At 48.8% G+C, this 279,124-nt stretch overlaps 11 protein-coding genes across 19 annotated transcripts in view; 7 read left to right on the top strand and 4 right to left on the bottom strand.

The window, feature by feature from the left end:
• The window catches only part of LOC140255687 (ADAMTS-like protein 2), a 17,307-nt gene extending 12,682 nt beyond the window's left edge, over window positions 1–4,625 (bottom strand). Inside the window, exons 1-2 of the mRNA XM_072343482.1 lie at window positions 4,424–4,625; window positions 1–86 (exon numbers count right to left, since the gene is read on the bottom strand). The exon at window positions 1–86 is cut by the window's left edge and continues 57 nt beyond it. Of these exons, the coding sequence (XP_072199583.1) occupies window positions 1–86; window positions 4,424–4,498 (161 nt within the window). The 5' untranslated portion in view covers window positions 4,499–4,625. The remainder of the gene's footprint in view (window positions 87–4,423) is intronic.
• A 1,627-nt stretch (window positions 4,626–6,252) lies between these two features.
• TOR1AIP2 (torsin 1A interacting protein 2) lies at window positions 6,253–14,004 on the bottom strand. 3 transcript variants are annotated; one of them, XM_072343771.1, is made up of 6 exons: window positions 13,852–13,983; window positions 13,242–13,436; window positions 11,155–11,466; window positions 10,690–11,007; window positions 10,197–10,295; window positions 6,253–9,439 (listed from the first exon to the last, which is right to left on the bottom strand). In XM_072343771.1, exons 2-6 carry the CDS (start codon window positions 13,273–13,275, stop codon window positions 8,676–8,678), a joined length of 1,527 nt encoding a protein of 508 aa, XP_072199872.1. In that variant the 5' UTR covers window positions 13,276–13,436; window positions 13,852–13,983; the 3' UTR covers window positions 6,253–8,675. The 3 variants fall into 3 exon arrangements, with proteins under 3 accessions (XP_072199872.1, XP_072199874.1, XP_072199871.1); XM_072343773.1 differs by having other exon boundaries at window positions 6,297–9,436; window positions 13,852–14,004; XM_072343770.1 differs by lacking the exon at window positions 13,852–13,983 and having other exon boundaries at window positions 8,542–9,436; window positions 10,131–10,295; window positions 13,242–13,405.
• Window positions 14,005–14,593: 589 nt separating this feature from the next.
• On the top strand, window positions 14,594–20,046 carry LOC140255686 (torsin-1A-interacting protein 1-like). Its single transcript, XM_072343481.1, has 6 exons — window positions 14,594–14,799; window positions 14,923–14,982; window positions 15,556–15,684; window positions 15,878–15,934; window positions 16,626–16,685; window positions 17,550–20,046. Exons 1-6 carry the CDS (start codon window positions 14,685–14,687, stop codon window positions 18,347–18,349), a joined length of 1,221 nt encoding a protein of 406 aa, XP_072199582.1. The 5' UTR covers window positions 14,594–14,684; the 3' UTR covers window positions 18,350–20,046.
• A 1,779-nt stretch (window positions 20,047–21,825) lies between these two features.
• CEP350 (centrosomal protein 350) lies at window positions 21,826–87,289 on the top strand. 4 transcript variants are annotated; one of them, XM_072343000.1, is made up of 39 exons: window positions 21,826–22,494; window positions 31,870–31,955; window positions 33,489–33,520; window positions 33,931–34,045; window positions 34,579–34,711; window positions 35,344–35,960; window positions 36,458–36,568; window positions 40,173–40,286; window positions 42,570–42,713; window positions 43,809–44,461; window positions 45,140–45,267; window positions 45,952–46,946; window positions 47,626–47,779; window positions 48,245–48,408; window positions 48,642–48,831; window positions 49,525–49,745; window positions 49,859–50,022; window positions 50,200–50,310; window positions 50,580–50,720; window positions 51,543–51,679; window positions 52,022–52,138; window positions 52,380–52,546; window positions 52,957–53,153; window positions 53,673–53,857; window positions 54,293–54,380; window positions 54,750–54,896; window positions 56,142–56,299; window positions 59,347–59,469; window positions 62,207–62,406; window positions 63,695–63,906; window positions 65,129–65,273; window positions 67,965–68,125; window positions 68,565–68,704; window positions 69,279–69,361; window positions 70,131–72,436; window positions 73,385–73,786; window positions 73,873–74,019; window positions 75,164–75,286; window positions 83,333–87,289. In XM_072343000.1, exons 2-39 carry the CDS (start codon window positions 31,880–31,882, stop codon window positions 83,495–83,497), a joined length of 9,666 nt encoding a protein of 3,221 aa, XP_072199101.1. In that variant the 5' UTR covers window positions 21,826–22,494; window positions 31,870–31,879; the 3' UTR covers window positions 83,498–87,289. The 4 variants fall into 4 exon arrangements, with proteins under 4 accessions (XP_072199101.1, XP_072199102.1, XP_072199100.1 ...); XM_072343001.1 differs by lacking the exon at window positions 21,826–22,494 and adding an exon at window positions 24,265–24,440 and having other exon boundaries at window positions 50,580–50,711; XM_072342999.1 differs by lacking the exon at window positions 21,826–22,494 and adding an exon at window positions 24,265–24,440.
• Window positions 87,290–91,446: 4,157 nt separating this feature from the next.
• QSOX1 (quiescin sulfhydryl oxidase 1) lies at window positions 91,447–99,323 on the top strand. Its single transcript, XM_072343588.1, has 12 exons — window positions 91,447–91,771; window positions 93,080–93,180; window positions 94,243–94,291; window positions 94,428–94,530; window positions 95,396–95,486; window positions 95,626–95,771; window positions 95,856–95,990; window positions 96,162–96,291; window positions 97,198–97,320; window positions 97,403–97,547; window positions 97,674–97,853; window positions 98,180–99,323. The coding sequence occupies exons 1-12, from the start codon at window positions 91,471–91,473 to the stop codon at window positions 98,902–98,904; spliced, it is 2,229 nt and encodes a 742-aa protein (XP_072199689.1). The 5' UTR covers window positions 91,447–91,470; the 3' UTR covers window positions 98,905–99,323.
• A 2,436-nt stretch (window positions 99,324–101,759) lies between these two features.
• On the top strand, window positions 101,760–109,870 carry LHX4 (LIM homeobox 4). The gene is made up of 6 exons (XM_072343330.1): window positions 101,760–101,940; window positions 105,137–105,308; window positions 106,746–106,948; window positions 107,031–107,185; window positions 108,246–108,417; window positions 108,507–109,870. The coding sequence occupies exons 1-6, from the start codon at window positions 101,865–101,867 to the stop codon at window positions 108,893–108,895; spliced, it is 1,167 nt and encodes a 388-aa protein (XP_072199431.1). The 5' UTR covers window positions 101,760–101,864; the 3' UTR covers window positions 108,896–109,870.
• Window positions 109,871–111,484: 1,614 nt separating this feature from the next.
• Window positions 111,485–176,433, bottom strand: ACBD6 (acyl-CoA binding domain containing 6). Its single transcript, XM_072343161.1, has 8 exons — window positions 176,037–176,433; window positions 172,631–172,695; window positions 171,948–172,044; window positions 157,777–157,859; window positions 148,274–148,379; window positions 142,593–142,682; window positions 114,231–114,261; window positions 111,485–111,915 (listed from the first exon to the last, which is right to left on the bottom strand). Exons 1-8 carry the CDS (start codon window positions 176,214–176,216, stop codon window positions 111,761–111,763), a joined length of 807 nt encoding a protein of 268 aa, XP_072199262.1. The 5' UTR covers window positions 176,217–176,433; the 3' UTR covers window positions 111,485–111,760.
• Window positions 176,434–177,111: 678 nt separating this feature from the next.
• Window positions 177,112–248,906, top strand: XPR1 (xenotropic and polytropic retrovirus receptor 1). The gene is made up of 15 exons (XM_072343779.1): window positions 177,112–177,430; window positions 181,041–181,092; window positions 222,191–222,292; window positions 225,439–225,662; window positions 228,200–228,349; window positions 228,740–228,823; window positions 229,146–229,227; window positions 231,247–231,434; window positions 231,661–231,840; window positions 235,479–235,644; window positions 236,865–237,056; window positions 246,438–246,604; window positions 247,017–247,156; window positions 247,410–247,631; window positions 248,127–248,906. Exons 1-15 carry the CDS (start codon window positions 177,362–177,364, stop codon window positions 248,185–248,187), a joined length of 2,079 nt encoding a protein of 692 aa, XP_072199880.1. The 5' UTR covers window positions 177,112–177,361; the 3' UTR covers window positions 248,188–248,906.
• A 1,870-nt stretch (window positions 248,907–250,776) lies between these two features.
• KIAA1614 (KIAA1614 ortholog) lies at window positions 250,777–256,891 on the top strand. Of its 3 annotated transcripts, none has more exons than XM_072343776.1 (9): window positions 250,777–251,158; window positions 252,090–252,440; window positions 252,755–252,818; window positions 253,728–253,874; window positions 254,103–255,227; window positions 255,387–255,579; window positions 255,740–255,855; window positions 255,930–256,114; window positions 256,233–256,891. In XM_072343776.1, exons 1-9 carry the CDS (start codon window positions 251,065–251,067, stop codon window positions 256,424–256,426), a joined length of 2,469 nt encoding a protein of 822 aa, XP_072199877.1. In that variant the 5' UTR covers window positions 250,777–251,064; the 3' UTR covers window positions 256,427–256,891. The 3 variants fall into 3 exon arrangements, with proteins under 3 accessions (XP_072199877.1, XP_072199876.1, XP_072199878.1); XM_072343775.1 differs by having other exon boundaries at window positions 250,777–251,395; XM_072343777.1 differs by lacking the exon at window positions 250,777–251,158 and adding an exon at window positions 251,685–251,840.
• Window positions 256,892–257,027: 136 nt separating this feature from the next.
• STX6 (syntaxin 6) lies at window positions 257,028–270,132 on the bottom strand. 2 transcript variants are annotated; one of them, XM_072343780.1, is made up of 8 exons: window positions 270,041–270,132; window positions 267,542–267,711; window positions 266,870–266,964; window positions 264,980–265,042; window positions 263,039–263,161; window positions 261,688–261,794; window positions 260,439–260,533; window positions 257,028–258,927 (listed from the first exon to the last, which is right to left on the bottom strand). In XM_072343780.1, exons 1-8 carry the CDS (start codon window positions 270,073–270,075, stop codon window positions 258,851–258,853), a joined length of 765 nt encoding a protein of 254 aa, XP_072199881.1. In that variant the 5' UTR covers window positions 270,076–270,132; the 3' UTR covers window positions 257,028–258,850. The 2 variants fall into 2 exon arrangements, with proteins under 2 accessions (XP_072199881.1, XP_072199882.1); XM_072343781.1 differs by lacking the exons at window positions 266,870–266,964; window positions 267,542–267,711 and having other exon boundaries at window positions 270,041–270,104.
• A 6,030-nt stretch (window positions 270,133–276,162) lies between these two features.
• On the top strand, window positions 276,163–277,421 carry IER5 (immediate early response 5). The gene has a single exon (XM_072343319.1). The coding sequence runs from the start codon at window positions 276,273–276,275 to the stop codon at window positions 276,981–276,983; it is 711 nt and encodes a 236-aa protein (XP_072199420.1). The 5' UTR covers window positions 276,163–276,272; the 3' UTR covers window positions 276,984–277,421.
• Window positions 277,422–279,124: the final 1,703 nt, after the last annotated feature.

Genomic DNA, 279,124 nt, shown 5'->3' with positions numbered 1-279,124 from the left:
CAGGTGGACCAGGAGCTCCATTCTCCCCACCACTTGGTAACTTCTTCATCCCAGGGGCCAGCTCCATCTGCTGCCTCACTACTGTCCTGACAGAAACAGAGAACGGTTAGCTGGGGAACCTGGCGGCCGAACCCCAGAGGATGGATGGATGGATGGATGGATGGATGGATGGATGGATGGATGGATGGATGGATGGATGGATGGATGGATCTCACGGAATGGAGAAGGGCTGCTGGGCATGACATGCATGGCACTCAGTCTGGCAGCAGCCTGAGCTGTGAGCTCACTGCCAGCCAGGCTCAGGCACACCAGCAGCCCACAGCCCCAGCTGCCAGCCAGCACGGAGCAGCAGGAAGGCTGCAGCGCCTGGCTGCAGGGAAGGGAGATGGATGGGGATGCATCTGTCCTTTGGCAGAGCTGGATCACAGGGAATAAGCTCCTCTTTGTGCATAAGTCGGCTCAGGTCCAAGTTCCTCACCCTGCGACTGTCACAAAAGTCATTTTCAAGAGTGCTTCAGAACCAGAGCCTCTCGCGGGCACAGGCAGCCTGTCTCAGCACAGCTTTGCTGGCTTCTCCATGCTCAGCAGAGGACTTTCTCCCTCACCTAGCATGCTTTGCTGGGGCCAAACCTTTGAATTGGGCAAACCTGAGCTCTCCCAGCCCTACATGTTGGCTGCACCTCTGAGATTCCCAGCAGGTAAGCGAGCATATGTTTCAGTGAGATCTTTTCTTTCAATGTTTTTCCTGCCCTAAAAGCTCCAGAGACTTTTGCAAACCGCGTACAGGAGCAAATTTGGTGTTCACTGCAACACAGCTGTGAGCAGGGAGTTCAGTGCAGCAATGATCTTACCATGGGGCAGCGACTAGAAGTGATTTGGCCAGCTAAAAATGCTGACGGTGTATCAGCAGTAGCAGAAGAGAGCAAATGATTTGTGTGCGTGTGTCGCCTGTGTAGCATCTCTTATGTTACAGCGAGGGCATGGACAGGCTGTATCAGAGCTACTCTTAGCAAAACCTGCTGATGGTGGCAGTGCTGATAGTGCTGGAGGGAAGAACCGGTCTGCAAAACGTAATTGATGGATGTGGAAGGAAGCTCAGCAGTCTGCTGAGCTCGGTTCGCTATTTTGGTTGACGGCCTCTTGGCTCGATGGTCTTTTTTGGTGTAATAAAGCCCAAGCGTTCTTCATCTTGCAGTGCAATTCCTGCCTGTGAATTTGTTTCTAGAGCAGCTGCCAACAGTGTCCTCTGGGCAGAGGGAGATGGAGGCTGATTTGGGGTTAGAACTCAGCACGGTCGAGGTGCACACAGCGACCACGCTGCAGCTGGAGTGTGTTGAAAGTAACCTGCTCTGCTGCAAAAGCACCACCACTCCCACCTGATGCTTTACCCTTCTGTGCAGCCGATGGGGAAAACAGTGCAACCAAATTCCCTGCAACGCGGGTGTGCTGGCTGGATGTGACTTCTCTGACACAGAGCAAAGCGCTGTGCTGAGCTGAGCTGCTCGAGAGAAATATGAAGTGTAAAAGGAACAAGCAGGTTTTTAGCGAGACTTTCCCTCTGCTGCCAGGTGCTCATTTCAACCTGCGTCCTACCATGGTTTCTGTCTGACTGCACACCATCAGGCTGCAGGTGGGAATGCTGGCTATGCAGCTTCCGTGGTTACAAAGACAGGAACAAAAGGCTGTGTTTTCAGCTCAGATCTCCCCCTGACCCCTGTGATAAGCATCTCCAGGCCTGCGGAGGAAGCGCCCTTCACAGCTGCTGGGAAGGAGAGGACAATGATTTATCTGTCTGTGCAAAGAGCTCAGTGCAAAGCAGCCTCTCCGGAGCTGGGGCATCAATCACAGCTGGCCCCTTTCCACGTGACTGAGCGGCCACAGAGCACCGTGGGGTGCACAGACTGCCCAGGGGCAGCTTGTGGGGCCAGAAGTGGCAATATTTACCCAGCCCTTCCCCAGGCTCTGCCCCATCCATCCCTGTGGGCTCTGCTGCAGCTCAAGCAGTGACAGCAGTTTTCGAATGAAATGTGTTCCTCTCCCTCTGTCAGCCCCCGTTCCTGCTTCCTCCCCACACCGGAGGAATCAATCACACATTAAATAGATTGATTTGGCTCTTAGGTTTTCCATGACCAAGCACTCTTGCCAGCCCTTGCCCAGCAGCAGTTATTTATCTGTGTAAGCAAGGACAGTGCTGAGCTGCAGCCTTTGCCAGCGAGGCTCACTGTGTGACAGCAGCCAGGTCCCCAGACCTGAGACGTGGAGGTGGAACTCAGGTAGGTGCATCTGGGGCAGCTGGTTCCAATCTGGGCTGAGTTTGCTGCGTTGTCAGAAGTAAACCTGTGCTAACCAAGACACACAAACAGCTCTTGTTTGTAATTAGCGATACTTGCATTTTCCAGATAATAAACTAAGGCCTGCGGGATAGACTCCAGCTTAGATAAGCTCCCAGCTTCAGTTTCCCAAGCCCCTCAGCAGACCCCAGAAAGAGAAGCCAAGGGGCTTTAAAACAACACCTCTGCACTCTCCCAGTTGTGGGAGATGCTGACCGGCTCTAACTCCATGCTGTGGAACCATACATAGAGCAGACTAGAAACTGTGGGGCAGGAGGTGGGTGTAAGTCCAGGGTCTGCAAGGCTGGCTCAGCCTGGGCTTGGAGATGGGAGGAGGATCAGGTACAGTTCCTCAGCTGATGAGAAACGTTAAGGGCTAGAAATCACATCAGCAGAAAAGACAGGCCACTGTGCAGCTCAGCCAGGTGCTCTCCTCAAGAATTCCCTTGGAGGCACTTGTGGTTTGGCACACGGGCTGTACAGCTGCAGCTCTTCCTCTCTGAGGCTAACCACGGTATTCCTGCGCCTCCACACCTACACGGGAGGCTGTGCTGGTGCTCTGCTGAGGGCTGCCCTCCCATCCCTTCCCCTCGGGGGTGAGCAGAGCCCTCAGTGAGGCTGGGGAACTTGGTCAGGATTTCCCAATATTGCTGCCTCTAAGCCAGCATCGCTGGAAGCTTTTCCTGCCTACCCAAAGGCTCAGCAGCTGTTTCCCTTCTACCCCCCACCAGAGCCAGACAAAGGCTGCCACAAACAACTGCTTCAGCCCTAAGGAGGAGGAGGGAGGACCCGGGCTGACATCCTATCAGTTTTCCAGGCGGTCTTTCTAAAGAACAGAAAGGGATAAAAGAAAACCTCTAATGATTCTCTGTTGCTTGTCGGATCAGCTCTAAGCTACAATGGGTTTCCCAGAAACCTGGGAATAATGGCAATTAGTGTGTCATTGGCTCAGTGTCCCACACTGCGCGCTGAATGCTGGGACTCATTAGAGCCTGTTAGAAAAGCTTTCTAGGAAGAGACAAAACAAATCCCTGTTAGTTCCCCTTAACGGAGAAGCTTGTAGGGGAAAAGAGAACTCTGATGTACCGTTGATTGTCCTGCTGTGAAGGGAAAGAGGAAAGGAATATGGGGTGTGCACGTGGAATCCCTACCATCTGTTTCTTCAGAGGCACTGAGTCCAGAGAGCTCGGTGCAGGGAGGAATTTGCTTATCTAGGGACTGAGGCTCTCTGTGGCATTCTCTGCATGCATGCTGCAGAAAACCAGAGAGCCAAAGCAACAGCAGGTTAATCCCTTCACGACCACTGCCTTCACAGCACGCTCTGTGCGGGGTGAGGGACTGCACATCTGGCAGCCTGACCGTGGGAAGCCCCGCTTATGGGGCACACAGAGCAGGCAGAATGTGTGTGAGGCTGCAGATGCAGCACAGTGGGGCTTCTACCCAAAGGCAGCCCCAGCTCAGGTGACAGCGCTGCTCAGAGCTGGGGGTACAGAACCATAGGGTGGCTCAGGTTGGGAGGGACCTCAAAGATCGCACATCCGACCCCTGCCATGGGCTGGCTGCCCCCAGCTCAGGCTGCCCAGGGCCCATCCACAGCATGGGGCAGCTCCAGGGATGGGGCACCCTCAGCTCTGGGCAGCAGTGCCAGCACATCACCGCTCCGAGTGAAGAACTTCCTCCTAACATCTCACCTCAGTTTCCCCTCTCGCAGCAAAAAGCCGCCCGTCCCCCCCGTCCTATCAGCAGCAAAGCAGGTAAGAGATGGCGTGAGCCCATCCCAGCCACGGCTTTGTGCGGGGAGCAGCACAGCGCTCAGACCCCTCCTGCCAGCCGGGGGGTTCCGCTCCCCCCGCAGCAGCGGCGCTGGTCCCACCGCTACCGGCCGTGGGGGCAGGGCTGGAAAGGGCTCCCAACAGCACGGCCGTGGCTGCGGGAGGAAAGTCCCGTTTCGGCCCTAAGCGGCCGCTCCGACCCCACGGCGGGGCTGGCTGCGGGCGGGCGGGCGGCCTCCCCGGGTCGCCGCGGCTCTTTGTCAGCGGGGCGGGCGCGGAGGCGCCGTTCCGGGCAGGGTCAGCCCCGAGGGCCGCGCTTACCTTGGCGCCGAGGGGGGCGGCGGCGCTCAGGAGGAGGAAGAGGAGGAGGAGGAGGAGGCGGCGGGGAGCGGCCATGCCGCGCTGCTGCTGCTGCTGCCGCCGCTCGGAGGAGGCGGCGCGGCGGCCCACCAGCGGCCGGGGCAGGAGCAGCCGGCGGCGGGGCGCGGACCGGCATGGCTGGGGGAGTTAATGACTTTACAACGTGCCGGGAGCCGCGGCCGCCGGGGGAGGGAGGAGGGGGAGCCGGCGGACAAAGGGGAGGCGGCGGGGGGCAGCGCTCCGAGCTCCGGAGGCGGGGAGCCCCGCGGCACGGCCCCGTCCCGCCCCTCGGCTGGGCTCCGGTCCGTGCCGCCGTGGGCTGCCGTGCGGGGAGCGGCGCGGCGCCTCCGGTTTGGGATCCACCGGCCAACACAAGGATCTCCGAACACGGGGATCCCGAGCACGCTGCGCCTCTGGCAAGGAGGAGCGGCGCTTCTTCCTTTGGGAGGAGCCCGTGTGATCCGAGGCTTCCCTCCGCAGCCGAGCTCTGAGCCGGGAGATGACCGCTCCTTCCTTCTGCTGCTCCAAGCAGCTCCCGGCGGTTCGGCTCCCCCTGCCACGGAGTGGCTCCGTGCAGCTCAAGCTGTAAGCGTGGGCTGGCTCTGCTCCTCCGTGGGGACTGCCGTGACCAGAAACTGCTCCTTGGATCCGCCCGAATGGTCCCGGGCTGGGGGGCCGTTCCCACCCCTCGTTCGGAAGCGCCGGTGCCTCCGTTTCGGCTCTGAAGATCAACAGCTCTCGAGTGCCCTCGCCAGGGACCTGCTTAGAGGCAGATGCTAACACTGAGCTCCGAGCAGAGCAGGGGGAAGGACAGCGATGGAGGCTGCTCAGTGCTTTGCCCTGCGCTGGGACAGCTGAGGTCGCTGCCCGTCTGTCTCCTCTCATCCTGCCTTCCAGCTTTAGTGAATGCAAAGAGATGTGCCAGTCGTAGGTACAGCCCAGCCTGAACTCCCAGAACTGATTTTGCCCCTCAGCTGAGCAGCTTCAAGGTAATTTGCAGAGCACTTTGTTGCAGCACGTCCCTCCCTGCAGAATTAGTGCTGCAGGGACAGTTTCCACCCTCCTCTGCTTCCCTTCCCAAAACACGGCTGTGTCCCGCTTTGCACGAGGCTCAGCACAAGGACAGATCCGGTACCTCCCACCCTGCACATCCAGATCCTCCTGTCCTGCAACCCCTTGGCACTGACACAGCCAAAGCCACTCCGGGGTGCAGGAGGGAGGTGTTGGGGGCTCGCAGGGGGCTCTTGCTCAATATGCATCAAAGGTCTTTTCTCTGTGCGCAGAGAGTGCTCTCAGAGCCCAGCAGGAGTTTGGTTGCTCTGGGAGATTTCTGAATTCAGAGGCAAGACCAAAAACAAACCCAGCTCTCTGTTTAGGCCGGAGCTGGGCAGGATGATTGAGCACCAATGTCAATACGCTGAGGTGTGCTGTGAAACCCTGCGGAACAGACATCTCTTTTCCCCCTTGGGTACAGTGTTGCAATGAGAAAGATTTGGTTTCTAACTCGTTTCTGTTGCCAGTGGGTTTCAGTTTCAGTGTTACAATGGAGTGTTTTGCAAACCCCGATGTGTTTCAGCTGGGGTTGAGTTTAATAGCTGGGTTAAGCTGAAGTGTTCCTTTATGGGTTTGGTTCTTAGTTTGGGGCTTAGCTGAAAAAGCTGCCCATGTTTGTCCCAAACAACTGGGAAAACTATTCACTTTGCTTGCAGAGTTACAGACGTGACCTAAATAAATCCTTGTCCAATATCATAAGCTCTTCTGCTTCATGAAACAAGAGGAAAGAACGGAATACAGCGAGGCTCAGCCCCACTTTGAAGGCTTTGCTGCTCTCTTTCACAATCTCATTTATTTTTAAATAGAAGTCTTGTTTCAGAAGCAAGCAGGGTTGGGGGATTTTTTTTTTGTCTTTAAAAGGCCATAAAAACATATCTGTATTAGAACAGTTTTGCTGGATGATGCTTACAGCGAGGTACCCAAGCAGCATGAAGTTGCCATTGCATACTCTGACTATGCATTATGCACACGGTATAGCAAACTGGTAGTGAGATAACTTGGAAATACTGATTTCTCTTAGAATATGGACACAGTTAATGCTTTGCCAGTTCATACATCAGCGCCAATGCTTAACCGTGAAGAGCAGAAACAGTGTTTTTTGTTACCAAAGTAGTGTACAACAATAAAAAGGAAGAAGAGGAGGAAGCAACCAGCATCTTGCCCATATCTTCTACAAAAGCACACCTGGAGCTGCTCGGTTGATGCTGGGCTGTAGCATGTCTAGCTGTGTTTGGCATGGTTAAAACCTCTGCAGCAGGTTGCCTCATGTCTAATCCTTGGCTAACACTGCAAGGGTAACTCAGCTCCCTATCAGCCATGGGGGATAAACGTTGGTAAGTCTGGGGCAGTGGGTAAAGTGCTGCAGCATTCCTGGATCTTGTCTGCATGTGACCAGCTCTGTAAAGCAATCAAATGTCTGCTCCTTGGTTTGAACTGCAGCCCTCTCCTCTTCCTTCTCTTTGTCCCTTCGTCCCAGTCAGTGCCACAGATCTCCCAGGAGAGGCAAGGCACGCAGTGGGAGGACAGAAGAGTCACATAGTGATTTCAGGCACTGGGTGAATGGCTGAGCCATCAGTGGAGCAGATCAGCAAGGCACTGTAGGCCAGAATGAGGGTCTGGAACACTTGGGCAGTCTGCTTATAGAAACAGCACGTTGTTCTTGATTTGTATCTTGCTCAGGTGTAGTCTCTGCCTCTGCAAGGCTTCAGTCTGCTGTCCATATAGAAACAAAGCATGCTTTGGTCCAGCTGCTCCATCTCCAGCAGGCGTGATTGTAGGCACAAGGGGCTGACACCTGGGGCTGGCTGCTGGCTTATTCTAAATACTTCAAGCTGTGCCTGCCCCCAGGTGTTCCCTGAGCTGGCAGCTCTGCCCCAGCACTCCTGCAACAATTCTGTGTGCAGGAGCTCCATAGACTGTGCAGGACCTGGATTTCTCTTCCTGTGGTGCAGAAGAGGAAGCATGGTAAGAATCCATCCTTCTTAGATAAGGATTTGGGGTGTTAATGCCAGAGGTTTTATTTTGACCGGTTGGTATCAGCTCTGCTCCTTGTTGCTTTAATATTAGCCAGAGCACCACCTGCCTGGCAGGAAGGCAAATGTACCTGGTGTGCTGCCTCACATGGCTTGGAATAAAAGTGTCAGTGTTATCATCTACATTCATCAATACGGGTTAGCTGGGGAGAGGCAGGCAGAACAAGGGAAAGCAAGGTGGAGAACTGCTGGGCTGCAAACGCTCTCAATCTCTGTGAAAGGGCCCCTGGAAAAGCCATGGAATGGCTCATGAAGGTGTTTTGTCAGCTTGCTCATGTCCTGACTCTGAGGATTCCCCTCTGTGCAGGTAAACGATGTAGGGACATTTCTAATGGCTTCTGTCAGATCTGGGTGAAGAGGAATCATGTAGGACCAAAGCTGATGCATCAGCTCAAAGAGATTCCTGTAGCCTCATGGTGGTAAATGGACCGAGAGCGAACCTTTTGAGAGGCAGCATAAAGTAAAACCACGTGATTCATTCCTTTGCTTTGGGGCTTCACACCACCAGAGTGACAACAAAGTGTTTTGTGTTTCCTTGCTCTCTGCTTTCAGAATGGCCGCTCGGTGGGATCCATCCCTGTGTTGTGTAGTGTCGAAGTGCTGATAGCTTAACATTTAACATTTAACATTCTTTGTCGTTGGCGTTTGAGGAATTTCTGGATTGCAGATTTGTTTGCACATTCCGCATTTAGGATCTGGTCTTTGGATGTAGATGAGTCAGTGGAGCTGGATCAGAACTGGACAGGTCAAACTCTTGAGTAGCAAACCTATTTTCTTATTGAAGCACGACTTCCAAATGTTGGGTTTAGTGGGTATTACCTTGCTTTCTTCTACTTCCTGCAACATACAGCTTTTCCCTCCTGCCTCCCCTCATCGTAATGTGCTCCTGTGCAATTAGCAGTCTAAAATATCAGCTCTTCCCACCTGTCAGAAGGAAGCATACAGTCTACTGTTACCTTCAGTTGGCCAAGGGGCCTCAATCAGTTTGTACCTGTTGAACTCTTCCAGGAAGGTATAGGAAAAAAAATAGAGAAACAGCTCTGGTGTTAAACAAAGGGAGTTCCTCATTAGTGTCTGCCCCGAGGCTGGCTCTCCAACCCTTCCTGGGGCTCTGGCAGCCTGTGCTCTTAGGGTTTGCTGTGGCAGCCCCCCTTCTCAATGTTCTGCACTGGGTGGATGGGTAGGACCAGGTGGGAGATGCGGCTCCACAGCCCGCTCAGCTTGTCAGAGTCCATGTGGTCATAGGAGCTGGGAGTGCTGGCACTGGTGAACTTGGCCCAGAGGAAGTCATGAACCTTCTCTTCCACCTGCTGGAGTCTGATGTGGGTCTCCAGCATCTCCTCCTCCAGCAGCACGGTCAGCAGCAGGGCCACATCCTTAAAAGCAGCGCTCTCATGGTCACAGTACTTGTAGAAGATGAGGGTGGCACCCGCTGGCAGCAGCTCGAAGTGATGTATCACCGCAGCACGGTCCCCAGCCTGGAAAGCTGAGCTGAGCTCTGAGTCCACCTCCAGCTTGGCCTGGTCACTCTGGAGCCCAGACTTATCCTTTCCATCAATCTGCACCGTTCTGGCACGCAAAGCAGCCGAATAGGCGTCAGCTACATGGGTACTAAGGCATCGCAAGGTCTGCTCGCCTTTGCGGGCAGCTGTGAAGATGATGATGGCCGGCTGCGTGTGCTGGGACACATTGAGGTGCTTCTGCAGGAACTTGCGACTGCGAAGCCACAAGTCAGGACTCTGCCCTGGAAACTTGCCCTGCAGCTGGTTGAACTGGGACAGGAAGGCCTCCACCGTGGGGTTCCTGGGGGCTGGCTGGGACTTGGCGGTTGGGTTGCCGAAGCAGAATATGCAGAAGCCAAGAAACATGAGACCCAGAACGACAAGTCCTGCTTAACAGGGAAGAGATGCAAACAGGGAACAGAAGTCAGTCCCAAGCAACCCATGGCAACCCGCTCTTTATATGTTCCTTGACCTCTCCTGCTATGATAGGAGAATGGCTCTGGTTGGCACTCTCTGCGGTCCCAGGTATAGTGAAGAAACCACTTGCTCCGTACTATAGAACCTGTGCTCCTTCACACCACCTGGTGGGGCTACAGCTCCAAAGACAAGAGCAAGGCTGCACTTTTCTAGTTGCAATGCAAGACCCCAAATGTAATTACAGCAGCCCAGGAACTTTCTTCTTTTACCCCCACCTCGTCTGTTTTCTTTAAGGTCTGTGACCATTTGGAGCACCTGCCTCCAAGCATTGGAGGAGTCTGACCCAGCTAAGCTATTGTGTTTGCTGCCTTCCTCCTAGCTGTGCTGGGTGAACAAGGGCTACCCTGCTGTCCAGAAAGGAGAACAGTGGGGTTCAGATACTGCTGGTGTTCCCAGGATCTCTTCCTGTCAGGGAAAATGTATAGTACAGAATGTACGGTACAGATTGGGTCGAACTGGGCTTCTCTTAGTTGGATTGCTTTCTTTATGTGCAGCCTGTTTCCCCCAAGCCTGTAGTGCCAACTGAGCAATGGTTCCCTCAGAGCTTCAGGAAAGACTGTGAAGGGTCATGAGAGAGAAGGAAAATTAAATGTGCTTCATTACTTGTTCCTGGAGGATCAGGGCCTTCTGGTCGATGAGTAATGCACAAGGGAAGCTTCTTTTCCTCACCTTTCACTAAGAGAGACTCTTTAGGTTTCTCCTGTCCTGTGTTCTGAGCAGTGATGTTCTGCAAGCAGCGCTGAGCCTCTGGCTGTGGGACTGCATGTCCTACAGTGAGAGAAATACATTTTCTACTTGCTGTTGAGAGAGCAGCGCAGTCGGGCAGTTATGAGAAATACAACAAATCATCCTGAAGCTCCCAGCTGTGGGGAAGAGTTAAAGTTAATGTTGCTTCGAGAAGTCTTGTCTCTCTTTGCTTTTTGGGCAGAGAAAGAAAAAAGATTCAGCATAGCTTCATGCTTTTGGAAAGAGAACAGAAGCCAAAGGAGACAGAGGCAAAGAGAAGCCAGTTAACTTCTTGCTAAGGAGCAAATACCTTCTTTCTTGCTTGACTTCAAAACAACTGACAACAGGCACTAGGAATCTCACTGTATTCCAGCACCTAAGCAAAGCAAAGGCGTGTGCATGATGGAGCAGCAGCAGTGTGCAAGCACCAGCTCACCTTTAGTCCCATGTCTGCTCCTTAATGTGCCTGAGGAATCGCTCTCCAGTGTCACTTGCTCTGCACGCTTTCCTGCCTCCTGGTCTAGGAGAGGAGCACTGATGCTTTCCTGTGCCAAGAGCCCCTTGGTGACATCTGGGGCATTCAGATCTGAACGTGTCATTTTACCATCAGAGCTCAATGATTTGCTTCTTGATAAAGCATCTTCCTCTGCTGCATTGGAGCTTTCACGTTGCCTGCTTGTCTCCTGGTCCTCCCGTGCTTCCTGGAGGCCGTGGCTGTGTCCTGCACAGTCCATTTCGTTTTGCACCAGCCTGGCTGTAAGGAATGAAATTCACAGACCTATGCTTAGTTTCTTTCAGTGCAAGAACCAAGTACCTTTCCTCCTGTTCTGCCTCCTCTAGGGAAAGGCCCAGTTTATCAGCACTTTGGAAACGCAGTACATACAGATGGGGACAGACTCACCTCCGTCCAAGTCATTTTCTTCCTGAGATCTTTCTGATCCGTCATCTTTTGTCTCCCCACATTCTTCCAGTGATACTTCAGTTTCCTGAGGAACTTGAGTCTCCCAAGGAGACTGCACTGCGGGGCCATCTAACTCTGTCAGAGTCTCCTCTCCCCCATGAGCAGCTGGAGGCTTACACACTGCGGAGTCCTCTGGTCTGCAGGAGGTCTCGGGCCACGTGCTCGTCACTCGGTGCTCAAGAGATTCCTGGGGAGGCTCCTGGTGTACAGAATGCTTGGCTGTGCTCTCCACCTTCTCTTGGGCTGGCCCAGCTGTTGGGATCAGAGTTCACGGGCTCAGTTAGCCATGCAGGAGATAAGAACATCCAACACCTTAATAGCACCCTCTAAAACTCCCAGTTCTTGCATTTCAGATACACCTACACAAGCTGCTGTGGAGGAGAATTTACCACGGCCAGCCATCCCCACCAGTGAATCACACTGCCTTATGTTTACACAGAGTACTCTGTTGTGTTGGCTGTAATGAGCAGCCACTTTCGGAGATGCAATCCTCTATTTGTCCTCTGATCTGTTCAACACCAGGAACTTGAAACACTTGGAATGCTCAGACCTTACCAGCAGTGTGTGGTGGGTTGGACTTGGTGCAGCAGAGCACCTGGGGTCACCAAAAGTCGGAATACAAATGGGTTGAGGTTGAGACACTCAAATAAGTGAAGGAGGGGGACTGGGGGTCCCAAGTGATGAGAAGGCAGTCACTCACCACCTCCCACAAGTGGGCCGATGGCCAGAGAATCTCCTGGCAATGGTTCCTTTGGAAATCAACCCCCATCCCACCTTCTTCTTCCCGTACCCCAGTTTTACTGCTCAGCATGACGTTATTATGCATGGAACATCCCTTTGGCCGATTTGGGCCTATCTGAGATTACTTGTTGGGAGAAAGAGAAAACCTTGAGCCTGTACGAGTGCTGTTCAGCTGTAGCCAAAACTCTGGTTTGTTATCAACATTTTTCACTTGTGGATTTGTGGTTAAAGAACAACAACACAGCACTCTAGAGGCTGCTGTGCTGAAAGTTTAATCCTAGGCAGACCTAGTGCACATCACTCCATGGGGGGTGGCGGTCCCTTCATTACATGGAGGGTATGTTACCATTTCTTCCCCAGACGGTGGTTTTCCTAGGCTAGTAAACTAAGATAATAGACTCAAAGCATTTCTGAGGCTGTTGTTGAATTCTGGCCATAACAATTGTGGTGGTGTCCATGTTATAGCTGCCTCGGAAGCCACCCCTGGGTTATAGATAGTATCAAGCTATCACTGCAATGCTCCAGTGCAAGAAAACGTACTGGAGAGTGGAAGTGTGTTGTAGGAACTGAAATGCAAGGAACCTATTAGAACCCTGCTATTCAAGTAGGGTACAAGAAGCGTACCTTGCCATGCCTCCTCTGTAGGTTTTACATCCCTAGGTGGTAGAAAGCTGTGGAAAAGGCATTATTTAATGCCGATCATGTTTTTGGCTACTGGGCTGTGCAGAGTTTGGATCCTGCACTCAGGTGTTCAAGCTGTCTCTTCCCTACCTGGTAGATACAACCTCGTGAAGACTCGCTTCTTCACTGGAAGCATATTTGTTGTAAGCACTGAACTTCCTTCTGTAGGTGCATTTAAGATACCTTTGTGCAGCAGAACCTCCTGATTGATCGGTAACCCAAGGGAAGTGACTGTCACTGCCACCTACTGTGCACAGCGGTGCCAGTGGGAGCTGCTCTACCTGATTACACTTATAATTGGCTGCTGGCCCAGAGCTGTTTCTCTCTCTGAAGGCAGCACTGCAAAGCTATTTCCCATAACAAAGCACTAGGATACTAGGAAGAAAGCTCTGCCAGCCTGCAGCTCTATCTTCAGCCCTACTTGAACCGCAACCCGAACACAAAGCCTAAACCTGTTGCTAATAGGAACACAAAACTGAAAGCGACCTGCTACTATGTTGCCTGGAGAAGAGCGGATTTTTCTGTTTCCATTTCTCTTGTTAGCGTCTGAGTCCTTTTGCGACGGGGTTTTCCCAGGAGATGGAGCAAGCACGGAGTTCACTTACCTCCGGGCAGACCCACACTTGAATTCTCTTCCATTTCTTTTCTCCCTTGGAGTCCCAGCACTGTTTTGCTTCACTTTCTCCTTTGCTTGTACAGGGACTTGTCTCCCCCCTGGTGGGGCAGCTGACCAAGTCTTACCCCTGGCAGGGCCACCATCCCGCCTCGGCCTCAGGAACTGCAGCCGAATGCTGGTAGACCTGAGAAGTGCAAACAGCCGCAGTGATTCATGGTGGAAGGGGAGGCTCCTCCCTCCCCTCAAAGTTAGTTTCGTTGCAGGAAAATGAGTGCATGTCACCGTTACGGTATGCCACGAGCTCACAGTGTGCAGTGCCTCAATGCCTGCCAGCCAACCAGCGACAGGCACTGCGGAAATCTCATCAGAAACTTTTCCCCGCAGGAGATGAGTTCACACAGACCGAAGATCTCAGCTCCCAGCTGGAGGGGCACCTTTACCCCACCCGGGCTGCCTCTGTAGCTCAGTTTTCTCACTAAGTGCAAGCATTGGGTGTACAGACTGGGGCTCTCCCAGCCTGGCTCCTGTCCCTCCCCTCCCTGTGCTGTTCCGCTTGCAGAACAAGGAAGCACAAAGATGACGTGCCTTCAGACACTTACCAGGCAGGGCTGGAGCCAGTCTAGGGAGCCGACTAGAAGCAGCGGGGCAGCCAGCAATGGCCCTGGGGCTCGGCCTTGCCCTGGGTGCTGGCTGGGGAGTCCTTTCCCTCAATACACTCTGAATCCTCCGCTGTGGGTGCAAAGGTGAACCCTGCCCTTCCTCGGGCGCCCAAGCAGGCTGCTGGGAGCTGTAGTTTTCCTCCTTCCTCTCCAACACGGCCGCATTTCCGTCAGCAGGGCTGTTTGCTGGAGCGTTCCGTACCCTCCTTTGGGGCTGTAGTTCTGAATGCTGGGTTTCTGTGCTGTGTGTTTAAATATGTTTGGGCGATGCTTCTCAACAGAACAATAGTGCACAGGCAGTGGATACGCTCCATCTTTTCTGCCCCCTGTCCCAGGACCTAATGCATGGGAACAAGTGATCATGCTGTGGACAGATGTCCAGTCCTTATTGGCAATTGGGTGCCAGAAGGGATCAAACCCATTTCTGGTCAGCGGCTCCACAAACAGCCAGTGCAGGACTTGGCAGGGATGTGTCAGCAATGGAAGGTGAACAAACCCTGCCCCGTGGGCTGCTCTGTGTGCGGGGAGAATGGCAAAGCAGGAGGGGAAAGCCTGAGTGATCAGGCTCACCAGCTTGGTACCAGCTATGGGTAACAAACAACACGACACGTGCTGCTCACAGCCCCGTGGCCGGAAATAAAGGCGGCGAGAGCGCGAGTCCCGGCTGCCATCCCACGTGACGCGGAAGCGGCGGGCGCGAAGTGTATCCCCGCCTCGGGAAGTGAGGGTGGCGGAGCCGCCCCCGCTGCGGAAAGGCGGCAGCTTCGGCCGGGATGGTGGGGGACGGCGAGGAGCGGGTTCCGCCGCACGGCCCGGAGCTGAAGCACAGGCGGAAGAGCCCCCGGTTCGCGGCCGAATCCGAGCCCGACTCCGGTGCGGCGCCGGAAGGTGAGCGGCGCGGGCGGGAGTAGCGCGGTGGATTCTGCGGTTTAGGGCGCGGTGTGACGGGGCGGGCGGGGAGCTGGAAGGGGACGGGCGGCCGAGGGATCAAGAACCGGAATCTCGTTGCAGGAGGAGAGCGGCCGTTCGGCAGCCTGACCCGGCCCCCCATCCGCGCCTGCAGGGCGGCAGGTGAGTCCCGGCGTTCGGCCTTCCGCTGAGCTGGAGCGTCCTGTTGTTCGGTCTTAACGATGGTTTTGTCTTTCAACGCGTTTCTTCTTTGTGAGCGCCCCTTCAGGGCCGCTTTTGGCTGCTCAGCCGGCCCTGACCTTTGCTTTGTGACTTCTGTCACCTGGCTGGACTTTGTTATTTCTGCTGGCAGCGCTAAGTTGAGTTCTGGCCTCTGCATGGCTGCAGGGTTGGACAAACACTGGCCGTGTGGGTTCACGTCTTCCCAGCTGCCTGAGGGGTTCAGAGAGGGACATGGGTGCCCCAGAGAGAAGCAGCACGTGGCGTCTTGCTCTGAGGTGTTTTTAAGCCAAGGGCTCTTAGAAGAATCACTCTGTGTGGCAGCACGGACAGCTAATTGCAGCAAATTCCAATCCATTCTTAATTGCTTTTGGCTGTCGAGAAAGTAACTCTTGGGAGATCACAACTAGAAAGACACAGATCAGATAGGTTCTAAAACTGTGCCTTGTCCGTTGGTTTAATGATGAGCACTCATTGTAATGCAATTATATCAGCCTCTATTATCTCTTTTTCTAGGTACATCAGGTGGTTCTTCAGCTTCCTTCCTTCCAGAGAGCCCAGCAAAGGAAAAAGTGAATGATTATGATGTAACTGAACCCAAGAATCCAGCAGAGGACCAGCCTAATGTTTATACACCACTGAAAGGTAACAGTGCTGGTTTTGTCAGTGCCTTTCCTGTGGTGTAATAAACAGCTGCTTAATTGTACTTAAATGATACTGAATGAGCTGAAACCTGGATGGTTTAAGACGTTTAGAATATTGTTCTGGGGGGAGCTTATTACTATTGTAAGCTCTGATGCGATCACAGCTTCATTTATCACTTTTGCTTTGGTTTCAGAAAGTAAGGCTGACTTCTTTGAGAAAACTCAAGAGCACCATTCTCCAAAACCACAGAGTAAGTGGAGAAATAGATACCAATAGACACCGAGCCCTTCCCTGTGCTTTTGGATGGGAGAGAGGGATCTTCAGTGGTTTGTGTTTGCTTGTTGGTTGTGTGTGTGTGCTGGTTGATGTTTGTTGGCGTTTTCCTCTTGGAAACAGGGTTTGCCTGTGCCCTGTTGAGGGTGTCAGAGAGTTGCAGAACAGAGTTGCTCATTTAGCCACTCGCGCTCTGGCTTACACCAGAACTGCTTTTAGCACCTACTGTCATTAGGTTCATACAGAAGCAAGGCTGCTGTGCTTATTTTGGTGCTCTTGAAGTAACTTCTACAGGCTGTGTTTGTTCAGTTTATTCTCAATGGTGTCATTGACAGTATCCTGATTTGGTCGTGTATTATTAAAGAGCTTTGAAACCAGTTGCTGTAGTTTTCAAGGAGCCAGAAATTCACACGTCGTCTTAATTAACAGACTAAATGAAGAAAACATGCAGACCAATAATTGCGCTTTATATATATTCATACAGGTCTCTTAGGAAAGTTGCTTATAATGCCCTTTGATGGATAGCGTCTCTAGTATCTTGCTGCCTGAACCCATCTAAATAAATACACCAAGAGTATATTTTCTTACAGCCTTTCTGTAAGCCCTCTCCCCACTGGATAATTGCTGCCTTATGTATTTTTCTCTTGTTCCTTTCTTAATCTCGACAGGCAGAAGTAAATTCCGAGATCAGCCCAGCACGGGGAAGCAGTCACAGCACTTGGCCAAAAGTAAGACTTCTGCTTCCACTTCTATTCCATGCGTGTGTTATTTTAACCATTCTCTGGCTTGCTCAAACTGGGCATCCTTACAATTAAAATCAAGGCAGACGTAGTGGTGTTATTATTTAATAGCTGTTGTGTTGCTGTCCTGATAAATATCTATACATATATAAATATATGTTTTGTTTTAAAAAAACAAAACACAAAAGTCCCACAGAATCCCCAGCAGTGTAGTGTGAAGTATAGCTCTTTGTTGCCAGAGAACTCAGTCTGTTTTACTATGGGTTTTACTGGGGATGGAATCATGCCTTATGCTTGCAGTAGGTCAAACACATGTCAGTTTAGCTGTTCTAATTCAGAACGAAAACAAAGTTTCTGTTGCTCACCGTGCTCCTGTGCACTGTTTGCCATTCTCCAGTAGTATGGAGCACCTGTGTTTGAGATACAAATAGTGCATGTTAATACTTAAGAGTATGGAAGAGAAACAGAAATTGTTCTGGTACTGCCAGGTTTTCTATCAGGCTCTCTACAGAAACTAAATGGAGGAACAAACTTGACCTCTTTAAGCACCATTTTAAGCTGAGTTTGGATGTGGTTGAAGGAAGGGTGGAGCTTTCAGCTCCTTTGTTAGAAGAATGTCCGGTGTCTTAGTTATTTTGAAGCATTTTCAGATCAACTGGTAATGATGACCTGTCGCTACGTTGCTAAAGAAGCGAGGATTACACAACGCTTCTTTTAACCTTACAAAGTGAAGTTGGAAAGGTTCTCTTTTAACCTTGTTTTCATTTTCAACTGCTGCACCAGTAGCTTAAGAGTGAGAGGAGTTCATTAACTTCTGCTGTATTTTCTTTTGTTTGCCCTTCTCTCCTATAGAGGATGGATCCCAGAGTGGATTTCCCAAGGGACGGACTTTGTTACTTGTTCTGATAATTGGTATCTTACTGTTTCCCATCCTGTGGATTAAAATACGAAGCCTTCCAGATGCAACTTTGTCAAGTAGAAATATGCAGATTCTCCAAGCGTTTCGGGCCCAGATGAAGAAACTCAGAAATACATACCAAAGTCAGGACCCCAATCTGTGGAAAAGAACCCACGTGTTCCTTGAGAAGCACCTGAATACTTCCCACCCGCATTTGGAGCCGGCCATCTTACTGTTCACAGCTGGCCAAGAAGCCGAGAAAGCACTGAGGTGTCTCAGTGATGAGATTGCCAATGCTTTTGCATTCTCCCAGAATGCAACCACAATCAAAATTAACGGGGCAGACAAAGCCGTGCTGGACAGCGATGTTGTTAAGCTGGAGGTAGATGATGAGCTCAGCTCAGCGTTCAGAGGAGGCAAGAAGGTAGCAGTGGTGCATCGTTTTGAGTTACTGCCTGCAGGCTCCACCTTGATCTTTTACAAGTACTGTGATCATGAGAACGCGGCATTTAAGGATGTGGCTCTTCTGCTGACAGTTCTCCTGGATGAGCAGTCTCTGGGAAGAAGCCTCACCTTGCAAGAAGTAGAGGAGAAGGTGCGGGATTTCCTTTGGACCAAGTTCACTAGTTCAGATGTTCCTAGTTCTTTTAACAGCATAGATACGGATAAGCTGAGTGGATTGTGGAGCCGTATCTCTCATCTTGTCTTGCCTGTTTGGCCTGAAAAAGGCCTCCCTGTGGAGGGGTGCACATAACGGGTTTTAGAGTGGCCTTCGGAAAGGAGGAAGACAGAAAATGTGTGATGGCTGAACAGGGAAGAACTGCGGCTGTTGAGCTCAGACACACACAGTTTCTGTGTGACAAAACTTCATCAAGTGGCAGTGTTAGTTCTGCTAGAGAAGCCTGGGTCTCTGAACGGAACCTGCAGAATGTAAGCAAGGCACTTGCTAGTTTTTGGTAAGTTGCAGTGACTCACTCAGGTTTGGTGTCTTGGAATTAGAAGCAAGTGTGTGCCACTGCAGTGCCACTCATTTGCTTGTGAAGTTGTCCTGGTGCACTGCTGGCTTTGCTCTGAAGATCCTTTTCTACTGATAAGTAAAGCTAGTATCATTTGTGATAAGGTAATGAGACAAAAACATAGCCTTCATTGGACAGAATTACCTTCTTTGTAATACATTAATGATGATAAAGTGACATGAATCCATCTAATCACAGCATAGGTGTCAGCTGTCTCTGGAGAGTTCTTGAAATGGCAGAATTCCCCGAGGCATTTGTGACTTGTAGAGAATCTTCCAGCAAGTGTTTCTTCCTCAAATGAGCCTGCCCTGACCAGTCTGGGGAGTGAGAAAAGCTGAGGTACCAAGTATTAGCTTGACGCTGGTAGTAGATGTTAGTTAGATGGTTCCTCAATACCTCTTTGTCTCACTGTTTCAGAAGTTCTGCAAGTCTTACAATTTGGAGAGGATTAAAAAGTCTTACCATGGGCGTGCTAAATGTTACATCTCCTTTTCAAATCAAACCTTAGGAAGGCAAAATTATTTCTCACCTTAAGGAGGTAATTATTTTTGCATTAAGAGAATGTATTTATTTGTGGTACCCTGTAAACTAGAAAACAAACCTGTTTCTCATGTGTCTGTCTAACCTGGTGCTTGCTGCATAAGCTTTTAGTGAGGGACAGATTTGCAATGCATGGTTTTTAAATACATTTTTAGAGTGCCTCCTGCCAAGGATCCTTCATAGCAGACTAAAACAGTGTATTTTTCTGTTGTAAATATCTTTTGTAGAAGAAAATAAGTGAATTACAGCACTTCCATTTCATTGCTGTTAGTGTATGCTGTTGAACCACTGGTCTACGTGTATCCAGCTTTGAGTATGAAGGAACGTGTGGATGCTGCTCTCAAAATTAATAGGTCGTTTTCTTGTAGCAGCTGAGAGCTTGGTGGTTCTTAGGCCCATCCTTTACTCACAGGGCCCTTAAGCTGTCATGTTGTCAAGGAGAATATCTTGGAAGTGCTGGAGCTCCTGGCTTCTTAGTGCAAGCACAGATGTAGGGTGCGGTGTGGAATTGACCAGAATCACCTTAAGTGTATAAAAGAGTGCTGTTGGAGAGACACAGAGCTGTGGTTGCTCGAGCCAGTGGTGGAGTTGTGTTTACCACCGAAAGCCAGCACTGGATACCAGTTCTTCTTTTAATGAGAAGAAATAGGACCAGTAAAAAGACACCGAAGTGCTGCTGTTCTAAATGTTTAAGAGTAGCTCAGGAAGAAAAAGGTGGCATTTACATTCTGAACATTTCACTGGACAAATGCTTTCTTCTTAAAAGAGGGGAAAAAAACCCCACAAGCTGTGACTTATTTCTGAGTGTATCCTGATAGTCTATCTGCTCATATGTTATTGTGAACTATTTTAGTAATCATTAAAAATAAATCTACTTGTTTTATAAATCATGGTGAGATTTGCCTGTTGAATGTTCCGTGGTCAGAATTTCTTGCTCACATATTTAAGGCTGTTCCTTTTACCTTTGACCAGATACAGATGCCTAAAGTAAAACCTTCTGCAAAATTTAGAAGCTTGAAGAAACTTGAGTGGAGCGGTAGCTGTTGGGATGCAGATGAATGTGTTTGATAGTATCTGGGCTGTTTGCTGATGGGCACGGCTCGGGAAATTGTAATAGCTCTGAATTTTCTCATGCTCGGTGTCCTTGCGCTGCTTCCGAGTTCTGACTCAAAGTTAGGATATGGTTCACTTGTTTCATTTGTCTGATATCAGTCAGATGACTGAAGGGATGATTCCATCGTTGGCCCACTTCTGGCTGCGCATTCCTGTCCCTCTGCTGTGCCAAGTTAGTGTGCTGTGATCAGGCCTGAGGGACAGGTCTTAACTGAAAACTAGCTTGGGGAAAAAAAGGATAAACTGAGCAGAATTGCTATGCACACAAAGACTAAGCCATGCCACAGTGGTGGGAGATTCATGCTGTTATTAAGACATGTGATTCAGTTTCTTTTTCTAAAGCTCCCCTGAGATTAAAGGGCTGTGTTCTTCTATTTCAAGACAAAATAGGAAGGTGTCTGGAAGCTGAGGGACTTAATGATCTTCTTAGTGTTGTGTCAGACAATAATTGTGGGTGGTTTTTTTTGTTAATTGCAAGAAATGTGAGGTGTACTTCCAAATATATGGTATGCTGCTTAGCCTGGAAAAATAAATTAAAGCAAAGTGCTGAACACAGCCCATTCTGGAGGAGTGCGAAGGGTTGGAATTAAAGTCCGTTCCTGCTGCTGAAGAAGTAGGTCCTGTTTGTGGCTTTGTCCTTTAAAGGCGCTTATCAAGTATCCATAGGTATTTAATGCTGATCTTGTTAAGTAACTCCTCCTCAGCCAGAGGTGAAGGGTAGTATGCCTGTTGCTTGCAGGCAGCTGATTATTACCCTCCTTGTCTCATTATTTCATTGCCTGCAGCAAATGGAGCCTGTTGATGTTTTTGAACCAATAAAATACTTTAGCTTCTTCCAGAGAAATCTCATTTCTGAAGCTGCCTGTGCCTAATTGTCAACAGCAAATTAAATAGACTGTGATTGCAAAGATGTGGTTACAGACAGCAGAGATGTAGTCTAGACTTAAGGCTGAAAAGGGGATGATTCTTGTTCTCTGGACCCAGAGTATATAAACTTTGGGTAAAATGTGGTTGTAGAGGAGCAGGAATGAGAATGGGAGTGAGGCGCAATGAAACTTGATTTTGCCCAGGTAAGGTTCTTATCTCAGTGCAAACTGCTCCTTCTTTTGCAAGCAGACAAATGCCAGGGAGGTGGTGAGAGTACCCTGCAGGCAGCCAGGGCATAGAGAAAGTGGAACATGGGCCCTTTTCTGCAACTCTTGCTGTTGCCTTTGTGCACCTTGAGGAAGGCAATACCTGTTTTGCCTTCAGCGGTGCACTGTTTAAAAGGGACCTGGAGCAATGCACTGCATCTGTTGTTACCTTGTCTCTCACGCCCTGCTTTCAGTTGCACTGCACTGAGCAGAGGAGTTCTGAACAATTTTTCTCCACAAATTAAGAAAAAAAAGAAATCATGGATTCAATATTCTTTTTTGCAATATACGTTTATTTAGAACTGGTGCTCAAATCAGCTCAAATTGGGTGCAGAAAGCAAGGTGAGCTCCCCATTAAGGTAGACATACAAGTGCTTGCTGTACAGAGCAGTTATATGCAATAGCTATTATGTACTTGGGGAAAAAAAAAGCCTGGCTTTAGAGGTGCACAACAGCATATGAACAATTTGCCAGTTTCTGTGCTAAGACCTGGTAGCCCAGCTGGAAAACCATGAGAACATAGTGCTTCCTAAGCACAAATCACAGAGAGAACAGTTTTTCATGCTGCTGTAAGACAAACTGCAGTATGGGGGGGTGTGATTTCTGTACTCCTCACAGCTGTCCTGTGTCCTGTTTTATTGTCAGTGCCTGACAGTTGGATTTATAATGGAGAGCCTGGACGACTTCATACCACGTTCAACAGGTGGAAGCACCCTGCCCCAAATTCCTCTCTGGCTCTTGGGAGCCATGCCAGTCAAAGAAAGTGGGGAGGGAGGCCGGGGGGGGTGGAGAGTGGGGGATCTAGCAGCTCTTTTGGCTGCAATAGCCAGCTGCCCCTTTCTAATTTTAGAAGGGGTGTGCAAGAGTCGTATGGAGTGGAAAACTTTCCAAACCTCTCTCTTAAAGCTGCAATAATGAAGTTAGTGTAAGATGAGATTGTGGCTGTTTAGCCCTGACTTACTGTATCCGTCCACCACTTCCAGTGCCTGGGGAGTGCTCGCATCAGTGTCTCCATTGCTTCGCAGTGTAACAAGCAGTTCATCAAACTGAATTGGAATGAGAGTCCTTCCTTTCCTCCTGGCTGCGGCTGTTTGCAGGTAAACAATCTCCTTCTTTCTAATCTTAAAAGAATTTCACAAGGGATCTGTGTTTGCTGTCAGTTTCTCCCTTGTTTCTTATAGTGTGAGGACTGCCTGTCAGAGCTTTATGCCCAGTGGTAGGGAGCTTTAAAAAAGTAACACAAAGTTTTATCATTAAGTTCCACGAAGAAAGAGAGTACATAGAAGCCGTCCTGCCTTATAATTCTGACTGGCTGAGAAGTGATTTTCATGCTTGAGAAAATTCCAATGTGATTCTTCCGATGTGATTCCCCGTTTGCCTGAAAAGGAGCCTGAAACAAGACGAACTGCTTGCAAGCAGGAACGAGAAGCTATGTTTAAAAGCATAATTAAAAAGGTAACGCATTACAAAAGTGCTGAATAATTTAACTAGGCTGCCAAGGCAGCAATATTAATGACTGAATTTAAGCAAACAGGTGATGATGGGGAATGGAATAATGTAATCTGCCCTTCTCTGTGATCAGGGCTCTCATACGCTGCAGTAATATTGCCCGCATTGACTGATGTTGTCATTATTACTAACAGCCTTTTCTCGCATTTGGAAGGTGCAGGTTTGTTCTTTAGGACTTGGGAGGGAACGAGGCACTCCCTACCACTTTTTCCCATCAGAGCTGTGCATGTCTTTCAGTATCCAATTATTTTTTTCCTCTTATCTGGAAAAGAAACCCCAACCAACTAGCATTTTCCAATGCCATCTCAAGCTCACCTCTTGTTTCAAAGGAGGCATGCTTACTCTGGAAAACACGCTCTGTAATTAGACTGTGTATGTAAAGGAGCCAAATTAAGGCTCAATGAGTACCCTGTAATTGTGACATGATGAAGTTCTGAGTCGCTTAAGCTCTGCAGCTGCAATGGCCTCAGCGTTCGGGCTGCTTTCCCATGTTGTCCCCGTACTGGGGTTATTTATATGCAGAACGCTCGCCATTCACAAGCAGAGGGGGTTATGTAACAGTACTTTAATCCCAAAGGAAAAGAAAGCAAAAAGCTCCAGTAATTTCAGCGCTGCTTTGGGGCTCTATAGCAGATAGCATGCCGCCCCCGTGCTCCCCCGAGACATTTGGCATCTGTAATCAAACCATCACGCTAATTACTGGAAACCAGAGTCAGGCCGGGCTGCAGACAGGCCCTCAAGGAGACGTTTCCAAATTAACCGGAGGAATAATTGGCTTTTTTCCCCCCTATTCTAACGACTTGCCTTCTGCAATGGAAATAACAGCGCTGCAGCCGGTGTACCATCTCAGACTTAGTTTGCAAACGCGGGTTGGCTGTTCCGTTTGGAAGCAGGGCGTTCGGGGCTGCTGTCATGACATGAGGGCTGACCCGGCGGGTCGGCCCGGCTCGAGAAGAACGTGAGGCGGAGGAAGGCTGGCAAGGAGCGCTCAGCGGCGCTGCAGGCACGGCGGCTCCATGACAGGGCCGGGCCGCCCCGCCCGCAGCCGGGCGCCGTCTCGCCCCGGGCCAGGCGCGGCGCTGCGTGGGCCCTGCGAGCACCATGAAAGCGGCAGCGCCGAGCCGGCGCCGCCCTCAGCTCTTACCCCGGCTCGGCCCGGGCTCCAGCCGAGGTAGGAGCGGAGCTGCGAGCCGGGCTCGGTACGAGCCGGGAGCGGCACGGGCGGGACGCGCCGCGCCACAAACAACATGGCGCTGAGGTGAGGAGCGGCGCGCCGCGACGGACGCCGCCATGTTGGGGAGGTCGCGGCTAACCGGTTCTCGCGAGAGTTGGCCGGGCGCTCCCGCCCTGCCCCGCGCCGCTGCCGCCGCCGTTCCGTGTCAGTCGTTGGCCGGTAATGGCGGCGGGCTGGCGCCGTTGACGGAGCGCGCGTCGGCGGTTCGCAGAGCCGAGCTCCGGGCGCACCCCCTGCTCTGTGCTTTCGCGGGATGTCCCGGGACGCGGGCGGCGGGCGGCGAGGAACCGCTGCCACCAGGTGAGCGGGCGCCGGGAGCGGCCCAGGCCCGGCAGCGTTGCCGGCTGCGTCCCGCTGCGGGGCCGGGCGGTGCGGCGGCTGTCAGCGGGCCGGGCTCCTTTCGGCCGCTTCCTTTCCCTTTCTCTCGTGGATGCAGTCGGGGCGGTGGGCGAAGCACGGGGCGGCTGTGTGTAGCGCTGCCGGTTGCCGCCTTGTACGGGGAAATAGCGGACGCGGGTCTTCCTCCCGAGCCGCCTCGCTGCCCCGTGGGGCGGCTGGCAGCCCCTGCCCGCCTTCGGCCTGCTCTGACGGCGCTCAGCAGCGTTACTTAGCGGCGGTCATTGCGCCCCGTGCCCGGCGCCGGCTCCGTCCGCGCTGACAGCTGCACCGGCGAGCTGGGACCGCCTCGTGCCGTTCAGCTGGGCGGCCGCTGGCGTCGGGGGCTTTTGTGCCGCTGTGACTGAGGCTCTTTCTTCAGTGGATATGGCTTTCTGAGCCGTGAGGGCCGCCGTTGGTGTGGATGTCTGGCATAGTTCGGCTGTAAGCCGTATCACGGCAACCGGGCGTCTCTTGGCACACCGCGCCTGCCCTCGTTGCTCTCGGTCTGGGATAGCTCTGCTGCTCAGTACGCTGTCCGGTGCCCCGCCGCTGGAAGCTCACAGCCTCACCGGTCAGCCCCGTGTCTGGGCATCTTAGATTGCTTCACGGGGCTGCACACCTGAAAGCCGGCTCAGGAGTCTGTTGCTACCGTAAAAAACAGCACCAAACTGTCTCCATCGTGCTTGCTACATCACAGGAGTTTAAATCTGCCTGGCTGCCCGTCCAGGCTGATGTACTCGCTGCTCCTCATCGTTCCGGTTGCTACAGCAGCTTCATTAGGTAACGCTTCAGATAATTAAATACAACCGAGGGTGTGGCCAGGCTGACACTGTTGAAGGCTTCAGTTTCTGCGTGTGACTACCTTGAACAAAGGTGTGCTGCACCCGCTCTGAGTGCAGCAGCTGAATGTGTGCAGCAGTGACACATTTCTGCAGGGGGCCGGGGTGCTGTGGGAGCTGCTCTGCTGTTGGTTCAGGGCTTCTGGTACAGCCCGTAGGTGTGGCAGGCTGCTGAAAAAACAAAGTGATGTGTAACTTCTAAATCATGTTTGCACAAACTTATTTTGCTGAGCCGGTGTGTGGCTCCGTTTTGTCACTGTAGTGCTGTCAAGACTTTATGGATGTAAACTGTCCTGATGTGGACAGCATCTTCCAAGCCTCGAAATAATTCTGTGGGTGATTTGTGCCACTGTAATAAAAGCATCCATCGAGAACTAAATAAATGGATAAGAGTTATTGGAATTGCAACTGTAAACAAATAACTTGTGATGGCTCAGCTGTGATGTGTTTGTGGCTTCTTCTTGCACTCCTGTACCAGGTGCCTTGCTGGTTTCTACTCGGTGGGTGCTCTGTGTTTGACAGCTGAGCATCAAGCTGTTGACGTGGTGATTCTGCTTGGATTTGAGTGCTCAGTTGAGGCTGTAGTCCTGTTTCTCTTTTACGTTAGGCATGTGTTTGATACCAGCTAAAGTCTGGAGTGCTAATGCACGTAGATCTGTATTTTCCAGTATTATGTTTACATCAGGGAAGCAAAACTGCCCAGGGTGAGGTGAGTAAGTGTAATGTTTTGCTGATGGTTCTCGTTCCCCACTCTGACCCACACTGGCACTGACTCTGTGGCAGCTTGCTCCAGTTTGCTGAACTGGTGGAGCACCAAGAGGAAAAAAAGAAGTGAATGAGATTCTGCAGGGTTAGTGAGTTGACCTGGTTTAGCTGGACAAGCACTGCAGCTATCAGGGAGCAGCGTCATTGCTAGGGAGGGACACGTGTATTCCTTCATCGGTGCCAAGTTGCTAAATGCGCTCCATGTACCTTATAAACTCATGATAAGAATAGGACTTCTCTTTATCAGTACAGCAGCATTGTTTAAGAAGTGCTACCAATGTACTGAGGAATGCAATTTGTGCTATTCAGTATAGGTGGTGGTAGTGAGAACCAGCATAGCAGTGTAATTATGGTGGGAGAAGTTGAGCGTAGAGAGAAAACTTTCCTTGTATCTCAGGCACGTGGCTGGATTGGAATGTCTGAATGTAAAAATTATCTGTAGATGTAAGTGCCTGGAAAAGTTCTGTGTATCATTGTGCTAATGATGTAATAGGCTTTAATGGACTGCTCTGCTGAGAATAAAATTCCTTGTACGCGTAGCTGAGAAACCTTTGGTGATATATTGCAGGAAGAATGGAGCAAATAAATTAATGAATCAGTTACAGAGGGGCTTCTCAGCAAGGTCCTGGTACCAGTCTTTACTGGTCACTGGCCTTTCCAAGGCAGGACTTGTTGAAGGACTCAGGCTTATTCTGCTGACTGGATTTAGCATGGGCTGCAAGAATTGCAGTCTTCTAGCTTGCTGTTTGCAGTAAGTGGAGGTGAAATGAGAGAATTTTTGTTACGTACAAACACATCTTTCTGAAATTAGAACGTGTTGCTGATTTTCTTCCCTGTCACAAATGCAAACATCTTCATAGTCAAAGGCAATACAGAACTCTGAATGGATGGGGAAATGCTCGTGTGCATCTCCTTAATAAATGGCTCCATTGTCTGTGCCTTTGTGCTCTGATTTCTTCACGAACAATGAATGGAGTTACGTGAGCTGTCACAACATTCATCTCAATAGATTTCCTCAGAGTACCTTGTAGGATGTGCTGCAGCAGAGGAAGACGTTCAATGCATTTTACTTCTGGCTAAGCCACTAATTCAGTTTTTAGCTCCAGCCATTGCTTTTGCAGCGTTTATGATGAAGCAGGGACATCTTTGCAAGTTGGCGTAGCTTCTCACAGCAGAAGAATGTTGCAAATATTCATCCTCAGCTTATACCTGGAGAGGGGGACATTCAGTAGTGTTTCATGGAGTCATAGAATGAATCATAGATTGGGTTGGAAGGGACTTTGGAGATCACCAAGTCCCAACCCCCTGCCACAGGCACAGCTACCAACCTCCAGGTCTGGTGCCAACCTCCAGGTCTGGTGCCAACCTCCAGGTCTGGTGCCAACCTCCAGGTCTGGTACCAACCTCCAGGTCTGGTACCAACCTCCAGGTCTGGTACCAACCTCCAGGTCTGGTACCAACCAGGCTGCCCAGGGCCCCAACCCACCTGGCCTTGAACACTTCCCGGCACAGGGCATCTACAGCCCCTCTGGGCAGCTGTTTCATTCATAGGAGAATCTTCAGTGTAGTTTGGCTGCAAATGTAGTACCTGGCTGATGTTAGTGCTTTTGTCTTACAGCTCATGCATCATGTTCGTGTTTCTCAGCTGAGTTTTCAGCTGTTTGATGGATGTGGGGCAGCCGATGTCATTTATCTTTCCGATTAATGGAGTTAGCAAGGTGCACTTTACATTTTTCTTACTGCTTTACTGTATGTAAACGTGCTGTATTTTGGTTGCTCTCTTTTCTAGCTTAAGACAGACCAAAAGTCACACATACATAGATATATAAATGAACCTTTTTGGTTCATAGTTTGTATTTTCTCAACAACCAGAACACGAGACCTTCTGGTATATTTACTGCTTGCGTTGCAAGACTGAACAGTATTACCTACAACGTTACTCATTCAGAGCAGCTAACAGTTGTGCCTTGTTGGTTACTTTCAGCATTTTTTTGCATCAGCCTCACATAATTACCTGTTGTCTCACATACAGCCTTACTCAGTGGGGCCCGTAGCAGTGTGGACCAGTAAACCATTCCTGAGTCATAGCAATAGCAGCTGTTTGAATGCAATAGCAGGCAGAGCTACCTGTGCAGGCACTGTGGGTAGTTGGAAGCCAGGGACTTTATCATTAGGCACAACTCAAATTTCACAAGAAGAATAACCCCCAACGTGTTTATTTGGAGTAATGCAATGTGGTAAAAGCTCAGATTCCAGAAAATGGAGTGGATGAATGTATTCTGAACTCAAGCATATCGTTAGAAATTGTACTGTGTGGCATTTAAGGAGTCGTGGAAAGCGTTTCTGGCACCTTTAAATAGAAATTCCACCGCTTTCAGCAGGCTTGCTCAGAAAACTAGTTTGTTTGACAAGGTCTGACCACCTGTGAGTGTCTGTTCTGGCAGTAGCACAAAGCTGTGGGTTCACAGGCAGGAGTTCAAGTGTGTCTTAGGGATTCAGAAGCCAACTTCCAGTTATTTGTAAGTGAAGGCTTAAAACAGGAACAATCTCCCTGTAGCCTTTCCCTGTGCCTGTTTCCACACAGACTCTGCCTGCTCCGTGCAGGACTGGGCACAGTGGGAGCCACTGGATTAGGATGTGCAGCCTCTGTCAGGCCTTGGAGCTCCAGCCATGCCCTGTAGGAGCAGGGGGTGGCGGTGGTTCTCCTGCCACACACAGTCCTTGAGGAAGCAGCAAGAGCAGCTTCAAACGTTTGCCTTTGGGTACTGGCTAGGGAGCGTGGTGCAGGACTGGGACTGATGCAGCTGTTCTTCCATCTTCCATTCATTTTCCTTCCTTCGGCTTGCACAGAGGTTGGAGCGAATGGTACAGCACAGCTAAAAGTAACAAAAAAAAAGAGCACAAAAGCTGCTTACCCAATACACAGTCCTCTTTGCCTCCAAAGTCCATTGACTGGCACAGGTTGCCCAGAGATGTGATTGGTGCCCCATCCCTGGAGACTTTAAAGATGAGGCTGGATCAGGCCCTGGGCCACCTGATGGAGCTGTGGTGTCCCTGTTTATTGCAGGGGAAATGGACTAGATGGTCTTTAAAGGTCTTTTCCAACTCTAAGGATTCTATGACAAAGGTTTAGAGCAAAGGGAGGATGGCTCCTGCTGGCGCTGCTGCTTTATGGTAGCTAAGCTGTGCAAAGTGCTGGCTCTGTGTATTCCCAGCCTGGAGTAGAAGTTCTCACTTCATGGGTTAAACAGAAGTCCGTATGAATCATTTGTTTCTCTCCTTCCTCTTAGCAAGCCTTCATCTTTACTGCTGTATGATTTGATTTCCTTTGGCACCCTTGTGTTTATGTAAGAAACAAAGTCCTGGGGGATATCATTCGCTCTACATACTGTGGGTGTTTTTTGTGTGATTACTAACTACTAATGAGAGCAGCGGTCAGTCTCTTGCTCATACGCTCTGCCTTCTCTGAATCCATATGATGCAGTTTCCTCTCCCATTTCCTTGTTTCAGTGTTTTCTGAGTTCCTTCCTTCCTTTGCTCTTGGTTGTGCTACCAAGGAAAAAAATCATATTGAGCACTCTTGGAAAACTGAACAACAAAACCACCATCCCCATTTCTTCCTTTTTGCTGCTCATTCTTCACAAGTTTGTTCCATTCCTGTCCTACCTGTATTTCCCCAGTCTCTCTCTCTTGTACAGCCTGCTTTTCTCTCTTTTCCTAGCCTTGTTTTTTTGTATCTTGACATTTTTTGAGTACCTTTACTAAGCATATGCTACTCTTATGTTGCCCTTTCCTTTCAGAAATGCTGCTCTCTTAACGTTTACTTGTTTTGTTATCTGCTGTTCCTTTCAGTGCTGTCTGGTGTGTGTGGTAGTAAGTTCAGTGCTGGTTTCTCTTCTTTTTCTGCTGGGCAGTGTTTTTCTCTTAGTTTCTGTTTCCTTGTTTGCCATGCCTTATCATGCCCATAGGAATTGTCTGTGGAAGATAGTGGTGTTTTCTCTTCATTTTCATTGCAGGAGTTCGCTTTTCTTGCTAGCTTCCCCTTAATGCACTCATCTACAGCAGTTCTGCTGCACCTTTTGGTATGTACCTTTTTCTTTCTTGGACAAATGGGTAAAAATGAGATGGGCACGTGATGTAGCCTTGGAACATAAGTACTCATTTGTGTCTTAGCCATCCACCCAAGGCTTGGCAACCCGTGTTTGGTGAGCCCGGGCAGGCTGTCTGCCTGCTTGAGAACCATCACACCACCAGATCAGCTTTGCTGAATCTGCAGCCTTCCAGTTTTTTCCATGGCCTTATCCAGGCTGCAGATAACCTTTGGCATCCAGAAGTTCTTTGGAATTTCAGTTGTTGAGCTGCTGTTTATCCCCCACTTCTTCCAACTAAATGGGGATGGACCATTCAGTTTTTGAAGCATTCACTTCAGAACCCAATTTTTACAATGCGTTTATTCTTAAAATCGTTCATGGAATGTTGAGGCAATTTTTACATTGATGTAAAATGTTGTTTTTGAAAACTATTTACACTTCCTTTGCATCACATTCTAATGTAGTGATATTCTATGGTCAGTATTCACGTCAGTGCATTTTAGTGTCAAACCGATCCATTCTCCCCTGTGTAAATCCCATAAATAGACTTAGCAACTGTATCTTGATTTACTTTTACTTCCTTTTCTTCCCCACTCCACCGCTGCTCTCCTCTGGTGTAGCTTCTTGCAGAGCCAGGCTATTGACTTAAACAAATAGTTGTTTTTCAGAGGGCGCTGCTTACTCATGTGAGCTGTAGCAATAGGAAGAAGTTATTCTAGGAATTCAGAGGTTGGTGGAAGTCAGCAGCATTGGTGGATTTGAAAAGCTGCTGAATTCTTCCCATCCTTCTGAAAGAGGGAATGGCGACACCTGGAAAGCCAACCTTTACACTTATACATGGCGTTGTGAGTGGAAACCGGTGCTTTTTAAATATCCATTTGATATTAAAATTGGGCTTACAGTTTCAGTCTGACTTGTGATCTGCTCCGCTCAGGTTCTGGGTTGCTAACAAAGAACAAGTAATTTCATGCTGCTTTTCTTTTTTCAGCTGGATTTTTTTAAAAGAATCTAGGAATACACAGAGAATATCGCTACACTGTGTTCTCAAGGGCATCATAAAAGAAGCTATATAGATCTGTGTGTTGATAGAGATGACAATTCTAGTCCCAGATTGAGATCCACTATATATGTTGGTAACTCAAAGGATAAGTGTAAATCTCAAGTAATTACTTCAAGAGGGTTAATGAGTTCCCTTAAGAAATGGTTGCAAGTTCTCTTATGCTAAATGTATATACTGACTGTGTTTTGTCATGTTTCTCTTGGTGCTACAAGCCTGATGATGGTGACTTAAAACATTGCTATCAGCTCTCAAGCTTGGTTCTTTATGGAAAATTTCCCCACTTTTGTTAATGTTTGCTGTACTATTTATCTAGCACAACAGAAGATGATTTCTGGTGCGGAGCAGGGCAGTGCTTCCCAGCACAAACGGTGTGATGCACAGAGCTGCAGGTCTGCGTGAAGGAGCTGTGCAGCACCTGTCCTAACAGGAGAATCCTCTGACTTCACCTGGCTTGCTCCCTGTAACAAAATACTAAAATGCGGAACAAAACAGCTGGTTCCCCTTCTTTCTAGAATTTCATCTCAGTGATCAAGGTCTTATTACCTTTAGCATGCAATTTATTTAATGTTTATGTGATTATATGTATTTTTTTGTAGATAAATTGACATGATGTGGACCAGCAAGTCCAGTGAGGTGCCTCAGCAGAATCCGAGGCATAACCAAGCCAAGGATTCGACCACAGGTATGGATTCTCTCTACTGTATTTCTTTGTTGTAAAACATCTTTTACCACGACTTCTTTGAAACTTCACGGAGCTTTTATAGACAGCATTCTTCTGCCTCAGTGTGGGAGCTAAGACCACGTATTATATGACTTATTTTCTGCAGAGGTAGCAGTTTTGTACTGTGATCTGCAGAGTATTTGCTGATCTGCGCTAGGAATTGCCAGCCTGTGGTGTGGCTGCCAAGATGGCACAGAGACAGGTTTTTTATTTTTCCAATGTTGTAGAGGGGGAACAGTGCAGGAACAGAGAGAGGTTGGGAACTGTACGCTCTTGAAAGAAGCATCTGATAAGCAGTTACTCTTGCCTCTAGCTCAGTTCTAAAGTGGTGAAGAGCTGCAGACTGTTGACTAGAAGCAGTAGATCATCCCTGGCAGCACTTAGGTTGCCTAGAGCTGGAGGAATCCAATGAGCCTTTTACTGTCGTGATTTTGTCTGTAATTGAAAGAAGGGGAAAAAAGTATGTTACATCCCTAAGAGGAAGAAGGCTCTCATCTGGTAGAGCAGCTGGGTCACATGCTAAGTCTGTGGTTCACAATCAGGCATATGATCCGCACTGTGACCAAACTGGACTCCCGAAATTTCAAAGTAGGTGCAGATGGATGTTTTATCTACAAGAGGACACTATTGTTGATTGTCTCCTGTGATAGGTTCCGTTTCTTTTCAAGTTATGTACGTTATGAAACTGAGGGGCTCTGTACACATGAAACGCCATCTCTCAAAGGCAGAGCAGTCATTTTTGTCTTACTTTCTTATCCCTCCTATTCCTTAGCACTGTTTTATCTTGCCCCAAATGGTATCAGCAGCTTTTTTACAGTAAGGAAAAAATATATTTATTTAAGACTTCTTAATACTACTGTCCTCCATGGCTCTGATCCACTTAAAGTTTTTGGACATTGTGTTTGTAAGCAATTAGATGTGTGTGGGGGTTTGTGTGTGTATATATATATACACATATACATATACATAATATATATATATTATGTATATATATATATATAATTATTATTTCTTGAAAGAAAGAAGTGAACTGAAGAAGTAAATAATTGTAGAAGAAAGCACTGCTGTATCCTGCTGACCTGGGCTTTGTGTGGAGCTCATGCTATTTGGATTAAAAGGCTGAAGTTGATTAGTGCCTTGTGCTTTGCTCTTCATGAACATTACTTCATCTGAGATATTTGTATTGGGGTAGATAACTGGCTTTGTTATCTTCTATAATGTGTGGTAGATCTGGTTTCAAGTCTTGTAATGCATTCAGCGTAACTTAGTCAACTCATTAAATTTGACATTAAATATTTTATTGCTCTGTTAAGATGAATCATGGCTGATAACAGCCTCTTACAGAGGGTATTTACAGGCTGGAATTGAGTCATTAAAAGAACTCAATTAGCGAGCCAATGAAAATTGTTCTCAGGCAGCATTTTCTTTCATTATTTTCCATTTAGTAATAAGTAACTTATTTCTTTTCTTCTGCTGCACGTGATCCAACTGCAGGATGGGCTGCTCTTTCTCAGACTAAGGCTGCCGTAAGTACTTGATCTTAACTGCTTTTCAAATTAGAATAGTTGGAATATTACTTTGCTCAGTGGTTTGTTGTTAGACAAGTTGAAAATAAAGCAAGAGATTGTGGAGTGCATGCATGTTGAACAGTCCTGTATCATTATGTATTATCATTAATTTATTCACAACAGCTTACTTATGGAAACATATCTATATAACAGAGCATAATTCAGATGATCTTTTTAAACAAATCCTAATAATCTTCCGTTTTCTGGTCAGAAGCTCTGTAGTTTTTCAACACAAACATTGTGAAGTTGCTTTTGGCCCATGGTTTTATTCTTTATGAAAATGAGGGGTAAAAATGTCACGTGGGGAAAAAACTTGTTTTTAAAAACTCCAAAGCAGTATTTTAATATGCACCATCTTCAAATTCTAGCTACGTCATATAGAGAACAAATTGGAAATAGCTCCCACCAGCACAGCTGTGTTTAATTCTGTCATGGATGCCAAGAAGCCCTCTGGTAGTACCAGCAGGAAAGTAGGCAGGAAAGGTATGTATTACTTATGGTGTAGCATGCGATGCAGGGTGAAGCCACTGCAGTCTGGAAAGCCTTATTCTTTTCCTCCACCAACCCAACCTTCAAGTGTCCAGGGTGACTTCTGCTAACGATCTCTATTGATGAGAAACTAATTGTGCAGGATAAACTAATATTTTCTTCTTGTAGCTTGGGAATGGAAATTTGCTATATGGCTAGAATGAGTGACAGATCTTGCCCATTGTTATGAGTGATCAGTGCTTTTTTCATCCCGATAGCTTGTTTTATTGGGGTTTTGATAACAACTGTATATGCCTATGTTTATATTGGAGTAGCCGTTTACATTTTTTAGTGTTGTCAGCTCTTATGCCATCATTGAATGTTAAATCTCACACTTTCTTTATTTTAACCTTAATTTCCTTTGTGTTCTGGCAGCACACTTATTCTTCAGTGCGTGTAGTAGATCGACTTTGAGTGGCAACACAGTTAGCGTACATAGGTTTAATGATAGGTTAAGTATATAAAGGGTTCTTTGGTTTCTGCTTCAGCTTCCCGGTCTTCCAGCCAAACTAAATCAGGCAAGGAGAAGTTCTCACGCAGTCCTCTTCGAGCAACAACCCTTGAAAGCAACGTGAAAAAGAGCAGCCGGGTGGAATTTCGTGAACCATTGGCTTCATACAGGTTAGCTGGAACAACTGACTGTTAAAAATATACTCAAATAAAAATTAAGCTAATACTGGTATTGTTTGATGGTGACTCCAAAATGTGTTTTTTCCTCCCCCCCCCCAGAAGCATCATGTGATGTTGGACAAGTTTCTTCATTTTTAAGTTACAGACTTATTTTTTTGTCCAGAGAATGAGTTTGAAGTCAAACATGTTGAAATGGGGCTACACCATCAAGCTGACTGGTTTAAGTATTTAGTTTCTATATTAAGGACCAACAAGTGCATTTCCTCATGCTTTTCCAACTTTGTTTCATTAGTTCTTAAGCACACGTTCCCAAATGTTCTTGTTCCACGCGGTCCTGTGGTAATATATATAGTACAGAAAACAGATTCAGTTTTAGTATTTGTCTGTACATATCATCCATAATGCAGGTCATTGAGGGAGTAAGCTAAATCAGGAAGAAAAGTGGCAATTTACAGGCCATAGAAGATGGTGGAGTGTGAGAAATGTTCAAGTTTTAAAAGAACTCACCTTTGAAGTGGTGACGAGTCATTCCTGTTAGTTGATGAGCATGTTTATAGCTGACTTGCTATAGGTCAGGTCCTACAGTTGCACTTGTGATGGTGACTTTTTCTTCCCTATTACAGCAGGGATACACTGAGTTCTCTGCCGCATCATGGTTCTGGCCAGGTGGAAGCCAAGCGATTTATGTCTTCTTTGGACTTCTGTGAGGCAGAAGAGAAGACTGAAGTAATGGGCCATATGATACTTGACAGAGATGAACAGGATCTCTACGGAAGAGATTTTGAAAGTCCATGTTCTTCTGCTGCAGACGAGACTGTTGTTAGATATTTAAATGACGGACCGGCAATTGAAGCCTTGCAAAAAACCGAGGCATTTCTTAGAGCTGCAACACCTCCAAGATTGGAAGAGTTAAAAACTAGCGGCTCTAGAGGAGACGGGAGTAGCATTAAAGCTCCTCTGGGTAGCACGTCCCAGGACAGGGAACTGAAAGTGTCTTTCCCATCTGCCACGAGTACTAGTGCTCATAGGCTGGAAATCTTGAAACAACGGCAGCATGATGCTAAGCTGGAGAAGCTGAAGGAGCGGATTCGCAAGCAGTGGGAGCGTTCTGAAGAGATGGGTGGCAGAGGACAGCACTCAGGATTTGCTGAGCAGCCTGTAGTGACCGCAAACGTGGAGAATACTGTTACTGCCAGAGTCAGGAAAGTGACAGCTGCACCTGCTGTTCCAGCATACAAAGGTATGGAGGTGTAGAATCCCTGTTAGTCGCTGGTAGCAAAGGAGCAAAGTTCAATCCTGCTAAGTATCAAAGCATGGAAAAACTCACTGCTGTGCTCAAGCAGTACAGGAGGGATAGAATGGTATGATCACAATCTGGGCAAGAAAGAAGAGAAATTCTCAACAATCTTTAGAAGTGTGAATTCCTTTTAGAATCTTTCTGTCTCTTCTTATGAATTACTTTGAAAAATAATCTTGCTATGTTACTCTTTGGGTTTATTCTGATGGTTTTTTTTTTAGGTTAGCAACACAGTATTGACAGAGAAAGCCTTTTCAGCTTTTTCTACAGGTTTTGGTCTGTGGGCAGGCAGCATTCTGATGTATTGCTTTCTTCTGGTTTATTATTAGTAATTCAAATAGTTTCTCTTCTACTTGGCAATTTCTCGTTCCTTCTGTTCCCCAAAAGCTTTATTTACGTTTTACGCAATTATTTAAAACTCTTCAATTGTTTACTTCCAGGTTTCAATCCTGCTGAAACTAAGTTTCATGCTCCAGCTGGAAAGATCTGGCATGAGCAAGGATTTCAAGTTGGTCGGGAGCTGTATAGAGATATGGCATTCCAGATGACAGGTGATGTGCATTTTGGATTTATTAAGCAACGCTGCCTTCTCTGAGGGGCAGAAAATTATTAGTCACAAGTCTACAAGGCCATGGAAACAAAAAATCAAAGCAATGAGTGTTAAATACATTGTATCCCTCTGTATAGGAGGGGCAACTTGTTAACAGTAACAAGAAAAATCCTTCTCCCTCATTCTTTCATAGAGAAAAAGAATAGAAAATAAATTCTGAAGAGCATCAAATGATGTCTTTTCCTTGAAATAGGTATTCACAGAAGAAAAGCTTCATTATAACAACTGTTTGGTTTTCTATCTTCTTTTGCACATGTTTGCATGAATGAATGCAGTTTCCTGTTTAAAAGGACAAAACCAAACCAGTTTTGGTTTTGACGAGTCTGAAACATTTTTTTTTTGACACATTCAACAATATTAAAGTGATAGGTGGACTTGATACAGTATGTTGAAGCCTGAATTCTGCTTCCACCATGGTGCTGTCATTTCTGAAGCTACTGTGGGAATTGTTACAGCAGTGATTTAGTTGGGATGTATAGGCTACTAAAGGAGAGATGGAGAGCATCTGCTGTGGAAAATCTGTTGGGATCTGCTTATTTAAAATGCAGTAGGTAGCTTGTAGTGAAGGGGTGTGTCTTCAGCTATGTCTGGTGAGGAGATGATAAGGCAAGGGGTTGGTTTCGTATCTGTGGTTTTATAGAACTGTCATGATTTTACATCAGAATAATCAAAATCTTGGAGTTCTGGGAATAATTTAAGTCCTGGAGATTTGTTTGCAAGGACTTCTTGAGAGGCTTCCTGGGGTCTCCTGACAATAGGGAAGGTTCCGCTGTGTCCAGCTTTCTTTCAGAGTGTTGGGGTCCTCTGAAAGGACCCAAGAAAGAAGCAAGCTTTCTGCAGAGACAATTAGGATAAACCTTGGTTTTATGGAAGTGCAGCTTCTGTTGAAGAGAGGGAAACAGGTCGACAGAAAGAATAAGATATAAAATAAACCTTTTAAAATTATCTAGATTTAATTTTCTCTACAGCTCTATACCTTAAGTGTTGTAAAGCTCATTTAAAGTATGGGAGGAGGCACTATATAACTTAGCATTAGTAAATTAAAAGAACATTACCACTGGGGTTTATTCCGCATTAAATGTAAGAGCAAGTGGTGAATGCTAAGAGCTTAAAAAAGTGTTATTCATTTACTTGGAGGCCTTTTGAAAAAGCATTAAATACTGCTACTGAAGAATAGAAACATGGGAGAAATTATTATTTCTTTCCTTTCTGATGAATACATTTAGCAGCACAGTATTTTGATGGTAAAAACTGAGTGAGGATGATCGCTGTCAAACATACATTGCAACTTTTAAGCTGCTAAATAATAGGAACTGTAACACGTGCTTTATGTTTTCGTATTTATGGCACCAGGACCCAGTCTTCATTCATCTCTGGGTAGTCTAGATTACGATGCCCAGGAAGGTGTTTTGTTTTGCTGAAGTGGTTGCAGTGAGGAGCTGTATTGTTGAATTGCTTTTGACTGGCTGAGTTGCAGAAAGAGATCCAATTATTCAGAGTGGAAATTAATATCCCCCAAGAACCACTAGTTGTGATACTTAAGAGTTTGTTTATTACACATTAGAAATAGCATTTCTAGTTTGTTAAAGCATATTTAAGATTAGAGGGAAAGGCATCTTGCTGTGTTGGTAGTGTAGCGGCTCATGGAAATGGTTGGACTTCAGCCTTGGTTTGCTTATATGTCGTGACAAGATACTAAGAAATTTTTCTGGCATCATTCAGAAAAACAAATCATTTCTTTTCTACCAAATAGTTCTTCAGATATTCTGTTCAGCTCAGACATTGACTGCCAATATTTTGAAGATTTTTTTCTCTATGCTAGCACTGTTCACTTTGAGTTTTGACAAGCATATAGTTTGAGTAGCTCATGAGCTCCTTATGCAAACCCAAACTTTTGGAAGAATCTCATCCCTCTGGTTAGGAGATCCAATTAAAAAGGCATCTGGGTCATGTTTTCAGTGAACTTCTGTCTAGAAAAGAAACAAGTTGTGTGTTCAACTGTGTTTTTGTTCTGCTGCCATGAGTGGAACAGCTGTAGGTGGAACGTGTCTCCTTGCTGACCTGAAAAGATTATATTCAATAGCTGATACCAAGTAATCAAATGCTGGAGCTGCACATAATATGTGCTATAAATGTATTTTTAGCCCATAGGATTATCTATCCATGTGTTAACTCTGTAATAAGGTTACAGCATGTAGAGTTCTGGGTGAGTATAATGACTTGCATCAAAACCACTACACAGTCCTCTGTTGCTTAAATAAGCTGTAAGATTTCTAATAACTGCAGAAGCTTTTCTCTTTTGTTCAGTGAGGTTTCTGCATGTTAGCACAGACCGCGCAGAATAACTCTGCATCTTCAGAGGATCCCAGACTTCCAATAATCCTGTCTTAATGGTGTTCAGAGTTGGCCTCACTGAACAAATTTGTTGTAATATGAATAGAGTGAGTGGAAAGCAATTGCAGTTAGTTTCCTGGTATGAGAAAAGAGCTGTCTGGCACTGAGAGTGCAGTCATTGAGGTCTCTAATGCTTGCTGTTTTCATTCCCTATGCTTGTCAGGCTCAAATATGAATGGAGAATTGGTGAGGAGAGGATACAGAGGGCAGAACAAGACTCTTAAATTTCCATTTGTTCCATTTCAATTGTTGGTCTGTCTCTGATCCTTTCTGTAGGCCTTCATCAGTGAATTAGCCGAAATTAAGTACTGAAAAAATCAGTATTGGCATTTAAGTAATAAAACTTTATCTCGCTCCATGTTGGATAGAGGAACAAACCAACAGTAATGGCTGTGGAGTTCCATAAATACAGTCTGGTTGTACTGGGATTAAGAAAAGCATCTTCAAAGCACGTAAATTAAAGTGCTTCTTTAAGTCCATGGTAGGCTGCTGGAACCAAAGGCACAGTTGCCAATTGTTCCTGAGCAGTGCTTGTTTCTGCTTTCTACCAGGACAGCTGGGACACCCACTCAGTGCAGACAGTGATTAAGCCACATCCATTTTTCCTTCTTGTTCAATTTACCCTAGTGTAAAAGCATGGTAGAATACAAGTGTCTCTTGGGTAAGTGTGCCTGGCTTGTGTTCTAGATGAGAGCTTCAGTGATAGAGAATAATTCTGCATCACTGGGTGAGTTCTGCAGCAAATTTTGCAGTAAGTAGGGCACACGGGTACCCTGTCCTGCACACTTGGACACAGAGGCAGCAAGTGGATCTTATGTCATGCATTAATGTGGAAGCAGCAGCCCTGGTATTTCAGGAGCAAAAGAACTACGTGTTTGTGTGGAACGTTAGTATTGTAAAGTGGAATGTCTGTAGTAGAAGAGAGCAAAGAATTGTTTCTACCTGTCAAAATAGCATTTAAAATGGAAAACAGACACTGTAATGGTCTGTTATGGCTTTGCAGTGACTTGGCTTCTGTGCGTTTTAGTGTATAGGTAAGCAATTATAAGATTGTGCTTCTGAGCTTCTTTTTTTAAGGCAAATGTTCTGTGTTTTATCCTGTGGGATGTTACTTAACAACACTTGTTGCTTTTTCGTTTTGTTCTTTTTAGCGAGTTCGACGATGAAAGAAAAACCTAATGAGAGAAACAAAGAGAGAAAAGCATCCAGACCAGTGCGGAAAGTTCAGAAACTACCGCAGTCATCAAATCCAGAGTCCAAACAAGGTGACTTGCCCTAATGTAGAAGGAAAGCTGCTGTATGTGTATGCTTCACGGATGAGCTTTTTTTCAAGAAACAAAAAGATAAATCTTGTTGCTTTCAGCACCTTTGCAGATGTGCAGAAATGCAGTTGTAGTGATAGTGGATGGTACAGTGCACTGATGATGGGTGTTTAGTGTTTGCTTGGTTATGTATCTTCTTTTAGTTTGGGGATCATTTTAATTTTCCACTTTCCCATTTGGGAACTGCTGATGAGTGTTTGTGTCTCAGGGGATATCCTCAGGTGTCCATCAGGCCAGTGCAGACAGAAATGGATCCTGCTTCTGTTTTGTGTGGAAACTTGTTAGTGCATGACCCGTAGCTCAGTGAATAATGCTGGGAGTTGGAATGGAGATGATAGGAGAATGCTGGCAGTTGGGTAACAGGTAGGAATGGAGCCACAGGGTCTTGCTGAGTTGTCGTCCTCCATGCAGAGGCTGTTCCTGGATGGAATTTCTCCCAGTTTCTCATTTGGGAAGCAGCTGAGCTTCTGGTTCTTTGGCTCACTGCTCTGTTGCTCTTCCATGTCCTGTATTGAGTTGTTGCTGTCCTTCACCTTCTGTTCTGGCCTGGCCCAGTCTTGGCTTTTTCAGTAAGTGAAAGATGCTCACACATGTCCCCTGACAGGTCTTACAAACCTTGATTTAAATAGGAATATTTATTTCTTTTACAAAATGTGTTGTTAAGGTTAATCATCTCTTCTACCTCTTAAGGTATTATATACGGTCACCCATAATCAGTAAACGCTTTGTTAAAAGAATATCTATTTTTTAAAAAGGAAAATTGGAAAAATAAATGAACTTGAGAATGAATTTGCACTTGTGCGTGCTGTAAGTCATTGAGCTACAGGCACACGTTTTGCTGTGACTGTGACTGCTAATACCTAAAAACATTAAGCGTGGATTTTCTGCTTCCAGTGCTGATCAGTTCATTCTTAAAGAAACATTCTAAGCTAACTTAAATTTGTATCAGTTCCAAATGAGGGAGGAATACAGCTTGCTTTGAGTTTCAATGGTATCGGGTATACTCTGTAGCAGAGTAAAAGTGGGTGGATTATGTCCTCAAATCCCTGGAAGAGACAGTTCTAAGTGACACAGCTGGTGATCCAGCCTCCTCCAGTCATAGTAAGAAACTGCTTAACATAGCCAAGGCTATAAATAGCCACAGCTCATGTTCTGTTCCATTCGCTTGTTTTAGTTCTAACAGCTGACTTGAAATGGAAGATGAGACTTTACACTGCCTTTTTAAATGCACACAGAAGTAATTGAGAACAGCGAGTCAGGCAGGAGAACCCCTTTGGCTGATGAATCTGTAAAAGAGGATTGTGGTGACATGTTTCAGCTGACAGATTTGTGAAATACTTGGACAATTTACAGTGCAAGCAAGGAGGGTTGTTAGTAAATGAACAGTGGGCTATAGACTTCTTACTGAATAGATTTGCTGCTTTATTTTCTTCTAAGTATGGAGTGGAAGAGGAGAGAAAAAGAGAGGCTGAGGACTGGAATTGCAAATGGCTTTAAGATCATTTAACAACAATGAATGATGTCAGTAATAAGAAAGAGGAGTCAACTAAACCCAATTAGTATTAGGTAGAGATATTCCAGCACCAGTTTTTACAATTTAATTATATGTAGGATGATAAAATAATACTAATGCCATTATGATTGCTTTGCAGAATGGCATAAATTGTCTGTATGCGAGTATGTGAGCTAACTGTGAGCTTGGAGGCTAATGGCTCTTTTTTCAGTCGTGGTACAGAAATGTCAACTAGAGGATGGTGAATTTGCTGCTCGTTATTTGTTTATCACCTACCTCAGCTCTGTTTGAAGTTCTTTCTAGGAAACAATTCATCTTCATATTAAAAAATACACGAGCCTTTCTTAGCATGTGTTTTTTGTTTCTGCTCTTCTTACTGTAGCATTTTACTTCTTCTATCTAATGTTTGCCCGTAAGTTTTAGGTGCGTGTAACCATTTTTTGTTTAACCTGATTTCATAGGGCTCTAACGTTCTTCTGTATATATTGAGTTTTTAAACCATGTTACATGTAGGCCTGAAGCACTGACAGTTGTGTGATTCAGCTGTTGGGTGTCTTCATGGTCCATTGCTATTATAAGCGTATAACTGCAGCTGTACCCATTACACAGAATTAAAGGGTAGAGTAATGATTGAAAGTTGCAAGAAATACTTCTTTGTAATGCACCTGAAAATCCATCTGGTGCTTGACTTTTATTTGTTATTTATTGCACAGGTGGAAACTATGTAATAAGTGCATCCTCCTGGCGGGAGGGACAAAAGCTAGCCAAGAAGATACTGGGTCCAGCTCCCAAAATAGAACACAACAGAAGAGCTGTATCTAGTGACAGAACGGGGCGAGAGCGAACTGCTAAGTCTGGTAAGTTCTTTATCACTGTACTTTCTTTCATTGTTCTTAGTTTATTATATAACTTGGCATGTCTGCAGGATTAAGTAGGTGCCTGAGATGTAGTGTAGACAGTTTCTTAATAAAATAACTTAATTTTTTAACATGGAGGCAGCCACAGAGAGAATTTAATTCACTTCCATGGTTGGGATGCATCGCCTCGCTTCCCATGCTATGAAGGTACAAAGGAGCTCTGGAAAAGAGGGGAAAAAGGTTTCAACAACAAAATCTGGTCACTTGTATTCTGTCTTAGCCTGCTAAGGCTAGTGAGGAAGGGAATGGCTGGAAGGAGTCTGCCGTCAGGTCAATTTTCGAGGTGTGCTGTATATAATTTGTAAGCTATGGTTGGACATTTATCTTTCTACAGTAATTTTAGCTCTTACATGTAGGATATAATGTCATCTGTGGGCATCGTAAGTCTTCATTTTTAATTCCACCAGCCCTTTTCAGAATTTGTCTGAATGTCAGACAGGTTAAATAATGGAAGGTGGTAACTTTGTGCTAGTTATGCCTCTGAGGTGACAAGGTTATAAGAGTATAAGGGGTGTGAGCTCAGTGTAAGCAGAGGCTGTTGAATTCAGGCTATGACACTGAATATCTGAAACATAAGCATATTTATAGTGAGATCTGCATAGGTAATGTCACACTGGAGAATTGCAGTTGAGATGAGAAAGCAGATGTTTTGCTGTAAAGCAAAGATAATTTCCCCAGAATACTGAATTAAAATCAATGGAATTGTTTGGTTATATGTGCTTCACTGCCTTTAGAAAAAGAGGAGGGTATATTGTATCAGTTCGGTTTAACTGGGAAAGATGTCTAGGACTGTCTAAAGGTGTGCAGAGTTGCACGTAGTGAGGAAATCTTCATGTGCAAGATAAGACTCTAATAAAATCATGTCTGTTATTTTAAGTGTTTGTTGCCATTTTCACGATGATTGCATCACTTTCCACAATCTTTTATCACTTCTGTATAGCTCTTTCCTTACTTTCCCAGCTGTTTCAGTTAAAGCACGTAGTTACCAGGTTTGATTTTTACCTGCAATATTTGACAAGTCTTGTTTTTTAACAGGTCGTATTGGAAGGACAGGTTCAGATTCTAGACTGGTTGTTACACAGAAAACCTCTTCGAGAAGTTCTGAGCGGTCGAGAAGTAAAGTACGATCTGAGAATAATCTGAAGAAACCGGAACCTGCTTTTCCAGGTGATAACCAAGATGATCACGGCTCTGTAAATAAGGACTTCCTGCCCTTGGAAATACGTGGAATTCTTGAGGACTTGCAGTTGGATAGCTTGACTACAAAGCAGAAAAAAGAAGAGGAAATACAGAATCAGAAGTCTGTTTTGCCTACTGAAAATACCAGGAGCCACAGTCCAACCAAAAGGAAAACAGACAAGATAGCTGCCAGTGAGGAGCCTCAAGTGACCTCTAAGAAACGTCACTATGATGCCGATGAGGTTCGTAAGTACATCATCAGGCAGCAAGAGGAGAGGAAGAAGAAACAGAATGAAGAGAAGAAAGCACAAAAAGAGGCAACTGAACAGAAGAACAAAAGACTCCAAGAACTCTATAGAAAGCAAAAGGAGGCTTTAAGTAAGGCCAAGAACGTGCCTCCTCCTGAACCTCTGGCGGCTAAACGGTTACAGGAAACTTATTCTAAACTGCTGCTGGATCATACATTTTTAGAAGAGCCTTCTCAGCTGCCTACAGTGCAGGAAACACAGGTATAGCTGATTCACTAACTTAAAGTGCTGCGGTTGTTTGCAGGAATAGGAGGTCATATATCTAGGAAGGTCATGAGTTGTCCTGATCTGAGGGCTGTCTGAAAGCAAGCATAGAAAATAGTGTTTTTTTAAAGTAAAAACTACAATGCTTTTGATTCAGAACTAATTTGCTGCTGGTGGTTGCTTCTCATCGTAGCGAGACCTCTCTGAAAGGTGAATGGAAATAATCTTTGTATTATAACAGAAGGAAAGTTCAGAATAATTACTAATATCAGCTATAATAGTTGACTTCTAAGAAAAATGTAAACATCATTTACAATCACATTTACATCGTGAATTGAAAAGCTTTGTCTGAAGTTGCTCCCAGTCAGGACAAGCTTAAATCTGTATTGAGTTTAATTAAAAGTCTGCTAATCAGAAATGGAATGTGAAAAGATCAGTAGTAAAAGGCTAATACCAATTTGTGTTCAATTGAACAGGTTCAGTATATGAGCAAAGTTCCCATTCCATTCTAGTGAGACAAAAGCATAAATGTCCTGTATTTTTAAATCTTTGCATGGTAGGAAAGATGTGATATTGCACCGAGAAAGTTAATCTTTTTTCAGTTTTAGTAAGACAAAAGCTCCTAAACTCCTACAGACTTCTGAAAATGCGTTTTTTTGGTTATTTCATTTCTAGCCCAGACCTGGTTATCAGCCATCTGGAGAATCTGACAAAGAAAACAAGGCTCAAGAGCGTCCTCCTAGTGCATCTTCAAGTAGTGACGTGTCACTGTCAGAACCACAGCAGCAGCAGCCGCTATTGAGGTGAGTCATTGTAGGCCTTCTGAGACTGAGGAGGGTACTGTAGTTTTCTTCTCAGGGTGATGGAAGTAGATTGTTCCTTTGCATTCATGCCCTGTTAATGTGCTTAACCAAACTCTTAAAGGTAAGAAGCTAAAAACCAGTAAGTTTCTTGCATATCCTTAATTGCCCAGTTGTGCGTACCTCATTTTTAATTACATAATCAATATCTGCTGCTTAAGTATAAGCCTCCTTCGTTATCTTTACCTTCCGTTGGTCAGATCCACACTTCATAAATATAATGAGGACTTTCTTTCCTTTCCTTATGGCACCTCTTAGTGGTGGTGTGACAGTTGTAGTGAAGTGTGGTCTGAGTACAACTGGAAGAACAGTGCTAAGAAATGCCGTGTGAAAGAGAGGGACGAAGGAAATGTTTCCTCCCTTATGAAGTCTGGAAACTTTTAGAAAATGGTTGCTGCTGATTATGAAAACATTCAGCTCTTTACAGCTCTAAAATGTAAACTGCAGCATAAACAACATTTGAAATTTGGGAGGTGCTCTGCTTTTAATAACATTCTGTAACTGTCTGCCCTTCTGACTCCCCCAGGAAGTATTTATTTCCAGAAAGCAGACTTGTGTCAATGAGACTTTCATCTAAAATAACGATACTTATTAGTCATTAACTTAAATGTTGACTTTTTGTTTCAGAAGTGACTTTGTGGAGCCTTCATGGGTACAGCCAGACCGGTTGAGCCCGAGAGTCCAGCTCTCTCATCCACAAGCTCACATGTGCTTAAGTGGAGGCCCTTGCTCACAACATCGGAGTCTGGAGCAGATGGGACTTCTGATGGGTCAGCCTTACATGAATTCAGCTGCTCCACAGCAAAACCTCTTAGGAAAAGACTTTACTAACCAATATAAGAGTAAAATAGATCGGATTGAAGCTTTAAAAGCTACAGCTGCTTCCCTTTGTAGCAGGATTGAAAATGAAGCCAAGAAGTTGGCTGGGACTGGTCTCAATTATGGTACCATCTGGAACTCGGACCATGAATATGTGCAAGAAAACCAGGATGACAGACAGTGGGCCAAGGCCATGAGTCCTCCTGTGAGGGAGGAAAATGAAGATGCTTTTTCAGCCAGAATTCAAAAGATGTTGGGTACCTGTGCATCTCATAGCGCCTTTGATGACAACCTTCCTGGGGTAAGCAACCTTAGTGAATTTAAAAAGCTCCCTGAGACAATCAGGCCTCATGCTGCCACAGTCAGCCTTGGACTGAGGTCTCCCACTGGTCACCGGCACGAGGGGACACTGGGACATTTGTCTAAGAAACCGACTGACACCTTGGGATGTGAAAACCAGGTGTATGGTCAGAGCAAAGCTGTATTTCCTCAAGAGTCCAGCATTGACTCCATCAGCGAAGGGCCTCTCCTGAGTGACGGAAGCCTCTCTGAGGAGGAGGGAAGCCAGCACAAACATCTGCCACTGAAGATTCTGGAGGCATTGAATGAGAGAGATTTCTGTGTTCAGGAGAGAAATGCTTTTGAGCCCATAAAAGAGTTTCAGAAAGAAACTGAGAAGTATCTGCCACTTCAGCCTCAGTCAAGTGGTACTCACAGCAAGGGGCCATGGGAAGAGCTAGCCAAGGGAAGCCCACACAGTGTCATCAACATCTTTGCGAAAAGTTACAACCTTCAAGACAAGGGTAAGCAGAAAAATGGAGAAGACTCGCAGGTCTTTTGAAATACTTCCCAATTTTATCATGACTTTCATTTGATAATTCACAAATAAGGGGTGTGCATTAAGATGTACTGCTCCGAGGTTTACCAAACATTAATCTGTGTAATGTTTTCCTTTAACTTTTGGAGGATAAATGATCCCTTCCTCTTCTTCTGTTATTTTTTTCCCCCCTGCCTAATTGTGTAAGGAAAAAAATCCCCACTTCTGGGGGAAGAAGGTTGTTGATGTTGTTAATCCTCCTTCCTTTTCATTCAGATCTTCATTTTTGAGGAGGAGCCTTTTATGAGAAGTTTGTATCTCGTTGTTGCTTTTTTCCCTTGGTATCAGTACTTTTAAATATTCCTTAACATCAAACATGACTGCATTGAAACTTTCTGCTGATGACTCTCAAGGAGTATATTCTTCAAAAGGGTTTTGGCTGGAAGTTGTTAATGAAGTATTCAGTAATTTATGGAAAGAGCCTGTTCTATGTTAAAACTGCTGTGAGATACCTGTACTGTTGTTCTTGTGTACTGTTTTCTCCTGATGTTTCTTGTATTCAAAGGGAAACATATTGAACTCATTGTGGTTAGAAGCGTTTTGTCCTCTGCAGCTTTATTTTCTCACTTGGTGCACATTGTATTCAGAATTATTTTTGTCTCTAGTGTTTGATGAGAGATCAAATGGAGGATCTTCCATTCTGCACCCTTTACACCCTACCCTGAGTCCTCCGGAGAGCATTGTTTCTTATGAAGATGACTTTGCTTCCTCACCAGGAAGCAGCACCTTAACGGACAAAAAAATTGCACTTGACCTCAGGTAAATCTGTGTTCGACTTCCTATAAAAATCCAGCATGTAAGAGAATGCAGTTGATGGAAATTTTGTTTTATAATATGCTGCACATCTTTCCTGGTATGCTGCAGTGTAATGCTACTGAAAGTGGTCAGATAGTTCCTTATGATCTTGCAGTGAATATGGCAAGCAACAGGACTTCTAGATGCAAAGATCAGAGTGGAATATTCCCCATCTTTGCCTGGTTTTTGTTCTGCCTTGGTCTGGCAGGTTGCTTACCCTTTGTAGCCAGGTGAAAATTAACTCTTGTGTGGCTGTAAGAGTGTAAAAGTTATGAAAGAAGTTAAGATTTGAAAGTGTTAAAATGCTTCCACTGCTCCAAATTAGGGCTGTTTAAGTTTTTAATTTCAGAGTTAGTGTTTTTAGTGCGGATTTAGTCCTTTCTTGCAAACTTTTTTGCAGTTAATCACTGTAAGTCTGTTCCTTTTTAGTATTGCAAGCAGCAGTAATTCAAGCATTCAGGAAGAACTTTCTAGTAGGAAGTCTCCCCGTGAATCTCGATCTGTCGAACTTGGATCTCAGCTTTCATCTGGACCCAGATCTGCAGCATCTTCTCAGTCATCTACTTCATCTAAAAAGAGAGGGAAAAAAGAACGTAAGTGCAGCACTCGGCTGTAGGTTATTTGAAGCTTCAACCTTTCTGTGTATCCAATAATCTTAACATTGATGGGATGTTTTTCTCTAGTGGTTCTTTGCTAAATTTTCATGACTCTTATTTTTCTCTGATGTTAAAACACAGCTGTCCAGAACTAATTAGACAGAGAAATTATTAAAATGGTGAAAAGTTGTCCCCTTCCTAAACTATCTGACAGCATCGTTTGTTCTTAGGGTTGGAGTCTTTCAATGGAAGTTCTCACCACATTTCTGTGGGAGAAGATAAAATTCAATCTGAATTAGAGTGGGGATCCCAACAAGCAAAGAAGTCCGTGTCAAGTAACAGACTTTCTAATAAAGACTACGAGCAGAACACGGATACTGACAACACAATAGAGAATTTGTCTGGACACTCCATGTTGAGGTAATGTGAACTTACAAGACTGTATGCAAATATAAGTGCAGTGAAACTAAGTGTGCAATGAAAACAGTTGCAAAATACACCCAGTGTATTTTTCGCAGCACATTTTTCTAAAAAGCAAAAAATAATAATGATTTTACACTCACTATAGAATGGTTCTGAGGTATTAATGTACAATAATGGCTTTTGCTTATACTTAGTGTTTGGTTTGAAAGGTCCTTTGCCCTCTTAAGATGTGCCGAGCATGCACAGCTGAACCTCTTCCTAAGGGGTTCAAGCATCTGCAGTTGGTTCTTCTTGGCAACTTAAAACAGGGACAATATATTTAAGAAGTGTCTGCATCCTTTTCTGTATGTTTCTTTCTTGCCTTTGTTTTAATGATCATCACAGGTTTTGTTATAATTGAACCAGGATGTGTAGATACTGAGTTATTTGTTTTTTGATGAATGCTGAGTACCTGAGAGAAAATACTGTGCTGTAGCAACTTTGCTCTAAATTGGAATGTAGGTACATAGCCCATTTCGTGAAGTCATTTCACACAGACAGACTGGGCCTGTGCAAACTTTAAAGAATAGACCCTGTACATAGATCTGTTCAGTCTGTATAAACAGAAGAGCTGAGTTACTGCTTCTTTTGTCATCTAATGACTGGAATTAATACAATGCTGATGCCTTTCTTTCTTGTTTTCTCTCTCAGTTTCTCAGACAAGGGAAGATCTCAGAAGACGTCAACTTCTTCCTCATCTCCAAGTTCCCAAAAAATTATGCCGTTTGATTCTGTAGTCAGTGCAGCAGAGAGAGCCAAGTCACCTTCTGGCTTTTCTGGAAGCACAGCACCGGGGCAGAAGCCTAACGTAGCCTTCTCTGACTTGAGTCTGGGAACCAGTAGGCCTGCAGCAGGAGTAGCCTCAGCGAGTGGTGAGTTCTCCTAAAGATGTACTAACTCCAGAGCTGTTCTATTTTTGGTCTTCATTTTATGATGTGGAACACCGTAGTACAACAGAGTCTGACAATTAAATCCTGTCCTTCAGGATGTACGCGCTTCTCCCCTGCTAATCTTCAGCAACGTTTGTCAGCAGAATTGAACTACCTTACTGTCATTGAAGAGTCTATGCGACAGCTTGCAGATGCGGAACGATTACGAGGCATATCACTGGCCCAGCAGGAGAGCGTTTCTTTGGCTCAGATTATAAAGGTAGTGGGAAAAATATTTCCTTGTATTAGTATTTCTCATTTGTTTCATTTTCTTCTAAGATAAATAGGATGAATTATGCTTTTGTCTTTCGTAAGTAGTTCCAGCAAGTGTGCAAGTGTCTAAGGCAGATAACCTCTTGAACGCTCTGTGCTTAAAACGTGTTTTTCTGATCTATAGGCACAACAGCAGCGTCATGAACGGGACATAACTCTTTTGAAAATCAAGGCTGAGCAGGAAGCTTTAAAGAATCAGAGGCAAATGGAAGAGGCAAGGCAGAAGGCAGCTCAGGTAAAGCTGCTCTCAAAAAATATGGAGTGTGTAAGAGGCAAAGTATTGTAAGTAAAGCTGTGTCTATGAATGCTGTGTCTATTGAAGCTGTGGTAAAGGGCTTTAATATAATTGGGGGGAAAACAAACAAATTTCTGGTGTCAATTTAAAACTTTTTTCTCCCAGGCTTACAGAAATGCTGCATTATACTATAGACAGTACTATACTGTCACACTTACTTTAGTAAGTACTTGAAGGGCTGATCTATTGTTTTGGTTTTTTTTACATAGGCCCATGTAGAGACACTGCATCGTCTGGTCCAGTCACGAAAGGAGGCTGTAGAAGTGCGGCAGGAGACTGTGTGCAAGGCTGCAGCCAAGCAGGTGGAAACTACACTTCTCACTACAGATGTGGGTCACCAGGTCCGTGAGGTGAGATTCAGAGTGAAATAAGAAGCTGTTTTGATTTCACTATTGCTTCAGATGCTGCCTCTAGGTTATGCTCTGTTCAGTACAGCTTCTTCATGTTCATAACATGCCAAATAATAGGACTTCTAAGGAACATTTCTAGCATCATTACTTAGAAGTTGGTTGACAGTTCTAAATCCCTGGTTGCACTTCTCATGATCTTCCTGTTAACTAACCATGCAGAATTTTGTTACTGCAGGACAGATGGGTGATAGTGAGCATAGCATCACTAATTTGTAAGCATTATACTCCATCAGATTGAACCTATATCTATTTCATACAAAAATCACACTAGAAAAGCAGGGGAACTTGTGGCAGATTTTAACATGGAAGTTTGTATAGTGTTGGGATTTAAACTTGTTGCTTCCATTGCAGTGAAAATAATATTTTTACTCTTTGAGTATGATGCATTTTCTAATGGAAATTAAATGTTTCTTGTTTTTTTTTTTTCATGTTTTTAGAAACTAATTGTGATAATAGGTCCAAAATGTTCTGTTGCATGGAGATACTTCTAGTAATCAGAGGTTAAGTTGATTAGAATACAATATAGATGAAGTAATACATGTCTATAACTTCACATTAATAATTCCACTCCCCGTAAATTAAATAATATATATATACAGAGCATCTCTTAAAAGCAGAATTGAAATGTGTGTAATAACAAACATCTCAAAAGCAGTTTTATGCATTCATTCATTATAAGTTGCCTACAAGAAGGACAGTCTGTTCAAAAACATGTTGATAGTTAAAAGCTCACTGTGTTCCTTTGTTTGTTATTGTACTCAGATGACGGAGCTTGCACGATCCCAGATCTCAGATACTGTCAGTGCTCCAGCTGCTCCAGTCAGCACTTTGTTTGACCACCAGCGGCAGCATCACTCAGAGTTCATGAAACAACTGAGAGTCCGAACTGATACAAACAGGTTTTGTCAAATGTTTCAGAACTTGGGAGGTGGGATGTAAGATTTGTTGGCTTTTATTTCACTTACTTTTAAAGAAAACTGTGGTATTTCATAGTAAGTGAACATTTAAGAAGAAATTTATAGTGTACGCCAAAGAAGAGATACTGATTCTTTGCAGCTCTTTATGAAAGAGAAAGAAAAGATGCTCTAGGTATTTCATGGGATGACTTAACTTGTCTAGGTTTTAAGTATTTTCTTATACATTTTGGCTATTACTACTTTTGCTAAGCTGATAAAAGCTCATGGAATCTATATCAGTATTTAAGACAGAGTAGATTTACTTCTAGTGCTTTCTCTTCTCAGGAAATGTGAGACAGCTGCCATGTCACAAAGTAAGGAGGCAGATGACTCAAAACAGAATTACACACCAGTGTTTGATAGCTATTCAGAGTCCTCAAGATCAAAGGTTCGTGATCGGAGGTAAGAAGAGATTAGGTTTGTTTCTTTTCTGTCTACCTGCTGTAAATAAGAACCAGGTTTTGAAAATGCTTGCAAAGTAATTTTGAGACATGTTGTTCCTTTGTTTCCTTTTTAAAGAGAGAAAGTGGGCATTAAATCTTAACATTGCTGGGATGTTATTTGCTGATGTAATGTAAAATAAATATTTTTAAATGCACAAAGTAGTGTCTTAATTAAAAATACTTGTTTTTTGATGAAACAGTAGTACCAGCAGTCGCCAAGAGAGTCTTTCTGTTCCGTCATCTAAAGAGAATGAGAAAAAACTTCCCCGTCGTGAACAGCTAACTAGCAGCATTGAAGACCAGGCTCATACTGGTGTGGATGATTCCTTGCCAAGTGATAGTATTTTGTCACTGCCAGATGAAAAAGGTTAGCTGTATTTGTATGTAATGAACCTGAAAGTGGTTAAGGGGGGAGGCAAATGCTGCTTCAAAACTAGCTTCTGACATGAATGAGGCGAATATTGTGACGTTTGAGTCCCAGGTAATGGCAGATAGCTACATATTTACTTCCTGAATGTGTAGGCTGAACACCAGAAATTTTGGTAGACTTCAAATGTGTTTATACCTGCATATAGAATTCCGTTAGGTCTTTTTTAAGCTAGATAACAATATTGCAATACGTCCTCTAACTCAAGGTCACTTTTCTGAAAGCTAAGATCTCTTTTTGTATTAGAGGAGTCCTCTCCCTGTCTTTCCTGTCCTTGTGACTTTACTGGGTTGAGACAGGGTAAAATGAATTGTGTGGTACATACTTGAGCATTAACTCGCTTCCCTCAGATTCTGCTTCCATTGGAACTGAGTTTTCCCTGAAATTTGATGAGTCCATGACAGAGGATGAGATTGAAGAGAAGTCTTTTCGGTCTTTGCTGCCCTCTGAAAGTCATCGTAGAAATAACTTGGAGAAGAAACGCGGTAATCGTGATGATTCTGATGAGGAAGTCTCCCCAGAAAAAAACACTCTGTCATCTATCAAGGTATGTCAAGTGTTCATAGTTAAGGTAGACTAACTGTTACTGTTCAATTCTGCTTATGAATCTGTTGAGCTATTCTGTGTTGCTTGTGCTTAGGAACTTTGGTTCTTCAAGCATTTGAAAACATAGGAGTTGTACGAACATCCTTTATGTCACTGCGGTGCAAGTAAGATGATTTGTTTTGTGGAACAGTCCTTACTGTCCTCAACCTTTTCTCACGTGGCTTTAGAGAAGAAGAGTGATGTTTTGAGGTAGATTATAAAAACCTAGTGGACTAATTCTTTCTAATACTCCTACTCACATCCAGGAGGTACAAGCAGATGCTGCTTCTTACTCTCATGAGGAGACATTCCAAAACTGTCACTTAGCCCAGGGCAGAAAAACGTGGTCTTACAGTAGCTCAGAGAGAAAAAACAAATTCCCTTCTTATCCTGAACCATGTGCAGATACACAGTTTGTACTTGAAAAAAGCTTTGAAATTTCTTTATTAACAAACCATGCCAAATTTGTCTTGCCTTTCAGGAGCTAAGCATGCCTTTCTCAGGAGGGCAAGATAGTTTCTCTAAATTTACTATGGAGATGGTAAGACAGTACATGAAAGAGGAGGAAATGCGAGCAGCTCATCAATCCTCGCTACTTCGGCTCCGGGAGAAGGCTCTGAAGGAGAAGACAAAGGCTGAGTTAGCTTGGTTGGAACACCAGAGGAAGTAAGATGGTGTTGAATATACACTGTTGCTAACTGATCGTTTTCTTATGAAAGTCTCCAACGTATATTTTTTTGGTGATACTTTTCTTCTACCCCACTCCTCTGTGATTAAATATCAGTGGTTGAGCAAATCTTTTGACGTCTGTAATCTATGCAAACATTATTGTCATTTGGAAAGAACAGAACTCAGTTTGTAAGTGTGATTTGATGTTTAAATTGATCATGGTTAGACAGAAGAATAGAAACAGGGAAACATCCAATAGAGAAGGTAGTTCCCATCCATTACTCCACAAGTCGTAATGCAAGAATACATATACTCTTCTGCAGATGAAAAAAAGTCATTTGAAAGGGTAAAAGGCTGTTGTTGTTCACTTGTGATGTTGACTTTGTTTTTTCTTGTTTCCTTACTGAACCATCTCTTCCAATCTGGTTGCAGGCATTTGCGAGACAAGGGAGAGGATGATAAGATGCCTCCTATTCGTAAGAGGCAGCGTGGTCTTCTGCTGAGACTACAGCAGGAAAAGGTAACTGATGCTTTCTAGGAAAATCCTATAGAAACTTGTGTGATACATTGGACACTGTAGAAGTTAAGAACTGATAGCTCTGTGCCAGGCTTTTGGATAGAAAAAGAGCATTATTTCCCAACATATAATAATGCACCTTTTGATGGTATTTAACATGTTGTTTTAAAGGGTTCTTCTATATCAATAATCTCATGAGTTGAGACCTGACTGTATTAATTGGTCGTCTGTTCTCTGCTGATGAAATTGCAGGTTAATTACTTCATCTCAGTTCTGTTAACTGTAATTTCATATTGTGGACACTGAGAGTTTCAGAATGTGTTGGAGAGCTGTCTGTCAAACTTACTTTGCTTAATCTTTTTTACCTAAAAGGCAGATATTAAGCGTCTTCAAGAGGCTAACAAGGCTGCTCGGAAGGAGAGACAGCTAATCCTTAAACAGCAGGCGGAAATAGAACGAATCCGTCAGACTACAATGAAACTGCAGGAAAAATTGAAATCTGCGGGGGAAAACAAGCTTGTAAGTGTCCTGTACAGGAGCTGGAGTCCTCCCTCTTTGACTGTGCAGCTGGTATTTGACTCAACTGCTAGCTTCAAAGCTATTAGATTACACCTATCTCACGGGAAATGTATCAGCTCAAATTGTCTTATCCTGTATATTTCATCAATTTCATTTGTTTAATTTCTTCAAATCGTTGTTTGAGGAAATGCGTATGGAAAAGTATTAGTAAATGTTTTAACTAGGCAGTAGACAAGAAGGTGACACTCTTTAGCAGGGTCTGTTGTGATAGGACAAAGGGAAATGGTTTCGAACTAAGAGGGAAGACTTATATTTGGATATAAGGAAGAAGTTTATTATAATAAGGGTGTTGAGGCACTGGCGCAGGTTGCACAGAGAGGTGGTGGTGCCCTGTCCCTGCAGAAAACCAAGGTCAGTCTGGATGGGGCTTTGAGCACCTGATGGAGCTGTGGGTGTCCCTGTTCACTGCAGGGGAGTTGGACCAGATGGCCTTTTAAGAGGCCTTTCCAAATCAAACAATTCTGTGACTCTGTGGTGATGATTAATTGTCAAGCTTAAGTAATGACTTTGGGAATACCAGCTTTTTGGTGTTTGAATCTCGGACTCTGATTCTGTTTATCTGATTAAAAGGACTAAAATGTAAGCTCCAAAACCTAAGCTTGCTGCTTTTTGTATTTTGGTGTTATTAAACAAAGTTTCTCACATCTACAACACTGGCACAGGTTGTCCAGTGAGGTTGTGGATGCCCCTTCCCTGGCAGCATTCAAGGCCAGGCTGGATGGGGCTGTGAGCAACCTGGTCTGGTGGGAAGTATCCCTGCCTACAGCAGGGGATCAGAACTGGGTAAACTTAAAGGTCCCTTCCAACCCAAACCATTCTATGATTCTGTGATCAAGACAGGCTTGGTAACTGGCTGAATGCTTGCAAAACTCTGGAAATGCGAATTTAATACTAATGAGAGGACTGGTTTCCTGTTTGGGTAACTGAATTCTCTTAGGATTTTTTGTTCTAGTTACAGTCAAGGGAGAACTTAAATTGTGATGGGAAAAAGAGTACAAAAATGATGTCTAATGGAAAGAAGTTGGAGAATAAAGCTAAAATATGTAGGTGGACAGACTTAACCTGAAGTATTATTTAGTGTAATCTGAGGATAAGCAAGATGGGTTAACACGGTTTAAAAATAAATTCTAAAAAGAGGATAACATTTCATGCTTTTAATGTTGTTTTTTTAACTTAAAATTGCAGGAACTTCACAGTGAGGATGACATCAAGCTGAGCAATGGTTCTAGCCCACTTCCAACTGATGTAGAAACACGCAGCCCTTCCCCGGTATCAATCTCCAGCAGTGAGACTAGTAGCATCATGCAGAAGCTCAAAAAGATGCGCAGCAGAATGGATGAGAAGTAACTAAGTTTTCTTTTCTATTACAGAGCTTTGCTATTTTAACGAAAACAAATCAGTTCAGCCAGTATCTGCACTAAAAATGGTTATCAGGAAGACTACAGTGGTATTGATATCATATACAGTGATGTCTTTTCAGAATCAGCCTGAAAAAGAACTGATTATAAGCATTGATAGAGCTATATTAACCTTTGAAGAAAGCATTTTATAGGATATGGTTTTTTTCTTCAGTACAGAAATTTGAGTCAGTAAAAGCATATCAGTGTAAGAGATTATGATATCCGTACTTGGCAGGAAAATGGATTGACTTGAGCTTAACAGCATGTCTTCTCAGACTTCTTACAATGAAATACTTTAAGGCAGATTATCAAAGTGGTGCCTGTATCTTTTATTTCTCCTTTTCACTTATATATATTTGGTTCACGAAAGGTCAGGGAGCTTGTGTGTGACTAAGAAGATAGTAAGACCTTTTACTTTTATTATGTGGTCCATAGATTGGGAGAAAAAGCTGAAAACAGCTGTTTGTCTTCCGAGGAAATAATCAAGTATATGTGAAGTCTCTGGGTCTGGAAACTGACTCAATCTGTTGATTTCACCTGTTAAATTGTTCTGAATCAAATAAGTTGTTTCTCTACCTCTTCAGTGCAGAGATTACTTTATTTGCTTTAAGCATTTCAAATATGCTGGCAGTATGTTCTCATTAGTTTGAAGTCCTCAGTTCTTAGTTGAGACTAACCCATTCGAAGTCTGGCCTGTGCCAGTTAACCACACGTAATAGGTCACTACATTTTCGTGTGTGTGGTGATCTTTGTAATGCCCTTCCTCTGGAAACTTGTAGCATTCAGAGCAAACATCAAAAAAGCAAGCACTGCCATTTGTAAAGTCAAGCTATCTGTGGATCCATAGCACCCTGGTAGCTTGTAATCATTTGGGAAGGACATTTCCTGCACCTGCATATGTTTGTGTATGCTGGAGATTAAACAGCACAAAACATCAGAACAGCAAGAGAGGATTGGTGTAAGTAGTAGAACAAACCCACATTCTGTTTAAATAGTCTCTGTGTTCAAGCCTGGATTGGATGCTTTGTTATTCAGTCTCTTCTGATAGGAACTAGTGGATTGAAAAGACAAAATCACAAATGATATTTCAAGTTTCTGAAAGACCATATTTCTAAAACTTTTAGCATTCCAAGTTGTGTGGAAAACCTCACTTCTTTCCCTAAGTATGTGTTGAGGTTGGTAAATTGCTTAGGAGTGGAATCAGAAATGGGCTCAGAAGAAAGATCTTGGAAACCTGCATGGAGATGGCCTGCAAACAGAGCAAGTTCTTTGTCTTCTTTTTCCCTCAGTTTCAACATACAAAGTTTTGAATGGTAATAGTGTGCTCCAAAGCTAAATCACAGCTTATGAATTTTGATGTAATGTTAATGCTAATGTTAATACTGTAAAATATTACAAATATATTTGTGTTTGTCATCCTTTGCCACTTTTTTTTCAGGTAGCCTTTTTAGTCAATATTGTTTCTGAAGTCTTTGCTTTATTCCTAAGCAACACTTGTAATACCAGTAAGAATTACAAAGGATAGTAATAGATACAAAGTATGTTTTGTCCTTAGGAATATTTTAATTGCAAGTCCAAAATGTTTGTTGTCTGGGTTACATGTTTCAAAAGGGAAGCCATCGGGATTTCAGCTGAAGTAATTACTGTGAGGAACACCAAGTGGAAGTTGTGCTTGTGTGTGATGCAGTGTATGTGGTCATGCATTTTCGGTGTTGTAATTCTGTCTTGATTGCTCTACGTGTTTGAAGTATTCTGTGTAAACAGAAATAATTCCCTAGAACTTCAGTCTTGTATGTATGTTTGATTGTATGGCTTTTGCACACATCTTGCAGGTTTTCTTGATAGTGGTAGCTGTGCTTATCGAATAAAAACAGTGCAAGCTTAGTACCTAATTTTTACATCCTTGTTTATGAAATATTTAAGGATAACACTAACATGATATTTACTTAGGGTATGTTTAGGGAACTATTTGTTTGAAAAACAAGTTAAGTGATCCTGAAAATTGAAATAAGCTGAATGAGTGAAATACAAGAGAAGTAGAGAAACACTGTGAGACAGCTTTAATTTCTCTTCCGTTAAATGGACAATGAAAGAGTCGTTCTGTTTTAATTATAACTCATGAATCTGCATAGCCTGCATGTGAACAGGAGCATGCTCTGTCAAAGAGAATTAACCCTTCTGCCCATGCTTGCCTTGCATATGCAGCTTTAATGATAATTTGTACAGCAGAAGAACTGATTAAATGCTCATTTGCTTTTGCTTTCTTTAGTATGCTTCTTACCCTGCTTTGTAGTTGCTACAGAGCTGTGCAGAGCATGATATTTTGCTATAAATATGATAATATGCTAGGAATTAGCTTAAAGCAGCCTTCCATTAAGAAGCAACATTTTAATCACAGTGTTAGGTTTATGCAGTTTAAAAGAATATATAGGCGTTGTCTTCCTGCAGAAATGAAAGTGAGTATTCTGAGACCAAGTCTGTGCTTTATTGCAAAATCAAAGAGCAGCTGGAAGCTGAATACAGATATATTTCAGATCTTTTTTTTTTTTTGGATTTGCTTGAGTTTCTTTAAATAAATTCACCCTTTTTAAAGTTTCAGACTGGCAAAGCTGTATATATTACAAAACCAGCACTCTGCTTAATGCTACTAATATCCTCTATTGAGGATTAGAATAGCAGACGTTGCAGAAAGCTGAGGTTGAGGTGTTAGCAGGTGCATGTGGAAGTTTGTATCAGAGTGATAAAACTTAAACAGAGCAATGTGAAAGTAGCATGCCTTTAACTAACAAAATGAAGTGTTACAACTTAGGCACGAGTGTATGTGTTCTTATTACCTTCTGCATAACAATGTACAATTTTTCTACCCAAGGTGTTAGGTTAAATGCAATTAACTTTGAAGTTCTTTGCTAGATGCTGTCCTTTTCTCATTCTTTCTGCTTTTTTTGGTTTTCTTTTGGCTTAGTTTTAAACTCTTCCTCCTTATTTTGTAGACACTGCTCTCCTGTTCACTACTTCTTCTCTGTCTTTACGTCTCACCACTGGGCCTCTCTCAGTGTCTGTTTTCCCAACCTCCACCCCAAATTCCAGCTGTATATCTACAACCAATTGGTCAGGTAACTGTACCTTTCTCAAGTGATAGACTCTTTGATAGAGCATGCTCTGTTCAGTCCTAAAAAGTCAAGAGGTTCTTCATCACTGAACTGTTTTGACACTTTTCCCACACTGGTTCCAGATTTATCTCTTGTTCCTGCTGCGTTCTGAGTAGCAGACAGACAGTTTACTTTGCTTCTGCTGTCCAGTTGCTACTTCAAAACAGCTGTTGAAACTGTCTAGCTTGGTATTAAAATCTGTGTGTATTAAATATAAATGCAGTTCAAGTATAGGGTAACGCTTCCAGGTTATTATTTTTGGAATAGGCAGACCAAATATGTGACCTTAGCACCAGATAAATAGTTAGACTTTGGAAATTACGATGATGTAATCTGAGTGCTTCTGCTTCCCCTTCACTCCTGTAGATTTCCTGCCTTGAAGATACCAGATGTGGTTCATGCTTTTCTGCTATTTTTTCTCCCCATGAAAGTGCCCCTGCTGTTGAGGGTGAATGTGTACCCTCGGTGTTGCAACTGGAACCCTCTAGACTGTAGTAAATGCTAAGGCAGTATGCATGCTACCTCGTGGTGGTTCTGACCTTTTAAACCCCTGGGTTATAAAAGGGTCTGCATCGTTAGCCGTGCTCATTTAATCCTCTTCTTTCTAAAGCATGAATGTTCGAGCCTTCTTTCTCTCTCTTTAGTGCTCTTTTTGACCAACTTGTAGTTTTCTTATTAGTTGGTCTTTGTATGGTGGTTAGTTTTATGATACTTTAGTAACATAATTCTGCTCTCCTGCTTGTGGCCTCCTGGGTTAATTCATTTGACATCTGCCATTGAAGAGTCTTGCACCTTCATATCCATTTATTTCAGCCTTTCTCTTGAACTTTACCCCAACTGGACTTGCCTCCCTCAAGACCCAGTCAAACATGAAGATCCAGACATTATGATGAGATGAAACAACTAGTGAAGGGAGAAGAAAAAGTTTGCATTGAGGTCATGATTGTAGCAGGGACCTACATAACAAGTTCCAAATATACGAACTACTAGATTAATTGGAACCGATGCGTACCTGAAAGTAAGAGCTGATAAATCTGTTAGTGCTCGTGAAAGACAACATAGACAAACATGGCTGTCTGTCGTGTTTGTAGTGCAATTACCAGCGGTAATCTGGCCTCTTAATGTTGTTAATCTGTCAGTTTTCTGTAAGCACAGATAATGTTTGATGCTTATCTATAGGAAGAGATTGAATAAATACAGAAAATCCTGGTATCTGCTAGCTGAAAAGTAGCAGGTATTTCAGACTGATAGAGGTGCTGCTTTTCATCTGCCCTTGCTCTGAGGTGCGTGCCTTACTGGCTTCTGAAACTTTTATCTTCATGTCGTCACTTTTCCACCTGATCTGAATCTGCCTTAAAGAAGGAATCATCAGAATCTTAATCTTTCTGATGAACTGCCAGCTCATTTTACCTGGGAACAGAGTGAGCAACACCAAGGGAGCAAACAAGCGGTGTCTTTCAGCAGGCGACACCTGCAGCCTACCTGGTTGTCCATTGCAGTCACTGTATATATAAAGGTTGTCGGAAACATGGGAGATTAAAAAAGTGCAAATGGAATTACAAACTGCTTTGTAGTCTAAGAACGTCAATGCTAAGTATTTGGATTGTTTAAAAAACTACAGATTATGAAGGCACTTTCAAAGTCTCACAGGACTTTGAAGACTGCATTTTTAGGTGCCCACTCTGTACTTCTGTACACATTTGAACACTCTCTCTAGCTGGCAAAAACCATCTTGTTTCTGAAGAGCGATTCTGTGACATTCAGAATGTCATTGCAGAGGATGAATGGACTGATGTACACTCTCTCTCTAGAGTTGGCATGTTAGAAACGTGTGCAGTTGATACCGACCTTCCAGTTCTTATCTTAAAGACTGAATGCTATCTTCTTGATAACTTCAGTATCTAGATATAAACTAGAGGTGATTCTGTTCAGTAGCTGGCAATGAAAACTGGTATACGTGCACAAACTTATTCACGATTGTGACATTTTACATTAATTTCCTCATTTCTGAGGTTTCGTGCATAATTAGAGAAATCTTTGTCACAAATCAAAATATCTGCAGCTTTGCAGCATAAGCTTTCTTTCTTTCCTTAGTTTAAAGCAGTAGCCAGGTCTGTTGGTAGGTGGGAGAGCAGTCCTGCATCCTCACTCTCTTGATGTTGTCAACTGATGATTAACATTCCAAGTGTGGCAATCCAGAGATGATACTCAAAGGAAGAAGGATAAAAGCTCCAGTAATCCTTCCAGGTGGATTATTACTACAGGAACACCTCTTATAATTAGTTAGTTAGAAAGAACAGTGGGGCAGCTGGGGCCACAATATTTCTCTTGTCATTGGAATTAACAAAAAGATAGGTTCATTTTTCAAACAGTCACTGCTTTCTTGAGGGTTCCAGTTTCATGCCACAGGTACTTCTCACATTCTGAACTAAGGAGCTGACCCTGTTCATTTTACTGAATATACTATTAGCGCTTTTAAAGATGTTGAAAATTCTTTCAATGTTAGCAGCAGTTTTACAATATCTTGTAGACTTGATTTACTGCCAAAAAAAAGTGTTCTCCGTATGTCATAAGTCTAGGAGATAGTAGTTAGTGTGGCAGTTTCCCCAGAAAACAATTTGAATAGCTAAAATTAAGGAAATTGTGGCAATAGAGCATCTGGTTTTGGGGGTCTTTGACTGTCTTTTGCTGTGTCTGTCAGGTTCCTAACTAAACGAGAACAGAAGCTGATGCAGCGTCGCCAGCATGCTGAAGAATTGTTGGAGTGGAAACGTCGCCTAGATGCAGAGGAAGCAGAAATAAGGCAGATAGAAAAGCAGGCTTTGGCTGCCTGGGACAAAGAGCTGCTTAAAACCAAAGTAGCCAAGAAAGAGCTGGGGGATCTGAGAACTGAGCCCAAAGGTAGTAGAAACTTTGGGAGTAACTTCAGCAAATAACACAAGTCAAACATAATCTGGCAGAACAGTTGCTTAAGTTTGTGTTTCTTTTATTCTGTGATCCTGTATCTTCTCATTTGTTTCTGCACACAATTTGAAATCCGTTCAGTTTTACAAAACAGAAATGTTACATGATCGTTTGCTGATCTTATCCTAAACATCCCCCTGTTCGGTAAATGACTGAAATCTGTAGCTATACTGAAGTATGCTAGGATGTAGTTAATGTAAATTGTGCTATTCTGAGAACACAAGTTCCCAGATTTTAGGGGCTTTGGTTTTATCCCTCTGTCCTAAGTAGGATGTACTTTGAGCATGAACCACAGAAAATTGTATTGCAGTGGGAGAAAGTAATGAAACTTTGGGGATAGTTCTCAAAATAATACTTTTTCCTCCCACTTTTGGAAGTGGGTGATAGATTCACCACAGGTACAAAGGGAATTTAGACTTATGTCCTATTACAGTTGCCACTGAAAAGCCTCGTGGACCTTAGGCATATGGAAAACACTTCAAAGATGTTATGCGTGCAAGTCACTGAGTTCCAGTGAGGAAAAATTCAGCATGCTGAAGACAGAGGCATGGATGAAAAAATACATTTACTTTCTGTTAATTGTGTCTACCAGTAAGCACTGGAGCATGGCCCTGTTGCAGAAGAAGCTCCTCTCCCTAGCCTTTGTTCAAATATTAAGTAGTTCTTCATGGCTGCTTCCATAATGCAGTGACTCCTGCAGAATTTAGTAAACAGGAATACTGAAAACCCAACTTATTATTTTACTTGTTGCCATTTGAGAGACTCATGATGAAATCATAACATTAAAATGTTCTCTGCAGTGCCTGTAAAGGAAGCAATCAATTCCAAATTCAAGATCTGACTTGTAGATTATGTGCTCCACTATGACTTCTTCAGACTAATAGTGACTCTTGCTGTTGCATGGCTAACTGGAAGGACAGGTTTCCCTAATAATCTTTCTGGAGTATGTTGTCTGGAAAATGTTAGAATATTCTGAGGAGGCTTTTTGGTTTTGACATTTGGCAATCACTAAGACTGCTAGTCTTAAATCGTAGTTCTCTGCTAAACATCCCTTTTTCATACTAAGTATTTCGGAGTCATTGTCTAGATAAGTGAAATAATGCATACCCATTTGACTTATATTGGTAGCATTTACTACTTTATATGCAGACAACAGTTACTTTGAAGGCATCTAAGCCAGTGAAGATTCTTATGCTCTTTCTTTTCCCTCATTATTCAATCTCAGAAACAGCTAGTGAAGATGTGTCTCCAGTGCCTTCTTACTCTTGTCTGAACAGTGAAGGCTCAGTCCCAGAAGATCTTGGCAGTCCAGCTGCTGAGTCTGTCCCATCAGAGACTATGGGCCATGGACAGCAAGAAAGCCCAGATCAGAGTATAGTTAACGAAGAAATAATTTATTCTGAAGACTTCAAGTCCTCTACCTCACCTGGCAAACTTGTGAGTGAGCTTTTTGTGCTGTATACATTCTTCAGTTTCTAAAAGAAGACAAATAATTGTCTTTCCAATTGTTGAAACAGAGACTAAGCTATGGTATGTGATACCACTGTATGTTATTAGAATAAACATTGTGATCAGTTAACGTTCTTCAAAGTCTTGATGAAAAATTGCTTGAACACAGAGTTTCAATGTTTTTAATCTGTAGGTAGCCTTGCAAAACGTTCTGCGTGTGTCACGTAGGTATGTGGTATTAAGTGGCGGAACACTGACCCAGTTAAACAATGTGAATTAGCTGTAGGCAAGCTTGTCACCATTGTATGAATTCTTTGAGGCTGAGGAAACTATCCGTGTTCCTCTGCCTTGCTTTATTTGCATGTTTCCCAAAGTATAGCTATAGGATGAGGAAACATAGCTGTAATACGGTACACAGTCCCTTGAGTTTCAGATTATGACTGCTTCCTAGTTAATTCAGCCTCATTGTTCTGCTCCAGTAGTTTCTCCTGCTTGGTTGACAGTTTTGATAAATTGTGTCCTGATAACTTTGCCTTGCACTGAATCAGAGACAGAAAATGCACTTTCTGTGAAGTCAGGAAAGAACTGCTCACATAAACTTCCATTACAGATACTTTCTTCTTGTACAGTTTTCTGAGAGTATAGTTAAGTAAAATGTCAGATATGCACTAGAGGTTATGATTGAGACGTGTGGAAGGTTTGTAGCCTGATACTGAAGCAGTAAGCAGTGTTTTGGAAGAATAGTTGCTTTTTTGCATGGCTACAGAGAAACAAGGGCTCCCTTTTAGTGGTTTAGAATGGCATCTCTCACCTCTTGTGTGAAATTGCCCTTTTGGATTCTCAGGTGTATTTAGTAGATGTTCTTACCTTGGTTTTGATCTTATTCCCTGTGAATGCAGATGTATTGAACACCTCTGAGTCACAGCATGTCTGCTCCCTTAAGTAGTAAGAGAGTTATCTGAGCATGTGTATTGAGTCCAGTCTCAAAGTAAGCAGTCCATTGTTGCTACTGCTGGTATTTTTGTTTTATTCTCATTTTGACAAACTAAGTTAAAGTAGTCTTAAGACAGCTGAATATGTAGCATTGCTTATGAGGTGCTCCATAGTCATGCCAGTCTCTCCTGATAACTCAATCCTGATGGCGACAATCTGCTACTTTGAGGATAAGCTTTACAAGCAGTTACTCATTTGTCCTTTTCTTCTCAAACAGAGTCCTCCCAAAAGCAGCATATCTGTATCAAGGCAAGATTCCAGCAAAGGCAGCCATAGAACTGGGGGACAGCTCCGCTCTCCTGTGAAGTCTCATCAGATATCTCTCAATTGGTCTGATGAGTCTTTATCTATGACACAGTCAGGTAAGCGTAATATTTGCTTGGATTTAATTTGCTGTTTCAAAGCTAGTCGTTTCAATAAGTCGTTTTAATAAGTAAATTTGCAAGTTGTGAAGAAGAGTCAACAGTTAAGATATCTAGAATGTAAAAATACCAAGCTTGGCTCTGCTTTCAATAAATGACACTTCTTTGCTCCTCTTGTTTTAAGAAAGCAGAATATGGTTCAACAGCATGTAAACATGATTGTCTTCCTTTTGAATGCAGCCTGCCTTCAGAAGACAAATAGCCCTGTTTATCATGGCAGTACAAGTGAGCCCACTGGACTTACACTGGCATATGCATTGCGGTTGGACATTTCATGGCATATCCAGAATGACTTTTTTTTGTGGAAGAGAGTGTGAATTGTGTGCAGTAAAATGGGGCCTAAGGTTGCGTTTTGAGTTACAAGTGTAAGATCTCCATATAGACTCCTGTCAGAATTAATGTGATGTCCAAGTGGGTTACCAGTAAATCCATAGAGAGAGAATATACAAAATGAATTAGCACAAGAGCGATCCTTTCCCTGATGTGCTCTTGCAGTCTGTTAGTCATGTAGACTTCATGAGCAGCCATAATCTGTGGGATCACCATCATAAGCTCCATTGATCTGTGAAGACTATTTTGAATGTTTCTCTGCTTTTAGTCTCTGATTCATCTTGTATTCCACAGTGAATTGTTACAGCATCACAAACATGCTTCCTGTTAGCAAATGAGATAGCATTTTCCTGCATAGTGTTCTTTTTTCTTTTAATTCCTTGAGTGAATACTCAGTTTTCAGTGGAAGAAAAATAAGGTGATTCTCTCTGTTCTATGCCCTGGCTGTTGTTTGACTGGCAGATAGCTTCACTTGCACACGTAAATCTCCAGTCTTCATGGTGCTTGATGTAACAAGCTTAATAATCCTTTCTGCTGTTGTTAGGTTAATATTTATGTTAGTGCAGTAGTAATAATTCTAAAGCAGATATCCTGCTGGATGTAGAAATTAATACATAACACATAGCTACTCGCACTGAGTAGTTTTTGTTTGCATTCTGGAGGACAGTTTGCAACCCAGCAAAGCATTCAGCAAGTTGATGAATGTATGTTCAAGTTCTGACTGAGGAACAATATAAGGAAGCCATTGTGAATAGTATAACAGGCAACAATGGTCATGATTTCACAATGGTCTTTGATTTCAAATGCTAGAGACAGGTGGAAAAGGGGGAATTCCATCAAGGTGGTGCTGGTTTCATAATGAATCATTCGAGTGAAAAGAGACAAATCTTCCAAGCTGCTGCGTAGGTGTGATGTCATTGCTATGTCCTGATGCATGCAAAGACAAGTTCGTCAAAGATGAAAGCATGCACAGTTTTTTCTTTAATGAGTTGATCAATAAAAGCTATAATTACATAATGGTCACTTAGCATTCAGGAGGAGTTAAGTACAGTGGCATCATTAAGTACTTGTGATTAGCAAGCGAGATTCCATTCTTTTCATGCCTTTTTTTTTTATTATTATTATTATTTTATTCTGTAAATGCTACTAACAGTTGTTAGTGGAAAAAGAATTCAGTAGTGTGAATTTATTTGCTGGCTATTGTTGAAGTCCTTCTTGATTGTTTGTTGTCTTATGAAATGAAAATGTGCTAACTGGATAGTATGGGTAACTTATTTCCTAGGACCTTCAGTAGAGCAGTTGGGAGTTCATGAGCATCCAAGCCTCTTGTCTAGAGAGCAGCATAGGTAATATCAAGCGTTAGAAAGGCAGACCAGCCTATATCCTTCTGTTTGGAGCCGCTGCAGTAGATAGAAGATGAAGGACGGCACCAGGCACAGGGAACAGCTCCAGTAGGACTGTGTCACATTAATATTTTGAACAGTTTCTGATATTTATTTGTATTAGCACCACCCAGAGCTTGGATCTTGTTTTGTCCTATATTGGTGTATGTTTAAAAAGCAAGGAACCAGTTGGACATGTACAGGTTGTTGGGGAAGAATAAGTACTGAGATATCTGAGGCAGTCTCTCTGTAAGCCTTGAGAAACCAAGAGGTTATTAGAATAGAAATGATGAAAGTGAATGAATAAAATGTCACCCTGAGGCCTGACAACAGTGAAATCCTGGCTGTTCAAGTGGCTTTCCTTCCAGCTGTCAACCACTCAGCGTTCTACTTCATAGATGTACTTTGTTGAGGTGGCAGAAGACCTAAATTGTCTGGAAATGTAATCTGCTTTTGGAGTCCACTTCTCCAAGAGAAATTCTTATTAGTAAAGTGTACCTTGTAGCTCAAAATTTTGCATGGCAATTTTAAAGATGTATTTTGGATACGTTTTTGGTATGCATCATCAGGTTGTTATATTTTTAATATGTCAGCAAATTTTGATGCCTGCAATGAACTGTTAATGAGACAGCCGTGAATGTGGGAGACTGATGTGAACCAGTTTGCTATCAAGATACTACACATATCTGAACATCTTTCTTGTCTAAAATAAGATGCAATGCTTTTTCTTTCCTGTGTTGTACAGTAGCGTTGTGAATCTAAGATTCCACTTGGAGTCCTACTACACTGAAATCAACATAATTTCTTCGGTGTTTCCCTTGGACTGTGTTTTATATTTACTGTACGACTATTCATTGCTTTACATGGGACAGTTTTTTAATAGGCAAGTTATTTAAAGGCTGAAACTGAACTTTTTCAGAAACAACTTCTGATCAAAGTGATATTGAAGGACGGATCAGAGCCCTGAAGGATGAACTGCGGAAAAGGAAGTCTGTGGTTTACCAGCTGAAGAAGGAGCAGAAAAAGAGGCAAAAGGAGAGACTGAAAGCCCAGGAGGCCAGTTTGATCAAACAACTGGAGGTTAGGAATAGTAGAAGGGTAAAGTGGAAGCCAAGACTGTTAGCTGTGAATAAATCATTACAGTATAGATATTGTTGGCTAACTATTGTGTGAACAGCTGTGAAAGACACATTATGGAAGTGGAGACATGGCTGTGTTTTAGCTGATTAACTGTTTTCAGTAATGAACTGTTGTCTTTGAGGGAAAACCATGTTCTTTGGAAGAGTATTCAGGGGGGCACACATTAGTATCTCAGCTTGGGTTGCTCATGAATGTTGCTCATGTAATTTGACTTTGACAGTGGGCTTCACAGCTATGGAGCCTTAGGAAGTTAAGCAGATTGTTTTACAGAGAAACTGTGTGTCCTTAAGCATTTGAGACTGGGAATTATTTATTCGATAAGTTTTGTTTGTTGTTATGGTTTAGTTCTTTAACAGCCGTAACTGTTTCTCTTGCTCAGTCATATGATGAGTTTATCAAGAAGACTGAAGCAGAACTGAGCCAAGATCTGGAGGCATCACCCACAGCCAAACCTCAGATTAAAATTCCATCCTCTGCTGCTGCTGAAAAACTTAAGGTCAAGGCACGATCACTCCATAGGTAAATGGGATTTCTTCTGTCTGAGGTTATTCTGAAACCAACAGAGTGCTGTTAGAGAAGAAATCATTTGTGCAAGGAAAGCACTTCCACAGTGCTCTTTCTCAAACACAGGACTATGGCAGTGTGCTGCCAACACACGTACTGATCATATCAGACCTAAAGAAGCTACGATGCACTGTCCCTGTAATCATATCTCATTCCTGTCCTGCCCAGCCTCTCGGGTCTTCTTTCCAAGTTCTTCCTGAGTAACAACTTTTGATTGAGAATTTGCAAAATGGTTGTTTGAATTACTTAGGTAAACCATTCATCTTTGCAGGTTAAACTTGGTTTGGATCTTCTGTTTTAAAAGGCAAACAATTCAACTGACTTTTTCGCTTCTTACAATATTTTAGGTGTCTCATTTTCTCCAGCAGATGGTGCAATTTTAGTTCATTTTTTCTTAAAAGAAAAAAAAAAAGGTTTAGTTGCATTAGTGTGATATGACATGCTTGTATTTCTATTTTAATTTGTTAAAAACAACAACCCAAAAACCCTGAATACTCTCAGTTCACTCAGTTTGATTTTTCAAATTCAGGTCGGAGGGAGCTAAAAACTGGAAATCGCTGACTGAATCAGAGAGATCAAGAGCATCTTTGGAATCCATTGCAGAGCACGGAGGTATGTAACTGGAAAAATCAGTACTACAGGTGAAGATCTTGAAGCCTGACTATTTTAAACTTGTTTAATGTTTTACTTCTTGATTCAGGAAGGGGTTCATTTAAAAACTAAAACCACTCTACTATACAGCATTTATTGTTACATTAGTTGTATACTATAAGTAGGTATTGTTTTTTTGTTCATGCTTTATTATTTCTATTTAGTAGTCTTCTGCTTTTGCTGTTTCCTGAATATTCAGTATTTAGCTTTATTCCTGTTGAGGTTCTTATAAAACTATAATTATCTGACAGCCTTTTTGCTTTATTTCTTGTTCCTTTATCACTTGAGGAAAATAAGGAAACAAAAATAATGGTGGCTTGAGAAGTAGTTGTTTAAGAACAGGTTTCACTTTTATAGAATTGTAGATTGGTCTGGGTTGGAAGGAACCTTTAAAAAGTCATCTAGCTTGAATACCCCTGCCATGGACAAGAATACCTTCTATTAGAGCACATTGCAGAGCCCTTATTGTGGGCTCAGTATTGTATGGTGTTATAAAATGCCAATAAAAGGAACAGAATTAGGAGGGAAAAAAAAAGTGGTGGAACCTTGGAACTGGATGAACGATGCCTGTATCCATAGGCTGGGTAGAAATCCTTGTTTCCAAGACATCATTTTGTATTTTTTAAGGTGGAAACCTTGATGTTTAAATTCGTTGCCTATGGTTGCAGTGTTCTCTAAGATAATGTGGGCTGTACCACACATTGTGACTCACTTTCTGTTTTCCTTCAAGATGCTGTATCATCACAAACTGAAAGATCTGTGTCCTTGCATGCTAAGGAGGAGGCTGTGACAGATGTTCATGCAGAAGAACCTTGTGGAACATCTTTGGCAGTTTCAATGCCACCAAATAGTTCCAGAGCAGGATTTGGTGATTCCCTAGAGAATGTGTCCTCATCATCTCTTCTCAAAGATGTAAAAGACATAAGTGGGAAACCCCATGGGTCAGTAAGCATTGTGGAAAGTGTATCCAAGGAAGAGGCTGCCCTCAGTCCTAAGTCTGAGATATCGGAAGACTTGGACTACATACAATCAGAGGAAAATGAGCTTGAAGATTCTCAAGAATCTTCGGTGAAGTCTTCGGAGCATTCTGATGTCTTGTTGACACTAGATAAAGCACAGGAGAGATCACTGGACATCCTTCCAAAGAAAATCCTCGATTCTGAAAATGAGCCCTCTCTAAAGGAACCTTTTTGTTTGCCTGTGGAAAGCCTTCATGGTGGAGAAGAAGTCTTAGATGAGAGACTGGCAGACCAAGATGCTGTAACTGTCCCACATGTAGAAGAATCTTCTCACAAACTGAGCATATCAGCAGAGCAAAAGGATTATTTACTTTCAGAACATCTGTGTAGTCAAAAGAAGTCATCATACGTTGAAGACCTTGAAGGATCCTCCTTTGGGAAACAGCCATCAGTTGAAGAGGCACTTGCTGAGGAAGAATACAAAGATGATTTTGAATCATCTCCTTTCTCACCTGAAAGGGAGTCTCAGTCACTGAATGTAGAAGAATCTTCTCACAAACTGAGCATACCAGCAGAGGAAAAAGATTATTTACTTTCAAAACATCTGTGTAGTCAAAAGAAGTCATCGTATGTTGAAGACCTTGAAGGATCCTCCTTCAGGAAACAGCCATCAATTGAAGAGGCACTTGCTGAGAAAGAATACAAAGATGATTTTGAACCATCTCCTTTCTCACCTGAAGGGGACTCTCAGTCACTGAAAGAGCAGTCCCAGCTCACGCAAACCAGCAGATCCACCAGCCCTGGCAATGATGATGAAATCAGCGAATGCCTCAGCGGTGGATCTCCCTCTATCTCCAGCAGCGTGTATTCAGATAGGTTATTAGAACTTAAGTCCCCAGCAGAACTTACAAAAACTGCTGAGTGCAGAGATGTGGAAAAAGATGAGGCCACCGTTCAGTCACCACCGAGGCCCTCTGTTTCAGTGACAGAAGAAATTGATAGTTTGCCAAACTTCAGCATAGGCGATAGGGTACTCGTAAGTCAAGTCCAACCTGGAACATTGCGGTTCAAAGGTGTAACTAAGTTTGCCAAAGGGTTTTGGGCTGGTGTGGAGTTGGATAAGCCTGAAGGGAGCAATAATGGAACTTATGATGGTATTAAGTATTTTGATTGCAAAGAAAAACACGGTATTTTTGCTCCTCCCCAAAAAATCTCTCATATTACGGAAAGTATTGATAGCCATTTAGATGCATGTGAGTATGAAGACTCATTCTTTGATGATGGACTGGAGGAGAAACATGAAGATGAGCAGAAAGACAAAGAAACTTCTAAGGCTAGTGAGGAAGATGAAAACCAGAGCAGCAGTGCAACAGAGGCTTGTTCTGAAGATTACACTGTTGCAGACACAGCTGGTACAGAATCCTCATCTGAAGAAAACATTGGTAAGGTCTCATTTTCCAAAGCAAAAGGCATAAAAACTTCTGTAGCTGCCGAATCCTCTGCCCAAGAACAGTCTGTGGTGGCTTATCTGAAGCACGCTGTAACAGAGGAGACTAGCCTTACTCCCCCCATTCCTGATGTTGCAGATAAGATTTCCAGTGTTCAGTTGGATGACATGTCAGATTTCTTTTCTGAAAAACTGGAGAGACAGAAAACACTGGGGGAAGAATGTTGTGAAAAGTTAAATGATCTTTCTCCTGGAGTTGTGGAGAAGCCTGCGACTCCGCTTCTGGATTTGCTAACAAAAGAAAAGAACCAGTTAGAAGCTCAGCTTAAAATACCATGTAGAGAGGAAGAGAAGTCCAAAAACCAACTGGAAAAGGTCAGTTTGCTCACAGACATTCTGCTTAAAGATGTTGTGAAAGACACAGTCAACCAGTTACAGCAAATAAAGAAGATCAGGAATGAGAAAATCCAGCTCAGCAACCAGGAGCTCTGTGATGCGAAGGAGCGATGCAGTACCCCAATCCAGCAGGTAGAAGAGCAGATTCCTGATGGGCTGGACAATTTTTTTATAAGTTCAGACTTGGAAGATGACAGAGAAGAACTTTCTTCCCCAGACATGTGCCCCAGACCGGTAAGTAACAGACACCTTGCTCTGATTTTTAAGAGCTGATGATTCCTTGGATTGTAGAACCTGAAGAATGGCAGCGTGGCAGCAGTTTGTTTTCTCACAAGTTCTGTTCACTGATGTGATGATTGTTTGTATGTCTGTGTAATGCAGGTTCTGGTGTTTCCTAGTTCACAATTCACTTTAGTATCCCCACAGGCGTAAAGACAGATTTTGGCACATGAAAATGAAAAACACTTCATTTAGGTTGCATTCTGCTTACATGTTCATTTTCATGGTCTTTATTCTAAAAAAGTCAAAATTAGAGTAGACTGTAAACTTACCTCTCTCTATTCTTGATAGGAAGTAATCATCCTGTAAAAGAATTAGTTGCTATAGAGATCATTAAATTGTCAGACTGCTCTATCTGCAGAACTAATATATCATGAGCAGTGGAAGTTCAAGCTTCCTCGGAACAACCATTAATGAAACAGATTTAGGACTTGGCCTTTGCTGAAGATCCTAGTAAACCTGTCTCAATATATTATCACAGAAAGCTTCAGCTCATTTCACCACTGTGAGCACTGCTCAGTCACTAGAACAGCCATCATCTACTAAAAGCTTTTAGGCTATTGATGTAGATCTGAGAGTGCTGGTAAGCGAAGTAAAAAGTTGTATGTCACATTATCACTTTTTAAACTACTCATCCTTTCATAAACAGATGAACATTAAGACAGACAGTGGGCCAGGAATGCAGTCTTTTTAAGCTCTGTGGGAGTCCTCTGAAAGCATTCAGAGACCCAGGCATTTTAGTTGAAGCATCTCTAACTTCCCTGCGGGTTGTTTGTTGTTGAGAGAATTTAAGAGTAGTTGTGCACGTACAGCCCATCGGTAAAGCGTCTGAAAATCCAAACTGAATATCTGGTAGACAAGAATGCGATGATGTTTCTAAATATACTCTCATGCAATTCACAGGAGAGCCCAGTGTTTGGTGCCAGTGGTCAGGAAGAGCTTGCCAAGAGGCTGGCGGAGCTGGAGTTCAATCGCGAGTTCCTGAGTGTGCTGGGAGATGAACAAGACTGGTTTGATGAGGACTATGGCCTAAGTTCCCATAAAGTCCAGCAGAAACAAGCCGAGGAACCAGAGGTGCTGCCCAAGGCAGAACCACAGGAAGTTCCACCAAAGCCATGTGAGGAGCCTTTGGCAGTTCCTGATATTGCAGTAGAGGTGGAAAGGTTGGTTCATGCAGCAGCCGAAGAACTCTGGAAACTGAAAGAGCTGGGTCATGATCTTCAAAGTTTCAGCTCTCACACTGACATTAGCAGTACTATCAAAGAGCAGGACACAGACTCAATAAACAAGCACGTCTATAAAAAGGTACAGTTTACAAGAGTTTTGCTTTTGTCCTTTGAATTGTTACTGTGAAGCACAGAAGCCTTAACTCTTATTTCTTATCTGTTAAGGTGGTATTTGATTTAACGAGAGAGATCTTTGGGGAAATCTTTGCTGAGGATCCTAATCTAAATCAACCTGTTTGGATGAAACCACGTAGGATTGCATCTGCTTATTTTCGCCGAGTGAGGAATCCAAAGAACTTGGGTGAGATCAAGGTAGGAAGAAATGCTCATCATGCAGGGAAGATGAGATGGAAAGTACTTCATTGACAATTGCCTGAAAGTTAGAAGGTCGTAAGGGGTATGCACCATAGAAGACGTGTTGAGAAGATAAATGAGATTACAGACCTGTAAGAGTTTGTCAGAACAGTCTGTTTCACTCAACAGATTTGCCTCCCAGTCTTCTTGGCTGATACTAGCCGCTTTTAAACTACAGCCCTCAACTGACAGGGTGACCTTGGTCTTTCAGAGCTGGTGTGCTGGCAGACTGCTGCTTTAGCTGATTTCAGTGGAACGCTGTATTTTGGGTATAATGGCATGGATCCAACTGTAGGGTTGGGCCAAATGGGATGAGCTGGATTACTGTTCTTTACCGAGATGTACCTGTGCCAGCCTCGCTGAGGACAGCTGGGAGTTGCCCAGGTTAATCCAAAATGTGACTTGTGAGAGTATTGCTGTGTTTGGAAAGCCTCGTGAGGTTTCCTGTTGCTGGTGGGAGCGCTCAGAAAAAGGACAAAACCTCCAAAAAGCAGAGCCAGACTAGGACAAAGTTGAACCTGTAGGGCAGCTTGTTAGGAAGACACTCTCTCTGACAGTGCCTGACAAAGAACTTCAGTGCAGCTCGTCAGGACGTAAATGAGTACTATACTGTTTCTTCTGACTTTTTATTTTTTTACTGTATTTTGATTTATTGTCTGCAGATAAAGCACATTAGCTCCCTGTAAAAGTTCAAAGTAGTACCTAGATCAACTTCTTAGCTGAGAGGACTTTCAAAAAGCTTATCACAGAGGAGGGAAGGAGCACAGGACAGGGACGCCAAACTCCCACTCTTTAATATCTTCCTGCAAAATGAATGGTCATCATCTCGTGTTTGCTGTACTGTTTAATTGAAAGTTCTTGTTCTCAAGACTGTTGTCTCAGGAGTGGGTGCCTTTCTTTTTCCCCACTACTGAATTTAATAACTGTTGCCTGTGTAAGTCTGCTTCAAAGACTTTGCTGTAACTTTCTTGATCCATCATGTGTCCCTTGGCTAAACAGAAGCCTGCTATGCTTTCTGTAGTCTGATTTAGGGTAAGTACTTTAGGTATACTTGTCATTTCTTAGCTCAAATATTATTAACTCTCATTTTTCTGTTCTCTAGAACTTCATTACAGCTGAAGTACTGAAGCTTTTCAGTCTAAAGAAAGAGGCTAATAACAAAACAGACTGGCAGAAGACGATTAAATTCGGGCGGAAGAAACGAGACAGAGTGGATCAGATATTGGTGAGTGGATAAAGAAGGGCAGTCATGTCAGATACTGTCCTTCGGTCTGAAGTGTGGCATGATCATATTTTTCAGACTTGATCGTAGTATTTATGGAATGCAGAGCATGTGAGAGATCTTGATAGGTGTTTCATTTTAGAGAGCACACTTGTCAAAACAAAGTAAAACAAACACCAGGTTTGTTACCAATGAAGTGAGGAGACTGAGTGAATTCGGTTCAGATCTACTGGATTTGGCTGGAGGATAGACTTGCACACTGAGAGAGGTCTGAGGCATGAATGTGCATTGGAACAGTTGACTGAGAGCGAACTTTTTCTTTGGGTTTTTTGTTGTTTTTTGTTGTTGTTGTTCAGTTTTAAATGTTTTTATTTTGAAATAATTTAGTTTTTAGTGGAGACAAAGATACTGAGAACATAAGAGACCTGATTGCTAACCAGATTCAGCAGAAAGGCAGCAAAAATGTGTAGGTTAGAAGAAAGATTTCCATGAGATGGTGTGGGACGTGATACTTCCTTCGTACAAAACAACCAACCTGCCAGGTGGTACCCAAAGCTAAACCTTTCCTCAAAGCTAAGCAGTGAACGTGAGTTCTGCTCCTGTAGCACTTGACATAGCTAACGAATGCATCTGCCACTGGGCAGAGACTTAGAAACAAAATGTTAAAGCTGTGTAAGATAGAGCTTATCTAGTGTGTACTAGTTTTGGAAGGTTACTTGTTGGCTTATATTGCAGGATGATTAACATGTTTATTGGCTGTAATGATGGTGAAGGTTCTGCTTGGGAATATGAGTTGTCATTAACACCATGCTTCACTTAATTATGCCTGAAATTGATTCCACTCACGCGCACACATAAGTAACTTCAGATCATGGGTTGTGTGGTCTTTTAATTGCCCAGGTTTCCAACATAGGTTTTTTCCATAGGGAGAATGTGGAATGTATGTAAATAAAATGTTTAGATGTAGGATCTGCATGTCCTACTCTTGATTCTGAACTATGGAAGCTGTTTCTAGTGTGTGCAAAGAAGTCCTATGCTAAGATGCAGGGGAGAGTTAATAGTTGAACCATTATGCTTGATTTAATACATGCTCCTAGTTTCTTTGAGTCACACCTAGAATGAAAGTTTCCTAACTAGGAAAATCCATTCAGTTGAAGGCATCCAAAGTACTTTAGATGGAATAAGTTGGAAGTTCAGTCTGGTGTGCAATTTATGTGCAGACCCAGACATCAGAAATTAGTAGCTCTCTGCTATGGAGATAATGTTTGGTTTCTTTTCGTTTGTTTAATTAATATTTCTATAACATGTGAACTACTCAAATAGCTGTCCTTTGACCCCTGGTCAGCCTTCAACTTGCGCTTAAGGTCATGAGTTCTGTGGTAACACAAACGTAAGGTCATAACTGGTTATACAGGTCTGTAAAAGGTCTGCAGCCTATCTGCTGGTAACTCAATGCAGCTCTAGGCAGAGGATCCGGTTCTGGAGTTTCACGTGTGTTGTTTGAAATATATTCAAATAGTACAACACAATGATTTCCTGACAAAGCAATCAGGACTTTTAGGTAGGTTTAGGCATAGTAGAAACTTCTTTAGGAATGACAACTGAAAATGCTTTGTTGAATTTGGGGGATATGCATCCCTTGCAGCGTGCAGAATCTGCCATGTGACTTACCTTTAAGAGCTGACTGATTCTCCGTGTTCTTTAGCTGCTTATTAAGACAAAGGCTGTTAAAACTGTGTTCTTTCTTTGTCTTCTGTTACGTGCATTTAAACTTTGAGTCCTTCCCAGTTTCTTCCTTCAACTAAAGGTAATTTTCAGATGTAAACAGATTTGGGCAGTTCTTGTTGAGGCAACTACGTATTTTAGTGACTTTGAGAGGAGTGAGTGCATCTGATGGCTGGTATTGACACACAGCCAACTGAGCAGGAGCACAGTGCGATCGATGCAGGGGGTTTGGTTCTGAGGGAGAAGAGTTTGTTGCACACCAGCTCCTCCAGTGCAGCAGCAAAGGCTGTTAAATAGCTGTCTGCCACCACAGGTGGCTGCAAAACCCAAAGCCAGGTCTGTTTGCTGAACAGCCTTTTGCTTCTGATGAAGACACTGAGCAAGCACCAGGCTATTTATATGATCTCTCCCTGGTTGTGTCCCTGGTTGTGGTCCTGGTTTATCACACGGAACCCAGTTCCTGATAATTCCTGGCTCCAGCAAAGTTCAGCCCTGCAGCAGGGGCACAGCAGTTTGAGCAGCACGTGTTCTGGAGGGGCCCTGGGAAGCAGGGTGAATCAGCCACTGCACAGCTGAGAATCAAGGGGAGAACTGGATGGATCAGTAACTTCCACCTGCAACTGCATCTTCTGTTCTTACTTCCCACTTTCATCTGCTCTTTCCCACACCAAAATAGTTATCAGTTGTTTACTGCCACCAACAAAAGCCACTGTGCTTTCCTCCTTTTTTGCAGCATTAAGTTTTATCAGGCTGGCAGATCTTTAAGGAGGCTTTCTTCATGGGCACAAAAGCTCTCCATTCCCAGGTGTAGCGGGTCAGGAAAGGAAGGCAGGAAACCAGCATGGCTGAACTGGGACCTGCTGGTCAAACTGAAGAGCAAGAAGAAAATGCACAGGCAGTGGAAACAGGAACAGGTACCATGGGAAGACTCTAAGGAAGCTGCTAGGCTGTGTAGGGTCAGGGTCAGGAAAGCCAAGGCCCGGCTTGAACTGAACTTGGCCAAAAAGAACAAGAAAGGCTTCTGCAGATACCTTAATCAGATAAAGGAACATTCAGGAGGGAGTACCCCCCCCCCAGTGAGTGACATAGGCAAGCTGGTAACAGGAGAATCAGGAGAAGGCTGAGGTACTTAGCAGTTTTTTTGTATTGGTCTTCCCTGATAACTGCTTGCCACACAGCCCTCATTTGGTTTGGTAGGAGGGCACTGGGGAAGCAGCGTGTCTCCCACTGTTAGCAAAGATCAGGTTTGTGACCGCCTGAAGAACCTGAACATCCTCAAGTCTATGGGTCCCAATGAGATGCATCCCAGAGTCCTGAGGGAATTGGATGATGTAATCACCAAGCCACTCTCAGTGATGTTTGAAGGGCAGTGGCAAGCAGGTAAAGTCTCTAGTGAGTGGAAAAGAGGTAATGTCACACCCATTTTCAATAAGAAGGAAGACCCCGGGAACTACCGACCTGTCAGTCTAACCTGTGTGCTAGGGTGGAACAGATCCTCCTGGAAGCTCTGCTAAGGCACATGGAAGGCAGGGAGGTGATGCAGGAGAAGCAGCATGGTCTCACCAAGGACAAATCCTGCTTGACTGACTTAGTGGCCTTCTGTGATGGTGTCACTGCATCAGTGGACAAGGGAAGAGCCACAGATGTCATCCATCTCAATGAGCAGTGTGCCCCAGGGGTCAGATACCCTTCAGCATATTCATCAGTGACACTGACAACTGGGTCGAGTGCACGCTCAGCATTTTTCTGATGACACCAAGCTCTGGGTGCTGTTGACAACCAGAGGGACGGGATGCCATCCAGAGAGACCTCAACAAGCAGAGCAGTGGGCCCAGGAGAAACTCATGAGGTTCACTAAATCCAAATGCAAGGTCCTGTATCTGCATGGAGGCAACCCTCACTACCAATACAAACTGGGGGATGAAAGAATTGAGTGCAGCCTTACTGAAAAAGGCCTGGGGGTCCTGGGGGATGGGAGGCTGGACATGAGCCAGTAGTGTGCCCTTGCAGCCCAGAAAACCAACCATATCCTGGGCTGCATCAAAAGAAGCGTGGCCAGCAGGGCAAGAGAGGTGATCCTGCACCTCTGCTCTGTGCTGGTGTGAAGCCTTACTTGGAGTACTGACTGCATTCAGATGTGGAGTCCTCAGTGCAGTAGAGACACAGACCTGTTGGAGAAGGGCCACAGAAACGATCCACAGAATGGAACACCTCTCCTGCGAGGACAGGCCGAGAGAGCTGGGGCTGCTCAGCATGGAGAAGGTTCTGAGGTGATCTGAGAGTGGCCTTTCGGTATCTGAAGGGGAGCTACAGGAAAGAAGAGGACAGGCTCTTTAGCAGGGTTTTTGGTAATTGAGCAAGGGGAAATGGCTTCAAGCTCAAAAAGATTTAGGTTAGTTATAAGGAAAAAGTCTTTTACAAGGACGATGGAGAGGCACTGGCACAGGTTGCCCAGAGATGTGGTTGGTGCTCCATCCCCAAAGACTTTCCAAGCCAGGCTGGATCAAACCCTAGGCAACCTGATGGAGCTGTGGTGTCCCTGTGCATTGCAGGGCAGTAGTAGTACATAGCCCTCAGAGGTCTGTTCCAACTTTAAGGACTCTATGATTCAATCTATCTCCTATGAATTGTAATAGAGTTTGTTACCAGTGTTTTCTGGTCTGCAGGACAGTTGCTTCAGCTATTGACATCTGCAACAAATCTTTACTTTCAGTAAACAAGCACAGGAACTTCACTTTTATGAAAAATGACTTGATTTCAAATCAAGTTAAGGAATGTTTAGATGTTTGCTTTTCTTCTTCTTGTGTCCCTTTCATATTGCCAGCTTTCTCTTGTGTATTCTATCTGTGCTCCATGGGAGAATCTTAAGTGTACACCTAAGCACAAGTGCCACGTTTGGGTGTCCATCAGCACTTCCTACATCTTTCAAAACCTTTTTTCATACATAGTGAGAACCCTCCAGTCTTCTTTGTTTAAGTTCAGGTACTAACAATAGGCTGTTTTCACTCCTCTTTTTCCACTTGGGTCTTCAGCCAAAACCTTCAGCCAGTTTGTTTGCACAGGGCTAGAACAAACTCAGCTGTTGCTTTTCCCATGATGCTGACCTGCCACCCCTTTTCTTTTATCCCAAACTCGAGAAAGTAAAGCTCACATGATACTGCCAAGCCAATATGTTTCGTTTTTGAACCCTGTCAAGTGAGTGCAGAAAAGTACTCGATCTTCTGGCCCGTCCGCTCAAGGGCTACAAGATTTCTGTCCGTGTGATTTTAAACTCTGTGACAAAGCAAAGCTGTTGCTATCAAGCTTCCTTAATCAGAGGAAGCCCACTTCTGTGATGTCCGATGGAAGTCCTACTGTAAGAAGAGAATCAAAACCTGCTCTTGTGTACAGTTGTGTGTCTTATTTCTGAGCACCAAGAGCACAGTGCTGCAAGAAGGCACCTGCCTGCCATCCTCATATGGGCATTCTTCCAAGGCAGTGGTTTATTTCTGGGTTTCTGTTACTTCTAGGCTCCTATTTGCTCTTTTTTAATGTTGTTTACTTTGCAAATATTAATGCAATTATTTATATTGCCTAAAGTTTCCAATGGATTTCATTTTTCTCAGTGTTGCTTTTAGATACCGTGACATTTATTAGCTGGCCAGGAGGATCACAGCCCCCTGCACAGGAAGGATGTGGAGTTGCTGGAATGGGTCCATAGGGGGGCCATGAGGATGATAAGGGACTGGAGCGCTTCTTCCTTGAAGGAAGGCTGAGGGAGCTGGGATTGTTCAGCCTGGAGATGACAAGGCTCCAAGCAGGCCTCATTGCAGCCTCCCAGAACTTGAGGGGAGCTTATAAACAGGAAGGGACTGACTTTGTACATGGTCTGATAGTGACATGACAAAGGAGGATGGCTTTAGGCTGAAAGAGGGAAAATTTAGGTCAGATGTTCTGATTACATTCATTTCTCAGGCATGGTGAAACACTGGCATTGCTGCCCAGTGCTTTGGGTGCCCCATCACTGGAGGTGCCCCAGGCCATGCCATCCTGGGCAGCCTGAGCTGCTGGGAGGCAGCCAGCCCACGGCTGGGGTGGGGCTGGGGGGAGCCGTGGGTCCCTTCCAAGCCATTCTATGAAAATGTCTCAGTTGCCTAGAAGCAGTTTGTGGTAAATGGATCAACAAAGCAGTTGAAACTGCCTTGGCTCGGATGTCTTCAGCTAGAACTACAAAGCAGCATGATAAGCTCCACACGTGTTCTGAATACGCTGTAAACGAGACTAGCCCGCAGCTGCACATTGCACCTTCCAGAAGTATTTTCAAGGAAGTCCTGCTAATACCAAAGGAAATTGTGTCCTGTGCCTCAGAGAAAGAAGGGCATGATAGAAACAAGAGAAAACCCATCACTTATACTGGTTTTCTTGATGTCTCCAATGCTGCTGAACATGCAGATATTCTCTGCTTGTATCAACTATTACTTTCTCATGTACTTGTTTCTTATGCATCACTTTTTCCTCCTGTCATACAGTAAAAGCAGTGTTCCATCACGTTGTTGTGGGCGAGGCAGAGTAACCAGCAGCTTGCAGTGAGTCTGGATGTTGGGGTTTGCTTAAGAGCTAACAAAATTACAGCTTTTAACCCACCTAGTTGTTTTACTTGCTTCCAACCCCGTGTTCACTTCATGAGGTCTGGACTTACCTTCCCAGCAGGGAGCTGTGTCAGCTGGCAGTGGGCAGCTGCTGCAGTTGCAGTCCTGGGGCAAGGTCTGCTGGCACTGGTCTCCACCCATCTCCTCTCCAGGATCTTCCTTCCAGCCAGGATCTTCACTGTTTCCTTTTTGAGACTCCTGTTTTCTCCCCAGGACCTCTTCTGCTGCTTGGAAACCCTTCTTTTTTGGCACAGTCCTTTCTTTTCAGGATCCCTATCTCCTCCCTTTCCTCATCTAAATGGTCTCTTTACAGGCACCTAACACGTGATCAGCCTCCCAATTGGTGCTTGTCTTACGCCTTTTTATTAATGAGAGGGTATGGGACATTCCCCTTTTTTGTTTACTCAGGGCTTATCTGAACGTACAGCCAGCACATATGGGTTGCAGGCAGCAAGCTTCTGACAGAGACTTCAGAAGTCTGTGTGGGGGTTGATGCCCGAAACAAACTTATACGCAGTTACCTGCCTCTTGTTAGCTTCCTCAATGCAAACTGTTTTTCACCTAGGACACGCGTTCAAAGTTTGGTTGCCAGTATTGTTACTTCTTTCTTACTAGCAAGAAGTATAATTAAGCCATTACGCTTAATCTCTGACAGCTGCATGGAACGCTTGCTGTGGTAGCACGGAGACTTGTGAGCATGTTGTGTGGCTCTTGCAAAGCAGTTTGCAGGCTGAGATCCCTGCCTCCCCTCCCCAGGCTTCTCCGAGGAGGAGAAAAGAGCTGTCAGGCTGAAAACCTGTGTGTGAGGCCTTACGAACAGCTAAAAACCATGACAGCGATGCAGGTTCCCTGGGGTTCCCAGTGCAGCCTGTTCTTGGGCTTCATGCTGTGTTTGGGTTATTGAGTTATCGTTATGCTACGGCAGCTGTCACTTTCAGAACAGATGAGTTTCTGCATGGTTTGGTTTCGGATGAAAGGGAGGAAGTGTTGAGGCTATTGTGTTGGGGCTGTTGTATTGTGGGGCTGAGTGCTGGGGCTTGTACTGTTTGAGATAACAGCACGTTACATATTGGTGCTGGATTAGTGGGTTTTCGGTGTGCTTTAAGGCTCTTTCAGCAGCACCTAGATGTCTGGCCCTCTTTAAGTGGCTAACAAAAGCGTGTTTGGAGTTCAGAGCTTGAGGTGTGTGGGCAGAGGAGCTTTGTGCTGAAGCTGAGCAGAGGAAGAGTTTTCCAGTTCTTATTCAAGTAATCTGGCCTGCAGTAAAGTCTCTTCTCATCCCCCTTTTGGAGCCCTTTGCGTGATTCCGTACCAGCTTAAGCTGCATGAAATCATCATCTTGCAAGTAGGCAATTAGGGACCTCCTAATGGAGCCTGTGCTGTTGGGCACAAATATCCCATTAGCCGAGTTCTTTCAAGTGAAAAACTTGGTCAGGAGTATGAAACCCTTTGAAACAAACTGTGGTCGAAGCGAGTGGAAGGGTAACGTTCATACAGTGGAACAGCCTGGTTCAAACAGAGCCGTGTCCATTGTGCTGCTCCAAGCATTTCCTGTAATCTCTTGCAAAGGCAGGTGTGCTGTTGGCAGACGGGAACTGCTTGTGACTGGCTTTGCAGCTTTGCAGGGGGTGTTATCCTAAAGCATCAGAGTTGTAACGCTTCCTTATGTTTCCCTTCTTCCTTTTTACCCCCTCAGGTGCAGGAACTCCACGAGGAGGAAGCCCAGTGGGTCAACTATGATGAGGATGAACTGTGTGTCAAGATGCAGCTGGCAGATGGGATCTTCGAGACCTTGATCAGAGACACTATTGATGTACTGAACCAGATAAATGCAAAACAGCAGAGATGGCTGCTTGTCTGACAGTGCCGAAAATAAACCTGTAGCTGTGTAAGCACTGAGGCACGGGCCCTTCTGACTCCTGAGGTACTCTCCACCCTACAAGCACTGCTGCTGGACTTCCTCATGTGTGTTTTAAAGGTGGTTCAGATGTGACTACAGGAACCTGAATTTGCATCCTCTGCCACAAGAGACCTTGCACTGGATTTGTTGTCTGGGTCAAGCTGGTACCTCACTGAGGCTGTGTTGTGGAGTGCTCAGACTGTGTGCCAGCACAGTTATGCCATGGATCTGCCAGCAGCTGTCTGTGCCGTTTGCCTGGGGCTTTGACTTTCAGCTCGTGCTCTGAAAAAGTTGGGTTGAGTTGGGATATTGGTTATTTTGCAGGGGTGGCTGTCAGCCATCAGTGCAAGAGTTGTCTTAAGACGTGTGAATAATTTGGAGAAGAAGTGGCTTGGTAAAATTTTAGACATAAACGATTTGCTGTACTGAACAGTGTTAAAACCTTAACACCTCTTCTCCCACAACCCTAACAATGTGCATCAGTTTCTTCTGCTCCAGAGCCCGGTTAATTCCATTCCCTGTGAAGTTATTTTTCATCTTTCTTCCTGCAGCATGGTACCAGACACGGTGCCACTCAGTCCAGGGAAACCAGCTGATGTTGCTTTTTGTATTCAAGTAAAGAATTCCTTCTGTTTTTCCCGATGTAACACGCTTCAGTCCAGAGGTGGAGCAAGACAGAGGCTGCCTAAAGCCAGACGTGTGGAAGAAGAGCCCATGGACAACTTTCCTCCAACCATGTAGCACTTCTTGACTTCCTGGAGCACCAGCTGTTCCTAGACAACGGATACTCAGGATTCTCTCAGGCACGGAACATGCAGGAGTGGCAAATGTTTCCTTGCAAAAAGTTGGCCTTCAGACCCTCAGCTTTCTTCCCTCTGCTCACCTAATAAATAGGAGAAGCCATTACTTGAACAACTTAGAGAACAGAGTGTGTTCACCAAAGAAAGCAGTGCTTGACTGTCTGCATGTTTTGTGCTTGTGGGCCTTTTTTTTTTTTCTTTTAATTTATTTTTAGGTAATTTATTAAGTGGGTTATAGGAGAGCGCCCTGTGCAGTTGGTTGTGCTATCTTATATTTTGAGACAGACGAGTTTGAGAAAATACCTGTTCTGGGAACTTCCAGAGTCTTTATTCTTTGCACAAATCCTCCAGCTTCTTGAGATGGACAGAAGGTAGAACCAGACCTCAATGACTTGGGGTGGACAACGAAGGCAGGACTAGGAATGGAGCTTCTCTGCACCCAGTACAGAGACAAGGGGAGAGATAAGGGGGCTGAGCTTCATGTGAAACTTCCCTGCTGCATCCATTTCCTTCCTTTCCCAGTCCTTCTATGCCACGGGCAGCCTGTACTGTGTGTTTCATTCAGTGTTGGGTTGAACTGCAGTGTCTTTCTGCCACGTTTTCTTCCCTAATCTGTCCCTCCCGTTCTGGTGTTTTTCTTGGATGGACGCAGACAATCTGGGGTTGAGTGCTGATGCCTTAATAGTGGATGTCCCTGTTAACCTGGGACAAGATGCAGAGGAGAGTCAGATCCTCTGGGCAGCTGGAGTGCAGAGAGATGCTTTGAAGCACTTTAGAAGGTCCCGTAAAGATGCTGCTGCCAATGATAGGGATGGTGGGGGGAGGGAGTACCTTTGTTCCTTCATCTGCTTGGTCTTTGGGCTTTTACCGCGCAGACCTCTGCTCCTGCTCTGTTACATTTTCTTTTCCACTTTCTTTGTTTGAAAGCTGTCATTGGAATATTTGCATTTTGCACAAGGACACGCGGCTGGTAATTCTTCAGGGACAGCGCTGGGAAACGTTGGATTTATCAGAGGTCCAAGCAAACTCTCAGATGTAGTATTGCCAGCACCTCACTTGCGAGTTAATGGGGAACCGTATTCATGGAAGCTTAATAAGTGGAAGAACAAAGAGGAGCTGATGGCCTATAGGAACAGCTCCAGTAGGACATATACATATCAGTCCTGTGATGGTTGCCTTCCTGGCTGGCTGAAAGTGGTCTTGGTGGAGCCACGTTCAGCCTTTCTTTCCCCCGAGTGACTCACTTGTCCATCTGAAGTGTCACGATGCTGAACTGTGAAATTCCGGACTGCTTAAAATAGAAGCAAACTGAAGCTGCTGCATTTAACCGGCATGGTGTCATCAATTGGGTCACTGCTGCAGATTCCCTTTCCTTGGGTGTATCTTTTTCAATAGAGTCAATTGTTATTTTTATAGGTAGCAATTACAAAGGGAAGGCAGAAACCTGCAGTGCAGCTCCGTGGCCGGAGTATCAGAAATGCAGCTTGCTTCCGACCCCTGAGTACCGTGGCCAGTGAGGAGGCTGCCAGGCATCAGAATGCTCTCCTGCTGTCCTCTGGGGCTCCTCTGGAACATCCAGCAGCAGGGAGAAGGTTGTGCAGCTCCCCTGCCAGGGACCATTGGAGGTGGTGTGCCTGTTGTCTGACTGCTGTGGGTGAGCAGCAGATCGTTACCCTCACCAGAAGTAGCTGTCTCTACAGCTGGTTGGGCAGAAGAAAACTGTATAAACAATGGCTTTATTCCTGTGCAAACATCACCGTTTGTTTTTAGTAGCCATCCTTGACAGGAGCAAGCCTAAAAAGACTTGAACATAGGTAATTTATCTTCTCAGTACCTCACGTGTGTTGAGCTGCTTTGAGTCGAGCGTGTGCTCAATACCCCAGGTGTGTTGAGTTCCTTTTGGAGATGACTGCGACGAAGCAATGGTCTGTCTGGGTCGTGTCTGATAACAGATATGGGGGGAGCATGGAGCCTTAGGAGCAGAGCCTGAGTTCCGTACGTCTCTCCCCTCCCAACCTTCCCACGTAGAAGAACAAGGTGATACTGCTGGGTCCCGGCTATCTTAGCACAGCCACGTTAGGAGCTTCAGAGCTGAGAGGTTCTCCTGTCAGCTCCTGGAGGCAGCGGCTGCCGGCACTGGGGGACGTGGTTCCCTTCTGGGAAGGATCTCTGTGCCGGGGGAAAGCCCAGCTGCCCGTTGGAAGAGGCTTGTTGCTCACAAGGGGGAACGAGGGGTTGGGAAATCCCATCTCGTTCTCTTTCCTTTCTTGAAAAAGTGGCCTTAGCTTTTTGCAATACTTGAATAAGTGTGTAGCTGCAGGAGAGCTTCAGTAGCACAGAGGTAGAGACCTTTTAGGTGACTATTCTGCGCGGAACTGAGCACGGTTCTGACTTTGATATCCCTTTGCTACCTTAAGAACCTTAGGAATACGGAGTACTTTGGAGCAGAGCAGCAGTTCCATCGTAGAAGGTATTTAGTGCATCTGAAGTGTTTACAAACCGACTAAAGCAGAGAAAAGCAAACGATTGAACTTAATTTGTAATTTAAACACGGAGCGCAAAGATATATACAGATGAAAGAGGAATACTGTAATTAACCCGCATTTAATAGTGTATCTCCTTGACTTTGCGGAGCCTTTTGATATACCCTTGCAAAGCCACCTTTGGGGAGGCTCCGTCTCCCCACGTACTGTGTTGTGGAGATACTCAAAGGAAAACCCGTTTACTGTGTGTGTAAATAACCTGGTCTCTTGGTTCTTGATCCAGCAGACGTTCACATCCAGAGCAGTTTTGCACAGTAGACAGACCCGAGGATGTGGAAGGGGTGGGGTTTTTTTTATGTAATTAAGAGCTGTAAAATAACCAGGGCGCTCCCTGTGTACACCAGTGTAAATATCTTTGGTAACTGAGATGTACTTTAAGAGAACAAAATCTGTAAATAAACTGATTTATAAATTAATCTCGTTTCCCCGGCTCTTTCTGAAATGGAAGCTTTATCATTACCCAAATGGCTGCTGGCTCTCAGGGTGTCCTGGGGGGTGGTTGTCCCCTGCCCGCCCCTATTGCTGTCTGATGCTGTACTTGCGATGCCCATCACAGTCCACCAAATCCCATTAGAGTTGCCTTAATGGTAATCACACGTTATTAGAATTTCCTTGTTGCTGAAGCTGACTGATGAAAGCGAAAACACAAAACAGCATTGCGTCATGGCGGCAGGAGCGCGCTCCGTGCCAGGAGAAACATTATTCCTTACGTCTATTGAAAACAGGCTTTACAATGTAAGGTATAAGAACCCCAGAGCTGTTGGGATGCAATTCTCCAGACCCTAAGCCTTGTTTCACGTGACTTGTTTCCCACGTTTTCACAGCTCAGGAGCTCTGCTGCCACCGGCTCTGATCTCCAGACAAGCATTGCTCCCTGAAAGCTTCACTTGTTGGTGAACCCCTCCAAGATCTTTCTGATTTCCTCTCCTTTGGATTGCAAACTGTCTTCTGACCGGCAAGAGGAAATGCTGTAACAAGTGAGAGGTACCAGAGCTCTGCCAGGGGCCGGCTGACCGGCGGCCGTGCCAAACCACAGCTGTGTGCTCATGAAGTGCAAGAGAGGAGCGGTGCGGCCGCAGTGTGGGCTGTGAGAGGCTGAGTGCATTCATCAAGCTTCCCAGCTCCCATGGCTGCTGCTGCTGTGTTGGGGCTGTTTGCTAACACAGCTGCCCAGGGCACGGCAGTGGGATGCCTGCTGCCCGACAGCTGAACCAAAGCGGTGCACGCTCATTATTGAACAGCAGGTGAGCATCCGTGCCGCTGCTCTCCTCGCCCTGCAGTTATTCTGCTCCTTGATCTTGGATCTTTGGGCAGGGATTTGCTTGCAGCCAGCAAAGTAAGCAAAGCAAGCTGCTGCGCTGCTGTCCCTGCCCAGGATGCTGGTAATCAGCTCCACCGAGGCACTTAATTCCTCATTGGCAATTCCGTGTTGCTCCACTCTGGCGTGAGCTTTCTACCAGGGCATTTGCACAACTTTTCCCTTGCAAAGGCTGCGACAGCGTGTGGCCCTGCTGCAACTCCCATGTTGGGCAATGGCAGGCTGCCACTTTCCCAAAGGGATGAGCTGGGCTGCTGGGTGCCTCCCTCCTTGGGAGGTGGTGCTGGGAACGGACAGCCAGCCCGCAGCAGGGGTTGAAACCAGGTGGGCTTTGAGGTTCCCATCCAACCCAACCTTTCTGTGGTTCTCGGGCTCTGTGATCCATGGTTGCCCTATGGAGGTGATGGAGGTGAGCCCTCACGCTGCAGGATGGCTGCAGCCAGAGGAGAGCTCCGTTGTCATCCGTGTGGCATCCTCACGGTTCTGTGCGCTGCAATTAAACCAGCTGCCAAATGATGATGTGGCGTGACCTCCTCCGATCTGCGCCTGGACGCCGGGCAGGTGAGCTGGAGTGGAAAACATCTGCCCCGTGCATCCTGGGTTGTGGCAATGAGTTATAAGGAGGGACTTCGGGTAGAGCCGAGCTTTGTTTCCAGCCCTGACCTACCGGGTGCTGCCAGCGCCCTCTGAAAAAGGGCAGCAAAAAAGAGAAGGGATGAATCAGCAGAGGGCAAATAGCAGGCAGGGGCTGGGTCTGCCGCTCTGCAGACACCAAATGCGTGAACATTCATCACGTCCTGAGAATGCACCCCAGAATTTCTTGTGCGTCTGTTGTTATTACAGGTTGTTGGGGCCGGAAAGGTGGAAATCAACAAAATCAACAGCTGCCGGCTGCTGCTGGTGGCCCACAGGGGCTCTCTGGCTCAGTTCGGGTTCCCTGCGTGCTGCAATGGAACTTCTCCAGGCAGCCCTTCTGATGCCGGTACAGGTGACGGCAATGGCAGCGGTCGTGGTTGTGCCGTGAGTGTTGCATCGGCTGCGTGTTTTTCTTGGAGTCAGTTCCTGGAATCCCAATGACGCAGACACGTGTTCTTTAATTTTCAAGGAAGAAAGTCCGTTTTGGGATCTCCCTGTTCCCGGAAATTCAAAACTAAAGGGAAGTGGAAAATTCCTGCCTTGTCTCACCCCGATGCTTTGAGCCATTGGGCTCCTACAGCCATGCCCGTGCTTCTAAGATCAGACAGCATCAACCTTTTCCTATGTTCCAAAGCACGTTCAGGACTCCTCTCTGGCAGTTCAAGACCTGCATATGTAAAGCCCATCTGCTCTTCCCTTGTCTGCTCTCCAGCCCCACACAAGGAGGATCAGAGCAGCTCTGTGCCTGCGAGAACGGCCCATTTGGGCACACGGAACAAGTTCTGCAGGGCTCCAATGATTTCACTGAGGTGGCGGTTGCCTTTGAGGATCTCAGCCCACACCTCAAGGTGTGACTTGGAGGCGGTTGCCTTTGGCTGGGCAGGGAGATCTGGGAGCTGATGGGCTTTAGTGAGCCCGAGCTACCTCTCAGCTGCTGCATGGGAGCGCTGGCAGCGGCCCTTGGCTCGTGGCCTCATCTCCTCCCAAAGCGAAGGATGCTGAGCCGGATGCTGAAGTCCTTTGCAGAGAAATGGGTTCCCAAGCACAACATCCAGAGCCTCCCACTGAACTCCGGGGCTTTGGAGGAGGAACCAGCAGCAGGCAATGCTGGGAGGGCGTAGCCAAAGCCATCTACCACTTCTCTATTTGTTTTTTAATTCATCTTACTTATCCTGATGTGGATCTTCAAGCAGGATGTTTCAAAACCTCTGCTTTGCCTTTGGGGGCAAACTGCAAGGAAGAGGCAGCTCTTCCCAGCTTGCTGCGGAGATGAAAAGCCCAAGCTCTTGCAACGCAGTGAGAATAAAGGAATAGAAGGAAAAAGAAATCCCAAATGAGCTGCTCCCCGGGAGCAGGAGCAGCCCAGACCCGGGGCAATGAGCCGTGGCCAGGCTCAAAAAGGAGCTGGGGCTCTGGGCTGTGGGCTCTGCCCTCTGCCTTGGAGCTGCTTTTAGACTGGGAAATGATTGAAGGAATTTGGGCTGCTTGGGAGGGAGAGGCTGGCAGTTCAGCATCAAGCGCTTCTCCTTCTGCACCATAACCCCATCACACTGATGAGCCCTTAGGGCGAGGGGTTTGGCCCAGGGTGAAATAACAGCGATAAAAGCGCTCTGGGTCAGCAGATGGGCAGAGATGGGGTGGGATTTTGGCCTTACAGTCACTGGCTGGATGATGGAGAGCCGTGTGTCCTGTGCCAAGGTCCCTGTGCTCCCCGGCCAGGGCAAGGCCTGGCTCTCGCAGGCTCGTTTTTCTAGCAGGGCAAGTTCTCTAACACTTAGGTGGGGCCAGCAGCTAATGGCCTTTCGGGGCCGCAGCCAGCACCCAGCCCTGGGGAGCGATGGGCACCCCACCAGCAGGCCCAGCTGTAGTGTGGGGCAGCTCCAGCCTGGAGCCCTGTGCAACGGGCACCTTCCAGGTGGGAGTGCGCCTGCTGCCCCACGGCGGGTGGAGGAGCCACATGTGGGGCCTCGGTGCTGTTGAATGCAGGCATTGCTCCTTGCAGGCGGCCGCCAGCCCTGCGTGCCCCGCCACGTGCTGGGGTAGCCTCGGGTGGGGGACCCCTGCGGATGCCACCCGGCTGACATCAGGGCGCCGTGCAAGGCAGTGCCGTCAGCAGGAGGCTTCCCTCGAGGAATGTCCCTAATGGTGGCCGTGCCGCGGGCCTGGGGGCTGAATCAGCCCCTTTGGGCGTTTTATCCCAGTTTTGTGCCATGTGTCTGCAGGCACCGCTGAGCCCCGGGGCCTGACACCTCCCTGCCTGGTGCCGGGGCGGGGGCCGCGTGGTGCGGGTGTCTGTGCGGCGGTGATGGGGGCGAGGTGCGAGCTCCTGGGTGGGGGTCTCCCCCCCTCCGACAGGTACGGCTCAGCCCGCTGGGAGGCGCAGGCCAGACCCGCACGGGGCGCAGCTGAGGTCCCCGCGCTGCAGACGGGCACGGCTCAGCTCTCCCAAACGGACGGACGTTCCGAGCCGACCCCCCCGCTCCCACCACCCCAACGGCGACCGGCTCTTGCCCGGCAGGGGGCGCTGTGACAGCGGCCGCTTTGGCCCCGCCCTCCCGGTCCCGCCCGCCGGGGGCGGTGCGGGCGGGCGGCCCTAAAGGCGGGCGGCGGCGGCTGCGGGGGGCGGCCGGGCGGGCGATGTGGCGGCGGCGGGCGCGGAGCGGCGGCGGTGGTGGCGGCGGAGGAGGAGGAGGCGGGGCGGACCCGCGGTGCCGCTGGTGGCCGGCCGTGCTGGCGCTGCTGGCGGCGGCTCTGCCCGCGGCGCGGCCCCGCTCGCTGTACTCGCCCGACGACCCGCTGGAGCTGCTGGGGGCCGACACGGCGGAGCGGCGGCTGCTGGGCTCCCCCAGCGCGTGGGCCGTCGAGTTCTTCGCCTCCTGGTGCGGGCACTGCATCCACTTCGCCCCCACGTGGCGGGCCCTGGCCGAGGACGTCCGCGGTGAGTCCGCGCCCCCCGCACCCGATGAGCATCCCCAGCGGCGGCCCCCCGTGCTGGCGGCCGGAACGGCGGCCCCGGAACGGCCCGTCCCTGCCCGCGGCCGTCGGGGCATCCCCCCGCCCCCCCCCCCCCGCATCCCCCCGTGCCCGTCCGCCGTGCCGGGCGGTGCAGCCCAGCCGTGTCCTGGCAGCGCTGACCTTGGCGCGAGGTTCGTGCCGCCCCCCGAGCCTCGTCCTTCCCGTGTCACATCCCGGGCTGCTCCCCGTGATCGCGCTAATGACAGCGCGGTCACTGCGGCTGAGTCAGGCTGATGGCTTCTCTCGGCGCCTCGACGGGAAATGGGGGACGGGGTGTCGACGCTGGATCTGCTGACGTGGGGGGGCTGACCCCCTTTTGGCACCCGCCGCTCGGCGTATCCAGAGCTGCGAGCGTTGCCCTCTTGCCCGGCTCGCCCATTTTGGGTCATTCCCCCTTTTCTTATCACGGCCGGGGTGGGAAGAGCCAGAGCCCGGCTTCCAGCTGCCCTACGGTGGCCATCCCTCCCGGATCCCGGCGAACCGGCTGGTTGGGCAGGGCTGCTGCCTCCTCGCCCCGTGCTGCCGTCGCGTTCCCTGCCTGAAAAGTAGGGCACGTCGTGCCGGCCGGGCTGCTCGTGGGATGAAAGCGCTGTGCAACGCAGGAGCACTTTGTGTCCATGCACAGCACTTTGTGTCCATGCACAGCACTTTGTGTCCATGCACAGCACTTTGTGTCCATGCACAGCACTCCTGTGTGCCCAGCGGTGCGATGGGGACAGACCCATGTGCTGCAGGGCCTGCCTGCTCCCCGGCTCTGCGTTTGGGTCCTATTTCTGGCAGGGAGAGCGTGGGCAGGGCTCCAGCAGCAGGAAGAATCTGGGTCGTGGTCTGCCTTTTTTAGGGTTTATTCGTTGTTATTTTTTTCTCTCGAGGATTTTTCCAAGCAGGCATCAATTGGAACAAATCTCTCCAGCCTCAGGAGGCAAGAAAAGAGGCCAAGGCGCTTAAGCTGTCCTCCCCCCTCACCCAGTGCTGTGGAGGAGGAGATTGGGATGGAGGGATGCAGGGATGGCGGTGCTGAGCACTGCAGCCTGCTGCAAGCAGTGATGAGCCTTGGCCCCGTGCCTGGCTCTGTGCGAGCTCTCTGCATCCTCCATCCCTGCTGGGAGGAACGGGGAGTGTTTGCCCATCGGTGGGGAGCAGCACAAAGGGACGTGACGCCCGGGGGCTGCTCACACAGCAGGGCTGCTCTGGGGCTGTGGCTGTGCTGACCCTGTCCTGTGTCCTGCAGAGTGGAGGCCGGCGGTGATGCTCGCGGTGCTCGACTGTGCTGATGAGGCCAACCAGCAGGTGTGTGCTGAGTTTGGGATCACCGGCTTCCCCACGCTGAAGGTAAGGGGCATGGGGAGGGGGGTGACGGGGATGCGTGTTGGGGTTGGCAACGGGGAGGGGCTCAGGGCTGTGTTTTCACCCTGCTTTTCTCCGTGCCGTTGGTTGCCCCTCTCTTGCTCAATTGGGCTGACATCATTGTGGCACCAAAATATCCCTATGGGGATTCTGCAGGCAGCCTCTCCCCTCTGGCTGGCAGGGTGCCTGGCACGCTGCTGTCCCTGCTGCTGGGCCCCTGCCTGCCCGCTAAGCTGCACAGACACACTGGCTCCCGGTGCTGCCCTCTGCGAACAGCACCCCAGCCCCACGATGCAGCAAAGCCGGGCCTCCCTGCCCAGCCAGTTGCTGACCCCGCGAGCTGCCATTGCCTTGGGATGAGGAAGAGGGGACTGGGGTTTGGTTTTGAACTGGTTTTGATGCTCTAGAGGTGGGCTCCAGGGTGGCTCCATCCTCTGTTGCTTAATTAAAGCAGGGCTGAATGCAGTTTGGTGAGCTGGAACCAGTCAGACACCCTGTGTGCTGTGGGGCTGGCTGGGCTCCAGTGGGACTTTGCAGCAAAAATACGAGGTTTGGGGCTGCAAAACCCCCCCCAGCTGGGAGCCGGGGGCTGGCAGCCTGGTCAACCCAGCATGGGGTCTGGCTGTGAGGATGCGTGAGCCATGCCCAGCTGCTCTGGGGGCAATCTCTGTGCCCATGACGTTTAGCAAATGGCTCTGGGCTGTTGTGTCTGCTCTTCCCACCACCCTCAAGCAGCCATGTGCCCAGCCCAGCCCGCAAAGCAAACACCCACATGACGCCATCCGGCTTCATAGCAACAGGGCAGGGCTGTGGGGGGGGGAAAGCCTTCCTCTGTGGGAGCTGTGGGGCAGCAATGTGCAGGTGCCCACAGGTGTGCATGCCGCTCACAGTGCTCAGCATCCCTCCCCTCGGGGCCGGGCGCATCCGGAGCCGGGGCAGCATCCCGGTGTCATGTTGGGGCTGTATGGGGTGGGGCTGGGAGCAGCACACGGGGGTGCTTGGTGAGGTGGGAGTGATCTGCATTGATTGGGTTTGTCTCCTTTACAGTTCTTCAGAGCTTTCTCCAAGAAAGCAGAGGATGGGATAAGGATTGCCCGTGAGTGTTCACAGCCATAGGTTTTGTGTTGCTGGTTTTTTTACCTATGCTTTGAGGCTTTGCAGGGGGGTGGGGGGTTGGGGGGGGAGGGTTTGGTCAGGTTTCTGATTGCAGCCCTGGTGTCCTGTTCCTACAGACCCTGCTGCCACCGTGGCAGACCTGAGACGTGCCATCATCACCAACCTGGAGCAGAGCGGGGATGCCTGGCCACCTGCATGTCCTCCATTGGAGCCAGCGAGGTATGGGCACAGGAAAAGGGCTTTCCCAGGGAAATACTGAGCCAGAAGTGCTCAGGAAGCTCATCTTTAGTTATTATTATTATTATTATTATTATTATTATTTTCTTCATTATTTTCAAGTCAATCTGTCTGAAAGAGAGCGAGCGGTGCGTGTTTGGCTTTCCCAAAGTGATGGTTGGGCCAGGGTCACACTGCAGCTCTCTGTGTCCCAGGAAAGAAACAGGACACCAAACAAACTGGCTCAGATCTGTGGCTCTTGTGTTGTTTCTTTCCCCATGGGTGAGCACGCAGCTCCGTCCTGCCCTGCCTCCCCTTTGTTTTCTGCCTCCTTGCCTGACCCTGTGGGCTTTCAGAGCCTGTGAACCAAAGCAGAAAACTGGGCTGGAAACTTCAGTGGGGAGGAACCAGGGCTGGAAACGCACTGGTGGCATCACAGCCCCGATCTGTGTGGGCAAGGGATGGCTCTGTTCACCTGGGGGGATAAAGCAGCCCACCACCACCACCATGCTCCTGTCTTTAGGCCAGAGAAGGCTCCGGGGAGACCTGAGGGGGCATTTCAGTCTCTAAAGGGGGACTGTAAGAAGGAAGGGGACATTCTTTAACAGATCTGTAACAGGGCAAGGGGAAATGGTTTCAAACAAAAAGAGGGAGAGATTTAGACTGGATATAAGGAAGAAGGTTTTTTTTACAGTAAGGGTGATGAGGCACCAGCACAGGCTGCCCAGAGAGGAGCTGGTGCCCCAACCCTGCACACAGCCAAGGTCAGGCTGGATGGGCTGTGAGCACTGATGGAGCTGTGGGTGTCCTTTAAGGATGGCCTTTAAGGCTCCCCTTCAACCCAGATGATGCTGTAACTCTCTTGCAGTGCTGAGGAGATTCACACCTTCTTCCAGAGGAACACGGAGCGGTACCTGGCGCTGATCTTTGAGAAGAGCAATTCCTTTGTGGGCAGAGAGGTGGGTACGGCTGTTCCCCTGCACACCAGTAACCCGTGGGCACCTCCAGTGGGTTGGACCACCCGGTGCTGCCTTCTTGCATGAGGACTGGGGAGGATGGGGATGCTGGCTCATTTCCCAACGCTGGGACCACTTGCAGGTAGCACTGGACCTGCTGCAGTACGAGAACGTGGCGGTGAGGAGGGTGCTGAGCAGCGAGGAGGAGCTGGTGGAGAAGTTTGGTGTCACCACCTTCCCCTCCGCCTACCTGCTGCTCCGCAACGGCTCCTTCTCCCGCCTGCCCGTGTGAGTCAGGGGTGTGAGTGGGGAGCCCCGGGGGGGCTTCTTGGTGTGGGGTGGGAGGGGGCTGCTCACTGCTGCTCTGTGCAGGCACGCCGAGGCACGCTCCTTCTACACCTATTACCTGCGGACGCTCTCAGGTGTCACCCGCGGCTCCTACAGGCTGAATGTCACCAGCAGTGCCATCAATGAGACCCACGCGCTGCAGCCGGCGCAGGCGGATCGGTCAGAGCCCTGCTCTGCTCTTATGGGGTGGTGTGGGGAACGGGAGGGGGTGACGTACCTATGGGTGGCACCCCAACCCTGTATTGCTTTTGCATATGAGCCCTGCTCCTCGCAGCTGGTTCTCTGAGGGTATAAAGCAAAGTGTTGATGGGTGTCTTGTCATCCCCGCAGCTCCAAGGTGTACGTGGCTGACCTGGAGTCCGCAGTGCACTACACACTGCGGGTGGAGGCTGGTCGGCCAGCAGTGCTGGCAGGAGCCCAGCTGGCTGCCCTCAAGTGCTACGTGGCCACGCTGGCCAAGGTGAGGAGCTGGGAGGGAAACCACCTGCATGGGGAACCAGAAATGTAGATGTGAGCACACGGGGCTGACCGTGTGTCCTCCATGAATGGAGGTGGCTGAAGGTGGTTTTGCTGGGAGGCTTTGGGTTGGATGGTGGCAGGTGGTTCCAGCAAGAACTGTCTCTCCCAGCCCTTAGAAATCCCCTGGTAATGGGGGATCCAGCAGCTCCCACCGTGCTTTTCCTCTGCTGGGGCTTCCCTGGGATGCTGAACTCATGCTGCCTTTCCCTGCTCCTCCACTGGACGGAGCAGTGACACCAGGATTGCTGCCAGCCCAGCTGTGCCTTAACCATTGCACACCCGAGAGGTGTGAGCGCAGTGTGGAAGGGGATGTTGGCTGGAGAGCAGTTTGTCGTGGCTTGAAGGCAATGCGTCGTATGGCAAAACCTCCCCTGGAAGGGAGGAATGGAGCTTTGCAGGAGTGTCGGATGGCAGATGAATTCCGTGTAGATCTGGGAGCTGTGGTGCAATTTGAGTGCCCAGGGGGAACAGATCAGCCTTGAAGGAGGAGCAAAGTGCTCCTTCCTTTTTCTTCTTGGCCTCTTTTCCTATTTGCTGCCACTGTGTCTCTTGTATCTGTGGCACACATTGGCCCCTCCATCCATCCATCTGCCCACGGGTGCCACACGCTCACGTACCCCCCCCCCCACTTCTCCTTGGTCCGAGAGCATTGCCGCTAATCGGATTTGTGCTGCCTTACCTCCGGAGCAGCTTTGTGCCCTGCTCAGACAGCTGGCCACTGGGGCTGCTGTTCAGAGCCTGCTGCAGGGGAAGCTCAGTGCAGGATGCTGGGGGTCCCACGGCTGGGAGCTGTCCTGGAGCCGGGTTCGGGTGTCCTCACCGCATTGTCCCCCTGTTTTTGGCACAGTACTTCCCTGGGCGCCCCTCGGTGCGGACCTTCCTGCAGTCCCTGGACAGCTGGCTGCGGAACTGGACGGAGCCTGAGCTGCCCCGCAGCGCCTTGAAGGAGGCGGTGAAGAATAAGGAGGATGTAAGGCACCCCCCCACACACCCTTTATCCCACCCCCATCCCACCCAGCAGCTCGGTCACGCTGCATCCATCTGTCCTGCAGGCCTCCCCCACCTCCGTGCTCCCCACCAACATCACCTGGGTGGGCTGCAAGGGCAGCGAGCCCCATTTCCGTGGTTACCCCTGTGGGCTCTGGACCATTTTCCACCTGCTGACAGTTCAGGCTGCCCAGGCCGGCCCTGATCAAGGTAGCGGGATGAGGGGTGCTTCATCCTGTGGGAAATGGGGGATGGCCTGTGGGTGATGTGGCTCTGTGGGCTCCTGACTCATCCCCCCCTCCTCCTCACAACCCTCTGACCCTCTTTCTCCCCTAGAGCTGCCTCTGGAGGTGCTGAGCACCATGCGCTGCTATGTCAAGCACTTCTTTGGCTGCCAGGAGTGCGCCCAGCACTTCGAGGCCATGGCAGCCAAGTCCATGGACCAGGTGAAGAGCCGGGATGAGGCCGTCCTCTGGCTCTGGTCCCACCACAACGAGGTCAATGCACGCCTGGCAGGTATGGGACTGGCATGGGGGGGAGTAGGGGTGGCACAGTGGTCCCTGGGGGTGCAGGGAGCAGAGCCCTGGGGTGGTTTCTTAAGGGTGGGAAGCTGGGACCATCAGGGCATCCCTTGTCATGGTTGGTCGGTCAACAGGTCCTTTAGGATTAAGGCGACCCATGGCAGTGGGGACATCCCATAGCAGATGGTTGTGTGGCATCAGAGCTGTTGGGCTCCCCATAAGCATCCCACTCCCTCACAGGTCTGGGGTGCCGATCCCAGCACAACGTGGGGCTGCGCTATCCCTGCTGCATAGAACACCTTTCACTCCTTGCCCCTCCAGGTGGTGACACAGAGGACCCCCAGTTCCCCAAGCTGCAGTGGCCTCCGCCAGACATGTGTCCACAGTGCCACCGGGAGGAGCAGGGTGTGCACACGTGGGACGAGGCAGCTGTGCTGAGCTTCCTCAAGGAGCACTTCTCTCCGGGCAACTTCCGCCTGGACTACGCCATCCCCATCCCCAGGGCTGGGGAGGAGGAGGTGGCGAGTGCCAGGCTGGGCACTGCAGGCCTCCGGGAAAAGGAAGAGGAGAGGAAGGAGGAAGAGGAGGGAGAGAAGGAGACAGAGAAACCCGACAGGGAGGGCGAGACGGGGCGGCCGGGCTCCTCGGAGCTGCGCCGTCCCAGCATCGTGCGCAGGAACCCGCGGCTGCAGGCGCTGGGGGAGGACATCGTGGACCTGGACTCCTTCAGCGAGCAGCACTTCAAAAGCAAGGCGCTGCGGGCGGCCGGCCGGCACCGGCGGCTCAGCAAGAGGGACACCATCGCCCTGCATCACAACGCCGGCTGGGAGCGGCTGCAAGTGCCCGAGAGCCGTGAGGAAGAGGAGGAGGGGAGCTTGCGGAGGAGCCCCTGGCTGCGGGTGCTGGGCTTGGGCTTCTCCCGCCTGGACGTCAGCCTCTGCATCGCGCTCTACTTCCTCTCCTCCATGTGCCTCCTGGGCATGTACACCTTCTTCCGACTCCGCACCCGCGCACGGAAGGGCCGTTCTGGCTTCCCCATGGCATGAGAGCAAGTGGGACCCCCTCTGGGCTGCAGGACCCCCACCCACCCCCCAGGGCTGCGGGGCTCCTCCTCGCATTGCCCAGGGCAGAGGTTTTGCTGGTTTTTTTTGGGGGGGCTTCCCTCTGTGTGCCACATTCCTGGGGCTGTGATGCTGATGTTGGTTGGGGTCCCAGCACCCTATTGCCCTTTGCAGGGACTGGGCTGGCTTGGGACTGGGCAACCCAGTCCTGTGCTGGAGCAGCCTCCTGCTTCAGGAGGCTCCTGGGGCCAGGAGCATCACTCTGGTCTCCCCCTGCTGTTCCCTCTTTGCCTGTGGGGGCCCTGGGGGTGGGTTTTGTCCCCCTCCCCATCTCGTTGCTCGCTCTCTGCTTGTCTTAGTGGAATAAATTATTTTTGCCGACGGTGCTGTCGGCTCGTCCCTTATTTTGTTCTCTTGCTTCGGGATGTATCCAGCCCCACATCCCCGGGGTTGCAGTGTCCCCAAGTGGTCGGACAGCCCCTACAGCGCGGTGTGTGTGGGGGGGGACGCAAGGAAAAGAAGCTGGCAATAAACCAGCCCCAGTGTTGGGGCTGCAGCTGTGCCCTGGGCAGGACGCAGGAGCGTCCCCTGGGACCGGGACCCGGGCCGGGCACTGGCCCCGTTTCTCCCTGCCCTTTTATCCTTGTTAGGAATCATTAAGGAAAATGGTTGTTTTCCGAGGCCGCGGCCATCTGCTCCTTTGGCGCTGCCTAAATCCTCCCTGTAACAAATTCATTGGGATTACGCAGCCCTCCCCTAATCCCAGCCCTGCCCCCCGTGCGGGGATTTAAAGGGATTAGAGCCCGGCTGATAATAAACTTTATTAGGGGGGTGTGCGTGAGGGGGGGGGGTGTCAATCCGATTTGGAGCCATTTTCTTGATATCTTCACTTTGCCCAGGTGGGAGGAGAAGGGCCGGCAGCGCTGCGGGCCCATCCTCCTGCCCTTGAAATAAATCGTCTGTCGTCGCTGCCTCCTTCTCCTTGATTTCCCTGGAGGGGGAGGTGCCCATCCCCAGCATCCCTCACCCCACCCCGGGCACCTCTGGAAGCAGATGCTCCTCTGACCCTTAAAGCAGCGGTGGGAGATGCGGGGGAGAGAGAGGATGCGCTGGGGGTGGGGGAGGCTGCCCAGATCACCGTTGCTGGGGGGAGATTTGCGGTGCTGGGAGCTAAAGCCGCCACGCACGCAGGAAAAAGAGAGTCCCGTAAATAGACTTTCCGTAATCCTGTTTGGTTGCCGGCCCGATGCTCGCGGAAGAAGCAGCGCTGGGGACCCCCCCCCCCCCACACACACACCGATGGGCACCCAATGCGGCCGCTGCGGTGGGGCAGCACCGCGTTGTGCAATGCTCACAGGTGGGCTGAGATGCGGGGTGGGGGGGGGTTGGGGGGGCTGTGCTGCATATCCCCCCGGGGCCGCCCCTTCCCATCGCCGGTAATTACCCAAATGGCGCAGGCTGATGGGAGACAGTCGCTATTCCCTAATAGAATTTGCCCTCAAGTGCAATTTAATTTCCCTGGGCCAGCCGCCCCCCCCCCGGCTCGCTGCCGCCCGCCGCTTCCTTTCTCCCCTCTTTCCTTTCCCACCTCGATGCAGGCAGGAGCGCCTCTCCGGCCTTAAAGTCGAGGGGCTGGAGATTGGGGGGGGGACACCCTTCATGTCTGCTAAATGCCAATTAAAATTAACGGCGCCCTGCTTGGCACTCCCCGCGTTCTCCAGCCGCCGGTAAGTGTCCGCTCTGTGATTTCTCCATGCAATGGGGGTGGGATGCGGGGGTTCAGGATACCCCCTTTCCAGTTGGGTCAGAGTGAAGGGGATGGGATTGTCCAACCCTGACGCTTTCTCAGGGCACCGGGGGGGAATGAAGCCCAAAGCCATCCGAACTAAACCCCAAAGCCATCCGAAGGGCAGCACCGCCGGGAATAGATGGGCGAGGGGAGGGAGGTGCGTGAGGGAACGGAGCGGGGCGAGGATGGAGGTGCTGCGGGGGTCACGGGGAGCCCCTTTGTAGCGCTCTGCGGGGATGGCCGATGCGAATGGCGGTGGGGAGGGGGTCCGTACCGATATGCGGAGCTGAATGATGAATGAGAATGGAACCCCCACGGGAAAAGGGGACTCGTTGGGGCAGAAGGATCCATCGGAGCCCTCCAGTCGGGTGGCATAGCGCGGTGACTCCGGCAGCGGCGTTTGGAGAACGGCGTGGGAAAGGGATGTGGGAAAGGGATGTGGGAAAGGGATGTCCGCCTGTCCGCACGTCCCAGCGCTCCGGAGCGGCTCTTCCCGACCCGCAGGGGGCTGCCCAGCTCCGGCCGGGCACCAGCCGTGCTGCGGGCGGGATCCGCGCTGCCGGGATGGCTCTGCGTGCCCGGCCCCGTTCCCCACGGGAGATCCGGGGGGATTTCGGCGTTCCCCGAGCCCGGCTCACCGGCACCGAACGGCCCCAACCCGACGGCAGCGCGCCTCTCTGCTTTGCCTCTCTGCTCTCGGCCGCTCACGACACCGCTGAACAGCGCTATGTCACGACAGCCCCGTGTCGCGATATCGCCAGCCACGCTCCGCAGCCTACGGAGTCCCGGGGCGTGGCGCCGTCGGACCCCGCCCCTTTCCCGCAGACCACGCCCCTCAGCCAACAAGCCCCGCCCCTTCCAGCTCTCAGGCTCCGCCCCCCACGGCGTGCGGCGTGCAGGGATTGGCGGAGAGCCTCAGGCCCCGCCCCCGGCCCCCTGCGGGCGGTGACGTCAGGCGCGCTCCCCGCAGGGGGAATGAATGGGAGGCGGGCGGTGCTGGCGGCACAGCTGCGGCGCCGCGCCCGGGCCGGCAACCGGCACCGGTACGGCTCGGCTCGGCTCTGCTGCGGGAACCGGCGCTGCCTGCGGCCGGGGGCCGGCCCGCTGCCCTCTCCCTGCCCTCTTCTCTCCCCTCCGTCGCCCCCGGGCCAATAAAATGATGCAAAGCTCAGCGCTCGCTGCCGAAGGGGCTGTCAAGGGGCTGCCGGAGATCCTCGGGGTGCCGGTACAACGTAAGGACGCGTTTCTCTTCCCCCTCCCCGTCTCCTCCCTGCGGCCCGCTGCCCCCCGGCCGCGCTTCCCACCCTTTCGTTTCCCCCCTGTGTGCGGCAGCGCTACTGCATGGGAAAGCCGGGGGGGCCCCGACGGGGCGGTCAGTGCGGCTGTGCGTGTGCCCGGGGCTGCGAGCGGTGCCCCCGCTGTTGCCGTGTCGCTACACGAGGCCCCGAGCCTCCTCTCGTCCATCGGTGCGCACATCCGTCGGTACGTGCTGCAGAGCTACAGGTGGCGAGGCGCCGGGTGCCCCCCCCTCGTCCGGACGTATGCGGGGACACCGTGAGGGTGCGGGGGGGGGGAGGAGGGGGAGAGCAGTGCCGGTCGGGGTTCGGTTGTATTTGTTCTCGTTGTTAGCATTTATGATTTGCGTTCGTGTTTATTATCGTCGTTATCATCGATTATTGCTTTTACGGCTCCCCCTCCCCCCACACCCCGTTCGGAAACGGTTCCGGAGAAGCTGGGCATCCCGCTGTGGGGGGGGGTCCGGCATTTGGGAGGGGGGTAGTGCCCCATCCGCACCCCCAGCCCGATGTGGGGCTGTCTCCGCTTCTGCCCACACCAGGGAGCAGCGAACGAGATGTTCTTCTTCTCGTGTATTTCAGCACAACAAATCGGTGGCGAAATAGCGGTGTTTGTGCTGCCCAAGTTCCCGTGGTGCTTTGGGGGGGGGGGGGCTGCATGGGGTCGCCTCTCAGTGCGGGCTGCGGGGCTCCGTGGGGACTGGGGGGGTCCGCAGAGGCACCGTGTCGGAACCCCCCCATGCTATAGGGAAAGCGTGAGGTGAGAAATAGGGGCATCAGTGCGGGGCCTCTGGCCGGGATCCGGAGACAGGGAGAGGGGCTGCTACCTCCCCCTCCCCCCCTCCCGCCCCCCCAAGGTCTGCTCTATCATTCTAATAATATTTTATTCTTTTTATTTTGTTTTATTTTGCCCCCCCCAACCCCCCCATCCCCCAGCACGGCTCACAGCGATGGGCGCCCTTTGCCGTTCGCGTTTCCCATCGCTGTGAGATCGCATTTCTCGGCCCCGGACCCGCACAGCTCCTTTCTGCCTTAACCCCGACATTCCGCATCGACTTCAGCTCAGCGTTGGGGAGCCGAGAGCTGCGGGGTGGGCCTATAAACCCCCCCACGGCCAGCGCTAATTGATACCCTCATTAACAACGCTATTTCTTTAGGGGCAGGTGGGCAAACGTGCGGCAAACCTTTTGCCGTACCCACAGTAGTGCCTAAAGCACCTTCCCGAAATAATAATAATAATAATTAACACTAAATAACAATTACAAACGAATACATCGATAGGACGATGGTGAAAAAGAAGAAGAAGAAGAAGAAATAAGAGAGAAATCGATCTGTGTAGATGGAATAAAACCAACCGGCTGTGCTGCCAACTCGCAGTGCAGTGGGGGGGGAGTGGGGCCGGATTGGCCCCCTGTATGTTTATATATATATATATGTGTGTGTGTGTATGTGTGTGTATGCATGCATATGCGTGTATATACATGTGCATCTATACGTGTGTTTATCTGTGTGTATACAGATGTGTGTGTGTGTATTTATCAGATCAAATGAAATGATCCGAACTGCTGGAAAATAAACATAAACACGCCTTTATTTCAAGAGATATTTGTTCACGTACCGATCTCTTTCCGGAGCTGTATGGGGCAGATATGGCGATACACACCGCGGGTGGTTCCGTTCCCGACGCTCGGAGGTGCCGCTGCATCCCCGCATCCCCGCATCGCTGTGCCGGACGCGCTCCGTTCCCCCCCCCCGCAGCCGTCCGTAGGGATAACGAAGGGGTTTCTGTCTCCCCGCGTTGCCGTGGGGGGGTCCCGTTGGGATCGGCGGCGTCTCCGTTCGGTGCCGTTTGTTGATGCCCCCCACCCGGGGCTCGGGGTCACCCCGCTGCCCCACCGCCGGGCCCCGCCGTCTGCACCGCCCCGCTGGGATCGGCTGCTGCGCCCTTTGCCTTCCCCCCTTTTTCTTTTCCTTTTATCTTTTCCTTTCCTCTCCCCTGTCATTGTGGTTCTTTTTTCCCTTAGCGCTGCGTTTCTTTTTCCCTTTTCCTCCCCCCCCCACCTTTTTTTTCCCCACTTTTCTTTTCCTTCCATCCCTTCTTTTCATTTCCCATTTTCCTTCTCTTTTGCTTTCTTTTCCCCTTTTATTTCCCTTTCCTTTCTCCTCCTTCTCCCATGTTAATCTCTTCCCTTCCCTTTAGTTTCTTTCCCTCCGTCCATCCATTTCCCTTTTCCTTTTCCGTTTTTTCTTTTCCTTTTCTTTTTTTGCCTTTTTCCCTTTATTTTTTCACATTTATTTTCCTCTTCTTTCCCTTTTATTTCCCTTCTCTCTGCTTCCCTTTCCTTCCCCCGTTTCTTATTTCCTTCCCTTTATTTCGTTTCTTTCCTTTTCCTCCCTTCTTCCCTTTCCCTTTTTATTTTCCTTTCTTTTTCTCTGCCTTTTTCCTTCTCTTCTTTTCTCTTATTCTCTTTCTCCCCTTTTCTTCCTTCCTTCCTTTTTCTCTCCTCCCTTCTCTTTTCCTTTTTCCCCTCCCTTTTCTTTCACATTTTCCGTTTTTTCCTCTCTTCTTTTTATTTCCTTTCTTTCCCCCCTTCTTTTCCTTTTCTCTTTTCCTTTCCTCCTCCCCTTTCTTTTCTTTTTCTCTGTTCCGTTCTTTTTTCCATTTCATTTTCTCTCCCTCTCCTTTCTCCCCTTCTTTCTTTTCCCCCTTTCTTTTCTTTTGCTCTTTTCCGTTTTATTTTCCCCTTCTCTTTTCTCCCCCCCCTTTTCTTTCTCCCTTCGTTTTTCCTCCCTTCTCCTTCCCTTTCCTTTTACCCTTCCACCTCTCCCCCTCTTTCCTTTCTATTTTCCATTCCCGTTTTCCTTTCCTTATTTCCTTATTTCCTTCTCATTAACCTTCCCCCTTCCCCTACTCTTTTCCTCCCCTTTTCCTTTCTCCAACCTCTTTTCCCTCCATCACCCTTCTCCCCCTCATTCTGCCCTTCCTTCCCCTCCCCGTTTTCCTCTCTACCCCCTTCCTTCCCCCCCACCCCCATCCCTCAGTCCCCCACTCCCCAGCTCTCTCTCCATCGGGAAACGCGAATCGACGCGCGGTGCCGCCGTTGCTGAGGCCGTTCTCCCCTCCTTCCCCCAGAGATCCCCCAGTGCGCCGGCTGCAGCCAGCACATCCTGGACAAGTTCATCCTGAAGGTGCTGGACCGCCACTGGCACAGCTCGTGCCTCAAGTGCGCCGATTGCCAGATGCAACTGGCCGAGCGCTGCTTCGCCCGCGCCGGCAGCGTCTACTGCAAGGAGGACTTCTTCAAGTGAGTACCGCGGGGACGCTGCCCCGTCTCTCCTCCCCGTCCTTATTGCACGCTGCCGGCTGCCGCGGTTTGCGATAGAGCCGTGAAATCCCCGATGCTGCTGCGCTCGCTGCCCGGCTCCGTGCGAGGGGGCACCGCTCCGCTCCTCTCTTCTTTTCTCTTTCTTATTTAACCTTCCCCACCTCCCAGTTTATTTATTTCTTTTCATTTCTTTCCCCGCTTTCTTTTTTTTTCCCCCCTTTTTATATTCGCTCTGCACTATGAGATGAACCTCCCTTCCTTTCACCGCTGCTTTCCCTCCAAGCCGTGTGTTCACCCATCTCCCCGGCTGCCACATGGAAGAACCAACAAGCAGCCCGTTTCCCACTCCCCACCTCTGCTCCCCCCCCCATCCCCCCCAAAATGGGCTTCCCAGCACACACGCTCTAGCCCCGTTTTCTGGCAGAATTTGGGGGTTTTCCTATGGGCTGATACTGAATCTCCCATCCTTCAACCCCACCAACCCGCAGGATGGCAACGATGTGGCCGTAATCCTGTGTGGACCTTCCCAGCTCAGCAGAATGAAGGGGGCTCAGCATGTTTTTCTGTGCCCCCTCCCCTCACCCCCCCCCAGGAGCCCAATCCCATTGCCAGCCCAGGGGCACAGCAGCGTCAGCGCCACGTCCCCACATCCCATTGCTGCAGCCACTGAAAATCATGGCATGAAATGAAGCTGATGATCTCCAGGTCACTTATGCTGCTGGCCAAAAGGTGTGGGGATCGATGATATTGGCACTGGGAGCTCAGTGGTGGGCTCATGTCAGGGCCCATGTAGATCATCCTGAGCCGATCAATAGCTCAGTGCCGTCACCTTTGGTTCACCCATCGCTCTGCTCACCTGAAGTTCCTCTTAAATATTTTTGCACATAGAAAACATTGGAAAACACCTCTCGGATCCTGAAGTCCAGCCCCAACCCACCCCGCTATCGACCGCATCCACAGCCCTGTAGCACCTTTGGGGATGGTGACCCCACTGCTCTCCAGGCAGCCCTTTCCTTGCACGCTCCTCCATACCCGCTCTGCACACCTTTGTTGCACGCTCCATGCACACCTTTGCAGCACGCCCCTGGCAGCCCACCCTGCTGGCACGACTCAGCACCGCCACGCTGTCATTACGGCGTAAGAGCCCCATCATTCTGCATTAATCTGGGATTCATCATGAGAGCGGGGCGGTGTAATTAATTTATTTGGTATTAATGTGGATGAAATATGTACTGTCCTTGCGGGGGAAATCAGGCAGCCTATAAGCATTAGTTAAAAGAACCATTAAACTCAACCCTTCCCCAGCTCCATTAGGGGCAGCCGCTGACGAAGATGAAGCCGCGCCGCGTGAGGTGTCACACGTAATTAGCCTGATGGCTGGGTTAACTCTGCCCCGCCGGCCGCTTGTCCTTGCAGGCGCTTCGGGACCAAATGCACGGCGTGCCAGCAGGGCATCCCCCCCACGCAGGTGGTGCGCAAAGCCCAGGACTTCGTTTACCACCTGCACTGCTTCGCCTGCATCATCTGCAGCCGGCAGCTGGCCACCGGCGACGAGTTCTACCTGATGGAGGATGGGAGGCTGGTGTGCAAGGAGGACTACGAGACTGCCAAGCAGAACGGTAGGCACCCGAGCTTGTGTTTTGTGGCCTCCGAGCTCGTGTTTTACTGCCAGGGCTGCTCACGCCACCCATTTGCTCCCAGATGACTCCGAGGCTGGGGCTAAGCGGCCCCGCACCACCATCACGGCCAAGCAGCTGGAGACGCTGAAGAATGCCTACAAGAACTCCCCCAAGCCTGCCCGGCACGTGCGGGAGCAGCTCTCCTCCGAGACGGGGCTGGACATGAGGGTGGTGCAGGTGAGACCAAGGACAGGCCTCTGCCCACAGCCCAGCAAGTGCTTGGGTCAGGTTCCAGGTGCTGGGGTGATGTGATGCTGGATTGAAGGGGTGCAGGGATGCTTGGTTGCAGGGTGCGTGGAAGCTGGGACGTGGGGTGCTCTGGTTCCTGCTGTGTGCAGATGCAAGGTTGCAGCAATGCTGTAGTGCTGGGATGCAGAGGCATCAGACCACATGGATGCCAGTGCTCTGGGCTGTCAGGTTGCAGGACTGCTGGCATGCAGGTTCCCATGGGTGGTAGGCTGCATCAGTGCTGTGATGCCATGGCAACAAGGTGCAGGTGTGCATGGATGCTGGGTGCCAGGGGTGCTGGGTTACATGGCTGCTGGCCTGCTGGTGCACTGGGTTGTAGGGTCACTCATTCACACAGTGCCTGGGTGCTGGGGAGCTGGCGCGATGGGGTGCAGAACTGTGGGGATCCTGGTGTGAGGGGATGAAGGGTTGAAGCGGTGATGTATTGATTTGCAGGACAGTTGCTTTGTATGGGAGGTGGGCTGCATGATTGCTATGATGCCGTGGTAGTGCAGTGCAGAGGTGCCAGACTGCATGGGTGCTGGCATTCTGGAGTATGCTGGGTTGCCAGGGGTGCTGGGTTGCATGGATGATGGCTTGCTGGAGCAATGAATTGCAGGGACACTCAGATGTGCAGCACTTGGAAGCAGGGCTGCTCAGGTGCTGGCATGATGGGGTGTGGAGTTGTTGCAGGGATTCTGATGTGCAGGGATGCTGGTTTGCAGGGGTGCTGGGTTATATATGGGGCTGGGGCGGCGACATGTCATGGTAATGGGGTGCAGGATAGCACAGGTGCTGCCATACTTGGTTAGACTGCTTGGTCACACAGCTGCCCGGGAGCTGGAGTGTCGGGTTGTGGGGGTCCCACTGCGTGGGGACGCAGGGATGGAGCAGGGATGATGCTGAGTTGTGTGGGTGCCAGCTGGTGTGGCTGGGAGGTGCCGGCACGCAGGGCGCTGGGATGCCAGGCTGCAGGGCCACCACAGACGTCCCCATTGCCCCCCCCCAGGTGTGGTTCCAAAACCGTCGGGCCAAGGAGAAGCGGCTGAAGAAGGACGCGGGGCGGCACCGCTGGGGCCAGTTCTACAAGAGCGTCAAGCGGAGCCGCGGGGCCGGCAAACTGGAGAAGGAGAGCTCAGCTGAGGACTGCGGGGTCAGCGACAGCGAGCTCAGCTTCCGCGGTGAGTGGGGCAGGGGGTGCAGGGCGGGACTCTGTGGGGGTCCCCGTGCACGGCTGACAGCCCGTGCGCTCCGCTCCTTGTACCTGCAGACGACCAGATCCTCTCCGAGCTCGGCCACACCAACCGGGTTTACGGCAGCGTTGGAGACGTGGCAGGAGGACAGTTGCTGAACGGTGGCTTCGCCATGGACGGGACGGGACAGCCGTACCAGGACTTGCGGGACGGCAGCCCCTACGGGCTCCCCCAGTCGCCGTCGTCCATCTCGTCGCTGCCGTCCCACCCGCCCTTGCTCAACGGGTTGGACTACGCCATGGACAGCAGCATGGGGCTGGGGGCGCAGGGGGTGAGTCAGACGCTGCGCGCCATGGCCGGGGGGGGCCCCACCTCCGACATCTCCACGGGGAGCAGCGTCGGGTACCCAGACTTTCCCACCAGCCCGGCCTCCTGGCTGGACGACATGGATCACCCCCCTTTCTAAGCGCTGCTCGCCCCCGCCCCGGCCCCCTGCGTGCTCCCCCAGCCCGCAAAGCGCAGCGCCGGAGATGAGAGACGGTGCCAGGATTTCCTGTGGGAAGAGGAACCGGAGGGATCCGTGGGGGCTCGGCGCCCGTCCTCGGGGCATCGGCGGTGTCTGGGGCTCGGGGATGGGGCGGGTGCCTTTGGGTGTAAGCACAAGGGAGGTGCGGGCGCACAGCACGGCGAGGACGTCGGGGTCACCCCGCCTCGTCCCTCCTGGTCGGCGGAGAGCCACGTGTGCAGGAGGGGAGGACAATCAGGGATGGCAAAGCTTTTATGGCAGAAGGGTTCGTTTCAGAGCGTTTCTCCCAGCCCAGGGGCCGTGCTGGCTGCTGGCTGCAGCGCTGGGCGGGTGGGAGCGGGGCTGTCGCGCTGCGGCTGCAGGGCCGTGATTTATCCCCGGGCGTGCAGGAGTGCTTACGGTGCAGCGCTGCACCTCGCTGGCTGGAGGGGAGGGATTGCAGCAGGAAGAAAAGCCTCGAGGCTGAGAGGCCGAGGACGCGGCCAAGCTGGGGCTGGGACACGGGGAAAGACGATGGGGAGCGCGGGGTGAGCCTCTGCGGCAGGATATTGCAATAACACTCCCCAAAAAGCTCGGGGTTGTGCGCGGTCCGCGGTGTTTGGTGACAGCAGGCTGTGCTGGCTGCTGCCCGAGGCCAAAAGCAAAGGGAATTACAAGTAAACTTGAAATCAAGCGAGAAAGCAGGCGGGCAGGCTGTTCCCCAGCTGGGTGTGTTGGTGCTGCAGGTCTACCCAGCTGCACCTGTGTGCCCTCAGCCGTGCTCCCCCCAGTGCTGCTCTGTGCCAAGCCCCCAGCCCCCGGGTGGCAGAGGGAAGGGACACGGGGGGGGGCTGTCCCTGCAGCAGTCCCTGCTTGCTCACCATCCCCATCCGATGCAGCCAAACGTCCTCCCCTCCCCTTGTAAATGTTGTACAGTTCCAGAAAGTGACAGTCTTGTTTGCTGGGAAGAGGGGGGGGGAGGGGAGGAGGGGATGGGAAAAAAAACAACAACAATAAAAACAATTTAAAGAATAAAATCTTATTTATTGCCATGTCTTTGGGGAGACACGTCCCCCCACCCCGTCCGTGGGATGCTGCTTTGTACCTTGCCTCCTGTGCCATGGCATGAGCTGTGTACGGTCCCTGGGCACACAATGTCAATAAATTCGGGACTCATCTGCAGCTGCTGTCTCTGGGCTCTTCTTCCCCGCTGGGGGAGCAGCGGCATCGCCTGCTCTGACCCCACTTGGGGCTGTTTGCAGCCCATCGGGTAATATAGGTGAGGTAGCCTGCGGTATCCCAGGTCAGGAGGGAGATGGAGCGGTTCTGGCTTGTCCCACTGAGCTGCGCATGAGCTGACAGCAGTCCCAGCAGCCTGACACGGAGCTGGTACATCTCCATGCTTTGCAGTGGGCACATCCATCCCTGCCACTGCCCCCCCTGTCGCCCCAATAGGCTGTCCCAAGATTTGGGGACCTCAGCTCTGTGCAGGCTCAGGTGAGACGTGCTGGGGGCTGAGCCCTGCTGTGAGCACCGGTGTGTTGGCTTTTATATATTTTAATCATTTTAACATTTAATGCTTCTCAATTAAAGTGATTTCCTGGAGTAGATGCCAAGCTTAGCCCGAATGCACATTAACCACTTTCTGTATCGGTAGTTAAAGGCACCGGGGGATTTAAGCAGCAATCCGCAGGGCTGTTGGGGAAAGGTTTGGCTGAATAAAGCAGATTATAAACAATAATAAATGTCTTGCTCATTTTTACCCCCCTCCTGCTTGTTTTTTTTTGGAAAGGCTCCAAACTCAACAAACAGACCTAAAGTGCTATAATCATGCGTGCTGAGCCCCCCAACATGTGCTCCCTGAAAGCAGGGGCCTCAATGCTACTGCTTCTGTCCCGGCTTTAAGAGGGTGTTTTATTGCCCACTGAGCCCAAGTTCCCTTCACACTGGGGGCTATGAGAGGTACAGCTGGTCGGTCCCCCTGCCTTCCCACCAGGTGCTCAATCACTGGTTCAGGTTGTGAATTAGCACCTCTAGGCTGCTCTGGGTGCATCCGAAGTGATGCAGCAGACACAGCAGGCTGGCTTGTCCTTGCCATTGACCCAACACCTCCTGCAAGGGCTGGAAGAGGCCCTAAGTGTTGGAATCTGTTGAGGAAAGGCACATGGGAATGCACAGCCCACGCTGTTCCATCGCTGCTGCTGAGCCTGCCCTGTGCTTGTGGGCAATGCGGTGGCAGTGTTGGCTGCCAGTGGGGTTCAAGGCAGAGCAGCAACCACCACCAGCATCAGCACTGCAGGAGGACCTGGTGTCGGCAGCTCTTACTGTCACTGGAGATGTTACCATCCCTCATCTGGGGACAGCAGGATGTAGAACAGAGGATGGCACCTCCCATCCCTACAGCCTCCCAGGAACCAAGCTGCTCATTCATGTTAGAGAAGACCTTTAGATCACCCAGTCCATCCATCACCCCGTCCCCACCGTGCCCACTGACAGCATCCCTCAGCGCCCTCATGTTCCTCCCTGCAAGAGAAGCAGGCAGAGACACTGTCCCAACACTGTGCTTCTTTTATTTATAATATTTTGCTTGGACCCAAGAGAAAAAAAACTCAACCCCCTAAATGGTAACACAACCCCACGGCCCCGGCCGTGCCAGCAGCCCTCCCCGGCAGTGTGCACTAAAACACAGGTCCCTATCCAAGCCCTGTGCCCATTCCCTCCCCTGGAATACTGCAAGATGTCAGAGCATGCAAAACCCTGACCCGAAGCCTTGGAGGAGAGCAGGGCTTTGCTGCATGATGGTACCCATCCAGCCTCATGGCACGGCTACACCTTGCCTGCTGTGTGCTGCTGCAGGGCCGAGGTGATGGCCTTACAGTCTGTCACCTCCTCTGGCAGGCAGCCCTCCTTGTCCCGCAGCGTGGGGTCGGCCCCGGATTGCAGCAGCAGCTCCACGATGTCGGAAAACTCACAGGCGGAGGCTGTGGGGAAGGAGGGAGAGAGAGCAGGGTTAGGCCTCGGCCCTGGGCTGCTTGCAGGGCTGATTCCTGTCGGATCGGTGCCTCTTTGGTTTTAATTACAGCTCAGGTCCTTTTGCAGTATAACCAACTAACTCTTTTTTGCCGTTCAATGTTGTAATCTGAGGATCTTTTGCATTACTCGGCAGTTTTGCGCTGACCTGAAGCGACGAGTGGCAAAGTTTAATTAAAATAAAGGCAACGTGTGATTGAAGCTTATATAGAAAAGGATAAAAAGGAGGAAGGGGATGATGCAAATCTGGAGGTTGGCAACCCAATGGTCTTTGAGGTCCCTTCCAACCTGAGCTGTCCTGTGCTTCTGCCGTTCTATGATGAAGCAGGGGCAGCAGGGATGTGGGAGAGACCAGAGAGGACACGTCCCAGGGTGGCTGCAAAGAAGGGATTTCCATGGCTGTCACAGAGCTGCCGCCCAACCCTGTAAGCATGGTGCCCATCCTCGCCCTGCTCCTGTGCGCCCTGGCTGGTGGCCATGTCCCCATAGGGGCCGTGTCCCCACAGAGCAGCCCCACCAGCAGATTTATGGCACCCTGGGCACCTCTATTTGTCAAGGGCCGGAGCGGCGCTCCTGACACCGGCACGGATGAAGATGAATTTCCATCCAGCGCAGTTCGCCCAGCGACTCCATTAATCCTCAGGGTTCGGATGATGAATTTCTTTCTCTCTCCTATTTTCTTTTTTATTTATTTCCCCTCCGTTGTCCCCTCCCTCCGCCCTGCCACCGCACCGAGCTGAACAGATGGCTCTTTCCAAGGAAGACGGAGCGCCCGTGAGGATGCACAGCCTGCCCACCGCGCAGCCACGTGGCCGCCAGCGCTCCGAGAAGCCTTGATTTCCTCTGGGAGCTGCAGTGGGATGAGTTCAGTATTCCCAGTGGGTGGGAGGATGGATGGAGGCGAGGAGATGGGAGGCTGCGAGGCCATTTAGCAGGACCTGGCTCCCAAAGGCGAGCAGAGCCTTCGGGATGAGGCTGAGCGCTGGCCTCCGCTTAACCTCCGATTAAACCCAGGGTCAGCAGCGGGCAGGAGGAGGCAGAATTTATCACCCGGCGCAGCCCGCGGTTCGAGACCGGCTGTAATCAGGAGAGCTGTCGCCACAAGGACAGCTGTCAGGCCACGCTTGCTCGTAAAAAGGGATGGCTGCACCCTAAAAGCAGCCTCTGGTGGGGGTTAACCCTTCCCGGAAAGTCCTCCAACAAAAAGGGAGGCCTTGTTCCGCTCAGCAGCAGCCCCTTGTGCCTGCGGTGCACTTAATAACTTGGTTACAAAGTGCTTACATCAGAACATCTTCAGCGAGTCTCAGTTTCAGGCCGCTCGGATCAGAACAATTAACTCAAGGCTGTGTTTGAGATTTGGGTGGTGTGTGAGCAGATCTGCAATGGGATGGAATGGGAGCGTTGGCACCCGTGGGTTTGGCACCTGGAGAGGTGTCCCAAAGGCTGCTTGGGTGGATCAGAGGAACGACTGCAGAAATAATGTCAGTTAAACCAGTCGTTCACCAAACAGAGCAGCACCGACACAACACGTTTCCCACCTCAGCCAGAACGCTAAGAAGCTGACAAATGAAGTATCCTACAGGAAAGATCACACGGGGACCATTCATATGTTATTGTAATCACAGCCCTGGTTCAGGGGCCTGGGAATCTGGCCGCTTAGATCCAGACCCAAATGCTGCGCCTCAGACTGATGGACTACAGAGCAATATTGCCATCCTGCTGATGTCCTTGTGGAGAGATCAGAGAGAGGCACAAACACTTCAGAATGACAAGTGTGCTCTTAATTACACAGTGACAGCCACCGAGACTGAGGATAAAATCATAACTGGACATGCCTTAATTTTGGAACAAATTACCATGGAGATTAAATGATTTTCCCCCCCCTATTCCCTGCATATCAGCACTGCATGTGTCACTTACATCTCTCTGTGTTTCTCATTTAGAGGTAGAACACTCTTTCAATTAAAAGGACCGCTATAAAATCTCGTATTTAATTAGCACGTAGCTGCAGGAGTGAGACAAGCTGTAAGTTCACTCTGCTTGGTTTGCTAGTAGATCCTCTGTGCTCCCAGCTGGCACCAAACTGGTTTGTAACCAGGACACCCAGAGGTTAGCGTCACACTGCTCACGGGCTTTGCCACCGGGTAATCAAATCCATCCTTCCTACTAATGCTGCTGCTGAAATTTGCTTCTGTACGGAGGTGATTTGCTCCAGCTGCAAATCCATCCTGCTAAGAGGGAACAACCGCGCTGAAGGGCAGCTTACCGTAATGGAGTGCAGTCTGGCCTTCCCCATCCTGCAAAACAACGAGACTTGATTTTAGAGGTGTAAGCAACGCCGTAGGGATAGAAGCAAATTCCAGGCTTAAATAAATAAGGTGAATCACAGCAATACTTTAACTGATCAACAGCCCCGCACACCCAGCTATCTAGCAGCCAGGCTTTGAATCAGCATCTGCCATCAATCTGTATTGATGGGTAATCAATACCTACCCACGCACCGGAGCGCGTGGATCACGTCATGGCACAGGTATCATTCAGTTCACAGCGTTATCACTTCCAGCTCATAAAAATGAAGGATTTCAGTCCTACGGCCTTACTTTGGGACCCTCGGTGCACCTGCGGAGATGCCTAATGAGAGCTTCTTTGCAAGCACAGCCTTGGATGGCTATTCAAGACACAGGTGAGGCACATGGGCGCTTGTGCAGCTCAGCAAACAAGGAACAAAAGCTCTTTTTTTTTCCCCCCCTGCTGAATTCATCTTAGGTCCCTGCTGTTCAGAACTCAGGTCCGTACAATGGTGAACTCAAGGCTGAAGTAATTTCTGGAGTCCTTCTTGTCTGCAGGTGAGGAAAGGAGCACCACAACCACAAGGAATGAGGGCTGGTGACACACGTGGGGAGCTGGGAGACGTGTTGTGGGGCTGGGTGATATGCTCCTACACTTTGGGGTGTAAGCCTCATCCCCAGACCCAGCAGCACAGCCCTGGGCATCTCCTGCTCCTGCCATAGGGACAGGTGAAATAACAGACGGGAAGAATTACTGTCCCCTTTGCTTTCACTGCCCCATTGGGATTAGCCTCTAATTCAGCTCCGCGCCTCCTTAATGTATTTGCATCTGTTTATGTAGACTTAAGTTTTTAATTACCATCATCTTTGGGATTAAGGTGCAGATTCAACAGCCTGCTGGCAAAGGGGGAAAAAAGAACAGGAAAACAGGCAGAAATCACCCAGAAAACTGCTCATCAGATACTGCTGTTTCCTAAGGCTGGTGATATCAAAGGCGTTAAGCGCAGCCAGCTGGGAAACCAGGAAGGAGTTGCGCTGCAGGGTGAGATGCTCTGCACCGACCTGGAGCGGGGCGGGAGGAGAGGCGGGCAGCGAGGATGAGTTATTGGAGAAGCAGAGTTAAAATATGCAGGGTGTGTGAGTGCTGGGGGATGGGAGGCGAGCTCTGCATCGCTGCCATCAAAACTGGAGCCAACAACAACAAGATGAAAGGCAGGTGGATGGGACTGGAGGTGCACAACGGGACCTGGGTACCCTGACGGCGATCCCTGTCTGGAGGATGGCTCAGAAGGTTGGTCCAGGAATGCTCCAGACATTTGTTCCTCTTCCAAAGGCTTGTGTGAAACATTGCTGCTTCAGCAGAGCTGTGCCGGCGGGGCTGGCGAGCCCTTCGTTTCAGAGCTGGCATTTATTAGTTGGAGAAGAGAGCAGGACCCAGCACACACAGCGCATCTCTCCAACCCCAATGCCATTAAAAAAATAGACAGATTATTAATCCAGCGTTATGCAAACGTTGTTTACACTTTATTTACACCAGATTTTTTTTCCCCCTGCGAGCCTGACCGCTGGCCAGGTGCCATTTGTTCTACTTCTCCAATGTGATGCTATTTGCTTCTGTTTGCTCCCTGACAAATTTTAATCCGGGGAAATTCTTCCCCACTGAAACTCATGGGGATATTGGTTGGCTTAGTCAGAGGAGGCATTTGTGTGGCTGCTGTCACGGCTGCTCCATCAGTTCTTTCCTAACTATGAACACAGAACGTTAGGTAATCCCAAGTGCTGGTGGCCTTAAGGGCAAGCCAAAAGAAGTTAGAAACATGCTTGTGTTCTGACAGAGCTACGGCACGGAGTCTATCCTGCAGCAACTGCCTCTTTGGGAACCACTGTATCACAGCCCACAGCAGGACCTGCTGGGCCAAGAACTTAAGAACAAATGCCCACGTTCACTGAAAGCGTCAAAACAAAGATGCTGCAAAATGAGCCGCACGTCCCACAGCCCAGGTCTGTGACAGATGTCTCTCGATGAAAATCCAGCTACCGGTGGGCAACTTATTGGATAACAGGATTGCACCGCGCTCCTGAGAAATTTAACTGAGAGAAATGAGAGAAGATGGACCGAGTGCAGATGGACCAACTGCCTTATCCGTTAAGTGGTGCTATGGCTCCTGCACGCCAATTCTGTCTTATAAGAGAGGATTATATCGGAGCTTCCATCCCGCCGCTCGCTCCTTGGGAATTTCTGCTCCCTGCTGTACCTGAGATGAGGATTCTGGAGCTATGGAGGTGTGGGAGCGCCTTGGCCAAGCCAAGATGGGAGACAACACACACAGTAACCCTTCCACCTGATAGTGCATATACTTGCTTTTTAAGGTATTCTTCCCCTCTCACTGCTGCTTTTCCCTGTTCGTTCATGGGATGTTTAAGGGAGCTGCTCGCTCCTACTTGCAGTTCCCAGTACTGGCAGGGATCACAGATAAGAGTGATGCAGAGATAAGAGTGTTTAACAGCTCGGGTTCAGCAGCGTGGATGGGCAGCAGAGATAAATATTTACACGAGGTCTTTAGAAGGTGAGTGAATAAGAGGGCTGGAATTATACGGACTCTGAACAAGCACTGATGCTTAGGAGCTGTGAATACAAATCTCTGCAGCCGCACGACGCAGGCTCACTCAAATCAGGGATATAAAGAATAGCAAGAAAATACTTCCCTCCGTTTGTAAAAACTGCTTAATTTTTCATCCATTTCCTCTTTAGACTTCAACTTCCCAACCACTTACTTAAACCTCATCACTGGAACAGGTTGCCCAAGGAGGCTGTGGATGCCCCATCCCTGCAGGCGTTCAAGGCCAGGCTGGATGTGGCTCTGGGCAGCCTGGTCTGGTGGCTGGTGACCCTGCACACAGCAGGGGGTTGGAGCTGGATGAGCACTGTGGTCCTTTTCAACCCAGGCCATTCTATGGCTCTATGATTCTATGATCTTTTTCTCTCTCTGCTCTTTTATTCCTGAGATGACTGCAGGTGAGACAGCAGTTGAAAGCCCACCACAATGTATGTGTTCATGGTAATACTGAGCAATGGGGGCTGACACATCCAGCCTGAAATCCACTGTACAGCTCAGAGGATAGTCCTCCACGGCCTTTCTTTTCATTTTCATGCTTCCGTGGCTCACAGCAGACGGGGTTTGGGCACGTGCCATTAACACATGCAAAATGAATGTTTGTACAGTTGAGGCGCTGGATGAGTGAATCACTGTGGGTGTAGTGCTGGCATTCCAAAGCTGTGCTTCAGTTTGGGATCTGACGTTGTTCTTTAAGGTCTCAGTGTTATACCAGTGTGCACCCACACACACCAGACCTTGAATTGGTTCCCGATACTCAAAGCAAGATCGGAGACCCCAAGTTGAGGACCAATACCACCTAACAGCATTGTGTAGGAATACTCAGAGTCCCCAAAAGCTCCAACCATAGGAAAATGAATCACACCTCTGTGTTTTCTTCTCCTTTTGCACCTTTTGATTTCGCTAAAGAAAAATACACTTATGTCTGCTTCACCTGCTGGTTTACAGCACGTGTCCCATACATGGGTGATGAGTGGCCCGGTGTTTGAAAAGTGCCAGCATTGTTGAGCATGGGGACAGTGGGACAGCTCAGGCATCCCCAACAACAGAGCAACTTCCAGCAGAAGCAAACCCAAAACCCTGGCAATAGTCACACAACATAGGTTGCAAATTGCCCAGACAGGGCTTGGGTATCCCACCATTATATCCCCCATTAAATCTTGCATGCAGGTAGGCTTGGCAGCGTACTGAGCCCACTGCTGGCACTGAGCTGCCCCTCTTTCCTTCCATGTCAAGGCACGGGACAGACATCCCCGGGGATGGGAGGTGCTAGACAGATCTTTATCATCACCTCTCCATCCCTTCTCTAAAGCCTATCACCAGGCTATCACAGGTCTATCTCCTAAGTGCCTCCCAGATAAATTAGACCTGCATAGAGAAGCAATTATTACATTTCTAATGGTATGGACCCTTACAGCACAATCTCCTATTGAAAGGCAAAGGAAATTGCATTAGCTTTTGTTTGATTCAACATTACGATGGAAGAAGGAGGGGTGCAGAAGCCCTTTAAAACCAAGCTTAGGAGCTGAGGTTCTTTCTCTCCAGGGACCCCTTACTCCTACCCATGGCCGGAGCGTCCTGCTTCATTCAGGTGCTATAACACGAAGGTACCTTCCACTTCCAAAGCCAGGTGTAAGAAATCTCAGGGAGCACCTGATACCCAGGAGCTTGCTCTCCCTGGAAGCCTGCCTTTGCTAATGCACCCAAACCCACTGGCCTTGGGAGTTCAGAGGGCCAGCGTGACGCTAATCCCTCATCGCCCTACTTTCCAACTGGTGCTGCACCTACATTTCCACGTGTGATTTCAATAGGATTTATCTAGTGCTTTTGGTGCTGCCGGTGCCTCAATATCCCTGTGCAGAAGGGGATGTCCTTGATTGCAGAATGAATTTTCACCCCAATTTACACTCGGTGCCCTGAGCACAGCTGGGTGTTTGTACAGATGTGCTTATAGGTTGCCCCAGATAATGTTTGCTGCCGTCTGTTGCCTCCAGCATCAGGTGTTGTCATCCCTGTGTGTTAGCGTGATACAACTGTGTCAGCACAAGACAAAAGCTGTCGGGAAGCCCCGGGCTTCCTCATCCCATCCCAAGAACAGGGTTCAAAACTGGGTCTGAAAGGAGCCAGCCTTCCCCAAAGCTACCTTGAAGGCTGCAAGCAGGACAGCCCAAAGCTGCTTCTTCTCTTCCCTTTGAAGTCAAACATTGCCAAGACAACTAAAATATCCCTTCTCTGGGTGCTTCCCTGCCCCCTCCCTGCATAAAAGTTCCTTGCTCCCCGTTCTGCTCTCGTGCTGCTTTATCACTTTAGCAGATACCTGGTTATTTAAGGGGCAGGATAAATGGGCTGAGACAGCTTTCCCATCCCCAATTCACTAGGGAACGCTTGGAAATTCCACCTGACACCAGGACCGAGCTCTGCTCTTAAACAATCTCCCGTCTGATCCGATTGTTCCCCAGTGGGGAGGCAGGCTGCAGCTCGCTCAAGAGTCATTGATTGGATTAACAGCCTAATTCCCAACAGATGAATAGAATACTGATGTCTTGTCAGCCCACATCATAGAAGGAAAACACAATCTGCTTCTACAGCCCCGAAATTTAACCCTTTGCTTCCCCCCACCCCCCACAGTGCACAAGGGTCCGGCACTTCCAGCCCAAGATCCTTCCATTTGCATGACAAAAGCTCAATTAACCTTTGGGACGGTTGGCCCAGCCAACCCAATCCTGGGGGCTCAGGTGTTATTCTTCATGAGGCTGGTTTTGTAAGAAGCTACGGAAGAGATTTATAACGGGACCTTCACTCGTTCCCTATTTTACAGCCTGTCCTTAAAGGAAAGACTGTATACTTTGCCCTAAGTGGTGCAAAATTCATTAGTTAAACGATATTTATCCTAAAACACAATGGAATGGAGCGTTTCTGCTGTACATCACTCAGCTGTGCCTCTGTCCCAGCCGGGATGCCCAGTGATCAACCAAGCCCACCTCGCAGAGCTCCTAATGGAGACATTAATGTTTCCTTACCTCATAGAAAGACTGTGATCAGGAATTAATTGCTATTGGTCAAACGTTCACTGCTGGAAGAGGAGGGCTGCGTGCATATTAAAGAGATTCTCCCAGAAAGAAGTTATCTATGAACTCCTTGGCTCTACCTCCTTTTATTCCCTTGCTCAAGGTGTAAGAATAAATAAAACCCATAGGATTTTAGGAAGCACATTCAGAACGACCTGTTTTTTAAATATCATTGGCATCCAACACGCTCTGGGTTCTGCATCCTTCCAGCAGCCACCCTTTAAGTACTGCAATCTCTCAGCAGCAGTCGCAGAATACACAGAAATAGGGCTACAGCCATCATGCCAAGGTGGCAACCCATACAAAGAAGTGCTCTCTATGATATCTCTGGTCTAAGTAGGATTGGCTTCCCACCCCTTCAGCGTCCTTCCCACCTCTGCAAAGCACACCATGGGTCACCTGAGACTACCCAGCTTGGGTAATACTTGCATTTCACAGCTCCCATGAACAGTGGTAACATCCCCTCCATTACTCTTTGATTCTAAAAGAGCTAATTAGCCCAGAACTAGCACGACTATGGCTACATACATCCTTTGTTTTTTCGCTTCCAGCAGCACCTGTTTGCAACCATCATCTTCCAGACTGTCATTTCACAACACTAATACGCATACAAAAGGCTGAGCAAACCAAGCTTTCTGTTTGGGTCCATCCCTGCCTTTGGCCACCCCTATAGAGGTGCTCCTTGTTCACAGCACGGGCAGCAGGAAGCCAACAGGCTGCACTTAAGCAAACAATTAGCGAGCGACGCTGTGCTGAATCAAACAATTCAATTAACGTGGTGTCAGTGCTGCTATTTTAAAGCCTAATTATTAGCTCCCTTGGCAATTTGATACCATAATGTTTCATTTTCATCCCGGATTGAACTGCGCTACGATGGCAATAAATAAATAAGCAGTGACCCCTGCCCAGCCCAGCCCTGCACTGTAATATGGCTGCGTCGTGTATTCCCGAATCCAGGTTAAGGATGGGGACTGGGGCAGTTGTGCCCTGGAACCAGCAGACTGCAGGTTTTATAAATACATACAGAAATAATTAAAATCTAAGGGGTTTAGAAGGGTTAATCTCCTTTAAATAATCTCTGCCACAAAGCCTGTAAAGTCACTGCTGGCGCCGTGCCTGCGTGGGACCGGCTGTCGGAGCTTGGGGCAGCACGTGTGGGCTGGGACACGGCCCTGGCATGCTGGTGATGCTGTAAGCACAGAGATCCATGTCCAGCAGCAAGGTGCCGTGCTGCTCTGCCAGCCTGCAGGGAGGGAAGCCTGCTCAGGCTGCTGAATGGAGCAGGTGGGATGGGAGACAGCGGGCACTGAGAGCGCTGCTGCTGCTGCTGCTCTGTTTGCTGGGCCTGGTGGGATGTCAAGGCTTGTGCTGAGAAGAATGTAAAGGGACTCAGGACCACTTGTCCTATGAAGGGCTGAGCCCACAGCCAGAAGTGGCCAAGATGTTGCATCTCTGTTAGGCTATAACGGCATCAGAGGTAGCACCCTGTGTTTACCTGCAGGCATAATGCCCTCCTGCACTCCTGCAGTGCAGCCAGGAGTAATGCAGGATCCAAAAGGAGTGGGCACGTAGCACTTAGTACCATGGCTACAGGCACAGCTCGTGGCCCAAGGGATGGCTCAGTTCCTTTTCTTCTTTTAGGCCGGTGAGGATAAAGAATCCAGAGGGTTTCTTTTGGTCTCATAAACTTTCCTCAGCTCAGTGTACAAAATCCAAACTTCCCATCTTTGGATGATCAGAACCATCCCTGGGCTTGGAGCTGTACAGACTCACTGAATGATGTGCACGGGTCTCCCAGGACAGCCGCCTTCCCCCTGAGCATGCCTGCTTCTTAAGCCTGACGACTGCTCTGTGGCTAATCTGGATTTAGCAGGCGTTCAGCACGCAGCTGTCTGCTGGGGAAGGCAGCAGAGCCTGGTCCATGTACTGGGTGCACTGCTGCCAGGAAGGGTGCAGGAGCCCATATAGGAAGCTTCCTATCCACATCCATAACCTCCCTGGGTTGCCCAAGGAGGCTGTGGATGCCCCATCCCTGGAGACATTCAAGGCCAGGCTGGATGTGGTTCTGGGCAGCCTTGGCTGATGGTTGGTGACCCTGCACACAGCAGGGGAGTTGAAACCGGGTGATCATTGTGGTCCTTTTCAACCCAGGCTGTTCTATGATTCTAGGATTCTTTCCCCCAAAGGGCTGCAGCTTTGTGATGTCTAATGGCCCTTTCACAGCCTCAGGAGCTGACTTAGCATTTTTTATAAGGCCGTTTGTGCACAATACCCCTTTCTTGTTTTATCATCCACCACCAACACAAGTACAGGCTGGGCTCTGGAAGCTCTCCGTTTATGATCCACAGGGCTGTTCCCTGATGGAAGAAGGGAGAAATAAATGAGAGGAAGAAGGTTTGTTAGCGCTGCTCTTTCACAGCCAGACAGGTTTCCAACCAGATTTTATGAAGTGCCAATACTGAAGAAATAAAGGTAGGAAAGCCATCTGGAGGAATCCACCTCAGGTCATCCCACTGTCAGTAGACGGAATTTCTCAGTGGAACCACAACACTGTTAAAACACAGCCACCTAAATACAATTAGTGAGATGCAAAATGGATCTTCACTGTAAGGGCTCTGAATGGACAGCCATTGCTCCCTGCTTGCCGTATTATAGAAGTGTTCCTAATGAAATGCAGCAGGATCAGGAGGCGACCGGGGAAGACCGTGGCCAACTTGACACCAGACAGATTTATGCTCAGGGATGCCCTGTTTGTGAATGAGATGCAGAAGGAACAGGCTCGCCATTCATGGTGTAAGGTCAAGTTCCCCAGCACTGCTTGGTCTGAGGGCTGGGGCTGAAGTCACAGTGCAGAGCAAGGCCGCCCTATTTGCTGCCCCATCAGCCCCAGGGAGCCTGCTGGGCCCCGACATCTGTCCCAGCACACAGTAGTGCAGAGGCTCATGTGGCACGGGTGGGCTGTGGGAGCAGCAGATGGCACGAGCTGGTGGGCCACCGACCCAGGACAGCGCTGACCCCGGGGTGAAAGGCTGCGCATCTCCCATCACCCATCCCTTGAGCCCCTTCGAAGCAAGTGTTGATGCATTAATCTTTGTGACTGACAGAAACGAACTGCAAATGGAAGGTTCCACGGGGAACCTTTATTTATTTGGAACTGAAACGCCGCTTCCAAACATAAAGTTAGGGGCTCTCTTTGATTTCATTCATTCATCAGAAGCGTTGCTGCTCAATGACATTTCTTCCCTCCCGGGAGGCAAAAGCACCGAATGCAAAGAGCTCATCGCTGCACGTCAGCCCCGAGCCCAGCCCTGCAGGACAGTGAGGACTGCTGCAGTAAATAATGAACTGGGCTTGTGCTTCCCCTGCACAGCCTTCCTGACCTGCTTACCACCAGTCAGGGTGCTGAGCTGGCTGGGCAGGGTGAATGCCTCAGCATGGGGATACTTCCCAAAGCCATCAGGCAGAGGGGTCAGGCTGCTGTGTGCTTGTTGGCTTGTTTTTTTAAACCACACAAGCTAATGCTTTAAGAGTGTCTTGATGGAATCAGGGAAATTGGATTGTCCCCCCATTTGCTGGCCTAAAACAAGCCTTTTTTTTTTTATTTATCCCATTAGAGGAACACAAGAAAAACCTTTTAAATGTCACTAAAATTTCCCCTGCATTGCAAAACCCAGTCAAAAGGGTTTTAATTTTCCCCGAGACCTCTTAAGTAATGCAGAGTGTCAAGGTTTAATACGTTGCGGGTAGGGGATTGTCTGCAGCCTGTGCTGTTTCACCGGGGTGACTCCGGAGGGTCGGTCCTGTTTGCTGGATGGGATCCTTGGCCACACTGAGCTCCCCAGCATGCAGCACTGAGGTCGGCTGTGGTGGTGAGGAGTGAGATGGGTTAATGGGACAGGATAGACCTCGCCCTGGGGTCTCCAAAAATGCAGCAGTGCTCATCCCTCACCTGTCATCTTGGTCTGTGAGTTCGGCTACTCTGGTTTTGTGAGTGCCTATAATTTATAGGCTTTACTTATTTATTTACGAGGACTAAAGAGTCTTGGCAAGAGGCACTTATGTATGCTGACACGAGGCTCCGAATTCCCCTGGAGTATTTAATATGACAGACATCAGCTTAATACCAGGGATGGAGCCCAGAACTGACAAGTGGAAGCACACAAAGCCTTCGTGCTGTGAGAGAAGCACTGATCAGGGTGGGACGAAGCTCCATCCAGCAGATCCAGCATGGGCACCTTGGTGCTCCTTGAGCTTCCCAGGGGTGCCCAGCTGAAACGTGCCCATTTGTGTGGCTCTCCAGGGTGTCCTAACAAGTCTGAATCTATGCAACCTGTGTCTGAGCATCAGAGTTGGGACTCAAAGCATCCTTCGGGCTAGATGGGACCGAGGGATCAGCTGCAGTCACTTCGGGCTGTTGGCTGCCTAATTCCCCTTGTGCCCCCAGTTGTGGGAGATGGGGAACTGGAGGGCTCTGTGTGCTTGAGCCCAAACCCATGGAGAGCTGGTGAAGGTGCAGAGCCAGGCAGAGTGAGGAAGAGGAGGGGAATCACAGCCCCTCACTGAACTGCAACAAAACACACCCCTGAGACTGAAAGGCTGCCTCCTGAGCTTCCCTACAGGGCCACATCATCTGCTTTACAATACGTCCAAATTCAGCACGAAAATAGGAAAAAAAAAAGGGGGAAAAGCCCCCCGAAGAGCTGGTTATCGGAGCAAGGGCTGCATTAAAAGGATCAGGAGGTGGGGGGCTCAGGGAGTGGGGGGGGGGGGGGGGGAGGGAATGGGATAAAGTAGCGGGTCTAATCAAATCAGTTTAAAAAGCTGCAGCCTCTCCGAGTTAACCTTGCCAATCAGCCTGTGAGCGGGTGCATGTCTGTGCACATTAAAGTGGAAGGGCGTCCTTGAACCCGCAGCCCGCTCCGTCCTCACCGCAGCCCACGTGGATGCTATCGTGGTACCCAACAGAGAGCAGCCCGGGCTCAAGGCTGCCTGCCCGTGCCTGAGCCCAGCTCAGCTCCATGGGGCTGCTCCCCGAGGTGAGCACCGGGGGATTTAGCCAGCAAGAGTTGGTTTAAAAAGGACAAAAAGAAGGCGGGAGACAAAAGAAGCAACCCTCCCCTTGACGAATGCGGTTGCATTGAGGCTGGCAGCTGTGAGATGCATTACTAACCTCCACTAATGACTGAGGGCACAGAAGTCACTTTAAAATAAATATTCACTAGGAATTACACGGGTAATCTAAAGGGATTATCCTGCTGCCTTAACAGGTCCATAAACTAAACGCTAAATGGTCTACACAAGTGTTTGCATTAATTCTGACCTAAATCAACCCTCCTGCTAAAAGCCAGATTCGGTTTTGGAAGCGGCGTGTCTGCTTTCAGTTAGCATGACTGTGAACACCCCCAGATTCTTGCTTTCCTGGAGGAAAAGCAGGATGGAGCTGCTGGAAGCCACAAGTGTGCCAGCAGGCAGCAGAGCTCCAGTAGAAGTGTGTGTCCAGAACAGAGGTACCCACATCCCAAGGGTCAGCTTCAGCACATGGCACCCAGCATGGGGAGCAGGGTCAGGAGAGCAGTGCTTGGGGTGCATGCTTCAGCCCTTTGGATCTCTGTAATCCTTCCAATCCAGAGCCCTTGGCCTGTAGAACCAGCCAACGTGTGTACCTCTGGAGACAGCTGAATTCAGAACACAGCAGCACTGAGAAGTGGACTCGATGATCAATATGGGTCCATTGCAACTTGGAATACCCCATGATTTGCTGGGAGCTCTGGCAATAGGAGTGGAAGAGCTGTGTATAGGCAGTCAGGGCAGTGCACCAAGAAGTTCTTAACTCCAATGCCATGCAAACACTTAATAGCAAATAAAGCCACGGCTTTACAAACACGCTCATATGAAAAGCCATTCCCTCCTGAAATACAGACTGCTGTGAGCTCCTACACCCACGTTAGGGAAGAATTAACAGACAAAAACCAAGACTTCTGTTTTAAAAGACGAATGTTACCTTTCCCTTTTAAATGAGCAGTTTGCAAGTTTTCTTTGGATTTCTTCAGAATGACAACAAGGAGTGAATCCTCACTCACCCTGCATGATCCCGAGAGCATCACATCAGCCTGCAGTAAGCCCTGCTCTAAAACAAAACTTCATTAATAACTGCAAAGCAGACACAGTTGTTCTTTTCCCTCCCAGCCCCAGCTGGCAAGATGTGATATTGGCCAGGTGCAGAACCAACCCAGCAGACAGCAGCCCTGTGAGGTGGGTTGCCAGCACGGCACTGCTCGGCTGAGATAACCCCAGCAGCAAGTGTATGTGCACTTCATTGCCAAGGAGGTCTAAAGGCTTCAAGTGGGACTCAGAGCAGGATGGGATGTGAATGGGCAGAGACCACATCCATGTGTGTATCAATGGGAATGGCGATGGGACCAGCTGCAAACATTCCCAGCTCCTGAAGCAGCATTATGGGAGAGCCCTGCTATGGAGAATCACAGAAGGGTTTGAGTAGGAAGGGACCTTTCAAGGCCATCTGGTCCCATTCCCTGCACCGAGCAGGGACACCCGCAGCTCCATCAGTGCTCAGAGCCCATCCAGCCTGACCTTGGCTGTGTGCAGGGATGGGAGCACCCACACCTTTGTGGGCAGAATGGGTGGCTGCAGATTCCTTCTCCTTTGGGAAACCTATTCTGTTGTTGGCAATGCCAAAAGTTTGAAGCCTTCCTTTTATTGCTCCTTCTTCCAAGTGCACGACCCCATGAAGGGAGCAGCCCCCAGGTCCCTGTGATTTTATGCAGCTGGAGCGGAGCAACTGTGCGCCAGCATAAAATTCCAAGATAGACAGCTTCCCTTGGTGGCTTCTCACACCTTGAGTGCTCAGGAGACAATACCCTTCTGTGAGAAGAGGCACAGTGCTACCGAGTGATGGTACATATTAATTTCTAAAAGAGGATTTTAATCATGCAACGTCCTCTGCAGTCGCACAGAATTTAATCTCATTGCTGACAGTGGGTGATGGGGGAGCATGTTAAGTGGAAAAGTTGTATTCCAGCCCTCCCTGTAGATGTGTGCTCCCGGCAGACCCTGGGAGGATGGCACAACCCACCACGGTCTCTCCCTGCTGAGCAGCCCTGGCTGAGGGCCCCCAGCACGGTGCAGCCCAGCAGACACACAGCGTGTTCCCAACCTCCCGTGCCAGGCTCACCTCCACGTACTAACACGGTTAGCATTTATTAAGGCTTACTTTACAAATATGGATTTATTAATCTAGGCAAGGCCTGGGAATACATGCACATAATACTGCCAGGTTACAAGCACTGAGACACACACAACATCCACCCCCTGGCTGGTGGCTCAAGGTCAAGCAAGGAATGCAGCCCACGGTGGGATTAGCTTCAGGATGCTGAGCTCCTCACGCTGTGCTGTGACCATTAGGACATGCTGTCCTTTGCCACATGAGGTCTTCCCTCTTCTAATGCGACCTGCCAACATCTAAGAATCCTGCCTTCTCTGAGTAATGTGGGAAGGGAAAAGAACCCGGAACCAAAGCCTGAGATCTGTGAGCTGAGATCCCCCATAGATATATTTGAAATTAGGGCAACCTAAGTGATGGCTCGAGCAGAAAACAACTCACTGAGTCATAGAATGGCTCCTGTTGGATCACTGAGCCCCAACCCCTGCCGTGGGCTGGTTGCCTCCCAGTTCAGACTGCCCAGGACCCATCCATGGCCTGGGGCACCTCCAGGGATGGGGCACCCACAGCTCTGGGCAGCTTGAATTCCATAGAATCACTGCAGATAAATGAAGAAGACATGCATTTTCAGGAGGCGCACTTTGGATCAATCCTATGGATCCTATGATTCTGTGGCAGCCCATTGTGCACACTTGTGATTTACGGCCTGCAATGCTCTTTGTGCTCCAAGTCCACTTGGAGCAAGGGCAGGAAACATCTCCCTTCCTAAGTGTGTCACTCATAAATGCAAAGAAATGCCTTTTTATTTTCTCCCTTCCAAACACAAATCCATCACAAGAGGTATAGCGGGAGCACGGCCAACCCCACCACAACCCACCCCAATCTGCAGCCACTGCATAGCCCTAATGCATGCAGCCCTCTCCCAAACCGAGCATGTCCCTTAATGCATGGAGCCCGTTAATGCGTCCTATTTTCCTGCATTAACCAAGCAAACGTTACAAAGTGGGTCCCTGTCACAGCCTGACCCATTTTGAGAGCCCACCGAAGCCAAACTGACTTTTATTTCTTAGCAAAATAAATAAAAACGGGGCTTCGACATAAAGCAACCAGTTGCAGCCTTGCAGGATTAGTTGGATGAACCCGTCAGTGGATATAATCAGCTTAATGGCAACAAAGATCGTGGCACAGGGAGTGCAGCTGTGACACTCAGGCGTTGCACTGAAGGGACAGGTTTGCGTAGGGCTGGGTTGCTCTCCTTGATTTCCAGCCTTTTTTCCACTCTCTTTGCAGTCAACAGCCCCATCAGCTCCATTAGCATGAAAGAATTAAGGAGGGGAATGGGAAGGGTGGAGCAATTTACGTCTGTGGGTCAGCATGCTTACACAGCTGCATATAATTCAATTAAATGGACAAATAAAGCAGTGCTAGTTGTTTTCCAAACTCCGGTTAATTTTAAGTTAATTCCCACTCTGCTGTGGGCTGAAGAGCTGCCTGAAGATGCACGAGGAAGAAGCTCTGGTTTTTGAGGTATCTTGATTTATGGCTTTTGATAGTAAATCCAAGCACCAGCCACTAACTAAGCAGCTATACCTTAAACATATTCATAGGATCCTAGACATCCTTTGGGTTGGAAGGGACCCTAAAGACCATAACGTTCCAACTCACTGCCATTAACCATCGTGTTTCTGGTTTTCAGGGTTTCCCCCAGGCAAAATCCCCTGAAATCCAAGTGAATGCAGGTGATGTAAGATAGGATATATACAGGTGTTGCATGAATCCATAATCTGGAGGAAAGTGATGGATCGATGTAACACAAGGATGAGCTTATTGAGGGGAAGCCATCCCTGTACAGCTTGCTAAGGGCTTCTGGGCTCCCAGCTGGTGAAGCTCCAGGCTGTGCAGTCACACTTTCAAACAAGAGGTCCGCAAGATAATTCATTTCTGCCCTTTTGTTTTTGCAGAATAAAGACCTTTTTCAGCACTGCAAGGTGTAAAGGACCAACGACACCAAGTTCTGATCTCCTTAAAATCAATCGGTGCCTGCAGATCCACGGCACCTCCCATAGATAACACGTGCCACAGTCAGAGCGTCCCTTGCTTTCTCCAAAATGCCCATTCAACACTCAGTGCCATCCTCCCCACCAGAAATACCGACACTTCAGCAGTCCTGAGTGTATATAACTCATAAAGTGCTAGGCAAATAAGCACGCCCTTAAAGGAAAACCTTATTGACAGGCTACCTGGCACTGAGCTCGCAGCCCACCAGCAACGTCAGGAGGCCAGATTTGCACATGTCAAGTCCGTCATCTCTGGATGCTTTCAAAGTTTTGCTTTTTGTGACCGAACAAAACGCATCTCTGGAGCCATTATAGGAATTAGTTGGAAAGGGTGGGGGAGAAGGAGGAGCGGTTAGGAACGGCCACGCACCCCTATGAGGACATTTAGAAGCATCTGGCTCTGAGATATTAAGAAAGGGGGGAAAAAAATTAATCACGTTGGCTAGGGAAAAAAAAAGCCTGGCATCAGCACAGCCACCTTGTCATAAGGCAGATATTAATAATGTGAGCCTCCAGGGAACGCTCCGACATCTGAAAGATCCACTTCCTGGCTATCACAATGCGAGCAGCTTTAACTGATGCCTTTTTGAAACCTTCTGAATCTCAGTCTTAAGCACTGCTTAGGAATATATATATATATGCAGCAAAATGAAACCCTCGGTGTTAAAGATGAACTGTTCAATGCATTACTCTCTTTCCTAGGTGTTAAAAGGTGTGTGCAAAGGAAAGCAAAGCACCTCGCTGCTTTTAACCGCAGCAGAATGGAAGAAAGCCCAGAAAGTGGATGCAGAAACACTGGATACCAGAGCTGTAGTTAGCAGGTGAATAGGATGTTAGGAAAACAACACCATGTGTTCAAGAAATGTGCAGCTGTAGCTCCAAGGGACGTGGTTCAGTGGGTAATACTGGTGGATGGTTGGACCTGGTGATCTTAGAGGTCTTTTCCAATATTAATGGTTCTGTGATTCTAAAAGGCTGCTTTTCCAAAGGCACCTGGACACCTCTTCCCAATGGACAGCCAGAGTCTGGGGATCCCCTGCTGTGTGGGCATCCCTTGACACAGCATCTAAACCAGAAATGCCCAGGACCTCAAGATGGTGCATCATCGCCAGGTGCATGGGATGCACAGCCAACTCAAACACTGCAGCAGCCACAAAGCGAGCATCTCCAGGATAGAACAATGATTGAAACACACGGAGGTGGGTTTCTAAATGCTATTTGGTGATGCAGGGGATGCTGGCATCAGAACTAAGGAGCAGTCACATCAAATAAGATGGGTTGCAGCTGGCAAGCCTAGCTGGGCAATTCCCCAGCTGGGGAATATCACAAAGGCACGCTCCATTTAGGAGCAGCAAACTCTGATGTCAAAGTGGATGCTGACCCTCTGGAGAGCAGCTGGGCACAAGGTGGAAAGCAGCATCCCTGAAGAAAAGCAGAGCCACCGTGAGTGCCACTGTCTGCACAGATTTAGGACTAATTCTGCAGCCTGTTAAATCACCCTGTCCCAAGAGGAAACGTTTTCTGCATGGGGTACAGCTGTGATACATTCCTATGCAAATGAATCAATTTTCTCTTTTCCTCTATGAAAAGTCTCCCATTTTTTCCCCATCACTGCATTTATCTCCCCGTGGACTTGATAAAAACCAACACTGATCAAAGAAAGGGACACATTCGGCCCAGAGACACGTGTAGATAAAAGTCCCACTGGTTTCAGTAGGGAACTCACAGCCTTACCCTTCATCAGAAGCCCTTGGTAATGACACCTTATCAGCTTTTAAGCCCTCCAATGTAAGAGGACCCTGCCATGACTCAGTGTCACTGCTGGCACTGCCTGGGGAAGTGCAGAGCCAAGAATGCCATTTTCTGCTGATCTCTTTTTCTTCCTCTCTTACTTCCATTGCCTCAACCTTTCCAACTGCCCTACCTGTCGCATTGCATTTGGTGCCAAGAGGAACTCTTTGGGATAGGGACAGTGTTTGATCTTGCCTGATGCCTTGGCTGGCACCGCTACCATCTGCAACAAGGAGCTCAGGGCAAAACCAACCTATCGACGTGCCTGTCCATGTTTCTCATAGTTTCTCTGGGATCATGTAGTTGTTCCTAGGTAAGTTCAAAGAGCTGTTCTATATTACTATGTAGTATATTACTACACAAGAGAGCCCCGTGAGCTGATACAGACCATAAGGAAGAATAAGATGATGTAATATGGGTCAAAATGAATGATTCCCACATATGCTCTAGTTCACATCATCTTCAGTTTTCGACTCTAATAGATACACATTCATAAACCACAACGTAAAGACTGATGAGCCCAAGCTGCTGTGGTTTAGCAAGTTGTTTCTTACCAGCTAATGAGTGCAGCTGACCACATCCACGCTGAACTTTTCCGTCCAAGGAGAGAAATTAGAGAGCAAAAGTCAGCATAGCTCCCAGCTTTTCTGCTGCTGTGAAACATTCAGCTCTGAACGCTGTCATGGTTGGCATTAACCTCGTTGCTTTGCAATTAGGGCTGGAGGTGCGGGTGACCATGACCACCTCCTGTTGTTCAACAACAAGCGCTCGGTTATCAAGCTATGAAAAATCGATCACCTGCAATTGCTGAGCCCAAACTTCACACGGCTCTTCTGAGTTGGACCACAGGAATTTAAAGTGCAATGCTCAATTTCACACCGCTTCAGAAGGCAAATTGCCATGTAATCGGTGAGCATCGCTTGGAAATACCCTGACAACAGCAGAGGGAATAGGGCAACACAGAGAAGGCAACGGGATCTGGCTTCAGCCTCAGATTTCATCTGAGCGTGGCTGTGATTAAAGCTCGAGTTCAGAAAGAACAAGGAAAGAAGAAGGAGCTGACATTTCCTGCAGGCAGGTAACCTGCCCCTGGCTGAGCCCATGCACCTAGTGAGCTTTCCCTGCAGCATGCTGCAGCCGACTGCTGTCTGAAATGCTTCTCTGTGTTGCACAAAGCCAGCCACTCACAGCTCCTTCCTTAGTGCTTTCCTTGCTGTTCATCAATCACTACCTTGTTCCGAGTGCCCAGCTGAAAGAATGACATTTCTCACTGAGTACCAAGCCAGGGCAGGAAAACAGCTCTAAAGCTGGGGCTTTCCTCCCCTCCATGTACACACAGACACCTCCAGCCCCAGCCCCATGCCAGCCCTACCCTGGTAGTCTGCATCCCAGTCAGGTCTGCTTTGAACCAGACCTCCAAAACCAGCCTGGGTAACAATAACCTTTAGCACTATTCCCATTCCTTTCTTTGAAATAACACTGCTGGATGTACAATAAAGGAAGGAAATATTGCAGAAGGAATCAATTCAAATAAATTTGCCAACTGTTCTGTTAGAGCATCTCACTTAGAGCAGCCACTTCTTAAGTTTAAGGGCGAGTAATTGCGGTATGATCACAGCACTAACACTGTGCATGCAGGAGGTGACAACATTTTTAGGGGTATTTATTGGAAGCACACTAAATTCCACACTGTACCCCGCAAATTAATTTTCGAGGGTAGCAGAAGTCAGCTGGCCAGGGCTGTTATTGCTAATAGCTAGAAAAGAGCCACTTCATCACTTTGCATTTTTATTTGTCGAAGATAAAGAAACATTTCTTTCCCTAATAGTTTCATGCTTGTTTCATCTCATTTCATCTGGGCTTCAAGATCTGTTTAATTTCATTTGATCCGTTTTCTCGGGGTCTTAGAACTACCATATTTTTATAATCTTGTTATATCCGTGAGATAAAAAACAATTATTTGCCCCATCGTTTCCCAAATGGGAAAACAAGACGGAAAGCAATCGAGTGACTTGTTCAAGGTCATGCAGGATTCTGTGGCAAAACTGGGGAATTAGAAACCTGAACTCAATTCTTAATGCAGCCACAAAGGGAACTTCCCCACCGCAGCAACAGGGGTGCTGCAGACTTTGCTTGTTGGTTCTGAACATTCCAAACAGCAGGTCTGCATTACAGGTGTGTTTCCATGCTGAGAAGAAAAGAATCATTCTATCCATATCTCAGTTATTTTGTGCTCCAAAACCTCATCAGAGCTATGATTCAAGTTGCAGGGAAATCCCCATTTCAAAGTTCTGCACGTTCAGCAGATGCACGGTGCAATGCAAGAACTGTTCAGCACAATGGTATATGCCTGTGTTTCTCTGTTAGTTTCTACATCAACGTGGCAGGAGCAACAGAAATTACCCAAAAACCCAACTGTTAGACTGGAGGTGAAGAGACCACCTGACTTTTGGCAAGCCAGGTGTTAACAGGTGCTTTAGCCTTATCCAGCACTAAAGGAGAGGAGGGAGCACAGCAACCAGGCACTGGCTGCGCCCGAGCTGCACTTTCCATCTCACTTCCAAGCCGTGCTGAAGTACATTGGCAGAACAACATCCATCAGAGATGTACCGACTGCTGACCACAGCAATATTTGTCTTCTACAAAGAGGATACGAGCAGAATAGTTGAATCTGCATAAATATAGCATTAATAACAAACCGACTGGGTGAAGATCGCATTTTAATACCGAGCACCAGCTGAAGGACCTACCTTCAGAGTTCAGAGAAGCTTCTTAGGCTGCTGAATATTGCAATGCCCATGAACAGGGCAGAGCTGCCATAATGCCACAGGTCTCAGGTTAGGGCCATCCCCTGGCCATCACCAGCACATACAGAGCTATATAGACAGAGAGGGCATCTCACAGCTCAGAGCAGAGGCACTCCACTTCTGATGAACAGGTGAAACCCCATTTCTTCTGGCTCCTCTAACACGACAGATCTACCTTGGTGGTTATTTACACTTCCCTCTTCCAACATTTCCCCCTCCTCTTCTGTAAACACGCTATAAATACAGACTTGGCATACAGCTCAGCTCGCCCATCCTAAAGGTCTTTCTTTGGACAAGCTGTGATTTAGCTCCAGATTCCTGTAAGCCTGAGCAACTTCTTCCAACCCTCGTCAGCACTAATGTGACACGTGCCCTTGTGCCTCTTCCGAGAGACCCGTACCTGGAGGAACCAAATCCAAGTTCCAGCATGACTCACATGGGCTCCTTGACGGGCTTCCTCCTGCCGTGGCTCCCACGAGCCCTTTATGGGCTCCTCAGGGTTTTGGAGGAACGCTGATGAAAGTCACCCTACCACGTACATGCCACAGGACGCTGCCCTTAACAAGACCAAGACCTCTGACCAGTGTCAGATAATCCGTCACTATAAGCTACTTGTATCCAAGCCAGATATTTATTGCTATTGATCTGCCTGGTCCCAGCGAAAGACTTTTGTTCTCCCAACCCGGGACTTTGACCTCAATTAAGTTATGAATTTCAATCCGATAGACTGCTCCACTTACCCTGCTGCTCTCCCTGACTGGATTAATTAGAATTAGCTAGGCTGGGAGTCACCCCGAGCGCCTCATGGATCATGTTATTTTAATAATAAATAAAGAGACGGCAGCAGCATACAAGGAAGGATTCTGAAAGATTGTTCATCCAAAAGCATCACTCAGAACCTGCCAATACTAATTTCTCCGAGTTTGATTACCTCATTTACTTCTTTTTATTTCTATTCATTAATTGAGTTTTATCCCCCATTACTTCAGCTCCCCAAATGTGCCCTTCCTATAAAGGAACCAGACACGCACTTTGCCGTTCCAAAGTTTTATTGCTGCAGCTCATCAAAAGTCTAGTTAGCAGGAATGGAATAGTCATTAAGCATTTAATAATCTAATAGTGCTGAGAAAATATATATATAATAGGGGAAGGGGAACGGGGAGGGACGAGGCAACCCTGCCTAGTGCCACGAAGCGTGCTCTGAGCACTTCTCCTACAGATGGTTAATTGGCTGGTGGACAAAGCTGAGCATCTTCAAGAAGGTAACATCTAACACTGGAGAAAATGCATCTATCAATTAGGATATTTTCTGACAGCACAAGAATGCCTTTGGAACGAGACTGAAACGGGTTGAATATCAAAGGAATTTGATTGGCAAGGGGAAGTTTTTGAACTGGTGAGTCGAGGCCTGATAGCTACATTATCCTTATTACTTCTCTTTCTGTATAAAAGCAATTACATACTCGAAGATGTCGGGTTGCCCAGGACTGTACTGAAATGGATTGTCTCAGCCAGTCATGTCACAGACATACTACGGAGTTATTGACCCAGAAATGAACACTTATTTGTCACGCTCATTTTAATGTTTAATTGGCTGGAACAGGAGAAACAGATTTAGAAGATGGAAGTTTACCAATTTCCCAAGCATTGGAACTCGGCTTGCAGATAGCCAGGTCCTGACCTGAGAACAAACACAGCAGAAAGCTTCAAAGCGCCTCGCAGTTTCACCTGCGTTCAGGCCTTCATTTGGTGAGAAACCTTTTTTAGGACAGGCTGATCAATTCCAGCCAAGCTGAGCTGATTACAGGGGGAAAGGCTGAACAGGAATAAAAGACAACTTCACACAATTGCTGGTGGTCATTCCAAGGGATTTGTGTGACCTGTCTGTGGTGCCACCAGCTCTGTGTTCAACTGTAGTTAATAAACAAAAAGAAGGCACTAAAAGAAAGAGGAAGAGGAAGAAAACACCGTTATATTGCTTTGTGAAATTTCAAATTGAAGAGCTACATCTGAAAGAAAACAAAGATGAGTAGACAGTTGGATTAGATGATCTCACTGGTCTATTCCAACCTTAATGATTCTATGGAAGAACTAGAAACGATTTGAGAAGGTTGTAGCAGAAATGCTAAATCATGGCTTGAAGCAGTGATGGAGCAACTGCTGGGAAGGCAGGGCCAACCCAGGGGAGCTCAGGTGTATCCAATGCAGCTGAGTAACCAGAAGGGATGGAACCAGGATCCACCCCTTCCCAGCCCTCATTTAAGTGTTGGCAGTGGAGGTGAGGGCATCTCTCTCTGGAGTCTCTGCTTAACTGAGGCTTTCTGAAGGGAAGGGTCATCTTGTTTTGCATCTATGTCTGTAGCTGCTGCACTTGGGCTTGTTCTCATTTGGTGCAGCCAAGGACTTTGCCACCCTGCTATTATCACAGTACCTTCCAACCCAATATAGTGTTACAGAGGTGCAAAGTTACAGAACAACTTCCAAGTGGAGCACAACTAAACGTACAATTTACAAATGAACTTTTTAGTCTGATCAAGACGGATCAAGGAGGCTGACAAAGTCAACAGCAGGATGGAAAAAGCAAGTGGGCGAACAACTTCTGTTTCTCATGACACCGGAACGATGAGCTGCCATGTGAAATGGTTGTGGCAAGCGGGAGTAAGTAAATGCACAGCTAAACCATAGAACTACACCTGGCACAGAAGGTTGGGATCCAAACAGGAAAGAGAGAAATTTATCTAGGAGCACAAAGAAAACAGAAGTGGCTCAGGAGCCTCCAAGTCACGGATTTCAGGTAAGTATATTAAAAAATCCCTTGTGCTTACCCTGTTCTGTCCCCTTGACATCTATTATTCCTGCTGCTGGAGATACAGTGCTAGAAAGAGTCCTGCAGAGATGACTGCAGCAGAAAAGAAATATAGATGTTAAGAGATAGGAATCTCCTAAATGAGCTTTGCCATTTTGAGTTCTGTTTTGTCACTTACAACCCATGAAGCTGAGCAACAGGTGTGAAATAGTCAAAATCTAACTTAAAGTCTTTATAAAAGACAAGAAAGAATTGCTGTCCCAGCATTCAAAGTGCTGGAATAAAGTCCATCTTATTGAGGAAAAGCTAGCAAAAGTAGTATGCATCAAAGCCTGCAAATTCAAGATGTCCCAGCGATGAGCTCAGCATTTATTACATTAACCAAACAGGAAAAGACTACTGACAACATATGAGTACAAAATTCCATTTGAGAACCAAGATCAGACTTTCTTATACTGAAAAGTCCTTAGGAAGAAGGTTACTGGTGGAATTTAGCTCCTTCAAAACAGGGAAAGCTGAATGTAAATGATCCAGGAGCCAATGTTTCTGAGCAGAGAGTAGCTGGTTGCTTGGCAAACATTGTTCCTCCAGCACAACCCAATGCCTGGGATATAGGAAATGAAGTAAGGCTACAGACCATTCCAATGTGATGCGTTCACCTGAAAAACCAGCTCGGCTGCCACTGGTATCCTGTTTGTGCAGCTAACCAAACACCTTAATGAGGGGCTAAAGCATTTCCAACAATGTCTTCACAAATTACAGGGACTTTAACATGTGCTTATGTCAAAGATGACCCTGGGACAAAGGGGCTTGGGACCACCCCACATCCTCCCAGGGTAAGGCTGATTCCTGCACCTGCAAAGACAGACATACAGCAAGGAATAAGGCATCTCTGTGCAACACAGCACGCCAGCCAACACAGTGCCGTGCATGCCTACTTAACAGCCGACTGCTGCTGGCTGTCCCTGTGAGCACTGCCAGAGACTGCAGCCATCACACACCAGCACTGGCTCTGCTGAGTGCCTGCCCCTGTGCAGGAACGAGGTGATGCCCACCAGCCACGCAACCTCACAGGGACTCACAGAATCCTGCTGCTGTCCCCGGTCCTCAGATTTAATCCCTGCGTTCTGATTACCCTGAGAGCAGCTTTAGAGTTTGAGGATATACCAGTGGGGGCTACTGCTAGTTCTTCAAGAATGGCTCTTAGATTTCATGTTTTCAAATGCTGGTTTTGCATGGTGAGGCTGAAAGGGCTGTGTGGGTCCTGAAATGACCACTGGGACCACGCAGAAGCACTCAGTTGTCTCAGCCTGCTTTGCAGGCAATGCTGCACGCGCTGCCTGAGCAGGGGTGCCAACTGCTTTGCTGCACCAGCAGTGAAGCAATGATTCATATGCCTACAGGGAGCAGAAGAAACAAAGGCTGTACATGTCAAGCTGGAAGATGCAAAGAGACAACGCAACAAAAAAATCGGTGCACACAGGCAGAAGGAAACTTTCTTGTCCTTATAATGCATTGCTCGTGCTGCTGAGACCTGAGGTGTCTTCAGAAGCTGAAGAGCAACCCAGGGATAAGCCTCCACATCCCTCGGCATATATTTAGAGCTGCAAATATTTTGCAAATGCTTCTGCTGAAAGGGACTTTTCTCCCAGTAGGTAAAATCAGCATCTGCTGAGTGGTGACCATTTAACATTCAACCTGCTGCCAATCTACATTCCACAGAGAGACCCGCAGGAGAGACATGGAGCTGTGCCACTTCTAATAACTGTGTGACTGGCACCATGTCAATGCTTTAATGTAGAAAGCTACCCTCTGTCACTAAGCAGATCTCTCCTTTCTTTTGGCTAATGGATTTCACACCCATTGGCAACAACGTCAAGACTGAAGGGGTATAAGCCTGCAGTCTTCTGAGATCTCCTTGGCAAAGCTGACTACAGAAGGATTGAGGTAGGGACCAGGGGCTGTTAAGGAAAGAAGGAAAACTATTGTGGGTAATAATTCTGCTCTCATTACTCATTGTTTTGCCTTTCATCTTCGTTTAGTTTCTTCATCCGTTTGCCATTGCGCTTGCGCCTTCCCACTGCAGCAACGGTCAGGTCAGCAGAACCTGCAATGTTTGCTTGCTGAGTGTAGGACTATGCCAAACCTCTGCAGCAATCTGCAGATCCTGGAGAGGGTCTTCATGTCTTTATTAGCCAAGCTTTCAGCATATTTAGAGGAAAATTTATACCAGGACATTAAATGAAAGAGCTCACAGCTTGGATATTTTTGACTAGGTTTAGAGAATGGTCCTAACAGCTGAGTATTTTGATGGCTGGCATCTCAGCTACAGGTACATTTGCACGGATGTGCTTGCAGCAAAGCCTGCATGGGCATTCACACCTTCCATGGGGAGTGGAAAGCTGTGAAAGTGCAGCCTGGGACCTGTGTCTCTTCATAAAGAACCACCAGGATGCCCACGCTGATCTCAACATCTCTCTCAGATACAGAGAAACAGGCAGGGAAGGGATGGATGCATGCTGGCTGAATACTGCTTTGTCTGCACCACACCTCCAACATGAGGCCCATGCTGGCTCAGTTCCCCTTTTTGGTGTGAAATCTGAATAAATACAGTTAAGAAGAAAACGAACAGCAACGTGCAGACTTTTTTCTGGCTTCTTTTTACCCTATGCATGCAGTCGTTCAAGAGTCAGGCAGCAAAACACAAAGGCCATACAAATAAAAGCAACTGGCCACCAATCTTAGCAATCTTCAACACATCCGTAATTCCTACTTCATTTTTAGCTAATGGTGGAAATTAGTCTTTGGACAGTTGATAAAAATCAACCTGTCTCTGCTGGGTTAGAACCATGATCTGTGGCCCAGCAACTACCTCTAGTACAATTGATTTTCCCTTTTGGCAACCAATAGGCCAGTCAATAATAATGTTGTTTGAGAAGGATTGAGTCACGAGGGAGATGAACCCTCCCTGCCATTTATTATGTTTGTATTGTCTCCATTTGAAAAGATATTCTTTTTTCCCCAATGAGAACGTGAAGGTATTATGAGGGGACAGCTACCCCCCATCCCATGCTCCAAAAGCATGTTAGCATGCAGATGGAGAGCTGCTGTGTGCTGGGGTTTGTGGCAGGGGTCTGGGAGAAAAGATAGGCTGGGGATGCAGCCACACTCCTGCTACTCTTATAGGAAACAAAACAGACTTCAAGCAGCTGTGCTGCCTGGTGTGAATTAGTTCAAGACACAGATACAACATCCACATAGATATCAGAGAGCAACCAGCCCTCGCTGCAGGCAGCACGGAACGCCTGATGACATTCGATGAAATTACAAATGGATAAAATAAAATCCACATCTACTGGCAACGAACTTCCCAACCTGCTGATTTCCAGCTGTGGTTCTCAAGTTTCCTTCCCAGGGCCCTGAGGGCTCAGGGGTGACTGGAAAACTTACTGACAACAGGAGTGAAGCCTTCATACAGTGACCTGTGCCTTTACTGAAGAACTGAAAGGCTGGCAAACAAAGCAAACAGGTCAGTTAGGACTTGGGTCGTGACCAAAGTAGCCAAGTTACAGTACTATTTTCCATATATAAGTAGCTTCCATAATGTTGATAAGCTGATTACTTGAACTGCACAATGATGTGCAGGGACAGCAAGGCTGGGGCAAGTCTCGAGTTTATTGCTTTGGTGTTACAAGATACTACTTGTCATCCTTCCTCACAATGGACAATGATTAGACTATGATGCCCTTCATCCTTCCTAAAACAGCACATGGTACACAGAGGATGCACAGTTGCAGGGCAGCACAAAGCTGGGCTACAATTCTGCACATCCAGCACCCAATGACCCCGTCTCCAAAACCTCCTTCCCAAGGCCAGGGCAAACGCTGCAGGAAAAACTGTCACAACTGACACTTCAACAGGGGAAGAAGGTTTTCCTTTGTCGCTTGACCTTCTGCAAGGAAAACTTATTCATGTCTTCATATATTTTAAAGCTAGAAATTGATATTACAATCATGCTGCCTGAGCTGCTTCGTAACTGCTGCGTTATGAATATGCTCCCCTTCATCACGCAACTAAAAGCCTACATTTTAAGCAAGCAAAGCTGCAGCAGCAGGAGGCTGTTATCAGCCTGATCCCCAGCTCTGGGTATTTCCAGCAGGGCTCCAACACACCATACCACCACCCACTTGGAAATGGCCTCTGGCTCTGAAGATTTAGGTAATTCAGCTGCATAAACGCCCCTTTTCAAGAGAGGAGAAGCCTGTTGCCTTTCTGCATCCCTCTGCCCATGGCAATCGGTTACCGCTTGTCAAACGTGCTATTAGAGCTAATTATGAACAATCAGAGAACTCAATGGCTGCAGCTTTTCGGTGACATTAATGAACCACCCTTCTGAAGCCGCAGTACCACCATTTAAAACAAAAAGCACTCGCACTCCATCACTGCAGTCCAGGAGAGTGTGGTTATTCCCAGAATCAGAGCTGTTTGGAGTGTGCTATGAGAATGAGTGGAGCCAGGCAAGCTCTCCTCCTGCTCCAAGTTGTCTGCTTTAACAACAAAGAGTAATAGATCCAGATCCAGAGGCTGCAAGTGCTTCCATAAGGCAAGCATCACTACGGGTGAACTAAAAGAAGGCAGTAAAGAGTGAGCAAGGCACATGTGCAGGTTGGAATAACGGCACCACTGCTTCAAGTCACCAGAGATCCCCTTACACCTAACCCATGGTTCTTTATAGCCCGCACATTAACTGGCAGTCCATTTGGTAATGCGTAATAGCAGACACCGCAGTGTTTATGACCGCTTAGGAAGCCACAGTTTTTCCCTCTCCCTTTTTTCTTTAGGTTACTCTTCAAAAACTCTTTCTGCTCCGTCGCTGGATGTGAATTCTCAGAGGGTAAAGGTCAAAATAAAGAAGAAATAAACATTAGGTCATGTAGTCTCAAAACGTTATTGTAACTTATATATGGCTGGGAATAAAAACGCGCCTGCCTTCCCTGGGAACACACCTACGTGCAAAGCAGGACCTTTATAAAAATCCTCCTTTATTACCTTGGTGGGATAAAAAAAATAAAAGTCAAAGATTGATTTTCTTTTTTTATGGCTATTATTAACCTTTTGTTACTGGCCAAAAATAAACCGGTTAGAAAATGTGCAATACGTCAAGAAAAAAAGAACGGAAAGAATGTAATAGAAAATGGAAATTTGGAGAAAAGTAAGACGATTTTCCCTTCAGCCTTCTCTTCTAGGAGTCACACTTTGCCTCCAAAGAAATGAGATGGATATCCAAGAAGTGAACTCTCTGCATGCTGTCGCAGTACAGCGTTCCAAACGGAACCACCTCCCAGGCTGCCAGGGTAAAGGGGACAGGCAACTGGTGGGCCCCACCTCCACCACCTCATTTCAAAGGGAAGCTCTCCCCAGATGCATCTGACACATTGCTTGCTAGCTCACTGGAAGGCTGGCTCCAGGCTGACAATGGGGCATGCCATGCCACTAGTGTGGTGCAGGTCCACTTTGTACAGACTCCCACAGCACCTTCTGCAAGGCTGCTGAAGCCATCTTGCTGCTAAGAGCTAGCAAAGTTGTCAAAAGGAGTGCATCTCTGTCCAAACTGGGCAGGAGAACAAAGCCTATAAAAGCCACGCCGGTAAAGAGCAGTCAATCACCATCTGACAGAAATATGTCGAACGATTATTTCCGAACACAATCACAATTACACAGGTCAGCCCTTCATTACAGCCAGCTGACAAAACTAAGAGCGTTGAGCTGTGAGTGCGGGGAGCTTCCAGCTTGCTGGCCAGAAGGAATCACTTGCTGAGCTGCTGCTGAACCGGGGCAGCTCCCAGCCAGGTGTGTTACCCTGCTGCCCCTTCAGCTCAGACACTTGGGCTTTCTCCTGTTTTGTGCTGTGAAAGAACTTGCTCTGGAGTTTTGGAAGAATTCAGCTGTGTGAAACACTCGGTCAGGAGGCCACAGAACAAACAGCACACAAGTTCCGTTTTCATTCCTTTCTTACCTGGCTGTTAACGTTGGCAGCGTGCTGCAACAGTACTGAAACGAGCTCCTTGTGTCCTCTGTCGCACGCCCAGTGGAGCAGAGCCCTGCCCTGCAACATCCAAGAGAAAGGTAACAAAGCTAGTCAAAAAACAGCTTGGAGAACTGTAGTTATGCTATGAATTATTGAGTACCAATAGCAGAGATGCACTAAAATCAGTACATAGCATCCTAGTGCTCCAGATCTGGACTTACAGCAGCCCACACCTGCCTATAAATCTCTTGATGCAGCAGTGGTGAACAAGGGGAGCAACTCATTTATCCACTAATGGGGACCGTGAGCCAATTTCCCAACCACGGTGCCAGACCTGCAGGTGGGGCAGAAGATACCTGCAGCAGAAGCTCACCCTTCTCCTTTGGGGCATCCTTCAGCAGGGCGGCACAGGAGGATGTTATTTGGAAGGAGGATATGCAGACACAAAGCATCGAGCTTTTTAACACACTTTTTGACCCAGCGAGTAATTAATTTCTGTAACACATAACTTTAACGTTACACTAATTAACCCTGAATTAGGACGTATTCTCTGACAATGACTTTCTGTGGAAGCACCGATGACATCGGTGGGCCGTTTCATGATTTATGTCCTTTCACTCAGCACCACAATCAGCATCTAAGAGAGGAAAAGATTGCCATTTACACACCAATCTGTAAACACGGGAAGATCTTTAATCCATCTTCAGCATCCCTAGCTCAACTCTGGCCTGGTAATTACTTAAGAACGAGGATTGCAGTTGGGCATGTAATGCCAACTTCCTCATGCCTGGTTTCTATCTCAGAAGAAAGAAGGACTTTATCTGCACGATAGCAAAAAACTACTTCGACTGGTTATCCCTGTTTCTCTACACGTGCAGTACATAAGCAATATCCTAATTACACAATTCCAATTCTTGTGTGATAGCTGTGCAAAATAAAGGCATTCCTATCCTTTCCATAAGTAACACGTTACAGATCAGGGGCTGCAGTGTTTTGGTTTGCATTTGTCTCTGGTCAAGCAGAACCTTATTTTAGTGATGCTGAAGTTGCTTGAGTCCAATGAAGGAAACCCAATGGTTCTGCCCAGTGCGTGAGCGTGGTGATACTGCAGCATGGTGCAAGCAGTCCCTTCCTGCAGTGCTGGATGGATGCTTCTGCTGTGAACACTGCCTTTTGGACGAGACAAGAAACTGAAGCCTGATCATCTCCAGTCATTAAAAATCTCCTCGCGCTATTTGCAGGAGTATGGATTTCAAGTCTTGGGCCAATTCCATTTTGGGTAATTACACTCTGCTTACCTATATATTTTCTCTGCAATTCTAAATGGATACAATATTTTCCAATTAGTGCCTTAAACGGTTCTGCATTGTAATCGTGCACTATTAAAAAGCTGACACGTTCCGCCCAAGGAATGGCTGCATCCTTGCAGCATTCTATTCCCTATCACAGGGTGGCAGGGACCCTCTCTGCAAGAGCGCACCACCTGATGTGGAAGTAAGAAGAACCTCAGTGTTATGTGGTCATAACAGAAAGCACTGCTAAGAAACTTGAGTTTAAAACCATCATAGAATCGTAGCATCATAGAATGGCCTGGGTTGAAAAGGACCACAACGCTCATCTAGTTTCAACCCCACCGCTGCATGCAGGGTGGCCAACCACTACACCAGGCTGCCCGGAGCCACATCCAGCTCACGGCTGTTTGCATGGAAGCAGGCAAACTAAAATCTTCTGGAGTCCTTGTTCTATGTATGTAAGACAGCTAAACAGCTACAAAGTCTACCTGTTTCCCAGGTCTTCCTTAAAAAAATAATAACAATTTAGTGATAAACCAACTGAACGCACAATCTACAACACCCTGCACAGCTTGGCCATCACCTATACAGGTTGAAAGCAGCCTGCACAGCTGTTACTTTACATCAACATGTGTCTGCTTCTCTAAATAACACAGCAGAAGCATTAAGAGCCACAGATTGAGCTGTCCCAAAGCACTTCCCGTATGACTATTTCATTAGGCAGTGAAAGACTCAGACCAAGGCGAATAATTTTGCATGGGAAAGCACTGCAGCAGTAGCCTTGCCCAGTGCAATCAGACAGCAGGGTACTCTCTCCGTGCAATTCAAACACACAACAGTTGTTGCAGAAGTTACTTGAGAAGATGCATTTCCCCTGCCTCTGAAGTATTTAATAAAAACAGCATAAAAATAGCCCCAGTGCACTAACCCTGCCTCTTAAATCTTCCGTGCTTTGCTTGGGTAACCGCTGCCAGCTTGGCCGGCTTCTGCAGCAGTTTCTCAAGCCAACAGCATATCAATTTGCTCAGCTCCAAGTCACAGTGTGTTCACAAACAAAGCACAGGACAGGGATTTGTCTCAGCTAGACCGAACCTCAGCAGACAAACGGATGGGAATGAATTTCACATCAATTAGCCAGTGCAGAGAAAGAGGAGAACAAAGCCAACCTCAATGGAAACGCCACAGCATCAAGCTCTACTTCTAGGTACAATGTTTGCAGCTGTAAAGGCTGCACACCAACGATAGCCAATCTAACCTGTAGCAAGTGTTTTATTACTGGTAATTAAGACACGGTACATTCATAATGGCTCCATCCCCTTCCTGCAATTGCAAAATCAGTGAAGGGGAGTGCAGTTGTTGTGGTTGTAGAGGTGAACTTCAGCTCTGAGGTGGAAGCCAAGCACTTTCAGAGCCTTGGGATGTTGAGGGAAACCCCTCTGATGGCAGTAAGCCTGCGCACCCAGCAATGCTTCTCCAAATTCATTTTCCACCTGTCCTTGCCTTGGCACCAGTTTGGCACTTGCTGTCTCAAAAGTAGGGGCTAAGTGAGCATCATTCCAGACACCTTTTATTATCGGGTTTTGGTAAGGGTTTAAATACAGACGGATATTAGGAGGAAGTTTTTTGCACAGAGGGTGGTGATGCACTGGAACAGGTTGCCCAAGGAGGCTGTGGATGCCCCATCCCTGCAGGCATTCAAGGCCAGTCTGGATGTTGCTCTGGGCAGCCTGATCTGCTGGTTGGTGACCCTGCACACAGCAGGGGGTTGGAACTGGATGATCATTGTGGTCCTTTTCAACCCAGGCCGTTCTATGATTCTATGATTGTTTATTGAGGCATCTCCAACAGTTACAACAAAAGCTCCATCTACAGTCACCCCAGATGCTGGCACAGATGATGGAAGCAACCCACCTATGCCTCTGAACAACTTCTGGTTAGTTAACAGCTGAAGAAATACTGCTCTCACAAAGGCAGCAAACAATCCATGCTGCTGGAGTGCGCCTGACGCCCTGCAGTGACTCCCCAGCCACAGTCCATCCCTTATTCCATTAGTCCTGCTGACACACGCAAGAGAAACTGGTTGTTTTAGTCTGCACTACTTACTACTAAGTGAATGCAAGCTATTCCGTTGAACTCTGGGCAATTTAGATACAGTAAATGGAAGCGTGTACATGATTACTGTCATTAGATTCTTTGCTTAATTCTAAATTGAAGTTTATTATATCCGCACTGTTAGCAGGTATACTGGCTTAACTGCTGTCCATGAAGATTTTCATTTCTTTCTTTAATCTAGGGGAAGAGACAGCTCATGCTTCAGGAGTTGCCAAGGGCATCTCTGCCTAAAGCCTACAGACTCCTACCGCTCCTTCTGAAATCCTTTTGCTCCTTTTATTCTCATTTTCCCCCTTTGCTAACCAGACCCAGTACGAATACATCGCTCAGACATAAAACCAAAGCACCTTACAACTGCAGGCAGGTCATTCCTGTTGCGGGAGAGGCTGTGCTGAGAGCCTTTACAGCTGAGCACGAGGCTGCTCGGTGCTCCAGCAGATTTTGTTCCATAACAAGTTAACTCTTTGTACAGACCCATGCTGCCATTTTATATTTATATGTGTTTAAATCAAAAGATCGACAGAGTGAGTTACGTTCAGAGGGCTGGGAAAGGCATCTTCTGGATATGGCAGGATGTATTTACACTGTAACACTAAAACAGTTAATAAAAATGACAAGATGATGCTCGCATACACTTCGCCCTACCAAAGGCTCGCTCTGGGTTATCTCCTTCCTAAAACAGGTTCTAAAACTTCAATCAACTTGCACGCTATTGGAAAATGAGATGCTCTCCAGACTTGGAAGAATGCATTTGGATACTAAACAGCTCTGGCGATGGTTTCAGCCCCATCAAAACAGCATCGAACAAATATTTCTTTCAGATTCCTCTTCTAGCTTCTCTAATTTATTTATTTATTTAACCTATTAAGTCTAATGAAGCAAGCTCCTGCCAAAAAAGGGGCTCCTATTTCTCTGAGCACTTGCTACCTATACCTATGAGGGAATTCTGTAATAGCAAGCATCTTTCTATCGACTTCCCACAGGTAGCCAGAGGTGCAGAGGTATCAGATGTTTGCTCCATGCTCTGCGAGTGCCTGCTGGCTCTGAAACAGGCCCTCTCACACTTTGGACACATGGGTATATGTCTCAAAGAGGATGTCACTCTACACCTTTCAGATCTGGCTCCAAATGTTTACATGGAGAGAACAACAATATTTCAGCCACCGTTCTCATTTATTCTTTAAACTATTTCTTTGGCTGAAAACATGCACATTCGTTGCTTGGACTCAAAAGGAGGAACCAGCTTCTGAACCTTGTAAAGTATGAAAACATCTCATCAATGGAAATGAAGCAAAGATCACATGATGTTACTGTGCACTGATTACAAACGTGTGATCTCAAAAATAGGATTTTATTAATGAAAGGCTTCTGGCCATGTTGGGAATGACTGCCCTGGGCACTCACTTCTGCAACCTGTGGCTGACAGAAGGGCAAATGGAGCTCAGTAACAGCCCTGCTGCAGTGACTGCGTGGCATATGACAGTTTCAGTTCATTGAATTCACAATGCGGAATTCCAGCTCTGATGGTGAACACCTTCCCTCTCATCTGAAAATTAATTCACACGAATTCCTGATTAATAATAAAAGGCCCTGCCATCAGCATTCAGAGCCCCAGCCGGGGCTGTCATGGCTCAGAGGGCAGAAATCTGCTTAGAGCTACAGGAGAACCCAACTGAATTTGTGGCGTCTCAGTCTATGAATGTGTAAGCACTTCATCTGTTCACCAAAACACAATGTGCTGGAAAGCAGCGGGCAAAAGTAGCTGTATGTACTATTGACCAAGAGCAGGGCTAGGTGGCAGTATGCAAGCACTGAAACCAGAGCAATAAAGCTGCTACATCTCCCGAATGAGGAACTGTCCACTTCACATGTCTTTTTTTACCAAGAAAATCACCAGGCCATTCGCATGCATTTGTCTTTTCCTTCAGGTTTCTCTATTATTTCCCTGTGGGGGAAATGGTGTTTTGATTCCGAAACGACACCCCTAGAAAGGGGGGTATTCAGCAGATCATTCTGCAAGTTGCAGCTCTTGTTGAGAATAACAGGAAGTTTCTGACATGCTCCAAAATCACATCCACACTGCAAGGAATCCAGGGGAAAGCTGCTCGTTTCAAACAGATTACACTCATCTCCACAATCAAGTGTTGGTCCAAATCCTGCAGTACTTTATAACAAGTCTAACCAGAGAATTCTGGGAAGGTTCAATACTGAGTTAACAAGCTGAACAATTAAAAGACTGATTTTCTGTATCTTTTTTACTCATACCTCCTCATCTGCGACATTCACGTCCACGTTTTTCGATTGAATGGCTTTGGTTACGTAGTCAATGTTGTTTTCTCTGCAGTAATCAAAAATGTTCTTGTCCTCTTCTCTATTCAGGAAACAAAAGCAGAAGAAATAACACATTACTGCGCCGCACAAAGGCCACATGCATTCTTATGCTCTAACTTTGCTACAAACATTTCAATAGCACCACCAGAGTGGAACAGGCTCCTGGGATGATGCATGCAGAACAATATGTTTTTCCCCCATGTAAGACTCTGAAATTCCTGCTTCCTAGAAACAAAGGTTGTTTTTAACAACACTATGCCAGGGCAGAAGTCTTACTCCTGTCAGCTCTCACAAGAAGCTTATAAAGTTGCCCAACACGAAACCTGCTCAGTCCTGGTATATATCACTGCAGTCTGCCAGAGGATAAAGGGCTAAAGCTCTGCTTCTCCCTGCTATGCAAACAAACTTGTAACTGCCCCCACTTTGACTCAGAGCAAAGGCCTTTTCAATGCCATACATCTTAGTGGGCACTAATGGAGGTTTGGAGAAAAGAGCAGAAGAAACAGGACGAGTGCAAAGCATCCATCCCTTGGTTAGATCCTCACCTTCTGAGACTCAATGGCTTAAGGATTTCTGTAGCCGTATCCAGATGAAGATATTTCTCACATTTTTCCAGACCCTTTTTCAAAAACTTTTCTACTTTTTAACCCATTCGTACTCTTAACCTTGTTAAAGGAAAGCTCTATAGCTCCACATTCTGGGCATGAAGGGGTGAAAAGTGAACAGATACTTTCTTTTAGTGATTTTAAAACAGATGCCCGATGTTATTGGGTACTCTTTGGTAATCTGTGTGTATTCACTTTGTCTTGGTTGTTAATATACAGATGGTAGCAAAGATGGTAACAAACATACAGTAGTAATAAGCAAAGGGAAACTCACCAGTGGTGGTGCCTTGGCTGAAGAAGCTGGGGCAGTCCTCACTGGAGAGCAACCTCCAAGAGATGCTGCCTCAGTGGGAGTCAGCCCTTAAATGAGGTCTCAGAGGAGGTGGAGACCAGCTCCACCCCTTCCGGGAGCACAGCTACATCACTCTCACCTGTGCTCCCACAGCTGACCCCACACTTGCCTCAGCTGATTAATCAGAGGTTCAGGCTGTGATTACCAACCTCCCATACACACTTGTATCACACCACCTCCAGACCTCTCACATGGCCACACAAATCACCTTCTCTCCAGATGCTCCTTTCAAACTGGGAGCATGTGTTGGTCCCTTGTATGCCCTACCTGCTGCTCTAAACCAAGGCTGTGGTCAAGAAGCTTTGCTGTAACACTGTAACACCATCACTGTAAAAAGGAGTGCAACAAGGTTGACTTGTGGGATGGTGCATAAATATAAACAACCAAAGCTTGAGGCATTACAATAACGTCTTTAGGTACAAGTATACTGATACAGCTGTGTTCTGACTGAGAAGTAAAGAAAACAGGTCATTGCTTTGCTAGAAGTAAGCAAAAAGCAAAAAGTTTCCCCTCCCCTTCCTAGTTTCCAAATGAAAACTACAGCTGCACTGAACTCATCAGTATTGCCATAGGATTTGGCATCTTCCACAATAGTTGATAATACAAAGTTAACCTCTGCTGTAACGTGCCCAGTTCACAGTCACCTGTGGGCTTAAGACAATCTGGATGTTGAGCAGAACTCAGACCTGGCAGGCTCTAAGGAAGTTCCTTACAAAAGCAGGAACCTGCTGCAGCAGGTCAGACCCACTAGAGAGGCCATTCTGTTCTGGGCTGTTCTGCACATCCCTGGAGGCATTCAAGGCCAGGCTGGATGTGGCTCTGGGCAGTTGGTGACCCTGCACGTAGAAGGAGGTTGAAACAAGATGATCATTGTGGTCCTTTTCGACCCAGGCTGTTCTATGATCTCCCCAACTCTCTGCATGCAAGCAGTCCTCTGGCACATCTGAGCTGCACCTTTCCAGGTGAGAGCTGCAGGCCATAAGAGATCACATAATTCATTTGCAGGCTCAAGGATGCTACAGAAGCCTTCCAGTTCCTAAATGCAATTACTTTGAATTCTGGAGGAAAAAAAGGGATCTCATGGTGGGATTGGAAAAGGCAAAAGCTTATGCTGCTCAGGATGGAGCTTGACAGCTTCGTGATGGAGGTTATGAGGCATGCCTGCCCCCTCTAACAAGGGCTAATTTGACAAGCAGAGACATCCCTCTAGCCCTGCCTTGCCAGTCTAACCTCTCACGCATGCTCTTGGCTATTGAAAGCCCTGCTGGACCCTACATGGCACAGCTGAAGGTACCAGCAGGAAGGCAAACAGCAGCAGTGGAGCAGCTGCTTGCTCCCTGTGCTCCATGGGAACATCCCTGCAAGAGCACAGCGGGAGGGTCCGTTCCTAACACTGATGGAGCAGCAGTGGGCCAACATTCCCCCACAGCCACCAGGCAAGCTCCCAGTCTTCTCTTGAGCATACTGGTATTGTCTGTAGGGGAGAGAAATGGACACAGCTATCTGGATGGGATTCAGCTTTACTGGACTAACCGTGTCTGTGAATAGTCTATGTATTCCCCTTCCAAAAAACCACTTTTCTGTCTCCACAATGGAATTACTCCAGAATAGCAATCTCCCTATATGAAGGTAGAATGCTTTGGAAAATTTCACCTTTCTACAATGCATTTATTTGTCAAGGTTTAAACCTCCTGGCTCCTGCTTTTGAATTAAAATAAGAATTGTTAGCACATATTCTCTCCTATTTTACAGAAATCAACAAAGAGAAGAGAGCTTTTTTACATGCAGATTTGAAGGAAATCCATACAGTCCTAATGAAGATATTTTACTGCAAACAAAACGACGTCTGTACTTCAGACATTCAAAACAATTTGTTCTTGCCAAGTGCCAAACCAGAAAGGTAACTGGAGGAAAAAGCCACACAAAAATTCTGTCATCTGGGTTCTTTTTTTTTCTTCTTTTAGAGACAGAAGAGAAATAAGAAACGCAGCACAAAAGCACGTGAGGATTTTTCACTTGTTTCACACATGTTTATGCGTACGTACAAAACAACCCCTCCATCATTTACAAGGAAGCAAAGTGGATGCATGGTTTGTAGACCAGTGGGCATGTGCACTCTACCTATGAAGCTGGTAAAACTCAGCAGAAAGGCCTAAAAGACAAAATAACCTAAAAAAACAGGCAGAAGCACATCAGAAATACAACAATATGTCACGTCCTAATGTTGCTTGACACATATTACAGGGGAAAAGATTCTAGCATTTCTAGTGATTTTAAAAAGAAGCATCTATTTATAAAAAATACAGCCTTCAGGACACCTTGAGATGGGAAAGACCAGGAAACTCAAACCACTGGGAAAGTGTGCAGTTACTTCCAATGGCAGCTAAAAAAAGGACTGAAGTGAGTTTGTTTCTGTGTCAGACTATATGACATACAAGCCTTGTCTCTTCTCATAGAGTCCTCCTCAAATCCATGACTGCCTGATATCTGCAAGGAACAGGTTCCCACCTATTACTTGCAGATGGCTGGAAGGGCTTCTCCGCTCCTCCCTTCCCAACACATTCTACCTCTCAAACTGCCTTTTGCTCTCCCCATTCTAGTAGGAGATGCTAGCCCCCATTCAAAATCATAGAATCCTTAGATTCTTGTCTAGATTCTTGGGGAAGGGACCTTTAACGGTCACCTATCAAATCAAACCGAACCACACCTATCATCTGAAGGTAAAGCATGGGCAACTCCTTCCACCCTTAAAGATAATGCAGGAGAGTTTACACCAAACCACCTCCTCTTCCCAAGCCTGGGAGGCTTCCAAAGCCTTCTCTGTAAGACATTTGAAAAACAGGGGGGTCAAGCCAATGGCTTTAGCTCATAGGGAAGATCTACTGTTGCTTAATCAGGCTTCACTTCCTCCCTACCTGGGGTACAGTAAATCCACCTAATCCAAATTCCCCAACTGGTACCACCCCCCGGGTTGGCCCCGCTCCCTTCCACCCTCACAGATTACCTTTGGTCTGAGGCCTTGAGGGGTCCAGTGCTGCATTGTGCTTCCTCTGCCCCTTTCCACACCCGTGTCCCAAAAGATGCTCAGTGAGGGCTGCCTGGCCCTGGTGCTGCACACAGGTGGCATGGCCATGCGATGGGAGCCCACCAGAGCGGCAGCGTGCAGGGAGCTGAGAGGCACTCGCAGCACTCAGTGTTTGTGTCAAGGCCCTCGGCCCCCATGGGACCCATTTTCACATAATCTATAATTATCTCTTAGCTTTAATCGCCTCGTCACTTCTGAGGCTCTCTTGGGCGCAGGAAGAGGAAAAGCTCATTAACTGAACCTTTTCTCCTCTCTCCAGCCACCCATAGCTTTTAATTGCTTGGTGTTGTTATTATCTATCAGTGCAACTGGGATCATTTTCATAAGAAAGGGTGGTGGGAGGGGGGAGGCAGGAGTGGGTCCCTGAGGTATGCACTGCAGACAAACCTTTGCTTTCTCAATTATTTATGCCAGCTGAGGTTTTACAAGCTGAATAAATCCATAACTCAAGTTTATTTGGAACCGGCAGGCTGTCCCGGGGGGAGTGTTGCCCACTTGCCTGTACACTTGTGTGCGGTCCTTGGGGGGCTGTGGGGACGCAGTGAGACATGTGTCAGCCGGTGCCACACGCCGCGCCACGCACGGCACTTTGGCAGATTAGCAGCGTCACGATGGGGGGGAGAGGGAGGTAACAGCCGTGAAAAGCCCCATTGGGAGCTGCCAGGGAAGGAGGCCTGAGTGAGGCCGGCCCTTTGCCCAGCACAGTCCTAAGGTCACCACCCTGGGGAAGCCATAAGTAGAGGGCAAACCTGATGGGTGTTGTGGAAGCACCATGGACAGGGCATCCATTTCTACCTAACGCCGGCAATACTCTTGTTTCCATTGCTGGCATTCCCTGGAAGGAAGGAACCAAACCAGGGCCACACGCTGGGCTCTCCCCAAAAGGCTGCGAAGCGAAGCAGCACCTTCACCACGGATGCTGGAAGCAGCTCGTTAAAATTCAGCAGCCTTTGTGCCTGACCACACGCAGCGACCTCTGGTATTTTCTGCCAAAACAGTTCATTTGTCTCACAGAACAACTAATCAATTCCAGAGCCCATCCATCACGGGGGCTCGCGCGAGCCGGCCGGCAGCAGGGCCAGATGGCGGCTGCGTTAGCGGGATTAATACAATTCTGATAGATTACACGGCAGCGGGCTGGCTTCCAAACGCCAGGGGGACGGGGAGAGGGGTGCTGGGGGTGCTGGCTGCCACCTGAGTGCCCAATGGCCCCCTCTTCCTAACCAGCAGCGAGCCCATGCGGTGTGCTCTGCTCCAGAGTGCTGCAGGAAAGCATGATGGTTTGTCAGAGAAGAGCTCCTTTCACCCCTTGGGATGGCAGAGTGTATCACATAGCTCAGGTGGGACCTTAGAGACACCCAACGGGTTTCAGCTCCATCCCAGCGCACACAGTCCGCATGCAGGCAGCTCCTCTGCTGTGACTGGAAATGGAAGCAGATGTCTGGCAGCAGCATTTGCTATCTGACAAGTTTGCTGGAAACATTTGTAAACTGCCTTCTTTCTTTCTTTATTTTTTTCTCCTTAAAAAATGTTTAAAAAGAGCTTTGAAGTTGAATTTCCAGTTGTGCAGCGCTCCTGGGTACCTCCCTCAGTCCGTGTCTTAGATTTATATCGGTGACACATCAGACAGCCTCATCCCACTGTTTATTTCCCAGCTTTGTGAAACTGTAATTATAGTTATTTGCTCATGGAAGAGCTCAGCCACTGCTGCTTTCATTCTGGCATTAAAACCAGACGTGAAGCTTTATGCAGCAGAAAAAAAGCAAACCCAACACTATACCCACCACTGCTGAGCAGCCTGAAGCCACAGATCATTTCCAAACCCTCCTTCAAGGGGAATCTCCGAGTTCCACCACCAGCACCCATTATTTTTATCTAATGCCCAAAGTGAGATAAGTGATTTACAGAGAAACACAAAGGCAGAGCACTATGCTAATACATTTTGCAACTGTTCCCCATTAGTCACTGGGGGTACTTCAGCTCCTTATTGCCAGGCTTTATTAATGACTCCTAATTGATGACCAGTGCCCAGCACCCCAAAGTAAATAACTGCTATGCCTCATTAGCTCAAGAGACCTTCTCCTGATTTGAGGATTGATCTATGAACACGCAAATTGCACTGATTTAACTGAATCTCTCTCTAAATTGATTTAATTAGATCAGTATAACCTGTTTCAATGGATGCTCTCGAATTTATTTGGAACCCTTGCAATGTAGTTACATGAGCCAGACTGACCATTTTCCTATCTTGTTCTCAAAGTGGAAACATTCGAGATAATTCGCGATAAGGCAAATCCAGCCCTGGCACCATCCCAGCTCTCCCAACCCTGAATCCACCTGACTTCAGGGTATGGTATGGCAATTCCCCCTTGCCCAGCATTTACAGATTTGCACCCTAAAAGCCAAGCACTTTGTTCCACAAAAGGAATGTAAGCATTCTTTGTGTGTATTTTAGAAACTCACTTTGAAAGCAGTGGCAGTACAGCTTTAGTAACTGACTGCTGACAGTGAACTCACGATTTACACTACTCTTAAAACAAGATCTCTCATCTCCCTATTAACCTACTGCCAGCTGCTGCTATGTAATCATTTGTTCAACTGTTCAGATGCTTCTGGTAAGCATAAATTAAGAGAATCTGCTTAGGTGAGCCTTCAAAACTCTGCACTTGCATTCCTGCCTACCTGCTGGTGCCCGGTGAGGCTGTGAAGATGCTGGGCTCCAGATAAATTGGACAGCCTTTCTCTGCCCTTGCATCAGCTGAATCCTAAAGGGCATATGGGAGCCTGCATTTGGCACTGTGCTGCTTGCTACGGAATTCATTGCTTTCAGCAGTCTGTCAGATCCCAGGTCTGAGGAGGACGCGAGTTTTAGTTTTTAGTAGACAAAACAAGATTTTGGCTCATTCTGGGCTTCCTAACTATGGTTTTATGATTGGAAAATATTTATCCCATCGACAGCTCAGGGAAACGGAGACTAGAGTGGACTGAGTAGTAGTTCAGTTTTGTCAAGCTTGTTGCAAAGCATCAGTAAGGTCCACCACCGACAACGCAGTCCACCAGCTGGTCTGCAGAGTTTCTTTCCTCAGATCTCAGGCTACGAAGCAGCGCCCACACACAGAACCTGCAGCATCGCACTTACTGCTAACTACCAACATGCAAACATTTGCTGGCTCGAGGTGTTAAGTTTTCTCATTCTGCTCCTCTCACCCCCCCCATCCTTCTAGAACATGCCATAACCCTCCACCAATAGACCTTAATTACTTCTTCTTGAACACCACATTCCTTCTTATTTCTATGAGGGAATCCCTAGGAGCAACATATAGAAAATGAACATTTGAATTTTCCTTCTTCTCCACAGTAATATTTCACAGGGATTTTGTGTTTGTTTGTTTTTAAGGCAGCATACTGCTTACAAATGCCATCAAACATTACAGAATCTTATGTTCTTGTAAGTAACCACTCACAGCTCAATTCAAGTCTCCTTCTCATTTGAGTACTATCAAGCCAAACCACTTCCATGTTCTAGTTAAACTTGGATACCAAATTAAATGTCTACAGCCATCCTCAGGCTCAGCTACTTGCAAACTTCGTACCAGCGCAGATTTGCAATTTAGGCTAGTTTGCAATTATACTCGCTCACATTTATCCCCCTACTCTACTAAAAGAGAATAAGCAGTAGACAAAAGCCATAGTATACAGGAAACTGCACTGAGAAAGGTGAGGCTGTGCTTTTGGATGAGGCAATGCTGATGCTTGCTCACTTCCTAACTCACAGTTGAAGACTCTGATGCCTACTAGCCAAACAGTGCTAATGGACTACATGAAAACTCCTGCAAACAAAGTCAAGAGATTACAGCTATACTATGCCAGCTCACGACTATCTGGGTGCTGCCACACATAAAACACACAGTATGTTCTGCATGGTAAGTTTAGAAAAATTATTCGGAGCTGTGATCATCTTCAAGTTTCTCATGGAAACAGAAAGAAAAAGATGAAGATTTAGACCAGTAACCCAGCTGGGGCAATGTCTGTTTTTCTGGATACTGTGCTTTATTTCACATTTAGGAGGTGCACAGGCAATACCTGGGATAGCAAAGACTCTGAAGGGACTGTAGGAATAAACATCTCATTCAGCACTCAATGCAAGGCAGCACTAATATGCTCAACTCCTGAATGAGCAGCTCAAACAGGATTCAAACCACAAGGTCAAGTTATGACATTAAGGATGTTGGCTGAGACCTACGCTGACAGAGCAGGGAAGAAAAAGGAGCTTGCGGCTAGCAGAGGGGCTATTCCTCAAGCAGTATGTTAAAGCAAGGTCACACCTGCCTGTCTGGTCAAGGTCCAGGTGTGTGTTAAGATGTGATGGCTCTCCAAGCCTGGCTGCTCCTGGCCAACAGCTCCATCTTGCTCCTTGGATGCAATGCCAAGGGATGTGCCCATTCAGCAGCTGAGCGCAGTGCTGCTGCTGTGTTTGCCTGCTCCAATTCCTACCTGATCTCTTTGCAGAGCTTCATGTGTGAAAACCAGTCAAAGAAATGCTGCGTTAAGAGTTCAAACACTGGGAAAATTCACAGCAAGCTTGAGAGGGTGTGTACAGAAATCAGTGTTTGCCTTTTAATTTCCTGAGACTAAAACGATGCAAGACAGACAGCAAAACAAATGCGATCGCAAACACATCAATGGGTGACTGCAACATGACAGCAAACACTGCTCAAACATTCAGCCCTCTCATTTAGCCTGCTCATTTGAGCTAAAAATGATGCTGCATTCTCAAAGATTGTTCAGGTAACCCTTCACGTATGGGAGTGAACACTCCTCCTGCGATTAGTAGTGTGGAACAATAAAAAACAAGCAAAAACAGCCACTTGTCCTTATTCAGTAGCTAATGTCACCGAGTACTTGCACTTTGACAGTCTTTAAATAGCAGCCATTCCAGCTCAGTAAATGCATTTCTGCTATGCAAGCTGCAGAAGCTAGAAAAAATTAATTTGATATAAGGTGCAAACTCTCCCTGAAGGCAAACACTGTCCAATATTAAAACCTTCACTGAACAGACCTTAATGAACATATTGGTAAAGAAATAACTATTTGAGAAAGGTGGTGTCTGAATAGCTTTCTATTAAAAAAGCCAATATTACCTTTTTTTAGCCATATAACTGAAAAATGGGAAGCCTTGCCCTTCCCCCCACATCTCGCACCAGGGAAAGGTTAGTACCTGGCAGTGATACAGAGAGTTATTGATTTAAATGATTATGGACCTGAAAAGTTCTTTCCTGTCATTTATTATCCTGTTGTAGTTGCCACCACACTTGTGCGATATTAGAGAAAAAAGCTTGACGAGATGACATGAGAAAAATACTGTTTTCAACTGAAGTGCAGCACAGATAATCACCTGATTGTTTCTTCTTGATACAACGAGCTGACAACCGGGCCTCCAAATGCAGTTTTGCTTTCTTTCCCCCTCTTCTCTGTCGTCTGAAAGAAAAAGAAAGGTTGGTCCAGCATCCTGGCTCCCAATTCACCTCCCAGACCTTTCCCACACCCAGAGGTGAGCTCAGCCCTCCAGAAGCCCTATCGGTGACCCTTCCCATCTGGAGGAAGAGGTAGATGGATGCTGCTGTGCACACAGCCATGGGCTCACCCCAGAGGTGTGCTTGGTGGCCCAGCCATCCCGCTCACAGGGTCCCAAAGCATTGCCACGGCCCCCAAGGACCCAAAGCCGAGCCTCTGTGAGGCAGCATAATGTTACGTTACTAGATTGCAAAGCTTGCCTTTGGAAATCTATTTAATATAGATTTAAAATTAAATTTTATAATGGGTAGCATTTCCAAATGATTTACTCCCAGGAACTCTAGGATTCTGAATGATTCCCACCATAATAGAAATGAACAATTAGAGAGATGATTGATCGATACGCAGCCGCAGGCCTACCTTCTCAAAAAGCATCCCGCACTTCGGGCTCTGCAATTGACTTTAACTCCATGCCAGATTTGCTGAACAGAGTAAGAGCCTGTGTCTGAAAGCCTGACCCTCTTGTGCTGGCCAACAGGAGCCCTGCTTGCTCTAGGGAATCCAGTACCCCATTCTCCAGGGGAGCACTCATAACTGGTTTGCAATTCACAGCAATGCTGCCTTACAAAATAGCCCATTCATTGCAACGTGCTCTTGGCAATGGCCAGTTCTGCTTCCCGTGACAAGAGATCATCATACCCAAGATGAATAAAATCAGAGAAGTAAGGGAAAGCTGGCCCAACTCTGGCCCCCTCTCAGTAGATGCAATACACTGCTGACTACGCCAAAAAATGGTGCTGCCTCATCACAATTCTACATAGGAAGATGTTGATTTTTTTAAAGTAAATGCTTTAAGTTGCCTTCCTTCCAGGCTCCCTAAGCTGCTTTTGTTTTAAACAATTTCTTTCCCCCCATAGTACATTTATATTCTGCCCAGCTTGAACCAGATTCACCTTTCAGCCCTCCTGTACTCGCCCAAAGCCATAATATTTGGGCTTGCAGATAGCACTGCTTTAGAAGAAAAGATGGAAAGGAAATTGGCTATGAAAGCCACTCCGTGGCAAGTTGGCTTTCTCTAATTTAGAGCAAAAGGTGACACAAAGTTGTTCTTTCCTGAAGGGAAAGGGCTTCGGAGTCTTCACAGTGCAGTGCCCCTCTTAAAAAATTATTTAGCAGAGAACCTTACTGTCCATCAATTATTTCCACACCACTTAGAAAGAGAATTAATTTCAGATCAGCTGCTACCGCATGCGAGAGCTATTCCTACAGTAGGAAGAGCTATTCCTATGACGTGATGCTATACTCACACTTAGATGCTGGGGGCCAATGGACTCCCAACCAGAGCCAGAAACTGCACGAACATTAAATCTATGTTCTTTCCTCTCTTCCCACCACAGTTTTGGGTGGTTGCTTTTTTTTCCAAAGCCAGAAACAACGCTTGAGAAAATAAATTTCCTCTTTTTAGAGGCTGAAATCGTAAAACGGGTTTTTTGGATTAAGTTCGCCCTCTTTGCACAACCCGCTGCATTTCCACCGAAGATTAATCATACTGATGGAGCACAGCTAAGGCCATTGGGAAACTTAATGGTAGAGGCTTTCCCAAAAATGCTCGGATGACAACTTCTCTGGTTCTTAATCCATATACAGCTTGCTTTGTCCAAGCAGCTTTTACTTCCTTCATATGGAAATAGGGAACCCAATATCCAACCTATGAATGTGGAACCAAGCTTATTTCATCACAGTCCGTAGAATGAATTTATGAAAAATGTACAGCCAAAGCCTCTCAGGATTCAGCATGTGCCTGTGCTCTGCAAAGCCATTTAAAGCAGCACCGTGCTCCAACATCCATCACTGTGGCTGGGCTTCCCATGGGGAATGTGCCCAGCCTTGCAACAGCACTCCTTCCCAGGAGTGATGGGAGCTCAGCCTTGATGCAGGTACAACTGGTTTCCTTCCATCCAGCCTTGCCAACCTGCCCATACCCTGAGCTCAGCTGCCTGCTGCCAACATCCATACCCTGTGAAACCCGAGGGTGATGGAGCAAAGAAACCAGGCAAGAGGTGGGATGGGAGTTGCTGCTCATTCCAAGCCACAGTGCAACACAAAGAGGAACCGTTTGGTGGTTTCAGTGCTGCTCACACCAGCTGAAGGGATCCGTAATGGGCTGATGATGCCATTCTTACATCTCCTGACATCTCTACAGTGAAAAAGGGCTCTTGGGGCTGAAGAGACAAAGCAAACGTCACACCCAGACAGATGACAACCAGTGAGTTACCTTGCAAACCATGGCGAAATGAAACCCTGACACTGCACATTCTCTCTCCTCCTTTAAAAAGGCACTAATAATTAACTATACAGCTCTCAATTAAGCCAGCTCCATCTCTCTCATTGCTGGCATGCTGTCCAAAGCGCTGCAGATACACATGTAACTAATGATAGTTAAGGAATAACACGATCCCAGGCTCCCATAATTTGCTCCCTTGATTTGACATAGATGCCAGCAGTACTATCTGCAGTCAGGACCACGTAAGAGATGCTGGAGAAAAGGCGATATTACAACGTGCCACGTGTGTGAAGGGGTTACTCTCCAACTGCCAGCTAAAGAACCGTGGGCAGGTAGAGGAATTGGTAGCAGCAGAGCAACAAATCTTCTTGCAGGACTGCACACAAGTGCCAAAGCACAAACAGTGTCATGTAAGAGATCCAAGGGAGGAGGATGTAAAGAAAGGCAGAAATGCCTTAAGTGGCACTGGAATTTCCTAATTCATCCCTAATTCTTGTCCACTGACTTTTTGCTGCATATGTACACATACAGCTGATCTCAAAGTCACTATTACTCCCGACAGCCAACTTAGGTAGGTGGATCTGGTTGACCATAGCTAGCATAAATCACAGGCAAATGCGCGCTTCTGTATGCAGCAGCCGTACTCATTAAGAGGCATTTCCAACTCCCCTGACTCCAGATGCATTTTGGAGCAAGGCAGGGAGCTCCAGCAAGGAACCATCGTTCTCAAGTGTCAAGCAGAGCTGGAGGAATAAAGCCATGCTCCGCCTGGAGAGGACAGCAGAGCAGCCCCAGCCCTACCTCCCAGCACTGTATTTGTCAATAAAAGCTTGGCTCGAGTCAAGGTACAATTGCATCTGGACTGGCTGTCACGGACAATGCTGCTCCAGCCAGTCTCAAAGCCTGACAACCTCTTTCAGAGCAGGATGGAAATACAGGGACTAACATTTGCTAACATCATTAATTCATTTTTTTTTCCCCCCGCTCCCCCATCCTCCTTTATCCACGATGTCAAGGCGTATACCTTCGAATTGTTGTCAGCCATCAAACAGACACCGTGTCCCGGTTCAGAGGTTAACATACAATGACAGACACATTAAAAAACCCTGTCCGATGCCTCACTGACAATTTCAGCTCCATCTCCTCCTCAGTGCGACAGTAGCTCAAAGTCACTTACAAGCTTTAACCACATTAAAGTCTAATTGCGATTGAAAAATAAAGGGGAAAGATAGTTTTATCATACTAAGCATTATGGAAGCAAAAAACAATTAGGGAGACAAACATTTTCTTTGCAGAGGTTTTGAGTCCGCCTTCTATTTTGGTCTTAAGAGTCTCCCATGATTACAACATGATCCATTTCTCCTCTTGCAGCAGGAAGCAAATGATCCAAGAGAGGTAGTCTGCTGTCAAGTGGCTGGTCTGGGGTTCTGGCTGTATCCCTGAAGTTAGGACAGGGCTTTACTGCTTTCCACCTTGTAGCCCAAGCTCTGTCTCAACATACCATAAGCAGGATGCCACAGATTTAAGATGCCACTTTCACGGCCCTTCTGATGCCCCACTGCCATGTGCCGGAGCTCCCTGCAGAGAGGGAAGTGAGGTTGGGAGCTGCGTCTGCATTTGACCTCATGGTACACAGCTGTCCTATACGTAGGGCAAAGAACTGAGTGTGACAAAAGGAAAGCCACGCACAAGTCCAACAAAGACACCATAAAGCAGCAAGAACAGCAAAACTTTCAGGTGAAGATTGTTGTTATTATTAGAAAGTTGTAATCCAAGCAGAACAGGTAGATTCTGTGCACGGATTAGGACACCAGTCCCAATAGAGGACATTACAGATTGACTCAGAGTAAAAGGAGACCTCTGTTTGATGAGTTCTGCACACACAGGCACACAGCACACATAGCAGAACAGCTGTATGACAAAGCCATGCAGCTGGATCACATTGCACAGCCCTCAGCCCTTGCTGTAAAGGCACACATCTCTCCTGCACTTCCTTCCATACTGTGAACCTTCAAGCAGATTTGCATATATGTAAGACAAAGAAAGCTATTCATGAAAAAATATATTTGGCCTCCAATTAGCACTGGCTAATTCCTTAAAACGCTCAAGACAAGTTCATCATCATCACAGAGCTTGGAAATGGAAGAGCGAGATGCCTTCAGTGCAAGCTATGGCCAGGCTCGAGCATCCCAGGCACTGCTGAGCACAGAAGCAGCTCTCTGAGGTTATGTTCAGGTGTCTGTGATGCTGCCTGCTCTTTCTGAGCCAACGCACTGGAGTCAGAGGGGCAGCAGTACCTGGCTTAAGAGAGGGAGGTGAGAAATACTCCCTGCAGCAGTGAATACCCAGACAGGAGGCTTCAATCAGCACAAGTGCTGCCCTGAGCATGGAGGAGCTGCAGCATGGGATGCCTGCAGAGCTCTGCTTGGTGATAGCAGGAGAAACCTGTCCTGAGCCACACCTCCTCATGCTGCATCCTGGAGGAGGCTCAGCACCTGCAGCTCAGCTGCCGTGAGGGACAGCAATGTCCCCTAACCCTTCAGTTCCTGTGAAGTTTGCTGTAAATCCTTGAAGCGTGCTGATTGAGTTGTAATTAAGCTGCATTGTCTCAGGTGACAAATCTGACAGGAGACTCTCCGAAGATAACCCCAGAGGCAGAGCTCACAGAGTGCTCTGGCAGCTGCCACATCCCCTTAACCCTCTGGATTAACATTTCTGGGCACTATTTGAGGAGAGAAGGTTACTGGGGAGGCAACAAGAACAGGTGAACTCTCCTAAAGTTTCAGCCACTTTCCCCCTCCTCTCCCCATGCCATGGCCTGGCTGTCCCCCTGGGAGGGGAACTTGGGCAGACACTAATTGTATTTGACAGCAGCAATTACACGCAAGGCTGGAGATTAGAAGCTCGTTAATTGTGTGTGCCGTAATTGCCGCTGCCTTTCCCTTGGCTGGCCGAGGCCAAAGCCAGCAGAGCAGAGGCAGGAGGGTTGCTGCACCCAAATGCAGGTGGTCCAGAGCTGGGAGAAGAGGTCTGCTCTCCCCAATGGCTCCTGACCCCGCACAATGAGGGCTGGGTGACCAACGAGGCATGAAATGAGGACAAGCCGGGCGCTCTCCCGATGGTGTTTTCCACCTGTACCCATCTGCACGGTGCAGCTGAACGGCACGCTACCCAAACTGGAGGGAAGGTACATATTAACCCTTTGGGGCAATGCTGCTACAGGAAAAGGCCAATGACCCCCTGTAAGATTAGGTGCTGTATTAAATACCTCAGTAGCACTCATGAAAACCCTCCCTTTTCCACTAAAACCCACAAGCTCAGCATTTCTTCCTGCCTTACAGACTACCAGCTAGAGGCAAACACAATCAATCCCTCCAGGGGCAGTGCCAGGCAGCCCTGCTGGGCAGCCCCCTTCAGGACAGGCTCTGTGCCCTCAGCTCCAGCAGGACTTGTGCACCCCATAACCAGGGCTGCCCTGTTCCCCTCCCACTGCCCTATGACTCAGCCTTCAGGAGATCACTGAGGATCTAGCTACACAATCTGAGCAAGCCATCCCATGCAAAAAGCAGCAGTACATCCCCCAGGCTGGCGTGTGGCTGGGTTTGTTCTCCTGATAGATCTGAGATAGTTATCGCAGCTTTTCCTCCTCTGAACATAATCTCCGAGACGAGAATGAAACATCTTCCTAGCTAAAAGCTAAAAACAAACATGCTGCTATTAATGCCTATGTGCTGCACAGCTATACAGAGCTGCAGTCTAAAAGAAGGCTTCGGAGAGCACTCCGTTAACACATAATGAGTTAATTAAAAACTGCAGCATAACACAGTTGGAAATTAGTTGTAGGGGCAGTCAGGGGAGGGGAAGTAAATGTGAAATGCCTAACAGAACTGTGAGCAAGCTTTATGGTTGCTGGTAGCTCTGATTTCATGACTCAGCGTATATAATTTACCACGCACATGAGATGAAATATCACGCTCAGCCAACAAACGTAATGCAGCAGCTCTCACAATGGTTTTTGATGCATGGAGCTCTTCCTTTGTTTTCAATGGGAAAACAGAGAGGTAGGGGCTTTATTCACCCCGTGCCCAAAGTGCCCACAGCAGCAGCATCCTCTATGCTATAGCCCTGTGGCTGCCTTCTGCAACCAGCCTTCCCCAGCCATGTGAAGGTACACATCCCTGCTCTCTGTCTGAATATCACCAGGTGGAAGCCTACAACCCCCCTAGAAATCGCAGAAAGTCATACAAGCATCTCACCTCATTCTGTTACTTCATGGCCATCACTGAACATCTACAGTTGGAACTTTGCTTTATATTTGCTTTATGTTTTGCAGTTTCCCGTGCTGTACCTGGCTGGGCTGCAATGTTTAAACCCACCAGTAAGCCAGGAGTCATGATGTCGGGATGCTGCACACATTGCTATGCTATAGCAGTGCTCAGCATCAGCACGGCAGAGCCATAGCCCTGATTATTTTTCTGAATGCATTTCAGAACAGTACGGGATATATATATATATATATTTTATGAATTATAACAAGATGATGGAAATGAATTCATTCGCATATTCAAAAGGACAAATACTCCATCTTTGCTTAAATGTTTAACCAAAAGCGCTGCACTAGGGGCTCAAAATGATAAACCCTCCAATTTCCTGCTTGCAATCCCAGAAGACAGCTACTACAACATCCCTGAGCGGCTGTGAGAGGATATGTGATGCTGCACACAATGAACTAACGCTACAGAGCAGTGGGGCACTGCTGGATTTGGGCTGGAAAAAGAAAAGCATTCTTACAAGCAGAAGTTAGCAGAGCTAGTAAAACTGTGTCGTTGCTATGCAGTAGGTTCCAGCAAGCTTACATGGAGGGAGAGAGAAGAGGTTATCCTGTAAAGTGAAGAGGTTTAGGAATAAAACAACCCAGAGAACCTCTGCACAGAATTCCAGTGTAGGTTTTAATATATAATTTTGCATTGTTGCTTTGCTTTCTAAACTTCAACCTTACTAAAATGCCGGCTTGCAGCTTGGCACTGCTGTACTTCAATCAATTGCTCGAATGAGGATTGCAATGTCATAAATTAAAGGTGCTAAGAACATAAATTTCCAGGGAGATGTAAAATCAAAGAGAACAATCCAAGCGACTCCCAGGGGGTGGGAGCACAACACAAGCTCCAGCTGTTGGGCTGCACATACCACGTTAGTGCCCTCCCTCCTCCAGACAAGCTGGGGGGGTACAGGTTTACCTTCACCTCTTGAGCTGGAGCATCCGTGCTCAGTATTCCATGCTGCTTTTAAAAGCTGTGCTGCCAGTGAGGGGAGCAGCTTCTTGACCTCAGCTCTCCCCAGCCCACTGCACAGCCTGGTGATGGCCTGCAGGGTGAGCAGGAGCCTGCAGAGCTGGCGCTCATCACGTCAGAACTCGGCTTTCCACCCAAGGTCTGGGCTGCCTTTTCCCAGTGACATCCAGGAGACCTCGAACCCCAGCTCCAGTGGCTCCAAGAAGAGATTGAGCAGACCTGCATGAGTGGTGGGAGGTGTTTGCAGGACAGCACACTGGTGTGCCTATAAACTCAACCAGGTGATCTTACTGCTTGTGGGAGGCTGATCACCACCATCAGCAGGACCACAGCAACCCCTGCCAGCATTCATAACAAACCCTAAAGAACCCTCAATGGAGAGGAGTAGGGATGCTGGCCGTGCTGCACTCCACGCTGCCAGCCATAAGGAGCACAGCCACAGTGCTACGTAGCCCCCACTTCACACGATGCTGTTCAATGACTTCCATGCTACAAAAGAAATACATTCACTATTTTCACGGTTTCTGACCTCTCAGTAGGACGAGCCATAAATTGAGGCATTAACCCAAACGGCACAGCAGGTGTCTGAATGCTGGTGGCAGGCACAGCCCCACACAGGTCCTCTACTCCACGCTCTTCCCATCCCCCTTGTAATCCTGCCCACACGCCCTGCCTCTTTTCCTCAGCCACAAACAGTGGCTGCTTGGGCAGATTATCAAAGGAGACATCTGTTTGGCTGACAGACAAAACAGGAAAACACGATGGGTGCACCCATTTTGTTTTCAGACCACTGTTTTTTTTCCTAATGCATTTCTCAGTTTCCCAAAGAAATCGTCAGCCTGCAGTAGCAGCCAGCAAACCTGCAGATTCTGACCTGAAACTGCATTGCGTGATTTACCACTTGCTCTTGTCATTCTTAGAAGCTGACCACACGTCGAACCTATAAACTGCAGAAGAGCAAAGCTTCTCAGCCTGGGCAGAAGAGGACAAATTCGAGCGTTGAGCTCAAGCCTTACAAAAACTGAGGTCTGGCTTTCAAAATGCCTGTTGACATATTTTGATGCAGAGTTCATCCCAAGCCACTGCACAAATGCTAAGTTGCCCTGCAGGTGCTACTTAAACACAAGAGGGTCATCAATTTCAATCGGTGGTTAAAAGAGCTCAGTAACACTCAGTGCAACCCACAGAACACGCACACACAGCTCTGCTCCGAGTGCAGAGATTGTTCTGCCTTCACTGCATCCTTCTATCACAAATGCCCATTTTCACGTTTCAGTTTCCCTTAACTTGCCTGTTACAATTAAAATGTGATAGGAGTACGCTTAACAGGAACAGCAAGGGGGAGGGCAGGAGCCCCCTGTGCTGGGCAGCTGCCGACCCGATCAGAGGTTGCCCTCTGCAGTGCTTTGTGCAGAAACAGCCATTGAACAAACCCATCTGCTTCCCAGCTTACCACACTGCCCTGACCCTGCTGCAAAGGTGACTCTGCTATTTTGTTCACTCTCAAGTTTGCTTGCCTTTTGATGAAGCTATTTCATACCCAGGATGCTCCCAGTGCTCGCTCACCGTTCCACCATCCCACTCCCACCCAAAGCACAGTGAAATCAGTCCTCCCTACCCAGACAGAGCACAGGACAGCAGCTGAAATACAACCTTCTTCTGTGTAAATGTCTGCACTGGAATTTCAAACCTCTGAGAGCTTGGAAAAGACATTTGGCAATTGTTTATTTTCTTTGAATCCACAGTCTCTCCCTGCTCTGCCTCAGAGATGTGCCTCAGATTCCAAAGATGCAGCTCTGCTCGTTACACAGTGCAAACCTTACCATGGGCATTATTGGTGCAGTCACATTGCTAGCCAAGCACAAGTTAAAATACCCTTTTTTTTCCCCCCAGTACACACATAGAAAGTCATTAAGTGCTCCAACACACTTTTGCAGTTAAAGCCAACAAAGCCTGTTTCAGGAGAAGGGGGCTCTGCTGAAGTCAGTACTGAATACACTGCTGGGATTGGAACTGGTTAGTGCGCAACATAAGAAATAGCAAAAGGAAATATTTAGAATCAAAAGATGCCAAAAGTGCAATCAGTAAATGAAAGGCTAAAACTGATGAGTGGATTTGGATGCTTTCTCTGTTATTTATTTGTATCGTTTAAGCCGTGCCATGCGATCCCCTTGTTAAAGGAATGCTCAGTAACCACTCAGCGCAGTGTGTGGTGTGACTCTCCACCACACCAGCTTGGAAAACCCAGGGGTTTACTTGTTTACATCGAATGGGATCTGTGTGACATCAGTTACATGCCAGAGAACAGGACTATGGTGTTTGTGGAAATGGACATATTGCCACCAAGAATATCTGTCTCGTAACTGACGAGCACTAAAAGTGCCCAAGGAAAGATGGCGACAAACGTGAGAACAAAGTGTACAGAGATGCAAGAGTTTGTGGATTTCCCCAAATGACCAAACCCAGTGCTGACAGCAAGGTAATGCTGCAAGGGCAGGTCCTGCAGAGCCAGAGCAACAGCGGGGTCATGGTGTGTGTGGGCAGTGCTGCAGCCAGGGAGAGCTGAGGGATGTCGCTGCCAAACACACACACACATCAGCAAAAGCCACTGAAAGCAATGTGTCACTTGCTGCCAGGAAAGCAGGAAGACAACAGGTGAAAGTCTGAGAAGCAGAGCAGGCAGGACACGGCTACCTCTCTGAAGGACCCCAAGCAGTCGGATGTGTTGACGGCATGAAACGTTTCTATTTAGGAACAGAAAACACAAAAGAACTGCTTCATAAATTATTCTGTTTTGGAGGAAGAGCGAACAGACTTGAAGGACAGGTGATGTCTCTGAAATATGTAAATGGAGCTGAGCTGGTCCAAGCAATTACCTTTTCACTGCCTGGAACTTGAGACTAAAAGGAATGACTCACAAGAAAGAACAAGAAACAAAAGATGTGCTAAAAGGTAAAAGATGACGAAGGTAGATGGCATCGAGAGGAGAATCCAGACGAGCATGGAAGTGTTGAGTCCTGGCCTCTGAACAGCTGCTCCTGGGAGAAAGAGCAAAACAACCAACAACACTGCATGCCAGAAGACCATGCCAACATGGGAAAGCTGGATGCAAAAGCATCCAGAAAGGCAACTGTGATGACTTCTAGACTTGTGAATTCCAGAGAAATACAGCAGCTCTGTGAAAGTAAAGAGCACGGATCTCACCTACCTGCCATTTTAAAGCTTTCCTAGCAAAGAGAATTGCTGATAATAAAGCACTCTGGTGATTTATTGCTCTTAAAGAAAACTCCAGGCGTGAATGTGTCAGACAGCCTGATAGGGGAAAGGATGAAGACAAAACTGAGTTGGAGACAGCCATGGAGATGAGCCAGCAGCTGTGGAACTGATGTGAAAAGCAGCATTTGGGCCTCACAGAGCAAGATATAGCTGTGACTGCCACATCTCCACGTGCAGTCATCCCCTAATCACCTGCAGGTTCTCCATGCTCTGGGTAGGAGGGGAAGGAGAAAGTCAGATTTCGGCTGTTGGTGGTATTTTCAGTGCTCTGCACACAAATTCGGGATGCTCTCGTTGCATCAGCATGCATCCACTTCATCTTCTTCCATCAAAACCAAAGAAAGATGGACTAAATTATAGCAATTACAGTCTGATGCTGAAACCGTACTAATACAGAACCTGCAAGGTCAATGGGAAAGAATGAATCAAGGAAAGGATCAAGAAAAGCAAACAGAGACGTGGATCTATCGAGGCTGCATAAGAAATACTGTGTACATTTAGTGCCACTCTTTTCATTAAGAAAAATACTGACAGCCTGAAGGCTGCAGAACAGCAATAAATCTCTTGGGGGAGGGCTGAGGGTGGAGGGGGGAATAAGAAAAGTTTCCTAGTTTTAAATGTTGTGTACTCAGTGCTAAAAAAATGAAGACATTATTATATACCCTTTGGGAATATAGGAAATGGAAGAGACAGAGGACTGAAAATAACACAAGAAAATCTGTGAACTGTATAATGAAATATGCAGCACCCCCGTGCTCTGATTACTACTTATGATCATGTAGTGGAAATGCTAAGTCACAGCTTGAAGCAGTGATGGAGCACCTGGTAGAAAGCAGGGCCAACCCAAGGGAGCTCAGGTGCATGCAATGTGCCTGAGTGACCGGAAGGGATGGAGCCAGGACCCACCCCTTCCCAGCCCTCATTTAAGGGTTGGCAGTGGAAGTGATGGTATCTCTTGCTGGAGTTCCATGCATACCTGAAGCCTTTTGAAGGTAAGCAGCTCTCATCCTTCATTTTTGTGTCTTCTGTGTTTGGGCTTATTCACATTTGCAGTAGCCAAGGACTTTGCCACCCTACTGTTCTTGTGGTACTTTCCACCCTGTTAGAGCGTTACAGTTCCATAGTAATTTGGAAGCTGAACTTTCCACACTTGTACCAAGCAGTGGGAACATTTTTATTTATAATCTACTGAGCACAAGAAGAACTCAAAAGAGCCCAACAGGTGAGCATATAAAGGAGACAATGACAGCAATGAAAAACCTCGTGGTGTTCTCACAGATCTTTCCTACAAATCCAATTTGAAATTGGAAGAGCGGAATAGCTGTTATCCTACCAGCATCCCCTAATGCGGACAACTCCATCATTTGGAAGAACAGAGCTCCCTCTCGTGGCTCCTGAATGTGGATGTGGCAGGATGAAATAGTGGGAGATCAAACCATGAGAAGACTCGCTCGTGGGATTTCAGCTGTACAAAAATGGTGATACAATGAAAATGCAATAGAGGGGACAGGTGAATTCTCTTAAAGAAAGAAGTGCTGCCTGTACTTAAGGCTGACTCTGAAACAGCATTCTTTGCTCTTCTAACTTCTTCTGTTAGGCCTTTCTGCAGCTGAGCAGATTAGATCTCTTAACAGGTTTCTGCCTCCCTCAGGGTGAGGAGTAAGGGGAAAAGAATAAGGGCTACAGTGGTGAAGGCACAGACTGTATGAATAAGAAAACCACTGGTGTCAGAAAGCCAAGAAATACGTGCCTGATTACAAGACTGAGAGGTTTATGTACTGAAATGCTGCAACAAGTGTTTGAAGAGTGAAAATGGCATTTCTTCAAACTGATCAGACAGCCTTAGGCCTGCTATTAGCAGAGAAGCTTTTGTTCAAGCCCTAGAACTGCTCTTTCCTCCCGTATCAACTATTTAAAACCACAGGAAGATGGAACCACACACCAGTGAGCAAATGCTGGTTCAGAAGCGATACCCTGCACTGCGTGGTGTCTGAGTCTTGTGCACAGGGCTGTGTGAGAGAAGAGCTCTCACACCCATCCCTTCCTCGCTTGAAGGGAGGAGCATCACTGCAGACAGCTCCTTGCTTGTGGGATGAGTTCCTTAGAAAGGATTTGAAGAGCACCAGGTTATTCCAGCTTCATAGCAGAGAGCTTTGTAACCCAAAGGGATAACTACAAAAAAAGAGTAGCTCTCTGAAGCAAGGATGGAAAGACATACCCAAAGCAGAACTGGTTGCAGCACTTGTGATGAACACCAGCTCTGCCCTCTTGTCTCTAAATGAAATCACCTCTTTGCTGCAAAAACAGAATCAGACCTGTGGAACAGGGGCTGGTGAAGGAGCAGCAATCACTCTTATGAGTCCAGAACAGCACCAGAATGTAAGAGGGAATCAAATCCTTGATTCATAGGCTGGTGCTCACACAGGATCCTGCTTCCAGAGTGCAGGACAAGAGGGGGGGGAAAAAAAAAGAGAATCAATTTCCTACTGTGAAAAGAAATTACCATGCTGTCAGCATGTAGCTATTAGTGAAACATCTCCCTTCTAACTCCAGTTAAAAGCAGTATTTTTCTAAAGAGCAATCCTCTTAGGAAAAAAAAACCATATAGAAATCGGTCTATAAACAGGGAGATACCCCTAAATACTCAATCAAGTAATAAACCTAACAGACGAAAGGCGGGCTAATTAAAATGACAGCACAATCTCCCTTTAACGAACACATACAGGACTCAAGAACACGCTTGTTATGTTGGAGTACCTCATCATAATCAGATTTGGTGATTTGCTGCAGCAAAACAAAAAGGAAACATTTTCAGAATTGATCCTTCAGTTCACGTCACTTTTATGGAGATTACTTTCTATTGATCAACATTTAAATAGTAGTTGAAAAGGGAAAGACGAGAAAAGGATAAGGAGTATCTTTACATGCTAAATACAGCATGACCCGATAAAAGCAAAATAAATTAGATGGCTATAGCCAAATCAACCCTGCACGTGTGCTCACTGCAATGAAGATAATGACAAATGGAAACGATGGTTCTTTGTGCTTCGGCCTTAACAAAGGGGGAGCTTCAAAATGAAGTTAGAGCTTAATCTGCTCAGAATGAAGTCTCCCATGCAGCAATTAAGTTCTGCGTGAAGCTGAACTGTTGGCTTCAGAAGGGTGCAGATGCTGGTTTATTTTCTGAACAGCACTTCCTACCTGTGGGTTCCAGCTGGGGTCCAGTTTTTTCACTGTAGCAACGTACTCCTGCATAGCTTGATGAGGACTGGTGTCTCCCAAGGCTTTCCAAGCTTCCCTAGGGCAGAGAGCAATGTATCGGTAAGCTGTTCTGAGACAGCACAGCGTGTTTTTATGGTGTCATCAGTGAACAAAGCAAGAAGATCCATCTATATGTTTTCAAGGGGTATAAAGCCACCTCCTGCTCAGTTTGAAGTGGTCAGCTTCTCAGTGAAGCCATGAATGGCTACTGCAGGTGCAGCACTTTGCTATGAGAACATCTTTCAGGGGATCTAGACATAGGTTTGTGTTCCACCTATATGCAGCTATCTTGGCTGTTTTTACAATGCTCTCATGGTATGCAGGCCAATTCTGGATGTAGAAGGGAAAGACAGGCTGGGCTTTCATGTCTGCATGAGGAAGAGTAAGCTGTTCAGATTGCAAATTGACTTGAACCTGTCTGTCACGTTGCAGGCCTGTAATACCAGTAACGCCAGTATCCCCTACTTGCAGAAGAAAAGCTATGCTTTTTGTGCAGACAACACTATATGGAACAAAAGCCATTCAGTGGCAGGCTCTCAGATCTGACCTCCTCACAGTGAGGTCTGTAACACAGTACAGAGCAGAACCAGGAGCCTCTAGGAGTTGCAAGGATTTCCTCTTACCATTTCTGCTTCCCCTCAAAATCAAAGAAGCTCGGCTTTGGAGTGTTACAGGTTCCAAACTTCACCTAAAAATAAAAATTCCTTCCGTTAGAATAAATCCAATAGAACTCATGAATAGTCTGAGGCATCCATCCGACTGCACAGGAAACACCAGCTGCCATTAAGCCAAGGCCTGAGATGATCAGTGTGATGCAAGGAAGCCACAGTGGCAGCACCAAGGCAGGGTTAGCAGATGGGTGTCGCTGCAGCGCAGAGTGTGATCCTGTACACAGCTTTTGTGGCTCAACTCTCGTTCAGAAACTCCAAAACCAACGTGACACCCAAACTAATGCAGATGGACAAGAAATCTTTTATTCAGTGTGAAATGGACTTGGTGCCAGCAGGACTTATGTGGCCAGCTTTCCATAGGAAGGCATCCTGACATGATAAGCACAAAGCCATTTCTTTCACTGTGGGGTGCAGCTCAATGATCTCTGAGGTCCCTTCCAGGTGAAGCCATTCTATCATGCTGCGGTCTGGAGGAGGGCAGGGGCTGCTGGCAGAGCATTCTGTTAGCCGAGCAAAACCCAACTGCCTTCACTCTTCTTGTTTAGAAATATGCCCCAGCGTTCAGGCAGGTGAAGTGCTTAAATCAAGCTCACCTTAGCAGGGTGGGGATATTCTGCTGAGGAGAGAATCATGAATCAGGCTTTAAAGAGAGCGTGCCCGCACTGAGAGATATTTATTAGTTACACTATGTTTTCATTTAAAGCGTGAGAGACTGTGACTGAAATTAATTCTCTGTGCATCTGGGTGCCTGTGAGTGAGCAGTCCATCCAAATTAGGATCCCAGCTGGCCTGTGAAACAATGCACTGCGTTCCATGGAGGGACAAGGGAAGGGATGAGCAGCAGCTAAGCCCTGTGAATCCATCACCACTCATTGGTACTGGAATGATTGTTAGTAGCATCAATAGTGATACAAATCAGGGAAGAGTAGTTAGTAGTTCATCCATCAAGAGAGGGGAAAAAAGAAAGGGGAGAAGAAGTGCTCCTGTGCCCTGCTTGTTACTTTGAGATGTATTGAAAAGCCTTGCAGTGGTTTTGCTGGACAGAAGGAAATAACATTCTTGGCTTCCCTCGCTTTGCTGCAGGACTCCAGAATGCGTCAGAAAGCAAACGGGAACTCGGTGTCAGAGGAGACTGGATGCTGAGGATGGGGATTTTAACCTAAATAGATCAACATAAAAACCAGGGGGGGGAAAAATAAGAATGGTGTAGGACTCAGTCCTGCTGCTTCAGTGGAAGGCCTCGAATGCTGGTTTTCTCCTCAGCCAGCATAAAGATAAGAGCCTGGGTTAGTATAACAAGGCAGAGTTCCTCATTCTGGATCCGCACAATGTTGTCTGCTGGTCTCCAGGGGCTGACTGGTCACTTGGTGCTTAGCTCTCCTCATTTACAGTTCATCAGCTGCATGAAAAGCAAAGTGTGGCCAGAATTAAATGCTTTCCTAGCATTGCTTCTCTGTGCAGCTGCCGACAGGCTTTACTCCCAAACCACTGAGAAGCAGCTCTGAATGGGAAGACTGCATTTGTGGAGAGCGTGGCAATTCAGAAGCTCTAGAAGCCTTCACCTGATGGCTGGAGGTGACAGCACTCAGAAGAGCCTCTGCATAGACAGATGCTCAGAGACATGCTCTGTTAAAACTGGTTGTCAGCGGTGCATAAGGGAGTCTAAGGAACTATCACGTAAGGGTGCTGACCCTGCGGACTGGGGGCAGCAGGTTCCTGCTTTGCTCATAGTCACACCGCTAACACCGGCTCGGTTCCATCCTCACCTTGCATCTGCAGACTCGAGGCATGGACAGCACAAGTGATTTGCCCAAAGTCTGATGGGAAGCAGGAAGAGGAGCAGCGCTCCAGCCCAGCACCCTGCCAACCAGTCTGATCTTCCTCCTGCGCTGGGGCAGAGCCATAAACTCAGCACCATCGGCTGCAAAGCTCACTGGAGATGACAGCTAAGCAATTCCCTCATTTTCAAGTCTCTGACACATAAACAAAATCAGAGAGAAAAGTAATAAAAGCCCGAAATGGCCTCCAATAAAAGGTAATAAAATTCCAGGAAAACGGTTATATACCCAAACAGTTTGGAATAAATAATACACAGTATCTTAACGGAGAGCTCAGCTGCTACTGTCACCCCTTTTATGATGGTGCTGTGTCTTAAATCAAAGCCCTCGGTGACATAAAACACTAAACTGAGGAAAGACAAGGATGCCAAATCAAGGGCAGCGGACAGATCTGAGTCAGCACCTTTTGTGTGCTAGCAATACTACTGTCCACTGGAGTAATATATTAGCAGCCCATTATGCATACTGATATGGCTGCTATAATTAAATAGAGAAAACTTGCATTAAGCGCCATCGCTTTGATTTAAAGCACAAAATGCTGCAGAACTCCAAGTTAGCAGAGCCTAACCCTGTGGTAGCTGTGCTAGCAAACTCCTCCTCTCCACTGCCAGCACTGTCTGCTCTAGCACTGTGTTACAGCCTTCCTGGACAGCCAAAGGCATATGGAGACCCAAAGCAGAGGGCACAGATTGTGCATTCTGGGACAAGAGGGGATGGGAGATCCCTGGTTCCTCGCCTGGAGGTGAGAAACAAGAGGTCGTTTGAAACAGATCTGAGAATGCAGATACGCTGTAGCAGACACAACATTATTTCTTTCCATCTCCTTCTGTATGTGGCCTTTGTGCCTAGAAGTTCTCCTGCCGCTTTCCCCCACCCCTTCCTTTCTCTTACAAGGAAAGAAGAGCCAGAGACCTGTTGAAGCACCAGAAGACCTGAAGACAAAGCTCCCAGCCTGCTCTGAGACAATGAATGGCCCACAAAGCACAGCTAAGGAGCCACCAGCTCGGGGGATAATTCAATACAGCATCAAAAAGATGGAAGCGCTTTGAAGCAGCAGCAGCAGGCCAGATAAGGGTACTCCGTGTGGAAGAGAAACGTAACCTGGATTGATTGCAGGATCATAGAATGGTTTGGGTTGGAAGGGACCTGGGTTCACGGTTACCAGCCACCTGATCAAGCTGTCCAGGGCCCCATCCAATGACCCTGGGCAGCTTCTGCTACCCAAAGCAGGCAGGATCCAGTTCCATACGTGATGCTCTGGCACTGCTGCCCAGAGCCATGGGTACATCACTGAGGTACATCGCTGCGGTGCTGCAGGCCGTGGCTGGGCCCTGGGCAGCCTGAGCTGGTGGGGTCGGCCGGCCCACGGCACGGACCGGGCTGGGGGAGCTTCGGGGTCCCTCCGAGCTGGAAACAGCCCACGGCTGCCCCACGCACGTGGCACAGACCGACCAGCTCAGCCTCCCGCCCCCCTTCCTCCCCGCTGTCCCTGGGCCCAGGCGCAAGGCCCCGCGCCTCACCTGCTTGTAGCGAGCGTACAGGTAGAGCAGCTGCTCCTTGCTGGCGCTGTGCAGCAGGGCGGGCAGCCGTTCCGCCGCCTGCTCGAACAGCGCGGACAGCTGCCGGTCGGACGGATCCGGCCCCGTCGATCCCGAGCTCCCCTCGCCGCCGCTCCCGGCCGCCAGCGGGGGCGACGCCATGGCGCCGGTCCGCCCGCACCGCCGTCCCCCTGCGCGCCTCGGTACGTTCCCGCACCGCCCGGCGAGAGCCGCGCGCTGTGTCGGGGAGTTCCGGGGGACGCGCGGTCCTACCCCATCCGGCGGGGAGCGGCCGCTGGGGGGCAGCGTCGGGCCGGCTGCGGGCACTGGCTGAGCGGCCTCCTCCGGGCTGACCCCCCTTACCGGGAGCGGAGGCCGACAGCCGCTCACCGCAGCGTCCTTTCTAGCAGGCGGACGGAGCGCTGCGGGCTGCCCCGAGCTCCTCCTCTCCACCCATCCCCTTCCCTCGCCATCATCGCCGTGCCCCCAGACCCCATGCAGCGCTGTGCTCCAAACCATCTGCTGTGTGCTGACCCCAGCCGCGATGGGGATGGCCAGCAGGCTGCCGCTCAGGGCTTCCCCTATGAAAGGCTTTTTCCTTGAGCTCCTCCCCAGCAATCCCCAGCACCATCTATACGTATTGCTGTAAGAACGAAGTGCTATTTATAAGCGATTCTATAAAGCAAGTGCCAGACAGCGCTGGCGGGAAGCCCGCTGCCAACTTCTCCCCGCTCCAGATAAGAAAGCAGATAAGGCCCGTTGCTGTGCCTCCTCCCAGCTCCCGGCCGTGACACCCGCGGGGTGCTCCGTGCCACCCGAGGGGCAAGCGGTGCCATTGCGTGGACCCAGCGCCTGCAGCCCGTTTGCGGGGGGGTGGATTGACAGGTCACGGTCTGGGCATCGAGGCCACGCCCCCATCCACAAGCCACGCCCCACGTCGAGACCACGCCCCCACCTCGAGGCCACGCCCCCCGCCGTGAGGCCACGCCCCCCGCGTTGGTGGGCGGTGCCGAATGTTGCCGTGGCGACGCGGCGCTGCCGGCGGCCGGTTGGCTGGCGGGCGGCTGACGGCGGGAGGCGGCGGCGGGCCGGGGAAGATGGCGGCGGCCGAAGAGGCGGCGGCGGCTGCGGGGCGGCGCTGAGGAGGCCCCGAGGCGGGCCGAGGAGCGGCGGGGCCGGGCGGGCGGGGGCCCATGTGCGGCGGCGGAGGCCCCCCCCCCCGCCCCGCAGTACCGGCGGCGGCCCGTCGTCAGGCCAGGCGCCGCTAGCAGCGGCTCGGCGGGCGCGGCCCCGGGCCCGGCGGCAGGATGAAGTTCGCCGAGCACCTCGCGGCGCACATCACCCCCGAATGGCGGAAGCAGTACATCCAGTACGAGGTGAGACCGAGCTCCTTCCGCAGCGCTTCGCGGCGGGGCCGGGGCCGCCGCCGGTCACACGGAGCCGGGCGGCAACGGAGCGAGCGCTCGTCCCGCCGCTGCGGGCAGAGCCGCCGAGCCCGGCCCCGTTCGGAGGGCCGGGTTTCCTCGGTCGTGCCGTGACGCCGTCGGTGCCTCGGGGAGTTCCTGCTCCTTTGTTTTCCGCGAGCTGCGCTCGAAGGCGTTGGGTGTCCGAACGCAAACCGCGCTCCCGCTTCACCTTGCAGCAGCGCTGCGCTCGGGTGCTGTGCGGGAGCGGCTGCCCCGTTACCCGTCCGACTCGGGCAGGGTAACCCGCTGTCCTTTGCGAGCAGCGATTTGCACCTTGTCCACAGGGAGGACTTGGGCTGGGGGCCCGGCTCGGTGCTGACACAGCCCTGGCACTCGGTGGCTGCGTGCGGAGCTTGCAGGCTTACATTGCGGGAGGTTGATTCCCTGCCTTCTTAACTAGGGCAGTGTTACTGTGTCTACGTCCCTTTCTCCACCTGTGTTTAAAATAAAGGCGGATTGGAGTACAAACTAACTTAGAGTCCCTTCTGGGCTTCATGCTTCTCATCTGAGCGATACAAAATAACCCCTCCCGCTTTCCTTTTTTTGCTCCTAAGTTGTCAAACTCTTTGTTACAGCCCTGCCCTGCCAGCCATGCATATCGCAGCCATGCAACGGGCTGCATTCATTATTCAGGACCCCGTGGTGGTGCAGACAGGAGCACGGGGGAGGCGTGCAGCCCTCCTTTGTGCCAGCAAACACCGCCTTGTTGCTCAGCCAAGGGGAAGGCATGGAGCTGCTTTCCTTACTTGCATGCGGCTTTTCTTGCAGCGTGCATCGCTGTGTTGGTGCTGTTGTGGTGCCTTTTGGCTTTGACACTTGATATCTGCTGAATTAAAGCGGGAATGGAGCACGGTTTGAGCAGGACAGGCCTCCTCCTGTGTGAGTCTTGTGATCCCAACTGGGAAAAGATCAGCCCCGTTTCCAGGCATTACCACGTCCAGGGCTGGGAGGTGGGACAGACGCTGCCTCCAGGTCAATCTGTGTCACAGAGCTCCCGTGCAGCCCTCATATTTTCCCACCCTGATGAGTGTGGTTATTCCCTTGACACAGCAGCTGCTGAGCCCCCACCGGTGAGCAGCCCTGCCCTGTTGTAGCGGCAGCAGGAGCAGGGTGTGATCCGGTGCTATCAAGAAGGAGATGTTGTGTTTTGAGGACCTAAATGTGACCTTTGGCTGTCGGGTGGTCCTTCATCATTTACAGCCCACAGAGTTTTTGTCAGTAACGTATCCTTCCCCTCCAGCACTTACCTGTGCGGTGATGGTTGAGGGTGGGGAAGAGCTTAGGCAGGGAAAAGTCTGTTGGCTTTCATTAAGTAGGGAAAAAGATGTACTAAGATACCTATAGCTTTGATTTCTTATCGCACAGCAGTGGCCATTGCTGCCTGTGTGCTTTTTAAGAGCTAGCAATGGGCACGTGAAAAGGCAGACCGATGATGTGTGCTGTTCTGTTTCATTCAGCTTTTGGCTAAGACGTTGGCCGTGGCTGAGGGAATGCAGGCACGGAGTTTTACAAACCCTTGATTGCCTCAATCTGCCTCTGGAATGGAAAGCCAGAAGGAAAAGATTGTAGAACAGCTTGAATTGGGAGGAATGGAACAGCACAAAGCATGACGTTCCATGCTACGTTCACTGCTGGCAGGTGTGGAAGTCCAGCTTGCCATCACCCCTTGTGTTGTGAACTGCCCCTTTGCTTCCCATGGAGCAAAACTATAAGCAGGGGAGCAAAACTAAAAGCAGGAGAGCAAACAAAACCCCGTCTCACCGTGTCAACCAACAGCGTTTTCTTTTTCAAGTGGACAAAGCTGGACCAATTGAAGTGACTCACAGATGGATCTCAGAGGATGCTTTTTCCTACATACGCGCCTTTGTGGCTGCAGTGAGGTTGTTGGAGTGCTGGGCCTCTGTTGGTTCGCTAATTGCAATGTGGGTTTGCTGTTGTGTGCATCCCTGGAGCTCCTACAGAAGGAGGGGAGCAGCGTGGCTCAGCCTGCTTGTGTGTCAGTGTGACAGAGGCCTGCTTTTACACTTGGCAGATGGCAATTCTCTGCTGGTTTCTCCGGCCTGAATTTGTTTATCCGAGCGCAGAAGGCTCTTTATTGCACTCTTAATTTGGCACGTTATCTTTTTTCACATGTTTTCCCATCTATTTGACTTCCCTCCTCTCCAAAGGGGACCTTGGGCTCTGTCTGCTTCAGCCTTTGGACAGGGGCAGAAGGTTGGGAAGTTCTAAAGCCCGTTTAGCCCACGATAAAATGTACAGGTAGGCGAGGGTGATGGGCAGGGTGAGAAAGAGGAAGGCGTTCTGCTTTGGTGGTTCTTTTGGCCACTTGATGCATGGCACGGGATCACGTGCTGCCAGCCGGTGAGTCATGGGGGGAAGGGGACAGAGCAGCCATGGTCAGCTGGAATGTAGGAGGGGGTTGTGTCACCGGGATGGGGATCATCCAGCAGTGTCTTAACTGGGAAAACAATTCTGCAAGTGACCTTTGTTGAGACCTCTGGAATGAGACCTTTGAGAGATGCCTGAGCCGCCTGTTTGCTGGCCGCCTGTGACACCTTGCGATAAACAGACGTGTCCTTTAGACCTTCTGTTTGCTTAGCGGAGTGTTACAACAGCGCTGAGCTGCTCCTTGCTGAGCTTGTGGTTTTCCCCGTGAGGGCATCAGGGTGGAGATTGTTTGGGCTGTGCTGACCCAGGGCAGGAGGGGGCCGTGGTGTGCAGTGTGGGGCTGTGGGATGGGTTGGGTGATGGGCAGCAGGCTTGAAGGAGCCCAGCGACTCACATACATTAGATTTCTGTAGGTTCACAAGGCAGGAAACGAGCTCTAATTCTCCCAGCAGGTGTGTGTGAAGCCTGCTCGTGTTCTTTGTGCATGTAAGGATGCTTGCCTTCATTGAGTGATGTGCTGTAAGTGAATAACTGCAGGCCAAATGAGTCTTGCCCCTTTGCTTCTAGTTCCCAAACTGCTTCAGGTTACTCCATCAACCTCCAAACCCCATCTCGGGTTGTTTGATGCTGTGTTGCCCTTCAGATCCCTCCTTGGGAGAAGGCAATCACTCGTGTTTCCTAATCTTGTCCGTCACCCTGTCTTCAGCTTTTAGAATACGCGTGTGTTCCTGTACTACTGTATAACAGTGATAGATCCCCGAGGCTGCTTTATCTCTGTTTGCCTTGACAAGCTCCTTTCTATGTCACGCCACAGGTTTTCTAAGAAACCTCGAGCATCCTACCAACCAGGACACGTTATTTTTTCCTGAAAGGCTATGTTTTAAAATACACTTGGAATAACTGGATTAGTAACATAACCAGCTTTAGATGGAGCGGTCAATAAATGAGAACATGTGTTTCTTTTGCTAACAGAATGACGTGTAATAGCATTACCAACACGTCCCGTAGCTTTGTGTGTCAATCTGGAGGGATAAAAGGACTTGAATTGCTTTTGTTTTCAAAGAAGCATATCACAACATAATGTTTTATTAGATTCTGACTGCGTTCTTTGTTCTGCCCCTCTCCCCTCCAGGCTTTGAAAGAGATGCTGTATGCAGCCGTGGACCAGGCCCCTTCTATAGAAGGTAAGCACGTGGTCACTGAGAATTGTGTTTTTCTTGGCTTTGGATACTGGATGTGCAGTAGTGTTACATTTCTGTCCTTGGTCCTCCTAAATTGGTCGGCTCAATACACTGATGGGCAAACGCTCGGCCTTCCGCAGCCCGCGTGCTATTTTGGATTGTTAGAACTCTTTGTCCTCAGTCATCAGCACAGTAAATGGCTTTGTATAGCCTGGGACTTCAGCAGCTGGATTCCTCTTGCTTATAAGGACATTCACTGGTGGAAGTACTACTTCATCACTGGAGAATAGCCCCTTGTTTTCCTATGGCAGCCCTGGGAGATAGCTGTGCTGGAGAGTCACCGGTTGGTGAGCAGTGATGTGATGGTCTCATCCTTTTGTCCTGGGTGCTCCCCGAGTGCCGTGCCACCTCTTGGATGCTGATATGAGGATATTTGCTTGTTTTCATATGTTTATTGCCACCGCATTCTCTAGGTAGGTTATTTGAGCACAGCATTTGCTTTTAAGCTCTTTGCATTTTGCGTAGTCTTAAGCGATGTGTGTAAAAGTTCTTGATAGAACCCAATATCTTTCTCCTTCCTTTAGTTGTCTTTGAAGCACTGAGTAGTTTCTGCCTTGATTTTGCTTTGGTCCCTTTCTGTGGATTTCAGCCTTCACGCTTCTAGCAGTTTGATTGCAGAGCAATGTTAGTGTCACTGATCTCTCTGAGTGCAGCCCTTATGTGTGTGCAGAGCAGAACAACCGCTGCTTCCAGTGCAGTCTGTTGGCTGGCGTCAGTAATGCCAGCCATCGTTAATGCTAGTTCATTAACAACTCACACCCTATTGTCCAAACTGTGGGTCCTAGAAGTGCATTTCTACAGGCAAGTGACCACACTCGTGCCGTCACCTAAAGTAGGTGGGCTGCTTGGAAATGGAGTCAAGCTTGGAGGCAATATGCTGGCAAAAGGGGAAAGTCCTGCTTTTTAGAGGTGCAGAAACTGCTTTAAAACCCCCACAGGCCTGGAGGATCCCTCTCCTAAAAGCAGTTTTCTGTCTAAGAGGAACCAAGGTGTTTTGTATAGGCTGCACAGATGATCTTTATTAACTTATCTTTAGAGATAATTGGCTGGTTTGGTTGAGAAAACGTGTTTCCTTTGTCTTATCACCAGTGTGTGACTTAAGGTTTGTCTCATAATGGATGGGGCTGCAGATCCTTTGCCTTTTAACTCCTCTGTTCTGTGTTGTGGAGGTGTAAGGAAGGCAGTGTGAGAAGCTAACCATAAAACTCCTGAGTGGTGGTCTGCATTTTGGCTTCTTTTTTTCTGCTGCCATGCTCATAGTGATATAGTGATGCTCTGCGTGTGCTGTAATGTTTACGTGTTAGGAAAGGAAGAGAAAGTGATGAATAAAATGGTGTCATCTAATATTAATGTTGTTCTTTTGAATGTTGAAAGAATGTAAACTTCTGTTTCTGCCTCCTTTGATGCCTTCAAACCCTCATCAAAAAGGGAAGTAATGACTTAACGCTGCGCTAGCTACAAAAAGCATCTTCTGCTCGTTAAGAGCAAGGCTCTTCCTCTGTGTTGCAGAAAACAAAGCGATGCAAACTGTTTGGAACTGCTCGGATTTGTCACTGGATTGCCCAAATTGCCTTTGAGAGGAGAGCAGCAGTGCTAAACACCCGCGCTGTCTGTTAGTTCAGTGCTATGTGAGCGTGTGCTGGGTTTCTTTTTTTCATTCAAGTTTGTTTCCAGTGTGTTATTTCCCTCCTCTTTTGGTTTGGTTTGAAGTTTCCTCTGCTGTGAATCTGTTTTGCTCATTTTCTGGCTCTCTGGAAATGCGTGCTTGGCTTTGAGCTTAGCACAGGAGCACCAGGAGGTTGCTTTGAGCCCCATCTTCCCAGGGTGTGGCTGGTGTAAATCTCATTTTAGGCTGGTTTAACTAGAAGCCATTTGATGTAGGTGATGCCAGGCATCGTAGGCACGTTCAGCTGGGCTTTGGTTTGCCTTACACGTATACTGGAGCTAATCTTCAGCTAGTAGCTGGGCTGTGAAATAAAGGGAGGTCTGTCTCTGTTGGTGAAACTTCTATTCATCAACAATTGCTTCCTATGTGTAGAGGTACGCTGGAAGCAATTGGAAACTGGTTTAATAAAGCGCTGCCTGGTGAAGGCTTGTTGCAGGGCGAGAAATGGGTGAGCTACCCACTGTCTCTGAGCTCCTGTTAAGGAATCTCCTGCTTATAGTTGGCACGTGGGTAAACAAAGCTGGCTTCAAAGTGACTCATAAGCTGTGCAAATGCTGGTGCTATTTGAGAGGGAAAAGTGTTGCTGGGAGGATGATTGTGGATGTAAGTTGTGGGGTCACCTACCAGTGTGGTTATCTGCTCTACTGGTGATCTGCAGAGCTGGAAGGGACCTCTGAGGGCCACCCAGTCCAGCTCCCCTGCAGTGAGAACTCACTGAGCTGATGTGTTGGCATCTCCCTGAGCTCCTCAGGGTTCAGCTCTCTGCAGCCATAATGGAGATGGAAGCCTGCCTGTGAATTATTCATCCTGATTATGCGCTCCAATGGACAGGGTCCACTCTGAATATTATTGCCTGGAATATTTGTCTTTCAGATATTGAAAATTAACCTCCTTTTAAGACTTGTGTAAACAGATCTTGTTGTTGTCACATTAAATGGCACAAAAACGTTCTGCAGTATCCTCCTATTATGGAGGTGGCTTATTCCACTTAACCCCCATCTGCATTCCAGGTTCTTGCTCCCAGGTGCTTGTTTCCATAGCTGGGCTAATTAAAGGGCTGTGCACAGCTTGGGGGGCAGCAGGAAGGCTGGGTTAGGCACTCCACACCAAGCCACAAGGAAAGGGCTGCACCTGCAGGCAGGTTTCCTTTGCAGGTCTGAAAGCTGCTTATCAGCCTGGCTGCACAAGGGCTATAGATCCCTCCTTAATGGCGTGGGGTGACAGCAACATCAGAAAGGCTTTCTTTCCCTTCCTTCCCTCTCTTGCTTACTGATAATATAAAAAGGCCTGTGTGTCAGTTTAACTGGTAGGTACTAGGTTTCGTGTTGGTGGTTAAAACGTGAGGGCTGGGGAGTAGAAAAGGAGTTTGTAAAGCTGGAAGATGGACAGCTAGCTGTGCTCACAGTGCAGCAGAGCATCAAGCAGTGCTTTGGGTGTAGCATAGAAAAACACCGAGTGTGTGTGTGTGTATAGGAGGTCAGAATTGATTGCAAAGCTTTGGGAAAGGTTGCGGCAGGAGGAGTAACAGCAAGATTTATGGTGTGCATAGGAGGTGCCCTCGGGGTTTGTAGCCATTGCATTTGAAATAGGTGATTAGGCTTTGGGATGAGGCTGTGGCTATTTGGTGAAGAATGCCAAGTTAATTAGACTCGATGGGTTTCTGTCTCTTTAAAAATGCACGCTGTGAGCAAGCTCTCCCTGCAAGGAAATCTCATTCTCCTGCATCAGAATCACTTGTAAGATGCTTCAGAACGATGGTCAGGGCCTGCCAGCAGCTTCTGCATCTCTGTGATGCCATGTAGGAGGAGCAGGGGCTGCCAGCACAGCCCCTCTGCTTTGTTACCTGGGCTGAAGAATGCTCGGAGCTCCGTAGCTGTAAGGCAGCAGTGAGCCAGAGCTGTGTACGTTCAGCTGCAAGCTGCAGAGAACGCTGTGAGAATGCAGCGATCTGCTGGCATGCATGGCGGGCGCTGTGTGCAGGAGCATGAGGAGCAGCACAGCACAGCCTGCAGCTCCAGCCCTGGGCTGTGCGCTGCCCTTGCTGCGGAGGAGAGAGCCTTGTTTATCTCCTAGGAGATGGAAAAGCAATTTCTACTTCCTGATGAGAAGCTGACAGGCTATTTGACATAACAAGAGAGGCAGCCGGTGTGACTGGGAAGAGGGAAATTGCATGCCATAACATACTGATAGAAATGCAATTTATTTTGCATGTGCTATATAGCTTCAGGCACGCATTTTGGAGGGGTGAGAATTCAACACGTTTTGGAATGCTAGTTCTAAATAGCAACAAGAGGTGAATTTGGCTTCCAGACTGTGTGTGTAATCTTGCTCTTATTGTTCCCGCTGTTGATTAGCGTGCTTTTATAAACACTCCCAATGTGATTAGCGTGTCTTTAATAAACGCTCCCAAGGTGTGTGTGGGGAGTGAGGGAACCTGGAGCTCTCTGGCAAGCTGAGTGAGAGTGAGCTGTGAGCTCAGGACCCTGATGTGTGGCCAGGATGGCTGTCCTGGTGCCACCGCTGCCCATCCGTGTCCCTGTGCTGAGCTCAGGTGTGCTTCTCCCTGTGGGCACAGCTGTAGGAGTGACTCACAGGCAAGGCAGCTGAGTGGGGTAATAATGAGCAGGATAGGCTGATACACCTGTAAGGCACATACTATAAATAGCTGAAAGGGATTGGGTCAGTACTGCCTGCTTTGACGTGACTTTATCTGCCATCATCAGCGGTAGCAATGAGAAAGCAAGGAAGTAACCAATCTGAGAGCCCCATACGGCATTCTGCCTTTCTTGGAGCCTTTTGTTCCTTGCTGCATGCCAGATGTTCCTTGAACTCCACGGCAATTCAAGACAAAGGTTTCATTTCCCCCCTCCCAGTCACAGGATAATGCGTTTCTCTGTTAGCAGCTGGGTCAGGGCTTGGTTCTGCTCTGACCTTGGTGAGCACAGGTGCAAGGAAACGTTTCTTACAGGTTGTGTGTCCTTTTAAAGCCTTTAAGAGGCTGTAATTAATGGAGTTGCCTGGAGACAGGATGACTTCCCAGGGAGGAGAAAGGGGACCTTCCCAGGGAGGATAAAGAAGGAGCACCTTTTGGCTGAGCTGGGTTAGTGTTGGTGCTCACAAATGATAGCCCTCTCTTTTATAGAGGCTTCATCTCCAGCTTTCAGATGCTGCATGCTCTTAACATGCAATGTTCACTCGTAGTACAGCTCTGTAAGGGTGCTGGTAAGATCTGTTCATTAAAACTTCATGTTTCAGAGGGTAGGTTGCTAAAATATGGATCCAGAACGCAATCTCCTTGTCAAGCAGTCAGAGGAAGAAATCAGTGCAGGATACCAAGCTTGAAGCGTTTGCCACACCTGATCAGATGCATCTGCTGTAATAATCCTGGTTGCAGGACAACTGCTCTTTCTGGTGAGCACATCACACCATACAAAAATACCCCATATCAGGTGTGAGTGTGAGCAATGCATTAGCAGCAGGGAGCCTGCCACAGCTTTCATACCCTTCTTTTCAGCAGATGTCACCTTGCTGAAGCCCCAGAAGGCGTGAAGCAGCAGGACGGATGGCGAGGGGTCCTGCGTCCCTCTGCCTGTGTGCAGCTGTCTGCGCCTGAGCCATGCTGTGAGCAGAGCTTGCCAGGCTGCTTTAAGGTCTGCCTCATGTCCACGTACAGCCCCGTTTCTCTGCAGCCTGCTACCTTTGGCCCTGGAGCTGCTGACCTCTGAAGGCAGAAGATCTATTTGCTGCTGTCGGTGTTCAGTAAGGCTTGAGCTGGAGTCCCAAAGGCTCCAGGGGCACCGAGTGTCTCCAGTTTTAGAAATCCAGCCTCAGCTCAGTCAGAATTGATCTGTACTGATTTCCCTTTCAGTTCCTCCTGCTTGCAGCTGGCTCCTGCAGGTTTAGTTCCGCCTTTGTTCCCAGCTGATGGAGCTGGTTGATGCGAGCTCATGCTAATGGAGCCTGCTTGCCTTCCGGCTGGGGAGGGATTCAGCGTTGGGAGGTGTGTGATCTGGGCTTGGACTTGCCTAAGCACAAATTCGAGTAATGAATTAGTCATCAGCCATGGATTTCATGGCCCTGGGGACACGGATCCTGCGGCTGGTGCAGCCCAGCTGTCAGTCAGGAGCTGCTGATGCAGGAACTTCTTGCAGCCTGAGAAGGTTCCCCCAGCTCTGCTGATATGGGGAAGAGAGGTTGCCAAAGCCTCCGGCTGGTATTTCAGCAGCAGCGTGCATGCTTACAGCATGTCCTTAAAGGCTTCGGCCTCTTCACCTAACTCAAATAAAAGTATGCCTCAGTGGGGTCTTTAGAAACCAAAGGCAGCAAGCCCAAATTATGGCAGTTCTGCCATCTTCTGCAAGCAAGGTGATTTTACCTAATCCTGGTTTAGTGGTAAGCAGGAAATGGTGGGGGATACTCCATCCTCCGTCAGTCTCAATAGTGATCCCACAGTTATTGAGGTGTCGGGGTGATATGGAGCAGAAGAGCTATGAAGCAGAAGAAATAAAAGTCAGACCTCTCCAAAGAACATTTTCAGCTCGAGGAGCAGGGGATGCTTCCATTGTTCTGTTCCCATCCTTACGTTTGCTTTTTGCATTTGGCAAGACGATGCCAGCGTGTTTTGGACAGCCCGAAAAGGGGTATTTTGTTGTTCTGTGCTTTCTTAATGATAAGTTCATTTGCAGAAGTTAGAAATGAGGCAGGGCTTGAAGTCATACGCTTGGTTGCTTGAGCGTTGTGCTGAATACCGTTGCTTTATAAATAGCACCTTTGGGGTTGGCACCTTCTCTGTATGGAAGGTGACTGGGTCTCATTTGTGGATTTGGATTTGCTCATCATTTTGTCACGGTGTTGTGCTTTTATTCTTTCAAGATGTGCCCTGGTGGGAGTGCCTAACACTACAGCCCGCTTCTGGTTTGTATGTAGAGTTCAGCTCTGCCCTGTTGGGAGCAGACACAGCTGCTGGGTAAACTACACAACGCTATTTCTGCTTTGGATCACATTGCTCTGATCTTCATTTGAAAGTTAATCGATCAGGTCTTCAGTTTTCCACATTGGAGGGCGGCAGGAAGCTGCGTCTGCATGGAGCATAAAGGCTCAAATGGCCCTGAAAGCCTAAACAAAGTGGGGGGGAATGCTGGCTGCCAACATGCTGGGTTTTATCATTTGCTCCTCTGGTGCTTTGCTCATAGTGCAGCTCTTTGTTGATGCAGACGAAGGTTGATGGAATCATTAAGGCTGGAGAAGACCTCTAAGATCATCATGACCAACCATCAGCCCGTGCCCACCACTGCCCACATCCCTCAGTGCCGCATCTCCACAGTTCTGGAACACCTCCAGGGACGGTGATCCCACCACTCCAAGGGCAGCCCGTGCCAATGCACACCACTCTTTCCAAGAAGAAATGTTTCCTAATACCCAACCTGACACTCCCTTGCTGCAACTTAAGGCCGTCTCCTCTCATCCTCTTGTTCACTTGCAAAGACCTTGGCTAGTTCTGGGAGGAGCCTAAAAAGGGCACGCAGCCTGGGTGCTGCAAGGTCAGCCTGTGGGTGCTGGATTCAGTGAGCACTGTCCCTTCCTCCAGGACTCTAATAACAAGTGGCCTATCTCATTGAGTGCACATATTCGTTTATAAATATCCTTAATCTTTACTTGAAGAAGCCTGCTCTTTTGCTGGCTGCTTGGTGCTTGCTTTGGAAAGATGCATGCTGTCAGAATGTGGCTGTTCCACACGCCCGTGTGCCAAACACAAACAGCTCTGCAGCTGATCAAAGAGGGAGGATTACGCTGCTGACACCAACTAAACGGGCAAGTAGGGATAAGTGGCAGCTCTGCAGCAGGCCTACCTGAGCAGACAGCCTCTTCAGTGCTGAGGGGGTAATGTGAATCGTTTGTCGGTATGGTTCTTTGGTCTTGTTGTTAGCAGAGATGTTCTTTGTTCTGTTGGAAGACTTATCCTTGCATTTCAAAGCCCCGACAACTGGGTTACTTGTGATGGAAGGCTGTCTTTGGTGTAGCTACATATGCGGTGAAAAGTTCATCTAGCTCTGAGGAATATAAGGCATCCTCTGGAGTTGTCAGAATGCTTTTCATATAGAAAAAAAGAGAGATTTTGATTTGCACGCCTGCATAAAGAGTCGGAGCATGCACGCACACCCTTTGGTGAGAGGTGACTTATCCGAGGGCAGCTGCACAACTTCATCTCTGCACCTCATCCATGAGTTGTGTTACATCCCAGCACCTCATATCCTACAACTCTTAAAGGCAATGTTGTGTTTATGATTACACTGCAGGTGTTTTGACTGGCCCTTGTGCCTCTGTAAAAATACCAGCTATACCAGGTATAACATGGCACCTCCAGAGGGATATATTCCACCTATTTGTATGGTAAGCAGTTGTTATCAATCTTCCTCACTTCAGGGGGAAAAAAAAGGGGGCTTTAAAGCAAACATTAACCATTACCTTGTATGGTTTTTATGCAGCAAATCTGCTTTTCAAATGATGTGCAGAAAGCTGATTTGTTTTAGGTTGCCTGTGAACTGTAGCTGAAGCAGGTCCTGCTGGTCTCTGACCTGTTAATAATAAATAAAATGAATAGCACAGGCTTTGATCTGGTGGTCTCTGAGTTCAATCATAGCACTGTGTGCCCCTGCCCAGAAGCAGGGCTGATGAGGAGACCCAGCCGTGCTGCTTCCAGTGCATGGTGAGCTTCCTGCTCTTCTTTTGCATGGTTACTCTGTCTCAAATTAGGAGACCAGTTTGGAGTCCAAGTCTTTCCTGTTAAACCAGGAGCAGAAATACGTCAGTGTGTCAACTGCAGTCTGTTTCCAGTTCCTGCTCCTGTCACATCGGTTAGGTTTGCAGAGTACAAGGAGTATTTGTGTTATCAGATCACTCGTTAAGGCAGATCTTGCTTAGCAGCTCTCTCTTGTCGCTGTACCTTTGTTTTCCTCAAACTTGCTCCTTCCTGCACAGCAAAGAACGTTAATGGCTGAAGCAGGAGTTAGTGCCTAATTCTGGGAGTAGCAGCTTTTCAGTCTGGCTGTGTCTTGCTTTCGTGCTTCACAACGTAGCATCTTGGATAGCTAATTTAGAGCCCAGTAACTGAAGAAGGCTGTATGTTCCATAAAAGTGAAATGTAAGGGCTTGTAACTGCTAAGGAGAAAAGGAGGGAGGGGAGGAGACAGAATATTGTGGGACGGCATCTGGGTGGAGAGTCTCATTGCATTAAGCTGTTTTCTCTCCATGCAGTCATTGAATCTCGTAAAAGTCTCGACTCTTTCTCATGGAGGAGTAAACACGAATAAGCTCGGGGCTTTCACTGCTTTGCCATACATTGCCTACATATGACATTGTTTTCCCTGGAGCTGTTAGATTGGGTCTGTTGGATTGCCTTCGAGGTGTCTCAGCTTGCTTGTCTCCTAAGCAAAAAGTCTCACATCTTGGAATAACATTATTTTTGCCTCAGGATAACCTTGGTTGGCCTTATAGTGCCAGTTAAGTTTTGTTAACTGAATGCTTATGGATCCCACGCAAACTTGCTTTGCCCTGAAGAGGTCAGGCTATTGGACCCAGGAGTCCTTTTAGGTTCCTTCCAGCTGAATTTGCTATTCTGTTTGCTTATTCTGGCTGCACAATAGCAGGGGAAAGCCCAGAACGTTTGTGTGCAGGGAGGTTTTTGTTGAGGTTACCTTGCTTGGGAGGATGTTATGTCCTCTGGTGGGTCATCTCTTCTGTGTGCTGCTGTGCCTACTCTTGGAAACTGTGGACAGTGTAGGCTGTGACTGTTCAGAATTCATTGTGCTTTTGTTTGGGGTGAGAAACATGAACTGTGGCTCTGGGCAGCCTGGTCTGGTGGTTGGCAGCCCTGCATATGGCATGGGGGTTGAAACCAGATGATCATTATGGTCCTTTTCAACCCAGGCCATTCTATGGTTCTATGATATGAACAGATCTGCTGGCTGTTGTGTTGAGCTGGGCCCTTGGGCAGCGTGCTGCCATGCCTTGGAAGGGCTATGGCTCTTGCTTTCCAAGGAGAATCGGTGCATGTTATTTTTAGGGCTTGGCAGGGAGAAGAGGGTGTCAATAATTTTTATGAGTTCCATTCTGCTAATGGCAGCTTTGGGATGCTCAGAAGGTGGACATACTGTTCTATGGCAGCTCAATGAGAATAACATTCCAGGAATGTCATTTTTTTACACTTAAGCTGTTTAAGATTCCCCTTTACGTACTTAAAGCATTTCCTTTTATAGGTGATGATGTGCCTTTGATTTGGAGTTCGCTGTCGCCTTCTATCAGCTGCGTGGAATTAACCTTGTGCTCAGACACCAAGTTCTGAAGGATGGGAACAGTCTCCTGCTGTTGTAAAGCATGCAGGAGCTGTGCCTGCTGCCAATGGTGATTTGTCTGGGGCTTTTGTAAGGGGCTTCTCATCATTAGGATGCTTATCCCATGGAAGAAACTTTACTAATGTAGATTTCTTTTCTTCCTATTTCTGCACACCTCGTTGGGAATTCATGTAATCCGGCAGAGGTTCCAAGACCCTTAAGGATCTGCAATGTTCAAGTGATTCATTAACTTTTCTAATTACCTGACTGCTAGGACACGTCTGAATGCTGCAGGGCAAGTAGTCTGGAGATAAATACATGGATAGTCAGTGTAAATGCAAGCTTCTCCTTACCTGCATCTGGGAAGCTGTTGTGGCACCCCAGGATTTTAGCCAAAACAAGCAGAAAAAGGCTGTCTGGTCAGCTAATACGTGCCTGTTGAGTGTGGGCATCTTTCCTTGGCAGTGACTGGATGGGCTAAAAACCCCACAGCAGGATTTACCCCCCGGGATTAATGGTGGAGGATTGGGTTTGTTGTACGGAGCATTCCTTGCCCTGTGCAAATCAATAGAGGCAGTTTCTTTAAAACTTTTATCTATGGCTACAAAGGCAAAAACCCTTTGTCTGTGAAGGAAACTGAAGCAAGGAGATCTATACTTGCCCCTGATTGATGTGGGCAGCTCCAAGCTGCAGTGTCAGCATGCTGAGCTAGGGTGCGTTCATTTGATTACATCAAGTAAATGGAAGAGGTGGTAAAAGGAGCTGGTTACTTTAAAAAGTGCGTTTTTAAAAGCATTAGACCTGAGTATTTCTGTTTTAACGTTCTGTTTGGGAAGGTACAACGTTCCCAGCTGGGTCTGGTAACCACAGGATACCTTGAAGGAAAGGCATGGTTGAGGTACGTGGGACACAGCGCGTGTTCTCCAACTGCAGGCAAGAACTGGTTTTCTTGCAGTTCCTTTAGAGAAACAATCAGGCTCATTAAGATGATTAATTACTGCAGTTTTCAGCCATTCATCTTTTGGAGCACCAGTATATGTAGTGTGCAGTAAAATCCATTAGCGTGCCACGGCTCTGTGCTAATAGTGAAATTCTGCTCCTCTTTGTAGTAGTAGTAGTGAGGTAGATGAATGTAGATTACAATGGAGTAAAAACAGTTTCCACACAATGGAAAATGTTTTATTTGTTGAACAAGATATGCTTGTTCTCTTACCCCTCAGCTGCTGAATGACTTACGTGGAGTATAGCATGCCGTTAGTGCTGTTAGAAGTTATTAAATGGGGCTGAGGAGGGAAAGGAGCAAATGGGTGCATCATTCGATACAGCTTTGGCCCTGTGTCTGGTTGATGATCCATAGGAGAACTCATTTAAAGCCTGTTTATTTAAACTACTTATCGTACAGTTCAGCGGCTTTGGAAAACGAGGACGAGGGAGACACGGACTCTGTGAGTTTACAGACTTTTTATATGCTAATTGAATGCAATGTACAAACAAATCTGTAATTATAAAGGATGAGAAAGGTGGATGATTAACAAGGGGGGACGGGGGGGGCTGCAAATAGGCGTTCAATTCACATTCAGACATCTCTGTTTCTTGTTTCTGAGCTGATGCATGGTTGTGCATGGCTACGTGTACACGTGGTATAGTGGCTCAGAGTAGGTAGTGCATGTCTCTTGCCTGGGGACAAATGATCCTATTTGATGTGGGGAGGATGAATTGTTTTCCAGTCGTCTTGTGGTGTTTACACAAGCAGAGTCGAGGTTTCAGATAAATCACGGGTTTCGTGTGACTGTGACTTGAGTGACTGCAGTGCAATGGAAATAAGCACTCAGCCAGACTTGCTGACTTCTAGGCTGCATTTCAGAACCTTGTGCAAATGCCAAGGAAAGCAGCGTTCAGAGAAGTTCTACACAACCTGAATGCCTGTTTTGGAATATGAAATACCTAAAGAGATAGACAGCACCTGAGCTTTAGGAAGAATGAGGTGAGGTCTGAGATGGCTGCAATGACTAAAACGTCGGCTGTAGGCTCATCTCCAGATCCAGAGCAGTAGATAAAATCCCGTGCAGCTCCGCAGATAAATATGTGATTATTCCCTCATTCCCACTTGTATCACAAGTGATTATTTACATCTTAGAAATTGATGTTTCTGACTTGAGTCTTCAGGGTATTCCTGATGCTGCTCTTCAGCTGATTGTAGAAACTAATTGGGAGGGAGAGATTTACAGCTACAATTAACTCACAAGATCAGCGTGTTTTCATTCGAGTCAAGTCGAGACAGGGGTTGACCTCCTCTGTGTGAACTCGTAATTCAGATCTCAGTGAAGGAGTAGCACAACATCACGGTTTTAACATCTGTTTTGGAGACAAAAGGAGATGAACAACGGCTAGGTTAACGTCTTGAAATCCTGTGCTACTGGAAGAGTGTTTAGAAAGAGATGTTGATTTGGGGCGTGCAGTAGTGGTGCCGTTCTTAGGGTGACAGCAAAGCTCTGCGTTGCTTTGGGGCTTGGTATGTCTCCTCTGGTTGAAGCACTGTTGGTGGTGCTCTGTGTCCTGGGGTTGCAGCTGAACATCCCTGGAGGGGCACTGGGTCCTGTTCCTTCTGTAGTGATGCTCCTCATTCTGCAATACGATGCCTTTGAATCTCTCTGATGTTCCTTCGGATGCTTTTGGTAGCTCTAACTTTTCTGAAACTTCTTCACTCAGTTCCAGCTTCACTGCATGTTGAATTGAACACCCTTTGTTGAGCGTAAGGCGCCCGTTATCTGTTTTGGCAGCCTTCAGCTCACAGCATTCAAAGAAAAACGCTTCCCTCAGTGCTGCAGGTTTTCTTCTTTTGCTTTAACGTCTTCAAACAACTTCATTCGGAGGAGTTTGTCCGTTTCCCCAAGTTTCTTATCTCTGCCATCCAGGCTCGAGGAATTTGCGTGCAGATCGAATATTTGGGGGTATGGGAGGGAGAGGTTTGGAGGTAGGAGGTAGCGTTATCTCATTTATTGGTTACATCTTCATTTCTGCCACTTAATTTCGTTTGCACAATCATGCAGCTTAAAACGAGGTCCATTTGGAACTGGCTGAATAGTGGAAAATGACTTCTGTGCTGTCACAGATGATGGCTGCTTGATTGTGGTCGGAAGAGCAGTGCTGGTGACATGGGTTGGGAGAGCCGGGGCTCGTGTCTTTTGGTGGGTTGCTGAGGGCTTTGGGCAAGACTTTCAGCTGCAATAGCAGTATGGAGGTCCCTTAATGCACAAGGCAGGGTTGGGCATTGTTTTACACTGCCTGCAGCAGGGATGACTTGTGCTTCCACCAGGTCTGAGCTGCATTAAACTGCTTTAATCTTGTAAATTGACTTATTCTTCGCTCACTCAGAGGAGCTTGTTCAGAGCTTTTAGGCTGCTAATGCCGTAAGTACGGCAGGACGCCTACAAGCTAATTACAGAAAGCAGTGACTTGAGGAAGGGGAACTTTGGAATTAGCCCTTCTGATAGAAAGCAGTGCAGAGCTCATCAATGCCCCAGTGCTTTGCTGGCGTTGCTTGGTGCTGGTGAGCGCAGGCCAGCTGGCAACGAGGAGCTTTTTGTGGCCACACTTGCAGCCCAAGTGAGATATTTGAGACTAATAAGCAATGTTACCATTGAGAAAAAGGATGTCAAGTCTTTTCCCTTGGGCTGTCTCCAAACCTCCATCAAACAATGGTGCTTCAGTTAGGGCTGTGAGCAGGTTCTGGCAGGAGCACACAGGAGTGCTGCGGCGGTGCTGAGCTGCTGCAGACTGCTCACCTGGCTTGAGAAGCAAGGGGGAAAAGGAAAAAGCAGAGGGAAGGCTTTGTTTTTCAGCACTGTGCATGGGTACAACCAAAAGGACTTTGTTCGTGCTTGGGAAACGTGACTTGAATTAGCAGCAGAGCTTAAGAACCTCCTGCTGGAGATGTGGCTTTCTGAGAGTTGATCGTGCGAGAGTATTTGGTGAGAAAACAACATAGCTGTTCACTTGGTGCTGCAATTAGGCCATCCTTCACTGAAGGCTGGCTTTGTAGGAAACAACAGACTGAAATGAGCACCGTTTGCGATGGGCTGCCTGAAATGTTAGTAACCGACTCTCACTGCGCTGATATTTTTTGTAATGTTGCAGGGAAGAGAAAATCAAGAATAAATTGGCGAGTGCGCCACGCGCCTGTGTCTTAACTCCAGCTTTATATTTAGAATTGAGTTTAAAAATAAGAATTCCTTTTGTTTTTAGGTTTGGGCCATATGTGCTGCTGTCTCTATAAGACATGAGCGAAGCTAATTAACTACAAATGAACCACCAAAGTGCTTTGGGAAGGCTTATTGAGCGTGGTCTCGATGGAGTGATGCTCGTGATTATCCTCTCCCATGACCAACTTCTGAGCATAGGGTCTGGGTCCACCAGAAGACCTTTGTAATGCTGAGTTCCTACTAGATTCTGTAGGAAGAGGCAGCACTCATTGCTGGGTATGGGAGAAAGCTGTGGTGAGCCATGGCAGCTCTGGAAGGCGAGTTTGATTTACTGTGTTGTGGTGCTGAGGGAGGTAATAGATACCAGTGTGGAGCTCACTTCCATTACTGTTATTTTTGCTGCCAATATATCAACATGTTAGCAAATATCTGCATAAATATGGGGGTGTGATACGTCCTGAAAGCATTGCTGGAGTTTCCAATTCCACTTCTGTGTTGTCGATGGTTACTCACATAGCCAGTAAGCTGAGCACCAGCAGGATCATCATGCTGGAGATGGATTACCTCTGTGAAATGCTATAGAACACCTGTTTGAATTTGTTTCTGAGATATTTGGGTTGTCTAGGGTTGCCGGCCATATACTGAAAGAAGAATATTTAGTCCCAGATCTGGTGCAGGTAGGCAGATGCACAGGCTGGGAGCACGAGAGCGCGTCGGTGATTATTTACTGTAGTTTGAAGCATGAAGACCTTTCTAAATCTTGCAAACTAAATTTGATTCCCACATAGAAATTAGAAGCCTTCAGAAGTTGGAATGTGTTCTTAAGACAACTTTCATCTTATTTTAGACGAACGTCTCATTAGGTCGCTCCTCTTTCTGTTCTGAAGCTCGCACTGCCGCAACATCATAATTAAATGGGATTCATTTTCTAATTTTAACATATATTGTTTGATGGTTGTTTCGTTTTGTTGGTGTGTTGCTTTTTTTAAGACAATGTACTGGAATAGCTTAACTTAGAATGGTAAGAAGATCACTCTTCATCAAAGAATAGAAGGAACTGTACCAATATTTATTCCATTCCTATAGCTGATAATTTGCTTTGGGTTCATGTCTGTGGGCGATCAGCCATGTCCGTCTTCTAGTTTAGGAAGGTCTCTGATGTGATCCCCAGTTAATCACTGTGATCTTTTGAGGCTTCGTAGCTGCTGAAATAATGGGGATTTATCTTTTCTATTACAGTGTCAGTAGCAATGGGTTTTTAGCATATATTGAATACTGCATAAGCAACTAAAATTCCATAACTCTTTATATGAGGCCTCTCTACCTAGGCTGATCAGCGGGGTTGGGTGGATGATGCAAGATAACCTGGAATATATCTGTTTTTTCCGTCAAAAAGGATTATTTGGAAACTGAACCTTCCTCGGCTACGGTATCTGAACAGTTCTGATGGTTGCGTTGTCATCTTTCATGGTCAGAAAGAGCATCTGAGTTGCATCCAGAAAACCACGAAACCATTGTGCCAAGTGCAGTTGAAATGCAGAAGTATCTTTGCTGTAGTGATCCCTCCTCTAGGTAGGGCTCATATTGATTTTGATCCTGGAGGAAATGGAATGGGAAGGGGAGACATTTACTAGTAGTTGGTCTTTTAACTACTGGGACTCCTGGGCACTTGGGCCTCCAGTATCATTGTTAGCTTGTATTCAGATCTGCCTCCTGCCACAGAAGAAGGCATTTTCTAGGATGCCTGTAGCATGACCTGAAGTCTTTTGTTTTCCCCATTCGTTTCTTCTTCGAGGTTTTCACTCTTCTTAATTCCCTTGTTCCAACCTTACAAATGCTTTCGCAGAATAAAAAGCACCGATGTTTTACAAGGGGAATCCTTCAAACACGGAGCTGGCACAGATGAGTGAGCATCACCCGGATTTGTCTCCTGCTTTCATGTGCTTTCCTGATGGGTCGCTGGAGCTTGACCTCATTTATGTTGGCCTCTCTTAGAAAGCGAACTGGAGGCAGCGGAGCCGGTAGGACTTGAGAATGAAATCAGGTTTGGGAATATCTTCGTGCCTTTCTTTGAAACTTCTCGTTAGGTACAAAATAGTGGTAGTAGTTACTCAGAGTTGCATGTTCCAGGCAAGACCTTGACCTTTTATTGGATCCCATCAGTATATCCTCATTTAATGAAGTTCCCTTGCCTAGGGATGTCCAGGTGTGATGTTGAGAAACTCTATAGAGTTTGATTATTGTTAGCCCTACGAAGCTGGTGCCCTCGTGTACTTGTGTCAGGATTTCCAGGCTGAGTGAGTGGGAGCAGATGCCATTGCTTGGGTACTCAAGCAAGGTTGCTTCTCTGTGCTGGCATGGCTGTTAGCGTTTGGACATCCCTGGCCCTTAATGTTGTTGTCTGGTCTCTGGTGCAAACTTCAAAACTTCAGCTGCCCAGTTTGTCCACCTAAAGCCTCCCACCTAGCAATTTAGCTTCACTTAATTGGTAGAATAGAGTAAATGTTCTCTATATTCAGCTCCCATTTATTTACTTTAATTATAGTAAATTTTGTCAGAAATAAAATGCTGCTGTGCTTCATGTTACGAAGCTTATCATAGTGAACTTCATGCTCTTCTGTGGGTATAAATCATGGCTCCTTGTGTCAGCCGTGAGGTTGATTGCAGTCTACTGAGCTCTGCCCCTGTGTTAAAGCTGGCAGCGGGCACCAGCGTGGCTGATGTGCCCAGAGAGCTGGCCACAAAAGGACTCTTGTCTGCAAGAACCATAGAATGGCTTAAGTTAGAAAGGACCTTAAAGATCACTGAGCCCTCCCTCCCCAGCCGTGGCTGCCCAGAGCCCATCCCTATTATATTTCTGAGCCCAGACCTATGGACTGTACCCAACCAGTGCTGTTCTCCGTGTGCTCATCTGCCTTTTGACTTAAGCCCTTGTTGTTTGACATAAGGGTTTCTTCAGCTCTTTAAGGAGTCCTTAACCAGCATTGTTGTGGAGGCAGGCCTCCTTCTGGACCTGTCTTCTCTACTCTTTGTAAAGGATTGGGATTGCTGTCTTCATTTCAGTGTCTTTCTGGTTTATTTTACTTGTAGCTCTGGTCAGCTTGTTGTTCTACTTGTGCATGCTATGTGCTTTTAATCACAGAAGCCCCAAATGTCTCAAATTGGAAGGGATGCACAGGGATCACCGAGTTCAGCTCCTGACTCTGCATAGGACCATCCAGAATTCAAACCCTTTGACAACTGTATGAACTCTGGCAGCTTGGGGCCATAACTGCTGCCCTGGAGAGCCTGTTCCAGTGCTTGACCAACTTTTCCAAGACCCTTTTCCTCATGCCCAACCATCATAGTAATACTATGTCATATTGCTCTAGCTACGCTGAGTGAGTTAGGGATTCAGTGTTCAGTGCTTCACCAGGGGAAAAGTGGGGTAGGAGGCTTTAAAGAGGAAATATTGGACCATTAAGAATTAGAGCAGAGGTGGGTTGTGGCTCTGGTGAGAAATTTGCTGCTTCTTTTGCACATCATTGCAGTGCTATACACGCAGCTCCTTGGGAAACTCTGGGTTTTTCCTCCACGGTAAGCCCAGAATAGCTGTGTCCTTGAAGCACACATGGAGGAGATATCCCTAAAGCTTTTACATCTCCAGTCCAGCAACAAGAAAATACAGCTGCAAAAAAAAAAGGAACCCTCGAGTCTGAGCTTAGTGAATCTGGAGAGCTGGAGAGGCAGACAAAACAAGGGCAAGGATTTGGCTCTGGGTCAGTGCTGGCAGCAGCGCACAGCTTTCCTGCTGTCCTTCAGCTGTCCTTTGCGGGCAGCTTCGAGGTGTGGATGGAAAAGCAACATCTCACTTCTCATTTTTAAACTATTTCCCCATGACCGTTGAATCAAGCACTGTGTGGCCTTGAGTCACCGAGCCTTATTCACTGTGGAATTGACCGAGACAAACAGCTACGACATGCTGCTGCTATTTATAACGTTATCTCATTGTCTGTGGGTTACATGATGCTGTGTGGTATGAAGGCTTGGAGGGGAGACCCTTTGCAGTGTGCAGTATTTCAAAGCTTTTTCATGGCTTCATCCATGTCACTGATGAAGATATGAAAGAGTATCAGTCCCAGCACTGACCCCTCTGGGACAGCAAACCAATCTCCATCCAGACATGGAGACATTGACTGCTGCTCTCTGGACTCAGTCCTGCAGCCAGTTCTTCATCCATCAAATCCATCTCTTTAATTTGGAGAGAAGGATGATGTGGGGTACTGTGTCAAAGGCCTTACTGAAGTCAGGACAGATGACATCAGTGGTTCTTGCCTTGTCCATTGAGGCAGCGACATCATCACAGAAGGCCACCAGGTTGGTCAAGCAGGATTCACCCTTGGTGAAGCCATGCTGGTTGTCACTTGTCACCACCTTTCTGTAATATCCAACTGGTCATTTTCTTAGGAGCTTACTTTACATGAGGGGCCATTCGTTCAAGTCTCCTTTTGACCTGGAAAAGTTGACTTCTCCAAAAAAAAGGAGTTATGTGTAACTGCCAACACAGCCATGGTCAGGGTACCTCATCAGTGTTGCTGCAGCTGTCACTGGAACCTTTTCTCAAAGCAGATGTGAAACTGATACCTACAAGATGCCTTCAGCTCAGAGGAAAACAAAGCTTATTTCTGGATCTCAGCCTTTCGAATCGGTTCCAGAATGCCTGAAGGAGTTGGGAGTGGGGAATTCCCTGCTAATTCTTGGTAAGTTTTACTGGAAGATGAAACAGGAAAAATACTTATAAGGAAGCAGCCTGCCTTCGGCTAGCAAGCCTGACTGACTGACGTCAGCGTGACGCTGTTTTCTAAGTATTGTCCCACCCCAATAAAAGAGTCAGAATGTGATAGGAGTAATGGAAGGCCAGCTTCACAAACAGGGAGGTGCCTTCAAAGAATCCTCTCATTGGAAAACAATAGAAGAATAAATAGTTTAGTTTGGTTATGGTTCTAGAGAGACACAGGTTTCGTTTGTGAAGACACGGTGACTATATTTAGCCATTCCAACGAGCAAAGCAATCAAAATCTCTTCCTTTTACAGCGTTAACTCTGACTTTAGATGTAAAACTTGGCAGTCAGTGATCTGAGAGGAGAAGATAAGGGCGTGTGAAAGGCACGGAAGGGGGAAAGAGGATGTAATATAGCGTCAGACAACAGTTTGTGGTGCAGTGGGTGGTTTTGTGACGGAGAGTGGGCAGCCCTGCGAGCAGCTGGCTGTTGGCCTTTGCAGCCAGCTTGAGCTAAGCACTAATGACAAATATATTTCCCATAGATTGCCTGTCCACCTGGATGCTTACAGGACAGTGATCAGCCGGGACAGCAATCTTGTTGCAGTTGACATCAGAGCAAAAATCATTTCACCTTTGAAAAGCATGTTAAGTGCTTGGATTTCTTTGACACTAAAGAGCCATGTTAAAGCCCTGGCTTTCTCACTTCACTTTTGTTTTTGCGAGCAAAATGTGAAAGCATTCTCTAAACTCTTCTTGTATCAATCCATAAGGGAAGGTGGCTGGGAAATGTGTAATGGCAGCTGGATTCCATACACGGATTGCTGGTGAGGTTGAAGTTTGCGTGGGTTGAATTTGCAGCCTATTGGCTGGGTTGTGTTTTTTTTTTGACGTCTCTTTTGTTATGGAGCCTGCTGTCATCTCCCTGGAAACTGAAATAGAGCAGCAGTCAGAGAAGTAGGAGAGGAGCGGGTTTGAAGAAAAAGTGGGGGATGGAGACATTACCTGGGCATGTAGCAAGAGTACACCTGAAGGAAAAAGATGGTTTTCTAAGTTGATATTTATATGTATGTATTTACGGTACCCAAGCTCTTTCTAGCTAACTTCTTTTGTGCTGAAGAGTTGAGTCTAAATGCAGCCATTGCCGCAGTGCTTTTTCAGCTCTGAGATCATGGTGGTGAAGCTATATACCTCAAGCTGGCTCACCATGCAGTCCTGCCTTGCCTTTGTGCAGAAGAGCCTCTGCCATGTGCTTCAAGTCCTCCTGGTCTTCTCCGTGTGCCGCAGAAGCTTAGAGACAGGTCTAGGCTTACTACTTTTGAGACACAAAAATGCATATGCAGTGCTACGTTGGTGATTTGAGTGATGTATTTTTAATAACTGTGAGTGCTGTGGTTGGGTTTGGCATTCTGTCTGCTTTCTTCCTGTTGCTTTTTCTTTCCTTCTGACAATTCAACTGAACTTTTATGTAAGCCGTCTCTCGCATCCCCGTGACAGAACAAAATGTTGCTGCAAGAGCGACCCAACTGTGGAAATGAAGATCAAGAAACAACATCGACTTTCTCGCATGTTATTTTCACAGCTTTGCCTGATGTTCTATCAAGGACAGCATCCTCTAATGGGTTGAATGAGACCTCTTCAAGCTGACATTGCATGAGGAAGATGGATATAAAATAAGCCTTTCTTGGTATACATGCAGCCAGGCTTTTTTTTCCTTTCCTTTGACTGACAGTATTTAGTATCACGTTCCTTGCATTTCCTTTCGGGTGTTGTTTGCTGTATGTATGAGCCATGTGATGGAGCGTGGGAACATAGATGTACCTGCAGCTTGGCCTCCAGCCCATCATCTCCCCTCTAGCTCAGGCATGCTGGAGGTGGAAAAAAACCTTACATTGTGAAAGCAAGGCTGGTAGGAAAGCTGCTATCTGCTTGTCAGCCCAGCTGTGTGCAGTGCTGGTGCTGCCGTTCCCTGCCAGCTTATCCCACTTCAAAGGGCAGAGAGCAAAGCAGTAAGGAGCACAGAGGAGGGCAGTAAAGATGAATGACTGGCTTCTGTGTTACGAGTGATTGGGCTGATTAGAGCTATTTAGCCTTGAATGAGATCTGATAGAGGTCTACCTGATTCAGTAGGTGAACAGCTCACTCTTTCTGCCAAGACAAGAACTAGGGGACATCAAACAGAAGCAGTAGATGCCAAATTCAAAGTGAAAGGAGATGTAACTTGCTTGGCACGAGTCTAGAGCTGAACACAAGATTCCATGTGTTGCATGGGAGGCAGATATACTTAAGCTCCAAACAGAATCAGGAGGCCCCTAAACCACAAACAGGTGCTTTGGGAGAGGTTATTTAGGGGAAGCTTCACTACACAGTTGTCTTTTCTTTGTGTTCTCCCCTGGTTAATCATACTGGGTGATGATAGGGAGGGACTGCAGGGCTAACCTGCCTTTTGGCCTCACTCAGTGTGGCTTCTCTCACGTGAAGCTCGCAAAAGGGACATAACATCCATGAGCAAAACTGCTTCGACTGTTCTTTTCTGTGAGAATTACAGCTGTTTAATTACTGCCTAGTGACTTGTAGCACCACTTAATCCAGTGTTCTGGTTTGCTTTACTACTGCTGTACAAGGGCACGCGTGAGCTGTAAGTTTGCCCTGTGAGTAATGCCCTGGCAATACAACCTCTGAAGATCTCCCTTTTTACACGTTTTTGTTTATCTGCAGTCTTCATTTTCCATCTCGGAAAATAAGTTGAACTGTTAAAACAAAAAACGTGCGTTCTGATCTTGCATAGAGTTATTGGAAGTTATTAATGAAAAGAGGGGACCTTTCTACCCTCTCTGCTTGCTTTAATTTCCCCAGGAAATGGGTGCCAGGTATCAGTCTCTGCTTCTGTGAGCAGTGCGTTAGTTTTATCCCGATGATGGGAAAAGCAACCTAGTGGCATAAAAGCATGGGATCGTCTGCAGACACGGTGATGCTGACTGTGGGATGGCTTGCAGTCCTTGCATTCCGCATGTAGTGTGCTTTCTGAAATCCCAGGCTGGAAATCCCTTCTTTATAAAGATATGCCACTGTTAGGAGCCCTTATCGACCCTTTACAACGGTTACTTCTTAAGAGGATTATGTATCTTTGTATCATCTGTGCTGAAAAGAATACCAAGCACGAGTCCCAGGGTTTTGTTGCTTCCTGAGCTTTGTAAATACTGTTAAGAAATAAAATGCAATGGTTTACCAAAGTAAATCTTAATACATTAGGAGATAATAAGCGCTATTGGAGGTTGCTTCCGAAGACGGGTGAGTTACCTTGCAGCATCTGGTGGGCTGTTGTCCAGCACACGCAGTGGGGTGGGATGCTGCCTTGGTTGTTTAAAAGCTCATTAAAATTGCATCTCCCATGCTGTGGTTCTGTCCTTACCCCCTTCCATCTAGCTGTCCAGGCTTCTGTGAGCAAGCCAGAATTGATCACAGCAATTAGCTGAGCCCATGGGAGATTTCTAAATGTTAATGTGCGTAGTTGTTTGAGTTTTGGTTGTGGTTTTTTTTGCTGTTGGCTCGTGTGTTACTGCTAGTGACGGGTGCTTCCTCGCTTTGATGCATTCATTCTTCTGTATCTTTAACAGCTATCTGTAGACTGTTCTGTAGACAAAGGAATCACAGAATGGCTTGGGTTGGAAGGAACTTCAAGTATCATGAAGCTCCAACCCCCTGTCATAGGCAGGGACACCAACCTCCATATCTAATTCTAGACCAGGCTGCCTAAGGCCCAATCCAAGCTGGTCTTGAGCTCCTCCAGGGATGGAGCATCCACAGCCTCTCTGGGTAGCCTGGGTGGACCAGTTTAATTCTGCATTCCTGACTCAAAACCAAACTGGTGATATTTCCACTAGTGGTAAGCTACTGCTTGCTTTGTTCCTTCCCCTGAACTGTGTGCATCCACACAAAAGACACGTTAAATGTCACTTGTCAGCTTTCTAATACTTGAGTGGTTGTATGCTCGGAAGAAAGAAAAATGTCATTCAGCAAAGTACAACTGCACGAATGCACAAAGAAGTCTGGTGGTTTGTGGCTGCGTGCAGGGAAAATAAGTCTGTGAGCTGAGAGAAATGGCCCTAAAAACTTCAGCCTGACACAGACTTGTAAAGGAGTCATGTCAGTAGGACTGTTTCCTGGTTATAATTTCATTGAACTTTCTGTTCCTTGAAGCAAATAGAAAGAAAACATGCAGAGGTTTGGTCAGGAGGCAGCAGGAAACTCTTCTGAGCCTTAAAGTTGTGATTGATGACATGGTGCTCCTCCATTCTTGGAAAGCGTTGGGCTTTTCTCCTGGGGAAGAAGCACTCTCTGCCCTTCTGGTGTTTGTCTTAGGAGTGGTTTTGTATTTCTTAGCCAGAGCTCAGCAATAACTCCGGCTCTGAAGAAATGGAAACCCAACAGTAAGTTGTGGCTGACCAGCTGGACATCTGAACCCATGTGGTCCTTCCATACTGTTGACCCAGTGTGGCAGCTCTGATCACAACAGTTACATCTTGTGAACATGGTGCTCACTGTGGAAAAGGGGGTAGAGGAAGTTAAACCTTTGGTGTTTTAGTCTGGAGGATGTGACGGCACAGTGCTGTCGTTATGTGTTCAAACAGTTCCTCCCCTTGAGTATCACAGATAAGCCCACCTTACCTGAGGCTAACTGGAATATTTTCCTGTAAGGCATTAAAGCTCTCAACCGTTTCTGATGTTGGTGAAATATCAGTTCATGTCTTTTGCAGATCTAAACACGCAGGGACATCCTGCACCAGGTTTTCTGTTTCAGGAAAATACTGAAGCAGCTTGGTGCATTCCCAGTTGGCACCTGTCCCCATAGGGCTTGCTGTTAGCTAGTCTGATGGGCTGCTGTATTGCCAGTCTATGGATATCCAGGGTTTAATCCTTTCTACATCCATAGCCAGACACTTTTTTACGTTGTTTGTATAGAACAAAATGTGGAATATCCTCAGTGCCTCCTTTTGGGGCTTTTTGAAGGGGTTGTCAATGCAGTGTGAGAGCAGATATTTCATCTGGCGAGCACTGCTTTTATCTTTTCTATGTTTGCAAGGCATCCCTGGTCCCGCACTCAGCCCCTCGTGCAGTGCAGTGGGTGGTGTGGTCAGGAGGAGCCCCTGCTCGTGCTGCCCCATGATTCATTCCAGGGCTGAATTCCGGAGGAAAGGTCTCTGTGTGCAGGCAGACTCGTGCCTCTTTTTCCCTTCTCAGTATTCAGCAGGCGTCCTGCGTGAGTGCCAGCCCTTCTTTGGAGGTTAGAGAAGAGCAAGGCTTAATAAAACTCTCAGAAGTCGGAGTGACCGTGTTAAAGGCCACGCCAATAGCAGGAGAGGAGGTGATGGTGGCCCCTGAGTTCTCAGCAGGACCCTGTCCTTACCTCACCTCTTGTACCTGGGGATTTATTTCATACTCGTGTTCACTTCCCCCTCCCTCCACGCCAGCTGAATCCTGATATTTTGACTCAGAACCTGGGCTGTCCCTTTACTTGCATACACTTACGAATTCCTTGCTCTGTTTGTGCTGTCTTTGATGTGAATACCACTTCCTCTGTTGCCACAACATCGAGACTATAAAAAGTACTCTGAAAGCATCAGAAACATTCTCTAGAATATATTTAATTAAACCCATAGTTTCCAGTGTGCCTCAAACACGTATATAGTTCCAACTCATGACATTGTGATAATAAGATGACAGTTTTAAAATGTGGTGCTTTGGTTAAACCTTCTTATCTTCCTTTTTCCATTCCGGGGGCTCTGGATGCTACAGCCTTCATATGGTAGATGAATTCCTTGGCAATTTGCTCTGCTGGCAGCCTGCACCAATCAACCATTGAAAAGCTGTTCAGTTCCTGTAGCCTTGTTGTCCCTTGTCACCGCAATGGGGTAAATGGTCCTTGTTTTTTACAAATTCTCAAGGCCCTAATGTAATCCTTGCTTGGAGATGCCTTGCCATGAGCGAGGCCTTCAACATCTGTTTCTGTCTCCCCCTTCATGCAAGTGGAATCCCATTCTTCTCTAGAACTGAAGAGCTCCTCGTTACTCAAGGACTCAGAGGTGAGCGGTGGAAGGGCCTTGGTTCTGATGGTGGAGCTGTGGAGCAATTCCTCTGCTATTGGGAACAGATGGAGGTCCTGGAACTGGAGCTGAAAGTGCCCCCAGCAGCTCAGCTCATTGTGTGGGGGTAAGAGAAGCACCGAAAATGCACGACCTGAGGATTACTTTGGGATTGGCAACTGTCACACCGCTCACAGAAGACTAATCAGGTTTGGGACTGATGAGCATGGAAGCGATTACAGCTTTCCTTAAGCTCTGAGGCCTTTGTCGTTTCATTCCCATCCCGTGGGCCACAGGATTAGTTTGTCAGCAAACACATTGCTGCTCAACTTGCTGTTTGCAAGTAGGAAAGCAAGACCTGAGCTTGTGTATCCTCCTGTAGCAGAAATGCTAAGTCGTGGCTTGAAGCAGTGGTTGAGCACCTGGTGGGAAGGCAGGGCCAAACCAGGGCAGCTCAGGTGTATGCAATGCACCTGAGTGACTGGAAGGGCTGGAGCCAGGATCCACTCCTCATTTAAGTGTTGGCAGTGGAGGTGAGGGTATCTTGGGTGTAGATCCCTGCCTGCCCGAGGCCTTCCAAAGGGTAAGCAAGTTTTCTTCCTTTGTTTCTGCAGCTTCTACATTTGGGCTTCTCCTTGTTTGCTGCAACCTAGGGTTGTGCAACCCCACTATTACTGCTGCACTATCCATCGCATTACAGCATCATGCCTTCCTTCCCCTGCTTCTGACTGTGACTGTAGCTAGTGAAATCTGTGCCCAGCAGGAGTTGAATGGCCCCAGCTGGTGCTGGCAGTGACTTGCATGGTGCAGGTCAATGTGTCCCGCTCCGGCTCATCTTTCTTGCAGGGAGGAGCAGCCCCTTGCCTCTGGCATGCAGCTCGCAGTGAGTGAGGTGCTGTTTTAAGCCTGGGTACTATAAACGTCGGCTTGGGATAATAACATATTTCATGATTGTGATCATTCAGCTAGATAATTACTTGAAAATATTGGGGGTGGGGGCAGTATTTATTTCTGTAAACTGAAGCAATTAGATTGCAACCTTCTGCTCAGCTTTGTAAACGTGTTGGTGAAGCTCTTCCATGCTGCGGATATGCAGCTATGTGAGCCTGGCCTGGTGGCTGCCCTGCCTTTGGCTCTGGGCAAACCACGGTGACCTCGTTCTTACCAGAAGCTCTATCTCCATAAGAGTGGGTTGTGTTTTATTCAAGCACTGCGCTGCCTTATTTTCCTTTAACGCCATGGATTAAACATCCTTAATCATTAATGATTCTGATTCTGGCAGAGATTTCCGAGTTACAAGTTTTGATCCTAAATGAAGCAATTTTTCTTCCCCTGTGGTATTCCCATCTTTGGATAAGATGCTTTGAAGTCAAGCAAATGCAGTTTACCCAGCGATGTAGTGTTTATGACTGCGGTGTTTCTCTCAGTTCTTTTCTGATAGAACAGGATGACTTTTGGAAGGTGATTCTTTCTGCAGATATTGTATGGAAAAAAGCTACTGCAGAAGGGAGATTGGTTGAAAAAGTCCAGTATTAATTTTTCCTTTCTCCCGTGTGTAGGTTTGTGACCTTTCCAATGATACCTTCTTCCTTTCTTTTCTTCTCTTTCATCCTATTAAGAGAAGTCATAGACCATGAGGATGTCCCTTTTTCAAACCTTTCCATGAAGGCATTTCTTCCCAGCGGAGTAAATGCAGAGTACCGCTTATATTCACAGCTCATTGCTCTGAATAGCTTTATTTGACAGAACTAAAAAGCCAGTGAGTAATCTGTTCAGCCTGCAGGAATGGCTTCCCTTTGTTTTATTTTCAGATCTGTGCCATTTCCAGTGATGAAAGTTGTCTCCATACTCTCCCATTGCGTGATTGCAGGGCAGCTTTAGGACTTTGCCGTGCATCTTCTTCTTCAGACAGAACAAACCCAGCCTTGTCTCTCTCAGCTCTGCTATCTTTGGCACTTCTGTAGGAGATGCAGATGATCTGGAGGACTTCTTGCTTTTCAGCCACTTCTTGGCTTTTCAAGGTGAAAGGGAATATCCACTGGAACAACACCAGTTGGCAAAGGGCTGCTGAGGCTTTCTTGCTTGTTGCAGACTACAAGTCTGGACAGCCTTTGTTTGCAGACAGTGCATGTCTTGTGTCAGGCTTGTCTTGTTTGTAAACAATTCCAGCTGAAGGGGAACTCCCCCAGCATGCCAGACAGGTGACTTGTGTCCAGGATGAATGCCTGGTCCTGTGTGGCTGAGAGCAAGGTGCTGCTCCGAGCTAAGGGGCTCCATGCAAGCTCAGACAGGTTTCAAAGAAGCTTTTAGGCATATGTTGTTGACTGTATACCAGTGTGACTTGGAAAAGTAAAGAGGGGATGCTGAACAGCCAGAAGTCTTCCTTCTTAATCTTCCCTTAACAGATTAGGCCTGCTTATTATTTTATTACAGAAGCACCCAGCTGCTGAATGTGCTCCTGTGTTGGCCACAGGGTGATGGTTTAGTGCTGAGATTTTCCCTGCAGAAGCAGGAGAGAAATGGAAGGAGGAGTGCAAGGCTGGGAAGTGCTTGCTTGCTTGCTTGGAGCTGGGTCATTTCCCAAATGATGGCCCAGGTCCATGGGTTGGCTGTGCTGGAATATCAACCAGGGCAGGCATGGGTCAGCATGGGGCAAAGCTCTGGTGCAAGAGGCACGAGGATCATCCAAATGGTTTAACCAATATCTTCGTAATGGTTGTGTTTTCAGAGCTAGCCAGTTCGGGCATATGCCTACCCAGAGCTCCTTACCAGTCATGTTGTTAATTATATTTGCCTGAAGTTTATAATGCAGGCTTATTTGCAGACGAGGTGTGGGAGTATTTGTTCATGGTGTGTTTTCCAGCTCAGGGTTTCTCAGCCAGCTCTGTGCACTCTTTTAGCCTACATCTTACTTATTTCTGCAAGTACCTGACCTTAAGGTATATTACTTCAAAAGGCAAATCTTGTTAAATTTTGTAATTGAATCAATTCCATCCCAGTTCTTCTTAATTTTCACATTGAAGTATAATGGAGAAAGCTGGCCCTAACAGGAGTCCTTTCCTAAATGAGCATTTCTATCCCTGTCTCCATTTTCCTCCATTGCTTAATGCTCAAATAGCTGCTGTAGCTTCCTTGGAGATCCTGGTTTTGCTTCAAACCATCTTGCAGCATATTTCGCTCTTGCTGCTGCAAATGCACAGTAATTGCCCAATTTTCCCATTTTACTCCTATTTTTCAAAGTCCTGCTTTTCTTCTGCTCAATGCACTCACTACTGCCAGCTTAGCTTCGAACCCATTAAAATATTGTGTTGCTTTATTTAGTCTCTTTCCCCCTCACTATAGTATTAGTATATGCTCAGAAGTCACAGTAGTTTCTCACGGTCCTGGTTTTACTCATCTATTCTCTTTCTTTGAGGATCAGACTAAACTATTCCCTGAGATTTAAGCTGGGGGAAGAAAACTAATTGTGTTGTATGTGTGTCAGTGCCCCATCCCTGGAGGCACTGAAGGCCAGGCTGGATGTGGCTCTGGGCAGCTTGGTCTGATGGTTGGCGACCCAGGGGGCTGAAATGAGATGAGCATTGCACTCCTTTTCAACCCAGGCCATTCTATGGTTTTATTCTTCCAACATTCTCCTAAGTGGGGTATTGAGAAGGCAAGTTGGAAATGGAAGGTCTTTAGTTGAAGAAATGCCTTTGTTTCCACGCTCACTCGTGCATCTATAATTTAAGAGCGCAGGTGTCAAAGGCAGAGGTGAGTGGCTTGGTACGTATGTTGAACCACGGATAACAAGATTCTGATGTTCTCCTTTCCTCTGTTATCTGGCAGGAAAAGAATCTGCATGTAGTCATCGTAGATAAACCTGTCTTTTTAGTCATATCTATAGATTTGGTTGGGCGGTTTGGACAGCAGAGCTAAATTGCAGTATTGTTCGTCTGCTTCCTTCCCAGGTTTGAGAATGCATCAGATTAATGCTCCCGATAGCAGGGGCGGCTGTCGCTTCCCTTTCTGAGGCGCTGCCTGGTGTCCTGTGATACACAGCAGAACATGATTAGGATGTCTCAAGGGATTTTCACCTTTCCAGCCCTTTCCTGATCCCTGTTTTCCTTTTCTCTTCTGCTGGTGCCACATTTCCAGCTCGCAGTCGAGGCTCACAGCTTCCCTTTCAGCTTTTTTTGCAGTCTCCTTGAAATGTGAAATTCACAACGTAGTGAGGTCTCTGTAGTTACTGCTGCATGTTGTTCCTTTTCTGATCCCTATAGGTTTAATTCTGCCGCTCGGTGTTTTACAGGAGCGAATGTTACTGTCCTCCTCTGATGTCTTTGGCTTTTGTAAAGCTCTGTAGAAACGACTCTTTGAAGAGAGAACAATTCTGCAATTAGTAGGGTTTTGCTCGGTGTTAGGGGTTGAGAATCTTGCTGGCAAGGGAGCTGGCTCTGTGCCACGACATGCTTTTAGATATCCGTATTGTGATCACAAAGCCAACCCAGCCCCGCAGCTTGGCTGCTGGGGGGGGGGGAAGGCGCTTGCTGGAAGGAGGCCATCTTGTCAGCCTGGGCCCTTCCTTTGGAGGAGCAGCCTTTTGTGCCTCGCCTTTCTGCAAGCTTCCCCCCGCTCTGTTATCAGTAATAGTAATAAAGAGTAATAACTCCATAATTGTAATAATGAGGCTTTTCTTGCTGTTGCATCCCCATGGAGCTGCCTTGTTTGCTCACGGCCTAGCTTGTTCACAGCCTCCTCCGTGCCTCTTCCCAGTGAGCAGCTGCTGGGATGGGGGGACTGGCTGGGTTGCTGGAGCTCACAGGGGGTGTTTTTTCCTGCCCTGGAGAACAACTGCAAGAACGTGTCATCTGAGTGGGTTTATTGCTACTTGCGGTAGCAATCCCTGCCATGGTTTAAAAGCTTTGGGTTTGGTGCACGTTACGATGTTGATGTCTTTAGAAGAAAGCTGCCAAGGTGATCAAAACAGAGCAAAGGAAAAACAGGCTCTTGGGACACTGGAGAGAGGAACCTGCTGACCTCATTACCCCTCTCCAGCACTTGAAGCTGCTCAGACGATTCGCTTCCATCTCACTGAGACTCACAGCTGCTTTTGGCAGTACACGGGACGCAAATGTGCCAGCCACCTTGGTCCCTCCCTGCATGGATCACAGTGGTGTGAGGACAGGAGCATCACCACCAGCATGCTGTGGTGCCGATATCCTCTTTGGTTTCCATAAGCCTTGGTTGTTGGGCTGCTTCCAGCTGAGTTGGCTTTAGTGCTGCTCACTCACCCTGACCAGCAGAAGCTCACTTTGGTGCCAGCTCCCGTGGGACGTTTCCCATGGATTCCTGCACAGGGAGCGAGCGGATCAGCTCGTGTCCTTTGGTGTCTCTTTGTCAAATGGTTTTTCCCTTGTTACCAAGGCAACCCCTCCTACTCACCCCCAGGCACCCGAGGTCTCCATACAATGTCAGTTATTGTCTACGACAATTATTAGGCTATTATTAAAGTACCACTGAAGTATGTCAGGATCCTGCAGGAATTTCAAACAAGTGGGAGCAGAGACAATAGGGAGCACACATGCGTTGTGCTGCTGGGGGAACACGCCTGCAACCTTCAAAGAGTGCTTTGGAATAAGCACAAGGGGGCTTGCCAAAGTGAAAAGAGGTCAGAGCAATGCTGCAAGGTACATGGGGGACGTAGCTGTGTCAGTGCTGGTTGACTGCTGCTTGTGGCACCTCCGCAAGCAGCGTAGCACTGAGAAGACAGCATGGATAGCAACAGTATTGTAATATGCCTACCATAGATGGCTGGGGAGTGATAGTTACTGGAAGGTCTTGGGCTTTTGATGTGCGTGTGTCTGAGTTTAAAAATGAGCTGGCCATCATCAACAAAAGGACGTGCAGAGGCTGCGTGGTGAGCAGGTGAGAAAAGAAAGGGAACCTCAAAATGATGCTTTATAGATCATAGTGCCTTTATTTTGTTTTCTTGGAAGAACCTCTTTGTCCATTTCCCAGCTGCAGGAATTTGGACTCACTTTGCCCTCTCCCTGTGCAGTAAGCAGCCTGGGCTTATGCTACTGAAGCCCCTGTTCCACATGCAGCAATAAGAGCACAGCCTTTTCCATTCCTCCCCATGCCCTAGGACTGAATTCTGTGCTGCCTTTTTCTCGCTGTTGCAGCCCTTCTGTGCAGCTATAGCAGAGCTGACAAGGTTTTATGGCACCTTATCGATTTCATCCAGGAATTTCCTTCCTAGCACCTGCAGTGTTGCCATGGGTCAGAGATGTCACCAGACTGATGTGGCATTTCGTTTCTGAAAGCTGCCAAAGAGGACAGCAGCTCGCCCATAACATCTTTCTGTCAGGCTGCGCGAATGTGAGGAGCAGTTGTGAGAGTGCAGATGGCAAATTTGTTCTTGGTTTTGCATATGTAAAAAAGAAAAGGGGGGGGAGGGAGGTGGAAAAGGGAGGGTTTGAAAGAACCTTAGTTCTTAACTGCTGGCGTGTGAGACTGTTTGGCTCTTTAGAAACTAATTTCTCTGAACCAGGTTGCTATAAATCTGTCTTAAGATGCAACGCCACAACTTCTCCCCATCCCCTGGGAGAGATCTTCTTCCTCCTTCCCCTGCTTACTCCACAAATAGAGAGCTCTACCTCGTTCCTCAGCACTGCGATAAGCACTGGAGATGAGTATCAGGAGGTGTTTGTATGCCTGTTAGTTGTTTCTCTTAGCCTAGATTACAGTAGTACCAGGCTGATATACAACATGTTTCTCAGTTCTTATCTGCGGCCTTTCTGCCCTTCTCGTGTAGATAGCAGCAGGGAGAGCATCCCAGCTAGCAGGGAGCCTGGATGCATCTGCAGGCTGGAGCCAGGGCTTGGGCTCCCAGCTACATGTCCTGGTAGTTCTAGTGCCATTTAGGCTGGTCTTTCCAAGCTTGTTCCTAAAATGGAAGGCTGATTTAGTGACCAGTGCCTTCTGGCAGCCAGGCTGCTGGTGTGTGGCTGTGATTTGTGCCTGGTTGTCCTCCTGTCCCTCTGCACAGCCCAGCTCAACACTGCCAACAGACACATCAACAGGCACTTGATAAGCGTGCATCCAAGGCCCTGGATACTCCTTTGCTGTTAATTGTAGTTCTGTGTATTGAGCTGAGTTCAAGAGTACAATGGGTGGAGGTTATCATCTTTGGAGAGCAAAGATACGCCAAAGCTTTTGTCGCAGCAGGTATCAGTATATATATATTTTTGACACAGACTTGTTGGCATCCTTTTGACAACTCCATCTTGTATTTCTGCTGCATTTTGACTGTTTTGTCATCCGCGTGCTACCTGCCATGTGGCGTATTTCATGGGCTTGTTTGGCAAACGGAGGGAAAATACTTCCATGTTCCGCTGTAAAAATAGTGCAGCCGTCTGGAAGCCCAATTCTGCTGTGCTGTGGGATTACCCCGATAACACTGTCACTGAAGGCAGATTGATAGCTCCCGAATTGCAGTTCTGGGGGAGTCGGGGGGAGGGTGGAATGATAAAACAGCAAAGAAAGCCCAAATCAATTGGTGTGTTAGAAATGAGTTGGAAGGGGGGCTGTAATGTTTCGGCTTATTTTTGATGAGTATTTACTGTCATTTCAGGGCACGAAGCTGGAGCTCCCTGCAGAGCTGGCAGCCTGGTGCTCAGCCGCCAGCAGTGGCCACGTTACTAATTTGGGGTGCTGTAAGCTGAACCAGGAGCAAAGCGCTCTCGTCAGCGCAGGAACAAGTGCAGCATCAGCAGCTTCCCTTGGTGTGTTGCAAGCAGGATGGCTATCGTATGTGTGCGGTGCTTTAGTCTTGGCAGGCTTTAAGGTTTTTCAATCCTAGATGTTGCTTTGGAGTTAGTTTTGTCCCTCTCGCCTTCGGGGAGCTCGGTGTGCACAGAAACACAGCTTTTCCTTGCATCCCAAGCGTACAGTTTGGCTTCGTTCATTGCATCCTGTCCCTCCTGACCCATCCTTCTTTCCTTTCAGGCCTGTAATGAATTAATGATTTTATGTAAATGTGCTGTTTGATGGACTTGGGAGGTGTGCCCTGGGACTTGTTTAAGCTATCACATAGGAAATGCATCATCTGTTCCATGCTTTCCGCAATTGCCATCGTTTTTATTTCTCCTTTATTCCTTCTCCCTAATTTCTAATCTTTTCTTTTTTTTCTTCTTTAATCCTTCAAAGCGTGTGTAGACCATTTGTCCGCCTTTAAGGATTTAATTGTTTTTCAGCCCGATCTCCCTGCCCCACCCCCTATATTCTGCCTTAAATAGGAAGCCAGAAGCAACCCTCCCTGCATTACATACCTGATTGCTATTCAGTTCCCAGGGGGGAGGCACTGAGAGCTAAAAAGCCAGGGGCTGGAGGTCTAGGCTCTCAGGTTAGACTGACTGAATGTCACTAATTAGAGGAGAGTAGCTGCTTACATATTTATTCATGTTTCAGAACAGTTGGTGAATCAATTGAGTGAATGAACTGGGGCAGCCTTTGTGTTTCTTGGGGGTTGAAATAAAGCTCCAGGACCTATTGAAGCCAGTTGGTGCTGGTGTATAGTGGTATGAGTGTAGCAAAAGGGTTCTTCTGCCCTTCCGTGTGACACAGCAGTGATGTTTTATGCTCTCCCCACCTTCCATAGTCCCGCTGCCGAGGAGCCGGTTTCCTCCTCCCAGACACTTGCCAGAAAAGCCCTACTTAACGTGGGTGAGAAGAAAATGCTGTCATCTTGAAGGCCGTCCTCACTCTATTTGTAGTTAAGGTAATGGATTAGTTTGCCTAAAGGTTACATTCAAATCCTTGCAGGATTTTAAAATCGGGACGACAACAACTTTGCGCTGATGCGCTGCTGACAGATTTAAACAGTGCGGAATAACCTTGTAATACCCAGTTTCCTTTTCTTTTTGCCAAGGAACAGCTTGGTTTCCCTGCAAACACCTTGAAGTGTTGCCTTTTACCAAAATCCCCTCTGAATTTAGCTCCTGCTTTTCACCCTCGGGTGGATTTGTGGCGTGGGGCAGCTGCAGCCTCCTGCTCCCCAGCAGTGAGCTGTGTGTCCCACCTTGCTCATCCACCAGCCCTAGTGGCTTCCTGCAAGGCTCAAGCACAGCTAGCGGGGTGAGAATCACACTTCTGGGTTCTGCTTTCACGACAAGTAGGGCAGGCTCTGTGCATCGCCGAGTCTAGATTTCCTGGAGCACGGCAAAATCATGGGTAGGAGAAACTCCATGCTCCTCCCTGCTTTCTCCCGCTGCTCTTTTGTGTGCTTGGCTCTGTTTTGTTTGTAACATCCATACTTTAAATAAGGAACAAGCTTGAATTTCAGCAGTTTTGGAAGTAGTGAAGTGTCAGATCAGCCACTGCTGTGGAGCAGGCGGTACCTTGTTGGTTGCTGCTCGGCAAAGCCAAGGTCTGAAAGGCTTGCAGGTTTCTCACAGCAAAGCATGCTTCCTTTCATTCACCCTTGATAGAGAGAACACCTGCACGAAAGGTGATGTTGAGAAATGCAACTAGTAAGGGCAACTGGTCCCTTGTGCATAAGATGCATCCTGTAACTCCATTGCTGTGTTCAAAAGCTGGTGCAACTACTGACACAGAACAGCACCACACCAATGTGTTTTAATGCCAGTTTTTGCGTGGGATGTGCACAGTAAAGCTGGGCAGCTTATCCTGACCCTGCAGCCCTGTTGGCTGCTGCCTGGTAGCACAGCCTGAAGGTGAAGCTGGCTTCTTTGGGAAGCTGGCCATTCAAGGTCATTGGAAACACCGTACTTCCCACATGCACTGCAGTGTAACTCAGGTTTTTGCCATGCTCGCAAGCAGGGGTACAGCAGTGGTGGTTGCAAGGCGCCGCAGTGCTCTTAGAGATGCAAGCAAGAGGTGGTTAGGAAACTGGGCTCTTTTTTTTCCCCCTTCTCAGCATGCTTGCTTCCAGTTTGTTTCTAGAAGCAAAGCCCATTGGTGCTGGCAGTTAGTTTTGCAGTTTGTGTATTCCTGTCCCGCCGGGTTTTGTTCTGTAAGCAATAGAAATTACTGAATGCTTCCTTTGGCTGCGTTATTTACAAAGTGCCAGCAGTGCTGCGTGTTGCTCCTGGGAGAATGTCGGGGGGAATCACATGCCTCTAAATCATTCTTCTTATTTGAGGTGTAATAAAAAACCCCTTTTTTAAAGGATTCCGGGCTGCTCTGGGCAGAGACACGCTTCCTGTAGCTCCTGTGTGGGGATTGGGGCTGAGCGAGGGCACAGGCAAGCAAACAAGGCTATTGAATCCTGAACTGAAATTGCCCCAGACTTGTGTGCTCCAGAGGGCTTCTGCTTGCTGGGCTGCAGTGGGGTCCCAATGAGCAGCAGGGTGGGCTTGGCTCTGGGCTCTGTGTGGGTCAGCAGCATCTGTCTGACGTGCTGAGTGTAAAGGTCCTCTGGTACAGCCTAACACAGAGCAGCTCTCCAGCCTTATGCCATCTTTCCAAGATACCGTGGAAACACATTTTTCTTCATCAGATAATTGCTTGCTTATTATCTTCTCGCTGACTGTTTGCTCTTAATAGCTGGTTAAAGAAAAAAAAAGAGAAGAGAAAAATGAATTGGTATAGTTTGCTCCCTGGGGGGGGATGAAGCCATCACTGCCGTGTTTAGAGCAGGCTTGTCTTTGTGCTGCGTGGCCGCCTCCCTGTATGGGGAGCCTGTCTCTTGTTCTGCATCGTTAGTTTTCTCTTTCTGGTTGCTCTCAATATTAATTGAAGTCTTTCCCCCCGACGCAGCTTTGTTAATCTTCCCTTTCTCATTGCCCTCCCCCTGGCTTTGATACCCCCAGCAAACACGCTCCTGTGTGCTTGAGATTTTAAATCAGCCCTGTTTTCCTTACTGACACTGGTGCTCCCTTTGTTTACCTGTTTCTTACTGCCACTTTTTAGCAATTTTCTTTCTTTCCTAACTTTCCCAACCTTGTTTGTTCTGTAATTGTTACAAGGATGCCGATGGCTTCCTGGGGTGATGGGGGGAGGTCTGCTATCAGCTCCATTCATGCAGCATGGCTCTCGATCCATTAGCCTCATTGCATTTCTGCCTGTTCCCCCGTTCTGTCTCCCTGGGATGTGTTGTGCTGGGCTTCCCCTTCCCCATCCTGTCCCATTCTATTCTGTCCTGCTTTGCTGGCAGCATCATCCTGTTCCTCCTGGGGTTTTTAAGAAGCTCAAATGCTCCTAATTGCATCATTTCCCTAAAGGTTTTCAGCATCGCTGCTGGCAACCTGCAGGAGGAAGCTGGAGCTTGCATCTAGCTCATCTCCAGCAGCTGCAGCTAGATGCTTACGAGTGATGGATGTTTGAATGACTGAGCTGTTCGAGGTGTGGGCACCTGAGCTCAGCTCCAGGCAGCCATGTGGTCCTCCCACACAGCAGCCAGGCTTCAGTCAGCTCTCTGTAATGAGAAAGTAATTGCTACTGCTTGCTTAAAGTCTGGGAGTAGGACCATTAAAACAGGAGGCTCGATCAAAGAAGCATAAACAGTCATTTTATTATGGAGCTTTATGTCTTACAAACAACCTTTCTTTGCTTGATTAAATTACTGGCAAGGTTGACCCCATGTCTTTCTTGATAGATACAAATTCCCATTGAAGTAGTTGGGAAAGCTTCCTCTTGGTTCTCTTGCCATGCCATGAAGCTTGACCTTCCTTCATGGGGTGGGACAGGGAAGTAATATTTATGGCTTTTAGGGTGAGGGATGTCTGCTATGTTCAGCACCAGAGTGTCTGAGTTTCCTTTAATTTCCCCCTGGTGCTGCATTGCCAGTCCCTGTGGTAATTGCTCCCATCATTGATTTGAGCTCACATCTATAGGATGTAGGATCTCCCCCACCCCTTTCTAGAGCAGGTGCATCTTACACATCTCATGGCTAGAAAGTTGGGAGCTATAGCACAGACTGGCTACACTGAGTTTTGCCAGGCTTGAAAGAGCACGTGAACTGAAGGAGCAGGTGAATGTAGGGAAGAACTTCAGCTGGAGCTTGGAATGCCTGATTTGAAGTCATTGGTTCTAGTCGTGGTGTTCCATGCTGCTGCGTATCTTTATCGCTGCTAGTCTTTCGTGTTTGCTTTGCTTAAGGGCCAAGCTGGGAACTTGGGGAAGCATCCCTTACACTCACCTATATGAGTTTCCAGAAGGAAGGCATTCTTCAGCTCTTGTAGCTGGATAAAACACGAGGCTCTGTGTTACTTAACCACCGATGTGTAAACTGTGAGATGGGTTTTGTGCAACCATCGTTGCTGCAGGGCTGCTTCATTTAAAGGAAAGCCAGGTCTCCAGGCAGCAGGTCAGCAGCTGGAGGAATGTGTGGGCACATTGTTTAGCCAGGGACGTGCCTGTTGCCATCCTGGTCCTTCTACCAACCTTTGGTATCTCCGCTGGCATCGCTGGCTGCTTGCTTTGACTGGGCACACCTGGTCTGTGTGTCTGGGCAGGTCCTGGTATGCATGGAGCAGTCTTCTCAACCCCACTGCTCTCCGTTCTTTGGCCTTTGAATGTGTGATGATTGGTGTGAGACTTCATCTGGAGCTGCTGTGGTTCTTCTCAACCCTCTCTTCTTCACTCTGAAGTGTGTGGTCTATTTCTGGTTTAGCTTTCCAGGAAGATTTTATAAAGCATTGAATAAATCTTTACTTTTCTCCTTGAAAAGAATTCAAAGGCTGTCCTTAACCAGGGAAAGCAGGTATTGCAAGTCCTGTCCCCCTGTGATGTCTCTTGGTGTTCAGATCTGCCCTACTGCATTAACTGTAATTTTATGGCAGATTGTGGAATATTGCTTGTTATTTCTCATATTTCTTTCTGTTCCTGCCTCACTGTCCTTCACATGTGAGGTACCCCCTAATCCCATAAACAGCACTGGAGTGTCATGGTCACTTGTAGGCACAGGCAGCAATGGGGACAGGAAGGGCACTGTGCAGAAGTCAAACAACCCAGTGATAATCTGGACTAGCTGCCAGCCTTTTCTACACCTGATTTTCTTACCAGAGTAGTACAGTTGCTTTAGATTCTATATTTATAGAGTCACAGGCTCTTGGTTATTTACCTAGTTGGAAGGCACCTTGTGGAGGTTGCTTTAGCTTCCTTGCTAAATAAACCATCTACAAGAATACAACTTCCAGTGATGCAGCATAAAAGTAAGGGAACGGAGTTGTTACCCACCTGAAAATTGTAATGTCCAAAGGTATGGTTTCCATTTATTTTGAGTTAGTGCCATGCATGGCAAACCAAAGCCTGAGATTAGTCACGGTGGTGGTTTGCAACAGCTCTTCCTTCCTCCTCCCCTACCTGCCCACAGACATTGCCTTTGCAGACAGCACAACCTCATCTGCTACCTGACTGTTCATTTTTTATATCTGGAGTTAGAGAAATAACTTAATAACCAAATCTCATTTGGCCTAAGGCGGTCATTAAGTGGAGAGCTGACCAGCACGTCTGGAATCGTTTAGAATAGTAGATACAGCCTACTGTAAATTTCCTTAATTTTGGTGGGTTTTTTAAATGTTACCTAATGTATGAAGCTTCTTGCATGCTGCTTTTATAGTATTTTGTTTTAAAGCCTCATTTTTGTTGATGGAATCTTCCAAGAGTGAGATACACCATACACGCAAATGTACGGTTACTCAGAAGTGAAGGTGAAACATGAAGGCAAATGTTTCTTCCATTCAAAGTGAGTGTAGTAGTGTCTGCTTCCTCTCTCCTCCCATAGCAAGTAAAGAAGGTTCCATATCTGTGCTCTGAACACTTAGAAATGTTCTTATACTTATTTGCCACAAGATTGGGCATGAAAATGCACGGTGAGTAATTAATTTCTTAGAAGCAGGATGAGTGATACCATGTGCAGCTGACGGGAGTGTGGCTTTTTGTACAGAGAGAGGGAGTTGGTGCATGGAAGTATCTTGGCCGTGGAAAAATCCCCCAGTAAACACGAGGATGACTCATTAGGGATGTAGAGGTGATCTTTGTTCTTGCGTTTATGAGCTATGCAGCTCGAGTTCTAGCTCTAAAGCTCTTTGTTGTACTGTGTAAGAGGTTGGGGAACTTTGGTCTTGGGGTCTGTGGGACTGTTAAGGATGTTAGAAAATGATGGTTGGGCAGGGGGGAAGAGCTGGTGGGGGTTGGAGGCAGGTGCATTTCTTCAACCAGAGAGGCTGTGGATGCTTCATCCCTGGCAGTGTTCAAGACCAGGTTGGATGGGGCCCTGGGCAGCCTGGTCTGGTACCAGATCTGGAGGTTGGTGGCCTTGCCTGTGGCACAGGGGTTGAAACTTGGTGATCCTTGGGGTCCCTTCCAATCCACACCATTCTATGATTCATAAGTGAACCATTATTATTTTATTGTTTAAGAATTTCTTTTAAGCTGGAAGCCTGCTGATATTCCAAAGCCTGGTCACATTGGGTTGCTGTGGCCCTATTTGAGCCCAAGGCATAGGGCTTTTTGGTAGCAAGAGGCCAACAGTGGGGCACAGCAAACATTTAACATATCCAGACAGCCCAGAAGCCCATGGAAGTGAGTTAGCAAGCAGCCCCACATGCCAATCGCTTGCTTCTGTGCTGCAGTGCACAAGAATTTGGATGCACAGTTCTCACGTGCTGAGAAATGAGTGTGTGGGACAGTGCAGAAATGCAACTTGCATGTTTTTCCACTTCAGGCTTTATTCTAGGTGAGCTCTGTGCGGGCCAGGAAGCATGGAGATGGGAGTATATCCCGATTGCTTTGGCTTGTGATGTGATTTTGCAAGGAAGGGCAGAAGGCTTTTGGGCTTACTGCCTTGTCCTCTGCAGCAGGAAGGTGATGGCAGGAAACAGCCGTATTGATCGGGCTCTCTTGGCAGCCTTGCTCATGGCAGCAGCGTGGATTTTAGGGTAAGAGACCATTAGGGCCATAGAAATAGAACAAAAGAAAGGTTACCAGTGGTCCTTCTTGGCAGTGGTAGCTTGATGCCTTTTAGCAACGGTTTCTGTTGTCATGGAGCTCCTGAATCCAAGGCCGATTTCTGGCACTGTGATTTTCTCATGGCAGAAAATGTTGTCCTATCCTAGCCTTGGGGGTAGAACAAATAAAGGCAATAGCCTTGGCAGCACTTGTCTATTATTGCAGCTCAATTGCTGAACTGCAGTGGGAACATTACCAAAGGGAAACCTTTTCTGCACAGAAAATCTTGATTTATTATTTTTTTTTGAAGTTGGCATGTGGTCTGCAAAATGTCTTTTATGAGAAGGTGTTTGGGTAAGGATATTGAATGGTTTATACAGAGCCTTGCTTCTCTCTGAGTCAGCAGCATTTTGAGGTCCAAACAGAGATCTGAATTCCCCATCTCAAGGTTTTTGGAAGGTCTTTCAGTAGCGGCTCATTAGTGCCTTAGAGCCCTTTTTCCTCTTAACTTTGGATGCATTCAAACAGCTTTATGCATCCGTTGTCTCCTAAAATGATTGGTGAAGTAGGAAATAAGGGATTTCTTTGGCACTGTGTTGGCTTAGCCCCGCATCATGTTGAGCTGCCTGTTGCTTTGTGAGGCGACATTTTGGAAGGAACAGAAATATATGGCCCTTCCTTGAGTCAGCTCTGGCTTGATACTCCCTGATTACAGTTACTTGAAAACCTTCAGGCAACTGCTGGCCTCAAATCTGCCTACTAAGTACCACGCACTAATTTCTCTTGCTCCATCCACCCACACGTGTGTGGTTCAGGGATTAAGGCAAGTCTGGATTGGCTTCGCCACTAGGGCTGCAGGGTATTGTGTGGCAACCTCTGTGACTCTGCCCTTAGGAATGACCAGCCCCAAAGCAGAGCTGTTTCCCATCCTTGGGTGCCGTGTTTGTGTGTGAAATCTTGGAGGTTGAGCTGAGGAAGCTGATCTGTCCTTGGCTCCTGATGATACAACCACGAGAGGTTTAAGCAAGGTCTTCCATGGCTACCATTCAGAAATATGTTCCTATATTCTTCTCTTTCAACCTTTTCTTTCCTATTTTGTTTTACAGACACGGATGAAGACACGGTAAAAAGGTGTTTTGCCACGTTTGAAGAGAAGTTCTTCCAAACCTGTGAGAAAGAACTTGCCAAAATCAACATCTTCTATTCAGGTAAAGTGCTTATTTGTGTGTATTTGTGGAATATACAGCAACATAAAAAGCGCCTGAAGCTCCCAGGCTTTCAGAATAGCCACAGTGTCCATGAAAGGTCTGCCACCAGGTAATTAGAGGGCCCATTTACATGGGAGACTGCTCTGGTTTAATCACAGACGTGGAACCAAACCATGGCTTTTGAATGGAAGAGGACGAAGGGCAGGCACTTTCATTTCTTTGTAATAGCATCCTACTGAACTTGGAAGATGCTCTTAAATTTAAGTGGCAGCTTACATATAGGGCGCATTTCCTCATCCATGGTGACATGGGTGTTCTCTTGCGTGTGCTTAGACAACTGCAGAGCTCCCCACTTGGTGTTCTCAGAGCTTTTGCAGAAGGAGCTACTGTGCTCTTGCCTGTGCGTGGCCGCTTGTCATCCTTGATGCTTCCAATAGGTTTTTAAGCACCTAATTCTAGCTTTTGCTGTGATCTGGGGTAGATCGGGCAGAAGCAGTTTGTCACTGGCTGTATGCACGATCTTGGTTAGTAAATTTGGATAAAAATATAATGGTGTCAATTGTAAAGTGCTATTGTTTGTTTTCCTAGAGATAGTTTGCGTTCCCACCCTCGGAAAGTAAACTTCAGAATGGAGTGATCAGAAAGTTGCCCTGTGATATTGCTACGAAAGGCTTTGTACTGGTGTGCTCTAGTTCCACCCACCATTACATCTCTGCTGGTTTTCTGCCTCTTTTGGTAATGCTTGAAAGGGGTTTTCAACTGGAAAAGAGTTTAAATATGGGTACAGTGAGGTACTGACTGCTGCCGTACTTTCTCTCAACGTGTTCTTGATTTATTAGCGTCTTGAATTAAACAGGCTTTTGCAGCACTTCATGGTAGCCTTCTCTTTTTGTTTTGATCAGATAAGAGTTGAATTGTGTAAAGTATTTTAATAACCATCTCGTCTAAAGTATGACTTTACTGCTAGCTGTTCTATTGCTGGCAGAATCTGGGTGGTGAACACAAGAATAGCTAAAAGCATAATAGATGCACTAAGTGTACACTGCTGCTTGCCTCTCTTCAGCTTCCATGTAGGGAAGCAAACCTCCCCTGGGCTGGCTGTGCCAGCTATCCTGGCTCTGTGGAGCTGTTTTGATGGAGCCACGGTGGGTACATGAAGAATGAAGGAAGAGGAGGTTTGTAGCTAGACGCTGTTGGGCCAGCTGGGTTGCACGCTTGAGTCTGTAGGCGTTTTTCTATGTGCAATTCGTATGTCCCTACCTAAACTCAGAACAGTTCTCAGTTTAGTTTTACCCTGACTATATTATATCCGAAAATACCATTGTCGTTATGCTCAGAGACTTGTCTTACTTTCATTAAATCATAGAATGGCCTGGGTTGAAAAGGACCACAATGATCATCTAGTTTCAACCCACTGCTATGTGCAGGGTCGCCAACCACCAGACCAGGCTGCCCAGAGCCACTTTCTGAGCTGTTTCAGCTGCTCTAGTAGGAGATCCTACAAGCTAGGCTCCTTGGAAGGAGTTCTCTCAATTTATATGCACAGCACACATGATAATTTTCCCTAATGAAGACCTTGCTAGCAAATATGCACCCACATCCGCACACCCCTTCCCTCATTGTATAGAATGACATTAATAATACAGGATGGGGTTTTTTTTTCAATTTGCTGTCATTTCAAAAAGTTATAGGAGCAAATATGTGTGATTTGAAAATCTCTTGTGAAAAGATTTAAATAAGTCTTTTATTTGCAAGGGAGCAGTGTGACTGGAATAGTATGGAAACCCCTTATTAGTGTTATTAACGTGAAGCGTAATAGAGGAGCCAGTGGGGGAATGTTCTTTGTCTTGTCCATGTCACAAACATGCCATGTTGGGCTCTGTTATAACTGCAGGCAGGTGGTGGCTTGCATCATGACCTGCTGCTTGCTGTTTATTATGAGCGCTCACTATATGGCTTCTTAGACACTTGTCTTTATGACAGTAAATATTGCCTGCTTGCAGGAAAGCTAATCCTTTTGATGATCACTGTTTTATTTCCTCCTCCCCTCCTTTTCCTGTCCTGAAGGCTCTGCTCTGAGCACTGCCTTGTGCTGTGTGCTCAGAGGCTGTTGGCTTCCATCAAACGCAGTCTTAATTCCCCAGGCTGTTATTCTGCCCCTGCAGGAAGGAAACCTGCCATTAAATAGATCTGATCTGATAAACAGTTTGTGATTATTTGGGCTTCTCTCAACTAAACTTATGCCAGATTGAAACAAAACAAAAAATAGGAACATTTTTGGGTAGTTCCAGCTAAGAAATGCCTGTTGAAGTGCTAAGATTATATTTGTGGACAGTTTTGGTTTATGCTTGGGACCCTCCAGAGAGGAGCCTTGTTATAATCTAAGCCAATGTAATGCAAGGAGGTCTGAGAGAGCCTGCCCTGAATGCACTCTGGGCAGGGTTGCTGTGAGCTGCTATGGGCTGTTGGGCTGCCTTGTGGCTGTTAGCAGTGCTGGGGCATAGCCATGGCCATGCAAGCAACCATTCTTCCAAACTGGAACTTGAGGAGCTATTTTACCACCTCCTTAGTGAGATGTTTTTTCCCAATCCTTATCTTTAAGTCCTTTTTTAAGTCCTTAGCTATCATTTTGATGTGTTTTCAAGATAAGTTCAGATTGGCAGCCCCTTTATTTGCTAACTAATGAGGGAGTGCTTCCAGCGGGTGCGATGCAGCTTGGAGGAAGGAGGGGTAAGTGGTGACTGCAGGTTGTGTACAGATGCCAGCAGCCTCATGGCTGCTGATCAGAGCAGGAGCTGCATCTGTCACTGGGAGCTTGCCAGAGGGGCTGCGTTGCTCTCCAAGCTCCAAAACCCAGCCATGCACGTGAAATGTGTTTCTTCTTTGATTCCTTTCTCATATAAAGTGGTAGCAACCACGTGGCTGGTAATGGCTATGCAGATGCTCAAAGTCTTCTGTTGAACTGAACTCTTGGCAGGTAAGGCCAATGCAGTATTCTATGCACAGATCAGTAATGCAGGTTATTCTATGCAGCGATATTTACCTACAGGCATATATTGTTTGGGGAAGAAATCATACTTGCCTTTACAGGTCTGGTAGGCAAGTTGCTGTCCACTCACCTGCCTTTTTCCTTCCCCTACCAACAGAAAAGCTTGCAGAAGCTCAGCGCAGATTCACAACACTTCGGACGGAGTTACAGTCAACGTTGGATGCACAGAAAGAAGCCAGTGGGGCTTCCACGCTGCCACGGCGCAGAAAGCCAGTCTTCCACCTGTCCCATGAGGAGCGTGTCCAGCATAGGAATATCAAAGATCTGAAATTGGCCTTCAGCGAGCTCTACCTCAGCCTCATCTTACTGCAGAACTATCAGGTATCCACAGAGGGAAGCACTTTGAGAAGGCTCTGTGTCTGCTCGTCTTTATGCTTGTGTTGCCTTCAGTTGCCTCATTCAAGTCAATCTTCCACTTCGTTTTAGCCTTAAGGACCCTGGCTTCAGTTAAAGAAAGGTCCAATGCCTAGCAGCCAGCGACATACTTCTTGTAGTGTTGTGTTGAGCTGGAAGCACTTAGCTGACCTCAGGTCCTCCTCCCTTTCCGAGCTCTCTGACCCTTGGCACTGTCACAACGTGCAGTCAGTGCAGTCACTCTGGGGCCTCGTGCTTTGGTGGTACATTGTTCTATGCAGGGTTAGAGCTGAGAAGGTGGGGAAGGAGCTCTTTTATCTAATGTTTGTAATGGAACTTGAAATGCTAACATAATGTTTCCTCTTGGTGTTACCATGGCAGTGACTCTGACCTCGCTATATCAGAATTTCTTGTTAAAACATCCACTTAAACAAAAAAAAAAACACAAGTGTTTGTAATTCTGTGGGACACGGGGCTCGTTTGCCTTGAAAGAAGCATGAAGAAACAAATGTGTAGCTGTAGATGGACTGCTTGGTTTTGTTTCATCTGGACTCGCTCTGCTTTTAAATATCTCATGGCGTTTATTTGTTTTACCTCATTAAATAAGAATGGTTGAACTTAGAGTCTTTCACTTCAGTTTGCTGGAGCTGTATTTAGGCCCTTACCAGTAATGCCTGGAGTCCTTTTGCTGTAAGCAATACTTGAATACCACTCTGTAGTATGGACAAGGCTCAACAGGAGGTGACAAAGGTCATTCCTCTAACAAATCCTTTCCTACTCTACATTAATGACAGAAGGCATCCTGCACACCTACCTTTTTGTCTTGTGCTACCGTGTGTCCAAGAGCACTGTGTGTGCACAAAACCCATCCGGATTTGATAGCTTTCAGTCTCCAAAAGGAGCAGAGTCTTTTTTCTGGGGTTATGTCCTCCTTCATGCAGGAAATAGAGCGAAGCCACACAGATTATATCAAACACTGTGTTTGAAAGCAAACAAACCTTGGGAAATTAACTAATACACTCCTGGGGCAAATAATTGAGGCTGGTTCAAGCTCACTGGATGCCTCGTTGTGCATTTCCTAACTAGCACACTGGTGTATGAGCAAAGATTGCGAGTCTGCTGCTTCATCCTACTTATGTTGCATAATATTATTGCGTAAGTTGCGCTGTTTTTTCACCTTTAATGGCAAAGCATGCCATTAGTCAGTTGACTTCAATAAATACAACTAGCATCCAGCAGGAATGGAAGTCAGGCCTGGAGAAAGCCCCGTGCCAAGTGAATAGCAGGACAAATACAATGTGTGACTGAGCGCATGACACTGGGATGTGTGAGGTGGCACCACAAGGGATGCCACTGTTCCCCGAGGACACCAGAGTCAGGCTCTAAGTCCTGCTAGTGCACGGATCAAGTGGTGTCAGTTCAGGCTGTGGAAAAACCTCTGCCCAAAATCGGCTTTTTGTTGCATCTCTTTCATTTCTAACTTAGGAAACGGTGATCTGCTCTCCCTGGGGTAGAATGCTGGCTTTTCCAATGGAGAGTAATTAAAGTCTGTTGTCTGCAGTAATGCAGATCAGTAATGCATTGGCTTCCTGCTCCCATCTCCCTAGCCTCATTTCCCCACCTATATGGCAGGGCTCTGGTACTAAATCACTCACAGCGTAATTAGATTGGAAATAATTTCGGTGAGTAGTTGGTGCTTCTCCCCAAGGTATTGGATTCTGCTGTTTTCTGTGTTTTGCTTTCCAAGCTATTTTCGAAGCTTGTTCTGAAGTGACTCCTGCGTGTGTCACTGCTGTCTGAAGGGGATGTAGAGCCTTGCGAGTTGCGTTTTCTGTGCACTGATGTACAGTATTTCAGATGCATCCCGTCACAGCAATTGCTGCTTAATGCAGTGTGCTGAGCTTTGCCTATCTTTGTTACTGGGTGTTAGGGGAGTCCTGGGTCAGGGCTCAGCACATAGCTTGGAAATCAACCGTTATCTTTTCTGTTTTAATGTCTGCTTATCTCACCCACTGTGTCTGCAAGCCTAGTAGACTGGTTTTGTAGTCAAGGGGTGGGGTGTGCTGGGGAAGAATGTGCTGTCCTGGGGCTGCACTTGGCTGGGTTTCATTTGCAGCTGAATGAGGATTTCCCTTCTATACTGTGCTTATTCTGATCATTTGGAAGGCTTGGAGAAACTGGAAATCAGTAGCCTGGTTCTCTCCAGTGCAGAAAAGCCTTTGAAAGGATTAACGTGTGCCTTCCCCTGGGGGATTTGGGTCAAACCATGCTCTTTCTGTGACTTATTAAGAGCTCATTCCAACTATTGCTTTTGCAGAGACCTGTTGCTGAGCTGCAGTACCTGGGATGCACGCAGTCAGGTGCCCGTGCAGGCAGAGCATGTTGTAGGAAAGTTAGGCTTATGAGTTCTGAGTACATCCAAAGACTGTTATTCCTTTTCTTGCTAGCCTCGGCAAATAACCAAGCTGAGGTTCAAAGGCAGTAACTGTTTCCCTCGTCTGCAGAACCTGAACTTCACTGGCTTCCGCAAGATCTTGAAGAAGCATGACAAGAACCTGGAGACAACACGAGGGGCAGAGTGGCGCGTGGCCGAGGTGGAGGTGGCACCCTTCTACACCTGCAAGAAGATCAACCAGCTCATCTCCGAAACAGAGGTAAGGATGCTGCTCTGTGTGCTGCTCCTATAGCAGCTAGGGAGCAATGGTTTCTTGTTCACTGCCAGATGTAGCTTGTGTTCACCACTAAGGCAACTATTAAGTAAAGTGACACTGATTTCTGGCATTGCTCGCACACATCTGTGTAAGTTTGTCTTTAGCTGGCAGCTTTTCACTCTGAGAAGCTTGCACTGTGTCATTACCTTAAGAGGTAATGATAACTGGATACATCATAGGAAGCTTTTCCTGTCTTTGCTACCACGTATTGGAAGAACATTGAACCAGATGTTAAATAGAACTTGGAAATCAACTGTTACTTTTTGTTATAAGGCAGTATCCCGTGCTTACTGTTGGAATGAACTTCTGTGATGTGTGTCTTTATCTCCTTAGGAAGTGGTGACCAACGAGCTGGAGGATGGGGACAGACAGAAGGCTATGAAACGCTTGCGTGTTCCACCTTTGGGAGCAGCTCAGGTAAACAACTGATAGAGCTGAGCTTCAGCAACTTGACAAGTTTCCAAATTGGATTCAGAAGTAGTGAAAATAGCTGGATATGAGCATGATCCACAAACTGTGGGGGCAGGGCGGTCACGTAATCTGCCTTAGTTCTGGAAGATATGGAAACAGCTCACTGTTTTATGCAATTATGCCATACTTTCAGTGCTGTGCTTCAAGGAGGAAGAGTGCAGTGTGAGATGAGCCTGCATCCCTGATGTAAAATGTACTCTGTGAATGGAACTGATTTTGCTGATAACCTGTTTAATCGCCCATAATTCCGCCATTGCTTTGTTCACAGCCTGTACCAGCCTGGACTACATTCAGGGTTGGGTTTTTCTGTGGATTGTTCGTTGCACTGAACGTGACTGTCATACTTTCAGGTGAGTGTGTTCAGCAGGACCCAGCTGGCTCCTGTGTTCTTGTCTCTTAGCCGGGGCTTAGAGCTGAGCTGGTCGGCCTTCTGGGTTAGATCAGCCTGGGTCAGCTCATGCAGTTGTGAATTATTGCTGCTCAGTAATAGATCGTGTCCTTCTCGTGTTACCTACGTGGATTTTAGACTTGAATGTGTGGTGATTTTGTTCTCCTTAATCTTGAAAGGATATTCTGGAAATGTAACATCCATGTATAAAGACAAGGTGCTTGTTCAGTGAACACACGTTCCTCTTCCACCTTGAGTGAGGTGTTTGTAGGACTTCAGTTTTGCACAACACTGATTCACAACAGAAAACGGAACATACTTATAGCTACGTGAATACCATGCCTTCCCTAATTTCCAGTAGGAACACATGAGAGTGGCACAAAGCTGTGCCAGGGGAGGTTCAGATTGGATACTAGGAAGAATTTATTTACCATAACAGCGGCCTTGGTTTTATTCTACTTTGATCCATCCAAGTTTGAGCTCTCACTGTAGTAAAAGGAAGGTCAGTACTCCTAGATCCAGATATGGGGCTTCATCAAAAGCAACTTTACTGTAGTGTATGTGATTTCAGTAGTGTAACTTAGGTAAGCAGTGCAAGAGAAAATCAACGTATGAGCTCTTGTGCTCGGGAAAACCCATGTCTGTGTTTTGATCTGAGAGCTTTTCTAATCAGATGTTTCTGTAATTGGATCTGAACATCTCCTGGGATAACATTTCTCTGGTTTAGAACCTGTTTGCAAGTGCTTCCCTTTCACTCTTTGTATGGCAGAGGCAGAAAGTTGACCTGCCTGTATGAAGGCTCCGATGAATGTGTAGAAGCTGTTCTTTATTCATCAGTCTTTTTTCTCAGTGTAACTTTCATGTTTGGTCTGTAAGATGCAAATAGGACCGAAGCCTGTAATGCTCATTTTATCTCAGTATTAAGAACAAAAAAAGAGACACGGTTGTGAGCAGGAATTCATAAAAATGATTACACCTCTAAAGCAGATGTTGCTAAACTAGTGTGAATAATTGGTACGTTTGTATCAGCAGACATGATCTGGTATCTCTGAGTTACTTCACATATTGAGCAAAAGCTGCATCCCAGCTGCAAGTTGTTTACTGCTAATTGGATGTTACGTTGCTAACCTCTGTGCCACTTCTGCCAAATTGTTTTGGTGTTGTGATTCACTAAGGTAGAGTTGAAACCAATAGTCTCCAGTTCTGTAAAAATGCCTCTTCTTTTCCCCCTTTAACATGCATATGGATGAGGAATACTCAGTGGTTCTAGGACTGGGGATGAGAACAATTGTATGTGCTCATCTCATCAAACCTCAATCAGGTGGTGGAGGTGCAGTATTCTGCCAGGGGACTCGCGCTGGATGAAGTGCTGCTTTATAGGGCTGCTCGTTGTTTGAGGCCATTTCCAAAACCCCAAAGACTGAACAAAGCAAGGAACAGACTTTCCCATATTGCTGCCTCGTGTTGGATATTCTGTTTGGGTGCGGCTGGCAGCGATGCTGCTGGTTATGAATATGTATCACGTTATGGCTGTACTGACTTCAGCGATCGGACGCGGTTCAGCGTTGTTATAAATGCTGTAAATTCTGCTGCCTGGTTTTGTGGGCAGCTGAGATATTTGTATCTCTGTCTGGTGAGATTTCCTCTCCGTTAAACCAGAATGTGTCAGTGGGTGGAGTGATGATTTATGCTTCGTGCTGTCCCTTGAGCCCGCAGTGTGAGACGGGGGGCTTGAGGTGCTGCTAATGACCTGAATGCACAAGCTGGAGGGAGAATTTTCCCCAGAATACTCATAAATCCTCTGATAGATTAGGCCGAAGGTCCTCCAGCTGCTAGAATATGCAGGCAAATGACAAGCAGGCCCTGCTTTCCTGGGCTGTGGCTGAGTGTCTGAGAACCAGAGCCAGGAAGCGGAGTGCAGGTTTGATTTGTGGCTTGACTTGTGCTATCATTAAGGGCCTTTCATCTTTTTCTTTGTCAGGTGTGGCTTTTATAGAAGGACCAGATGTGTGGCCACTGGTGAGAATCTATCGAGGCGGCTTTCTCCTGATAGAATTCCTCTTTCTCCTGGGTATCAACACGTACGGCTGGAGACAGGCTGGTGTGAATCATGTCCTCATCTTCGAGCTCAATCCCCGCAGCAACCTGTCCCATCAACATCTCTTTGAGGTAAACAGCACGGACTGTTAGCAGCAGCTGAGCTGTGTGCATCAGGAGAAGTCCTGCACCATTTCCTGGCAAAGAATTCTAACACAATTAGAGGAGGAAGTTGCTGAAGTCTGATTAGATTGCAGGGTTGCTCACTGCTCTCCCTTCTCTTATAATGAGAATTCATTGTGAGGTTTGGAGCTATTTTTTCACGAGGTATCTCTGCATTTTGTCTCTCTTTCTGCAGATTGCTGGATTTCTGGGGGTTCTGTGGTGCCTCAGCCTGCTGGCATGTATATATGGTAAATTCATCTACATCCCTATGCAGGTGAATCCACTCATCTTGTACGGCTGCATGTTGCTTTTTCTCATCAACCCTACCAAAACCTTGTATTACAAGTCCCGTTTTTGGCTGCTCAAACTATTGGTAAGTCTCAAAATATAAAATATAACATAGATAAATAAGAGATAAAAGGCTGTAGCTAAGCTGTAGCAGTTGAAATATGTTCAAGCATCAGTAATCTTCAGGACAGATGAATGTTTTGCCGTTGTACCCATGTATGCATAGAGCAGACCTGATGAAGTAATTACTGCAACTTATTACTTGCAATTTCTGTTTGCCTCTACCGTTGTTATCTTCATATTGCAGGTAGTTACTGGTTAATCTTCATGTGTACAGCTGTAGGCAGCACGTCCCTTGATGTAGCAAAACAGTTTGCTAGGGGTTGGGAGGGCTGGAAAACAAGGTTACATGAATGCTCCTCAGCTCAGCTGGGCAGTGCCAATGTGGAGATGGTTCATTGATGGAGAGGGAATCTTTGCAAAGGTTACTGCTTCCAGGTTACTGTTTCCAGCAAACCTTTTGTGGTCTTAAAAGACCTTAGTTTAGATCCAGCTCTTGTTTTCTTGGTAAGTTAAGCCTGGTAAATGACAAGTGTTAGATATCCATGCTATTTGATGTACCGGTTGCAGGTGGGAGTCCAAAAGAACTGTTGTCAGAGTTGTTGGATGGCACATCAATTTCTTGCCAAATGGCTGTTTCACATGTTTGTCCCCACCCTGAGGGCCTCTTTAAATTAACCTCAGTCACTTTGGTTCCCTTGACATCTTGTTCTTGCTGGAGCCACTCTGAGAACATTAAGCGGAGGGGAATTAGGCTGGCTGACATTATTCATAGAATCATTTTAGTGCCAATTAAGACAATTAACATTGTCTGGAGCACGGCAAAGATGAAATGTAGAGTCATGCTCCAAGTGTGTGCATGCAGGTACACACACAACTAGTTAACCTCTTCGCCCTGTTATTTGATTTGCAAACTTACAGCTATTTTGGTTTCTCCCCTTTTGCCTTCCGGCATTCAGCCACCTCTCACAAGTGTTCCTTTAGTCCCAAGCCTCATTAGTCTTCCCGCTGTCCCTCGGTGCCAGGAAAAGTACCGCCAGTGATCTAACCGTAAGCAATCTCTGTGCTAATTTACCCTAATATCTTCACAGGGTAAGATCCTCAGTCTTCACAGAGCTGTTAGTAGCTGTGGTTAGTTCCCAGTGCCTGCTCCATCTCTAGACCTTGCTGCAGCCTGCAACACAGATGTATGTGGAAGCCAATTCATCCGCAGGTCTCCTGGGGAGAAAAGCTTCATCAAAATGCAAGGTTGCTATAATGGTAGAAGATGACGAAACTCTTCTGTGTGTTATGCGGAAGGGAGAAGGGGAGAAAAGAGGCCAGACAAAACCATTCAGAGTAGCTGTGAAGCTTCTCTAATTTTTATCTCGTGCAGTTTGCTGTCTGGGTGTATTTTATTTCTTCTCTCACCAGCAGCTATCTGGGTGAAAGGAGGTGTGAATAGTGCACTTCTTAGGTTGTTTCACACAAACCTTGACTCGAAGAGCATTTTCTTCTCACACTTGCTATGCTTCATCTCTGGCAGAAATGCAGCCTGGTGTATCGGGTGTAGCAGTCCATTATTGGCACCTCCAATTTTCCTAGAACCAAATCAGGAGGATATGTCAGTGTTTTACATCGTTTCCTGATGGAGTGAGGAGGCTTGCTGCATCCACCTGTGCTCACTGGCTGCTTCTTGGTGCTCATGAGCGGGATCTGTGTTGATAATCCCTGATGGACCGCAGGTCACTTCTTCATTGATCTTCCTCTGGGTGAAAAAGTTATTTAACCTGTAGGGAGTTTAATCCCTTCTTTCTTGCCTGCGTGGCACCCTGCTGACGTGAACGTTCTTTGCCTCTGCTTCCAGGCAAGGAGCGTGCTGCATGCACTTGTGTAGGCTGAGGGAAACAGCTCACCAAGAGGAATCAGATCAGAGCACAGAGCGTGGCATAGCATCTCTATACCGGCCTTTCTGCAGGGAGCTGAAATGGGGAAGCAACTGCAGGGAGCAGAGCTGCGTGAGGTGAAAATCTAGGGAAGTGTTCAGCTCTAGCTCAAGTATCTGCTGTCTCAGCACTGGCTTGAAACTGCAGGGATCAGCACCAGAAAGTTTGTGCTTGGATTGTGGAACTGCTGAAGTACAATCGCAACCGATTGCTTGCAACTGAAGTTGGACTCTTGGTCTGTTACGACTTTATTCTTGGGGCCCACCTTCAGTGGATGGTTTTGCAGATTGCCTAGCTAGGGAAGGTGGATCTGCTTGTAGAATGGGGATGTGCTAACACCCTCTGGTCCCTGCTGTGCAGCTGGCTCAGGCCTGTTGCAGCATGCAGCAGCCCTGGTCAGAAATGGGAGCTTTTGCTGGGGGTTGGGGGGCTTCAAACAGCAGCTTCAGTCTGTGGGGATTGTGGATGGAGATAGCAGGGCTTTAGCTGAGCCATCTGTACATCTGCGACTCCTCGTCTGCTCTAACCTTTAGGTGGAAAGCTTCTGCTCTCTTAAAAGTTCTGTGCTGTCAGCACCCAGTGTCCAAGTGTCTCTCATTAATCATAGAATCAGAGAATGGCTCGGGTTGGAAAAGACCTTAAAGATCATCTTTCTTCTGCTGTGGGCCCCAGATGTGAACACACAACTCCAAAAGGGAACGTCACAAGGGCAGTGCAGACGGGGACAGTCCCCTCCCTGCCCTGTGCCACCCCTCTGTTGATGCCCAGGAGCTGGTGGCTTTTTGGGCTGCAAGCACACACTGCTGGCTTCTCTGATCTCTGCAGCAGCACTTCCACACCAGGGCTGCTTTGAGAGCAGCCCTCCCTCACACTCAAGCCTTTGTAATAGATGCTCTCCTACCTGTGCACAAGAGCGTTCTGGGTCAAGGTTCCTATCTGCTATTTAATGCCTCAAAGTCTTGATCCCTTCCTTGGCTTTGAAATGTAGAACCTTAAATTGGCATTACAAGCCCAGCTGTGGATGTGTCAGTCGTTTCCTGGGTTTCTGTAACGGTGTATCTTTTAGGTTAATAAGGAGAGCAGTATAAAAGATCATTGTTAGCCTGTGCTTTCATTAATTTAAAGGTTCATAAATTTCTGAACTACAGGATGGTTCTGGGGCTGTCTCTTTGAGAAATTGGCCTTTAGTAGCTATAACTAACTGGGTAGAGAGAGTTGTAATCGAAGGTAATGGACCATGAAAACTGGCTGGTTTTGAATGTAGCAAAACTGCTGTTGAGGCTTAAGAGGGAAAGTGGACAGGGATGAAGAGGGAGTTTAGCTGACACTTAATAGGATCTCCTCTGCTCTCTATTTAACTCTTTTGGTGCTGGAGGGTTTGGGAGATGCAACTGAGTAACGATACACACTGGTACAACTTTGAACACCAAAGAGCAGCTAAGTACACTGAGACATGGTCAGATTAAGGGCCAGGTTGTGGGTCTCTAATCTGACTGATACTAAGTCTAAAAAACATCAGTAAATATAATATGTGGCTGAAAGAACGTGCCTGAAGTGGCTGGTTAGCATGGGGAGCACTGGGAAGTGCTCTGAGATGGAGATTGCAAGGCAAAAGGTCAGCAGTAAATCTGCAAGTATTTCTTTTAATGCCCGCATTTGTTTGATGCTGTGATGTTGTGCTGCTGCAGACGGGTCTCTGCTAATATGACCCTCCAATTATTCCTTTTTCTTTCAACAGTTTCGAGTGTTCACTGCTCCCTTCCACAAGGTGGGCTTTGCAGATTTCTGGCTGGCTGATCAGCTCAACAGCCTGGTCGTAATACTCATGGATCTGGAGTACATGATCTGCTTCTACAGCTTCGAGGTCGAGTGGACAGACAGTGATGGGCTTCTGGCAAATACAGGTAGAGAAATGCTGACGGCCTTGTGAGCGCTGTCAGAATGACCTGAAAAACACCAAGCAAGGCAACTTCCTAGGCATGTGGTTTGAAGAGGCCAAGCAACGACACAGGGAACCGAAATAACTGGCCTTTCTTGTAGATTTGGCATTGGAGAGATTCTCCCGTTTCTTGCTTCCATCCAGAGAAATGGAATTTCACATCAGTGCTCGTTTCCTAATCCAGTCATTTGGCCCGACTTGCACGTGGAGGATGTTAGGAGCACTTATTGATTGGAAAGACAAAACAGTTTTCCTGGCCTTGTTTTCGTTTCAGTGGTTTAACCACATATTTGCTTTTAGCCTGTTACTGTTGCTTAGCATGAAAATGAGTTGCGCAGTTTTCAGCGCTGTAGCCTGGTTCTTAAAGGCTCCATCAGCACAGCCTAAAGCAAGAGAGGATGGAGGAACTTCCTCAGAAGTCCTTATTTGTCACATTTGGTGCCATATAAGAGCAGGGTGGTGCGTGCTCTGCCTCCCTCCTTCCTTGCCAGGGGGGAGTCACAGAGCTGATGTGTGAATTTTGACTATGGCCTTCCCATTGGCAAAGCCGTACCTGGCTCCTACTGCATCAGGCTGTGTTCTTTCCATTTTAAGCAGTGACTGCTGGCAAATTGTGTTGTCTGATGGTTTTGACGCCTGCTAAGAGGGATTGCAGCATGCTTCAATAAGCATCAGCGTCCGCTTTGTTTTTCCAATCTGTCTGATCTTTATCTTCCGTTTATGACAGTGTTGGAATTAACTACGTATTTATCTTATTAAAAACAAACAAAAAAAGAGGTTGTAAAGTAACCGTGTGGATAATGACTTGTCCTCCAAACCCTGGAATAAAGTGCTTCAGAATATATATCAGCTAACAGAGCTGTCTCTGTTAGTTTGAGTGAGAAACAAATGTCTGTTAACACTTGGGTTCTCTGTTTTAAATGCATTGAGCAAGACTGCAGGAAAATAGGGTATGCTTGGTGGGTTGCAGTTAGAGCTGGGATTGTCTTGGTTGTTTCCTTAACAAGAGGACCTCCAAGCCTCATGTGTGACATGGTGCTGTGTTTGTGTCGTTAACCTCTCGCTCCAGTTGTTCAATCTGCGTTCATGCTTTGCTCTAAATAAACAGTAATGTTTTTTTTTCACATACAAGGAAAGTTAAAAGTTATTGACTCTGTATCCCTGGTGCTTTTTTTTTTCTTGCAGATAATCAGATTTGTTACAGCTACTCCTACGGAGTGAGAGCAGTTGTCCAGTGCATCCCTGCTTGGTTGCGATTCATCCAGTGCCTGCGCCGGTACCGCGATAACAAACGGGCCTTTCATCTGGTTAACGCTGGAAAATATTCCACCACCTTCTTTGTGGTGACATTTGCAGCCCTCTACAGCACTCACAAAGGTACGGGGTATTTTGGAAGGTCATTTGCCCATCTGGCCCTGCTCTCCAGGTGTGCTTTTCAGGGCACGCTCTAGGAGGAACACTGATAGATCACCTCAGTCACCTTCTTGCCAAGTTAGAGTGACAGTAACATGAAAACACAGTGCTGGTTCTTTATACTTAAGCACTGTATCACGGTGCTGAGTCGGTTTTCCACTGGTGACTCTGCTGTGAGGCGTGATTGTCATTTATTTGCACAGCTCTGGGTTTAGTCATGGGGTTTTCCTCTTCCATGGGGAAAAGCATAGGATTGGCTTCCCTTTGAAGACTTTGGCCTTTTGGCATCTGTGAAGCATCTCAGTGGAAAGTCGAAGGGCTGCCTACTGTTACTCTGCAAAGAGTATTTCAACATCTTACTGGAGGTATTTTTTGCATACCCGCTCTAAAGGAGGATATTGGAATACCTGTCAGTTCTTGCTGTGATGGGAGGTTGGGTGGGAGACGTCTAAGGAGAGGGAGAATATAGGAAATACTTCTGCCTTGGCATTCATGAACAGCTACAGCTTGTCTGTCATCCCTAAACACAGGGAGATGTGCACAGCGCTGGGAAAACGCCCTCTCTGGATTTTCCTATGTGTTTTTATCCGTGTTTCTTCCTGCAGCTGGCAGGGAGTTGTTTCCAATCCATTTAACAGCAGATTGAGCTCTGATCCCCAAGTTCCCCCATCTCCCTGGAAACGACAATTACTTGATTCTGCTTCTTGCTCTGAAGGAAAAAGCTTTTCGTTGCTGCACTTGAGGCAGTCACCCTGCCTCTCATTGTTCTCAACTCCTCAAAGCTGCATTCTTTTCTCTGAAAATATACGCCTCCTTTATCTGCTGGAATTAGCAGCTACACATGAGCTATTGCTTATCCTGCAATATGATTGTGGCAGGGCAGGGAAAGGGATTGGATGTGTGCTCCTTGTTCCGTGCTGTTTGTAGGTGGGGAAGCAAGGTTATTAGAGACCTTTCTGCAGCCAAGAAGTGGTAGTTCTGAAGCCATGTTAATGGTTGCATGTTAATGGCACAAACCCAGCGTGGCAACAGTGGTGATAGATGCTTTCAGAGCTCTTTACCTTGCTCCTTGTGCACCCCCCCCCTTGTTGCTCCCCTACAGGGCTTGCTCTCATTGTAAGTTGTTTGCTTGGTGCCACCCTGCAGCCTCTTTCTTCCAGCCCTGCACCCTGTTAGTCCCAGCTGTGAGGTGAGACACATACAGATAGCCTGGCTGTAGTCAGTGCTGGTATGGTTTATACATAGTGCCTGCCTTTAGGAGGCTGAGGGATGCTTCTCCCTCCTGTGAGGATGCTGTGGAAGAGCCCCCCTGTGGGGGAAGGCTGGGGTATGTTTGGGAAAGGAGGAAAGCCAGCAAACATCCTGTGTAAGGACTTGACCTCATCCTCCTCCCCGAGAGGTTTGCATCCATGCCAGTGCTCTGACCCTTGTTCTCATTGCTGCCGCACACAACTGGTGCCTGCTCCTGGCAGCTGGCAGGCAGTGGGCTGTAATGAGGTGTTTACGAGCCCAACCCAGACTCCTTCCAGTGCCTGAGACCTCGGTGACTCTCAGCTTTGCCCTGTCCCGTTCTCTCAGTGGCAGCTGACAGCACGTAGCTGTTGGTGTCAGGCAACAATAAATAAAAATGTGGGAGCTTCGTGGCATTTGCAAATGACACATTGCACAGCTTTTGCAAATGTCACTGCGCCTGGACTGGCAGTGCTTTAGTGAGCACTGCTTGAAGACCTTGCTACGCCTCGTCAGTGCTGTTGGCTGTATCCCCCTGCTGCCAGAAACGCACCCTTGGAACTTCTTCATTCTTTTCGGATCTGTTGGAATCCTATCTGTGTTCTTTGCATGCATTTCCCCTTCTTGGAGTCAGATGGACTGTTAGCAAGCATGCACCGTGCTGCTGTTGGAAGTGGAAGCGCTGCTCCCCCGCGCTTTCTGTCTGCCTAAGTATAGCAGAGGCAAACACTGCTCTCTTATTTACAAAACAACTCTTAGGGGCTATGGGTGTTTGCTGCTAAGAACACCAACACTGCCCCAAACGGGTGTCAAGCAGGTACAAATCCTTGCTACTTAGACCTGTTCTAAATGTCAGTTATGTAATGAACCTGTTGATTGCTGTTTTAACAAGAGTTTTATTTAAACCGTTTTTCATGCCTCTGTTTGCAAGTCTATGACTTATAAGTCTGGAATGAGAGCTTTCAGCTGCCAGGAGAAGAGGGTAATTTGTGGCCTTTTCTTGGGAGGTCAGGTAATGTACACCATGCTGTTCTCCTTGGGAGTCCTGAGGAACATCACAGCCCTCTGGGGAGGGTTGTCTTCCTCCTCTGAGTTAGAACACTGAATAATTTGTAGTTGTTCTTTAGGTTTTCTCACGTCTGCCAGCTGCGTGGAGATGGGCTGTGTGTGGTTAGGAGGGTTTGTCAGCGTTAAAATCCAGCTAATTCACCCGGAGTGCACTCAGGGCATTGCTGTGCTGGATTTTCATGTACTGGTTGAAAACAACTGGAGCCAAACAAACGTACAAATGTCACTTTGTTATGAATAGCTGACATGTGCATGCACGGTACTGCTTTGTATCCGTAGCTGCTGGAGCAAAGGTTCCCCCCCAGCAGCCACACAGCAGGCTCTTGGCTTCCCCAAAGGACTGCAGTTTAATAACCCCTCGTGCAGCGGGTAATTCTGATTAGAGAAGCAGTTTTCTTCCTTAGGGTTTGGATTCCAAATGCAACTTGCTCTGCAGTTTGTGCCGTGCTATTAGATCCAAGGTACCAGAGCATGCACAGTTGGTCCTCTCCCAGACCAGTGCTCTCGTTGCCCTGGAATGAAGCTTGTTTTGCAGAGCCCCCTCCAAGCTATCATCTCCCACATTAGTGCTGCTCAAGTGGGAGCCCCTTACGGAGAGCAGGAGCAGCGAGCACTGAGTGGAGCTGCCCACCCTGCTGCTGCCGGCTCACAAACACAAGCTCATTTCAGGGAAGACAGCAGGAACCAAAGGGCAACTGTTGCTAAGCTCCCAAAGGAAGAATTCTCAGTATTTTTATATCGCTCAAAGGAATGGGAAGCAAAGGCCGTGTTCTGTAAATATAGTCCTCCGGGATATGTTTGCACAGGCAAATGAGGCCTATCTGTAACTCTAAGCTACCTAGCAACTGCAGTGTGTGCTGGCTGCGGTGCAGCAGAGCAGCAGCCCTGTCCCCTGGAACTTGCTTTTTGAAGCTGAAAGCTGTGGAGCTTGCTGCCTTACCGAGGGATAGAGATATGACCCGGCGTGGCAGCAGTCGTCCCGAGATTAATGAGCTTCTGCATGAAGGTGTTGGACCATCTCTTACTCATAGCGAGCTTCAAGCTGAACGGATGAAGATGAATGGGAAATGTGCTGCTGTGTGGAAACTCAGTGGAAGGCTGCAGGTCTGTTTCCTACTCCTTGTTCATCACAGTGGTTGAGGTTTCTGCTGGCTGTGACACCGAGTGGTGCAGCTCACTTCACACTGTGCTCCCCGGGTCTGTCCCAGCACTGCACTGCTGTGGCTTCCAGGTGAGGGGGTGGCGGGCACACTGGGTGCTGTTGGGAGCTGTCAGAGGATACCTGGCTGTGTCTTAGCAGGTAGGGGATGGCAGAGCTAGTGGCTTAGGTGGGGCATCGCTTACAGCTTGTTGCCACCATGTTAGAAACTGCAGGATGGAACCCCCGTGGAGTGAATTTGCAGGTAGATGGAACGGTAATCAGCTGTGGTTCTGTGTGGCTACAGCAGGAGATGAGCGAGGCAACTGAGAGCTGGGGCTAAAAGGAATTAAAGAAGGCAGACGTTGCTGCAGAAAACGGCGATACCTCTTAAACAGGAGGGAAATAATCTTTTTACACTGGTAGGGCAAGAGGGAGCAGCTTTATACTAAAAGAAGGGAGATGTACATTAGATGTCAAGGAAACGTGCTGTTTGGAGATTGGTGATGCTCTGGCACTGCTGCCCAGAGCTGTGGGTGCCCCATCCCTGGAGGTGTCCCAGGCCATGGAGGGGCCCTGGGCAGCCTGAGCTGGGGGCAGCCAGCCCATGGCAGAGAGTAGAGCTTGGTGATCTCTGAGGTCCCTTCCGACCCTGTCATACTGTAGTTCAGTGATAATTCTATGCGAAATGAGTGGGGAGAACTAGCCTAGCAGAATAAAAGGATGCTTAGAGTCCAAGTGCAAGTTTTTAGTTAAAAAGAGCCTTTTTTCATGGCAGAGTGGAACCAAGGCATTTGTGAGATCCTGTTGCCTTTGTTATTCCTTGCGTGTCCATACAAGATCTCTCTTTCTCCTGTGTTGGAACAGCTGTCAGCACTGTGGCAAGCCAGATCGTTTGATTTAGGTGTCACAAGAGCCTTACAGAGAGCTTAGATTGACCTCTTGAAGTAAAACAAACTTTGTAATGGGATTAACTGTCTTCTTCCCTAAGTGGCTGCCTTCCTGCAGCTCGCCTTAGTGCAGCATACCGGCAGCTCCATCAGGGTGATTATTTGGAGCCAAAATGTGCAATGTCTGTCACATTGCTGTGAGCTAGGATGAATTTTGGTCTGAAACCCTGTCATGCCTATGCCCAGGAGGCCCTCAGTAATGAGTTGTGTTCATTAGCCAGTCTTTCTGATCCTTTTTTTCCGGCAGAGCGGTGGCAGTGTCATTAGCGGAGTATGTGAGGCATTGCCACAAGGCAAACATTTCCATCCTGGCCTCTGACCCCATCCCAGAGCCAGCCTGGCTTCCCGTGCCAGCTTATTGGCCACAATTGCTCACCCAGGGCTCCAGGTGATGCTGTGGATGGAGGTGGGACCACTCCGACCCGGCGCTGTGCCTGGTGGCTTGCATTTATAGGCAGAGGGATTGGGAGCTGCCTCTGCACCCTGACTGTCAGCACAAACGAGGCGTGAAATCCCACAGGGACATTTTCCAATGCTTTGTAGGCCTCTAAATGTCAAGTGGGATGCTTGGTGGTGCCAGCAGCCAGGCTGTGGGGGACCTCAGCACCCTACCAGGCTGTGTGAGTCATTCATCTGGTCCCAGCTTAATGTGACTGGAGATGCGAGAGCACTAATGAGTAAGGTGTAAGTAAAAGGGGTGGCCTACCAGTTTACCTCCCAAGTCTGTGCCAACTTGGGGTTCTCTGGGGCTGCAGGAACCTGGGAGGTGCAATAAGTCACCATTGGGTCTTTTCTTGGTCAGCACATCATCAGTGGCCATGGTGAGGTTGGGTGGATGGTGGGACTAAATGATCTTCTTTGTGGTCTTTTCTAACCTTAATGAATCCCTATATTCGACCATATATCCCTGTATTAGACCACAGCATTTATTTTTGATGATGAATTGAGCTATTCTTATTAGCGAGACTGCTGGCAAATGGTTGCATTGGAAGCCCCATCCTTGTCAGTTAAACACCCCCCGGTAACACTTCTCAGACGTGAGAGATGACACTGGGAGAGGAATCCAATCTGTCAGCAGGGAGTGGTGTGCTTCCTCCAGCTTGCAATTAAATCATCTTTCTTTTTGTTAGTGAGATACCAGCAATGCGAGTGCTTACCCAGGCTGCATGTGGCTCTGGGCAGCCTGGTCTGGTGGTTGGCAACCCTGCACACAGCAGGGGGGTTGAAACGAGATGAGCATTGCGGTCTTTTCCAACACAGGCCCTTCTGTGGTTCTAGGGTGATTCCAGATTAGACGCAGTTGTATTGTCCTACACAACCCAGTGTAAATCAGCAGAATATATGTATTTATTTAGGTAAAACAGGATTTGGGGATTTCCCTGTTCTACAAAGGCAGGATTTAAATAGGAGAAGAAATCAGAGGTTGCCTCCTGACAGCTCTTCAGTGCTATCTCTTGCTACTTTGCTTTAAATTGCACCCTGAGGCTACAGCAGAGGTTTGCAGAATCTGAGGGAAGGTTGTTCTTAGGAAGTGGTTGGTATTTGACAAAGCCTGTCAGCTCCCAATGAGTCCTGCTTGTGCTCCTCAGGGCTGTTTGCCTTTTAGCTGCATTAAGCCCACCCTGCCATTGATCAGCATTAAACAGAGGTTCCTGCTGGTTGGGGGAGCACTACTGCCCTTCCTTCCTTCATAGAATTACTGAGGGCTCAGTAAGACTTGCTTTCAAACTATAAGGTGGTAGCAGACACGTGCTTTGGGATGCCATCCGATGGCTCTTCCCTGGTAGGTAAGTCACTTCTGGCTGCCTCACTCCTCCCTTTGTGTGCTGGGGTGGAGTTGAGGAGCACATCACTCACAGCCTACCTACAGACCCCTACCTGGGTCTGTGCTCAGTTTGCTAACATTTCCCACTGTAAATATGTATTTCTTTCACTTAGCCTCAGATTATGTGGAACCTGAATGGCTTGCCATCAAAGGAGCCTGTGTTTGGCAGGCCTTGATCAAGAGGCTTCTAATTCATGCTGGAGGTGCATCTGCTCCACGCAGCCAGATGGGTGTCGTGCAGCAGGGCTCACCTGGCTGTGTTTCCTGATAACCTCAGGCTTCTGACAGCTTTTATCACAGCTTCCACCATCAGCAAAGCCCGCAGCCAGCTGAGGTGGCTGACACACCACCAGTGCTTATCGAGGGCCGCTGTGCTCTTATCCAGGTCTTCAATAATACATGGCATTGATTTTTTTCTTGCCTGTGTTGAATACTATATAGTGTTTACATTCCCCAGAATAATTCAGCAGGGTAAACAGATAGTATTCTTTGGAAGTCAAGTCAATATTAACTGCATTCAGAATAGTATTTGCTGTCTATCTTTGATGGAAAGCAACTTTTCTCTTGCCTGTGTTTGGAAAGGGCTATAATTTCTGCACAGTATTGCTCTCTCAGAATGCATGTCAGAAACTGTTTCCCCCGTGGCTGCTGTTGGTATCGAAGCTATTTGTCTATCAGCAGTGTTTGCAGGCAGTAAATTCAGTTGCTACACGTGCCTGTGGCCGTTTTCCTGCTCTGTGGCCATTCGCAGCTTCAGTTCAAAGGGTGAAGCCTTCCATTATTTATCTGTGTGACCTTCTGGGGGCAATTTGTGGCTGTGTTTGTGCAGGGTGCCCATTGGGATTGCCTTTTGCAGGGGAAGCTGAGGATGCTAATGGAAACCCTGCAGTGAAGGCTGCGAGTGGCCCTGGCAGCGTGCGGCTCCCCATCGTCTCTGCAGCAAGTGGAGGTGCCACGGGTGCTGCAGCAGGATGCTGAACTCAAGTAGCTTCTGACACAGCCCAGCACCTCCAGGTTGCAGACATGCTCATTAGAACACGCATTAAAATAGACCCCCTGCAAGAGGAGCTGAGGCTGTGCCTATATCTTCTCATGCTGTGATTTTGTGCTGGTGGTGTTTCCTCGTGCATGTGGTGTTTGGAATAGCTTTGTAGCTTGGGATGTTGCTGGGTGGCAGCACAAAGGGGCCTCACAGGTTTTCTGCAGCCCGTGGCATGATGAGAACTTCAGTCTCTTTCCCCTCTTGGAGGTGTTGAGACCCACCAGGAGTGCAGTGCACTTCCGTCATCCCGAGTCTCTCTCATGGTGGATCTGGTGGTTTCTAGCACATCATTAACCAAAATAAATATAGGATGAAGCGGCTCCTGTTGAAATGGACCCCGACGTTGTCCATACACACAGCAATGTATTGCTCCTCAGAAACTGGCAGGCGGTAGATGGAGCCTCTGGGCAGAATGCAGATGCCTTGATTTTTCTACCCCCTTGAGCAGTGCTGAAGAGGGCTGCTAGGACCAACCGGTGGAGATTGAGATATAATTGCTTGCCTGGAGCAGTAACATATTCCTGTGTGCCGGCTGAATACCAATGAGGGCAGGAGGAAGGAAGGTATCAAACAGAATCGCAGGCAGGAGGAAAGTGATTAAAGGAGGGGACTCAACAGCCAAGGCTGAAGACAATAGGCTTGTTCTGATGACAGTGTTTTACCAGGGAGTGGGTTTGGGTTTGTAATGAAGTTTTGCAGGAGCTGAGTACATTGCAGGATGCTGGGTGAGAGAGAACACAGGATAGATGGTGGAGGGATAGGAAGGAGATTGGAGTCAGGATGACCTGGCTGGGATGGTCTGGGTCCGTCTCCTCTGTGGATGGAGAATGTCCCAGCAATGCCAGCTGGCTGCTCCTCAGTGCTGCAGGGCATTGCCATGGATGTACCCTCAGCGCTGCCTTCCACATCTCCCTGAAGGTGTTGAGTTGCAGTTTGTTTGAATTCTGCCCTTAAAAACAAACCAAACCCAAGCCAACCAGCCTGGCCCAACCTTCAAGCCTAAGTCCCTGCAGGGAGCTCCTAGTTTGGAGCAGTTGGAAAGCACTTAACCCCTTAGCTGCCTCTCGGGATGATCACGTAGGATCTGGTGGGGGAACTGAATATGGAGATGGAACAAGCAGAAAATAATGTAGGAGAGCTCAGCCTTGGAGTCTGGGTCACTGCACCTCAGTACCTGCCTGTTCTTCCCTATGAAATAACCTAGTGAAGGAGCTGCTGGAGGAGGACAACATCTTGCAGTTGATTGCTAATTGATAAGCCTCAAGTGTCACCTGAGCCCTCTTTAGTGCCAGCAGCACTTAGAAACAAGGCTTTGGAGCCCATATGGTGCAGGACATCCATGTGGCAGCAGGGTCAGAGCTGCCCTGGGTGCCACCAGGCTGCAGGGAGAGGAGGGTGAGTGCACCACTGCCGGCCCTGCGTGGCAGCAGGCAGACTGGGCAGACCTGCACGGCTCAAGTGGATCTCTTGTCCTTTCCCTCTGCTGATTCAAGGCTTGGCTGTGTAAATGGTTTTAATGGGTTTGCTTTAGGGGATGTGCTTTGAAAAGAGAACGAGCGTTGTGTGTTTGACCTACATCCTGCACGTCGTGTCCGGGGAGCCTGGAAGGCATAACGGGGGGAGGGTGTGCTGTGTGCACTGCGCCTCTCCTTATCACCTCCATTCATCTCATCGGATCGCTGCTGTGCGTTTCTATCGGAGCTGCTGAAAAGGGAAGGAGAGAGCAAACGGCCCCGTTGTTTTCCCCTGTTTGAAGCAGCCTGTGGGGTTCCCACGCCGCCCGTCTCCTTTCAGGCTGTGAAGGGACTCGTTTGTCGTTTGCGTTTTTGCAGGCGAAGCCTCGCTCTTACAAACCCCCCTCGTTGCCTCCTTGCTTTTCCTTTGTACCGCCCGCGTCCTTTGTGAATCGCGGCCCGCAGCTTCCCCCTGCTGTTCGGACTGAGGATGACAACAAGCCTTCCTCACCTGCCGCAACGAACCTCGCGCTGCACGGTTCCAAACTCAAGCCGCTGTCTGAGCTCAAGCAAAGCTTTTTGAAGGAGCAATCCGCTCCAGGTTGTACAGAAGCGTGTGCTGTTCTTCTCTTTTGCAGCTAAAAACCACAGCGACACCCAAGTGTTCTTCTACCTGTGGATTATCTTCTATTTCATCAGCTCTTGCTACACCCTCATCTGGGACCTGAAGATGGACTGGGGTCTCTTTGACAAAAACGCTGGTGAAAATACCTTTCTTCGAGAAGGAATTGTCTACCCACAGAAAGTGAGTATGTGACAGAAGGCTCCTGCTATTGCAGCTCAATGCGTTTCCATTCACGTTGCAGTTGGCTGCTTCGTGCCCCCTGCATGCTGGGCATGCATGGGATGTTCCAGCAGCAGGGTTTGTTTCTAAGAGATGCTGGTGCTTTTAGTGACTGAGGAGCAAATTCTCTCTCTGCTGCCTCTGCACCAGGATGGTTGTATCTACAACGAGAAGTTATGCAAACATAAGCCAATTGCAAAGCAGGCTTGGCATGGATCACTGGTGGGGACTCTTCCCCATGAATGAGAGGGATCTCAGTGTTGCTGTGTACATCATGTTGTGCAGGCTGCCTGTGTGAAAGCAGCAAAGCCGATTTAAAAGCTGAAGCACACAGGCCTCCCTCTTGCTGACCTGTCTGTATCTTGTGCTCCAGGCGTACTACTATTGTGCCATTGTTGAGGACGTGATCCTGCGCTTTGCGTGGACCATCCAGATCTCCCTCACTTCCATGCAGATCTTTCCATACGCCGGGGATATCATTTCTACTGTTTTCGCCCCACTTGAGGTTTTCAGGTAAGGCTGAGCGGCTCGTTTGGATCTCGTATTACTCAGGCTGGCATCATTAGGACCATGAATAAGCCTGCCAGCTCATCGGGTCCCTGGGGAGCAGGGAGGTGTCACAGCAGGTGCTGCTGGTAGTTGTTTGCTGTTCCTTTATGCTCCAAGCACGTTCCTGGGGGCACTTTGTGATCAGTGGGAATAGTCGGTGCTGTCCAGGCGCACGGAACCGCGTCGTGAAACTTCTCTCTCTCCTTCTTCAACCCAGGAGGTTTGTCTGGAACTTCTTCCGCCTGGAGAACGAGCACCTGAACAACTGCGGTGAGTTCCGTGCCGTGAGGGACATCTCCGTGGCACCGCTCAACGCCGACGACCTGACACTGCTGGATCAGATGATGGACCAGGAGGACGGCGTGCGGAACCGCCGCAAGAACAAGCAGTGGAAGCGCAGCCAGAGCATATCCTTGCGCAGACCTCGCCTCGCTTCGCAGTACGTTTGGCCTCTCCTCCTGCAGCTGTTGTGAGGGCAGTTCCCTTCACCAAACTCCCCTCCTGCACTAGTAACTTTGTGCCTGTGCTCCGAGCGTGGCAGGATGCTCTGGTGTCTGAGCATCACTTCTTCCCCCCCCCAAGCGCAGCTCCAGAGCCCTTGGCCAAGAGAGCAGCTCCTGGAGTGAGGAAGGATCGAATCACAGCATGGCCTGGGTTGCAAAGGCCCACAGTGCTCATCCAGCTCCAACCCCCCGCTGTGTGCAGGGTCACCAACCAGCAGCCCAGGCTGCCCAGAGCCACATCCAGCCTGGCCTTGAATGCCTGCAGGGATGGGGCACCCACAGCCTCCTTGGGCATCCTGGACACGCAGAGAGCACTGTGCAGTAATGGCTGCAGAGCATCTCCCTGTTTCATCCCTGCCTGGAAGGGGTGGGAGGAGGAAGCAGCAGCCTCTGCTCCCCAGTGAGTGTTTCCTGTTTGTGTTTCTTTCCAGGTCCAAGTCTTCTGACACGAAGGTATTGATAGAGGACCTAGCAAAAGAAGTGAACACATGAAGCAACCACGGTCTCTTATTCAGCATCCTTTGTTTTCTCGTTCTGCTCCCCTCTTCCCCAAGTAACCCAATCTCTGGTACAGTTCCAGCTGCAAACAGGAGAAAACACTGAACACATTTTCCGAGCTCTTCCAGACCAGACCCTATGGACTCCAACAAAGCTCACTGTGTTTTCTTTCTTTTCCTCTGCGTTCATTTTGATGTCCTACTTTAAAAACCAAACCAAACCCAACCAACCAAACGCAAAATAAAACATCTTACTTTCTTTTTGCCAATAAAGAGGACAGTTCAGGAAAGGAGGATTGTTTACAGTCTCAACAAGGACATACACACCTGTCTGGATAAAGAAGCATCATAGGGACTCCCTCTTGGGACAGTGCCGAGGACACCCTCGGTTTCTGCTTGGCCCGGTTTTGACTGGTTGAAACCGGACTTAAGTTTTTAAATCTGATTATTATTATTATTATTATTTTTGTTGTTCGTTTGATTTGGTTTCTTTTAATTCTTTTTTTTCCTTCATATCCAGCGCTGAGGCACTGGCTGCACTTGCAGGGAAAGTGCACTTAGAGCAGTACCTTCATTCACGAAGCTACTCGTTCATTCGATGTACCTTTTCTTATCGCATCGATTTCCTCTTTGGTTTTTCTTTTTGGAAATGCCATGTATGTGTTACGTGTCGTTCTCACCTTATTTATGGAACCTAACAACCATCCGAGAGCGCTTTTGAGTCCTGTGCAATGAAGGTTGGAGCGGTGACGCGAACCCAGGAATGTGGACGGAGATGTGCAGGGTCGTGGGGTTGTGCACCTGTTTCCCTTTGATTGCTCGCTTTGCTTTTCAGTTTTAGTTGAAACCAAAGCTGCTCTTTCTGACTTTGGGTTGCTGCTCTGGGCATGGATGTGGTGGCAGCTGAAGGCTGGTGACAGCAGCACGCACCGTCCCACCGCCCGCTGTAAGGGAGGTTGGGCCTGCTGCAGTGTGAGCAGCTCAAGGCAGAGGCTTCCCAGCATCACCGTCCAGATCTGACGCTGTATTTCAAGGCCTTAATCACCTTTAGCTGAGCCCTGTAGGTAGGAGCAGCGGTGCGCCTTGCTCTCTCCTCCTGTAGCAGAGGCAGCGTCCTGGCAGGGGTGCGTCGGGCTGCCAGCAGGAGGTGGGCTGTGGGCTGTGGGCTCTGCCCATTACATCCTTGCCCTGCTGTCTGTTGGTTCCTGTCTGGTTTCAGCAATGGGATTGCAGGAATCCTTGCTGTCTCATCCTGGGTTCTGTTCTTTAGCCCTGGGCTGGCAGCACGGCTTCTCCCCCGACCGCTGCCTTGTATCCGCTCGCGTTTTGCCCGCTGTGCTTTTTGCCCGGAGGTTCTGAGGAAGGAAACTCCCTTCTCTTCCTTCCATTTGGAACAGGTTAAACCAAGCGGTGGTGGAGCCGTGCCAGAGCAAGGTCGGTGCTGCAGGTTGGGAGCCGGAGGGGTTGCAAGCAGTCAGATCGTTGCTGTGTAGTTTCTCAAAGCCTTATGGAAAGCCTTTCTCCTTCCTGGCGCTTTCCCTTCCCTCTGTTTTGGTTTCTGCCTTTGCTTGCCAGGAGGAAGAAGCAAAAAGGGGAGGCGGTTTGCTGCAGCTGCCAACCGTTATCTCCCCAAATAAAGCGCCGTCCCCTTTGGCAGGGAGTTCCCAACCTGCCGGCAGCTTCAGAGATAGCAGGAGGGCACGTTGCTCCCAAGCCAGCCCTGTGGAACGTGATCGGGACGGAGGTTGGCAATGGGCTGGGCGAGCTGATGTCTGCGGGGACGTTCAGCTGCGGTGGATGTCCTCGTGCTGTGCCTCCGTGGGCGCAGTGGAGCTGCTGCCTTCAGCCTCCCTTTAACTTGGGTTCTTATTCCAGAAGGCGACCGGGTTGTTTTGTCTCCTTGGTAAAGAGGGTTTGGGGCTCCTAGGGGAAGAGCAGATGGATGAGCCTTGCGGCAACCCTGCCGGCCACAGCTGGCCTCGCCGCTGCTGTAGGGTTAGCCTGGCCCTGGGAACAGCACCAGAGCAAGGCAGGATTGTGAGAGGAGGAGAGGAGGGGGCTGCCGGCACCGCTTGGTGCCCAACCACGGCCTCATCCTCCTGGCAATGGGGCTGCGGGCCGCTCCGGCCCCTCCCCATCCCTGCCACGTTGGTCTCACGGTTCCTCTCCGCCGCCCCGAACCCGTAGATGTCCAAAGTAATTATGGAGTGTGATTAGTCCTCTGTGGGTGCTTTTCTTCCTTCCTTTCTCTTTGGCTATCCCCTTCTCCACTCTTCCCTCTGGCTAAGTGGAAAAGGTGAGGACGAAGACTCGCCGCTTGCTTGGACTCATGGTGTTGCTGTGACTGCGCTGTTAGCTGTCTCCTCTTTCCTCCCCCGAATGGAAACCAGTTCTGAAGTGTGGAATTTACCCTTTCTTGATGAGTAGGTTTAAAAAAAAAAGAAAAACGCAAAAAAATCTCTATATAATGCTGATAATGATGCACAATGTGATACTGTTTCATAGTTCCTAGGTGGTTGTATACAAGCAAAGTTACTGTGATCGTGTTTTTAAAAGGAAAAAGTGATCGGTTACTCAATCTGTCCTCCCCCCCCCCGACCCCATTATTACAAGCTCTTTGTTTTCCAACGACCTGAAGCTGGTTTCTCGCTGCTCTGTGCCCTCCTTCCCCCCCTTCCCCGCTCCCCAAACCCACGCGGTGGGGCAGCAGCGCCACGATGGGATTTGCGGTGAGGCTGCCGGAAATTGCGACGCTCCTGTTGGGGCTGATTTAAGAAGATAACGGCGGTTTCTCGTGTTGGTGGGGGGCGAATGGAGGGGGGGGGGATTAAAACTATTTCATAATCCCAGCGATTTCCTCCGGCTCGGGATTATGAAACCAATGATGAATAGCAAAAGCCGCAGCGTGCAGCGGGACCGCCTCGCCCGTGGGCCCCGCAGCTCCCCGGCGTGTCCCGTGCCCGCAGGTAAGCGCTGCCCAACGGGGGGGGGGAATGGGGCCGTGCACGGATGGGGTGCGCCCTGGGGGCTGCTGGGCTTTGGGATGAGGGAACGACTGCGGGGTTCGGCTCGGGGACAAGCAGGAAGAGCGAGGATGCGGGCGATGCTTATGGGATGCTCCGGCACTGCGGGCTCTGCTGGGGGTGAAAGATGCCGGAGAAGCACCGTCGGGTGCTCAGGGATTTTGGGGCGGTGCTCGCGGGGTGCGTGGCGGGGAGGGGGGGGGGGGTCCCGGCGCTATGTTTGCACGGCCAGAGGGCGTGCTGCGGGAGGACTTGGCACCGCTCTGTGCGCACCGTGTCCCCGCTGTCCCCTGGGCTGCGTGTGACCGCGCTGGCCCCGTGGCCGCCTCCGGCTCGGCTGTCAGCGTCTGCGCCGGGCTTGGCTGGGAGCCGCGCAGAGAAGCGGGTGGAGGAGGAGGAGGAGGAGGAGGAGGAGGAGGAGGAGGAGGAGGAGGAGGAGGGAGAGGCCGGGCGGGAGGCAGGGCCGGCCGCAGGCAGCAGCCCAGCCAAGCGGCGGAGCTCCGGCAGGGCTGGAGGGGCTGCGATTTGCTGCCTCGTGTTTGTTTTTTTTCATTTCCTCCCTTTACTTCCTTCCCCTCTTCCGCTTCTCTTCTCCCTCCATCCCGGCCCTCTCCCGATGCTCGGGGTAAGCCCGGCCCTCGTGGCTGTCCCCGCTCTGTGCAGCCGCACGCGGTGCTGAGGGGGGCACGGGGTGACGGCGGGGTGTTCCCCGTAGCCGGGCACGTTGCGGGGCTCCTTGGGAGGGGATGAGGGGCCGCTGGGCCGAGCGGGAGCACGGAGGGCTCCGTCGGGAAGGCGCTCCCTCCCCTGCGGGGTTTGCGCTCCGACGTTCGGCATCGCAGGCTGGTCGCCTTCACGCGCTCTTTCCTCGCAGGGCACATGGAGGGGCTCCGTCCCTCAGAGCCCCCCCGGGGTCCCCACGCCGTGCTGGAGGGCAAGGTGAAGGCGCTGAAGGAGAAGCGCGGCGCAGAGCGGCCGGCGCCCAAGAAGCCCCGCGCCCGCAGGGGGAAGGCTGGAGCCGAGGAGCCGCGGGCGCAGCTCCGCACCTACCTGACCGACGGGCTGCTGGACGGCGCCGCGCCGTGGGGAGAGCAGGGGGGGCTGGGGGGGTCTCCCAGTCTGGTCTCTGCTGGCAAGGAGCTGACGGCGGGCACGGAGCCGCTGTCCTTGGCTGAGAGGGTGGAGAGGAACCGTCGGCTGCTGCACGAGGTGCTGGGGATGCACGGTGCGTGCCTGGGCTTCCGCCATCACTGCGGGTCCCCGTGGGGACCTCTCCTATGGACGTGGGCCCTGGGCAGCCTGAGCTGGGGAGCAGCCAGTCCACAGCGGGGGGGGGGGCTTTGGGGTCCCCTCTGACCTATGCCATTCTGTGGTTGTGTGATTCTATGACCCTTCAGTCTCCATCCCTGCAGCCTGGGGGTCCTGTGCCCATATTCTGGGCTCTCCGGTGGCAAAACACACTTCAGGGAACTGGCTCCAAAGGGAGCTGGCGTGGGGCTGGGAGCTCCCAGTGATGCCTTTCCCCTTCTCCCGTTTCAGAGGTGCCAGCGAGCGATGGCGACTGGGACTCGGGGGTCTCACTGCAGGATGCTGAGGGCTGCAGGTGGGACCCCAAGGGCTGTACCCGGGGACAAACAGGTCTGGGAGGAATGGGACCTGGAGGTGCTGTGAGGGGATGGAGCAGGGCTGGTGCCAGGTGTCCCTGATGGGAGAGAGGAGTGGGACAGAAATGTCTCCCCGGCACTTAAGAGCTTATGGGAGGTAGGGATGCATATAAAATCTCATTGGTCTAATGATAAACCTCGGCAGTGGGGCTAAAAATACAAGGAGGGATGGGCAGGTGAGTGGGGCTGCAGCAGCAACGCTGGGGAGCAGCATGGAGGAGGCGTGGGGGCAACTTGGAGTGGAAGCACTTACGTGGCAATGATGGGTTTTCCAGCTCTCTGGCAGCTGAGGCTCAGTTGGTGCTGATGGGCACAGGGCTGAGAGCTGGGGGTGCCCTGGGGCAGCCAAAATGGGGGTACACATGGCGGTGGGTCCTCACGGCTTGGCACAGGGCATGGGTGTGTTCCAGCTGTGGGCAAGCTGGGCCAGGATCCCCATAGTGATTGCTGAGCTGATTATTTTAATCAGGAGGATTAGGGCTGTGGCCAATGGGGAGGGGCGGCGCGGGAATGGGGCCAAACATGGTTACGGGTTCCCCCAAGGGCAGGGAACCCCCATGCATGTGGAAAGAGGAACGGGGCTGGGCACAGCCCAGAGCTGCAGAGCTGGGGCAGCACCTACCTCTGTTTCCCCGCATGCCTCTGGGATGCCCCTGCTGCAGGACATGGCCCCAGGCTTGTGGCCGAGCCCCCTAAATTGCTGCTGCTGCATTGCGACAGCACAGGGACTGCCTGCAGGGGTGTCCCCAGAGCCTGCAAGCCAGGCCCCGCTTTCTCCCCGCAGAGCAGCCCCGTCACCGCTAAACCGCTTCTAATCCGTGTTATTTTTTGCTAATCCTTCCCTGCAGGGCCTTTGTTCCCGGGCAGGAGCTCGAGCTGAGCCCACGCCATGAGCAGGCCAAGCAGCTGCTGCAGCGCGCCCGCATGAAGGCTCGCACCAACCCGCTGCGCGCCAGCCACGACCTCCTGCTGCTGCCCACCGCCGCGCAGCCCAGGTGAGCCCCGAGCCGCGTCCCACCCCACGTCCAGCTCCTACCCACGGCCGAGTCCTGACCCTGCTCCCTGTCGGCATGCGTGGCTGCCGCAGCAGAGGTGCGGTGCGGGGGCCCGAAGCGGGGCCGTGCAGGCTCCGTGCCGCTGGGCTCGTTAGCCACGCTTCCTGCCCCATGGCGGAGGATTATCCCCCACCCCGGCAGCTCGCCACCCCTCTGTCCCCACCGCAGGGAGCCCGGCGGGACGCCGAGGCCCGGCGTCGGCACACGGGAGGCGGAGGGCCCGGCGGGCGGCAGTCTGAGCGACTCATCCAGCGGGGAGTCGGGCTGCAGGGAGCCCCGGCGGCCACGGGGGGCCTCCCCTTCCCGAGTGCGCTTCGAGGACGAGTCGGCCCGCGACGCCGAGGTGCGCTACCTGGAGCGGCTGCGGCACCGCCGGCTGCTGGGCTCAGCGCTGGAGCGCAGCGGCGGAGAGCCCCGCGGGCACCCCGGGGATGGCCCCGTGAAATCCCGGGCTGCTGACATCCCTGCCGGGGGCAAGTGCCGGGCCTGCGGCTCGCTGCTCGGTGCCGCCGTGCCGGCCGAAGGCAGCCCCGCGGCACGGGGACGGGAGCGCACGGGTCCCGGTGCTGCCGCCCAGCCTGAGCCCAAAGCCCGGCCGCTGGGTCCTGGGGGGTCCCCGCTCTGGATCCTGCCTTCCCGGCAGCGCATCCACACCGAGAAGATCAAGGAGACTTACATCGGGAGCGTCGCCCGTGGGGATGAGGCGGACTCGGCGCTGGAGAGCACCGACACCTCCGATGGCTGCCGGACCGACAGCGAGGAGCCGCGGCCCCGCAGCCCCCACCCACGGGGACATCGGGAGCCCCGGGCTCGTGGCCACCGCGGCCCCCGCACCCCAACGCAAAAGGAGAAGGGCGCGAGTGCGGCCGGGGGCTCGGGGACACTTTGCCCCCCACCAGCGGGTACAGCTGGCGGCCAGGATGGAGGGCACAGCGGTGAGGCGGCGGGCAGCAGAGAGCCACCAGCCCCCTCCTCGAGGCCGGCAGGGCCTTCCCAGCCCCCCTCCACTACAAAGACCTGCTCCCAGGTGCCTTGCAGGACAAGCGTCCCTGCCAGCAGCTGCCCGGAGCCTGACGCTGGGAGCACCTTGTCCCAACCCAAGAGTGCGGGGCAGCGGCGGGGGCCCTGTGGCCCCGTCTGGCTCCCGGGGAGCCCCCTGCGTGCCTTGTCCACTAACAACTGCAACAACACCCACGGACAGGGCTGGGGGAGCCGCTCCCAAGGTCCGGGGGCACAACATGGGGACACCAGCAGGACAGCCAAGGCACAGCACGACGGGAACGCAACACCCGGGTGAGTGGTGAGGGACTGCGAACATCCCTCCTCGGTTCAGCACCGGGCTTGGCCCCGTGATGCTTTAGGGCACCAAGAACCTAAAAGTCACAGCGGAGCGAGGTGAGGGTGTTGTGGGGGACGAGCTACTGCTAAACACTGTTGGGCATTGTCCTGCAGGGAGCCAGCACGGGCACCCAGCCGGAAGGGCAGCGGGGATGCGGCATCCTCGGGGCTGAAGCGGCTGCTGTGCAGCCTGAGCCACAGCACCAAGCAGCGCCTGGGCCGCTTCCGCTGCTACAGCATGGAGCAGCTGCCCGGCCCGGCGCCCAACGGCCCCAGCGTGAAGCGGTCGCCCTCGCTGCAGGCGCTGGTGAGCCGTCCTCTGCGAGGGGGAGCCGGGGCTCCGTTGGCTGGGGAGGGCTCCGTTGGCTGGGGATGTTGTGGGGTCCGAGGGCTCAAAGCAGGGCGCGGGGCTTTGCTGGCGCGGGGCTTTGCTGCCTCGTGTCTCACTCGGTGCCGCGTTCCTCCAGGTGTCACCGTTCCGCCAGCCCCAAAAGGCCGCGTCCGTCCAAAGCCTGCACAACCTGCTGGGCAGGGCGCCCCGAGCCAGCGCCTACCTGCTGCCGCAGCCCGGCGACGGGGACAGGTGCGGAGGGGACGCGGCGGCGCTCAGCCCTGTCCCGGCGGTGCCGCGCTGTCGCTCACGGCGTCTCCCCGCAGGAAGGCGGCCTCGGGGCCGCGGCACTCGCTGAGCGTGGAGGACATCGGTGCCCCCGACCGGCCGCGCACGGTGGGCCGCGTGGTGGAGGTGTTCCCCGACGGCACCAGCCTGCTGGAGATACAGAGGCCGCCGCACGGCTCCTTCGGCTTCCAGGTCACCTCCGGGCACGGCCGGCCCGACACAGGTACCGGACCGACTTAAATAGGAAGGGGCCTTATCTAAGGCCGTCACACATCCGGGCTCGGTGCGCTGGGGGCCGGCGGGTCACCCGGCAGCTCAGCTGGCTGCTCCTCTCCCCGCAGGCGTCTACGTGCAGGAGATGGAGGACGCGGGCACGGCCAAGCTGTACGCGGGGCTGCTGGCTGTGGGAGACGAGATCCTGCAGGTCAACGGGGCTGCCGTGTCGGGGCTGGGGCTGCCACGCATCAGGGAGCTGCTGCTGCAGGCGGACAGCCTGGCACTGCGGGTGCTGAGGCAGCGCCCGGCTCGGCGGTAGCTCCACCAGGAGGAGCAATAGGGATGCAATAAGAATGCAATAAGGATGCAGTAAGGATGCAATAAGGATGCTATAAGGATGCAGTAAGGACCTCACCGAGACAAGGGGCCTGGATTCACCCCGCTTATGTGCAACGCGAGGGTCCCTGCTGGGAAGGGGACAGCAGGGCACGCCAGGAGGCAACATAGGACCAAGGACATGCCCCTGGCATTGGGACGCCTCAGCTCTCCCTGCCCCAGCTGGATGCCTGTCAGCTGCTTGGGTTTCTTCTAAATTATTTCAAGCGAAAAAACAACCCAAAGAACTGTAAATATATATATATATATATATATATATACACACATATATGCAATGACAACACGTGGTGCTGTATGGCCATACTGAGGGTGGCACTGGGGCTGGGGATGACACCTGGGTGGGGTGGATGGGAGCAGGGCAGGTGGGGCTGGGGGGGGGGATGCAGGTCCTTCCCACTGGGGGTCTCACGGCTGCCCAGGCTGGGGAGGCACTGCCTGCACCTGGCAGCACGGAGCTGCTGCGCTCTGCAGCCAAAGGGCCCCCGAGTTTGTCCCTGTTACTACGAGTGCTTTCCTCTGCCATGACTGGCAGCAGTAATGCCTTTATTTAAGGTTAAAGGGAGGGGCAACAGCACCAACAGAAAAAGCAGACGCACAAAGGGAAAGGAGCGAAGACAGCTGGGGAGCAGCGACACCTGGGCAGGCACGGAGCATGGCAGCAACCTGGCACGGAGTGTGAACTGAGCGCTGTGCTGCATGGAGCACCAGGCTGCTCCTGGACAACGTGCCCACAGTGAGAGCTATGGAGCCCAGAGTGCTGCCAGAGCCTGCCTTGGGAAAGAGACAGTACGTATTTCTTACAGCGGAACCCAAAGGGATGTTGTGCAGTGACACAGTAACCGCCACTTGTGCAGGTTGGCCTTCAGGGCACGTGTGCGTTCGTGACAAGAGGAGCTGCCCCGACGTGGCAGGGCTGTTTGGGGTCCTCCCCCATCCCAAGCCTGGCTGCGAAAGGCACGGTGCCAGCAGCTCCAAGGGCCCAATAGGGGGGATGCAGCAGGACCAAACAGAGCCAGCAACCCCACAGGGCTGCGTGTCCTGGGCGGCAGAGTGCTCTGTAGGCACCAGATTTCCTAGCTGAGGCATGTGGTTCTGGGGGCCTGGTTTGTAGTTTTAGGAGAGGCCCCATGTGAGCCCCAGATGGAAGGCGCCAATCAGTCTGCCTCCCATCTTTGGGTGCTTTCCCCCATCCGGGAGCAGCCTTCACTATGAAACCTTTCCTGAAGCATCATCCCATCCTCCTGTACCCACCTGCCCCAAACCCACCTGTATTTCACGTTACCAGGGTGAGCTTTCCCCACAGCACTCTGCTATCAGTGAGCGCAATCCCCGTGCCAAACAAGCCCACGGTAACAAAAGCACTGGGAAGTGATACAGGACGTGACCTGGCTCGGAGCTTCCTGGCTGTGCATTGCTTACAACTGAAGTATCCCATAAGCCAAACTAGCAGCTGGGGAAAATGAAGGCATCCTATTTACAAGTTTGTGTGCATTTAAAATAGGCGGTGAGGGCCCGCTGCTCTGATACCGCATCCTGCAGCCGCTGAACGGCTCCAAATGGGCATCAAAAATCACTACTTTTCCTTAAAAAAAACCCAAAAAATAATAATAAAAGAATAAGTTATTTCAGACCTGACGAATCGCTTGCCAAAGGGAAGCAGCTGGTCAACAGAAGCTTGGTTATACGAGGGGAAAGAAAGCATCGGTCGGCGAGACGGAGACGCTGCTTGTGTAACAGGAGGTGAGTTGAGCCATATGAAAGCAGCCCCGGCCCTGAGTGTCCGTGGATGGCAGGACCTGCAGCTCACCTACCTGCAGCGTGTCAGCTCCTTGCTTGGGCTCCTGGAAGTGAATGCTGCAGGATTCTGGTGCTAACTGGAAGGCGTGGGGCTGGCTGGGGCTGCCCTCCTTTGCTTTGGGTGCATGTTGCTGCGGGGTCCCATGGCTCCTCCCAGTGATGCTTCTGGCTGGCGATGCAGTTTGTAATGCTCAGTGGAATAATTCCACCCCCGGGACCCTGCCAAGGCTCCCTGCTCTGTGTCCACACAGGGCGCTTGGAACTGCTGCAGCCGGCTCATACCTATGAGGGATACAGTCCCACCCGGAGCCTGGGGACCAGATGGCAGCACAGTGAGGGTTGGGGAGCTACAACTGCTCCTGTCCTCTGTCTGCCCTCCCCAGGGCTGGGGGAGACGTTGGTGGAGCCAGGCCTTGGTCCTCAGAGAACAGTGAGAGCTGGGCATGGGTCTTCTTGACAGGGATCTCTGCAGGCGGATGGAAAGAGTTTCATTTCCCCGTGCTGCGGGGGCAGGGGAAAGGAGAGGAGGCGTCCGAGGAAGTTCAGTCCATCACAGGACAAAAAACAGGACCAGCACCACCAGCAAGATGACAAAGAGGACGATGATTGCACACCACTGCCGCCGGTCTGGAAGAAAAAGGAAGCGTGGCTCGTCTTACTTGAACAGGAGGAAAGCTGGAGGAGAGCTTTTCCTTAGCACGCTGCCTTCACCGTGCTCCCCTTCTGAAGGAAAGCTCCCCCGGCAGCAGAACAAGAGGCGCAGCCCTCTGCAGGCCCTTCCCTCCCACCTGTGGGGTGACAGCACTTCTCTGCCAGGATGCAGCTGCTTTTTGGGACTGCAGTGTGGGATTGTGAGGGTTCTCCCCAGTCGAGTTCCAACAGATTTGATAAGCTGCTTCAAAAGCGATCGGGAGGAAGCAGAGAGCTGCTCTGTGTTGCTGCTTGTGGATCGACCTGTTGGTGCCCAGGGAGCCCAGCACACCCCCGGGGGAATTCTTAGGCTTTTTTATGGGAAATATATGAGTGCATTTCACAGAACAAAAGCATCCCGGCCTGCACTGCACTACGCTGCCTGTACTGCACTACGCTGCCTGACACCGTTCTGCTCCTACAGTGAAAGTTTCCCCCATCTGGATTCAAGCTCGCCTCCGACTTCCTGGCACCAGGAACCCCGCCGTCCCTGGACACAGGACCGCCCCGCAGAAGCCACATGACTGGTGCAGGACCTGCCTCCCCCCAGACGAGCTCTGTCTGCAGCAAGCTGCGAGTGGGCGACGCCAGCCTGCACAGCTGCTCTCCATGCACGGCCACGTCTACACCGGCAGACACAGCCCCTGTGAGACGGTGCGCTGGTGGCGATGCAGCCGCTGGCACCTCCCCCCGAGCGCTGCAGCCGGCCGTCCCCAGCAGCCCTGTTGCTTGCAGTGCCAGCTGCGGCACAGATCCCCTATGAGTTCCCTCCTCCCTCCCCGCTGCTCCCACCCCCAACACGAGCACCGGCAGCGGAGGAGGCGGCGCAGAGAGCACCGCAGCGTGGGGAGCGAGCGGCGGGGACTTCCCGGCAGGCACGAGCTTCCTGTTTGCTCTGCCCACGGCACCCGGCCGGCCGCCAGCCCACCACGTTGGGGCACGGCCTTATAAGGGCTTTTCTCGTGGGCTCAGCCTCCCCGGAGCAGAAATCGCCTCTCCCCGCTGCAAGGAAACAAGTCCGTCTGTCCTCCTGTCGGAAGAGCTGGCGCCAGCAGCGCACGGGCAGGCAGAGGTTAGCAGAGGGACTCGCTGCAGCTGGAGAAGGCCACGCACGGTGGCAGTGTTTTGCTCAGCAAGCGGCCTGGGAAACCGAGAGCAGCGTGATAGGCTGCAGAACGCTCCTTCCTATCGTCTACGAATGGGGTTTTCCCAGTGCAGCAGTAAGAACATAAATAGAAAGGCACCTGTACGTAACACAAAGGCTGAGTGCAGACTGCACGGCGGTATCTGGGCATGAGCAGCTGCAAGGTTTGGATGCCTTCTCCCTCTTTAAACCTCTCAAGCAGCTGGAGCTGCTCCCTCCCCTCAGCTTGGATCTGGGAGCACACAGTGCTCCAGCCCTACAACACCCAGATGTGCCTCTCCCCTTCCCACTCCCCTGGACCTACCGCTCGTCATGTGAGACACTTTAGCCAGCTTCTTCATGACGTTATCAAGCCGTGAGTGAGTGCTGTCCAGCTCGTGGGAGAAGTCATCCAGCATCCTGGGGGACAGAGGAGATGAAAGTCTTGCTTATAATCCACGCTTGGCAGTGAACGTGTAGATCGAGGGGCCAGTTTGGACTTTAAATCCCTTCTCTTGCTTGCGCTTGAAGCTAAAATCTCGTTCCACTCCAAGCAGGACTGAGATTTGCAACTGCTTTTAAGGTGCTTTTGTAAAGCTACTAAGTTACCCCTCCAGCAACTGTAACAGATCTGAACGCCTTTCTGTAGCTACCCTTTGTCAGCATCAAGAACCCACCTGAAGGCTAACAAAGCCCATCCAGGATCAAAGCTATCCCAGCCACCTCCAGGAGTAGAGCTTGAAAACTTAACACCATTAAAAGCTCGGAGAACAAAGAGTTGTAGAAATAAAGCCATACTGACTTAATTATATGCTAGCAAGCACTGATGGCTTATGTGGTGACCTGGAAACAGATGTGCCACACCAACCTGCTGTGGCCAGGCTTCAGCTCCTCCTATCCACCAAAGACATCACAAGGGCCCACAGCCCTCCAGACCCTCATCAGCCAAACCAGGAGGGTTTAGGCACAAACCCTTCAAGTGCCTGTTAGTCTGCACAGCTGAGAACTTTGCACAGGGTAAGAACTGTAATTTCTATGCAAATGGCTGGATACAAGCTACTTTGTGAGCTACCCTTTAACCCTTTGTGTGGGTTATTTTTAGCTTTAACTATGAATGCAGCTCTGTGTGGCCAGGCTGAGCTCTGGGGTCACACAGCTCTGTGCAGTTGTCTGGGGTAGCACAAAACCCCATGGAGTGGGAAAGCACCCAGTATCCCTAATAGGCAGCACTGGCTTCCCTCATCTGCTGCGCACTGCTAGAAGCCAAGGAACTCTGCTGTGTGCCTTAAGGGTGGTGTTTAGACATGAGTAAAGAGAGAAGGGAAAGTAAACTGGCAGCTCAACCTGCCCCAGGTGCAGGCTTTGAAAGGAACATGGCTGTGGTAGGATCCTTGCAGGCTGCAATATGAAATGCTTTCCACGGCCTGAAATCAAAGGCAGCCTAAGGTGCTGCAGATGAGCTTGGAGAGGCTGCCTGAGGGACCAGGAAATTCAAGGATGCAACAGGGGTAACAGCGAGGACCCCCAGCTGTGCTGCAGCCTGCAGGGCCTTTGGCACCACGTCACATACTTACACTGCCTGCTCCTCCAGCTCCCCGCCGATGCGTTGGGACATGTTCTTCAGCACCCCAATGCTGCCAGAGACCAGCTCCAACTGCTCATCTTGCTGCTCCACAATCAACTGGGGCCAAAACGAAGGGAAAATGGGTGATTACACATCTGCTTCCTTTTGCAGCTGGGTCACAGCCAGCCTCTCGTGTGGACGGATGCTCGCCACCCTGCCAACACCAACTGTGGTGCCTGGGAATGGACCTAAGGTTCCAGGAACAAGGACCGTGTTTCTAAGAAATGCTTGAGAAGTGGCAGCAGCAGGAGAGCCTCCCCCTGTTCCTGTAGCACAGCTGGCTGCAGTTTCCTCAATCACGCCTCCAAATTCAGCCTCAGCTTAGCAATGCCCCTTCCCTGCTGCACCAACCTCTAAGACGACTCTTTAAAGGCAGCAGAACCTCAAGCTTTGCTGCCCAGAACAGGAGCCCTGCTGAGGCTGTGTATGGGAAACGCTGCAGTTAACGAGGGGTTAACACAAGTAAGAGGCTGTTGCAGCTTCTACAGCTAAAAATAACATGTCTGGCTCTGAATGTGCCAAAAGGAATAGGTCTGCTGATGGTTTAAGTCACTTTCAGGGCACAATCACGCTAAGGATTAGCTTTACCCTACTTACCTACTTTGGAATCTATTTATCTTCCTAGAGTCACTAGGTAAAACTCATCTGAAAGCCGGCTGGCATCATGTATCAGAAGCTTCAGCAGAGCTTGCTGCCTGGAGAGGCAGCCTATTTATAGGCCTTTGTCTGGGTGGGCTGCTGGAGGCGGATCTGAGCTGCTCGGGCGCTGCTCCAGGGGAGCACCTCGCCAGGGCTCCTTGCAAAGCCCTCACATGGGCTTTCTCACGAATCTCATGTTGACAAGGGCAGGAAAAGGAAGCAGGCAGGTACTGTCCCTGTCTGTTCTGATGGGGTTGCACACAAACAGCAGCGAACACCAGCTCAGTTTTTTAACGAGGGAAAGTTTAGTAAGATAAATGAACGCTCGTCTGGTCCCAACGTTTCTACTCTTCCAAGGATTTAATCAGTTCTTGTAGTGCTAAAACTCAGCGTGCTGCTGCTTCCAGACCTTGTTTGCCTTCTGTATGTAAGTGGAAGACAAGCCTCGATGGTTAAAAAATGCACCAGGCAAGACGCATCCAAGGCTATGCTGTACATGGAACATATGCTCAGGTGTACTTCAAGCTATCAGGCTGTCAGGCTCCTGGATCCAGGCCAGGCAAGGGCTGTTTTATTTCTGGCTCCTGACGCCTGTACCCCATCCCCCTGACACCCATCTGGCAAGCAAAGCTATTTGGTCTGCGCTGTGCCAGCTGCCTTACCTGTTGTTGAGCTTGCTGCTCCTCAATGAAGTGTGAATTTGCTAATTGCAGCTCCCGGTCCAAACGGCTGTATTTGTCAGGTCCAGAGCTCCAGTTCTGACTGCTGCTTTCACCCAGGAGCGCCTAAACAGATGCAGAAGTCCCTTAGCAACACCTCAGTGTCTGCTCACAGCCGGTCTCAGGGAAGGAGGACAAGGCAACGCTCCTGTGCACATGCCTACAGCATCCTTCTCCTCCCTCTCTACTGCTGCTCAGCCAGAACGCTGGCACAAACTAAAACAATGCAATGCCAAATGCCAGCATGGGAAATATCTGCATGATTATTGCACAAATACTTCTCCACTGACAGGAGAGCTGGAGCACGACCGACAGACAGCACAAGCAGGAGGCCTGCACCACCCAAAGGACTAGTAAAGGTCTGTTCAAGACGCAGCACCTTGTGCTAGGAGGGCGCTGTAAGTATCCCGATACATCATGTTAACAGATGTATAGATGGAACTGAACGCCATGCTGCTAATGACCAGGGCTGAAGGTCTGGATAAAGTACTTAACCAGATGATCTGACAGTAAAACAGTGAATACAAACACAGCAGTGTTGTAGGTGGGACTTACGTTCTTTGATTCAGGTTACCTGTTATGCTGCCATACTGCAAGATTACAGTCTCTACCTGCTCTACGACCTCAACAGAGAAGCTAGTGCAAATCCAGCAGAGACGTGGCTTTCCAGCTGAGGACATCTGGTCCCTGGAAAGAAGTTCTGATTCAGCTTCCCGAGGGAAGCCTGTGTTTGCCAGCCTTAGTCCATGAGGATCGGGTCACTGTTAGCTGAAAGCTGGCCTCTCAGACACAGAGACATGCTGGAGAAGCTGCTGTAGCCCAGCCCAGCTAAAGCTCTGCGGACTTAAGAGAAGGCGAGGGGCTGGGGAGGGAAGATGTCAAGGGGAAATGAGTTTTCCTGACCAGATGTCACCACATGAGCTGGTCCATATGGTCTCCTGCAGCTAGCAGTTTTAAGTAAAGCAGCAAGACTTAGAGACAGCTACAGGCTTGTTTGAGCAAGGCAGGAAGGGACTTTGCTTCTCCAAGTTTTTGCCAAGCACGTCAGTTAAGCCTGTAACAGGCTGACAAACCAACTATGTGCTTCTCAGTATCTTCTCGCAGTTTATCATGTTTGCCACAAGTGATAGAGACTGATGCAGCCAGATAGGGCACGCCAGCTCTGACAGAGACAGCTCTGGAAGTCAGCTCAAAGATCTCCTTACAGTCTCACCAGCCACGGGAGAAGCAAAAGCCGCATCTATTTCTATTCCTTAGGTTACAAGAGCAGACAACCTGAGACTCCTTGAGCTTCTTCCATCTTCTTACAAGGTTAATTATCATGTGAGGCAGCTATTTGAGGGATGTGGCATCCTGGCTCCTAAATACAGCAGAGCACAGGATTACATTTACGGAATTGGATTCTGACTGTTTCCTCGTGAGGTGGAGGGAGATTCCCCCTTCTGCAGGGTGATGCAATGCTGATGGCTGTACACAAGCATTTCTGAAGATGGAGACAGATGGTGAGTGGTGACTTACTGCTCTGAGAGACAGGTTTGAAAGAGGGTGGCAGCAACGAGCCTGACAGAACCAATGCTCTCAGATCAGTGAGACAGACATGGCTCAAACACACAGCTTTGCTACAGCGTACAAGCCCCTTCCCAGAACAAATGTCTGTAAGGTGATGTGCTACAAAATGGGATATATATGGTACTTACAGCTTTAAAGGAGCTTTAATCAATGCTATGTGCTCTGCCTTATGGTGTGGGCGTCCAAACTAAGTGATACGAAAGCTTCACCTACCACATGTCTCAAAACAGCTGTTAAAACTGATAAATCCTTCGAGCTCTTTAAAGTACCAAATAACCACTGCATTCACTTAGCTTGCCCACTTCTGATTCTCACCTGCCTGTTTTTTCTTTCAGCCAGTGCTTGCATGGAGGAATTTGACATCTGATCCTTCATTTCCTGTTCGTTCAAAGAAAGAAGAAGTACGTAAGCATTGGATTTGAGGTGACTTTCAGCTTCAGTTTGCTACCAAGCTGTCTATACCCAGAAAGATTTCTTTGTGGGGAGGGAGGGAAGGGAAATTTTCTTTGAAAACATGCAGTTTTGAAGAGTCTGTGGGAAATGCTGTTAAAAGCTCCACTGCAGTTCATTGCTTTCCTAATACTAGAATCAACAGCAATGGGATATTTTGAAAGTATCCCTTACTTACTACTCATTTTTATAGAATCAGATAATCATTTGGGTTGGAAGGGACCTTTATAGGTCATTTAGTCCAACTCCCCTGCAATGAAGAGGGACATCTACAGCTAGATTAGACTGCTCAGCCTGAAACACTTTATTTGTATAATACCAGATTAATGTTCCCAGTGACAGACAGTAAAGAAGATACGTTCTTGAAGGCCTTGGGAGCCTGCATTTTATTCCCAGTTGTGCCTGATTTAATCTTGCAAAGGACAAGATAGATTTCCTGTCCTATGGTCCTCTTCTCTGACTGTCTCTGTGTTTTCTCTTTTACTCACCATGTTTTGCCCTTGAGCCCCTACCTAAGACAGTTAGCCACAGGAGGCTCCTACTCCCAGTGCAAACCAGTTTAGTTTCTATAGGGCAAATAGGCAAGAAGCCAGTATGGTCCAGCAGGTGCTGATTCACCTTACCCACCAGCACAGTTCTGATGTCACCAGAAGACAAGTAGGGATGTTTTACTGCTCAGAGATGTATCACTTACAGGCAGCAGATCCCACCTGGTTACTTTTAATGCACAAGCTGCTTTCTATCACAAACTCTCTCCATGGAAAACGTAAGTCAAATAACTGCACGCCACCAGTAAAGAATTTCATTTAACTGCTCCCAAACCCATCAGGCAGCAGCTTTCAGTCAGGAAAAGAGGACCAAAAAGGCAGACTTGCCTGATCCTGTTTGTTTCAAGAGCTGACTACACTGAGGACAAGGCAGTGAGCATGTGCCTGCCTCTGGGGTTGGTGTGGCTTCAGGATCAGTTCCCAGGCAGTGAGCTTTAAGAAATGCCTCTGGACCACAGGTAGGATGACAAGCTTGCTGCTAGCCACAGCAATGCAGCTTGTCAAGGAGGAACATCTGAGCCATGTGGGAAAGCAGAAACTAAGCTGCACTGAGTGTAGCTATTAATAGGGAGAAAACTTCCTAACCAGTGTGTAAGCAGGCAGTGAAAATTTCAGGAAGATTTTTCTTCTCTATTTATTACCATTGAGTTGTTAAAATACTCCTCCTGCTTTTGAATCCTCCCTAACAGCCATGTGAATAAACGCTGCTGCTCTTCCAGGTGCTACTGAACTTCACTTTAACGCCGTCTGTAGCACTGAGCTGTGTGAAACTGCGGCCCAACAGGCAGAGCTTTGTATCAGGAGGAAGCCACGTAAATAACACTGGGCTCTAAACACATGTCAGTGTTCAAAGCGGACTCCTGAAAACCAGAGATGCAAGCACTGAATAGGCAAAATTTCCTTTAACTCTGAAAGGAGACTTGCATAGCAGAAGGGTCTTTCAGTCTTCCTTTCCAGTTTGTACAGGCTTCCAGATTCATCAGTACAAGAGAGGCACGCTAGGCAACCTGGCCTCTGCACCTGACCCCAGTCAGGCAGTCCTCGGTGGGAACACGTGCTGTGGGGATGAGGAGGCAGCCTGAGGACGGGCAGGTAGCAGACTTACTCTCTGCTCTCCTGTTCAGCACCACTGACCTAGTCACCCCACTGCCTTTTTTTAACCACTCAAGCTGCTTTCTCTTTCCCCATCCTAGGCCTTGCTCCTTACCCTGACCACCTGCCGTGTGCTTGTGATGAAGGATTTTCTGACACCCAGCTCCGTGGCATCCAGGTTGAACTTCCGAGGGTTTGCCTCAACAATGCGTAGGAGGGGAGTCAAGGAGTCTGTGAGTGATGTTCAGTGCACACAGATAGACAAACTGCCCCGATGGGAGCCCACAAAGAGGCACTTTTCCACTGTGCTGCACCTTCTCCTACAGTGTGATTAATAAAATACTAGACGTTGGAGGAATGAAAGCATGGCAGCAACATACAACACAATGCATGCACCAGAATGAGCTTTCTCTCCTGCTTTTCTTTTTACAGTTCCCCAGTGCTGTGCAGTGCTTTCAGCTGAACACAAGGGAAAAAGGAATACTTTTGGAAGTCAGCCTGCAGTATGAGTGACTACACGGAAATCCAAACTCATACAACACAACAGGCTTCTGAGAACAAAGCGTCTTATAACATACCTTGTCAAAAGGAAGACAAAAGGCAGAGAGAAATTCTTTTGCTGAACTCGTTTGCTGTTTGAGAAAAGCTCAGGTAAATGCAAAATTCAATCCCAGACTTTCCTGGTTGCTGCTGCAAAAATTAACTACCAGCGAGAGCTGGGACGTAGCTATTTATTACAGCTTGGGAACTGCATGTCTCAACCTCCAAAGAACTCCAGAAAGGATATTAATTGTTTCATCCAAGTCTTCCAGGTCCCACTCGATGCTCCGCAGATTGTTCCTGAGCTCATTAGTGGTCCAGTCGATTTCTTCTCTTGTGGCAATGGAGGGATCCTGCAAGAGCTCTGTCCACCTCTGGAAGAGCCCCTGGGCAGTGTTCACAGCTTTCTGCACTTCCCTGAGGTTGGGGTGAAGAAAGAGAAGTGAAGGGACTGCATCAGCTGCTCTGCAGCAGTCATGCTGGGACACGCCATGCCCAGAAGAGCTTGGAACTGCAGCCTCCCTGCAAGCACCTTTCCTTCAACCACTTCTAGTTTATTTGGTGCAATAAGGATTCGCCATACCCACTGAACAACCCAGTCTCCTCTCCTGTTGAAGCACAAAGGGACAAGGAACAACTTACAGGTCGGCTACCGCAATTAACAAGAAGACCAATTTCATCAGGAGTCGTTTCTGCTGAGTGACACAGAGGTGAGACAGCGCAGTGTGAGCGGCTGGACAAGGCTGCCCTCGTGGCAATTCATGTGCTGCATTCCTCTAAAGACTACCTGAGTGAGATACCCCAAGGATGAACGATGTTTATAGGAACTGTCCCCTCAGAGGTAAGGCAGACTGTTGTGTCCAGCACTGTTTATTTTAAGTTAGCATTAAAAAACTACACAGCTCTACTACACCAGCTTAGGGAACAGAAGTCTTTTCTGCTGCTCTAAGCTTTTTGGAGACGAGTGTATTCACAACATGGGAACACAGGCTTTGCTGACAGCACTGAATGCTGCTTTTGTGATCAGGGGTGAGCAGCAGGTAGCAATTCACTGTACCTACAGACACTGCAGCCCTGACCTGGGAACAAATCACTCAGGTCCAGGAGGAGCCAGGATGAGAGATGTTTTGCAGACAATGTTTTGCTGGTGTGTCAGCCAGCAGAAAGTCAAATCCCTGTGTCTTACGTGGGGATGCCATCTCCAGCAAAGGAAAGCAGTTTATGTGTTGGGAAAGCCCAGAAGGGATGAACCACGTCTGCAGCCGGCAGCAACCATGTCAATGGCTGTCACGTCTCGAGCCCTAAGGTCAGCAGCTCTGCTCTGTTCTCTCTGCTGCTTGCAAGCAAAAGTTCTGGTTTATTTCACCTGTGCATACTTGGAGAAGTATCTACCAGCAGGGATTGAAAGCTGGACGTCCTAACAGGAGGAGTTACAAATGCGAGGAAAGCAAACTGAATGCCATGTGGCTGGGCTCAGCTCCTTCTACTATAATCTGCTGGCTAATAATTAACACCAGGAACAGCACAACATCCCTCTCCCCTCCCAGCCCTTCCCCTTATGGCGCGGGAATCCCTCTGGAAAGCCTGACCGGCTGTTTGCTTCCCACCCACAACGATTAGCATTTGTTCCCCCCAGCATCAGCTTAGCCTGGCAGCAATCCCTTTCTGCTGGCTGCCCTGCAGCCTTTCCCACACCTCCTGCGCTCACCTGGCTTTTCCCACTGCCCTTCCTGATTACTGTGCCACTGCTACGTGGAGCAGGACGGCAACAGCAGGAGTTGAAAGCGGCTGCACGCTGAATTTTGGAAGCTAAACTTCTTTCCCCCCCCCCCCCTATTAATTACAGTTTCCCTTTCCTCTGACCTCAACTGCCTTTGTTTTGTGTTCGTCTTTGTTCAGGCTTTCCTCAGTGCCACTATCCATGTGTGCTTCTTCCTCAGCATGGTCACCAGGCTCTGGTGCTCTGGGGATACCCTCGGTGAGGAGCAGCTTTGCATCCAGCCCCGCTCTGCCCACTGTACGGTGACATTTGCAACCTCACATCCCGCGTGCTGCTGATCGATGATAAGGGCAGCTGGGCACACTGCCCCAATGCTGGGCATCCACACCAGCACGCCAGGTGCTGCACCTGCAGCAAGCACATCTCCAGCTCACAGCGTGCCTGCAAAGCTTCCAGCGGGGACTTCTGCTGCTCAGAGCCCCTCAGAACGAGTGGCTTTGTGTGGGCACATCTCTGGCACATCCTTAGCAAGGGGATCCCAGGCGGGGGGGGGGGGGGGGGGCAGCTGGGATGGGCTTTGTGGGTGACAGCAGGGGCAGAACGCTCACAGAACTGCCAAGATCCCTGCTGGCCTCTCACAGCCCCCAGGTCCCTGCTGACCCGTCACATCCATGCTGACCCCTCAGTCCCCCCAGATCCCTGCTGACCCGTCACATCCGTGCTGACCCCTCAGTCCCCCCAGGTCCCTGCTGACCCCTTCCCAGCCCCACACAGCCCCCATTTCACTTTTCCCCTCTGAATCCCCCACCCCACACTCTTCTCCCCACAGCTCTCACCCTCATCCATCCCATTCCCGGCCCATTCCCTCCCCCTCAAGGCCTCCCTATTACCCCAGAACTCATTCTTCTCCTCACAGCCACCTCCCCCCACAGCCCCACTAGCTCCCTCCTCTCTTTCCCCACACACAGACCCCCCCTCCACCCCAACCCTCACCTTTCCTCTCCCCGACCCAAACCCATCCCTCACCCCTTCACCACGAAGAACGGGTCCTCCATCGACATGATGGCGCCGACGCCGCCGAGCGCCCCGGCTGCCCAGCGCTCCGCCCTGCGCGCATGCGCGGCTGCCCGGGCCCAGCCGCCCGCCCCGTCCCGCCATGGCGACGGCAGCGCCTCCCCTCAGCGCCGCGCCGGCTGTGCGGGGTACCGGACTGCACTGTAACACCTCCAGTGACCCCAGCACCTCCGTGGGCAGCCCGGTGCCTCACTGCTCTTTTGGAGGAGAAATGTTCCTCATACCCAACCTGAACCTCCCCTGGCACAACCTGAGGCCATCACCTCTCATCCTATCGCTGTTACCAGGAGCAGAGGCCGACCCCAGCTCACCACAGCCTCCTTTCAGGCTGTTATACAGAGTGATGAGGTCTCCCCTGAGCTCCTTTTATCCACACCGCCCCATCCCATTCCCTGAGCTCCAGACCCCACACAGCTCCATGCTCAGGACAACAACCCCCATACCCTCACCCCACCTCTGCACTATCCTCACACAGCCGCAGCCCAGCCTCCCTTAGCCAAGGCGATGCTGCTTTGCTTATGGAAAACCCATTTGCGGAGATGCCTCCTCAGCATGGGAACCAGGTGAGTGGCTTTTGCAATGGCAGCACGCTTAGTCACGAGTGAGGGGTGAGGACACATGTCGGACTGGTTTATGGGGCTGTGGGGTGAGGAAAGACAGCCGCCTGCTGCCCCAGCCATCCCCATCACGCCTGGGAAACCACAGCGACTTGGGTGCATAGAGCAGGAGGAGGCTGTATGCTGGGCTAATTGTAGGGAAGATGTGAAGGTCACGGGAAGAATGAAGGCACAAACCTTTTCTTTGATGCTGGAAATGATGAATGGGTTCATCTTTCTTTGCCTAAGAACCACTCAGATTGCACTGCTGTGCTCATCTTGCTATCCAAGCTCAGAGTTTTTGGCTTGGAAGGGCCAGGCAGCTTTTAGCTTTCCTCATGCTGGCGAGTGTTAGCCAGCTGTAGAACTGGCCAGGGAGGATCTGATGAAACACCGTGCTGGGAAGCTCCAGCTCATCACAATCCAACCTGCAAGAAAGCACAGGGCTGACGGAATGCTTTATCAGGAGAATTCCTGTGGCATGTATGTACACGCACAGGGCTGTGCTTAGCCTGCTGCTAAGGAGGTGCATCTGACATAGCAGAGGTGTCTTTTCAATGGTGGTTGTGAGGGGAAGGTTAAGCCAGTGATAACTGGATGGGAAATGTCAGCCTGTGGCTAAACAGTCAGCGCTGCGGTGGGCTGCAAGGGTTTACGTCGTGGTTTATAAAGAGGTTCCATGAGCCTCGTGTTTAGAAACCTGCGGTGACTTAACTGAGGAGTGAGAAAGGGGCAGGCAGCACCGAGCCTGTAAGGATGCTAGCCATGCTCAGCGCTTACCTGCAGCTAAAAAGGGATTATTTATCTGGGTAAGGAGGTGCTGGTTCGGCAAGAATTCTCCTTACTTGGTGACAGGACTTAGACTGGCCCCATCTGTGGGATGGATAGTGGGAGCTGCACTGCTATGGTGGGTCAGAGTGGTCTGGGGCACCCACGTGCATGGCCAGAGAATCCATTCCAGGCACTAATTAAAAGGAACTTTCTCTGTCCACCTCACCCCATCACCATTCCTCATTATCCCCATGTCCACGGGTGGCTTTTGTACCCAGGCTCCTTGTCACACAGTCAGCCCTGCAAGAGGGCAAGGTGGCAAAGGAAGGTCCTTACAAGAGGAAAAGGGCACAGACATTTTATTTCACGCTTTCTCTTCATTTTGGAAAGAGAGATTCGACACAACGAGGCCCCTGGGCTGAATGGGGCCCTGGGCAGCCTGATCTGGTGGGGGGCAACCAGCCCTTGGCAGGGGATGGGACAGGGTGGGCTTTGAGGTCCCTTCCAACCCAAGCGTTCTATGGAGCTGTGATTACATGATTCTACAATGCCGTGATTTGATGCTTCTGTGACCTGCTCTGCCCTTGAATGCCGCTCTGAGGATGCGTGGATGTGGTCCCTGACTGTTAGCTTGGAGCATGGCAGCGTGACACAAGTGTCATTGCCATCCTGTTGTGCTCCAGTGGGAAGCTGTGGGACACGGGGCACATCTGTGCTCCACGACGTGCGCAGGGCTGCAGCCGGCACTTGCCTGCCAGCTAAAAGGAAGGTGACTTTGAGATGCAGGGAGAGAAAATAATTAGACTGTGACTCCTTTGGGCAGGCAGCCTACCCTACAGTCTGCCGGGCTGCGGCTTCGGCTGGCTCTGATGTGTGGATTTAACCCTGTGCTGGGCTGCAGGTGAACCCAGGCTCCTTCTGTTTGGCACAGAGTGCATCCCTCAAGGCACAGAGCAAATCACCCAGTGGGCAGCATGTGAGCAGCAGCACAGTGCTGTCCTGGGTTTCTCCTGGGCACCAGGCAGCTCCATCTGCAATGATTGGCTTGGAGAGAGCAACAGACCATGGTCCTTCCTTGGAAACAGCACAGTGCCCACTGCAAGCGTATCAGAGAGGGAAAAAATACAGGAAGGTGGACTACAATAGAAGGGTTGTCTGATAGGAAACCCCGGACAAATAAATGTGTTCTTTCCCCAGGAAACCAAAGCCAATTTCATCAAAGACTGAAAGCTGTGGGGCCACGTTTTTCCAAGGGAAACGGCTGCCTGAAGAAGCTGATAGCTGGGTGTGGAGAGGTTGCTGGAGGGGTAGCAGGATCTTGTGGTGGGCAAAGGGTCCGGGCCACGGGTGTGCAAGAGAGGAGGGGGAAATCCCAAGTCACCGGCTCAGAGGGAGGGAAGGGAAACATTAAATCATTGGTGCAGCAGGGTAAGGGGTAACCCCAGGTCACTGGTGAAAGAAAAGGTGTGTAGGGGGTAGCGTAGCCTGTCTGGGAAAGGATAGACAAGGCTGGGGCATCTACATCCTTATCCACACTCAGAGAAGCCCTATCCATGGGGATAGCCCTATCCATGGAGGTGCCCAAGGTCATGGATGGAGCCCTAGGTAACCTGACCGGTAGGGGACAGCCAGCCCACGGCAGAGTTGGGGCTCACTGATCTTTAAGGTCCCTTCCAACCTAAGCTTTTCTATGATTTCTATAAGCTACCGTCATGGAAGAGGGGTTTTAACCTTGGAAAAACCCCTTTGCTTTCTAGTACGGTTGCTGCGCTGTGTGAACGCGAGGCTGTGGTTTGCAGTGCAGGTACAGAGCACTCTCAGAAGCTGGGGGAGCCACTTCCTTCAGCTTTAGGTCTGTGTTGCTTTCTTTGTTTCGCTTGCGTGTTGTGTCTGGTTGTCACCCAGCAGTGCCGAGTGCTTTTTAGCATTTTGGGATGTTCCCGAGCTCTCTGACCTTATCTTCAAACACAGATAACCCAGAGCAGATGGGAACCGTGGAGGATTACCTACCGATAGCCAACTGCGGGAGGCTGAGTCTGCATCTGTGTCAATCATTGATTATTCTAGGGGGGAAGAATCAACCCCAAACGCTGCTGGCTATTCTGAATGGCTCAGCGTTAGATATCTCTTATCTCTGTCTGCAAAACGAATCCCTGTTTGGAAATGTTTGCTTCATCAGCGGAGCCTGGAGATGTCCTGGAGGTTCATTTTCACTTGGGGAAGCTCAGTACGAAGGGTTTTGGCCCCTACCCCACTGCTGGTGTGAGCATCTGTGTCCCAGGAGGAGCCCAACCCCTGAACCAAGAGAAGGGCGACGATGCACCGGGAAGGCTCCAGGTTAAGGGGCGAGCAGGCAGATCCCTCGCTTGGAGGACACCTGGATGTCTCCGGGAGCTCTCCTCATTCCTTCAGAGCTGCTGGCCCCCCCAGCCCGGCTCACATGTGGCGACAAGCCGCAGGGCCGGCTGCCGGAGGGTCGGCGCCAGCGTGGAACAGGATCTGGGTAACCACATCCGCACTCGGCGACAGGTCGGGGGCCGCGCTGCGTGCCAGATGGCCCGGCCCGGCCCGGCTCTGATGGCAGGGGGACCCGGGGCGCTGCCGGGAAGTGACAAAGAGCCCTTCGCGTTGGCTGCTTCCGACAGCGCGAGGGAGGCAGACGCAGAGCTGACTTCAGCCGGAGACAGCCAGCGGGCCGCGGGCAGCCCGTGCCACGAGGCAGCAGCGCCAGCCCCCGAGCGAACTTCCCGGAGCTGATTGAAACGCCTATAAAAAAGCAAAAGCAGCCGTGTGCGCAGCCTCTGCGATTATTATGTTGTCCGCAAGCTGCTTCCTGTCCCGAGCCTCTTTTATCTCGCATTGTTTTCCTTTCCAGGTGGGGCTGCGGGCTCCCCGCCGCTCGGCCCCCCGGGCTTCCTGCTCGCTCAGAGCCACCTTTGTGTGCCGGCCCTCCCCCTGCCCAACGCTATTTCGGGAAACGGCAGCTGAGCCGAAGGGTTGCGAATTGTTTGTCAGCTCCCTTCCAGCCCGCCGGGATCACACGCGGAGAGAAGGAGCGCCCGGTCGCACCCTGCCCGCCCGGCTCCTGCCGGGGATGGGGCGCTGCCCCTCGGCTGGGCACCTCCCCGCGTGGGAACGGGAGCAGCGGCGGCCCGACGGGCGGACGGGCACAGACAGACAGACAACAAAGCCACCCCAAGGCGAGCGCTGACCTCAGAAGCTGCCATGTGACGCTGCCTCAAACTTACTAAGGCATGACATCAGCCTGGGAGGGAAAGCGGGGCTGCCACCAAAATACCGCCCGGCTTAAAAGGGCTGAGCTGGGCCGGCCTTTCTGCGGCAAGCAGACACCCCCAGCACTGCTCTGTGCGCGTAGCCCTGGGGGTCTCGCGTGTTGGTGAGTGGGGGCAGTGTCTGGCTGTACTGGGCTGTAGCTACTCCAGGCGGGCTGTGTTGGCTGGTGGGAAAGTCTCGTGTCATTGGGATGAGGCAGAGCGGCAGAACAGGTTGGTCAGCCCTTGTGAGCTCAGCTTTACTCAGCACAGCGCCCGTGCCGTGTCCGCCCATGCTGAGCTTTCCCAGGGCTCCGCACCGCTGCTTGACTCAGGCAGATGGCATCAGGAGCAGCACTGGCCGAGATGTGTAAGGCGGGATTTATTCTTACCGGGCTCAGCTGCTGAGCACAAAGGGACCCCTGTCCCCGCAGCACCCACAAAGAATCCCCGTTGTTTTCACACGCGGATGGTCACCCAGCCGTGGGTGAGGAGCTGCCGATGTGGTCCCAGTGACAGCATGGAGGTGCCCCGGCAGGTTGGGCTGAGCAGAGGGCTGGCCCTGAGCAGGTCGGACAGGTTGGGAACGCTGAGGACAGCAGCGCTTGGTTCCCATCAGCAGGGCGGGAGGGAGAGCCCTGCTCTGCCTTCTGAGAATGGTCCCTGCTGGTTCTTTTGATGGCAGGCCTGGCTCATTGAGGCCCAATGGGGACGGGCAGCCCCTGCACCTCAGCTCCTGCTCCTCCGTACCAACCGAGGCTCTTGTTTTGGGTGAGAAAAGGAGAAGTGGGAAGGCAGCGTGCCGTCACATGGCAGACAGGAAGCCAGCAGACAGAAAGCGATACCTGCGGCTCCACTTCCTTCGTGCCGGGCTGTCCTTTCACTTCTGTCCTTGCCATGTTTTTGCCCCCATTGCAGGCAGCTGCCGCTTCCTGGAGCTGGGATGGGGGTGGGGATAGAGGCAAGAGTTCTTGCTTTTTTTAGTTGTATTTATTTATTTATTTTCCCCCTCCGGAATATCAATCAAATCCAAATTCACAACCTGGACAAAGTGAATCCAAACCTCAATGTATTTGATGTATTCTACATTAAAATGGAGAAAAAACCCATCAAAGACAGCTGCCCCTTGTGTGCTGTAAGGTACAAAGCGTGGAGCCGCGGGAGGAAAGCTTCGCAGAGTGCTGTTTTGGCAGGAATTAGAAGCCGAAGAAGACACGGCGCTATCCTCGCTCTCCTTCCGCTCTAGGTGGGCCCCACCAGCCTCTCGCCGGCGTTGCCGCTTTAAGGGCTCTCACCGCGGGGCGAGCGTTCGAACGCGCTCCCCCGTGCCGCCATTGGCCGGCGCGCCGGCGGTTGGAGAGGCCGGCGGAGCGCTCTGATTGGCCGGCGCGGGGGCGGTATAAAGGGAGGCGTGGCGCGTGGGCACCCCTCAGTCGTCGGCTGGAGCGAGAGGCGCGTCGGTCCGTGACGGCGGCGGCGGAGCGAGGCGGAGCGGCTCGGCCCGACTTCAGCCCCCGGCTTCACGCAACCGTCGTCGGCCCACCCATGGAGTTCAAGCTGGAAGCGCACCGCATCGTCAGCATCTCGCTGGGCAAGATTTACAGCGCGCGGGGCCAGCGCGGCGGCCTGAAGCTCCACAAGAACCTGCTGGTGTCGCTGGTGCTGCGCAGCGCCCGCCAGGTCTACCTGAGCGAACCGGGCTGCCCTCCCGAGCCACCCCCCGCCGCCTGCGGGCCGCCCGCGGAGCCCCGACCTCCTTGTGCTCCTTGTCCCCCCGCCGCCTGGGCGCCCGCGGAGCCGGAGGAGCCGAGGCTCGGCCAGCCACTGCCCGACGCGGACTGCGGGAGCTCCCGGCCGACCCAGCGCTGCTCGTGGGGCGGCTGCCGCTGCGGGGCGGGCGGTGAGGGGCCCCGCGAGGCGCGGCGCTGCTCCGTGCCCCCGCTCTGCCCCCGGAAGCGGAGCGCGGCGGAGATGGACCAGCAGGGCTCGCCGCTGAAGAAGCCGCGCAGAGAAGCGGAGGAGTCGCCGCCGCCCCCGCAGGGCGAGCAGGAGGACATGGAGACGGGCAACGTGGCCAGCCTCATCAGCATCTTCGGCTCCAGCTTCTCGGGACTGCTCGGCAAGGAGCCCCAGGGCCGCCGGCGGCCGAGCCGCGACGGCAGCGAAGAGACGGGCGCGGAGCCGGGGCAGATCTGTTGCGACCAGCGTGTGCTGCGGACCCTCAACCCCTGGAGCACGGCCATCGTGGCCTTCTAACGCGTCGCACCGCCAGGAGGGGCACGGACAGACCCGGAGCTGCCCCCCTCCTCCCGCTCCTTCCTCTCTTCCCCCCTCCCGGCCCCGCACGGAAGAACGGCGGGCAGCAGCACTTCCCCTTCGCCGGGCCCCGACCGTCGGCAGCCGCCCTGGGGAGCGGCCCGACCCGACCCGCCCGGAATTCCCCTTCCCGGTCCGTCCCCCGGCCGGGTCGCTCCCAGCGGGGGATATTTTAAGCTTGGAAAGTATTAAATTTATGAAATAAAGTGTTTATTTTGGCAAGGTTTAGGGCAGAACTGTTACACGGTGCTTTTAAAAAGTGGTTCTTTGAGAGAAGCAGAAGTTTACAGACGCTCCGATGGAAAGTCCTCGTGAGCCCGGTTGTTCGGCTCGGGGATCCCCGGTCTTTGTTGTATAAAGGCTTGGGGTTCCCGTTTGGGGGGGGGTTGGGATGGAGGGGAGGGGGGGGGTTTGTACAGTGTTCTCTTGGTTGATGTATCTCGTTTTGTATAAAATGTAACGCTACGTGTGTGACACGTATTAAATATTTTCAACTGTAGCGGCAGAGTGTGTGTCTGTGGGCTGGGGGGGATGGCAGCCCGGCACCTCGGCTGGGGAAGGAAGGAAGGGAGGGGGGGGGTTCTGTTGGGTTTCTGCTCGGGGCCCAACGTGCCAACCCGCTCCCGGCGCCGGGTCGATGGCTGCGGCTCAAAGTCCTGCTCTAGGGGCGTGTGAGCTGGCGCTGCCGGGCATAGGCTGTGCTCGGGGCTGCTTGTTCTGCTGCCAGCAGCCGTTCTCCGCGCCTCCTGGTTTGCTGTTACTCGTGCGGTGGTTACGCTGAGCAGTTCCTACTATCGCTAGGAACTGGGTTAAAGTTCCTGCTCGCATGGGTGGGGAGGAAAGCTTGGCCTGTGCTTCACAGCCACCGCGGAGCGCCCCAGGGCGTTGTAATTACATTGAATTGTGGGGGAATTTTTTTTTCTTTAGCTTCTCGCTGGGAGATTCACCGGAGGCTCCTCTGCTCCTAATTAACGAACTCTCCCACTGAGGACTCTCGCAAAGCAGCCTGCTGTGCGCCTTTGGGACATGCGACCCAAACGTTGGGACGGGAGAGCTGGGCAACGGGGGTGCAAATGCTGTTAATTCTCTTCCAAACCGCGCTTGGTTGTCAGATGGGGAGAAGGAGGTACTTCGGCTCCGCTCCACCTTCCACAGGCGTTGTGCAACAGCCGGACCGCTGGCAAATGCCACGCTGTTGCTGCGGCTCCTCCCGGCTGGGTGACCTCCGCCGAGCTCCGGCTTCTCGCTTATCAGCTGACACGCGGTGTCCCCGAAGGACCCGAGCTGGCTCCGTGGGCTGCCGGAGCCGTCCCCGCTGTCGTACCGCAGCCACGTGTTTGCAATAGGGCTGGAGAAGCAGCACCCCCAGTTTTAAAGGGGTTCAACCCCGCAGCCCAGTTCGGTGCCGGCTGTTGGGTGGGGGGGGAGGACACCGGCGGCCGCTCCCAGGGCTGCGGTGACCCCGCTGGCCGCAGGGAAGGGCGGCAGCAGCTCCCTGCCGTGCCCCAATTGTTCCGGAGATCCTTTGCATAACTGGCAGCAGGGCTTAGGAAAGCGCTCCGGGGGAGCTGGAGCAGCCCGCTGTTCTCAGGAGGTGCTCGGGGGTCTCAGGCTCTGCCTTTCCTCCTCCTTCCCGGCGTCTCTTCTCGTTCCTGTAATAACATTGACATAAGCGAGGGCCGTTCTTCTGTCCCACTGTTTTGGTCCGTGGAGTTTCCCTTCCCACGATGCTGCGTTCAGAAGTTGAAGGCGAAGGGGTGGGAAAGGACAGGGCTGTAGGCTGGGGAGGGGCTGGCAGCCCAAACGCACCTCCGTGCCAATGCTGCTGATGGAACAAGTGCAAAAATAAGCCAGATAAAAATAAAACCTTCCATCACTTGGAAGAAAGGGTAAGTCCTATGGAAATACAGGGCCCGGACGGATGTGATCTAATGGCAAGATGGCAGGTCCTCACCTCCTGGAATAGCAGTGGGGCTGTTGGGGAGCCGCTCCTCAGTGTGGTCTGGAGCTGAGGGGGCTGCTTTGGGCTTGGATGCAGAGCCCAAGGCTCAAATAAAAGGGCTGAACCCACACGTCCTGGG

Source organism: Excalfactoria chinensis, chromosome 8 (assembly GCF_039878825.1).
Source record: "Excalfactoria chinensis isolate bCotChi1 chromosome 8, bCotChi1.hap2, whole genome shotgun sequence".
In the NCBI taxonomy this organism is placed as follows: Eukaryota; Metazoa; Chordata; class Aves; order Galliformes; family Phasianidae; genus Excalfactoria; species Excalfactoria chinensis.
Note: the sequence above shows the minus strand (reverse complement) of the source record. Positions and strands in the feature narration are given on the sequence as shown.

Bases quoted from the DNA above. Each gene is read 5' to 3' on its own strand.
- TOR1AIP2 (XM_072343770.1), bottom strand. From the start codon at position 13,275: ATGGAAGAGAATTCAAGTGTGGGTCTGCCCGGAG. The intron at 11,467-13,241 runs GTAAGTGAACTC...TGATCCCAACAG, and splicing joins AAGTGTGGGTCTGCCCGGAG to CTGGGCCAGCCCAAGAGAAG. The intron at 9,437-10,130 runs GTAATGAAGCAC...CCTGTTAAGCAG, and splicing joins CCCTGATCCTCCAGGAACAA to GACTTGTCGTTCTGGGTCTC.
- LOC140255686 (XM_072343481.1), top strand. From the start codon at position 14,685: ATGGTGGGGGACGGCGAGGAGCGGGTTCCGCCGCACGGCCCGGAGCTG. The intron at 14,800-14,922 runs GTGAGCGGCGCG...ATCTCGTTGCAG, and splicing joins CTCCGGTGCGGCGCCGGAAG to GAGGAGAGCGGCCGTTCGGC. The intron at 15,935-16,625 runs GTAAGTGGAGAA...TAATCTCGACAG, and splicing joins CCATTCTCCAAAACCACAGA to GCAGAAGTAAATTCCGAGAT.
- CEP350 (XM_072343000.1), top strand. From the start codon at position 31,880: ATGATGTGGACCAGCAAGTCCAGTGAGGTGCCTCAGCAGAATCCGAGG. The intron at 45,268-45,951 runs GTGAGTCATTGT...TTTTTGTTTCAG, and splicing joins CAGCAGCAGCCGCTATTGAG to AAGTGACTTTGTGGAGCCTT. The intron at 75,287-83,332 runs GTGAGTGGATAA...TTACCCCCTCAG, and splicing joins ACAGAGTGGATCAGATATTG to GTGCAGGAACTCCACGAGGA.
- QSOX1 (XM_072343588.1), top strand. From the start codon at position 91,471: ATGTGGCGGCGGCGGGCGCGGAGCGGCGGCGGTGGTGGCGGCGGAGGA. The intron at 93,181-94,242 runs GTAAGGGGCATG...TCTCCTTTACAG, and splicing joins CCGGCTTCCCCACGCTGAAG to TTCTTCAGAGCTTTCTCCAA. The intron at 96,292-97,197 runs GTGAGGAGCTGG...TTTTTGGCACAG, and splicing joins ACGTGGCCACGCTGGCCAAG to TACTTCCCTGGGCGCCCCTC.
- LHX4 (XM_072343330.1), top strand. From the start codon at position 101,865: ATGATGCAAAGCTCAGCGCTCGCTGCCGAAGGGGCTGTCAAGGGGCTG. The intron at 106,949-107,030 runs GTAGGCACCCGA...ATTTGCTCCCAG, and splicing joins CGAGACTGCCAAGCAGAACG to ATGACTCCGAGGCTGGGGCT. The intron at 107,186-108,245 runs GTGAGACCAAGG...GCCCCCCCCCAG, and splicing joins TGGACATGAGGGTGGTGCAG to GTGTGGTTCCAAAACCGTCG.
- ACBD6 (XM_072343161.1), bottom strand. From the start codon at position 176,216: ATGGCGTCGCCCCCGCTGGCGGCCGGGAGCGGCGGCGAGGGGAGCTCG. The intron at 172,045-172,630 runs GTAAGAGGAAAT...TCTCTGCCCTAG, and splicing joins TTTGAGGGGAAGCAGAAATG to GGAAGCTTGGAAAGCCTTGG. The intron at 114,262-142,592 runs GTAAGAAAGGAA...GTTGTTTTGCAG, and splicing joins CTGCCAACGTTAACAGCCAG to GATGGGGAAGGCCAGACTGC.
- XPR1 (XM_072343779.1), top strand. From the start codon at position 177,362: ATGAAGTTCGCCGAGCACCTCGCGGCGCACATCACCCCCGAATGGCGG. The intron at 231,841-235,478 runs GTAAGTCTCAAA...TTCTTTCAACAG, and splicing joins TTTGGCTGCTCAAACTATTG to TTTCGAGTGTTCACTGCTCC. The intron at 247,632-248,126 runs GTACGTTTGGCC...GTTTCTTTCCAG, and splicing joins AGACCTCGCCTCGCTTCGCA to GTCCAAGTCTTCTGACACGA.
- KIAA1614 (XM_072343775.1), top strand. From the start codon at position 251,065: ATGAAACCAATGATGAATAGCAAAAGCCGCAGCGTGCAGCGGGACCGC. The intron at 252,819-253,727 runs GTGGGACCCCAA...CCTTCCCTGCAG, and splicing joins CAGGATGCTGAGGGCTGCAG to GGCCTTTGTTCCCGGGCAGG. The intron at 255,856-255,929 runs GTGCGGAGGGGA...GTCTCCCCGCAG, and splicing joins CAGCCCGGCGACGGGGACAG to GAAGGCGGCCTCGGGGCCGC.
- STX6 (XM_072343780.1), bottom strand. From the start codon at position 270,075: ATGTCGATGGAGGACCCGTTCTTCGTGGTGAAGGG. The intron at 263,162-264,979 runs GTGAGAATCAGA...GCATCTGTTTAG, and splicing joins CTGAAAGAAAAAACAGGCAG to GCGCTCCTGGGTGAAAGCAG. The intron at 260,534-261,687 runs GTAAGTATGTGA...TCTGTCCCCCAG, and splicing joins GAGCTGGAGGAGCAGGCAGT to GATGCTGGATGACTTCTCCC.
- IER5 (XM_072343319.1), top strand. From the start codon at position 276,273: ATGGAGTTCAAGCTGGAAGCGCACCGCATCGTCAGCATCTCGCTGGGC.